The sequence below is a fragment of the Ischnura elegans genome, chromosome 4, assembly GCF_921293095.1.
Source record: "Ischnura elegans chromosome 4, ioIscEleg1.1, whole genome shotgun sequence".
NCBI classification, from domain to species: domain Eukaryota; kingdom Metazoa; phylum Arthropoda; class Insecta; order Odonata; family Coenagrionidae; genus Ischnura; species Ischnura elegans.
Window position 1 is genome coordinate 2571568 of NC_060249.1, and position 288358 is coordinate 2859925.

The following is a 288358-nucleotide window of genomic DNA, read 5'->3' on the forward strand; positions in this document are numbered from 1 at the left end:
GTTGCATGACTAATGTATTAAAAACAGAGATACTAAAATAAGTTATCCCCTTCTTAATTTTGAAACAGTAATTAAATTATCAGCTGGGCGTGAACATGAACTGATGCATGAAATACAACTTAACATCACATACCAGTCCAAAAATTTCAAAGCTCATACAATCATTGGATAAACATACGTTTCCATTTGAGGCCTTTACGTATGAGTGTATTATGTTTAAAAACTATTTTCAACCTTGATGAAGCTCGTTAAGTGTCATTTTAAGTACAAAGGAAATGTCCACACGTTTGGGCCACGTCTACCATATTTGTTTCAGTTAGACTAGTGCAGCTTCGTGGTAAGCCCTCAACTGTTACTGCCACACTATTCTAATTTTGTCCGTGAGATTCGCCCCAAATCGAAAAACAAGCGTAACTTCACTTCCGTCAGTTTGGTTAAATTTCAATGCACCTAGTGTATCCCGAAACAGTTTTGAATTTTCCCGCAGGAACAGACGGAGTCCTTGCGGACGGGAATAGATACATTCGTGCACGGTTCACCTTCGTGGGTCACTCGAACTGCGGCGGAAGTCCCCGAAATACTTCTAATGATTGCTTCCGCCTCGTCTCCGAATGTGTCTCTTGTGCTTCCGAAAATAGCACATTTTTTGCTCAAGTGCCTGTGCCCTATGAAGATGGACTCGAAAGTGTCCTGCGTTGAAAATGAACTTATGAATTGAACACAGCATTATTTTTCCATGCTGTGATTTTAATTACTATCCAATATTTCGAAAGGAAGTCATTTAAAAGAGCAAAAAAAATGGCCTACTAAGAATTCAACGCTTTCCTTATGGGGTCTAAAATTAAATATTTCTGGGGTGAGAGCTACCACAGAAGTTTTCATCGCAAAAATCCTTTCTCCCCCTGCATATGCAAGATACAAGGAATATATAATTGAAAAATTTCATCGCTGTCTCTTAAATAATTCGAACTGTGCGTTGGTAAGTGAATGAGCTTCTGCATTCTGGTGATTGCTCACCCCCTGCCAAACACCTTAGGGGTGGCTCGGTGTGGAATCTGTCAGTCAGGACACCTTGCATTATTAATACATATCAGAGAAATCCTTAGGGTGGCCAAGTGTTTTTTTTTTTTTTTTGGGCGTTTGCAATCACTTATGAGATCGCTTCTCCCAATTGTAGTGTCGAACGTGATTTTTGGCGAGTACGGCGCGACTTTCGTGACGTCACGCGAAGGGGTGCTTAGGGCCGTGACGCACGCTTGCTATGGCTTCGTGCGGCCGGAAGTGCCTTCCACCTCCCTCGTCTGCGCACCACACAAAGCCACCCTCCTCCACTTGTTTACGCTGTCGTGGGGTCGCTGAATCTTGCTCTTGCCCCCCTCTCCCCCTCATACATTTTTAACAAAATCTTCCGTTTTACGACTAGTTAATTGTTGCTGGGGTCATCAGCGCCTCTATGCCAAAATAGCCGCTGTTTTTCCTCACTTACCGGAGATTTCTTCAGCTCACCACGAATGAACTGTTACTGAGGCGGCCGAACAAGGACACGATATCGCGATGTCGATATATCGATTTTAAAGACCTGGTAACTGTTGCATTTGATGGCTGAGGGCGAATTTCATCTAGGTACATCTACATAATATCCTGCGAACCACCTCTAGGGTGTTTGGCAGGGGGTGATCAATCACTAGCATGCTGTTGGATTTCTTTAGATTGCATTGAACTTCGTGGAACATTGGCTGATGTTTAAAAACCTTGCATTTTGCTTTGGTTTTCATGTGGCATTTTTCCACTGCTAGATTCGCTACACTCTTATGTTTAGGGGTGATCGGGTTGGTGTGGTGGTTAAAGTGTTGGCCTTCCACTCTGTGAGTCCGCGTTCGAATCCTGGCGGTGATGGATATTCTTCTCACATTGTCCGATCTCTGCTCCAGTGGTCTGTGGAGGTCACTTCAACTACAGCACCCTAAACTAGAGGGGACATTTGGTCGTGGTCCCCTTGGCGCCTTTCGCTTTGAGCACGCTGACGACGGCGCCGGGTTTTCCTCCACTACCCTTCCTTCCCTTATGGAGTAAATAATGTCAGCTGTCGGTCTTCTCATCCAAATACCATATCATACCTAAATATTTACCGCTTGATAATGTCTCAGAATGTGGGTGTGGAAAATATATTTTCCCTCTTACCTTGTTACCTCGTCTTACATGTTATTTCCCCCTTCTGATTTTGAAATTTCTCTTTTCCACAGGTGAGTTGTCCGAGATGGAGATTTTGCCGGCATTACTTTCTGTGAGACAGACTAGTCCTGCCTCCCTGGAAGACTATATGAATCACATTTTGTAAGTAAACGTGTCCTAATGTGGACTCATGTGGCCACTGCCCATATAGATGCTTTGGTTTGTTTGTGAGATCCACAGCTTAAAGATGGTGCGATGCCTCTCTTTACGGTTTGCAATAAAATCTGCGTTGTCTACATACTACCCCACAAGCCGCCTATTCAGGCGTGTGGCGGGGGTTGTTAGAATATCTCCCGTTTGCTGGAAAAAAAAGTGGGAAGTGAAAATTATTTCCTTAATCTTTTTCTCTTGTGTGTGGGAATGGTTGATGGAATGGTGATACGATTGTCTTCGTTTCGCGTTCCGCTGCTCTTCTTTTCCTACAGCTCCCGTCTTCTCGTCCGCCCTCTCTTTCTTTTCTCCCCCTGAATGATGCCTCCATCGGCACATCAATTCCCACCACCCGCATGCAGGACGTGGGTCCTCCTACCAGAGGGCGCCCTCTTCATTGGCATTCACTTGTTTTTTTTTTCTTTGCGAGCGGAGGACGCCGATTGCTCCCGTTTTTCGATCGTCTTCCATTTCAACCCCTTCCAACCCCACCCCCGCCTTCGCACACCTGTTTTCCGCCATTCTCGTCATACCTGCTGCTTATGCCTCTTCTACAACGGAACGCAAACGCCGCTTCGGAGCAAATAAATTAGTAATAGATTCCCAGCTTCAGTTCACGGAAAAAAGTAGCATGGGCTGGGCGCTATCTATAATTATTCTGCAGAACTAAATGCGGCAACAAACAGAGCAAAATGCGGCTTAAAGGTGATGAAATTGATGTGAGTTGCCATAGATTTCTTTTCCGGAGCTAACTTCACCATTTGGCTTTTCGTCATTCATCCCGATATGTCTTCTTCTATGATTTACGTTTGGAACTAACAAAACACGGTTGCAAGGCGTTAAAAAAATAATACGACGGTGCGCTGTTTTACAAGCTGATATTCCCATCAATTCAAAATGGATAGGAAACCCCTTCACGCTAATATTCAACGCGCTAATTTCGCTAAGTTACGCTATTATTTTCCATTGGCATATGGTAACTGTAATCTCACGTTATGTGCCTCGAACGGAGGATTTATTGCTAATTTGTTGCATAAAGCGTCGCTGTCTTGATGCCTTGTCCGAAGTTATTTATGTAAGTAATATTTATGTTATTTATCATTCTGAGATGTCTTTCCTCTCGATTCATGGATTCAATGGACAATACGGGGAAGAATAGCGATGGAACACATCAGTAACACGCTACACTATCCATTAATTTCACCCTAACTCTTAACAGATTTAATATTACGCTATTATTCATTTGATTTACCCAAAGTTAACGCTATTCTTGTCCTGTAAATGCCGTTATTGACCTCAGGGCAATGTCACCTCCGTTTCATTGTTGATTTTAATCTTCCGTTGCTGTGACGCCAATATTTTCCTAGACCGTGGGCCTTTCCTACCTTCCTCCAACCACATGAGTTGAGGTTAGCTCTCAGTGTCGCCTACTACTGTTCGAGACGGCAACACCCACTGGTCGCAAAGCAAAGCCACTCTTGCCCTCCCTGCCAGTCAACCCACCCCTCCTCCTGCTCCTCCTCTGGGGACGTGGGGGCGTAGCTGGTGCCAAGGTCACTGGTCCGCGACCGACCGCCTCCGCCGCCGTCACGGCCCACAGGTAGAGAAGGGATTGTGTCGGAGAGAGAGAGAGTGGTACCACAGGGCTGCCCCCTCGGACCTCTCCGCTTCTTCAAATCCATCTCTGCAAGTGGCTGTCATGTGAAGTGCAGTTATCAATGCGCTCTCACTCCTCGATTTCGTTCAAGGAGAGCATTGCTGGGCGCGGTGTCCCGCAAAGTTGCTCGCTTGATCCTGCTCTCTTCATTATCACCTCCACGCGAGTACTCATGCTCATCTACATCATTTCCTGCGAGCCATCTTTAGGGTTTTTGCTAATGCATGTGGTAACTAATCGTCAGCATGCTTCAAAGGTACAATACGTACGCACCATATGGTCATATGTTTAAAATAATAAAAGTATGACGTAAATATTTGTGCTGTAGTTTTGGGCTTCCAGCAATAATGCATTTTATCATTCAACAGAGGACTGCAACTCGAATACTCATACACAGAAAACTATAATCTGCTAAATGTTGGTAATTAAAATAATTTTTTCATCCAATGTTTGAAGTAAAGGGTTTCCTGCGAAGAAATTTATGGGCTCAAAAATGCTTTGATGTGGAAAAACTGCTGTGCAGTTGTAATATGTTATGAGAACTAGGCAGTTCATCTTTAAGGTTATTTTCATTTGCATGAGATTAAATTCCAAAATACCAATTGCAATTTATTTATTTATTTATCACATTCCCCGTAAACAGCACATGACGGCCTTTTACAACGAGGGTTTCCAATATCAACAAAGTACAACACAAACATCCATGCCCTGGATAGGGATCACCTACCCAGGCGGGATTCGAACCCACGACCTACGGTTTGGCATTTAACGAAGAAGCTTTCAAAACTATTTTAATTTTTTTTTCGAGGGCAACGGAGAAACTCGTGCTTGCATGTAAATGCGACCACACGTCAGAATCATCAAAGTCAACATGTCGAAGCCTTTCTAAATAGGTTGGTACCTGTTGGCATCAGTGCTCTTACTTATTAGCGGGGGCGATGAGCCTTCATGGCTTTCCTGAAGACTGTGACTTGCAATGACTTTACTGTGCTACGCTTATTGCGAGAGATGGGGTATATTGCTGCAGCAAGTGTCGGATTCCGCTTCGTTTTCCTTAGTATAACGCTTCGGGATTGTAACGAATGACAGGCGAGATGTAATTACTGGATGCGCCAATCCTGAAATTTCTTTTCGATCAATCGACGGATTATTGTAGCGTACGTTCATTGAGGGCGTGCTATGAAAAACGGTATCTAACAGGCTGTGTAATGCACGCTTTTCTATGCTAGCCTATCGCCTCATCGAGGATCTGAATCGCGTCCCTGCCCGTGTCATATGACGCCATTGCTGCGTGCGTGCTTGCGAACTATATATTCCTTAAAAATACGTAGGTGTCTTTGGGTACTCGGAACATACACTTTTTTGATGCTTAAAATCGTTGTATTTTTTTGTATGGGTCGATGGAATCTTGTAATGTTTTGCTTTTGGATAATCTTAGAATTCTGTGCATTTTAGCCATTTCTATGTATCTATATATCTCTTTACTGTAAGCAAATAAATCATTATTTTTCGTACGTGTATTTTCCCTTTTTTGATTATAATATTTGAATTGACGCTGCATTTCTTCATTTGTGTCCATGTGATATTTTTCGCTTTGACAGGAGGGACTTTTCTTGTCTCAACCCCGTCCCAAGTAAGATGTTTCATCTCAAAGTATGACCTAAATTACGCTGTCCTTGCAGCGGACCACTGTCGTGTGGATTGATGCAAGGGGCGTGTCTTTCCCTTGGTTTACCGTCGTCGTCACTGTCACGTTGTCTTCGCCGTCCCTTGGTGCTCCACTCCAAAGAGCTCGCTCTCTTCCCCTCCTCTGCCACCTCGATCCACCGTGGGGAGGAGGAGAGAGGGAGGGAGGGAGGGAGTGGGGAGAGAGAGAGATTTCCGGAGGAGGGGCGGGGGCAGAGGGAGGGGGAGGTGGGAGGGAGGGAGGGTGGGGGTTCGAGGCATGCGCCTTCGCCCTTGCATTGCTGCTCAGCCAGTCGCTTAGGGTCGCTCGCTCCGATCACGACGCCCCGTTGCCTGGATACCGCACTCTCTGCGCTGGAATGGCGTCTGCTGGACGAGAAGGACGCGTCGGCGACGGGTGAAAAGTGTTTATACGTGTACCTCAAGGTTCTCACTTCGCCCCACATCTCTTTCAATCCACGTATTATCCCTGCAATTCACCTCTGAAAGTAATGGGATGTGTGGCAGTGCCTTCGCCGATTACCGCAGGAGGCTTTGTTCAAGGGAAGGCATCGCATAGCGAGGTGTGGCTCTTTTGCTCCGACTCCCATTCCTTATCGCATACCGGTGAACCGCGAGTTTTATTTGAAGAAAAAAACGGAGCGTCGCGCGCATTTATCGCCGTCTTCCCTGCTGATTATTCTACGTGTTCGTGACCGCACGTGCAAGCTCTAGATTACCTCGAGCTGCCCCGTCGCGTCGCCGCTTTCCAATCATTCTCGTACACTTGAGAAAGAAGCAAGTCTTCGTATTGTGTGGCCAGGGTGTGTGCCCGTGTGGAAGATCTTTTGGAATCCCAAGAGAGAAAGAAGTGCCTCTTCGCTTCGGAAGTAAGTTCCCCCACCACGCCTTCTTCCACTGGCCTCTGTGCTTCCTTCCGCATCGTTCTTCGCCGCCCCTGCCTTCTTAGATCACCACATTGTAATATATATTCAAATATCACATTTGCGAGTGTTACCTGTGTTCCATATTGTGAACGGACGTGTGTCTTGAGAAATTGGTGATCTTTGGTGCGCCCCTGTGTCCTCTTCTGTGCTGTGTTTTGTGAAGTGAAGGATATGTTGCACCTGTATTATGCTCATGGATTAGAAGATCTAAGGAGGATTTGATTTCAGTTATATTAGTGATTAGGTCACGTCTTTTAGCGTGCTTCATGTTTGCCAATTCCTAGGCACACTCACCATCAGTGTACCTTCATAATAATAATAATAATTAATTGCCTATTAATCCTAGGCGTTCTTCCTCTCAGATATCCGTTAAGTACAGCCTTTTTCCTCTACGCGTGGATGTAGCACCAAGACCTTCGCGGAATGTAAAAATCTCCTTTCTCCTGGATTATATTTTCGTGTTTTTCCTGTCGGAATAGAGGATACATTGTGGATTATTCCATCTCACCAGTGCAATCAAGGGTCTTCGGTGACCATTTGGTTTTGCACTCTCCCTGGATTATAGTGCTTCTCCGTATTTTTTTCTCTCCCTTGGTTCTGTTCTCGTATCTACCTTTCTGGAAGTCTTCTTGCGAGATAGTGGGAGATACTGTCGCCTAGGTAGCTCGCATGAGCGCGGTTGTTGGGCCGATATCTTGGTCGTCAGCTGCTGGCCCCGGGGGAAAGCGCCGCCGCTGACACACGACCTGTGAGTTTCAAAATCCCCCACCCCCGCTTTTACAACCCCTAGCCCCCTCCCCCCTCTTTGGGGAGTCGTAATCTTCCCCTTACCTCCTTCGTTTTTCAGATTGTCGGTAGTGTCGCCAAACGGCACGAGAAAGTGATTTACTCATTTGTCGAGAAATGTTTTCCACATTTTCCACCCTCGGAATTACTCCCAGCATATACGAACGGGATATTATCCGTAGGTTTGTTCGTTGGTCGGATTTGTCCTAAATCGCAAATGACTGACACAGGTATTTAGTCATCTTTAAGCCAAAATCTAAGGTGAAATGTCGCTGTGTCAACTGACGTAGATATGCTCTCCAACTCCTGCTTTTTACGGACGAGCCTTTTGATCCGCATCTTAGTAAATTAAAACTAAATTGAGCGGATTACTACCTTTAATACGAGGAACGGATTCGATAACAGTTATAGGGAACATTAATATTACGCGAACTCGCTGTTGTGGAAAAGACCGATCGCAGATATTGACGCCGAAGAAGACATTTTGGGGATTTTTCAGAAGTTATTTTTGAAAAATCCCCAATGTGGTCGTAACGTGGGATGGTCGTAAAGTCGGTGGGGTCGTCAGCCTGCCTGTATTCATCTCTTGCGAGTTCTGGATGACTGCGTCCCCCATCGTCGTCTTGCGCTTTTTTCTTTTCATCGCTGCATCTCTGGTACCGTACTTTTTGTGTCGAGTAAAGCGAAGGTTAATGCGTTAAAAACGGTACTAGATACCTCTAAAATATTTCAAACCAGCCAATACATCATAGTTGAGGGTATATTCAACGAATTTTATGACGTTCTCGTTAGGGTAACTGTGATTCATTAATTTAATTTCTCATAAGTTCTCATCTTTTATTATGCTTGGAACTGTGAAATTGGAATGGTGTAAAATTGATGCTCAGAATCGCTCTGCAAATTTTATATTTTAAGTCTGACAGGAGACACCTGTTTAAATCCATTTAGTACAGCATCCAAGTCATAACTGTGTCAGGGCAGGTGTAGTGAAGAGACGGAAAATTGCATTTAAAACTAGATGGGACTTTTCTACACGGCGCTATGCGCGTCTTAGCATTGGAAAGGCCCACTTTCTCGGGCCACCCCTTTGAATGGTTGAGGGGATCAAATTGGGATGTACCTAAAGAGTACTCGCGTGGATTGTATGGTCGTGATTTTCCTGTCTGAATAGAGTGGATGATTCCATCCTTTTATGTCGTATTGATTATTTTACTGTGCCATCGTGGGCAAGAGAGAACCCCATTTACGTTGGTTCAATCCTCTTGATGAGTCTAGGAATCGTTTCTGGCGTGGCTTAGTTGAAGTTGCTGATATTCATAATGAAAAATAGCTGTTTTACTTTACACTTTCTTTGATTTCAACCGCCTCAGGCTTAACTGATCAGACGTAGAAACTGGCACTGATAGTCACAATGCACTAAATCCAAGTCTCTGATGTTATATTTAATTTCAGCTTTATTTAATCATTGTTTAAAATTAATATATACATTTATTATAATAATGTTGGGGACCGGAATACTATGAAAAATAATTTATTGTGTTTTGATTAGTCAATCGCCATAAACCCAATGATTATTCATCTCTTAAATACTCAATGGATTTACAATCGATGGATGGTTTGAGAGATATTTCAGCCCTCTCTATGAACTCATGTTGGAAAAATTGTCAGGGGGGAAGTCAGCTCGTCCCCTGGGGCAATGTGTTGGGAGGTGTTGGTTGTATGGAGCTGTTATTTGAATAGTAAAACAATGGTATATTAGTTAGAAAGACCTTTTTCTGGCTGTTGTTACATATTACGCATTATAATATTAAAATATTGCGCATTATAACAAAAATACGTTCATATTCATGCAGAGGAAATCCTTAGCTAATATTTAAAGAACTTTCCGGCAGTTGTGATTCATTTCTTTTGTTCTCCATTCCGCCTTTTCAAGCACTATGAAAAAATCAATTCAAGTTTAGAGTAATGGAAAATGAAAAGAATGCTTGGAGTCGTAATATCGAAAGCCCGCTATATTGGAACTGAAAATAAGATGATGTTCTCCTTGTATCTCTGAAAGATATGTATTCTTCATTGCTCAAGCAATTCTCAATTACTCAAGGTAGACAAGACAATTTGCCTTGCGCGCACCCTCAGAGTGATTTGTTTAAAGTCTGCGAATCGTTTTCTGCACGGGAAAACTAGAGTTGGCCTTAACACGACATTGTGTGTTGGAACGAGGGGTTAGTAACTATCTCCACCAAAGGAAGTTACAAATTAGTTTCATTGTTTTTCCATTCATGATGTTGTTCCACCATTTCTCGCCTTCTTTGAGTGATCTGCTTCTCCTTGGACTGTCGCGCAGGTGATAATGTAGCACCTAGGGTTCTCTCTCTCCCTTTCTTTATTCCGTTCCCTTCCGCGACGCCTGTCCCTTTAAAGCGCTCGTCTCCTCCTTCTCCCTCGAGGGCGCCTCGTCTTGGCGCCTGTGGACACACAGGTGGACGGGCAAGAGCACACAAGGGGGACTGACTGCACACGGTATGTGAGGGCGCTGCTATCGGCCAACACCACCGGAACTCATTAGCCCTCGGATTTTAGGCTGTTTCATAGAAAAATAGTAAATAGCAGTAATTTCTCCGTACTGAGCACAATGCATGAGATTGCAAGTACTTGTATGTAAATGTCGGCGTTCATAGCCCGGATATTACCACGTTGTGGACACACTCTCTTCACGTAAAGAAAGCGCCGACGGTGGACGCCAATATGGAAACTATACCGGTGAGTCCATCTCACCTCAACCAGTCAGATAACAAAAGAGCATTTAATTGACTTGCGCATATGTTCTGTAGGCGCTTGTAGTGTTGTTTGCGTGAAAATGAAACTTAAGTACGAGATAGTTAACAGGAGTTTTGAATAAAGGCTTTAGTATTCATACGAACGTCTCATGTTAAGTAGACATTTGGAAGGAGAATGTGAAATAATTTTCGAACTTCATGTGCATTGGGAAGTGTTTTCCGTACTCCACCTGCATCTTGGATCGTACAACCTGCGGACATCAGTCAAATAATGTACTAAATGAACTATCTTTGCCGTAGTTCCCTAACTTAGTTCAGTGGATATGCTTAGAATGTTCACCTTGCACATGTTCAAATTTAGTGCAGCGAGGAACGACCCCTGCACGTTCTATGAACGTTCTAAGCACATTCAATTTGAATTAATGTAACTATGCACATACTTTGAATCACTTCAAACTTAATTCTGCACAAACTTTCCCCACTGGGATATAGCAGTACATAACAAAAGGAAACATTGATTATTATTCCTCCATATGATTTTATCATTCTCAATGTAGTAAGTACCACTTATCGAAAGCTTCCATAATTTACTTCTCTGCTTTTCCTCCGTCCATTTAAATGAGCACGAAATTGTCGTGGGTAAAATCGAAGTCCATTATTCCTCCGCTCTCTTATTTAATTGTTTATGTCGGTCCTTGTATAAAAATGTGAGATTATGTTCTCCGTGCCGTTTTTAGAGATATGTATTCCTCTATTGCTCGAGCTTAATGGCCTCAGCCTATCTCGTGACCTCCGAATCTCTATCGGCTCCGACCCTTATTCGTATTACACTTGTGTAACGCTGTCTGTTCGCTCCAAGCAGTTTTTGGCGGATCGCGCTCCTTTCCTTTGTACTTTATTGTGTTCATGGACTGAGCCTTTCTCCGCCAGATCCTCTCCGTATGCTCTCAGCTCGTATTCAAGGTGTAGCCGAACGAGTGCTTAGTACCACCTCTCTTTCACATTTGCTCACGAAAATCTTCGAACGACAATTTGTAGAATGTTATTAAGGATTTAAAAAACCATTCTTGCCCGGAACGATCAAATACCGGAAAGGTTTCATCGCGATGCGGAATTTGCTCCGACTTCTCTTCAAATTTCGTGAACACCCCCCACCCTTCCCCCCTCCCTTATCCTACCCCCCCCCCCCCCCCCCCCGACACCCATTACCTTTCAAATGCTATGCGAATGCTATCCACACTGCGATGCGGATGGCATTTATGATATAGAGGTGAACTGGGCAAATGAAACAAATCTTGATCTCGATCTTGGTGAGTGACTCATCTCAACATTATTACTAGTAGTCCGCCCGCATCAATCCCTGTATACATAAGATGCCAGCTATTGACATTAGTACGCTCGGAATAGAAAATATATTGAAATCGCTTAGTCCAAATAAATCACCTGGTCCAGACGAAATCCCTTCTCGCGTATATAAAGAACTAGCCTCAGAAATTGCCCATTACTTGCAGTTAATAATCAGTAAATCCATCAAGCAACACGAAGTACCTAATGACTGGAAAATCGCTAATGTAACGCCAATATTTAAAAGTGGAGACAAGGAACAGCCATCTAATTACAGGCCGATATCTTTAACGTCCATCTCTTGCAAAGTCCTTGAACACATCGTAGTCAGCTCGGTAATGAAACACCTGGACGCGCAAAACTTATTCATGGGAACTCAACATGGATTCAGGAAAAGCAGATCGTGCGAAACTCAGTTAGCGCTTTTCGCCCACGATATTTTAGTGTCCGGGGAAGACAACATTCCAGTAGACGCGATTATTCTTGATTTCAAAAAGGCATTTGATAAAGTACCCCACGAAAAGTTAATAATAAAACTGAAATCTTATGGTCTAGACGAAGATGTCATTTCCTGGATTAGAGAATTTTTGAGCGACCGCGTCCAAAGAGTAGTATTAGACGGTGCAGTCTCCAATGAGGTTAGAGTCACTTCTGGCGTTCCTCAGGGTAGTGTCATTGGCCCACTCCTATTCCTTCTTTATATAAACGACATTGGCGAAGTAGTACGCGGTAAAGTACGATCATTTGCAGACGACGCTGTAGTTTACAGAGAAATCCGTTCCAGCAAAGATATAGATGAACTAACGAATGACCTTGCTGCTATCCAAGCTTGGTGCGATGCTTGGCAGTTAGAATTAAATTTCGAAAAATGCGTCGTAATGAATTTCTGGAATAAGAATAACTCCCTACAGCGTAACTATGTCATTCGGGGCACGCAGTTAAAGGCAGTTGAATCCGTGAAATATCTAGCGGTTAGACTCAATAATGATCTATCGTGGAATAAACATATTCGAGAAATAACCGGTCAAGCTAATCGTAAAATGGGTTTTGTTGAAAGAATATTAGGGAAGTGCGACGACAAAGTGAGAGAAATTAGCTACTTTTCCCTCGTTAGACCACATTTGGAATACGCTGCCAGTGTTTGGGACCCTCATGAAAAAGGCTTAATAACAGAGGTAGAACGCGTGCAAAGAAGAGCTGCCAGGTATGTGAAAGGTCGTTACGATAGTCTTGTTAGTGTAACTGACCTCTTAGATAAACTCGGATGGGAATATCTGTCGGACCGTAGATTGAAAAATAGACTAAACCTTTTAGATAAATTCAAGAGCAGTGTCTTTTCCGACGAAGTTAACCATATCTTGCGGACGCCAACGTACTACGGAAGATCAGATCATATAAATAAAATAAGAGAGAGAGATTGCAGAACAGACAGATTCCGAATGTCATTTTTTCCACGATCGATAAGAGATTATAACGGCAGCAATAGAACTCGTAAATAGATTGCATGGCTTGTAGTGTAGCCTTCTGACCTATGTAAAACTTAATGCATGTTTCTGAATTTCTATTCTATATTCTATTTCTAACAGCATATAGTAGTATAGTTTGTTATTATACGGGACGTTTTTTTGGACGGTGTGGTGTGCATGTGGGAGTCCAAATGCATGCTGCATGCTGGTGATTGATCACCCCCTGCCAAACACCCTAGAGGTGGCTCGTAGGGTATTATGTAGATGTAGATGTAGGTCAACCTTCATACGTTTCACGCCGTGATGCATACCCCCCCAGGTGTGTGTTCGGCGGATAACCGTCTATTAGTGTTGGTGCGGGTGGCTTCGTTCCTTCCGAACATCATCATCCGTTGGCGATGATTCACTTCCATTGCTTCCAGGCAGTTCAGCGCCTCACTATGACTTCTCTCGCTGATTTGTATCGTTTTTCTCTCCCGCTTGCCTCACCTGCTGTCTACTGCGTCATAGAAGTTTCTGTTTACGGTGTTTCATTTGGACTTCCTGCTTTTACTGGGCGTCCCAACAGATTTTTCTGAATCCTAGTGATTTCTGAAGAGGTTGTTTGCTGTTCCCTCTAATACTGCTGTCAGGTTAAGCCATGTGGCGTTGGGTTATGGCTTTTTCCCCCAAATTAGGTACATTTTGAAGTGTATAAAATATTTCTCATTAACAGAACGTACTAGGACTTGGGTGAGTACGAACATTACTTGAGTTTGAATATATTACTAGTAGAACACTAAGTAAGTCATATCCAACATATCAGCCCGTCAACATTTTTGGTCTACCTCGCATTCAGCAGAATTTCCCCTTTTCCTATTCTAAATATGCTCTCGAAAAATCTCACCTTCCCATTGCAAACAAATGAAGGATAATATAAGTAGCTGTGCGAAACATTTCTTTTCTTATTCTATTCCAATTCCTAGGCTCAGCTAGTAGATACACCCTCTATAGGTAACGAACATTGTTGACGGTAGATCTTTAACCTTCAGAAAGGCGTACAGTGAAGTTCCGCATTCAAAGCTGATTCATGAATGAAGCCTTCCATCATTCTGAAATATGCTGTATAAAAAAGTTCGTAATTGGTTGAATAAAGGATATTTTAGACCTTCGCTTGCAGATGGTTGTTTTGGATGGAGTTAGCTCGGACACCATACCAGGTTACTCGGGTGTAACCTATGGAAATGTTACAGGTAGTCTTTTTTTCCTTCTTTACATTAATGGCATAACTGCCGCGGTCCCGAGCAAAATCACAGATGATGAAGTAGTGTAAAGAGAAATATTTGTATAAAAACACATTGCTTATTGCGGTAGATTGGCACAAGTAAGGACCTTGCTACCACAAATGAATACTGCAGTACTTCAGCGTCAGAATTAAGTATTGAAAAATACAAAGTGATGAAGTTATGGGAGAAGCATATCTCATTGAGAAGAATTTACACCGCGAACATCCTAATCATTCTTATGTGGTACCACTTATCGAAATCTTCATGCATTTACTTCTCTGCTGTGCCGAGTTCTACCGGTCATTTATGTAAGCACGATATTGTCCAAGGTAAAGTCGAATTCCTTTACTTATCCGCTCTTCAGGGACGTAACATAAGTAATCTAGCTATATTCCGGTAACTATTGATTTGTCCACCCGGTGAAGCACCCGTGCAGACTTTTATTTTTTCTTGCCATCTGTATATTCCGCCGATTTTTCCCCCTTTCTCAAAGTCATGGTATTTCTCGGGCGATCCCTCCTTCCTTGTGCATTCAGTCATGTCTCACTGTGGCGTCGCATTGCTTCGTGCTTTCCATTAGCGCAGAGTGGCGCCTCGGCTGTTTGGTGTTCACACACACGCACACCTTCTTTCGCCCGGGTCGATGACCCCTCTCAGCTGCCCAGATCGTCTCCTTAGACACACTATACCTTCATCTTCACGAGGGTGTCCCGTCCACAGCCTCCGATATGAACTTTCTTTGCACTCTGCCATAAGAATATGGTTTGAAGTTGGCGTATTTCCGCTCTTCTCGTAGTGTTAAAAGTAGGAGAGGTAGAGTCGCGGCTGGCACTTATCTCGGAGTCCCGCCTTATGACGTCATACCCCAATAGTTACGACTTCACCAATTTCTTTATTAGTAGTTTCTCAATTCTTAAAAGGTGCGTAAATGTTTGACGCTCGAACTGCGTTTCCCAGGGAACCTCACGGCGTTATTGACAATTGTATGCATCGACTAGCTATATTTCACTATTAATGGACTTTGCTAGTTTGATTTCGTTGGTATCTAAAGGCTCTCGTGACTATCGTTATCGTGGTGATGATATAGTATCGCTTGGAAAGTGAAAATAAATGTCCTTGTGACGAAAAATTAATGACGTCATAATTTGTGATTGACCATAACATAATAATGGTGGTGAGAGAATGACAAGCCTCAAAACACTCTTCTCGTGGTATATGTATGCCGATTTTTATATCTGCTCAATGCGTTGAAAGTAAATGAAGTACGAGAAATGAAAGGAAATTCTATGTTTTATATGCAATATATATATATGCATGTATATCACCTGCAACTTATGTGTGTAGTAACAATTTTTTCAAGAAGCGTAGAAAACAATTGCTCGTAAATACTTGAGGCTGGTTGTTTATTTCCGAGGGAAAAAATATTACGGCCGTATGTTTGCATTCGCGCATAGATGGGAAAGTACATCGACCGTTTCTCATTGGACTTTTTTCCTGCAATTGGCTGAGCACGCTCGCGTTCCTTGCACGCGGATATCCACAAGGCATTTCTAGAACAGGGTGGTTTCCTATTATTTATTTATTGCCTAAATCGAAAGATTATTACTCCTGGAGTACGTATTTGTCGCATTTAGATTTTTAAATGACGATATCTATTTTTCGCGATTAAATGAAAAGTGAAAATTTTCTAGCGCGCGAAAACGCGACGGGTAAGTATGAATGTCGGGAAATCTCTCCGTGTGACGTATTTCTGGTTCCTGCTGCCGCCTTGTGAGGTGACCTTGAGGCGCGCCTTGTGCTGATACGACGCAGGCTGCTAGCGGGTAGCTGAGTACCCTGCTTGCTGGTAGCGCTTGGCTTAAATAAGGATTATTAATACCTTATTAAACGAAGAAAACTTTCCGACCTTAGGCAGTTTTAATAAGTGATTATTAAGACATGTTTCCCTGAGCTCTGCGCCTCATGCATGCATTGGTAATCTCACACGATGTATAACTCCTATCTTCTCGTATAGAAACTAGATCCCTGTGACGTCACGTGGAGTGGCATCGCATGGGCGCCAATCTGGCCCTTTTCAAATGAGGATAAAAATGGACCATTGCCATTCGTCTAAACCGGTATTTGAAAAACGAAATAATTTGTATATTATGAATACAGTAATGGTGGGTAATGAATCGCAATCAATGCCTTTCGTTTTCTTTGATGAAGGAAACTACCCTAATGAGTTTAGTGGTGCCAGATGCGTGTTTTTTCTTTGACTCGGAAATATACAATAACTGGGTCATTACGTGTGAATTCAAACCCTCTTCCGTTCCTTTCAAATTTAAAATCCGTGTTCCTTTTAATCAGTGTTTAAGTACCCCATTGTGTTGTTTTAAAGTATGTTTACGGTATGTTTAGACGTTGTAATGTTCAAATGTTGTATTTTTTTTTATTTTACTGACTTAGATTTCATTTCTTTTCACTATGTGTATCACTAATTATTACCAAACATCTTAATGTGGTTCTATGAAGTTAGAATCGAGGGAATTAGTTTAGAGAATAATTAAAAGAAGTCAATGGTCAGCAAAGTTGTGAGAGTTTGTGAAATTCGATAAATATGCGTGTTTCATTTTTTTGAAACAGCACGATCCCGCGTTGCATTTTCCTAACAAGTTTTTCATTTGCTTACATGAAAAGATTCAACTGCTGTCCCTGATTCGTTGCGTAGATAACGTGAATTAATAAGTGTCTGCAATCGTTAACCAACTGCTAATACCCTCTGGGGTCAAGCCTCTTGGAGTTAAAAAAAATTTAACGGGAAATATAAGCCATGCGGTTGAAGACGCCGGCTACGAGCGTTTGTTTTGGAACTGAGGAAGTTTTGAGTTGGTGGGTCATGCGTGTATCTGTAATTTCCCAGTAAAGAGTTGATCGTTTTGAGTATTTATCTGGATAGGAAATATATGAAAGAGCATGACTTTAATATGTAGATGAGTAAATTAGACTTGATGGTTCGACCAAAGTTTTTTCAAATTATTGGCAATTTGCCTTTCTTGCCCACGAAAAGGTGCTTCCTTCCCAAGAAGGTCGCCAGGGGGGGACGCTGGGCGTTAGGACCAATCAGCTGACCCACCAGCAGTGCGGATGGCGAGCAGTTATTGGCTCTTTTGCGAGCTAAAATATTTATTTCTCGAAAATAGTGCCTTTGGCGCAAAAACGGAATGAAATTTGTTTTGCTGCGAACTGTAAATTTTCATGTAAGTCTTAGAAATGATCTTACTCGGCCACTTTTAAGATAATCGATCGGTATAATATTTAGTGCTTTTGAGCGACCGATCGAAAGAAAAATGTCAGAGCGAAAAGATCGAACTGATATTTTTAGCAAATACTTACTCACTCTTCCCCAATGTAATAGGTTGAAGTCAGGTTTGCGAGAAATATTAAAAAGTGAACCACATCCCGATGATCAATGAACATGTACCTATCTCTACTAATATATAATATACACACTCTATGTAAGTCAATAATAATATAGCTCTATACATATATTTTTGAAAAGGAAATAACTACATATGTATTCACATTTGGTTTTGCCATTATGGCCTCTTCATATGAATTTTCGTCCCTAATTTCATCTAATTTCCACTTCTAACTCTCTCAAAACGCCTCCATTTTTTAAAATGCATATTTAGTAAAATCCTTTTATGGCTATATTCTCTGAAAGTGTCGGTAAGGTAAGAAAACTGATGACTGCCTGCTGTTAAAATGTTTAGATATGTTTTTATCCACGGACGAATACGCTCTAATTTCGCAAAGTTCTGTCCTGCATATTTAAGGATGTCTAAATATACAGGATGCAGTTTTTTCCATAACTTACTATGGTCACTAAACAAGCAAACTGTGAAATAGGAAGGGATTGCAATGGAAAATATTATTTTTTGTGGATAGTTGACGTGAATGAAGTGGATCTTCCAGCGTTGTCCTGGAATTTAAGAAAAGAAAGCATCCTTTTGTGTTTTTTTCCTAATGTTGTATGCCGAAGGGGACATATTTCGAATAGCCCGCGTTTTCTTCTGTTAATGCGATCGGACCACGCGATTCGTCCATTTATGCCGGCATGAGTCATCGCCACGGTCCATCATAGATCGTCGCTGCGTTTTATATGTTTTTGTGGGCATATTGTGCGGAATATTTTAGGTCATGGAGATTCTGACGTCCTCCTGTATCTGCACGTCATCGCGTGGTCAAATGGTGAAGTAAACAAAGTGTTGCTATGCGACAAGAAAACTGCGTATCTTGGTGTGCCATTCGGGTTTGGGTTAACTGAGATTTCTTCTGGTGCTCATGCTTTGCCTCAGGCAAGATAATATGATAGAAACCGGAAGACGTCCCCCTATCCCCCAGATTTATATTCAGCGTGCGTGGTGTACCTCCAGTAGCATTCTTATGACAGAGTTTAATGCATTTTATCTTTTAATGTCGTCGGTCACGATGTCGGTCGCCTCATTTTTAGCGCTAATTCAAATTAATCTAAAATATTTATGTATAGTAGGGATAGAATTGGCCCTATTTAAGGCAGCATTTTCGGCAATTATCACCAGAAAACGATAAAAAGTCATATGGAAAATGAAGGAATAAACGTTTTGGGTAATATTTGAAAAAGTACTCCCAGGGTTTCATAACGTGGTTTACATTGTCACCTGACGGAGTAACTTGGAGGAAATTATCTCAGAAGCGGATTTTTCGATTGTCTTAGGCAATCGTCCAAGGAGCAGACAGAAGTAATTTTTTATGAATTTCCGGCCATTTCGACGTATCCGCAACCTTTATTGGAGGAATTTTAGGAAGTCTTGGCGCAGTAGGTTGCTCAGAAGGAGATTGTGATTGGGTCGGTTCTGAAGGAACATCGTCAGAAGTTGGCGCGGAGGAAAGAATTTCGTATCGGTTAGATATTGTAGTTGGAATGATTTCAGAATTGTTTTTCTTGGACGTTATTGGCGTAACAGTACGCGATTTATGCGACTGCTTTGTCTTAATGTAGAGTGGAGGGACGTTTTTAGGATCAGGTGCGTCCAGGCTGTTACAATGAGCTGAAGGCTGGATGGCAGGGGAAGATTTGCCCGTCGGTACAGAGCTGACAGATGCGCAGTCGTCAGCATTGGAAGAAGCTTCGTCTCTGGAGGAGTATTTTGTGATGCGAGGAATGGCTCTAGTAAGTACTCCGGCTGCTTTCTCAGAACGTGCAGCAAGCTTCGCAGAGATTGCACGTAATTCGGCGACCAGACGCGCGGTCTCTGAATCCGGCGCCTCAGACTCCGAGAGGGAGCCCTTGGCTACGGATTTGGCCGCCATGGCGGCCTTCTTGACGTTGGAGGGCAGGGGAGGGGCCTATTTCCCTAACGTGGGGACCCGGCCGTTTCCCCCGGACTGTGCAATGAGCGATACTGACGGCTCAGAAGGGTGTCCGGGTTAGCGGCCGAGAGCGACCGGGATGGTCACCGTGCACAGGGGACGACACCCGAGGGTGAGAACCGCAGTGACCGAGCTTGAAATTAGGTACAAACTCGGCCAACCGCGGCCCCCCTGTTGACCACTGATGGTAACGGGAAGGGACTTAGAAGTTCTCTGCGTGGAATTTGGCGAAGTCCGAAAATGGCCCTCTTAGCGACCGCAAAGTGCAGATCGCTGTTAGTGAAGAATTCCGAAGTCCAAAAAAAGGTCCTCTTTAGGTTCTAAGGTCCGTTGCTGTTGACGTCGCCTTCTCAGATGACGCGGCAGGACAACGCCCTGAGCGTCCTCCACTGCCGGCCGAAGTCGGGGAGACGCTGGGAGCGTCCTCGGCGGCCTAGCCGAGTTGGCGACGGTTGCCGCGGCTCCCTCGTTGCTGTCCCGCGAAGTCGCTCAGTCCCCCGTTGGCGGCGTGCCGCGTCTAAGTCACCGAGCTGTGATCATGCAAAGGAGAATAACCAAGCAATGGAGCACCCCAACAAATAAGCAATGGATAATCATTCGAGATATGATGTCATGTGTCTTTCTATATGCGGGTCAACACAAAATTTATTCCAAACACTCGAGGGTGGCAAGATCAATGGAAAATAGTTATATATAATAGTCTAGATATTTTCCTTCCCAATTTAACTGGCATGATGATTGCCTATCTTCCAGCAGATTCACTTAAGCCAATTTGTTGCTCAGCTGAATCATTCCTATCAGGTTCTTGAGTTAAAAAAGATGTGTAACACCTTGCAAGTTGTGCATTGCTATTAGCTTCTTCCCTCATTTCCACTCGTTTTAACGCTCGTACAACCGTAAAGAAGTTTTTTTGTGCTCTTCCTTTTCAGTTTGGGCGAACCTTTTACCCTGGGAACCGTAATTTGCTGTGTCCTTTTCTTATATGCTACTTGTTTCTCCACGTAATGCCCTCCCCCTTCTCTCTCTCTCGCTGTCCTTAACACATTTCGGTTATGAAGGCGGACATCAACCGTTCGTAAACCTTTCTTTCCCCTCATTAAGGAAAAAACTAATAAACACAAGGTGCTCCCTTTATCTCTGACGCGTCCCCAGGTGTTGGGGAAAGAAAAGACAAAGGAATGGAGTCGACCGCAGGAAAGTGCGGTGCGTCGCGAGGAGACTTCAAAGGGGAGCGTGAGAGATGAAAAGGGGTTTCGCCGATTGCATGCAAAATTATCGCCACTAGACCTATTTACATCCAATATATATCCCTACTCGTTAGCCCATCCACTCACATGACCACTATTATAATTTCTCTCATTGGACCAATAAACCCATTTCGACGTTTATGTTCCTAAAATGAACTAATAATAGTAAGAAGAAGTAAATTTTTAAAATTAATTATCATCATCTTCAGGCGCAAATTATGATCTGTTTCATAATTCGCGCCTGAAGATGATGATAAGTCATCGAAACTCGGGTCGCGCTATTTAAAAAAGAAGTGGTGTAAGCAATTGTGTGATATCCAAGAAAACTTTACTTTAATTACTTTTTTTTTAACAAGAATTTACTTTAATTACTAACTTTGTGGTATTCCATTTTAAGTTCCATCTTCAGGCGCGAATTATGAAATAGATCATAATTTGCGCCTGAAGATGATGATAATTAATTTTAAAAATTTACTTCTTTCTTTGTCTTTCATGGATCATAATTTGCGCCTGAAGATTATGATAATTCATCGAAACCCGGGTCGCGCTATTTAATAAAGAAGTGGTGTAAGTAATAATTAATATCCAAGAATACTTCCTATGTACCTATTTATCCTTGCAATATTTCTTGATAAGAAAGGTAAGGATGGCTAAGGTTAGGCTAGGTAAGCTCCCGGTTAACCACACCTAGGCAATTAATGTCGTATAATTTGGAAAGCAGGTCAGGCTGAGGCAGGGTTATAAATATGTAGGCATAAATTAACTCAAAGGAGCTCGTATTTTCACAATACGAAGGCCTTAAGTCAAAAGTTGTAGAAAAACACGATACCCTGTGAATTCGTCGGAAAATTTGCAGTCGACTTTTAATTATCGTACAAATATTTGAGTGCGCAGTATCTAGATAGAAAATATTTGTTTCGGCAATTAAAACGAACGAACTTTGTATTAATACACCAATTTTTTTTCGTGGTACGATTACTTTCGACGCAGCGGCGTCATCCTCAGGTACCTGTTGTTCGTTTTAATTATTAGATGAACTTTCACATAGTTGAACCTGATACTATGGAGATTATTTGTTTCGGCGCTATTCTTTAGTGTTTGGTTAACTCTAACCGTACTTTAATGAAGAAGGCATTTCGGAGTAAAGAACAGGTCGGATATCTCACAAATATAAGCTCGGGACTTTTTTCACTTCAATTAAAGGACAACTCATCTCAATCCCGGCGCTGTTTCTGCGGAAGTTTGCTGTTTGTACCTACCTGATTTGATTTTACCTCTGAATCGGTGGATTAGCGTGTCGGCAGGCCCTTTCACTCGTTCCATCGTGTCGGGCCGTAGTTTATTCCACTTTGCATGGAAATGGGACGCCAGTCGAACAAAAAACGTTCTTATCAATAACTTGATAGATTGCGCCTTTCGTAATTTTGCCCTGAATCTGATTTTTATATGTTTAATACCTTTTACGAGTAATTATTGCCTTCTTCCGGTTTCTTCATTAGTTTCTTAATGATAAGTCCCCAAAATATGCGTGTTTTTATCCACTGACAATGAGTATTGGCATTTGATTTTACGCATACCGTAAATATTTCGGAGTAATTTCACATTCTACATTTTCATTTAATAACTAATTTTTAAGCGTTGGAAATTATTATATTATATATTATTAGCAGTGTATATTTCTCGCGAATAATATAAACTAAATAATCATAGCTTTCCAGGTAAAATTAAAATTCCAGAAAGGAGAAAACATGTGAAAAAAAACGTTTTCTATTTGACTTTTTAAAACGTCCCCGGGAAGAAAACGGTTCTTTTTCCATCACTAGCTTTACCTCACCCTGTCTACTGCCAACCGCACTTCTTCTCAATTCCATTGTTTTGCTAGTTCTGTTTTACATTCGAGGTCGCATTTTTCCCATGCAACGTTTTTTGTCCGTGACGTATTTCTGTTGTACAAATTTTGCTGCCATTTAAATGTTTCAGGCTGCATTGTAAGTTCTATTTGTGAAATAAAAAATTGCAATATTTCCATTGAAGTTATTTTCGCACTTTATTCGTTTCGCAGCTGCAATAACATTTTCAAACGCGTCGCCCGAGATTAGATTCGGTGGAAATATTTCAAAATCTAATTTAATTAATAATAATAACTGCCACCAGATCGTACCAAATATCATAGAAGACACTGGACATTGAGTATCTTTGTCAACGCACTGAGGTTAATTTATAGGGTTGAGTTGAAGCTTTGAGATAATTACAAATAGTGAAAAGTGGAGGCTCCATGAACCCTGAAATTGATAGGCGTTAGCTTATGTTTGAAACGAGTGAAAGTTGGTATATGGAAAAACAATTGGCAATCAGTTTCCGTAGAGTGGACTTAGCGTAAGATATAAATGGGTGTTGCCCATAAAATGCCAGTGGTGGCGTTCATGGGAAAAAATAAGTGCGAAACTGTGTGAGATTACGCCTGGGGTAAGATTTTGGATTAACGAGAAATTTTCCTGAAATTATTGAAACCCGTAGAATCGCACTCATTTGTTTCATTCGCTTTTAAAGTGTGTTTTGTCAACTCAAACCGTGAATCTTGTAAGAGAGAATATAATATATAGAATAAATTGAATAAAATATAGTGATAGAGAGAAATAGAATATAGAGAATAAATTGAATAAAATATGCCATTGAGGGGTAAACTCCGGAAAAGAAAATGAAGTAGTCATGGAACAAGTTTACGCAGCAGTTAACTCTAAGGTTTGCAGAAGAATGATAAATGGCGTCCATTGCGTGCTAAATTATTTAGAAAAGCCCCAGAGCTAGTTATTCGTATATTATTTTTTACCTTTTTAACTATAATTTATTCTATAAACCAGCCTAAATGTGTGATGCGGTAGTTACGTGTCCTATTGATAATGATCGCATTACCTTTCTGTGGATTTCCCCGATTCAAAGTATGCACGTTGGTACGCATGCTTTTGGAATTAGCTAAGGGGCGTGAGAGTTCCTCAAGGGCCCTTCTCTCGCCCTCTCTGCTGCCATAAATCCCTCTTTTGTGCCACGGTGGTTGGCTAAGTGCAATCAAATCGTCTCCCTTGCTAACCCTTCCCGACGCTGCGCAACCCAACGTATCCATTTCTTTCTTTCTTTTATAAATCTTAAAGGTGCGAACTCTCTCTCTCCGCCGTCTTCTCTTAAATTTTCTCTCGGAGGTGACTTCGCGACAGAATGAGACAAAAAAAATGCTTTTCGCGGTAGCTATTGCAAAATAATGATGTCCTCGTTCAGCAGTTTTCTCTTCATTTTCGAATGTGATAGAGTTGTCAATTATAGGGAGAAGTACTTTCCGGTTTTTAAATCCATCGCCTACTTCTCGAGTTATTCTCTGCCGAAAATCTACGGCTTTGACCCTTGAGGAAGATCAGTTGCTGACGTAATCCGCTCCTGCCAAGCGGGTCAACGCTCCTCGGCTTCTGTTTGATCTCACGACTCGACCTCCCGTGGTTTGCTGCTGTTTACACTATTGATTGCGATTCCTTCCATCAATGATAGTTTTCTCATTTTTAACTTCAGAATTTTAAAATAACTCTCTAAGTGAGTTATTCTGAATTTCTTAATGAAAGTGACAATGGAAGGACCTTCAGATGAATCGTTCAATAAGTCATTCATTTATCTAGGCAACAATGGTGTTACTACGGAAATATTTTTCATTATTTATTCTTATATTTATTTGCCAATTCCTAGAAAACAGGGCATACAGCCTGCATACCTATGTCTATCAATCCTTCAATCAAACAATGAACAGCTTCAAGTTTACTAATAACATGACTTCTAACGTGGAGGTTAACCCTTGAAGTGATTTGAAAGTCCTCTACATTACCTCTAAATAACTGCGAAGTGGAGTCTTTGCAGACCACTTTTTTGGCACATTACTAACGGCGGATTCTGTTGAAGCGTAGGTGTCGAGTCGTGTGGAGTTTGTTTATTTACAATTTTCCAATTGAAAGTTTACAGAATGGACAAATACGTACGCCAAAAAAACATTTCTAATGACCCCATAAGTGAGTTTTACTTTATTTTTCGACTTTACCATAGTCATCATACTTCACACTTGGTTCTTGCTGGCTCTGGAAAACGTATCAACTCTTATTGAATTACCGACGATGTACTTACGTTCATTATACCTTAAAAATGAAGTCATGATATCTGACCATTTAGCTCCCCCGGAAAACTCTAGGGGGCGTTAAGCCTAACGATAGCGGATAATTGTGTGTGACAACTAGACATGGTGACGGAGTGCAGTGCTGTAGTTGGGAAAACATTTAGGCGGTACGCACCAAAAATTGCCGACAGCTGAACATGTGTTATACATCCGGCCGAGACTAAAATGTCAAACTTCAACTCTTATATTAGTTGCAAGTTGTGCCACGAGATAACTTTGAACAAGTAAATAATCATTTCTGAGTTTTCTTTCTGAAATCCACTGGACAATTTACACTAGGGCTCTTTTTTGCAGATTTAAATAGGTATTTTAACCGGTACGCTTATAACGAGTTTGGATTTATGGGGGTACGCCGTTCCATCCCAACTACAGCACTGGCGGAGTGTTGTAAATTCTTTAGAGTACAGGCTAGGGTAATGGAGGAGTGAGTTGTCACTAGCGCGCCGTATGGCGAACATTTATTGCTGCTAAGATTTTGGGTAAATCTGTTACGTCTTCCGAATTTAAGCTCACTTACAGAATAACCCGCGGGGCGTGACAAGACTGTCTTGTGAATGAGCTATACCATTATAAGAATATGCAGCACGGAGAGGCTATTTGTCGTGGCCGTGAGTCTATGGATTGAAATTTGAAGAGAGCATGTAAATATTGGAATTGTCGTGACGATGATATGTGAGTATGCACGTTTCACTATGAGTGATATCAGTGTCTCTTTAATTCTCCCTCCCTCCCGCTCCCCAACCCCCTCTTTCAGGTGCACGATGCCTTACCCCACCCCTTTCACCCGCTGACGTCACGGCGGGGGGGGGGGGGGACCTTCTCTTGTTTCAACCCCACCTTATGCCGCATTTGCAATCCGAATGGCGCCTCCTGAAGAGCTAAAGGTCAACACTTTTTATGGGAAAGAATCAGCTTAAAGTTCAATTGCAAATCCGTAGGAAAATTATTTGAGTGCGATTCTTGTTTCATGACTCACGCTAACGAACATTACAGAATAGAAGATTCTCAAAGTGGCATCTATATTTGTTGTCATCCACTGCGCATTTCAATGTGTTTACAAAAGTCGCCACTCGCGTCGCTGACGGGCAGAGTGATCATTAATTGCACGCAGCAATAAGCTTTGATTAGGGCTATTAACGGACCTTTATATTCACGACGATATAATGTATTAATGTCATTGATTTCCAGTGCTATTCATCTCGAGTGTAAATAATATTTATTGAATATTGAGAACGGATCGCTCCGATCTTATCGCCGCTCTGCGGACATTTTTGGAAACGCCCATAATGGTGACAGAAGTCAATTAACGTAACGGACGCACCGGGGTCTCATGTATGTACTAAGTATGTGGTCGTCACCTTTGTTCGCGGTTTGAGTTAGCAAAGCACGGAAGAAAATTACAGAAACAGATGCCTGCGCGTGTGCGCGAAATGTCCTTCGTGGGGTTTCTCCGTCTCTTGATCCTCCCACGTGTCTCCGGCTCACTTTCCTTTTGAAATCGTTCCCTTCCCTGCTTCGCTGCTGACTCCGAAGTCCAAATCGCCTTTCATAACCATAAGCCTTCGTCACCTTCCGTCTCTTTTTTCTCTGGGCGAGTCTCGGATGACTATAAGTAGAGGTAGTATTCTCTTTCTGCCGTTTTTCACCACTTCGCGGGTCTTAGTGCCTTTCGTTTCTTGCGACTCAGTGGATAGGTTTAATCTCATGTGCACTGTTTTCCTCCTCATATTTCCATCGAGAATGCACTACTGCAGTGAGGATATCGCTCAAAGGTGCGTCGCAATTTCAATGAGATTTCTTCATCCTCGATTCTCTTAATTTCTCATTAATTTTGCTGAAATGTGAGGCTGCCAAAGAATTCTGAAGTTTCGTTTTGATTAGGCATTTCATTATAATCACGGATAATCATTATGATAGACAATGTATTTTTAAAATGGATGTGTGTTTGGTAAATAAAATATCACCTGCTGTTTAGCACTAATACTTGCATTATATCACTATCGGTTTCGATAAGCTTTAATTACTTTTCAATATACGCAGTGTAATTAAGCTTTAATTACTTTTCAATGTACGCTAAATAATAAAGTATGTTTGGAAATTTTCGAGTAACTTTCAATTCACCCATTAATATGTTGGAATTCCGCCAGACGAAGCCAGAAAGAGCGCTCTATGTATACTTTTAGGAGAAGTGTCCGATTAAATCTCTTCACGTTTGTTTTTAAAAGGGAAATGTCTCACTGTCATTCGTAATAATAATTATTTTTCGTAGCCTCATTTATCGGAAGAGCCAGTGAGTTTGTACTTTACCCGCACTAGAACAATATGGCGCACCGCCTGGTTTCAGCTGCCAAAAGGATAGCTAACTCCACTAACCTCTATGATTATAATCCACACATTCTCTCCTTCCATTTCAATGGACGCCGGATTGCTGCGAAGAAATCTCCCTCTTCCTCCACCTGAGAGGTGTCGCAATTTCTATGACGCCGATGCGGGAGAGAAAATCTCTCTCGCGGTCACTAATGCTCCATGGAGATCCATTCTCGGAAGGAGAGAGAGTCTTCTTATCTGTGAAACATTAGCCTCCTCGGGAACTTCTACATTCATTTTTTTCCATTTTTAAAGCGATCTACAATTTTTGAATATTGCTATAGGGAATTATTTAGCTGCCCACTGCACGAGTGCGTGGCCACCCACCGCTTATTATACGAACGGAATTAACCGAATTCACCACGTGCGCGCCCGACGGTGGAGCGATTTAAATGTCAGCGGCTAACCAGTGGTTAGGGTGGTTAACCAGTATTCACGATGGTATGATCTATTAAAATTCATAACTCTTCCATGCTGCATCTGTTCGATTGCAATTACTCTCACTGCAAATATTTAGAATGATTAATGTATATGCCCTTATCCTCGCGCTCCGGGAATTTTCGATAACCAATTAAAATGGTGGTAATACCTATGCAATGAGCCCCCATGCTGGGAATTACCTCTGTCTTTGTTCATTATGTTCATTTTTACCCCGGTATAACTAATTCTAACTCACTGCATTGATTTAGAAATTGTCCTATACCATCTGTTAAAACGCCTGAGATCATCGTAGCTTGCGCAACTTTGACCACGGATTTTAACATTCATGTTGAAACATGATTAATATTACATTAGAGTATTTTAATAGCAAAATAAGTACAGACAGTGTTTCGGCAACTCTACTTCTATACGTGCAAAATGGCTTGCCAGTTAATGTCTTGAAACCACTAAGTATATACTAGCAAAGCGATACTTTGCTTAGCGGATGTTAAAGGCTCTGTGTATGGCTTAAATAAATCTGTTTTCACCTTTTCGTACTACTTTTGTGGGGAACGGTATTTGGCACACGTTTCGATGCATTACGTAAGTTTGAGGTTAACTATTGTTTAAAATTTTTGTTTAGAATTTGGGATAATAATTGATCAGATGGTGACACTAAGCGTCTAAAAGCTTTAGCAAAGTAATTTGGTATTAATGGGAGTTAAGCAATTCACGAAAACTTTGCTCCCCGGCTTGAAGGCGTTTATTAAAAATAATATTGTTTGGGACGTCATCTATCATTCATCTAATCAACTACGTCCCTTCTACGCTGATTTTTACGCCAATTTTTTTCCGTTACTTCTAAATCGACCCAATCCTTCGCTAATAGGTCTCTGAACACCTATGTAGGTAAAGACGTTTCTGAAAAGTAGGTGTAATTATTAAGCTAAAAGTTATAACAATATGGCTGTAAAGTCATCTATTTTTTTATTATGAGCATTTAAAATACGTCTTACAAGCCATCAAGGAAAAACGTAATTCGCACCGCCGCCATCTTGAATGACGTCAGCTCATGCAATAGTGTTGTTCTTAACCACCTTGACCGTGCACATTATTGAAGTTTACAGTGGAGATATTGTGGTTATTACGCCATATTTTTCGTGTCGTAGTTATTCCTCGATATGTCGCAGCGTATAGCTTCAAGTACTGCATTGTGCCTAAGTGCAGAAATACGACGAGAAATGCTCCAAATAAATATTTTCATACGGTCACCCAAGACTTAGAACGAAGATTGGTTCGGATGAGAAAGTTCCGACGAATGTGAATGAATGAAAAAATGAATTCTAATATTAACGCATTGTTTATCAGATTTCACACATTCCTATACCTACTCATTTTCACCAGTGGAAAGTTTTTTCACTTGCTGGCTTTATCCACTTCGAGGGGATCTCTGTCCGACACTTTTTGAAAAATTTTTATTCCTCAAGGAGACTAATGCAACCATATAGAGCAACATTTGAGAAGTTTTACTTTAAAAAATAAAATATATATTTTTAAAACATACCTTTCTCGTGTACTATTTGTAACTATCCCTACGAGCAAAAACAGGTTAAATATTTTTTAAGATACCTATCTTAGTTTCCATAAGGTGAGGTGGGGTAGGTGCGACTGCGGGGTAAGTGCGACCCCCCTTCAGGTAAATCGTATTTCCGTTCTCGAAGCAGGTGGCGGTCGTGCAACATATTCCACACATTGTTATGAAACCAGAGCCAACGACTTTGTAATACTTATCCCTTAATTTCTCGTTCCACATGCTTAGGAAATATACCCGTCCGTTCATCTCGTAGTCTTAGTTGGTTGTGAGGAGAGGCTATACCGCAGTTCCCTCTGAATCAACGCATCGGAGGTTTTAGGTGTTAGGTAAGAACTATATCTTATTTTCTCTTCTTCATGGATTAGTTTTCCTTGCTTTACTTTAAATTTAGGAACTCGGGTCATTATATTTAGTTTAGATGGGGGGTCGCACTTTCCCCGTCGTAACCATTCATTCCTACCTCCCGGGGCAAGTGCGACCCCGTTGCCTGGGGTAAGTGCGACCCCCTGCCGCACTTACCCCAGGATACGAGGTTGAAGTATGGATTGAATTTTTAGCTTCTGTCTAACAGTTCTTGCGTTAAACTTTTAGTTTCTGTCTGGTAGTTCTTGCGTTAAACTTTCTTAAATAAATGTTGCAAAACACCGAAGTTTATAAAACAAGATCTTTTAATTAGAGCCTTCTCATTAACTCTTATTTTGAAGGTTTATCTGATAAAGATAGCTTACTTCAGTTTGTTGATTGATTATGATAGGGCATTGGATATCATGTCTTCTGACGAGGAGGATGTAGACGACATGGTATTAATGCCCGAAACAAGATAGCATGAGTCGAAAAAGCTTAACAAATTCGGTGACAAAATCAGGCCCGTCGCTAGCTGATCTGGCGCCCGGGGCGAACTGGGATCGTGCGCCTCCCTTACCCCCCCCCCCCCCCCCCCATAACATTGATATATCTGCAATCGGGAGAGTTGAAAATATAATTGAAAACATTTTTTCGTAATAAGGATATTTTATCGATTATGAAAGTAAAACATACAAGGATATTTAAAAAAGTTTTTTCGTCGGCGAACACGGTGCGCCGCCAACTTGCTGCGCCCAGGGCACAATGCCCTGGTTGCCCCGCCCTCGCGACGGGCCTGACTAACATTCAAAGTGGAGATTGGATTCTGGCTAGATTCAGCAGCAAAAAGTCAGTTGCTCACTATGTAGGGAAAATTCTGGAGATTAATGAATAAGGTGATGCCGTGGTTTTCTTTTTGAGGACATTTTTTGGAACTGAAATAAGTTTCACCTGTCCATGGAATGAGGATTCCAGCGAAATACCTAGGGAAGGTGTTGTAAAAATATTACCGAAGCCCCCTGTCGGCCGTCGACCGGCCGGCTTACAAATGTTTTTTTTTTCAAAAAGTATTTCAAATACTGTTTTAGATTTCAAACTCCCAAGTCACAGGTATTGTGCACTTCAATTTCGTAATACTTGAACTGCTCTCAGAACTAGCTATGCAATCATTGCAAGAAAGGCTGTTAACTTCCACCTCGAGGTGATCACCGTCCTCCTCAAAAACTCGTGCCTCAACATAATAGGTTGTGCTCAGGGCACACACGAGCTCGAACGATACATTCGTTTTGATTGTTCGTAATTTGCACGCAACCAATGGCAGTCTAAACATATCTTTAGACACTGTGGTTTAAACTGCCAATGGCGTCGTCAGCGTAATCTTCTCGTCCGACCCTAATAAATGTAATTTCATTGTTAAATTTCATAAACACATTTAGTATGTATTTTACAAGAGCCGGTGATATTATATTTCCATAGCTATGCATCTTCACTCCCCGGTTTTCAGCATGCATGTAGCAATTTCTGTTGCTTATGTAAGTAAACATTGCTGCCGTTGTAATTTTCGGCAAGTTTCCGGTGCCAGCCTTGGTGAAACCAGGTTCCGCGGCGTTTGCTTTTTACGATAAAACCTCCGTAAGATATATAAGAAATAAAACCTCACTTAAAGTCGTTAAATAAACCGAGAAATTTGGTGACAATGCGCAACGCCACTGGATTTCCCACACGATTGCATGAGCTGACGTCACTTTCCGGCTGGCCAATGGAATTACGTTTTGAAGTGGGTGTGTTTTTGGAACTGTTTCGGTCATTTCTTTTGTAAATTCTTAAGAAAATATGTGAAATAAGTGCGTTAAAGTGGCCTTTATGATTATTTTACTATATTTTACGATTTTTTGTCAGTATTTGAAGGGATATTAAAATTTTGTCCAGAGACCTATTGTCGTGCTGCTAGTTACCACTGGTTCCCGCTGTTCTGTCTTTGAACGCTTCCATTGACTTTTAGACACGGGAAGCTTTCGCGAAGTAATCCCTCAGTAATTACGTAGTGCTAATATTTTCTCTTAACTGGCCTGAAATAACTTTGATTTTCCTCATCTTTACTTGCGATCGAACTTATTGCCTCCGTCACTGTCAGAGTCATTACGTAACGCTCCTTTAGCTTCAGCATGTTCTTTTTCCTCCGGTCGTTCGTCTATAGAACCTTTTGATACGTTCCTCGCCTTGCGATCGTCTTCTTTTTCAGTTGATTCGAAATAACACCACTCCTTTTCCGATGCCGTTCCACACGAGGCTGATTGCGCCGTAATTTTATGGCTTATCACAATGAATCGTTATCTCTATAGGCAAGGAACTCTCAAATTTACTGAACTCATGGCATAAAAGTGGCTAAATTTAAACTCACTTCTCTCCTCAGAGGGAGAATGGCTCCTACTCGAGCCGTGACGCAATAATACTTTTTTTATTAGCAATTGTCGGTTTTGTAATGTCTTGCGAAAATATTTCGGAACATGAAAACTGGTGTAAACGAATTATTCTCTTTTTACTGTCTTTATTTACTTTTACTCTTTATTCTTACTTTCACATTGAATTTCTACATGTACTCACTGTCCCACTAGCCGTCTCAACGGGCATATGGCGGGGGATGTTAGTTTACATGCATTCAACAAAAAAGAGTCAGATTCTCCTCGGAGGTATTTGACTACTGAAATACACGAAGGGATTTTTTTATGTTCTCTATTTTTAAGGAAAAACACGAATTCTTATACCGAGCCGGCAAAATATCTCTCTTTATCTTTCGGACTTAGATACCTATCACGGTTCTGAGATGATATTCTTCTTGTCGTTCGCTCTTCATCGCTTAAGCAATGTAGGCCTAGCACGTATCTCCAACCAACGTATCCTCCTATCGTCTCGCGGCTCTCAGCGTAACTCGCGATTAAGCTGTGTAACCATCTCTATTCGCCCCTAGCACTTCTAGACGAATCGCTTTGCTGCTTTCCTTTGTTTTTTTCATTTTATTCACTCATAAAACCTTTCTTTGCTGGCCTCCATCAACTCGCCGTGTATTCAAGGTGTGGCCTAACGTGATGATGTGATGCTGGTAAATGTTGAGTGAAGTCTCAGCGCACTGAAAATCTCAAGATGATGACGAAAGCTTTTTCGCGGAAACCACGTCACCGAGAAAGAGAGAATGCAACGAGTTTATATGGAGTGTTGTGTCCGTCTTAAAGTCTGTACGCACAAGTGGTACACGAGCACTTGGCCTGTGTAGCTGATAATATTCCCTTCTGCCGTTATTTTCATGGCGCCACCGTAGTAATTTTCGATATTAGCGTGCGTGAGTTTTTGGCGTGATTGGATGTGCTCTGTAATAGCATTCGAAACACCATTATTGGAGGTGCTCTCCTGGCTTTGGATTTTTCATCGCTAGGCCTTCGATTTCACCCCTCACTCCAACTATTCTCAATGCGCGAACTTTCCAGATATGGGCGCCCATATATCCACCTAATTTCCGTTCCAAAGAGCCGCGTTTTCCGAGGCCATGACTCAATCACGTAATATTCCGGAAATATTCCAGCATATATTGCTTTCGTGTGGCCCGTTGTGGCTGAAAGTGACGCCATAACCGGCATTGTCCATTACGCAACACTACGATGACATTGTTGTCCGATTTATGCTGCCTAGCGACAGATTTGAGCGGCAAGTTTATTTTTTATTCTTACTCCTAACTCAACATTTGTTATCTCTTCAGACACGGAGCGGTGGTTGATTTTCCTTTATATACGTATTCTCCTCTCTGGTATTATATAACGGTTAAAAAAATTGGCATCGAAAAACATTGTCGAATCCTTTTGGAAATTTCGTGAGTTGCTTTTCGGAATTAGACGCCCTAAAAGAGTGTGACTGATTTTTCCATCTTATTATTCGACGTTCATCTTTGTTTCCCCCGTGGTGTAGCAAGCATATTCTGGTCATAAGGTGATGCTATTTATTTTCTTTGTGCTCAATGTGGCGGCATTTTTAATTGACACTATTTGAATTGAAACTTTTTAATACCAAACATATTTACTGAAATGAAGAGGTCATGTTAACTGTATAATCATGCTTCATATTTCTTATATAAACACATGCCTCCTGAGTTCTTTCGTGACGTCGGTTTTCTCAAATTTTTAACCTCAAACTTTTTAATTGCGTATTTTATTCCAAAAAATTATTTTCCATGTACTACGGAATTAATGAGAATTCTTCTCGGATTAAAATATTTTGCTGTTAATTACATTATTTTATTCTCAAATGATGCAACTACTACTAACAAAGGGAATAAACGTCCTCTAAAATAGTCAGCAATTTCTATTTAAAAGCATTCCGCATCTCATTCTGGCTTAGATTGAGGGGATCCGGGTCTTGGCTTGGTTCGAAATGTCCTCCTGTTATCTTGTTGGTGTTATCGGTTATCTATGTATTAGTGAAGTGCCTCAGAGCTAACAAAGCCTGTTTCCTCACGATGTTTTCATAGAAGAGCAGCTTCTTCTTTCCATGTGATATCGGACTTGGAAACTTCTATCCAATGCTAAATTCTGTCACTCGAGTTTGAAAACTAATACTTTCGTCGAGGACCGCTCATTCAATTGTTAAACAAAGCACACCACATAAAATATTTTATTTCTGCGTTTACCGATTGTGTGGAAATGCTTTTAATTTTCATAAATATTTCATTCAGAATTGAAATTTCGGCGGATTTTTCTGGTTCTGCGTCGCATTTACGTTTTGGGGGAAGAAAATCGGTCGAGATTTGAATATACCTATCCTCTCCATATGTTTTTGCCAAAATAGTCATTTAATAGCTATTCGGCATTTCAGTTATCGATGCAAATGAAAATAGCCGTTAGTTTCCGATCCCATTTGCACTTGCTACGTGCTCCATTCTGAATCTACCAATCATATTATATTTCACGCTTTCCCTGCGAATCGCAGTGATGAACTCCTTTCGGGTTCTACACCGGGTGACTGAAATACCGGCGATGTTTCGGCTGGCTTCTCGTAGCCCATCCTAAAAGCAAATGTCTATGCTGCCAAAAAGTCGGATGTATCGAATTCACTCACCTACATGCTGTAGAGCCAGAGAAGAGCTCATCGCACTAATGATATCATTACGGACACTTTGTACGACTCTTTATCGATAATAATCGATTATTTCGGATCACGCGCTCTCTCATTTACAGGTATCTTGCCGAAAAAGAGTTGGGGGTGTAGTTGGTGCAGTGTTGCCAAGTCAACAAGTTCGTCAAAGAGGTGCGCGCAGGTCTGTCCATTGAAAGTATGCAGCCATGCTCTTACTTTCCATCATGAATTATTTCCCAAAGCAGTAGCGTAGTCGGAAATGACGAATTTGCGGACCAAGGGTTTTCATTTATCAAATAAATGTTCGTACACGAGATGGATTTGTTCAAACTCTTTCATTTATACGTCACCTGGTATCTACTGTTATTGTCAAAAGTATAAAAGTCGTTTTAATGTAAATTAAACAGATTTATGGAACGTTAGTCATCGCTTATGTAAGTAATAACTGACGATATTACTGTCGGAGTTTATAGTAATTTGCTTCCGTAATGGAATTCAAAATATAGTATTTTGGTGAAATTTTCGATCCAGACCAGACCAATAATCCCAGCATAACAGTGAAAGCTCGTTCGTTCATTTCTGAACTAATATTAATCCTAATTTTGCGTTTTAGCATCGAGGTAAGTTGCACTATAAAAGTGCCAAAGTTGGGGTTTCATTGTTGGCCTTGCGCGTTGGTTACCGCGTGCGCGCTCTTGTTTACATTTCATCTGAGGTTGTGTCCATGGAGACGCTTTCGAGGGACTCTTTTTCTTCTTCCCTGGCGATTGTTACGCACCGCCGCCATGTTGCCTCTGGCTGTGAGTGAGTGAGTGCGCATTTGAGATCGCCTCTGTTTACCTTTCTGCGGAGTACATGCTCTCGTCCTCTTTGGCCGCCATAACTTGTTCCTCTCTTTTTTTCCCCCTTCCCTCATTTACCGTAAGCATTCCTTGAGTATCCTCCCCTCCCCTCTAAACTGCGATCGCAAATGCGGTCAATGTGTCGCCTCTTCAACTTTCACGCAATCAACTCACTCACTAGCCGTTGTCTGCAAAGATGAGGTAGGATTAATCCAGTTACTTGTTTGACTATTATTTTGGCTTTCTCGGGCTCTACACCAGGTAAAAATATATACCATTGCTGCCGATACAACTGAGTTTGATGCATCAAAAAGCCTGGAAACTATTCCAAAGAGTTAATTTTGATGTGGGTAATCTTTTTTTCGTGATTCCTACCGAGTTAAAAACTCCATTTCTTTCTTCGACGTATTGCTACCTGAAATGTTCTTCTAGAACATATTTAACTATATAATCAATCATATTTGAAATTTTCAATAATTTAAGGGGCCGTGGGCCGTTATTTCCTTCTTTTTAAGAAGACGTAGTTTTTACAAAAAAAATTAATTTTATATTATAATTTTATTTTAGACCTTTCAGTTTTGTTTTAGAGGAGTTTTTCATACGATTTAAATGTGAAGTACAACAATCCTAAATCTTAAAGTACAACCAACGGGTGATTGTTTCAAATATCCTGACTTTTATACCGTACTTGTAGCTTTTAGCGATAATGTTTATTATAATTTGAAACAGTAAGAGAAGTTTTCTAACCTATTTAAAACGAAAGGTCAGAGTCGACTTGGTTGGCTAAACAGAATCATCTTTAAATGATAAGTTTTCACAATTGCTCTATTAAATTCCGTTCACTCCATTTTTGAATCAAATGAAAGTACATTTGTTTCCATTAACTTCAAAAATGGATGGATATCCTTTCAATTTTATTCGCCATTAATCTGTTTGGAAAATAAAAGTTTTTTTTGTAATTTCTATTATTTTAAATGGACAGGAATTAATACAACAGTTTCATCGAGAGCCGTCGAGTTTCCTGATGGATATTCCGTAAAACTCATCATACGCTTTATTTGTTATGTTAAAATTAATTAAAATATATTAGCCTGAGTGCGCTAATTAGATAAAATATTCTAATTCAACTGTTCATCTTACTAACCTATCTAGTCCTGATATCCTGATATTAATGTCTTAACACAGCGTATTATTATGCTGTTCCTCACCATCTCTTTACTTTCTTTCACTTTATATTTTTTGCTCTTCAATTATTTTTACCTATTTCTATATTCACTGAAATTAAAAGTGTTTATGTTTAACTTTCTATTATTTTAAATCGAAAAGAGATCACAAAAACTAATTCGACAGTTTCATCGAGAGCCTTCAAGATATTCTACATGGATTCTAATTAAAGTGTTATTCTTGCCAACCTACCTAGTCCTGATGTCCTGAAATTGATGTCTTAACATATGTCTTATAAATACGTAGTTCCTCACTTTCTCTTTTGTTTTAAATATTATCATCTCTAAATTCAAGTCAACTTCTTTCTTCAATTTGAATTTTTTTTGCAGCAAGCGTTTGTTTGGTTCGATTGTTGAATGGAACATAATGGCGGCAGAAGTTATGCGCAAAGTCGAAATTCCAATATATAATTTTCAGGGCAAGTCCTAATAGGAATGGTAAATCGCAGGCTTCAGTTAAAGATAAAAATCTGCAGATACTTTACGCTTTACAAACAGATACTTCATCGCATCTATGCAGCAGATTGCAGCGCCTCCATTGAATTATAGTGGCCATTTTTAGAATTCAATATTCTTTCATTCATTAATTTTTTTTAAATTTATCTTCATTTCCCCGAAAACAGCTCATTTTGAAGGCCTTTTACATCGGGGGAAATAACGTGTAACAGCCACTATCACGCAAAATCATACCCTGGGTAGGCACAACTACTCAGGCGGGACTCAAACCCGTGATCTTCGGTTTGGCAAGCGAGGAATCAATCCTGCCGTCAGCGAGGCTGGCATTTAATTTTTTTGAATATTGCTCAAGATACTGTTTCAATAGGGGTAAACGTGTTAAAATATTGCATTGTCATCCAGTTCTGAGCTCTCCTGAAAATGTCAGCCCTCTAGTTAATCAGAAAGTGGTCGAACTTTGTGTTGCAAGATTTTTCCCGGAAGGACAAACAAGAAAGCGAGTATATTAAAATGTGATATTAATAAAAAACAGATGGCTGCTCCGCTATCCACGTGCTCCGGGCTACGGCAACGATTTGTAATTTGTTTTGTGAGTAGTAAAGTAGTGAAACCATTTTATATTCATCACATAATATCGGTGAAGTAGGTACAGTGATTTGGGTTTTGCGAAGCTTCCAAAAGCGTCAGACCAGAAACGAAAAGGTCGGGCAAGGCATTGAGCCGCTGCTCATCACTCACACTAATGCAATTTCGCACTTCAATAGAAAGCGGGGAGAGCTGAAATCACTCTTTTCTGGGATGGGAATTTTAGGGCGTGACAGGAGGAATCCTGGGATGTGCCCTGGATGGACGAAATTCATGGACCTATCCAAAATATTGAGGAAAGTTAGGTGCTGGAGGATTTTTCCTCTCATACAATTCTGTCCAAGGATTGACAAATTTAGCAATATTTGACCTCCATTCATTGCGTATTTTAAAAGAATTTCATTCAATTTTCAGAATACTAGCTGAACATCGACCATAAAGAGGAGAAAGTGTTATAGGGGTGAAAGAGTAGTTTGATTAATAATTGAGGAAATCACGTTCGAGAAAACTCCATCAGTGACGGGGGAGTTACAAGGATTGGGTTAAAGAGAGATGGAAACGAAATAAGGAATATTGTATTAGAAATGATTGGGGGAGAATAGCAGCAGAATTTTTTGGAGTCGATTAGTTTTTTATGCCAAGCCTTTTGCTCGGGCGTCATTGTGGGTCTAGGCCACAACTATTGTTAGGAATATAATGACTCAAAATAACCTCACATATATTTGTTCAGGAGTTACCATCATTGTAACAGGTTTTATGTAGCAGTAATTATCTCTCGTATTCATTATTTATACGATTAGTACGTCCCAAGGTGCATTGCGGCGGAGTCCTCTAGATTGCCTCGTAATAACCGCGAAGTAGAGTTGTCGCAGCCGGCCATCATTGCTTGGTACATCCTTAACGGCGGACTGTGTTGAAGCAGAGGCGCCGAGGGGTGTGAAGTTTTTTTTATTTTCAATTGGAAATGAAGGAAATTGCCTGTTCTTCAGAGCTACAAAAATTTAAACCAATTCTATTAATTTATTTCACTTTATCTCCGATTTTCCCATAGTTGGCACACTTCAAATGTTTTTAATTTAGTTATTTTAAGCTTTGGAAAGCGTTTCAACACTTCTTTACGATCTTCAGTGCTCAAGTAACATCTAAATAAAAACATGGCATCTGCCCCTTTCCCTATTTTATTCTAGGGGGGGTTATTGCCTAACAACGGCGGACATTGCCTTTCCCAATTGTTGAAGCGTGAGCGACGTGGTGACGGGGTAGTGTTGAGAGTGCAATGTAGAGGGCTCGGCATTGCGGTTGAGTATTTGTACCGCGTCCAAGAATGTGGGCGTGGTGAGTAGTAGCTTACAGGTTGTCCATTCGACGCGTTTCGATATCCCGCGGCTCCACTTTCGTGGGCGGAGCATTCTAGAAGGAACGGGAGAATATCAAGTGACGTGGACGACGAACTCCGGTTTCGTATTCCAGAAATGAAAGCCAGTAAGTAGGTGCATGCATGTCACTACGAATGCTACGCGCTGAATTGTATTGACCTCGTATTTTAATATACATACATACATAGTGGTGTAATGTTCTTATGCTGCGCTTGCGTCGTAGGTTGAGGTGAAAATCATCATCGGCCATAAATCCGGAGATTTGCTTTCCACCTGCTCTTCGTATTTCTCTCTCTGATCTTCCACTTGTCCTTAAACGATTGTCTTCGCCATTCCATCAAATGGGGTCAAGATTAGAGGAAAAAGAAAATCTTCATATAAACCTACCTTTATCGCTAGCTAATACTTAGAAAGACTTCTAGAGTTGGATGACTATCGAGGGAGGCGATAGTGGAGCATCACACTAGAGTCAACCGCTTTTATCTTGATGGTCAAAATTTTTGACCGAGTCTTCCACGTTTATTTTCCTTAGTCCACCTGCCCTGCATGTGTCATGATGTGCCCGGTCTCCACCCCGATGGAATTCAAAGGAATTTTCTCCTGCTCTTCTGAAAATTTCCGCTTTATTGACGAGATCTATCATTTTGATCTTCATCCTTATGCTAAACCACATTTCAAAAGCTACCCGCCTTGATATCTCCGCTGATGACGTCGACAATGCCTCAGCATTATATGGAAGCTTATTCCAAGGGCAAAAAATGGCGTCCTACATCACTTCAACTTTCATATTTACAGCTGGAAGAAGATCCTTCTGTCTGAGGAATGCCCTCTTTGCTTTGGATATTCTACTAACTGCTTTCATTTTGCGTCGGCTATCAATCTATTACGTTTTTGGTTTGGTAACTGTATTAGGCGACCGGTAGTTGGTGTCATTTGCGCCTAAAAGCAGCCTCACTTGGTAAGGGTAGAGATAGACGTCATGGTGAAGACGAGGAAAATCAAATATGTCAGCGCATACCATAGTGCTGGTTAAATATCATGAAATTTGATCAAAAGCGAGTTTGCGATGGGACTACCTTATTGACGATCTTGGGTTCGCGAGTTGGGCTCATTTCACTTTCAAATGGAATGGTTTCGCCTCACGTGCAGCCGTGAAGCGCTCACGGTCTATTCACGGGCCGTGACGTGGCGGCAATGTCACCTGTGTGCCCTGGAATAGAATGAAAGTGAATTCCTTCCTGCGGATGTGAAGCGGAAGGCCCTTATCGCTGCGGGACGCACCCGAATCGCGTCAATGCACGAATCGTGACCACCCGAGCACTTTCAGTGATCCCTCGACGTAGGCACTTGGTCTGATATAAAAAAAACGGGTCTAAAACCTTAGTAACCGTATTTATTTGTGTTATGTAGAAGTGTATCTCCTTATGCCTTTTAAAATAGGAATTACTATCTTCAAAACCGGGTTTTCGGTTGGCTTAGCGATCATGAATGGGACAGGGGAATCCATGTTAACCTCTCCGAGGACGTGTTGACATGGTTGCCTAGCCACCGTAAAAATCTGTTTCTTACAATTAGATATTAATTCCGAGTGTATTTGGATTTAGGAGATACCGTTTTTAAAATTTCATTTCAGCCAACTAGTGGCGCCTCCGTACGCTTGAGCCAGCTCGAAATGGCGGTTCTCCCGGTCAGTTAGTTCATGTAAATTTCTCGGGCTCCCCTCCTCGTTAGAATTGGCTCCTTGTCGGAGTTTCAACAGCTGACTCTGCTGTCGTCCTCAGGGTAAGAGTCAGAACCGAACTCATTCCTGATGCTGTTGGAAGTGGTAGCTGTCGGATAGGGTGGCCCTTATTTTTCGAATTTATTTCGGGACACCCGTTAATTTTATGCCAGTTGTTGAAAAAACATATCCTGTAATATATTATTGCAATTGTATAAGGGGAAGGCGTGCCGCATCGCTCTCAAAGTTGAGAAATTTTGTCATTTTTGGCTGTTTTTTTTTGGATATGAATGGCGATAAGAAGGCACTGATATTTTTCAACTGATTTTCTATGGTAACCAACGTTACATCAGACATTTTAAATGCTGCACCTAAAATATTTTCCGAGACGGGTGGTTTCCGAGATAAGGCCACAAGAGTGAGCGCGCGCCACCCCAGGCAGACATTTTGGGTGGCACGCGGATTGCATACGCTTAATATTTGTTGATCATTCCCACTGATCGTAAAACCATAAAATTCTCTAGACAAACTTTAAACTTCGTCACTATAACCTTGAATGCTCTATTTATTGCTGTTTATTGCCAAAACAAGGTAGTATTTGGGCTTAGGGATGTATATGTTTTTACACCAGTTGGCATAAAATGAGGGGGTGCCCCGAAATAAATACGAAAAATAAGGACCGCCCTACTGGTTGGTTCTAATCCGGTTGGAAGCTCCGCAAAAGAGTGTTTAATCCAAAACAGGATATACGATACATTTTTAGGGTAACATAGAGTTCACAATAATCCTGGAGGACAGTTAGAGCCAAAGATAGATAAGTTATGTGCGGGTTACGTTTATGTGCAGGGTATGATTTTCACTAGGAAAATTAGAAGAGAGATAAGATGTCGGATTTCGTGCAAAATCCACCATTGTGCCGTCAACGAATGAAAAAAGGTAACAATTGTAAATAACAACATTGCAAACTGGCCTGGAAGTAAAAAAATAGTAATTTTATAATGAAAATTAGTTCTCTTTGTTGTAAAAGAGAATAGTAATAAACATGTAAATCTTTAAAACGAGCCAAATAATTTTGTAAAGTGATTCGAGTGATTTTGAAACTCCTTTTCCAAAATCCTTTTTTTCATTCACATTTTTCGGAAGACTTTCCCGGTCATTCGTGGAATAAGACTGTTCATTTTTCATCATTTTGGGCATTTTGGCAGCTGGTGCATTATGGGAAAGTTAGGCTCCATTCCTCCCATTTGGTGCGACACCGCTTTGACTTCCATCGTCCCAATAAATCACCTCGGCCCCACGCAACCGTGGCACACTTTCGATTGTTGGAGGAGAGAAAGTGCGCGCCACTTCCCGAGTCCTGTTCACCGGTTGCCATGGCGATTCGCGCGCTCAGCTGGCCCAACCAATCGGGTGACACATTTCATGGGGAGATGTTCCTGGAGAGGTCGTTTATTATGTCTTTCATTTTTGGCAGGTGAAGCCAGTGGTTCCTCGTACTGTTCTACCGCGGGTTAAGCAGAGACATGCATGCATTGTGCTGATCAATGGTAAATGTGGCTGTGAAATCTCAATATTTACATCTATGGACAAAAGCGCAATTCCTATTCATTAAATATGCGAAGGAAGTTTGGTGGATGCATTACCTAAAAATGTGGAAATTTAAAATTGCTTTTCAGAGATTATAATTGTCCATTATAATGATGGAGTGTGTATTAGGGTTGTGTCTTTCATCAAAGAAAACGAAATGGATTGATTGCGATTTGTTACCCACCATTAGTGTATTTATAATAAACAAATTACTTGGTTTTACAAATCCCAGTTTAGACAAATGGCAATGGTCAATTATAACCGCATTTGAAAAAGGCCAGATTGACGCCCATGCGATACCACTCCGCGTGACGTCACAGGGACCCAGATTTTATACGAGTAGATATGAGTTTTACATCGTCTGAGATTACCAATGCATACATGAGGCACAGAGCTCAGGGAAACATGTATTAATAATCCTTATTGAAGCCAAGCGCTACCAGCTAGCAGGGTACTCCGCTACCTGCTAGCATCCTGCGTCGTATCAGCGCTCAAAGCCTCGCCCCAAGGTCACCTCACTTGCGGAAGCGGGAACCAGAATGACGTCACACGAGATTTTCCCAGCACTTCGCCGTCGCGTTTTTGCTCGCTTGAAAATTTGCACTTTTCATGTAATCGCGAAAGATAGATATCGTCATTTAAAAATCTAAAAGCGTGCATTGCGTACTCCAGGAGTAATAATCTTTCGATTTAGGCAATAAAAAAGAATAGGAAACCACCCTATTATAACTTACGTTCCGTCTGAATGCTTCGGATTTAAGGAAAATTGAAGATGTAACACGCACGCTCTCGGGAAACAGGACTAACAAACGAACAACCATATTTAATGTCCCTCTGCAGCGGTCCTTCAGATGAAAACCGGTGCTTCAGAGTGTAAAATGATAATTTATATCCACAGTGAAATGTTTGTAATTCCGTCTTGAATACACTGTTCGCAAGCCTATAAATACCAAATAATAATTTTAAACTTAATAAAATTCGAAGGAAAGCTGTGCGATTTGTCAAAAACTGTTACGGGCGAACAAGAGCCGTTAAGCGAATTTGGCAGGGAGCCGCTAGAGACCCGGAGTCTACACGCTAGACATATAGATTTATTGAGCTATTGAGAATATAATACCTTTCATAGCGACGCGGAGAACATAATATTAGTACCTCTGTACATTTCCAGGTGCGACAGATACGATACAACCAGAGAGAATTATATATTTTTTCAAACGGGTCCGTAAAGGATTTCGCTTTTCTCTCCCAAGAATCCCCTAGGCGGACCTCGTAAGCGCATTTCATTTTTATCCAATGGCTTGCGTTCTAACAACAACTCCATCCATACGGTTATTGCGCAGTAGAATGTAGATGTAGTTATGTGATTAGAAAATACTTGTAGTGCTACTACTTAGGCGTCAGTGCTGTGGTTGGGCCGGCACGGGCCGGATTTCGGAAAGAAAAATCGGAAATGATTATTTACTCAGTGTTCAGAGTTATCCGTATCGGTGAGGAGGCTTCTGATGTCTTCGCTACGAGGCAGTAGAGTACTTTACTGAGTATATAGACTACAGAGTCTCGCCTGTCTCTCGATCCAACAATAGGATTCTCCAAGAAAGCGAAAGAAGAGGCGATAGCGGTTTTCTCGTCTCGATTTCCTCTCCAGTCTGGACGAATTTCCACTTCTCCTCCTCGCCAAGGTCAGACGGATTCCATTGGAGGAAGACCGCCTTCATTCCCATTTCAATGTTCGCTTACCTCTCGCATCTCTCCGGATATACCGCGAAAGGCTTTGCGGCCAGGTTGGGAACTATTAATCCTAACAGCCCTTTAGGCACAGTTCGTATTTTGGTGGATATATTTCCGGACCAGAATGGAACCCTCAATATTTTTCATAAGCTTGTTGTAAACCAGGGGACTACGACATACCCCATTCCGTGACGTTGAAGCCTGACATAATTTTGACACTTTTGGGCCGTTTAATCGATTTTCAAAATGTCCGTATCACGGGAATAAGTGCCTATTATTCTCAGTATTTGCAAAAGAGTATTCTATATTTCAGGAAAAAACACTGAAAAGTAGTAAATAAGATGGATCACGGCATCACGAATTTTTCCATCCGAAGATCTAATTATAATTCGTTGCCCAGTGAAATTTACTGGCTTAAGGCTACGACGTATCTGCTCATGCTATTGTTGAGGCTTAGATTGGCCAAATTGAGATTTTATTAGCTAACATTTTCTATATTCTGTTGTGAAACTGTGATCATATTTTCAACATATTTTTTTACTTTATTATAAATATATAATATTTCGTTTGGAACAGTCATTAATTTCAATTCAATGTATTCTTTAATTATAAATCATAATTAATTTGAATGTACAATTAATCATTGTTGTCATTATTAGAACTCGGCGAATGACGAAAAAAAAATCAAAAATATTTTGTAAATATAGCTAGAAAAAAATAGCTACCGGTAAAATTTAAAATTTGCTGTTGTTCTCAGTATTTTAATATTTTTGATGCTTCCTATAGCTAAAAAGTTTTATAAAATGTCTTTATTGTAAAAAAATGATTAATGCTAATTGAATAATGTAACGAGGCCCCAGCTGAGATGTCAATCATAGAGGCTTAGCTGTACCAAAATTGATTTTATAATGCTATGGCAAAGTAATAAAGAACCTAGCAGTACAAAATACTCCGCCGTCAGCGACGCGAATGGTAATTTTTGTAAACCCATGTGCGCTGGGTGTGCATGAATCTATTGCCTAGAACAGCAGAATCCTCCATGGATACTCGTGAATAATGTAATGCCCTCATTTAGGTGCATTCGGTGCGAATGAAAGTGACCGATTCCCTCGCTCAGTCTGTCCGTGATGCGTGAATCGCTTTATCGTGATAGCGAAGCAGGAAGGTGTATGCTGTATGCTTGGAGATCCAACGAAGCAATTAGCATTTCCTTTTTGCGAGTGCCGGTGAAGAGATATCGAGGGAATCGGGGAAACCCCTTTTAATTTGGATCGCCATTGGAACGTCGCCTCGGCTCGGCGCGTCCGATGATTGCCGAAGATTGCCGAACAGCTTTCGCTCTCCGCTGACGTCATGAATTGTTATTAATTAGCTCGTGGATGATGGCTCGCTGTTCTCCGTCGCTGACTTCACACTTCGAAGGGCTGGAATCCTTCAATCGTCGGTGCTATTGCACAGGATCTTAAAGAAGAGTGAAAATTGCGTCCACATGTTGCGTTGTAGCAGGAGAATTAATCTATTGATGGATTTGGATGCTGGCTGTTTTGAGCGGACATACGAAACCAATCAATTGCAGATACAATATTTTATGGTCAACGGTTAATCTTTGTAACTGACATTTGTACTGAGAAATATGTTCTTGGCTGCGTAGACCAAAAATTATCAGTACGCGTGAGATAGTACACTTACTGAAAAGCAATAATTAATCTGTTGACAGATGATGAAAATATAGCGATGTTTCGTTTGAGGAAAAGTTATTGTTGCCTTCTGTAACAGCTTAAATTTGACAGGGTATGCATTTGTATGTTTTTAAAATATTTTAATTATTTTTTAACTTATTTTAAGTTTTATTATGATGTAGAACATTTATGTTATGCCAAGTCATCGTGTAGCCATCATTTAAAAATTAATGTATTTTAAATGAACAACTATTATACTTTTATGGACTTTTATTTAGAAAGCGTATAAGCTCCGCAAATGAAATCAAAGCTATTTCCCTTTTCACCTATTTCTGTTATGTATAGCGGCCGTCTACATTGAAGGGAATTGCAAAACCTAACATAACACTAACTCTGTGCTCAAGTGGCAAGGAAGCTAGCCCTCATCAATCTGTTTCTTCATCATATTTTTTTACGTAGTCAACCCTCCTCGATGTTACATACAATATTGCATAAATGGACGAGGTTGTTTGCTTTCGCTTTTTGCATACCTACGCTTCTATGTCACCCATCACGACTCGGGTTAAGTAAGAATGAAATTGTTTTGGTTTTCGTAATGCGCCGTGCGGTGCTCAGCTTTTTTGTCTTTGAGCGATGGTGTTTGCCCTTAAATTGCTCGATGTGTTGAAATTATTTCTTCATTCGAAATTGAAGAGGAATTGGAACGAATCTTATTCCTTGCACTCTTGCTATTCTATTTTCGTTGAATACAGTCGCGACTCTGTGCTTTTATACTTAGGCATTTATTAAATCTCTCCCTTGTTGGCAGAATTCGCTTAGCGCATCTCAGCTTTTTCTAGTGTCTGTAAATTACACGTCTTCTGATGGACGCTCTTGCGAGGAACCATGTGTACTCGAGCAAGCGATTCTATGCGAGCTGACTCTGTGGAATTTCCTCGTGGTTAATTAAATTCGTTTTGTCCATTCAACACCCTTTATTTGGCAAATCCTTTATACCGGTTTTAACTCTCTCGTTTTAACACTCTCGTGTCATTTTATATAAGGAATAAAACTTATATAACAATAAATCGTCTAGATAATGACTCTACGGGAGTGTTGAACCTGGTCGAGGTGTAAAGCGTGTGGAATAGACAAATCATCGACCTGTTTAATTACCGTGCATCGTCATGAAAATACAAAATGAAATCTTATGACGGGCATAATAAATAGGCTTTCAGAGCTAACATTTCTTTATATTGCTTCTTGAAATGATAATTGTTTATGTAAATACGACACATGGGAATTAAATATTGCAGATGAACTGCATATTGTGTTACAGTTAAGAAGATCAGATGTTTTTCATATGTATTCATACTTTTGCGTTGCTGATAAATATTTTGTTAAATATTGACAAATAATATGTCGCATAGTATGTTATCGATGTATCATGGAAATCTTCATATTGTATGTAATATTTTTCACTCAAATATATTTATAATCATTTATATTCCTAAGGGACACAATTGTCCCGGAAAATAAATTACATTTTCAATTTCTAACTTGGATTTTAAAAACTGATTTCGGGTTTGTTTTATCGTAAGATATCATAAGAACTATCGTAAAAATGAAGTAGGGATCCGCCACTGTGTTTTTAATTATTGTAATTATTAGTGATGGGTCGATTCCAAAATTTTATCGATTCCGATTCTACCGATACCGATTCCATCGATTCTGATGCCATAGGCTCCAAGAAAAATATGACTTAATTCCAGGAAACAATAAAACCACTTTAAAGAATATTACTCTGTAAAAGAGTCAGTTGACAAAAGCATCTTTCATATCATCACTATGTAATTAAAATATAATAGCTAAATTTCAAAACAGAAAATACCTGAAAAGTGGTGTTACATGATAGGTATTACTTTAAGATATTGGCACTCATAATATGTCGACCATATGTATGTATCCAAATTACAAGGGAGAGCCCTGAGTACCGAAATTTTCATAATTGTAATAAAGATTACATACTACATATGTGAATCATGTAATATTTGGCCCTTTCAAATTCTCAAGCAGAAAAACCAATTATTCTACATGCTCACCCAGCAGGTTTTGACGTCTCCATGTTTCAGTATTACTGCCTGCAGAAAATTGCCTTTTGCTACTCACTAGTGTGATTCGGCAAGTACTTTCCTACCAAAATTGCAAGATTATGGAGATTTTGGAATTTATATTAAAAATTATATCAACGATTTTTTTGGATCTTGAATCTTCATGGAATTCAAGTGGACGAAGCCAACGAACTATAGAACTTAACTTAAGTTTTGTAGAACCAAAAAAATTCTATACATCTCACGTCATTTAATCAACCTTAAAATCTCTTGATTTTTCTAAGTTCAAGAAAGAAACTAAACACTACAAATGAATATCACATCGGACGGACGCAGTAATAAAAAAAGCTAAAAGAGCCTTGTGGTGTGAAAACTCCCCCTTTCGCGCGACTCACCTCGGCAAAGGTGGAAAGGGAAAAAGGGTATCGGTTGTTGCCTTTCACGGAAACAGTTCATTTTTTTCTCTCTTAAGCATGCTGACTTAATCTCTTCACTTTACTTCAATACCCGATGCATATTTCTTATGCGTGGGATAGTTTCGAAAAATATCCAATCCTTTGTATTTTCACTAGAGTAATGCGCTAAATGTTCTAGTCGATCTATAAATAATCCTTTTTAACATCCTCAGTTTAGTGTTTTAAGTCAATGAAGACAATTATCCATGCTTTAAATGACGATTTTGATGACTAATGTTTTAAAAAACTTGAAAAATCGGCCTCAGTTACTGAGCCTTAGAGTTCCGCGGCGTGTAGCTGAGCCTTGACGCGCGATTGAAAAATCGCTCTTATTTCCTTCGTCGCAGACTTTTTTTTTCCAAGATTTCTAATTAGTACTCTTTAGAAATCTCTACTTTATATTGTGGTTCAAATTTTATAGTTATATTTCCGAGTTATATTTTTCGTAAACGAAATATAGTGTCTACTTTATGTCAAATTTCGCGTGAAAAACGGGTCGGCCATTTTGCGTTGTAAAACCAGACAGATGAGAGCCAAAATCTTCTGAAGCCATTGAAAGTATAGGCAAAGCACCAGATCAAAGGAATATTGCGTTTTTTATTCCATAAAACTCGTACCAACGCAAAACCACTTGGATAAATTCGAAGATTTTTTGAGGAAATCGATATCTCGCGTGGCATCGAAAAATTGGTCATGTTTGGTCCTCTGTATCTCACTAAAGGTTCGTATATACGTAAAATGGCATATAAATCTATATCTGGTAATGATTTATGATTATTTACGCTAAGTTTCAAGTCTCTATCCCCAAAAAGGTCATTTTGAACTTCATTCCAGCTTTTTTCGATTTCGGACCAGTGTGCGCCGGGTAGGAAGACGATAGGCTGGCATAACGGTATTCGGCGCCCACGTCAACAACTATAGTGTATTCGGCAAGCTGAAGCTACCTGGCCAAGGCATTAGAATGACTTATCGGCTTTAAAAACTGCATTATTACATGAGTTTCATGATATCGCTTCCTGTCGGCATGATTGCTGGACCTACTAGCCTCGAAAGCTCTGTAACCTTAACTACTCGACTCGACATTCGTAATGCTACTCGAAACGCTCGAGTCGAGTACCATGTGATGACTCGACTCGAATTTTCGAGTACTCGCGCATCCCAAGATAAGTGTTTTGTTATTACGATTACGTGGCGCGAAAATTCGAATGACTGTTGGAAACGCAGTCGTAAATAAATTTGTGGTTTGAAGTACTACTGGAATCGGAATCGATTTTTCACCTTGGCAAGTACTCGTTTTCGATTCCGGTTTTTGGTCGAGAATCGAGGAATCGAAGAATCGAGGAATCGAACCGACTCATCACTAGTAATTATTTAATGAGCAAATTGATAAGCAAATAAATGTTGTGATTGAAGTCATATCACGTTAGCATTATGAACATGGCGCTGAAGTAGCTTAAAAAGGCATCAATTAAAAAATAGAAGGATTGAATTATGCATATTTTCTGTGCCTTAATTTTGCTTCTGAACTTCAATAAATGTCGTGTCTGATGGCAAAAATAGTTATTTTAATTACAAAGGAGAAAAATGTTTGTTTTGGATCAAGAAATCCGGAACTTAACTCCTTACTTATTATGCAGAGATCTAGCCGTTGTCTCGCCATCGTCGTTTTCTGGCGTGGTTGTCGTCGCCTCGACCCAATTCAATCATTTTGGTTGCATTCCATACGCTAGAGGAAATGGAGTTATTCAAGTGCGTGTACCTGGAACTAAAACCCCAGTGTCTTAATTTACAACTGCACAACACACTTGTTATATTACGTAATCGCATTTTCAAGTTGTGACGAAGTAACTAATCACAAGTTGTGAAAATACGGGTCGTGTCCATTGAAATTCATTTCAAGGTCATGGAGCGTAACTTTTCATCTTCCGTAATGGAAAAGTTTCACATAATTAAGTATCAGCTCTATCATCATAGTATTTAACATTTTGAAAATAATATAGAAATTAATAGAATACCTGCATAACAATTGATTCATCGTCGCTCTTCAAACATCCCCAGATTGTTTCGACTCAGCCTTCCATCTAACTGCTAATATTTTAACACCTAAGTACCTTCATAATTCTTCCGCCTCATATCCATCTTCTCCTCGTCTATGAATCATAGCTATCCGTGGTCTACCTTTTGCTATTCTTCCCTTCAACTATGATTTCAATTAGATCGTTGTGTCTCATAAAGTTGCCGTTTAAATTGTCTAGTTGTCTACCCAAGATTTTCACGAGGCTTCTCTCCTACCCTTCTTAGGACTTGTTCATTACTAAATCGGTCGATCCAATTGATCATCACTATTCTTCCCTAACACCACGTTTCGAAAGCCTCCTCTATTGATTACTCCGTTGCTTTCGTTGTCCATGGAATTTCACTTACTTGGAAAATCATACTCGGAAGTTCAGATTTTTTCTATTCTTAAATCTTCCCTCCTTAAGTAGATCTTTCTTTTGGACGAATCTTCTCTTTGCCTTGGCTTAGTGCTAATAATTTTTTTCTTGCTTTTCTCATCTTCTCAAATCGCCCTAAATAACTCGTCATCTATTTCGTGCCCATTTTTTTGCGGATGAAGTTTCCAACTCCTAAATATCGATCTTTAGATTTTCCCTCTCATACGCTTTCTCGAGAATGGAAATTACAGGAAGTACGTGCATAATAAATGAGTGTTGGCTCCAATAGTGTCCCAACTTGAGGTTTCTAATCGACGAAGGCGGCGATGCGTTCAAGTGGAACTCGTTCCTCAAAGCACTAATAATTCCCTGTCCATAATTAATATTAAATATATATGCACGCGCGTGCCTATCTTCCGAAGTGAGTCGGCATCCTTTCGAAAATTTCGATGACGAAACGTGCGCAATAATGGAATCCTCCATCTGTCTGATTGCACATCACATCAATTCCCCCACCCTTTGTGTCCTGTGACGTAGACGTTTTGTGACAGCTTCGTGGGACATAATTAACGTAGGATGTCGTTATTGAAACTTTGTAAATCAGTTTCTTTTTTCGCTCAGTTATGGTTGTAATGTAATAAAAGTGTAGAATCGTCGCATCATGGTGGTTAGAGCGGTTTGAAGCCAATCGTAGGGTCCATGGTCCAAATCATGAGTGAAGCCCCACGCAAGAAGGAGAAGTGGACAATTCGAAGGCAGCAAGCAATGCTAATGACTCCGTAAATGAGTTTCAGGGTTTCCACTTTAAAGCAGAATTTCCCATAATTGTCACGATTCGATTTTGTTTTGCAGTTTGGTCCTAACAGGTTCCAGAAAACATCTCTACTCTTCTTGAATGACCCACGATCTTCGTACGTTCAATAAACAAAAAAAATTATATCTGACCATTTTCCCCATAAGGGGGCGCTTATCCATACAATGGCTTACATCGCCTCTCTCAATAGGGTGGTTTCCTATTATTTTTTATTGCCTAAATGGACAGGTTATTACTCCTGGAGTACGTATTTCACGCTTTTAGATTTTTAAATGACTATCTATTTTTCGCGATTAAACGAAAAGTGAAAATTTTCAAGCGCGCGAAAACGCGACGGCTAAGTATGAATTCTGGGAAAAACCCGTGTGACGTCATTCTGGTTCCCGCTGCCGCAAGTGAGGTGACCTTGGGGCGAGGCCTTGAGCGCTGATACGACGCAGGATGTTAGCAGGTAGCAGAGTACCCTGCTAGCTGGTAGCGCTTGGCTTAAATAAGGATTATTAAAACCCTATCAAACGAAGGAAACTTTCCGACCATAGGCAGTTTTAATAGGTGATTATTAAGACATGTTTTCCTGAGCTTTGTGCCTCATGCATGCATTGGTAATCTCAGACGATGTAAAACTCCTATCCTCTCGTGTAGAAACTACGTCCCTGTGACGTCACTTGGAGTGGCACCGCATGGGCGCCAATCTGGCCTTTTTCAAATGCGGTTAAAATTGACCATTGCCATTCGTCTAAACTGGCATTTGTAAAACCAAATAATTTGTGTATTATGAATACACTAATGGTGGGCAACGAACCGCAGTCAATGCCTTTCGTTTTCTTTGATGAAGTAAACTACCCTATAGTTCCAATGCAACGACTCGACTTGGCGATGAAATAGTGTTGAGAGTGCAACCTAGAGGACTCTGCTATAGCCTTGACAACCTCTCGCTATGCCCCTGATCTATCACGCTCCCTCTTTCAAATTCCACGTAATTGATACTGTGCTCTTCCACTTTCAACGTTTTATGTCTCTCTGGCGAGGGACTTATTATGTCCCCTGTGTATATTTTTAGGAAAACATTACGAAGAATGTGGAAATTCATAAACGAATTTTTAATATGTCAAATGAATTGCTGTTTTTCCTTAACCTGCGATAGGGGACGTCTAGGGTGTCACCATTCCTTGTGTAATGATCATGAAAATTTGACCTTTTTTCCAAGGAACACAGATTTTCTTTGACATTGCAAAGGTGTTTATATGTGAGCAAGCTGTAGAGAGTCATAATACCAATCTTGCAGGAAATGAGATTATGTTGACTGCCTTTTTTCCATTTTAAATGAACTATTGGTGGACGGTGAGTGGTTCAATACCATAATTGATGTGGCAATGAAACAAAGCATACTACATGTGAGTAAGGTACTCTTTTGGTAATAAGTAAGTATAATCTCATTTTCTCACCCAAGGGATCACTGCAAGCCGGTATTCTTCAAGCTTGGTATTATGACTCTCTACAGCTTGTTCACATATAAATACCTTTGCAATGTCAAAGAAAATCTGGGCTCTTTGGAAAAAAGGTCAAATTTTCATGATCATTACACAAGGAATGGTGACACCCTAGACGTCCCCTATCGCAGGTTAAGCAAAAACAGCTAATCATTTGACATGTTAAACTTTGTTTTTTTTTTAACAGATTGTCCCCAGAGGCTAAAGATGTGAGTTTGTCGAATTTTAAAAAAGTTATACATATCTGGCTATTAAAAAAAGCCTTTTACTCCATGAATGAGTTTTTCGAATGTTAAATTGTGTTGTCCTTTGCAGATGCAAAATCCTATTGATTTTGCCATATGTATTTGTTCATTTACTTGCATCATTTGAGCAATATGTAAAAAAATTAGAATCACTCAATCTTGTATTCCTATGTATATGACGAAGACTATTGCAAATTCAAATTTGTTTAGTGCCCAATAAAACAATTATTATTACAAATAGCATTTTATTCTGTGATAAATATCAAATCTATATTTATTAATTTCCCTTTTGTCTCTTTTCAGGTAATTACTTTTCCTGTTCACACCATAGAGTGGCAATCACGGCGCCAGATGCGAAGACGCTCTGAGCGTAGGCTTCACTTGAGATAGCGGGTGAGTTGAACAAACATTATTGGGCATGTTGGGGCGTATGATTGAAATTGGCGGGTCAATTGTCATTGCAGTGCTCATTAATCACCTTGCCGAAGTCTGCTCATGAAAGTTTGTATAATTGTCTTCCAATACAGTGGATGAAGGTGCAATGATTAGGTGTACAGTGTATAATCTGTCCAGACTGTCAGCTACATATGCCTCCTTGTTTTTCGTCGAACAAAACGTATTCCACGCTTAGGCTGATAAAGGAAGCATACGAAAGTAGACCAAGTAAACTAGAAACAGTTATTTACCAATTATTCCGTCCTACTCCTCCTTGTTCAATTGCAATTAATTATTTAAAAGTAGTAAAATCAGCTCAACAATTGCATTGGCATTGCTACAAGGACAGCCTATCCTAGTGGTTAGCGTACTGAACACTAAGGTCGCTGCTTCCCATTTTTCCCCATCACTAACCATGAGCGTTCCGCAATTTTTTTCAACCGTGGTGTTTTTTGTGTGTGTTAGATGTTTCTCTCACGGCCGACCTATAAGCCCTTACATTTCCTGCAGAAGTTTGAACCATAAAGAACTTTAGTATACAACGATGCTTGCTTTTCTCTCGTCAGTCCTGTTTGCAGACACAAACTACGGCATTCAAATCGTAGAGTCAAATTTCGCAGCCTACATTTGTTTGTAAACTTCTATTTTGCTGCTGCGGCCACCGCGTTCAACGAACCATGGCCGTGTGTTTTTTTTTTTGGCCCACGGCCAAACCCGAAGAAATCTTATATACATACTTCTCCCCCGAGCTATCTTCTTTGGTGTCGAACCACTCGTTTGAATATTTTGCCGTCATCTTGAAATTTCCAAGACATACTTACTTATCTTCACCTTTCCGAAAATAGCATATTTAAGGCCTTTACATCACGTTATTATAATCGTCAATAATGATAATCTATCACAAAAATAGCACATTCACGGACTTTGCATTGGGGGATTTTATCAATCAACAAGGAAGGATCATACGAAATATCCATGGCCTGTTTTGGGACACCCTAATTATGCTTGACTCGAACCCGCGACCTTCGGTTTGGCAGGCAAGGACTCGACCCCACCCACCGCCACCGTTGTCAGCATGTACAATGCCATATACATTTTTATTTCCATTTCGAATATAAAAATGTTACCTCGAAATTTTCTTAGGTGCAAATTATTTATTCTAAAGAAACAGCCAGCTTTTGACTAATTTCTACTGAACATTTCAACATGATGGCATACATAAATTATAACGTGGTAATACGTCATTAAGATAGACAAAATGCGACCAGTAAGGGATTCCTCCTCTAAAGACCTAACTTCGTAGATACATACATATCAGAAACGCTGTAGACATTTGAAGAACAGCCGTGTTAAAAAACTAATATCTACGACGCGAAGGGTGTTGAAATTGAAAAAAAATTCGAAACGTCGGAAAAATATTTGAGCTAGGAAATTGGAACAGCGCTAGAAATTTTTCAGCTTAACTGTTCACAATTTTCCATACTTATTTTTTTCCTGTTACCGCACGTTAACTCTATATTAATGAGATAGAAGTTGAATGAATTTCGTTAAAAGATACTAGATTGTTCCCCGCAGTAATTCACTGAACTGCAGCAAGTGCCGTAAGAGGTAAATTTCAGAGAGAATTCGAGAGAGGTGGTTTTTTGTGCCGTAAGAGGTAAATTTCAGAGAATTAGGGGGAGGTGGTTTTTTGCGAAATTTGTTATACTTAGTAGCCTTTTTTGTAATATTTTGTTTACGCGCAAGCACAGGAAAAATTCAAATGGACAAAATTATGCACAATTTAGTTGAAAATTTCAATGCAAAGTTTCAACTTCCTAGCTCAAAATAAACTTATTTGAGGTTTTGGCCAGCTTTTTTTTCGAATTTAAAGCACTGCGCGAAGCCTCAGTTTGATTAGATGCAATTGCTGAATTCATAGACAAGTGGACGATATAATGGAAATATACTCATGATATGGTGTATGGCATTTTGCTTGTTGGGAAGTGGCGAAGTGGGTAGCCGTCTTCTTCGCGTGTGCATATAGAGCAGGATGTGGCTCGCATCCCATGAGCAAAGTGGAGGAAGTGGACGCGGATAGAGACGAGTGCACGCTTATTTTTTCCTAGAACCTGACCACTGCTACATTGTGGCCGTTTCCTTGTTTAGGTGCATTATGTCACCTCTTGAGATGTGGTCGGCGCCTTCCCCTCCCCCCTGCCATCTGCCGTCGTTTGCAGAAAGCAGAGAAATTCGCAATCACTCTGTCTCTTTCTCGAATAACTGTTGGCTCTCCTGAATTGAGTCCACATGGAGGGGGTGTATGTCAGGGATTTTGTCGTGAATTCCCGATCCAGTTCTGTATTTATTATCTCCATCTTTCTTGAAAAGAATTAGCAATAACTTCTCCTTCAGGAGAATTTACGTTAGATTTTATATCTAAGTACTACCCCGCAAGCCGCCTAAAAGGCGTGTGGCAGAAAGGAAACGCTCTAACGATATTACGACCGGCATTTATTGAAGTCCTTTATGGTACGGGGGAAAAACGAATTCCCATATCTATCCGTTCGGCAAAACATCTCTCTTAATTTATCGCTTTTGTCGGACCTGGAAATATAGTGGGGCTCTAATATTATGTTCTCTGTATCGCTCTTAAAGATATCCATTCTCAATTGTTCAAGCAATCTAAGCCTAGCGCGCAGCCTCCGAGTCTCCAATGGCTCCCAGACTAATTCGCTCAACCTCTGGGTAACGCTGTCTAAATCTGGTACTCATGCGTCAAATAGCGGCTTATAAAGGAACTTTTAGCGTGAAAATTTACTTGAAGTGGTTTGGTCGAATTTACGGGAAAATAAGAGTGCCAATTCGGTAAGAGCAATTCCGTATTATTTTTTGTGCGCTTTGTAGCCATGTTTTGTTATTTCTAGCCGTCAATCGTTGCAGAAGACACTTCGGACTGAAATACGGAATGGATGATATGTGGGGTTGAATATTAAGCTACGGATAATTAATCAATGGGGCTGAGAAAAAGCCCAACTCAATTTCAATACCGAATATGTGCAATGGCAATTGGCTGTTATAATTCAGCAAAAGAAAGATAGATGGCGCACAGTCAAAGATTATTTGTCTATTACATTCCCGAAGCTGTGAAGATAAATTTTCGTTAATCCGAATTTAGATTGTCCCTAATTTCTTATAAAGACCGTCCTGCAGAAATGTCCCATATTGGGACAAATAGCATGTCAGAAGCAAAATAGAAAATCCATCCTAAAATGGAAAAATCTATTGTTTAATAGTAAATGCGGCTCACGGGCCGAAAATATGGACCCCTCTTCCAAGGGTGGTTCTCGAGGAAGTAGTTTGGGTGAATTTTAGCTCCTGCTGTGGGGAGAAGCAAAGCAAAAAATAGAACTTCAGTTCGTTATTTTTTATTTTTATTTTTTTTTATTTTAAAGAAATATAACCACATACAGCATATGCCATTTTATAGTGGCCAGGTAACAATACATAAATTAGAGGACGAAGACGCAATATAACATGTAGAAAACAATAATTACATTTACAAAAACAAAAGGACAACAAGAAACTGCAGTGACAGACTACTTCGGTGACAGATAGGATAGGGAAAGGCTTATGAAGGATTTCAATGGAAGTGCAAAGGGGTCGATGTGTGGAGGGAGTGAGTTCAACACAGAAGTAATGCGGTAGAAAAACGAACGTTTAGTGAGTGAAAGTCAAGGAATGGGCATGTGGATTAGGGGATGAGAACGGGTAGGGCGGGGTGGAACTTTAAAATTGATAAAAGAGAGCAATGCTGGGCAGTCGATGGTGGAATTGAGAATCTTATAAATAAGTTTTAAATCAGCTGTGAGCCTATGGGTAGTGAGATTAGGGATGAAGAGGGAGGAGAGAATAGCATTAGTGGACATGTTGCGTAAATGCGGTATTCTATTTTTTACTATATTGGCAAAGAAATTGCTGACACAGTCCAGGGATGAGAGGTTGGTTTGTGAAGAGATAGACCAAATGGGACAAGAATAGGTAAGAATTGGAAGAATGATAGATGAAAAAAAAGTTCGAAGTGCCTGGGGGTCTTTAATTTCAGTGAAACGGAACAGGAGTCCTAAGAGGGACATTGCTTTAGACTTGATGGATTGTATGTGTGGAGAAAAATTTAATTTATCATCAGTGATAATGCCTAGGTCCTTAGATGTTGATATACGTTTCAGCGAGTGATTAAAAATGCTGTAGTCAAATTGATGAGTTATCTTCTTTAGGGAAATGGACATCACACTACATTTATCTGGGTTTAATGCAAGATTCCAGACATTACACCAATTCGATGTCTGACGTAAGGCATCTTGTAGGTCTTGGCAATCAGATGGTTTTTGAATTTCCTTGAACAATTTACAATCGTCAGCATAAAGGAGAGTTTGAGCTTGGGAAGAAGGTAGCAAAGAGGCAAGATCATCAATATACAAGTTAAACAGATAAGGACCAAGGACACTCCCCTGAGGAACCCCAGATGTCAGAGGAGACCAAGGAGAAGATGAGCCAGAAAGAATAACCCTTTGAGTTCGATTGTTGAGGAAGCTAGTTAGGAGACTTTTGAAATTACCAGAAATATTAAATCGTTCACCTAATTTGTGGAGGAGGAGGCTATGATTGATAGAGTCAAAAGCTTTGGAAAAATCCAGGAAAATGGTGTCTAACTGTGATTTATTATTAATGGAGTTAATGGCATTATGCTGAAAGACGGATAAGTTGGTCATGCATGAGCGACCCGGAAGAAAACCATGTTGATTATCAGAGAGATGAGGGGAGGTGAAGTAGTATAGTCGATTTAAGATTATTCTTTCACAAACAGAAGAGAGAACTGGAAGTAAGGAGATGGGTCTATAGTTTGATGCAACATTTTTTGGCCCGGATTTATGAATGGGGATAACATTAGCAGTTTTCCATTGTGGTGGAAAAATGCCAAGGGAAAAGCATCGGTTTAAAAGCAAAGTTAAAGGAATGGAGAGTGATTCAGCACAATTATCCAAATTCCATCTGGATTCCCTCGATAACCTGTGAAAATATATAATATATGCATACAATTTCCTTTCATTATGTGATTACGCGACTCCTAAGTACAGCGAAACAAATCTTAAGTCCCTCCATCCGCTGTCTGTTCCGGAATTGAAATCCGCTGCGCGTCGTTGGAAATCCGCGACTTACTCTTTCGCTTTATCGAGCGATGACGCGTCAAATTCATTTCGTCATGTGGCCTTTTCATTTTTCCTCATTCCGCATCGCATTCGCTCATTAGGACGGCAGAATTCGTTTCTATCCCACCTTGTGATTTCATTGCTCAATACAGAAAAAGAGATTTCACTTTGCTTGCTCCATACACACTTCGCTGACGAACGTTGTTACCACTTCAGTACTTTCGGCGGAGAAATTATGTTTACTCTAGTTTGGACTCGAATGGCTAATTTTAAGAAGAGAATCTCTCTTACTATTTAAATAATTATAATCCTTCAATAAACACAATCGATTCAGGCGTGATGCCGTTCGACGTATTAAAATAAACCGTATTGTCCACATTTTTTTAAAATTTACACTGTATAATCAACTGGTATCATGGCTCTGTTAGCTGAACGTGTCCTACGCATGAAAAAGTGTGAAAAAGTGAAATAACGGTTTATTTTAATTATATCCTCGTTCAAATCTGCATTGTTTTGAAATAAATCTCTAATTTGAACGGTTTTCAAAAGAACTTATCACGTTTGTAATGAAAAAAAGTATCTACGCTTTTTTATGGTGTACGGACGAAGCCAAAATTAGTTTGGAACACGTCTGTCTACTCCACAAATTCATTAAGTTTCAGTGCCTTAATCTTTTGCACAAAAGGAGCTGTATTAAACATTTTGGTTGTATCTATTTTAAGCAAGTTTTGTTTTTTTCTTTCATGCATCGTACGCAATCAAGCACACAAAAGCCATTAAGCACAGATTAAAGTGTTTGCACTTAAAAGACACATTTTGAGAAATCTAATCTTGGATGAGGACCTTAAGGCCGTTGCTGTTCACGCGGCTGGATTGAAATACACCATATGAAAGGCACATGAAATTTAGAAGTGTACCTATCTCCTGAAGCCTATTAAAAAAGGAATAAATATGTCCTAAACCGATTTTTCGGTGGGCCATCATGAACGTGGAGAATGGGTGTTAACTCTTATAACCCGTCCTCAGACTGATTAAGTGTGTTCTCTTCTCAGATGATGGTTGCCTAGTCAATCGAAAAACCGATTTCGTAAATGTTAATTCATTTGCCTCTTGGATGTCCACTTATAATTATTTCAGCCAATGAGTACCTCGAACCAATTCTGTTCTTCGAGAAGGTAGAATCGGAGGCGCTGGAGCGAAATGTCCTCTCTATTCCCAGCGCAGCAGAAGCGAATCAAAGCAGAGGGGGACCTCCCCACCCCCCCAACACCATTTCCCCTTCTTCCGCATGACTTCGATCGCCTGCGGGACGACCGCCACTTGGCGTGACGACTTCAAGGTGCTCTCGACCAGCACTTTATGCGAGCGGAGGAGAAGTAAAGACGATGAAAAAAGAAAATAAAGGAGGAAGTTCCCTCGAATGGAGGCGCCGCCGCGAGGTGCTTGACTCCCCCGACCACTCTGCTCTCTACCCCCTTTTCTACATGAAAGCCTCATTTAAGGCAGGGGTGGGTGTTTTCCAATTGACATTGTGTACCTTTACTTCTTCTCCATTTCTCTCCAATCCTTCGATCAACGGGGACTTCTTCAAATGGAGGAGACTTCGGCCAGTCCGTGCCTAAATCCTTCGATCGTTATAAAACCGATTTCCAAAACTGTCAGTTATGCGTGCAAAGCAATCCGTGTACTCATAATAGCCTTATTGCATAATTTTCAAATCAGTATCTACGCTAGCGAGAAATTTTATTGAAAAGTAATGGGTTTATAAGTTTAACCATCGCGAATACTAATTTCTGTGAACCTCGCATTACTATTTACCACAGCTACTACAGCTTATATGCTAAGTGGCAATAAGTCAACAATCCGAAGACTGTTTTGACGCGACTCCACACTCCGTTTTCCTCTCAGCCAATACTTTCATAGCGACGTATTCCCTCTCTTTCACATCCTTTATAACCCTTTGTCCTATTTTAACTCATTCGGGGCCGTCCCTTACTATTCTTCCCTTCCACTTGTTCTTCTATGATTTTTTTCATCAGGCCTCATAATTTGGCCAAATATGCTGTCCCGTCTTCTGCTTAAGGTTTTTATGAGGCTTCTCTTTTCTCCCACTTTTCTTAGCACTCCCTCGTTACTAACACGGTCAATCCATTTTATCTTCATCATTCTTCGGTAGCACCACATTTCGAATGCTTCCTCTCTTGACTTCTCTGAAGCTGTCAACGTCCAAGCCTCGCTTCCATAGAGAAACATGCTCCAGATGTAGCACCTGATGAATTGTTTCGTTACTTGTATGCTTGTTCTCTCAGCTGCAATAAGGTTCTTTGGCCCCCTTCTCCTAATTATACCGACGTTATTTCATTGAATATTTCTGTCTATAAATCGTCCGTCGCTGGTTATTCTGCTTCCTTTGCAGTAAAAGTCTTTCACGTCATCCAGATTCCGTTAGCCTAGTTGAGCGCTGGTCCTATTCTTTTCTCTTCTGCTGCGTACTAATATTTTATTTTTCCTTTAATTTATTTTCGGATGATATCCAGCCATGGTCATTTCCATGTATAGCATCATCTTCAAAAGAATATCTGTTTCGGCTGTGAATGCTTTGTGGTCAGCTAATCGCCTCGTAATTTCCCCTTTCGCCTCTTCAGATCTTCTAAACCTATGATTTCATCGACGACTTTCTCGATGCAAGCGTGTTTGGGGAACAATGTCTACATTTACCTCACTCCCTTCCTTATTTTTGCTTTTTCCCATTGCATGGTAAATTGTCGTTGCTTTCGTTATTTTATTACTATTTTAACAAATTCTTCTGCTTCACGGATTCATTCCAAGTGAGACTTGGTTGCCCGTGGTGACCGAGCGGGACTTTCAACGGTGATAGTAGAGGAGCGAGGCATTTAATACGTGCGCATGTGCCCCACTTTCACTTCAACGTCTTGCGTGTTTACTTACTTGCGCCGACTCCATTTGGGGTCAACACTTCGCGAATTTGGATCGCGAAAAAAATGCAGAGCCACGACCGCAAGTCTAGTGCTACTACGTAGAGTGTCAGCTTCATATTTTGACACGATTATCTTGCATTACATATCCTTCGCTGTGCGTTATCTGTGGTCACGTGCATAGAAATGAATTCTAGTTAATACGTCAATTAAAAAGGTGCAACCGAGAAGCGAAAGCAATGCCGTTGTTATGCAAATTACAAAATGGTCTCTTCTTATTCATTATACTTCAGCGGTTAACGATAAGAAATATTTGGCTTTCCCAACTATATTTTCTGTAATTGCGTTTTAGTATCAGAGCTTTCAAAAATATTTCTCCAGCGATGACTGTCCAAGCGTTGGGAAAATATAGGTTTAAAGTAAAGTATACATGTCATTGTGATTAAAAAAACTAAGACGGAATTCGTTGCAACATAATTTTCATTATAAAAGGGAAATCTAGACGTCCAACATTTTTAGTTACGAGTTATTAGCAATTTTTTGCAGTTATGAAGTTAAATAACGAATATGGCTTTTATCATAGCGTGAAAATAATGAAGAATCGTTTACTTGAAGAGCCAGCAACGATTATGAGCTGGCGCTGAAAGATTCCAAAAATTGAAAGATGAAAAGGATGTATTACACATACGACCACTATAATGCTGACAACATTAAACTGCTCATGAACTTCTGGATCCTTTGGATCTTTCACTTTCATCATTATGCTCCGCAACATCTCGCCTCACACCGTTATTTTGTTTTGGTTCTAAACATATCTTTTTTCCGATGTGAATGTTTTATCATTTTTTGCGATTTTGCTCCGTCAGTTGCATCCCATTCAGTCTTACGAATTCGTCTCCTTGCTCTTACGCCTCCTTCGGCTCGCGATCGTCATCTGTCCGTGCCGAAGATCGTGTCGGGGCGCCGTGAAGCGAAGTGCGAACGAAGCGCTCTCAATGGCCCACATTATACCCACACTGGGCTTCGCGCGCGGCTTCTTAAGATCATCACGAAAAATAAATGAAGATCACACGGCGCGTTCTGGAAGGCAGTCGACAAGGGTTCTACACAGAGGACGCCCCTAGCCGTCCCGCCGTTCGAGGTTGGCTTATTTTGACCAAATGGACACAATTAATGGGTTAGCATAAATGTTGAGTAGGAAGGAGCTAATGAGAGGATGGCCATGCTGGAATTCGAGAGAGAGGACAAGGGAAGAATTTGATCTGTAGTTGGTATAATGCGGAAATGTGGACTCTTTGGGAGGGTGGCTTGAAAAGATTGGACGCGTGTGAGGTGTGGGTCTGTAGAAGAATGGAAAAGGTGAAGTGGACGGAGAGGAGGAGGAGGAACCTTGGAAAGTGCTGGAAGTGGCGGGCGAGGAGAGACAGCTTCTAGATGAGATACGGAAAAGATGGCAAAGGTCATTACCCCCACCAACATGCTCTGTATATCATATAATCCTGAATATAATTTAGGTCAACAGTATTTTCCATGAAATTAGGATCGCTCCGCTGTAAGCGACGCAGCGTCGACTTGTGTAAACACATTAAAATATTTTTGATATACCCATGTAATAATTGTGGATGGTGTTAACATAAGGGCGACAGGTGAAGTGTAATATCTGGGGGTTACGATAACTTCGAACCTATCGTGGGGAACACTTAGCAGGAATATTTGCAGTAAAGGCATGAAGAAGTTAGGAGTCGTCAAACGTACTGCGGGAAGATTTCCGGATGAGAAAGTAAGAGGAAGGTGCTATTTCGAACTCGCCTGACCACACCTTGAATATGCAGTGAGCATATGGCATCCGGAATAAGTACATGGTGATGTCAACAGTACAGTACCGAAGAGAGATCCGCATGACTTAACAATTGAGGGCGACACCTTACAGGGTGCAAGCAGCTTCACTTACTTTGAAGCATTAATAACTAGTGACAATAACCTCAGGAGGTACATATTGGAACGAATTGAAGCCATAAATAGGGATTTCTATGCCAATTTAAAATTATTTAGGAATAGATTAATAAGTAGATCTCTGTAAATGAAACATTACATGACATTAGTACGGCCAGTGGCGACACATTGCTCAGAGACCTGGACAATGAAAGCGTCGGATGAAGAAAGACTCAGAACCTTCGAAAAATATATCATTCGTAGAACATATGGTCGAGTATACGACCGGGGGGATTGGAGGAAAAGAAATGATGAGGAAATAGAACAGCTGATCGAAGTAAAGAACATAGTAAAGTTCATCAAGGAACAGAGGATACGAAAAATGGGATATGTTGAGAGAATGTCAGGAGATGAGATGCCGAAACGGATGGTTAAAGGGAGGCTATTTAAAGGAAGAAGACCCAAGAGCAGATGGATGGACCAAGTGCAGTGCGACCTGGGCAAGATGGGTGTGGGAGGTTGGCGGGAGAAAACTGCCGATAGGAGAGAATGGGGAGCAGTGGTGCAGCAGGCGAAGGCCCACCCTGGGCTCTAATGCCACGAAGAAGAAGAATACGGTATCCTGCTCTGAATGACTTAATCTGTGAACTGAATATAATACAATGCAAGGCTGCGCGAGTCGTCGATAACTATCACGGGTGTACAGAAAGCGTTATCCAGATGCTGAGCGAATTATGCAGGGAGCCGCTGGAGACTCGGTGACCACACGTTTGACATGTATTGCTCGAGCCATTTAGAATAGATATCCTTCAGAGCGACACGGAGAGCAGTATATTTGAAACTCACGAATCTTCTAGGTCAGACAGAAAAGATAAATTGAGAGAGATATATTGTCGAAAGGATAGGAATTCGTTTTCCCCCGATAACAATGAAGGATTTTTATAAATGCTAGTCGTATTTTTATTTGAGCATTTCCAATTTTTTGTTAACGGCTGGTGGCCTAGCACCCTCCGCCATGCGCCTGTTGAGTCCTCTCGCTGGGTCGTATGTAGACGTCGACTCGGGGTGAGTGGCAGCGCATCTATCTGTAAATTCTCTGATGCAGCATTCGTGTTTCGGACATGAGTACACACAACACAATTTCCGTTTACGACCGTACGATTAATCGTGAGCTCCATAAGAACGGAGGCATAAATAAATAAGATGACGAGAACTGAAAATAGTGCTCGTTCAGGAAGGCAGTGAACATCTCGCAATTATACTCTCTCTGAGCCCTCTGCATTTTTTTATTCGCGGATTCCTTTATTTTATTTTTAGCGGCGCGGAGGTGTGGAAGGCGGCGATATCGCCGGACTCTCATCTCTGCCTCCAAATGAGTCTCCCTTCGCGCTTTCTCCTCTCATTTGTTATTTTTTTATCTCTCGTCCTTCCGTGAATACCTACCATCTCCTCTTTTATCCCTTCCCTCTGCCCACATCCCATTCCATTTTAGGCCCCGTGTGTGTTTATTTGGAGTATTTTTATGTTCGTTGCCATGGCTACGAAGAAAAGAACGTCGAATGTGGAATGAGTTTTTCCTTTTGATCGCTGAAATTAATTGATTGATTCGGGGAGAGATTTTAATGTCTTTGCGTGGGATGATTTAAGTGGTTTTAGCCATCTGTCACGAATCAAGCGGTCTTCTTTTTCATTTGTATATTTGCCTTGAACTCGAAAATTTAATCCAGTGGCCAATGTATGTAGTTTTTATGATAAAAAGTGATAAATAAATTGCGAAATAATAGTTCATTATGAATTAATTAATCGTCGTTAAATATCTTCACTTTTTTTTAAAGTAACCCCACGGTAATTACTTATAGTGAAAGTTGCTTGCAGTTATGCTGGTATGCGATTTTCTACTTTCTTGCAAGAATACATTATGATAGGAAGGTAATGTTTTCCAATGTTCGGTAATTAAAATAAATTTATCCATGCGGGGCTATATTCAAACAGAAGGTTCATCGTGAAGAAATAAAAAAATGCTCAAAAATGTTAAGAATGGAAAAAATGCAATGAGTTCTAAAAAATGCAATTCAAGTGACCAATGTGTTTAGTTTTTATCATCAAAAGTTGAGAACTAAGTGTTTAAGTTCAGTTTAGTGTAAATAATGAGATTCTTGAAAATGTGTTTGCTTTTTCATTTAAGTAACTCCGTATTAATTTTCAACGAAATTTATATTCTATGTGTGCCAGGAGATGAGTTTTCCAATAAAATACCCAAGCGCACGTACTTTAAAAGCCAAACTTTGGTAACGGTTAGTAATTAAAGTAATTCTATTCATGCAAAGTTTGAATCAAAACGTCGCTAAGAAATAATGGTCAAACAAAACTCCAAAATTGTGGGGGGCGAATATGCCTCGATAATCTATGAAGAAAAAGAGAATTCAAATCATGTGAGTCATAAACATGTAGGTGTCATTCTTTGAGCATGTTCTGGGCATGGAATGTTTTTCGGCGCGTTCTCGCCGCAGACAGTGGAATGGTGACAGTCTTCCTCGTGTTCAGGTGGGTGGAGCGTCATTACATGCGTGGATCAAAATGCTGCCGTGGCGCGGAAATCGAAGAAGGTGCTGCGTAAATTCAACCTTATGTTTTAACGCAGAACTATGACTTTCGCCAATTTGATCTCCTCCATATCCCAATTTGGTGTTTGTTTTCGCGAAGAAATACAAGGGAAAGGCATCCCCTAAATTTCAACGGTTGGTGAAGAATATTTCTTTACAATAACCTTCATCTACATAATACCGTGCGAGCCACCTCTAGGGTGTTGTCAGAAGGTTTGAGCAAGCACCAGCATGTTCCTCTCTCCTATCTGCTAACCTTTTCGTAGCTTCGTATTTCTTCTCTTTTGCATACATTATAACCTGTCCCATGTAACTCATTCGGGGCGATCATTTGCTTTCTTACCTTCAACCTGTCCTTCTAGGATTGTTTTCGTCATGTCTCATAATTTGGCCAAATATGCCGTCCCGTCTTCTGCTTAAGGATTTAAAAGACTTCTCTTTTCTCCCACTGTTCTTAGCACTCCCTCGTTACTCACACGGTCAATCCATTTTATCTTCATCATTCTTCGGTAGCACCACATTTCGAATGCTTCCACTCTTGACTTCTCTGCTGCTGTCAACGTCCAAGCCTCGCTTCCATAGAGAAACATGCTCCATGTGTAGCGCCTGATGAATTGTTTCCTTACTTCTATGCGTGTCTTCTCAGATGTAAGAAGATTCTTCTTTTTGTAGAAAGCCCTCTTCGCCTGCGCTATTCTACTGTTTCTTTCTTGCTTCGTCCATCGATGGTAATTCTGCTTCCCAAGTAAGAAAACTCTCGCACCTCTTCAAGCTTATGCTTTCCTGGAACAAGCGTATGAGCAATTTGTTTTTAAAATATTATTTCATCAGCATAAGCGACACTTTTAAATTAAAATCGGCTTTTAAACTTAATTATTATACGCCTCATTCAGCAAACTTATCACCTTAATTTAGATTCGTTCGTTTTCCTGGTTTTTGCGTGAGACTCCGAAATTTTCGATCAGAGATTTGATGTTTTGGATACTTTTCATGATTTTTTTATATTTTCACGCACGCCTGATAGCTTATAACAGTGTTTAAAAATGATAGTGGGGATAGCCGTTTTACGCATTTACATTTTTTATGCATTAATAAAACATGCAACTTAACGTAGTGCATAAAAATTGAATCTCTTTGTGTCGACACAATTCATCATCCATCCTTCTGATGCCGAATCAATTCCTCCAACCATCCCATAAGACGCAATCATTCTCTAATCAACGCTTGGATATAATCAAACGGTAATTCATGTACAGTTCACCATTTAAATCAATAAAATGTGTGCTTGTCTTTAAGCACAATGAAGGGGACTGCATCTAAGGAGGCCCAATTCCATCCAATAGATGGGTGACTTCTCTCGTTACTTCGGTCGCATTTTAATCGGCTTTCAAAAATGTCCGTTTACGAGTGCAATGCGATCCACTTTTTTTTCAATATTTCGCAGTATAGTGCTTGTTATCTCGAGGAGTAGCACTGAAAAATAATGAATTTTATAGATTATAAAATCATGTATTTAAATTTCGGTTAAAACTTCTTTCATTAGGCCTTATGCCCCGTGATCACTTTGTCCGTCAGCGACGCGAGTGGCGACTTTTGTAAACCCAATTAAATGCGCGATGGGTGATACCATATTTAGAGGCCGACTAACGGATCTTCTTTTGCAGTATTCGTGAGCTCAAGGCAGCACTAAGCGATTTCTTTTGTTTTATAGTTCGTTGACGGCAGAATCGCTGTAAGAGCTCGTTGGTGGTTCGTAGATCCGTTTGCAATTGTGCCCAGAAAATGTAATTGAGTTAGTACTTCTAATGTTTTTTAAAGTGGTGAACTCGGACTGAATTCGTCCTAAGCTTCTAAAGGTAGTCTCAAGCTGCTCCTAGCCGAATTCTTATGAACGTTCCCTGTTCCCGCGTAACAGATTTATCGCGCAGATTCCCTTTGTATTTTCGTATAGGTTACGCCTTTAAACCCCTCTCTGGTCCCCTGGGGGATTTGTGTCGTCAAGGTCGCTCTCAGAGTCACGTGACTGTGGATGCGTGGGATTTTCGTAACGAGCGGAGAGGCCTTGGCGTTTCAATCCGTGCGTGCCTTCACCTATTCTACGACACCTACTCGCCCCCCTTCCTCTCAACTGCACCTACTCGCTACATCATTCAACCGACACACCCATGAAACCCATGGTTGCAACGTCTCTTTCACATCTATACTAACTAATTTACACGAAAACAGCAACGCCGCCTGCCTTGCCCCTATTTAGTACTTTGCCCGAATATACATTTTAAATTAGTTTGATTAAGTAAAACCACAAACAGCAAAGGCACCATTTTGCAGTGGCAGTTAACAGAAAATACGTTTTCGAATTTGAAGGCCCGAGTGGAAGAAGCAGATAATGACCACTTTTTTCGAAACATGACATTTCCGTAAAAAACACGAAGCCCCTCCTCCCCTTAACCCCTAGCATTGTCAATAATCTCCGAAATGGTTCAGCAGACATTTTTGAAAACTTAGATGCTGGCGGAAAAAAAAACATTATTTGTTTCTCATTCTTAAAGAAAATTCGCACACATTTGGTCATTATCTGGTTTCTGCACTCATTTCTTCATTTACAATTGAACTTGTAAAGGAAACAATGAAAAATTATCGTAGTTGGGGAGAAATACGTTGTGGTTGACAGATCCCGAAGGCCGTGGTTGTGGACTGATTATGTAATAGGGTATTGAAATCCAGTTCCTCTAATTGTAAGAGAAAGAAGAACTGTCTGAAAATTTAGCCTATAATGCGGGCTAAAAGAAGAGAAAATTGGGGATTGGGAAAATTCGAAAGTAATAATCGAAAAACCCAGACATACATATAGCTGCTTCCAACTACGACCTTACTGAGATTTTTTATTTTTTGTCTCAGGTGATAATTATCCATTACGTAGATGAAATTCATGACCATGCCTTTTCAACACGTACAGAAAGAAAATTGTATGATGTTAGGTTTTCCTGGCGTATCATGTGCAGAAAAGAAAATTAGTTGGGTGCGTATTTGAAAAATATAAATATTATTCACTGCTTTTCAAAGGAAAAAAATAGCCCTGATGTTGATGAACTAAATAATTGTATCGCACTTTCTGAATCCTTTGGATTACCATTTTTCATTCGCAGTTTTACAAATTGATGGATTATAGAACAGTGCAATGAGTGGTGCGCGGATCAGAAAGAGATTCCCATCAATTACTAAAAATCCAATGCGCGTTATAACATTAGACTTGATGTGACTATTTTGAAAGCTTTTGGCTGTATCATATTTAAAGGAAATATTCATATCTTGATCAGGTTCGTTGCTAAAAAGCTGTGAACGCCATTCATCCGTGCTCGTATTAAAATATTGAATAAAATCAAAGTGGGTTGAATCAGCAAATGATGGAATTAAATAGTAAGTTTTGATAGGATGTTATAAATCATAAAAATCGATTACGAATATGGTTATTGGGATGTCGGCCTTCAAACTTCAGAATTTTGCAACGGATAGTATGCGGTGAAGAGGCCGACATAAGACTGGACAGTTCGTGAAATCACTGTTGCGATCGAGTGGACCTGTCTGTGCTTCAGTGGGTTGGACCATCGCAAAAAGTGATCAGGAAAGAATAGTAAACTGCGAGAGCTGGTGCTGGAGGAGGATGATGATGATGAAGATAAAATGGACGAATAATAGGGCGAGAAATGAGGAGAATAATATATAGAAGAATGGTGGAAGGAAGGACTCTACAAATCATTTTACGTCAGGGAAGAACGCGGTGGATTGCCTTCGTAATAGTTTCCTTCATCAAAGAAAACGAAATGCATTGATTGCGATTTGTTACCCACTGGTAGTTTATTCATAGTATAAAAATTATTTGGTTTTAGAAATCCCAGTTCAGACGAATGGCAATGGTCAATTTTAACCGCATTTGAACAAGGCCAGATTGGCGCCCATGCGATGTCACACAGGGACGACCAGTTTCTATACGAGTTGATAGGAGTTTTACATCGTCTAAGATTACCAATGCATGCATGAGGCACAGAGCTCAGGGAAACATCTCTTAATTATCACCTAATAAAATTACCTAAGGTAGGAAAGTTTCCTTCGTTTGATAGGTATGAATAATCCTTATTTAAGCCAAGCACTACCTGCTAGCAGGGTGCTCCGCTACCTGTTAGCATCCTGCATCGTATCAGCGCTCAAAGCCTCACCCCAAGGTCACCTCACTTGCGGCAGCGGGAACCAGAATGACGTCACACGGGGTTTTCCCAGCATTCATACTTAGCCGTCGCGTTTTCGCGCGCTTAAAATTTTTCACTTTTCATTTAATCGCGAAAAATAGATATCGTCATTAAAAAATCTATAAGCGTGCATTGCGTACTCCTGTAGTAATAATATTTCGATTTATGAAATAAAAAATAATAGGAAACCACTCTATTGGATACAGCAGTTACATGGGAAATATAATGGAATGATAAATTGATGGTCAGGTCCTCAGTAGAAGTACCTGGGGCAAATAAAGAAGTATTCGGGGAAGAAAAGCCTCAGTGAGATATAATTGAGGGAGAAATTAAGGGGTGCAGTATGTGTACCAATCTTAGGGCTGCAATACTAATTGTAAGTATGTGTGCATGTAGTATGCACTCATGCCCTCTCCGTAATCCTCGGTTGTATCGATGTGAAGACTGTACGTCAGTGATCGAAACGTTTAACAAACGTTTTATGCAGTTACGTCACCGTTCTCCCGTGACCTCTTTTCCTTTTTCTTTGACGCAGTGCACTGCTCTCATCCGCTTTTTATACTTCGGATCGTTATACACTTTTTATTCGAGAGACTTCGATCGGTCGCGAATTCTCTGAGGCTTTTTTCGGAGTCAATAATGTCTGTTTATCTCTATCTCTCTGTTTCTCGTGCTGGGGTGGAGTTTCCTTTAGAGTGCCTCGTTCTCATATTTCCACATTTAGCGCCTGTTCGCTCTCTCCTCGTCGCGATGGTGATGATGGATCGCTCAATGGATTGGCGTCGTTCGCATGGATCGTCTCGGGTCCACCCTCTGAACCCACCACATCCGCTCCAAATGCTCGCTCAAGGACAAATCGGTTCCCACCTACACTCCATCGCAGTCCACTCCGAACTGCTCACCGCCTTCAGCACATTCAGTGAAGATCATTTTACCTTTAATAGTTGGTAAGATTTGCTATTGACTTATTCTCCCGGTCAAAGTAGTTTTATGCAAGGAGCATATTTCTCATCGCCACCACCCGTCTGCCACCCTCCCCCCCCCCCCCCCCCCAAAGGGAGGTAGTAGACAATAGTGAACCACGCGAGGGACATGCACGAGGCCGAGGTATTTTTCTCATGAGGAGAAGTAGTTAAGCGCATGGAAGGATTTCGTGGCGTTAACAACTTACCTGCACAAGGTTATGGGCTGTGATTTTTCGTCATGAATACCTCGAGATGTTGGCGACGGATCCGAATTCGGAAAATATGTACGAGTATATGTAATTTGCAATCTTTATCTTAATCGACAGTTAAATAAACTCGATGAACGATGATATTAAAATCTTTTTTTTGCATTTACCCTAACTAATGCGATGGCGTTTACCGCCATTTTGGCGGAAGATAACCCTTCGCCCCATTAGTAATCGAAAACGAAGAACTCTGAAAGAGGGAATTACTTCGGCATGTCCTTTCTGCTCTCCTTTCTTCATGCCGCACATAACCAATGGAAAAGTGGCGTGCTCGCGTGTCGGAAATCGCCCCCTTCTTTTGTCTTCCGCGTGCTCGCGTGTCGTTCCGTCATACCATTCCATCGCAGAGAAAGAAATCTCCGCGGCCGAGTGCGAGTCTAAATTAAGGGTTGAAAGCAGCGTGCCTTTGGAGTCAATGTGGTCGTCCCCCTGCTCCCCAGTGACTTCTACCCCGAGTAATCTTTTTTTCTTCGTCGTTTTTGAACTGTGGTATGTGGTTTGCATCGTTTATAACTTTTAATCATTCTCTTTATTTGACTATAACTGTCAGGGAAATTTCTGAGAGTAAGAAGGATTTCATCATCATACCTTCTAATATATAAAATTCTCGTGTCACGCTTTTTTGTTTCCAAACTCCTCCAAAACGGCTGGATCGATGTTGGAGTGTATGTTCAGTAGGACTGAGAATATTTTGTAAACTATTTTTAATTCTTCTCCCTTGCCCATGAGGCCATGGAATGGGCCCTTAGTCATTTCCATAAGAAATATACATAACCTTCGCTTTTAATGACCGCCGACTTTTTTTCTTTTGCAAATTTAAATTAGTGATAATAGTTGCATTAAGTTGAGACACTTACCATTGGAAAGAAAAATAAATGCACATTCTTATTCTTGCTATCGAATTTCGTTTTTCACGTGATTTACGGTTAATTTAGAAAAAACATCCAAAAAAGCTTAAATTTTAGCGTTATTGGCTTACTGTCCCCATGACAACCGTCAGTATCGTTGATGTAGTTTGAAATCTCTTCTATCGATACAGTTTGCGATACCAGCGAAGATGTAAATTATCTATCAGAGTTTTATTTTAACTCATTGGATGTGCCAGGCATGTCATCGCACCGTCTACAACTGATGATTGGATCTCCAGTTATTTCGCTTCGTAATTTGACTAGGGTAGTAGTGGTCTTTTCATCGTCGTTTTTGAACTGTGGTATGTGGTTTGCATCGTTTACAACTTTTAATTTTTCTCTTTATTTGACTATAACTGTCAGGGAAATTTCTGAGGCTAAGAAGTATTTCATTCATTAGCATTTCATTATATCTTATACGTATATATGTTTATCTTTCTCCATTATTCTAACCTTTAAAGAATTTGCTATAGGAGTCGCTTACTGTTGGTAAGTTTGTCCTTTGCCTGAGTGTGCACGCATTTTTCTTGTGATTATGCATATTGTTTTTATGATCATGTAGTGTGCGTGTGGGGATTTCCTTGCAATAGGGTGATTTGTTACCGCCTGACAAACACCCTAGAGCTGGCATTATGTAGGCAATTACGTCAAAACATAACTACATAAAATTATAAGTGAACGGAAATGAATACAAAAAGGTAAAAAATAGAAAATCATTTCAGATGATAAAGCATGTAAACACTACACTCATGAATGAGAACAAATAGAAAATATCACCAATGCAATACAATCCAATGCACTTGTGATAAATAGAATAAACCCAAGAGTGAATGCAAATCAGACGTAAAATTAGAATGTTATCACAATTCCATGTACAAAAATAATAACACAATACAGGTGCACAACACTGAATAACGAGCATTACCAACAATATATAGAAAAAAATAAATCCACAAAAAAAAACATATCACAATGGAAGGCCATATTCTCATGAGCACGAGTCTCATTATTTGTGACAAAAAAACAGGATATCTTCACAGAGTGCGCTTTGGCGACCGGTTTCTTTAACTATCCACATTTGTTTCCCTGTTATCGAAAAACGCAAGCATTGACCCTTTCGTCCGGAAGGAAACGGCAGCTCTTATACTATTATATCGCCCTAAATACGTCATCGGCCTTGCTCGAAAATAACATGGTTCCTTTCCAGGTCACTCGTATCGATTGTTTATTGACGCATTTATATTTTCTAAAAAAGATTTCCTTCGTCTTATCTCGAGTCTTATCTGTGTCTTAGCTTGCTCATTGGACGACAGAAATACCAAACACAGGGGTACATGTTTACGAAGACGATTCAACCATGATTTCTTCACTGTATTTTCCCGGAAATAGATTGACATAATCTGCTGTATTTAAGGAGGAACCATCATTTCAAACATGCCCGAAAACCTCCCCTCATTTTGACATATGTTGTTGCTCATTATTTCTTCTATCGAATAGTGAAAAAATATTACTATGTCATCGGCCATTTAAAAAAGATTTATGGATTTGAAAATGACGGATTTCCACCTTGAAATACATTGTCTTTATGGGAGAATGATGACCTTCCCTTGTAAAACATTTTTTATCTCAAATTTGGCCCGAAATATATCGTTGAAAAATTAGCACAGCATAGAATAGACATCGATGCCCAATATATGTATTTTTTTAGTAGGGGTTACCGATATGTTAGCGCCAGTATTTAACTTTAAAGAACATACTTCCAGTTTCCTGCAGAGCGAGCAGCCATTATGCTGCGGAGGTAGTGGCAACGTTGCAAAGTATACGGAGGTTAAATATGAAGAGCGATATTGCACCTGTCGACTACTGCATAATTCCAGTGAACAGGATTTTTCGGAGTCATTTTTCTAAGAATTCATTAAACGAATATTCAGTTCATCTCGAAACGTGCTATACACCGAAATATGTAATTTATCAGGGCTGGTTGTTAAAGTAATTCCTATATGCGCCTAAATTTTATTATAACATGCGAATAATCATAACCGGAATACAATACATCCCTTGAAATTGTAGGCGTATCGCTACAAAAGCGAAAATGATAGAATTTATTGAGACTAGCGATAGTTTATCTGTTCTTCTGAATACTACTTCAAATTGTTTTACGTTTATTTCGAAAAATATTCATCGTTTTCAACTCGTAGAAATTATTTATTCAAACAGAAGTTCATTATCTAGCACATTATGTATTAATCGTCAATTTAATTGATAGGAAAAGTCTAGAATAAGGTCTACAAGTTAATGAATGTACCGCGAGAAAAGCATATTGCTTTTGGGTACCGACTATGTAGTATTTGGAAATACAACTTCGCGAACGTACTAATTAATCGAATATGCATCCATATAATTCTTCGAAAGCATAAAATGGAATAGAAAAGAGTAAGTACTTTTTTCACTGTCCAAACAATTTACTTTGATAAGTTTTCTAAAGGTCCCATTAGCATAAGTTGAAAAAACAACAGTAAATTCATCTACCTATTTATGAAGTCATTGCAGGAGGATAAAAATTAGGATGCATTCTTGAACAATCGATGACAGCTGGCATAAATGTGTCCGTAGAAGTTGCAATGCCAGCCTTCCAAATTTACTGAAACTTTGGCACTAGGAACAAGTGTTATTTAATTATCCTGATACTAATGATTCGAATTACATTTGGTTTATAACTGAAACATTAGTTTCTAATTTTCACTTAACAACTCGTTATTAATAGTATGGATGAGGCTATTGAATAGAAAATCTACAAATAAATAAACATTAAAGAGCTTTGTGTCAGTCATACAACAGGGACTTTAATCTTCTAAAATCAAGACATAAACATTGATTATTTAAACAATTATGGACACTTTATGTTTGGAAATATTGCAAAAATTTCTTAAGATATTAAAAATGCACGTCGACGATTCGGTATCCTTCAACAGATGCACTCGTTGGAATCGCTTCGATGGAATTGATGGATTCACTTTCGGCCACATTTCGTTTTCTCAAATAATCCAAGCTCTTACCTTTACCTTCAGACACAATTTTGCCTTTAAATCGGCATAATGAAGCCATCTCTTCAGCCCAAAGCTATATTTATAACTTAAGGCTAAGTAAAGTGGATAATAAAACGAGTAATATTGTCACAATGTAAAGTAACTCTGCGAGGTAACGTAAACAAACAAAGGTGCTCAACCGGTGTGAAACAAGATATGTTGGCAGCGTTGTCGAGTTGGTGGTCAGCAATTATAAATAAACCATTTTTCCAAATTAGGTTGAAATTAACAGAGCAAAAGGTCTCACTAGTTAAGTCCATTTTATTCATCACAAATGATATAGTTATTAAGCTTTACTGTATTTCCAGAGAAAGTATTTAAGTTCTTCCGATACCTAAGAGTCAATATAACAGCCATTCTTCATATCACAGGATTATTCTATTTTTAGTCAAATTCATGCATTGTACAGCTATTTTGATTGATTTAGCATTACTTTTAATTTTTATGAATTACAAATTTAGCAATTATAACTCGTTTTTATCGAGTTTATATAACTAATGAAAGCAGTATTTCGAAGCGCAGGTTCCTTCTTAAGGTGCGATGAACGCGTCCCTGCTGTTAGTTTTTGAAATAAAATCCGTTCGATTGTTCACGTGAACAGATTGGTCTGTAACGTTTTTTCTTTAATTCCCTCTCCTTCTAGCGTGTGGAATAATCGCGGCTGCAATTCTGGCTTGGTTCCCCCTACTAACAACTCCCTCTCTCGTAATACTTGCCGTAGCTCTGCCGACTTCAGCTCCGGAAATTTCTTCATTTTGCCCGCCATTTTCTTTCTTCACTCCTTCGGGATGTTCCTCTTTCTCTCCGGCTCTCGTGGTCTCACCTCTCGAATAGTCAAACCTCTCACGTAGGGCGCCAAAATGTTACGTTTTTTTATTTCCTCTTCAACGCACTTACAAATATTGGTTATTACACTTTAAAAACAAATTTGGGAGCAAAGAGACAACCGTACTCCACAACTATTACAATCCAACTCCCCTTACACTCCATCCCGCGCTGTCAACAACAATCGCCCCACTCCACCCCTCCCGTTCATTATTGTCCAACTCATTCTCCTCCTCCTATCCATCGTCACACCAAAAGCCAACTCAAAACAACTCAAAATTAGGCGTTACAGGTCCCATTACGCACGACCACCGTGGCAGTTTGTCCGATATGCGATAAAAATGAAATGGTGGTTTAGGTCCCAAGAAGAAGAACGCTCAGCGTCACATCTTAAGGCATGATGAAGGCAATCGTCGAAGGACAGGAGGACGCGAAGAAAGGCATCAGAAGTCCCGGAATTATTTACATTTGAAAATTTATTGTTTGAAGAATGTTGCAGAGAATAATTTCGCTGATATTAGAATGGAGTGGAGAGCTTTGTCAAACGGAGACTTGCGTAGTTGGCTTTTGACTATGATGAAGACGGAATGGAATTTATCTATTCATTCAAGTAATTTTTCACTTACAGCCGTGACGCCAATGGGGAATTCCACTGAAAATGGATGATTATGCGATAAAAAAATATCTTTCGTGTTGAAAATTACTGTGAAAGCAGTTCTTCTCTAACTTGCGTATTATTAGTAAAATTCCAATTTGAAAATTGTCTTTGAATCTTGCGCTCCAAACGACCCATCGCCATGTTGGCTGATCGTGACGTCAGAGTCCAGTAAACAATACCTTTACGTGGTGCCATTAGAGAGTAGACTGTTCGTCCCAGTTTTAAAAAACCTATGTATCTCTCTGTACAATTTATTTTTTTATACGTTAATGTCATCATCAGTCATGTGAAATATTTATCCTGAATAATTGATAGGTTTAAAGAATGTATGCACGCTGGAATATACAGCACAGTATTTACAAATAGCGCTTGTTACTTTTTCGTCATCCTTATCTACGGCGATTTCCACAGTATTAGAAAATTACTAAATTAATCTACCTTCAGAATGTTCCCAGAATGCGTCTTTTCGAAGTCGGAGTCAACCAATGCGCAATACACGCACCGTAAAACTATTAAACTGTTCACAACTGTTTTCACACACCCTTCAAGTTAAGAATCAGTATCATCGTAGATATTTGTTATCGTCGTTACTGTTTTGTTATTACCATGGAGCGAGTCTGCTAACTCGCATTCTGACGTCACAGGGCGTTCTTGTGGCGCAAAAGAATTTAGTAATTTTTGCGAACTTTGAAGCTCTCTAGCAACAAGAATATTCACAATTATGAAGTCATATTTCGCATACGTTAATAAATTTAACTTACTTATCTAGACTTGCAAAAAAAATTACCTTTTTAATTTTGTGATCACCCCATTTACAGTGAAATTATTAACAATAACATGAATTAGACACAACACAATAACAATATAAAACTGATAAAGAATTAACCAGTAGGGAAGGTAAAACATTCAATTGGCAGAAAGACGGGACTTGTGCGGTGAATTTCTTGAATTATAAGTGAAAAGGGTCGAAGGAAGGGGGAAGCGAATTTGTAACGGAAATGAATACAAAAAGGTAAAAAATAGAAAATCATTTCAGATGATATAGCATGCAAACAGAATGAAACTCATGAGGACGACTATAAAATATCACCAATGCAATTCAATCCAATTTACTCGTGAGAAATAGAATAAACCCATGTGTACTTGTGAGACAGGGAGGAGAGGCAAAGATGACGAGAGTTGTCTATTGCAGTGCTGGAAGACAGCAAGATTTGTGAGGCATAATCTCCCCGGGAGGAAACCATGCTGCTGGGGGGAGGTGAAAAGGGAGAGGTGAAGTAGAAAATCCTGTTGTGAATGATGCGCTCACAGACGGAAGAAAGTATTTGCAGCAAAGATATAGCTCGATAGTTTGAGACGTCAGTTTTACTAACAGCTTTGAGTATGGGGATAACGTTGGCGCATTTCCATTGAGGAGGGAAGGTTCCTAATGAAAAGCAGCGATTAAACAAAAGGATCAGAGGCTGTCCCAGTGGCGTAGCCAGGAATTTCGCTCGGGGCGGGTCCTATACCAGGGGGGTGGTAAGGGTAGGGGTGGTGGGTGGTGGTACTAAGTAATGGGTTTTTAACTAATTTTAACACTTTTGATAATCGTAAAAACTTCATTTGTTAAATAAATATTTTTTAAAGTCATGATTTTTCAATATATTTTGTCTTTAATGAAGGATAATTATTGTTTTTATATTTCGGGGGGGGGGGGGGGTTCCGGACCCCCTCTCCTGGCTACGCCACTGGTTTGTGAAAGGGAAGAGGCGCAGTTGCGAATGAGTTTAGGGCTGAGACCATCAGGACCGGGTGAGCGGTGAAGGGGTATTTTACAAAGGTATTTATAAACTTCCCTGGAATAATCTGTCCTAATGAATGATAGGGAATGACCAGTCACAGGTTGGAGTTGGAATTTTAGACAAGGGGAAGGGTACAATCGGTTAAATCATTCAAATCGGGTGATCCTGTGCATAGGTGGATTTAGAGGGGAGGATACGTGCCCACCATACGATTAAAAAATAGAGATAATTTTTTATACTGTTATCATTAAGTTTGTTTTGTATTGTTTTGTTTATTACGTAGCCTCAATCGTTTAATTTCATATTAATAACTTTCACATTAAAATAAAAAGAATATTCTGTACAGTAAATGCTGTACTACGTTTTTAATCTCAAGTATGAGAAGATTGTTGGCTTGTCAGACCCTTGTGCCCCCCCTTAAAAATCTTGGATACGCCCCTGATCACGGCCTATGGCATTTCCTTGTGGAGCTCACGATGAATATCAGCTTCATCAAAAGTAATGCCATTCAAAAGTTATCTCATTTCCACTCTTTGCATCTCATGGGCGCAAGTGCTAACAGATGCGATTAATCATTTAATATTACAGCCTACGTAAATTTAATAGTTTGCTTATATCTACGAGGTACCGTGCAAGCCATCAGAATGGCGTGTGGCACGGGGTGATTCCACACTAGTCTTGCAGCGCTCATCCTAGCATTAATCAGAAATGCGCTCGCTTGCCGGACACAGACCAAGCACACAGGACAACCCAACGCTATCAGACTAGAAACTAGGAGATTACTAGGGACACAAATATGCTATGCTATGCATGCTAGAAACGATCGCAGTATCAATATGGTGCCTTATTGTGCGTGGAGAAAACGTCGTCTTAAATCTATCAGTTCTGCAGTCTATTTCGGACCTCATCATATCCTTGCGATCGTTTCTACCATAATTTTAACTAGGCTCTCTCAAAATATCAATATGAGCAAAAAGTATTCTACTTACAATTTCCACAAAAGATTTAATCAAAATCATTTCCTTCGATCGGTTATATTTACCCATTTAAAATTCATAATTAATTCAGTTACACTAATATGTTTTTCGTAGAACTTTTTAAGAAACCTCACCGCTCGTCTCCGTATTCTATCTACATGCGAAACCATTCCTTTTCCATGCGGATCCCGTACACAATCGGCGTACTCCAAATGGGGTCTCACGAGAAAATAATCACGTCGTTATTTACTTTTTTTCATCGCATTTCACTAGAGTTCTTTTGATACATCCTAGTATACGATTTGCCTGACGGCGAATAACTTGTATGTGCTTTCCCCAGGATAAGTCCTGGGCAAGAGTCACTCCTAAATACTTCACCTAAGGCTGCATTTAATAGCTATTCGTGATTGATTGAATGCATTTCGTTGGGGAAATCTTTTTTCCCAAAAATTCGTTACTGAATATTTGTTAACATTTAGCTCTAATTGCCAAGTACCTCACCAATCGTTTAAAGCATTAAGATCTCTCTTAAGCGCAATTCTGTCGCACTCGGTGTTTATATTTGGTGCGGCACTGCGTCGACCGCGAAAAGTCGAAATATAATTAATACAGCGGCATTGATATCATTAATATACAATAGTATTAATAACGGACCAATAACTCTCCCCTTATCATTACTTATATCCGTAAAGAAACAGCTTCGGCCGCTGTGCTCGATTTTATTCTGATATCAGTTCCACTCTGCACCAGTGGCGGTTTGCCCATAAGGACTCTCGGACGCCGCCCCTCCCAAATATTTGAAAAAGTAAAAAAAATAAATATCCATTAATTTATAATTATACATCTGATTAATCAAAGCGTTTTTTCAGTCCCATGCATCGAATGTGTTGGAAAAACACGAAAAGAAATAGCGCGAGAAGTTCGTATTTGTAGCCGTGGGGCGCTGGCCAGAACGTCCCAATCCATCCCCATGCAGTTATATGGAGAGTGGTAGTGGTGGGGGCCGCTGGTGCTATGACGCGTCTAACGTTGTGTCTTATGGAAGTCTTGGGACGTCGTCCGAAAATGCGCAGAGCGACGAGTGAGTTGACATCGCTGCGCAGGCCGGCGGGCGTATAATCTGGCGTCTACTTGGTGCTGCCACAGAAAAGGGACCTACGGAATCAGAATGGTCACTGTACTGGGTGTAGTTATACGATTTTAATTTTTAATTACTGGTAGGTATTGCTACAGTAAATAAATTATCCCATTATGCTTGCGTTTTTTGGTGTTTGAATTCCGGAACACATAAAATCCAACCAGTTAAAGGCCGTATTGACGAAGGAAAACTATTCTCGAGTATTTGACACAGTTCTGTTATGATTACGAATTTCAAGAACCTTGGGGAAACTAATATTATAATATTTAGGCCTTAACAATGTATTCATATCTTCCCGATGATTAGAAATGTGGTACCTATTTTTCAGATAAATTTATCAAAAGACCTGCAGTATTAGGAAAAATCAGTTAACATTCCCAACTGATTTATAATTTAAGAAATAGTTGCGTGCGTGATAGGGTGAAGGGTTAAATATGATTTAAATCGTTAAGCGCGACTTTAAATAGAGTCATTCAATTAATGTCATGAAGTGCCGCGTACGATGCACCTTTTGTGTGTAGGTTCATCATTTTTCTAGCCGTCCTTGTTGTATTAGTTCATGTTCACCTAATTCCTCAGCGGCAGAGCGGTAGCTGTCTGACGGAAAATGCCCACTTGGGTCTGATTTAAGTGGCCTCGAAGAGTTCATATCAGTGCGGAAATCCTTACAGCTCCCATCTGTGGCTCAGTCGAGTCGTCTTCTTTTACGATCTAGAACTTATTTTCTATTATATCATGGCAATGATTTCGAAGAACGGTTATTCCAAATGCGACCCGTTGGCGTCTCGTGTGTTTACCACATATGAATCTTAGACTCAAGGAGATGGTCCGTGACGTCCTTTGTTTGCTTGAATGCCTTTGCTAACCTTAAATTCGTCCCTCAGCTGAATCAGCATTAGTGGACCACGACTTCTATCTCCCTTGAGTCGTCTTTATAGTAACGGCAAGACTCTCGGAAAGAACGGAGTGAAATGAGTTCAGACATCATTTTCGAGGAGTTAATTGTGCGTAATTGCCGATTAAGAAGTTTCTCAGTGCTGTGTGTACATTCAAGAAGACAATTTTGAATTAATCAACAATGCTCGTTTTTTTAAGGGAAATATAGGGAAAAATTGTCCCAATTCTGTGTCCAGGCACCTTGTTCTTTTTGGTCGTATTTTTCGTCGGCCTATTTTGTGTCGTCCCTTGTTTATTTATAGACTAGTGCCCTTGCCATGTGTTCAATCAGAAAGAAATTGTTGTCCAGCGCTGATTTCAACGAACGTGTAATTGATCACTTTGCTGGACAAAATGAAAGAAGGATGGACTTTTGCAATATAACTAAAGGCCTGTGAGTATTCCATATTTTGTTAAAAATGTGTGAGAAATGTTTAATTGTTGATTTTAAATCATACTGTATTCAAGAAGCAACGCGAACACCGCCATCAAAGTTTACATCTGCAATAGCAAAGCGCGCGCATTCTAGTAGTGTTTGTTGCCTAGTGGAAGTCAGTGGTGACACCCTCCTCCCTCCTCAGGTGTTACAAGTGTCATTGCTACCTAAATCATTGCAAATGTTGTATAGATTTGACAAATAACGCATTATGATTGCAAAACGAAGAACAGAAGTGTATTGCGGGCATATCCGCACGAAGAATGTAGACGCTAAAACCTAAAGTTACGTATTTTCGTTTGTATTTGCAAAATATCGCAGCAAATATATTTTTATTCTTCAAGATCATTGGTCAGTATCATCGAGAGTCCGGACTAAGCCGATCCGTATGACCGAGAGTCTACTGCATTTAGTATTTATTAATCAAGCTTTATTAGGAAAACTAGGTATTTTTGTTGAAAAAAACGGATTGTGTGGCATCACAGAATTTAATTCCTAGATTACCGTAAAAACTTAATAAAATACACGAAATATTAAAAAATTATGACCCCCCGGTGGAGTGCGCCCCCCCTACCATTTGACTCACGAGCCGCCACTGCTCTGCACACTCCGTGGCGGCGCATTCTAAGGCGCGAGGCCTTCCAAGAGTCTCGCCAAACCGGTTTCGCGCTCCTCGACCACGCGGTCCCTCGCTCGCCGCAGCAGCCGTGTTGTGGATGTCGTTGGGCAACGAGACCGCTTTCTTCCCCTTGAAACCCGACCACCAGCATCTCCCCACACGATCTCTCGTTCCATTTCACCAGATTCGCTCTCACGCCCTCAACACGCTTCCGCGTGCCTGCACACGCACCTCCACGCACGCACTCACGCGCCTGCATGTGTGGAACAGTGGTGACATCCGTGGGCGGGTTTGCGACTCATGCACAAGTTTCAAAAACAATAAATTGGCCTTCCTCGCAATCATTATCTCGGTGTCCCGCAAGGAAACGATATGAGCCCCCTTTTGTTCATTAGGTCATAAATCGCCTTCGCTCTCAAATAAGTAGTAAGATAAATTTTTTGCTGGCGGCGCTGTTATCTGTGGTGAAATTAGTGAAACTCTGACTTTCAAATGCTCTCATCGGACCTGAACAACGTTTATGAAGGGAGCCAAGAGTGTGAAATAGAGATAAATGAGGTCATAATAATTCTTGTACAGGACTCGCCTAACTCATCATTAACCATTGGGGTCGGCATAGAGCTTTCGATTTGTAGTCTTGTCCCGAGGATCGATCGTGGTTCTCTGGTTTGGAGCCGAGTGGAAGGCATAAACCAGAGGCTGCGTCGTTTCTGCACGGACATCGGAGCCTCCTTCGTGGACCTTAGGCCGGCAATCCGATCGTGTCGGATCCCTCTCAACCGTTCGGGAGTCCATTACACGGCCGAGTCGGCTAGTCGTGTAGCGAGTAGCATATTTGAGCACTGTAGGTCTTTTTTAGAGTAGAGAGCAGGGCAGAGTGTAGATATAGTAGTGGGTTGAAAAATAAAGGGGTAAGTTCAAAACTTTTCACAGACAAAAATTCTTCCAGAAATGAGAATAGAGAAGTAGAGAGAAAAATCAGCGTTTCAGATATTACATTTAAGCACGAGAAGCGTCAGTCGAGCAATACGTTCAAAGGCAGTCAAGGCTCAAGTCATTTTGATAGTGAGACAATAAGACATGCATTTCCTTTTATCAGCGGTATAGAGCCTGTGAATAGTCTATTCGACAAAAGCAAATCAGAATTATTCCCGAATCGCAATAATACTAGTTCCGAAGTTTTAATCGTGGCTGTGGTTAATTGCCGTAGTTTAAGAAATCAGATTCCCGAATTCCACCATTTAATTCATAGTACGAAGCGTAACGTCATTTTTGGAACAGAAAGTTGGCTAACAGATGATGATACAGACAATGAGATCTTCCCAAAATCGTTCACTGTTTATCGGAAAGATAGAATTAATCGAGTTGGGGGCGGAGTTTTTATAGCTGTAAAGAATTCAATCGTTAGCCAAGCGATAACCGTAACTGATACCAGCGTTGAATCTGTGTGGTGTTTAATTAAATGTCCAAAATTCAAAACTATTTTATTATGTTCGTATTACAGACCACCTAACTCAGATATAACGTCAATGTTGGATTTTCAAAATCAAATAAACAGCGTAGCATCCAAGTATCCTGAAAGAAACTTCATTGTGGGTGGAGATTTCAGCGTACCTTCTATAGATTGGGAGACTTATAGCTTCATTCCTGGTGGGAGGGATAAAGTGATCTGCGAGGCTTTATTAGACACTTTTACATCTAATGCATTGTTTCAAATAGCATCCGCACCAAACAGAGGAGAAAATATTCTTGATTTATTAGCGACAAATATACCACATCAGGTAATAAACGTTGGCACTGTCGAAGGAATAAGTGACCATAGGGTAGTAACTGCAAAGTTTTCTCTAAATACCGCTGTAAACTTAAAAAAAGAGCGTAAAGTTTTCATTTTTAAAAGAGCTGATTTTGATGGGTTTAAGAGTCATCTGAAAAATGCTTTCCCCGAGTTTCAAGAATCAGTATTAAAGTTAACTATAAAGAATACTTGGAAAGCTTTTCTTTCGCTCGTAACCTCGGGAATAAATAGCTACATCCCTAGTAAAATAGTAAAAGAAGGCAGCGAACCGAGATGGTACGACGCGGAAGTGAGAAAATCATTGAGGCGACAGAGAGCGTGTCATGCTAAAATGAAAAAAGTCAGCACGGATATATCCGCTAATGAACGCGAGCTAATAATTGAAAAATATAGGATGACTAAAGCCGCCACGAAGGAAGCGTTCAGGAATGCGTTCATATGTTGGTCATATGTTAGGGAAGTTCAAGGTAAACGATCTACCGTATGTTCGCTGAGAAACGACAATGGAGATGTGTTGACAAGCAGTTACGATAAAGCCAATTTATTAAATTCCTACTTTAAGAGCGTTTTCACGGAGCCTTCCGAAAACTCACCCGAGACCGATGACAATCCCTGTATACATAAGATGCCACCTATTGACATTAGTACGCTCGGAATAGAAAATATATTGAAATCGCTTAGTCCAAATAAATCACCTGGTCCAGACGAAATCCCTTCTCGCGTATATAAAGAACTAGCCTCAGAAATTGCCCCTTACTTGCAGTTAATATTCAGTAAATCCATCAAGCAACACGAAGTACCTAATGACTGGAAAATCGCTAATGTAACGCCAATATTTAAAAGTGGAGACAAGGAACAGCCATCTAATTGCAGGCCGATATCTTTAACGTCCATCTCTTGCAAAGTCCTTGAACACATCGTAGTCAGCTCGGTAATGAAACATCTAGACGCGCAAAACTTATTAATGGGAAATCAACATGGATTCAGGAAAAACAGATCGTGCGAAACTCAGTTAGCGCTTTTCGCCCACGATATTTTACTCTCCGGGGAAGACAACATTCCAGTAGACGCGATTTTTCTTGATTTCAAAAAGGCATTTGATAAAGTACCCCACGGAAAGTTAATAATAAAACTGAAATCTTATGGTCTGGACGAAGATGTCATTTCCTGGATAAGAGAATTTTTGAGCGACCGCGTCCACAGAGTAGTATTAGACGGTGCAGTCTCCAATGAGGTTAGAGTCACTTCTGGCGTTCCTCAGGGTAGTGTCATTGGCCCACTCCTATTCCTTCTTTATATAAACGACATTGGCGAAGTAGTACACAGTAAGTTACGATTATTTGCAGACGACGCTGTAGTTTACAGAGAAATCCGTTCCAGCAAAGATATAGATGAACTAACGAATGACCTTGCTGCTATCCAAGCTTGGTGCGATGCTTGGCAGTTAGAATTAAATTTGGAAAAATGCGTCGCAATGAATTTCTGGAAGAAGAATAACTCCCTACAGCGTAACTATATCATTCGGGGCACCCAGTTAAAGGCAGTTGAATCCGTGAAATATCTAGGGGTTAGACTCAATAATGATCTATCGTGGAATAAACATATTCGAGAAATAACCGGTCAAGCTAATCGTAAAATGGGTTTTGTTAAAAGAATATTAGGAGAGTGCGACGACACAGTGAGAGAAATTAGCTACTTTTCCGTCGTTAGACCACATTTGGAATACGCTGCCAGTGTTTGGGACCCTCATGAAAAAGGCTTAATAACAGAGCTAGAACGCGTGCAAAGAAGAGCTGCCAGGTATGTGAAAGGTCGTTACGATAGTCTTGTTAGTGTGACTGACCTCTTAGATAAACTCGGATGGGAATCTCTGTCGGACCGTAGATTGAAAAATAGACTAAACCTTTTAGATAAATTCAAGAGCAGTGTCTTTTCTGACGAAGTTAACCATATCTTGCGGACTCCAACGTACTACGGAAGATCAGATCATATAAATAAAATAAGAGAGATAGATTGCAGAACAGACAGATTCCGAATGTCATTTTTTCCACGATCGATAAGAGATTATAACGGCTGCAATAGAACGCGTAAATAGATTGCATGACTTGTAGTGTAGCCTACTAACCTATGTAAAACTTACTGCATGTTTCTGAATTTCTATTCTATATTCTATTTCTAACAGCATATAGTAGTATAGTTTGTTGTTATACGGGACGTTTTTTGGACGGTGTGGTGTGCATGTGGGAGTCCAAATGCATGCTGCATGCTGGTGATTGATCACCCCCTGCCAAACACCCTAGAGGTGGCTCGCAGGGTATTATGTAGATGTAGATGTAGATGTAACGCGTGGAAATATTAGCATTGTCTTATTCAAAAGTATTTTAGGTTCATTTTTTTCATATTCAAATAATTTTTCTTTATATTAAGATGGCTGAATAGGGACTGCTTAATTTAGTCGCAATTATTCTTTTCCAAATATCTACCGAATTTTGTCATGAATATGTTGTAATATCCGGGGTGAGTTTACGATCCCCTGTCTTCGTTTAGTGTCGAAAGCTGCCCATGTAATGAAGGGAGGGGGAGGCTGAGTGTGGATTGGACGGAACCGGAAGTGACGAGGGTATCGGAGGGGATGGTTTACCTGAATATCCTTCCGGCCATCGATCCGCTCCATCAGAGACATGGCGTCACTTCCTCCAAGTACACTCCTCTCCAGAAATCCCTTGCGTCCCGCCATACCCTCCCGGTTCCGTCCTTCTCATTCAAAGTGCCGGGTTCGATTTCCGTCCAGGGAAGCGTGGGAATGAAGCCTTTGATGGTCGCCTTATATTTAAGCTAATTTACGAGTTGTATATACGTGGATTGCTGCATTTGGTAAAGAGACGGAAAATAAAGAGGCGGACCGCTCTCGATCACAGTTTCAGACAATAAAAATTCATAATTGTTCATCGATTCGGCCCCTGCAGTTCCCAAGAACAAATAACTAATTAGTGTCTTTTCGTGTAAATTCATTTCCGTTCTTATATTTCTTCCGACAAAATATCTCTCTTATTTGTTCGTTTCCGTCGGACCTGGTCGTTGAAATATTTCATTCACCAACTCCTTGACTTGGTTAGTCATAAGTGATGCTTGCCCCCTACGCGATAGAGATGAATTTTTGTCGCTTGTTACGACCTTGTGAACATATAAATCTACATCAGTGTAATACCCTGCGAGCCACCTCCAGGCTGTTTGGTAGGGGGTGATGAGCCACCATTATAAGTACATCTCGCAACGATTGGTGATTACATTAAGCATACCTCTGCGATATAAGAAAAAGGCTAGAACAAAGGGTTTACAGCGGAGAAATGTAAGCAAAACAGTACTAAAAATTGAGAGGAAAAAATGCAGCACAAATGCAAAAACAGCAAAATGGAAATGGAAAATGAGTCGTCATGGCGACAGCCGAGAATATTTTCACGACTGTGGAACTGTTGCTTCCTTGATAATGCGAATAAAGAATAGGGTAGTTTCCTTCATCAAAGAAAACAAAAGGCAATAATTGCAATTCGTTACCCACCATTAGTGTATTCATAATATACAAATTATTTGGTTTTTGAAATACCGGTTTAGACGAATGGCAAGGGTCAAATTTTATCCTCATTTGAAAAAGGCCAGATTGGCGCCCATGCGATTCCACTCCACGTGACGTCACAGGGACCTAGTTTCTACACGAGAGGATAGGAGTTATGCATCGTCAGAGGCTACCAATGCATGCATGAGGCACAGAGCTCAGGGAAACATGTCTTAATAATCACCTATTAAAACTGGCTAAGGTCGGAAAGTTTTCTTCGCTTGATAAGGTATTAATAAACCTTTTTTAAGCCATGCGCTACCAGACAGGAAGGTACTCAGCTACCCGTTAGCATCCTGCGTCCTATCAGCGCTCAGAGCCTCGATCAAGGTCACCTACCAGGCGGGAGGGGGAACCAGAAATGCGTCGTACGGACTTTTTCCCGACATTCATACTTACGCGTCGCGTTTTCGCGCGCTTGAAATTTTTCACTTTTCATTTGATCGCGAAAAATAGATATCGTCATTTAAAAATCTAAAAGCGTGAAATACGTACTCCAGGAGTAATAATCTTTCGATTTAGGCAATAAAAAAATAATAGGAAACCACCCTATTGCATCTTCAATCTCTCTCTCTTCCCTTTGCCTTTTTTTCAGAGTGCATACAAACTGTATGATTTCACTGTGGATGCACTCTTTTCGGGATTCCCACCGGGTTAAATTATCCACGTTTAGATATTCACTCTGGTCGGTGTAACCTCTTCTGATAAGGGAGATAACTTAGAGAAGATGTCCTATCCCTTGATTGGTTGCTTTCTCTTGCCACATAGGTCGCTTTCAAATATGTCAGCAGAGCGTCGATGAGTGAAAGTTGCTCTGCATTTTCCCCAATATTGTGCTCGTAAGCATGTGCAATTTTAAGAATTTGCATTGGAAAGTTTGGAATTAGATAGATTTCGTCTTCAGTGATATTGGCTATATTGGCTAAAACCCCAAGTAATATCTTATTTTTCAGTGATATTCGCTTTCGCTTTTACCGTCGGCGACGCCAGTTCAGATTGCCGTAAACCCATTCAAATGAGCGTTGGGCGAAAAAGTATTTAGATACCGACCGAAGAATCCTCTTTTGCTCCATTATTCGTGATTTATTTATCCATTCGCGTGCGTTGGATCCGATGCGACATCTCCACGGCCATCCTCAAAACTAACACTCTTTCTCCGAGTCGTCGCATACGAACAATTGGGAAAGACCACAGATATATACAAATTGTATATATCTGTGGGAAAGACGGTGTCAGCCATTGTTAACCTGAACGCCCCCTAGATTACTATTGGGAAGTGGGCAGATATCTTGTTTTTTTTTAGGTTTGTCTAACGTATGAAGATCGTCGGGAATTCAAGTAAAGTTGAGATGTTTTCCGGAACCTGTAAGAACCACACCTCAAACAAAATTGAATCGTGAAAATTATGGTGAACTTCGGAAATATATTGAAACCGTTATATGGAATAATTTGAAATGTTTACTGATGGCGAGTTGTCCATTTCTCGTGATATTCGTCGTAAAAATTAAAAATGAACAATCTGCTCACGTCCCCACGCCTACTCTTCAATACATTCCGCAAATAATGATGCAATCGAAGGTGTAGGCTGCAACGACCCCACTTCTTATTAGACATTATAGAGGACTCTGTTGTTCTGTCACCGTCACTGCCATCTCTCGGTTCCAAGTGGTGTTATCGCATTCAGCCAAATTTAGATCACCTCGCTCCTTCGTCATTTCCTCTTCCTCTCTCACACAAACACAGAGCACACCTTCGCCGTCTGGACGTCACGACCTTGCTCACGTTTTTTTTTTACTCCCGCCGCTGAATATTTGATCATGTTATCTCCCTCCCTCCCTCCCTTTCACTTTCTTTCTCTTCTCTCTCTCTCTCCCGCCCTACAATATACATGCATCGCGCGCTGCTTCGTCTTCGTTAGTTGGGATGCGTGACACTGGATGGCGCGAGCGTGTATCTCTCCTCTTACTAAGCGCGCGTGAAGTATCTTCTTTTAATATTGCTCCGGGTGGATTGCAGTAAAGGCTCTGATTCTCGTCGTGGTTGCCACGAGAACGTGTCAAAATGGTTTATCCACGATGCTCGCCAGGATCTCTTGCTTTTAACTTATATTTTCCAATTTAAAAATTCATGTCTCCCGGTCGAACATATGTTATGCTCCTACTAAAATTATTTTGCATTAATTCCATATTTCATGCGGTAGCTAGTCTTGACTTCTCGTTTGGCTGAATAACCTTAATTGAAATACATTTATTTACAAATCGTCTGGTCTAAAAAGAAGTAAAAAAAAACAGCGTTAGTAGCGGGTGTAACTAAAATAGTTTCACATTAATTTTTGTTGACTTTATGGGAAAGTTATTTCCTTTGGTAATGTAGCGTATGTTTATGCATGGGAAGACGTCATGGTAATGCGGAGGTTGGTGTTTCTATGATTTGGCAACAGCGCATCGAGCGGCTGATGGGAATTATCCTGGGAACCGATTATCCGAAACGCTACTGCATGTGGAACGCTCTATAGAGGTAACTTGCATCTGAAAATAAATTCTCTTGATGTCAGGGTACAATGTATTATTTAAGGGACTCATTCCTCCCTATCTCAACTTCATCTCATTGAGTTGCCTTCCCGAAATTACAGTTTAGAATATCCTTTTATATTACTTGACTTCGGGAAAAAGTGTTGGGGTTCATTAAAGAACACCTTTTACTGGTGGGACTACGTTAAAGCTATCTCTTGCATTGTGTATAAGACTATGTTTTTTTGTATGTGTTCCAGGAAAATGTTTAGCGGGGTCTCCATTTCTTACGATGAAATTTTAAAGGCGATAGTATAATAAAAATGTAACGCATAATTCGACGCATAAAAGCATCTACATCTACATAATACCCCGCAAGCCGCCTAAAAGGCGTGTGGCAGGGGGTGTTAGGACACCAGCCGTTTACAGCTAAAAAAAAAAATTAAGTGCTCAAACGAAGTTGGGACTAGCGTTTATTAAAGTCCTTTATGGTTCGGGGGAAAAACGAATTCGCATATCTATCCGTTCGGCAAAACATCTCTCTTAATCTATCACTTCTATCGGACCTGGAAATATAGTGTGGCTCTAATATTATGTTCACTGTGTCGCTCTTAAAGATATCCATTCTCAATTGTTCAAGCAATCTAAGCCTAGCGCGCAGCCTCCGAGTCTCCAACGGCTCCCAGCCTAACTCGCCTAACATCTGGGTAACACTGTCTGTACGCCCGTAGCAGTTTTTGACGAAACGCGCAGCCTTCCTTTGAATTTTATTCAGTTTGCGGATTAAGTCTTTCTGCACCGGATCCCATATGCTCGCTGCATATTCAAGGTGCGGTCGGACGAGAGCGAAAAAGGACCTTTCCTTTACTTTCTCATCCGAAAATCTTCCCACAATACGCTTGACGAATCCTAATTTCTTCAGGGCTGTGCCGCAAATATACTTTATATGTGTTCCCCACGTGAGGTTCGAGGTTATCGTAACTCCCAGGTACTTCACTTCGTCTGTTGCCTTTACATTAATGCCATCCACTGCATAAACGTGGTTGGAGTTGGACGAATTCCGCAAGAAATGTACCGCCATGCATTTGCTCAGATTAAGTTCGAGTCCCCACTCTTGGCTCCACAAATGAACGTTGTTTAAGTCAGATGATAGAATTTCATAGTCAGAGTGATCGCTAATTTCGCGATAGATGACAGCGTCGTCAGCAAATAAACGTATTTTACTGCTATTGCGGGAGCAGAGATCATTAATGTATATAATGAACAACAGGGGGCCGATTACGCTTCCTTGTGGAACACCTGATGTAACGTTTACAACATCGGAGCTAATTCCGTCAAGAACATCTTTTTGTTTACGATCTCTGAGAAAGTCGCGTATCCAGTTTAAAACTGTTTCGTTTAATCCGCATGACTGTAATTTGTATAAAAGTTTGTTGTGAGGTACAGTGTCGAAAGCTTTCTTAAAATCTAGAAACAGTGCGTCAACTTGTCTTTTCGATTCACCAGATTTTATAACGTCGTGAAGAAAGAGCGCGAGCTGTGTTTCGCATGATCTACCTTTTCGGAATCCGTGCTGACAGTCATGGAGGAAGTTACGTCTGTCCAAGAAAGTCATGATATTGCTAACGACGATATGCTCAAGTATCTTGCCTATAATCGATGTTAATGAAATCGGACGGTAGTTGCCTGGGTCATGTCTGTTTCCCTTTTTGAATATGGGTGTAACGCTTGCAATTTTCCAGTCTGGCGGTAACTTCCCTTCGGAGAGTGACTTCTTGAATATGATCTCTAAATAAGGTGCGATCTGTGGAGCTAACTCCCTGAGGACACGCGCGGGTATTCCCTCCGGACCCGGAGATTTACTATTCTTAATCGATTGTAGTTGTTTAGTTATCCCATCAAGTTGTGTAGATATTTCTTCCATCGATTCCTCAGTATATGGGATGTCTAAATTGAACTGAGTATCGTCAGTAGTGTATACACTTTCGAAGTGGAAATTTAAAGTGTTAGCTCTGTCAATATTTTCGGTGACAAGTTTACCATCTTTATCAAATAACGAATCTACGGTTGAATGTTTTCCCTGGAGCTCTCTCGCGTACGACCAAAAGGATTTCGGGTTTTCTTCGAGTAATTCACCGAGTACTTTTTTCTTAAACTTTCGCATTGCCGTTCGCATTGATTTCTTGGTCATTGAGCGTTGTGCAGCGTAACTTTCTTTAGCTTCAAATTCCTTCGATTTATTACGTGACGTGATGGATTTTCTGTACAAGTTGTATAGTGTTCTCTGTTTCATTTCATTTCATTCAACAAAGCACTGTCCAGCTAGAGGTATGGAAGACATTTCCCATTAACGTCAAAAGATGGCATTGTATTTTTCTTGTAGATTTAAAAATCCAAATCTCCTGGTTGTACATTTGTTATGCTCCTCCTGAACTTAAATTATTTTGTCTCAATTACATTTTTCATGCCGTAGCTGGTCTTGAGTTCTTGTTTGTCTGCTGAAATACATTTAGTTACAATTTATTCAATTCACAGATTACACAATAGGGTAAATATTTGCTCAGAATATCTTTTGAAAAAGAGATAACGATATTTTCTTCGAGAATTAAAGTTCCAATAACGTGCTGCCAATCCTATGGCTTTACCAAATTTCTAATCATTTCAATGAAATATTTATGCATGTGTCCACGACTAAAATTTTTTAACACTCTTGTATACCGTGTAGAGATACCACTTTATTTGTCATAAAACGGCATAAAATTAAATTTTAACGAAACCAGATTTGAAATGTTAGTGTTGATGTTAATGATTTAATCAATTGCTAATTTATAATATAAAAAATAAGGAAAAGAGTTATCAAGGTTAAAGAGTTGTTGATTAGTAACAGGATAAGATCAATCAGTTAAAGAGACAACGACGACGTCTATAGAAAGGTTTCTCGGGTTTTCCACCGGTTGATGTCGTCCATGTCTCCCGACGTTTCGATCTGCGACTTGCTGATCATCCTCAGGGGATCTTCCGAATTCGGAAGATCCCCTGAGGATGATCAGCAAGTCGCAGATCGAAACGTCGGGAGACATGGACGACATCAACCGGTGGAAAACCCGAGAAACCTTTCTGCAACTGATACGCCGGGAAAATCTAAGATCATACATGACGACGTCTATAATTTGAGATTAATAATATCATTATTATTACTGTGTCTCATAGTTATTTATGAAGCAAAAGAAGAATTAATTCCAATAGTTGAGTGAAATAAAACTTATTAATATACACAAAATCATAGTAGTAAAATTTCTTTCTCGGCATTGAACAATTTTAATTTTACAAATTCAGTTGCAGCATCGATTGAACCAAATCCACGAATGTATGGCGCATCCTGGAAATTTTTTGTTTCTTCATCGGTTTCAAATCAGTATATTTTATTTCTGTTACTACCGAATGTATATCGAACTGAGTCAAAATCAGTTGAAGGCGAAGAAAGTGATTCCCTCCGGCCACCAACCTTTTTTGTGAGCATCCAACACCCATTTCAAAGGTGATTAATTAGGATAAACCTCTAGTCCTCCATTTAATTTCCTCTTCACAGTTCTCATAGAATCCGAAATTGCTACAATCTGAGTCTGCTTAATATAAATCGATCGTTTAGAACAACTTATATTCGGTGGATTGGGCTGGTATCAATCGATTCTCCAGCAACCCACCAGCCACGAGAAGCTCGACTGGATTTTCATTATAAACGATTTCGTTCATTAATTATTTCACCAGAAAATCATTAGTCAAATAATTCCGTTCGTTATAATGAAGCTTTTTTTGAACGATTCTTTCATGAACTGCGTAGGTCTAATATTTATCTCTCAGGTTTACTGAAATCTATTTCTTCGGTCATATGCCTACTTTTCACTCCGAGCGAGAAAGTCACCGGTCTTGTGAAGTGTTTTTTTTTTGTCGTCTAAGTCTCGAGAATTTCATTCCGAAGTCTCGGCATATTTCTCTCGCAGATTCTTGCACAATTAAGTTAAGGCGACGCCCTCGCGTTACGATAAACAACAAAATGCCACCAACATAAGGCCAATGGGCTCCATTCATCAGAACTAGGCTGTCTGTTTAAGTCTTTCGTCATTGCCTTTGCATCACCATGACATCCACCAACCTAATTAAAATGGCGGTGGACTTAATTTGAAGTTTTAGGAAACAGGTGGCCGCGGGAGAAACTTGTCTCGTGAATCGCACGTTGTTGGGAAAGAGTTTCCCCGCTTCGTCGTTTTTGGCGCCACTCTCGCCTAAGACTCCCACCGAAAACCAAGAGAAATTGTGACACTGATGCACGTTTTCAACGTTTAAATATAATTTTTTAGTTTTATCTGCGTAATGTGTGCATTAAAAATAATTTTATTAATGTACTATGAATTAAATTCACTGGGAAATTTAAAAATATGAACGTTTCCATTTAGATATTGTGTTCACTATTATTCTTTAAAAAGTTGATAGAAAGGAAATACATGAGACTCAGAAACGACTGAAAAAAATGTATGCATGAAGTGTAGAATGGTATCTGTTGTAAAAGTTGGCTAGTAATTTTCCAATAGCGGTAGCGTGTCGTGGTGCAAAACGATGTATAGTTGATGATGTTATTTTGTAATTCAAGTGGAAACATTTCGTTCGATCGATTTTATCTGCGTGCGCATTACAGACGCAATCGAAATAAGTGGAGCACCGTTCCATTTTTTTTCATTGATGTGTTGGAACCGGTTTGATGGCGTTGCCCGTGGCGACGGCGGCTCTCGCGAAAAACGTCCAAAAAACTCTCTCTCTTTCTCCCCATCCACGAACGAATGAACCTTCTTTAAAAAAAGCGTGTTACGAAATCTGAGATTATGCAGCTCCACTCCACGGCCGTGAACTTAACAGTTTCTTTCCGTTTCTCGTGTGAAGTAGCTGCTCTGATGGATAAATGCCACACAGAAAGCACCGCTGCCAAACGATTATGATATGAATTTTTGTGAAATGTCTAATCAGCTGTTATTTCGAGATGAGATTTATCTTTAGAATTGATTCTTACTATCGATATGCTTACCACTGCGCCTCGTTTCTGCGCAAAATAATCCACGTAATTCACGCGTTTTTTTCGTCCATCCTACGTTTTATGTTTACTTAGATAAATAATGAATAGAATTTTGGAAACGAATCAAGTTAAACTTTCGTGAACACTAGGATGTGCCCTTGTCGTTTTAAACTCTTGTAACAGCAGTACCCTGATGGGATATGTCGATAGATTAGATTCGTACTATCGACGAGGTTACCAATATACATCATTTATGTGTAAAAAAAAAGTCATCTGACGCGTTCTTCTTTTGAAGCAGACGTTTTCTTAAAGCCGCGTTTTCACGATGCATTGATTTGTGCTTGTGCTTATGTGGCTTGGCAAATGCGTGATGGATGCACGAATTAGTTTAGTGAAGCATTTATGGACATACATTCGGGCATTTGCGCAATGCTGGGTGTTCACGCGGTTCATTGGTGTCGGTGAATACGTCAGCGCATCTATCAGGTGTCGCCGTTGGGTAATCATGCCAATCAATATTATTCGCATGAGCGTGTGATGGAACTTGTGCAAGATGGTTCATCGCCTTGGAGGTATCGAGGCAGTTCATTACTAAAAGTTGTGCTGGCGAGCGAAGCATCGGAGTCGTGGTAGTTTTTCTGAAGGGAGTTAAAGAAATTCATTAAAAGGCTTGTCTCTTCAATAGCTCCTTTCTGAGGCCGTGCGCAATATCAATCCTATACTCGGTATGAAGTGGTATGAAGGCAGTGAACTTTGCCCAATGAAACCTTGACTGAAAAAGTGATTTTTAAGGTAAATGTGCTCGTGCCAGGGTATAGGAGGGTTGCCAGGCTTGCGTTAACCTCCTATCAAACGTCTTCATGTGCCCCAGCGATGTTTTTCTTCGTTGAATAGGTCAAAATGTTAAAATGAACATCTAGACGTAAAAATGCGCTAACCTCGCTGATATGCTACAAATTTGAAATGGAAAAATATTTCAAAACACCAAAGCCTTTACCCTTTATAATAATGGTATGGTTTAAGGTAAAATGAGTCTGCTAAGTAATTTATACGATTTTTCATATGTTTTTGGCACTTAATATTTCAAGCAATCCACGAAAAAATACTTCTTACTTGAAAAAAACTTCTTACGTCATTTCTTACTTGCAAAAATGCTAAATCAGAACTACTAAATCTATCATTATTATATTAAAATGAGATTCGAAAGGTAATTTTAATAAAATTTATCACTTCGTGATGGGTAAATTTCGACGATAAGTGGTTTGGTAGAAAAACTTACATTTTTTTGCTAAAAATCACAATTACTTCCTAATGTAACCCCCTCTGAGGCATGAGCTTATGTTATCATGTTGAGTTTAAGCTTCGCAATTCATATTATTGTACCAATTATCAGCTGTTAATTATCTCCTGGCAGATGTTACGTAAAAATATTTTCCCAGACACCTTGTGATAACCCTAAGCTCACGTGTAATCTTATTCTAATATTGAAATATCTCTTCTCCACAGGTGAGTTGAGTACGAGATTATTCCTCGGTTACTTCACGTGTGATGTCCTAGTCCACCACTAGTTGAATCTACAAATGCATCACATTTTGTAAGTACTTAAACGCTTCTTATTGTGTCCCCCAATCATTCCTGCATGATACTTTGTGTAATGTTAGGTAAGATGTGGTGGAAGTTCTTGATACATATTAGTAAAATTGGACATTATAATTGGGCATTATTTCTACTGAGTTAACTCTTATATTTATCTATCTATTTATTTATTTATCTGAATTACCCCGACAACAGCACAATGTTGCCTTTACATCGGGATAAACAATCAGCAACAGGCGATCACATCATTATATCTTTCCAATAGGGTGGTTTCCTATTATTTTTTTATTGCCTAAATCGAAAGATTATTACTCCTGGAGTACGTATTTCACGCTTTTAGATTTTTAAATGACGATATCTATTTTTCGCGATTAAATGAAAAGTGAAAATTTTCAAGCGCGCTAAAACGCGACGCTTAAGTATGAATGTCGGGAAGTCTCTCCGCGTGACGTATTTCTGGTTCCCCCTCCCGCCCTGCGAGGTGACCTTGAGGCGAGGCTTAGCGCTGATACGACGCAGGCTGCTAGCGGCTAGCCTAGTACCCTGCTGGCTGGTAGCGCTTGGCTTAAATAAGGATTATTAATAACTTATCAAACGAGGAAAACTTTCCGACCTTAGCCAGTTTTAATAAGTGATTGTTAAGACATGTTTCCCTGAGCTCTGCGCCTCATGCATGCAATGGTAACCTCAGACGACGTATAACTCCTATCTTCTCGTATAGAAACTAGGTCCCTGTGACGTCACGTGGAGTGGCATCGCATGGGCGCCAATCTGGCCCTTTTCAAATGAGGATAAAAATGGACCATTGCCATTCGTCTAACCCGGTATTTCTAAAACAAAATAATTTGTATATTATGAATACACTAATGGTGGGTAACGAATCGCAATCAATGCCTTTCGTTTTGTTTGATGAAGGAAACCACCCTATTATATAGATATAGGTCTACTATTTATTTTTTGTTTAAGCTTTAAGGGTAATTTTGTTCCACTTAACTTGAGGTGCATACTTAATATTACTTTACTATATTTTTATTTATTTATTTATTCATTCCCAACTTCCCCGTAAACAGCTCTTTAAGGCCTTTACAATGGAGGATAAACAATGCACATCACAAACATCCATGCCCTGGATAGGGACCACCTACCCAGCTGGGATTCGAACCCACGGTTTGGCAGGCAAGGACTTTACCCCACCGCCACCGAGGCCGGTGAGGGGTCTTCATATCCAGGGTGTGTGCATTTTAAGCATTGAAATTTAAATTCATTTGAAGAAATTAATTGGAGGTGTCATTACAGAACTCGTGAAATATCTTAAGTTTGCTCATTTAGCATCAACTCCCCTCTGCTGTTGAGTTGCCCACTCTTCGTACGTTCCCTGGAAGTGGACAACTGAAACATCTCTCAGAGCACAAGTCTATTTGGCAGAATCCAGGGTTCGTGGTTACAGAGTACCAGGCAATTAATGATATGGTAACGATTGCCCTCCCTATATAAAGTGGAAACCTGCCTCAAGGGATAGCACCACGAAACCCTGGATGCCGTCAAATAGGTCCTCTGAAGGATGTTTCGGTCGTTCAATTCCAGGGAGAGCACGAAGCGAAGAAAGCTCGCGTTCAAAAGTGTGTGTTCATAGTAAGGAGCTTACTTTGGAGACTGCCAGAATCTCTAATGAATTTCCTCAAAGGAATTTAATCTTACTACTATTCATTTTCGCTTTATTACCGCGTCCACACAGGGTATATGCCTGCCCGTAAATCTGGCCAATGTGCAAAAAATTGTGTTGCCGTTGTCAAAGTTGCCTGTGATGAAGGGGCTGGCAATGATTGATCCCAAATCCAAACCTATCTCCCGCCTTGCATCCAAACTGATTATCCAATCAACTAACCGCCACCTGTTGGAACTAGGCCGTCAAAACTATTTCAGACATTTTCAAATTCGTAAATGTTTTTGAGGTGTTTTTATTATAGCTTGCATATGAAGGTGTAAACCTTATTCTCAATTTGCCTGTAGTTTGTTGTCGGTGTCAAAGTTCGTATAATTTTCCTGTAAATATTGTAAACGGTTTTTAGAAATAAATTTTTAAAACATTTTTGATTTTGATGCATTTATTTGCAAATTTACGCAGGGATTACAGTAAGAGGTACTATCTTGATACCTAAATGAACACAAATATGTCCGAATTCGTCCTTATTAAATATTTTTATGAAAAGATGAATTTCGTTTCAACTTCGATTTCGCGCCGTACACTCCTCGTTCTCACTCGTAGTTCCATCGTTCGTCGCCTCGGGTCTGTGGCGCTACCGCCTTGGTTGTCTCTTCCATGCCTTGGTGAGTTCGTTTCTGCGATAACGATTGTGCTCTCTACCTTCAGTCGAGTTGATGATCAGCTGCGCTGGAACCGCTGCCACCTGGCGGAGGAAAATGGAACGATATGCTTCTATCCTTCGATTCCCTCATTGCTCTAATATTGATACGATCAATCACGGACATAAGCAGCTGTTATTCTTATCGTCGACCCCCCCCCCCCGAGATGTCCAGGAAGAACATCCGAATTTTAATCGTGAACTGTTTGATGACTGCTCTTTTATATGTCCGGCGCGGGAAATGCCAATGATATTATTTCTTATGGCAGAGTTCAATGAAGTTGTGAGTATTGTGCCATACGCCTCATTCAATGTGCAAATATAATTTTATTAAAGGTATTTATGCGCTATTAAAATCATTAGTGTTATTTAATTTGGCCGATTTTTTCAATTATTACTAGAAAAACTAGGCCTATTTTGTGCATGTTCTTAACGGGAATTGTATGGAAAATGTATTGTTTGACGTAATTTGGAATTCCTAAAATTTTGTTCCTACCGAAAATTTCTATTTAATAATTTTCATATTCACCAAGCAGTCGGTGCTGATGTGTTATGAAGCGTTTAAAATCATTTTTATCCTAAGTTTGCGCGTCGTTCAAAGCAACACATCTATCGGAATGTTTTTATTTACAATATTTCTCTGGTTATTTTTTCCCTAGTATACAATCTTGCATTGATGATTTAAATGAAAGAGAAGTGGCCCTCAAAATGAACAGTACTTACCAATATATGTTATTACCATTTTCTCTTTGTTTCTCGATTTCTTCTTTAAGAAAAATGTTGGGAGCGACGAAACTTCTTATTTTTTCTTGTAATAATTAAAACAAATTAATACCAATGGTTTTCGTACCGCATAAATATTTTTCATAAAATCTATTTGGCATATAGAATGAGGCGTACGACGCAATACTCTATACCTCATTGAACTCTAACATAAAAATGTCATTCACATTTCTCGCGACGCGTAAAGAAAAGAGGGCGATGTAAGTAGCGTTCCTTCCGGCCTGTTCGTCTTGGAGGCTTCGTCTATCTTGGGTTAGTTCGCCCATTAATTTAGTGACGAGGGGATCGGTATTTTTTATGTTCTTTTGTGGGGATATCTGCCTTATATTCTCCCCTGAGAGGACCACTCGTAAAAATTGGTTTCTCCCCAAGGCTAACCTATTATTATTATTAGTAACGAAACCCTATGCGGTTTTATTTAAGTAATTACGAATTATAATATTATGTCTGACGAAGTTTCACTCCATTCCGCGACCATTACTTCACTCCCTAATCGTTTGACTTCTTTGTAAAATGTATTTCGGGAAATACAAAAAGAATTATTGGCTCTATGATTTTCGCCGATATTGTGTCGTAATGATACAATAATAATATAAATTAGCATTAATAAGAATTGTGTAAAAATTGTTACTCGACAGATACGCCAAAAACCCTGAGAGTTTTTTTGCCAATGATTCTTATTGTATTTTCACAAAACTTTTTTACCGTGTCACTCAGATTACACTGCAGAATCTTTTAAGCGATGCTAGTTTCATTCCTGGTGCTGTTCGATCAATACCCGGAAAATCATTGACAATTGAGTTCCCTTGAATCTTAGAGCGTTTTCCAAAAGAAATTTTCTTGTGCTCGGTAGAATGTTGGGAAGTCTTGATTTTGGTCACAGGAATAAAAATGAATGAGAGGTAGGTTAACAAGTGATAAGGTTGGTGTCCCTGCCAATGGTTTCCGATTCTTAAATGTTTCATAATTTTCCCTAATTTCGGGGGAGCGGCGCTGCGGCAGACGTCTCGGATGCAAGCTCCACGACACGCAGCCATGCAATGGCGAATTAATTCTCTTTCGTTCTGAAAATTAATGGATATTGGGCTAATAAACCAACAGAGGTAATAGAATTATTTGCGTAATATTTGCTGTTTTTTCCCTTTAATATAAATAACGGCTTTTGAAACGCGATGCCTGAGAAGAGTTCTGAAAATACGTTGCCTTGAAAGAGTTACGGATGAAGAAGTGTTTCGGAGAGGTGGAAAGATAAAAATTTCATTGGAGGAAATGAAAAAAGGGAAGAGCCATTTTCTTCGGCCGCAATTGGTCGTCATGATGGACCTGCAAGAAGAATCGTTGAAGATTTCTGAAGAGGAAGAAGACTGAAATATTGGAGGAAGGCCTCGAGTGAACGTCATACAACAGTTGATGGATGGCATGAACCTACGCCGAATGGAACCGAAAAAGAAATCAGTTCGAAGTTGTCGAGAGAGGAGAGCCAAACAGCTGAATTTACAAGCAGGCCGCTGTGACCTAATGAAGAGCAAACTCCCTGAGACGGGTATTGCTGTGCAGCTGTGATGAAAAACATTTTTCGCGAGAGTAAATGTTCTGCAAGTATTTCTACCTCCTGAATTTGGAAATTTAACCCAAAAGATCGTGCACAAGTAACTTACTCCGTGAATATCGATAACCCAAGTGCAGCTAAATAGCACCTACATGAAAAAGGAATCATGGTTTTAGTGAATGTAAGTATTGAGCTACAAACAGTGGAAATTTATAGCAATCAGATACATGCGGGGAATGGGGAACCTTTAATTCTCCAACATCTTTTACCCCCTTTGTTTTTTCTTTGTTAACATGGCAGGCATGCCTTATTTTCTCCTAAAATGGGGAATTTCCATTTGCTTACAGTGAAGCATCCATCAGTTTGTCAGCCTATCATTCGAACTTCCCAAATTCTCTGGTATCTTTCCTTGTTATTGTGATGAAACCGTTCCATCTTTTAAAATGTTGCACTTTACTGGAAATACTGTCGTGTATTGCGCGCGTGTGCGAATTGTTCCAAAACAGAGAGCGTTTCAATTTTTTTATCATCACATTCGTATTCTGGAGGTCGGATTATGTTACACTGTGTAATGAATTCATCTGCCATCCACCAATGAACTTGAAGGTTGGTAGGCGGCTCAGGTGGTGGTGATAAGACGGAAGGAATGAATGCGTGAGTGCGAAAGAGAGAAGAAAGAGTGGTGTACAAATATTCTTAAGGCCTGGTTACACGGTGCATTAACCCGTACGGGTTAATGTATGAATGCGTGTCTGTTTGCATGTCTGAATTCATGGACGTTTGCGTGAACGAGGAGCATGAATGAGCGGTTACACGGTAAATGCGTTCGCACAAGTTTTCACACATTTTCTCGTAACGCGAGGCGTTTAGTTTTTGTTTATTCCCTTTACAGTGCGCAAAATTTAAATGTGAAAACAATATCATTAGGTAGGAAGCACACGATACCTACCAGAAAATAATTCCCTTTTCGTTGTTTCCTGTAGGACCAGGAAATTTCACATACTGGTAATATATTTGCGCTGCCGTGTAAACAGTGGTTTTCATTGTAGTTGCCGAAGTTGTTTCATTTCGTGCCAGTAATATTTATTTATATTTAATATTTATCGTTATCGCTCGCTGAATGCTATATCTCAATAGTACTCTATTTATTTCAAACCGTTATCAAAGTTAATACTTAGGCTGAAAATTTGTAAACGCATCTTGTTTTTAAGCCGTGTTTACTTGACATTTTTCTGTCATCTGTTTCACTGAGTGTACATGATGTATGAGAGTAGATATTTTTAATACCTTGTTCTACTTTTGTCCGGGACGGTTATAAAGTTAAGAAGATATTTGCTGTTGATGGAAAAGATGTTGGTTTAGAGGTCTTGTCGATTTATGAACTTGCGTAATGTGAGTCGTATTTTTGTGGTGAGCCAGCGCATTCCCACCTCGGACGTATAAAAGGTAGAATTGTCGTTAATTCGTAAGATATAAATTATGTTTAAATGTGTTCTATAAGTCGTATGATAGCCGTTGTATTTCACAAATGTCGCGTTGAAAACTCTGTGACAACCTCATCGATTGTTTTGTTCCGGCATAATACAACCAATAAGATACCATAGGCATAAACTTGGTATGTCCGGCATACATACAGGGATAATCTACGCGAATATTAGTGTAGATGCAAATGGTGAGTTTGTGGTAGGATTCAAGCACTTACGATACAGTACAAATGAACAAATACGCGTAAAGAGTTACTGAATAGCCAAGACGGCCGTGGAATAGCCCTGCAGATGACAACTAAATGTGTCGTTTCCCACCAGGTGGCTCTGTTATCAACTTGTGCGAATGCATGAACGAAATTAGAACAGGTTCTATTTTCCGTTCACGCGTTCATGCATTTGTACATTTTGGGGTGGTTACACGGTGAATTTTTCCGTTCATTCTCGCGTTCATACATTTAGACATTAACCCGTACGGGTTAATGCACCGTGTAACCAGGCCTTTAGAGGAGGGAAGGGAGGAAAGGAAAGGGAGGAAGGGAAGCCACTTTACGACTGATTTTTCTCCAGAAGAGCCATCATCCATCCTCCACACTCAAGGTCATTCCCTCCATAAGTAGAAGCTCCTGTACCAATATCTTCTCAACCGCCATACCGATTCAGCGTAGACATTATTCGTAAATAATTATTATTTTGTGCTCCTCAGCATCACCCTTGAACATTGTCCTACATTATAAATCCTATGTTTTCCCTGTTATCCTCATCTCCGTCTCCACTACGTTCGTGATAGTTAACATTAAAAGCATATTTGTCATAAACATTGAAAATATTTTGTAAATGTCGATGTAATTTAGTGTCTTATGAAAATGCTGGAGATCTATTGAATGGAACGGAGAAGTAACGGATTACTGATTACAATCATGAGGAGTACGAGAGAAGACTTTTGAAGTCCGTTCACGCGGCAGAATTGAAATATTCCCGCCGAGCACGGCTTTGGCGCACGTTTGGGGCTCTCCAACGGTTGTGCCTCCATCGAAGTCATTTCACTCTCGAATTTTACATCCTTGACGAACTATGAGAGCCTAACATCCAGTACGATGAGCCTCGGCACCATTGCCATCGGGAAACCAGGATCCTGGATAGCGTAGTGGTTTGAGAAATGCTCCGGAAAGCCAAAGAAGGTTCCTTGGTTCGAATTCCGGTGAGGGGAATATTTTCCATGGCAATTCATGTGTATATCGCTGCCGTTTACGCGGAAGAATTAAAATATTGCACATTATTTATTGTAATTTTAATTTAAGGGAATGCTTTAAACCATGACAGATGGAAGAGTGATAGGTGAGCCGGGAAGTGGGAGGAAAGGAATTATTATTAATGTATTCTACCGATTGAGGTAGGTTTCCATAGAGTACTAAAGAAGTCATCTGTGAGCCTCCCTTTCCTTCCAGCACTGCCTTCTTTAATTATTCTTCTTTAAGGCCTATCTATCTATAAGGTAATCTTTCCAAAAATCCTATGCTTTTCCTTCCCCTCCCTCGTTTCCCTAACATTCTAACCTCTAACACCATTTTCAACATCCCCTCACCGCTAAGCACTAACTGCATTCATACCTTCTGTCTCCTCCGTATCTCATCTAAAAGCTGCCTCTCCTCGCCCACCATATCCAGCACTTCGTTGTTCCTCCTCCCCTCCGACCACTTCATCTTCTTCACTGCACTACTCTCCATATCAGACTATTTACTTACCTTTTCTTTAAACTCCTACGTAACGATCCGATCATAAGCTCCAGATATATGAATGTATGGATGATATGCCTTATGTCGAACTGATGATGGAATAGGGTAGTTTCCTTCATCAAAGAAATCGAAAGGCATTGATTGCGATTCGTTACCCACCATTAGTGTGTTCATAATACACAAATTATTTGGTTTTTGAAATACCGGTTTAGACGAATGGCAAGGGTCAAATTTTATCCTCATTTGAAAAAGGCCAGATTGGCGCCCATGCGATTCCACTCCACGTGACGTCACAGGGACCTAGTTTCTACACGAGTGGATAGGAGTTATACATCGTCTGAGGTTACCAATGCATGCATGAGGCACAGAGCTCAAGAAACATGTCTTAATAAACACCTATTAAAACTGGCTAAGGTCGGAAAGTTTTCTTCGTTTGATAAGGTATTAATAAACCTTTTTTAAGCCAAGCGCTACGAGCCAGCAAGGTACTCAGCTACCCGCTAGCATCCTGCGTCTTATCAGCGCTCAGAGCCTCGATCAAGGTCACCTCATAAGGCGGGAGGGGGAACCAGAAATGCGTCGCACGGACTTTTTCCCATCATTCCTACTTACGCGTCGCGTTTTCGCGCGCTTGAAATTTTTCACTTTTCATTTACTCGCGAAAAATAGATATCGTCATTTAAAAATCTAAAAGCGTGAAATACGTACTCCAGGAGTAATAATCTTTCGATTTAGGCAATAAAAAATAATAGGAAACCACCCTATTAGCAATGTGGGAATGGTTATCAAAGTCGGTGTGTACTACTCAATGGAAACCTACATTCACTGATAGCTGATCTCATGATATTTATTAACGACATTCGCGAAATACGGCTTGGATATGTAAATTTTCGGCTGCATACTTGTATCTCACATGTATATGATATACCTCAGAAATTTTGTATGATATTTGGTGAAAGTTATTGATGTGTTTGTTAAGTGAGACATTTCAATATTTCCACTGAATTTCTTTTTGCTCGACGCCTTTCGTTCATCTTGCAACATTTTCATGTGCTACCATCCTTTTCCTTAGATATACGTCATACTGATGAAGAACTTGAAGGAGGAATGTTGAGTTGGATGAACGTGATGCTCTTGAAAAGGTTGTTGAAACAATGAAATGCGAAAATAAATTCACTGGAAATACTGTAATGTCTTAATTAACTAATATTTTAAGAATTCTTTGCTCGCCATCTGAAGATAATAGACTCTTCTGCGTTCTCTGATGCATAAGCTGTGTCGCTATTGCGAGGTATTTTTCAAATAGTGTTGCATGATAATAATTTATTTATTTATTTAATCCAGTCCAAAAACAGCACGAGGCCAATTACAGAGGACTCACAATAACAGGAGAAACAATTTAATAATATTAAGCAACGTAACCAATAATGAACAAAAGATATTCAGCAGTATTCACAAATAAATAACAAAGAATAATAAATTTCATGGGGTGGTGGGAGGAATAGGGGGAAAATTACGATAGTGATGGTGCAAGATGGATGAGGGATGAAAAAAAGGATCAAATTTTGGAACACATTTGGCATAGGAGTTAATGGAAGAAGGAATTCTGAATAGAAAAGAACGTTTAGAGACAGAAAGGCGGGGGATGAAACAATGAAATAGGTCACTCGACCTCGTCGTGCGCGAAGGAACACGATGCGGAAAAAAAGAAAGAAGGTCAGATGATCTGTATTTGCCATTAATGATATTTAAGAAGAGTCTCCGGCGATCAAATGAGCAAAAACATGTGTCTATGATAAAGAAACTATCTCAAATATGGTCTTGTCGTGGCTTTCGGAGTGCAACATGGAGAAGAGGGGCCTCTACATCCCATGGTCAACATGGATGCAAGCACAGACCGGAACACAACCTCCCCCACACCATCTGTTGGTACATCTCGGAGGCTAAGTGTTAGGAACTACATATGCTAGATAAAAAGTTGAGCTCTACGGCCTCAAGGTCAAAAGAAACACTCCAATGGCCGTAACAAGGGACCTCGTCACAGGTATAAACAAAACACTTTGTGGTATGCTGGAACGGGAAAATTCGTCACTCAACCTTGTTGAAGTGAAGTTTTAACCTCAGTTGCGTTGATAAGGGAATCTTGGATTCCGAAACCGGTACGCTTTTCCCGTCCAGGTGGCAGTTCCATCGCTCAGTTTTGAGCATATTCTCCCGGAGTATAACCCACGGAGTAAGTGTTGTTTGTGTGATTATGTGTGTGTGTGTTTCTTAACTTGAGCAACCTTAGCGAGGCCCCCCAAAACCCTCGCGAAGGTTCCTTCATAGTTAAGCGAGTGATTGGTTTCAACGTGAGCAGCCTTAGCGAGGTCCCACAAAACCCTCGCGAAGGTTTCTACACTGTTGATCGTGTGTTAGTGAAGGGTTTCCGGTTGAGAGGCTGGGGTTGGTCACTGCTACATATGCTGCCACTTCAGCACATTCTAGTCGATTTTCAAAAGTGTCCGCAGTGCGGCGCTGAGGGCAGAGCTATCCATTAATTAATTCTCAATATTTTCGATAGGGTAATTGCACTTGAGAGTAATAGCATTTAAAAGTTAGGAATTTGATAGATTGTATCATCGCAAATATAAATTTGGCTCACAACCTAAAATGATAGCCGTTGATTTCAGATCTCTCCTTCCGTCAGCGACGGGAGTGGCGACTTTTGTAAACGTATTTAAACGCGCTCTGGGTCGCATCATCCTGCGTAATCCTGCGAGGGGCAGGATGGGGCAGCTGTCCCACCCCCCAGAAGCAAAAATCGCAAAAGTCTTTGAGAAAAATCAGGACTGGATTAAAACGAAAGTTTTCGACAAATTTACTTGAAAGATCCCACGAAAAATGATTTATTACTAGGTATGTAACAAAAATAATTCTTTTCAAGGAAATAATATTTAAAACTAATAAAGCGCTGTTGTAGTTTTCTTAAAATATTGGTTTTATTCACATTTTCCATGCTTAAATATTACTTAAATGAACTTGAACAACAATGCCTTGCCCCCCCCCCCCCCTAGATTTGATCCTGGGCACACCCTCGTGTCGCAAAGCATCCAGTGGCCGATTGCGTATTGTAATGTTTAGGAGAGGGACCTCTGCGTTGTAATATTTCTGATTTATTTTGGCTGAAGATGTTTCACCGGATATATGTTATGGAGTACCAAGGTGGTCGATGATAAGTCAGTGAATTATTCCGTTAGAGGTCAACTCGACTGACGTGGCGAGGCATCGCTGTCTATTGATTTTTCCGCAGGCATTATTCCTGTCTATGGAATGGAGATCACGCGATTCACGAAGAAGAGGTTTTATTCTCCCGAAGGTAGTTCGTGATTGATCGGAAGAGGGTGTCGTGGAAAGAGGTGAGCAGCGTCGGGTACGACACTCAACTCAAGTTCCGAGAAAACTGCTGTTTCTGTGTTGGGTACTTTCCTCCCGACTGCGATTCGTAAATTTGTCTCAGCTGAACAATTTCACGGTGTGCATTTGAGAATAAATATATGGGAAGGAAATTCGCAACTAGCAAATGCGTCGATTTGCCGATGACATGGCTGTCATATGAGAGTCAGAGAAGAATTTTAAGAAGACTCTGGTAAATATAAGTAATATAATGAGTTTAATAACCAATTGAAAAGACTATCTTTTTGACACCGACCTTTTGTATGTATTGCATACGTTGAAAATGGTTGTTATTTATGATATTATTTTTATACATGTTTATTAATTATATTTACATAACTTATTTTGTTTATAAACCCAATGTAAAGGCCTTAGTGCTGTTTTTGGTGTGATATAAATAAATAAATATGAGTTGGAGTAACGGATGAATATCAGCTCACAAAGGCACACAGAAATAAGGTATCAGTATACTTTAGGAGAGACGAAGTCAAGGCTAACATCAATATGGGGAATCAAAAATTGAAAGAGTTGAATGAATTCTGTTATTTTGGGAGCAACTAGCGATGGGAGAAGCAAGAAAGAAATTATCAGCAGAATATCAGCAGGCGAAAAGAACGTTCCATCAAAAGAAAGGCCTACTTCAAGCGGGAAAACTCAAGCAAAAGGGATAAGGGAACAATTTACCAGAGTTACATGAGGAGTATGCTCCTCTACGGAAGCGAGGGTTGGATGTTGACAGCAGGAGAGAAAACAAATAGTGGAGGCTTTCGAAATGTGGTGCTACAGAGGAATGATGAGGATCAAATTCATCGTAATAAGTAAGCAATTAGTAAGAACTAAGAAGAGTAGGAGAAAAGCGGAGCACCTTGGAAACCTTGATAAGAAGACGGAACAATCTAATTTGCCATATCTTGAGGCATTATGGCCTGATGAAGGCAATCGTCGAGGGACAAGAATGGAAAAGAAGGACCTCTAAGACAGCAAATGCACAAAGTAAAGAAGGATGTGAATGAGATAGGATGGCGGGAAAAGATTGGCGGACGGTATAATTGAGTGAAGAGATGTATGGTAATAATCCTAGGACGATCTTATTCCGTTTTTATGTTTGTCGCCTACTTTTCGATTGAACGAAATATCGGCGGGTATAACCACCATCGAAGATTGTCTTCATTAAGCCATTATGTCTTAAAATACGGCCGATTTGGTTGTTCAGGCCAATTATGCTATTCTTATTCACCGAAAGCGCAGGAAATAATGATGGGATTTGGATTTATTTTGTGGGCCTTGCTTATCCCTCCCTATTTTGTTTCTCGGTTGGTGATTGGCTTACCCAGTTAAGAGAGCCGACCCAAGGCTATCGATTAAAAATTGTCGTCGTCCTTCACTCACTGCCCGTGCTCTTTCATTCCGCATGCACTTCTGATCTTCATCTGGGAGCAGACAGTCTGTGGAATGCCGGGAAATATGCTTCAATTATTTCTTTTGTTTTATTCGCCCGGGGGAAAATTGTCAAGTCGTCCATGTGTTCGCTATCATTTTAATTTACCCAGATGGTTAAAGTACCAGAAAATTCAAACAGGCCGCAGTTACAGTTACTTTTTATTGAATAATTGCGAGTACCAGGTACAATCTTAAAAAGGAACTAGTTGTTGTTACCATTACTGCTCGGTAATATTTTTAAAATGTCACACTAATTCTACGCACTACAATTGGATTAGTTTGTTTTAACTATTAAATTTTTTTTACTTTGTTTCGCAAATAATGCGCTGTACTTATAATTTGGAGCATTAAAGGTAGAGAAGAAGAAGAGTGCCAGCCGTCTTACAGAGGACTAAGAGAGAGTTGAGAAAAATGTTGCATTAGCTTGCATAGTGGGAGGGCGCAGTTGAACATGGTAGATATAAATCGTCTTACGAGATACTCGAACGGCTCAAATGATTACAAATCTAGTTCCTCGTTCTCTTTACCGATTGGGCTGCGACTTCAGCGCTCCTTATTGTTAACTTCTCTTTCTGTAGCCGATTGCGAGGGGTTGAAATATTAAGATATCTAGTGATGTCAGTGAAGATTTATCGGGTTTCTGCATGTCTCCTCCCAACGGTTCGATGAGTGAATCGCCCTCAGGCATCCAATCGTATTTGGATTAATTATCCTTGCATTGAAGAGAAATATTTTAAATGAATCAAGTGCACATAAAAATGGTTGTTGAATGATATTTTGAAATATTTATGGTTAGTGAAGGAAGTGTATTACTTTTTCGAAGCATCGAACCGGATTATTTGGATTCCAAGTTCAGAACGCCATTAGGCTGTCAGTGGCAGGACATTGATGTAATCGGTTGACTCATTTTACGATTTTATTTAATTTATTGCAATCACGATAGGAGTTGGGTCGAGTGACTACTGAATAACTTTTTTCCTCCCGTGCCAAACAAAAAATAACGAATTTGAAATCTGGGAGCCTTCTTGCCTCCCTTCTAGCGTCAGTGTCTCACTCTCCTCATTCTTATCCTCACTTAACTTTGCCTTTTTTGGAAAAGAATTCATGGTTGTTGTTGGTTCGCAGTCGCGGTACTTGATGTGGGAAGGGAGAGGAATTATTCTGGCGACACAAAGGAGTGACAAGCGAAGAAAATGATCGTCGTGGACTGTGAAGAGAGACAGACAGAAAGGGGGGGGCGTGCATTGAGCGGAAAGCGCCCTCTGCGTGAAATCGACTCGGACGTGGACTCAATTCAGCGTCTCATTTGGTCAGCCTTGTCAGAGGAGTCAGAATTCATCAGCGATCTCTGATTGGTGTCACACTCTGCCTGCGTTGTGCGTCATTGCACGAGGCCCCGCGCTTAAGTGCTCAGTTCGGCGTGAACTTGGTCACTATCGCAGTGTTCGTGAACGATATCGCTTCAACTTCAACTTCCATTTCACGCTGTTTGCGTCCTCTCTCGCGGCTTATAAGGACGAATCCCTTGGCACGACGCGTCGCATTTTGTATTTTTAATTGTTTAAACTTAGAGTTTGTGATATAACCATTACAAAAATAGTATTATCCAATGCCATTCCCTCTCTCTATTCTTCACTCTGACGCAACAATGAAACAGTGTCGGGTTTCGGGCGAACCAAATTCAACGCCACCACTGGCCAATATTGCAGCTAAAACACTCGATCTTTATTCTTCACGTAACCGATTGAGGTTACATCTACATTGATACCCGACTACAATCCTAATGTAAGGTCCTTAGGGCAGGAAATGAATGTTCGCCGGGCACATGGAGTGGTCGCTATAAACTGTACCAACGTACCTGCAATTTATATGCCTACATAGTATTGCACTCCCGAGATTGGTTTACATACTGCAGTCATCATTTAACTCTATCTGTCCTGAGCTAGTTCTTCTGCTTCACCTCTCAGGCTCTTCTTCCCCGCATCCCTCCTGACCTTTCGTAATGAGAAACCTCAGAGGAAGCACCAGGGCTACCAAAGAAATGGCCCATACAACTCTAGTTCGTACGTTGCCTTGGAGTACGCATCTCTTGTTTGGAACCGCATTATAAAGGAGAAGTGACTAACTTGGAGAAGGTGCAGAGAAAAGTTGCTAGGTATGTGTTGGGAAAGCACAAGAAAACCGAGAGCGTTTCAGAAATTATCAGAGATCTGAGGTGAGAGAGTTTACAGGAGAGGAGGAAAAGGAGCAGGCTATGTTTGAAATAATGAGTGGGGAAAAAGTATGGAAGGAGTTTGGAAAGGACATTGCAAAACCCAGCTTTGTTGGAAAAAATGATCACCAGTTCAAGATAAAGTGCCGATCACAAAGGACAAATGCGAAGCAGTTCTCCTTCGTGAATAGGACCATAAGGGACTGGAACGACCTACCTACCAGCGAAACTATTTGAGCCCTTCCCGAAAAATTTGCATATTTTTTAAAAAGCTGGTGAAGAAGTAGTGACCAATGGTTTCGTTATGATTTTTTCAATTTCTTTTTGCATCGTATGTTCATGTTACCACCAGGCCAATGCCCTACTTGTAACAATATAATGATAATAATAATAATAGCAATAATAATTATTATTTAAATAATACATTTGATAGTTACATTCTCAAATGATAGTTTAACATGAGTGTAAAAAATAGCCATTTGTTAACATACAATCAAATAAATAATCAAAATATATAAAAACATTACATAATTTAAAATTTTACAATGTATAAAATAAATTGTGAAAAATATAGTCACTAAATATAAAATATTACAAAGTTTTACATATTGTAAAATAAATTCTGAAAAATATATTAGTGTCATTTTATAAAATTGTACAGTTTAGTATATCTTCAAATGAAACATTGATATTCACTAATTTTTACAGTTAAATAAAGCGTAAGTTTTACATTTTGAAGGTCCTGCTCAGCATTATGCTTACCAGCAGGTTCCATTATTATCTTTACCTTTACAATACATTCATTAAATGTTCGCACTCAGACAATATACATACACCCAACATGCAAATAAGCATTAAAATATTATATAATTATAATAATATGTTCCTTCGTTTTATTTAAGGAGGTATACCGGGAATAGCCACGGTGAAAATTTTTACGGAGTCATCCGCAATGCACAAATTGTGCGAATGATTTTTTCTTTGTGGATTTTTCGCACAATGTTCCTTCGTCTTAATCTAGCGACTTTTCCATCATTGTTTTCTTCCATTATGTTTTCCACATAACTGCGGAGTCGCATTACGAAGTCGGTGCATCGTGTTCTTCTCCTTTGGCGCGTAGTGTCCTTAATTCTTCTGAATATCTGCTCATTTCTCAACCTGTCCATCCAATTTTACCATTACAATTACAAAATCATGAATGTGAGATCTTTCTTAGTTTCCGCTTAAGTATTTTATTTCAGACGTGAAGCATTTCGGTGCGTTTAGGAATTATGAAAAGTGAAGTGGTCCGAGGAAGGGGATATTTGGAATGAAAGCACATGATCTATAAATAGCTATGTTGGAGCCTGAGTAATGCTCAGAAAGAGCACCAGAATGCGTGCGAAAAGCTTCCTGTTGACGTTGCACTCCAAATTTCGCTGGACGGTCTCAGACAAGATCCAAAATGGCGCCCATAAATGTATTTGAATTTGCAAATTCCGAAAGTGTCCTTGCGTTGGTAATTCCGCCGTTGACATTGGATTTGGACCCGACCACTTGAGGAATATCGTCTTGAGGTCACCCGGCGCTCTTAACCTCTGTAGTGGTCTCGTAACCGATTCCAAGGAGACGAGGGAGAGAGAGTCGCCTTGTATAAACAGGGATGATTTAATTGCTTCTTAAAACACTCTCTTCGTCGACTCAATGACGAGACTTCCACACGGGTTTTTGCCAATTCGGCCTTCCAGGGTAGACATATCGACTGATAGCCGGAAATTCAATCCAGGAAATACTATCTGGATTCGTCTAGACTATCCTTAGAGAGCATGTGCTGCAGTAGGAACATGAAGATAAATTACTCAAATAATCTGCAAAATAAGATATCAAATTGGAGTGTATTAAAATTATTTAAAATAATAATGGAGTATGAACAATAGCAAGTTATAACAAAAATTTTCGTTTAATTACCCAATGCAACAAATTGCTTGGTTACAAAAACTTTCTCCGATAATATCCGGCGTCCTCATTTTATTTCGAACTCCAGAATACGAAATTTACGCTCAAAACATCAAAGTATGACCCTCAGTTTTTTTCCCAGATCGCACGCATTTTCAATAAATGACTTTGACATATATTCACTCAAAAATATATCCTGTAGACTTTAAGCCTAGGACAGTGTGATAGGTTCCATTAGAATATCAGGGAAAATGGAGTAAAGGTTGGAGAAAATTTGGGACTTTCGGATGATGTACGAAAACTGCTGTATGCTTCATAATGAGCTCAGAGAGAGAATTAGAGGGAAATCAGGGCCTAATAAAACATGGACTAATCAAACAACGACGAGAAAGATTTTAGCTATTGTTTGGTTCCACATTCTCTGCATTCTTCTCTTTGTTCCATACTTACGAGGGTGGTTTGATAAGTCCCAGACTTTTTAAACAAAATGTATATTTTCGGGAAAAAAGTGTTTTAGTTCTGTACATAGACTCCTTTTAGCCCGATACATTTAGTTCAACGTTTTTCCAACTTTATAATTTCTTCTAAATCATAACATTTACCAAGGCCCTCGAAATAGGCGTTCGTTTCAGGGATAATATCTTGCTTCGACCGAAATATCTTACCACGTAGCCATTTCTTTATATTTGGAAATAGAAAGTTGTTGCTGGGACTTAGTTCTGAAGAATATGCTAGGCGGCTTAGCAGTTCTTAGCCTAATTTATGGATTTTTGCAATGTTGAATAAACGTGCGCACCCGTGTATCGTCTTGACAGCACAGTTCTTTTTTTCCTTCAAATGTGGTTGAGTGTTTCCTTGAAATCAATATCGAATCTGTCCGAAAGCTCCGAATAATATTTGCTGGTGATCTCTTTACCATTTTCACAATAATATATGTGAATGGCACCGCTTGCATAAAAAAAACTGTGGCCATGACCTTGTTGGCCGACAGACCCACCTAAGCCTTCTTTAGCGCAATTCAACATAATAATTCGTTTGATATTTAGTGGCCATATGCCAGTCATGGATCATCGTTATAGATGGAGCCATAACTGTAATTGATACGTTTTTATGAGTTATCATTTTCGAATCCAGGAGGCATGAATATATTAGGAGCATCTACTTTGGTAAAAACAAATGTTTTTCCAGTGTTGCACAGTGTACTTTTCAGACTAAGGGCAGTAGTGCTCACAAAATTCTTTCTATCTTTAGTCGTCAATTTTTGTTTAGTTTTTACTAGCCAATAAAAGCTATTTTTGCTTAGTTTATGTTCAAATTCACACTAAGGGGTAGATTTCTGTCTCCTAGTTTCATATCTTTTTCGGCCATGTTTATATTATCAGGGTGAACGACTAGAAATGCAAGAAATGAAAGCAATCTCACTGTACCATGCCATAAAACTGCTGTGTTCCTCAGTTGTTTTGTGTGAAATCTATTCATGCATGGAATTCGATTCCACAAAACCTGAAAATATCATGAAATTTAAAAGCTTTTAACTTTTAACTTTTTGTAATGTTGGTTTTGAAAGTGTTAGTTTTATGGAATTTTTAAAACATTGAAAGTTTTAATTTTAAGAATTCAAATAGCCTACACGTTTGGAAGATTGGATAAAATTGATTTCTCTTGAGCTTTTTTTCATTAATTTTTTAAACCCTCCACTCTACTCCTTGTAATATTCCTGTTTTTCTCCTTCATGGAATTATAATGAATGGCCCAATAGCATAAATGGCATATCGGCTGAATCGCCAAAGGCGAGGTCAGAAATGCAATTCAGGTGAAGCCAACGAGGCATTTCATCCATGATATCCGAAAATGCCGATCCGATCCGATCCGATGGTACCAACTATTCTCGATCCAAATCGCAAGGTCATCGATCGAATTCCATGAAGACATTTTCTCGTTTTTTTGCCGACGGACGTATTCTCTATCTTCTATAATACTTGTGTTCGAAGTGACCGAAGACATTTTTTCCGAAGAATCAAATTTTAAAAATACATGTGATATCTCGTATGAGGAAATGTCACGCTTAAATGGTGACCTCTGTGGAATGGTATATAAGTGTCCCAAGTGTCCATGGCCAAATTCGCGGAAGATTGGGAAGATGGTGGTACGTCATTATTCGCAGAGCAGTCGTTCTTTTGGGGGAGACCTCGTCCAAGGATGTCCGTGGGAAGACGTTTCTTCGGTCGAGACAAGGTCGCACTCTATTCCCCAAGATCTTTCCGCTGCCTCAACATCCAACTTCCTTGCGCTGCGCGTGCCTCACCTTTTCAATGATGCACTAGCTTCGTTTTCATTTACTTACCTCACTCTGTTGCTGGGCAACCTACTTTATCCTAAATTAATGTGTTTAACGCATTCGATTTCTCTCTGTCTCACTGTTTATTCCGATATGAGTCGATGAAGGCGTGAACTTTTATAGGGGGTGATGATGTGATAAGAGCCGAAATACTACGTGGTAATGAAAGGAAAAAAGTCCGTGATTTAGTCATATTTAGGAAAGGAATTTCATTATAATTTAATTAGAATACTGCTATTCCCTGTTTTAACAATGATAGCGGTCGCTTTGACCACCATTCCCATTAACGTTGGCAGGTGAAGCCAGGGAATCCGACATTTGTTCTGCATCGGGTGGGGAATAATTACACAATATTACATGATAAATATGAATGTAGCTCATCGATATGGCTTCGAAAACTAAATAATTTCCTTTAATTGCAGTGCAAAAATCCCTTTTCAACGTATACGCAAGTAAATGCAGTTGGATGGGTAATCCGATAGTATAAACATTTTAATTACTTGTCAAAGGTAATAATTATCCATAATGTTGATGAAATGTGAAGTGCATTTTGGATGCTTCCGCATCCTCAGAATCAAGGCAACATTGACGATTTATTTAACAATTACGCTCATGGGTAACACAGCAGACGCGGTAGATCACTATGGCGACCGCATCAGTAAACAGGCTTCGGTAGGTTACACTTTTGGTGATGCACTAGTCTCCCTTGGTCCTCAATCGTTGAAATTCCCCACCTGCCTAAGTACATATGTTCGGTGGAATCATTCCACTTTCTCTCTCCGCTCCCTTTTTTCGATAGTATTCAAATTGTGTGTTTTCCTCTCCGCGCGGTCGACAGACGAGGCTGACCAGTGGTCCACAGGTGTCCATTTCCAGAAGGAAGTGGGTGAAAACTCCCGAATAGTACTTTTGTTTTGGTCGTCACCTCGTCGAGCGTATTTTACTGATGGCTATAAAGGTGGGCGCACGACTTTTCTTCCTCTCCAGACACGAAAATGCTTCCTGACCCACTAAGTGTGTCACGACCGGACACTTTTGAACCTTGAGCGGTTGACCTCTTTCGCTCTTTTTGGTCACCGTCACATCTTCTTCCTTTATTTTTCGGGTTTTCAGTGTCAAACGTATTCACGCTCTAAACTTCCTTCTTCCTCGTGAAATATTCCCAAAGTGCTTAATTATCTCAGGAAATTCTGTCAGAGTAGTTTTGAATAGTTCTAGTCATGAATGGCATAAAAAATCATGCTATCATTAATTTGCCCGACAATAATAGAGAAAATGTTGTTCTCTGCGGTTGACCTAAGATAATGCGAAAATAGAGTGAATACTGTAGAAGAGATCAAGTGAAATTAATAGAACGAAAATGAACTCAATGGATTGCTATTATGTACAATATCAATTGTGTGAGCATTGTTTGTTATGACCAATTAATATGAGATAAATGCTTAGATTTAAGTTTCTTGTTCACTTTGGTAGAGCTTTATACTAAAAACACAATCATGTGCGCAAAAAAATAATTATAAATTGCAAAGTGCCCGATTGGGGTGAGTACGCAAATATTAAAACGAAGGGCTCTCCAGTCTGGTACCAACTCAGAGACCTCTGGATTGCAATCTTAAGAATAACACTCCGTCACTAAGTACATCATAATAATAATAATTTATTTACTCCTACATTTTGTTTTTACATCTGAATACAAAAATAACAAGAGAAGGAGCTTTAGGTGGTCTCCAAGGTAATACAGGACCAGAATTGAGCCACCATCAAATAAGAAAAAAATGTATGCCAATAAAAAAATAATAATGCAGTAAATGATACATGAGTGATTTAAATAAATAACATCAAGATAAATTTTCAATTATTTTTTTGCGAGAAAAGACAGTCTGTAGCAAGTCTTAACATTACATTTGAAGATTTATTTTTTTTATTCTAGCGGGCAGTTAATGAAATAACTTTGGCTCCATGTAAAGAAAACAGCGTTTATATAATGTTAACTTAGGTCTGTTTGCTACTAGAAATGACGCACTCCTTAAATTATATTTATATTTATCACATCCACTCGGCATATTTCTACTTCAGCAAAAAAACAATTTAAGCACTTTGAATAAATACAAATGCTTTAGTGGCAACAAATTTAGGGCCACAACAACAGAAATGAATGCTCATAATAATTTTTTGTAAATTTAGGTTATACCCTAGTTTTTTTTGCAAAACGAGTGCACTCTTAAATGTGCTCATGTATGCACTGCCCCTGTAGATTATACCATAAGAAAGTTTGGAATGAACAAGGGCATGATAAATGGTATTTTTTCCTGGAGGGAACATTTTCTTCGTAGGTAGTAAAATTTGGACAAGGCACTTCTAAGGCATTTGTTGACAGCAAGTAAATGTTTATCCCAGCGTAGATTACTATCCAGAATTACTCCCAAGTGTTTCATTTCATTCACTCTATCAATAAAGATTCGTCGCATACGCTTTCAGAATTAGGAAATGCCATTTCTCTGGTGGCTAAACGCCCCTTAGAGTTTTTTAGAGAACTAAATAGCCAGTTTTAATGCTCCTTTTTTAAGTTCTATTGAAAGTGTGAGTATGGTCGGTATTTCAGGAAGAGTTGAGATGTTTTCCGAAGTCTCTAACAGCCCAGCTATAAACATTTGAAGGATGATAACTATGGGAACGTCGTAAATGTGCGCGTGACTGAATGAGGTGAATTTAGTTCGATCATATCTTCCTTCTGCATGCATCCAAATTTTATCGTACCACGTGAGCTAAATACATTTTCTGTTATTTTTTAAACCATTTTTTGATGGTGCTTGGTGTGATTGATGTTTATAGTGGTTTTAGGGTGTTTTCAATGCTAACCTCGCCTTTCCCTTGCTGCTCTCTGAGCAGTTTTGCATGTATTTACATTTTTTCTCTGTGGTCGGAATGAGGACAAAATGCAATCGGGTGGAGCGCAGCGGAACGAGAGAATTCATCCGTGATAAAATCTCATTAAGGTCCAAAAATCAATTTGATCTTGGGACCACGAACGGATACTCGGTTCAAATAAAACACATTCTCGAAATTTTCAGTCAAATGATCTTAAGAAAGATTACCTCAGAGTCGTTGGTTGAGTCGCAGTTTCCTCCATCCGAGACTAACTTCACGGCCATTGATTCTCTGTCAATGCGGCCATTATGTCAAAGCTGAAACGGCGTCTAGTTATCCGAAGAATTGGGAATCCATTGGAACTGGTGTCACTTGGTGACATTTTCCGCATTCGAATTTGATAAGTTGTTCTTGATGAGGCGTAGATTTGGCCTAAAATCTGTTTGGCAATAAAATAAATACCTAATTATGGTAGACATGGCGTGGGCGCTGAGTAATTAAATGCAGAGAGGGCAGAGGGTGCTATAATCATCTTATGCGCATTTGGCCATGTTCGAAATGAGTTAATTGTTGTCGCTAAGCTGTAAATAAGCATTGAAGATGCACGTGCCGGCGTTGTTTTGTGTCGGATTGCGAGGATTTTCAGTAGTCGGTGATGTTGGTTGCACTGCAGGGAAGTTGACGAGGAGGAGAAAGATGCGGTTTAGCTTGGCGCTCTGAAATTCACTCCGAGATGAAAGAAAATTACAGCTTTTTCAATTTCCCAAAAAATCCAGTCTGTTATATGTTTTTCGTAAACATTACCTAGTCTTACACCTAACACGTTGATCGGGATAGTTCTTATTTCTTCTATGACCATTTTTGCTGGTGCTAGGCCATTTTATGATCGGATTTACTTATGTTCTGTTATATCAGTTATATCTAGCGGGCCACTTATTAATGCTGCTTCCAGGGTCTATTTTCACGAGGTATTGAGCGTCAGTGAAGCATCGGTCTAGCGTTGCGTAAACTTGCCCCTGGAACGGGGCAAGTCTTGGACTTAAATATATTTTTTTACGGTTAAAAACGCAAATAGGTCAACAACTGTATGTATAAAATTTTGACTTTATTAACTGCTTTATACAACCACGATGTCTAAAATTTCCTAACCTAAGACATAAAAATTAGGAAATTTATTGAAATAAATCCGCGTATGCGTAACCCGGTCGACCGTATGTAGATTGAAAAAAAGAAAATATGTTTCTAACAAGACATAAAAATGTTTATTTTTGTAGTTTCATTGAATTGTTTTCTTAATTTGTTAAAATAAGTAAAAATTATTAAATCATTACAGCCGCTCTTGATTTATAAATGGTGTAACTAAACTGTTCATTGATGCGGTACGACGATCGCCGCGTCAGCTAGTAAGGCATGTAGAATCAACTAAGTACCTATATATTTGATTTAATCCATTTCAAAAATTATATTACAAATATTTTCTGTATTGATAATTGGCTTTAAACCTCTTCTGCTTATGACAATTGGAGTTTTCATCCCGTTTCAGCCTTAATAATGGAAAAATATAATTCCCGAAACGTAGGCAACATAGATTTTTTATTAATTTTTGAATATAACGTAAATTCCTGAAACATGAATATTATTGTACGTAAATAGAGCGGACAAGGACATGAGTGTGGAAACCACTGTCTGTGTCAATAAACATTCAGTGCGAAAGTTACAAGTGAATTTTCTTTCACTAAAGTGTCGTGGTCTCACAAAGTTAGACGGTGAACAGTGTTAAGATTTGTGATTGAGGCATCCCCTAATGAATTCTTTCCGCAAGAATCCATCGAATCGATTCAATCAATTCAGAGTAGATGACTGTATATTCGACGCTGCATTTGCCATTCGATGTGACGGCGAGAACTAATGGAAATTTCGCGAAAAAGCGCGTGGAAGGCCGAATGTGTTCCACGATTTCTTTTGGCTATATTTTTTTTCGATATTTTTATGTGTGTCAAGGTCGCGTGGTTACGTGCAATGCACACGTATCGCTCTGATTGTCCGGAAAAATCAGAGTGTCACGGAAGAGAGCGACATTGTATTGTGGAGTGGGGAATAACCAATAACGATTTGTGCCCTTGCGGGACTCGAAATGCCAGTCGCCGTGGCCCTGTTATCTTTGTGCGTGTGGCGCTGATGAGGCGGAATCGGAATCCTTCGACCATTTGGTCGCCGCAGGAAAGCAGAGTCCTCTGCATTGCACTCTCAACACTACTCAAGTCAACAAAACCAGTCGTGGCAAAGGAACACCTCCCCAATCAGGAAAGGCGGCTTCCGCCATTGTTAGCCTTAAACAAACGCACCCTAAGAGTCTTATGGAGATATGAATGGCCAGCTATCATGTTTTTTTAAATTTCTATTGAGCGTATGAAGATCGTCGGGCATTCATGTAGATTTGAGATGTTTTTCGGAGCCTGCAAGAACCAAACTATTAAAAATTTGAAACGTGACGACTATGGAGAAGTCAGAAAAAGCGAAAACCCGTAAACTCACGTTTTGAGTCATTAAAACTGTTTATTGCTGATTAATTGTCCATTTCCATTGATTTTCAGTCAGAATTTTGAAAGTAAACCAACTCCACTCGTCTCGACGTCAATTCTACAAAACAGTCCAATGTTTTTTCTTGGGTTCGGGTTCGTCAGAAGTATTCACCAGGAAAAATTTAAATCGTTTATTAGTCCGACATTAGTGTACCAAACCATGGTGTCCTCCGACTTGGTAGTTTTTATGAGACAATCTAGAGGATTCTGGGAGTATTATGGTGTAGGTTAGGTTTAGGTTTAGCTGCCATCGGCGGTGACTTCATTTGATATACCGATGCGTTGTCGTGCTTACGTCTATGTTTTCGAAAACTGAATTATCCAAAGTAAATATAAATAGCGGGAAGAATTTTTCCCTGGTATTATAAATCAGTTAAAAATGCTTTTTTCACACTTTGTGCTCATCTTTACTAATAACTTTCCTACCACTTTTGTGATATTTCACGTATTCTGGCTGGCTCAAGTTTCATTAATAGTTCTTTGGGCGAGTGTATCAAATGCCTGAGTTATACCAAGATATAAATCAATAGTCCGCATGCTTGAATTGACTGATTTTTATACTTGGGCTATTTTATTCTCGAGAGCATCTTTAGTTCCTAATCCATGTCTAAATCTAAACTGATTGTCGGTAAAAAAAAAAGTGTTTTTATCTAGGAATTTTAGTAGGCGGCTTTCAACAAGCTGCTCTAGACTTTTTCAGACACTGTCAAAAGAATATTGGTCGGTAATTCGTGATTAATGACATGGTGGTTGAGGAGATGTACTCTCTAAATAAGATATGGAGGAGACGGAAGGTATGGATGGAGCGAGTACTGAGCGGGGAGGGGATGTTGAAAACAGTGTTGTAGAGGGTAGAATGTTATGTAAACGAGGTAGGGGAAGGAAGAGAATAGGATTTTTAGATAGAATTAAAGGGGGTAGGCCTTATTGTGAATTAAAGAGGTAAGTGCTTGAGAGAAAGGGAGGCTACCAGAATGCTTCTTAAGTATTCCATAGAAATCTGTCGTAATTGGTAGAATACTATGATAAATATAAAATGAAACAACAATTCTATTTACATGTTTTCATTGTTGACCTTAGATTCCAATTGTTGCGCAGCCACCTCGTGCTCACTTGGTTTTGTTTACTCTTTTGTTTCTCCCTATGGCGCTGCGTTCATTGCGTCTGATCTCTATAGACTCCTTGTCACTCGCATTGTTGTTTGTGGAGAGGAGCGCGCTGATTGGTGGAATGGATTGGCGCGCGCGGGAAACGCATAACATGCTTTGCGATTGTGCGTTCATTCACGGCGGCGGCGGCGTCCAGCTTGACCCGCGATTGACCTCTTCGTTACTCGTTGCTGCTGACATGTGTGGAGAGTGGGGTCAGTGGAATTGGCCTGTCGAGGTCGCATCCGCAGTGGTGGAAATAACTCGCTACACTTTAGCACGGCGAGGGTGCCCCGGCCTCCTATGAATCACGTCGCTCGCTGCACCTCGGCCGTGGGGAAGACCATTTAACATGATTGAATAAGCTGATTGGTGCATGACCGGGGCGAAATGTTCGTTTTAATTTCTATAAAGAGGTGAACCTTGAATTGCCATCTTTATGCGTATATGGAAACGAATGTATGCCTGCTTGTCAGATTTTAGCTGGAAAATCACTTTTACGTCAACCAAAGCATATTTTCTGTGCGATGATCTACAAAGGATCTAGTTTGGTATTCTAAATATTACTATCTCCGTGCATGAAATCATTTCGATAATTTGCTGTTATTATGTTTGCGTGTCGCCCACTTTTCAATTTACTGAATAACCTTTGTTTTCTCTTTTCAGGTAATTACTTTTCCTAATCTCATCATAGAATGTACGTTTCGGAGTCACATGCTTAAAGCCTTTGTACGTGGGCGTGGGATCTGTGTTAACGGGTAAGTTCAGGGCCTTCTCTTCATTATTTTTCATCATCTGAGGTATAACTTTCTATTTCTTCATACTACCCTGCAAGTCGCCTCAATAGGCGTAAGGACAATAAAATATAAGGACAATAAGTCAATGAAAAAAAGTTCTCGTTCGAAGAATCATCATCGAAGGCCTTCGTCTTTTCGCAAATAAGTTAATGACGTCACGAGCCCATTCCAAGCGAGTCGCCTCGCCTTAGCTGCTCCTTGTGTATCGGCCTCGTGTGGTTCTGTCTTATTGTGTGCTTAGTCTTGTAAACGATTCCTTACCTCTAATGGATGAATGAAGAGGTATTTTTTTGTAGTAGCATGTACTTTTCGTATCCATCTACCGAATTCTTTTGATTAACTGTAATTTCGTGTCTTATACTAGTGAAACGCCACTAACACTATAGAATAGAGCCTGTATGACGCGATCGTTTTTTTCCGTTCCTCTGAATGATAGCTGCGGCGATCAGGGACCAAAAAAGTGATTGTTCATTGACCCATAATTTTCTGAATCACTTAGTCATTCCCACCCTCTCCTTTCCCGACCCCTCTTCCGTCGTATGATCTTAGGCTTTCCCGGCGTTTCAGTTGCAGAAAAGTTTCTCGGGTTTTCCAACGGTTGATGTCGCCCGTGTCAGGGGATCTTCCGAATGCCGTTCTTCGAAATTTGTCCCGTATATATCCGTGGTCAGGTGTAATCTGATTGGTTTACGCCTGTTTTGCTTTTCCCACCATTTTTTTTGTGATGATTTCACCTTGGGGAATGCTGGGATAGCCTCTAAGTCGCGGCATTTACGTAATGTTCGTATTTCCCGCAAACGGTGCGTAACAATAGCTGGTAGCGGGCGCGCGTTTTGATTGTTGATAGACAGTGCCTGCCGGCCAATGGAAACAGGGATGGATGGGATTTCCATCCCTTCAATTTTTGCGGAGAACGATCCCGTGAAATGGTCATCCGCAGTCGTTGAAGGGATCGCCAGATAGGAAAAAATGATCGTGTGGTTCAAGCTTAATTAACTGGGTGTTTCAGTACGTTTGGATAGGTTAGGTTAGAGATCGCCCCAGACTAAGTAGCTGTCTCTTGCGTGAATTTCAACTATTTATCGTAGGGTGGTGTTTTATTGGGGTATCAGATCACCTTCGAAATATTCGGCGCCCGTTGTGTTTTCCACCTCCTCCTCAAATCCTCCCCCCCCCCCCCCCTCACACCTTCTCTTTTTTCCTTCGAGTCCGTCTGGCAATCTGCCCGAATCCGGTATTCCCGTCGCGAAATTCGACCTACATTGAAAGGGGGACCTATCTCTCTCTCTTTCCCTTCCTCTTCTCCTTTGCTGCTGGTCACCTGACAGATTCAGGAGGGCGCGAAGTTCTTGGTCTGGCTACTACTATTTCTTATCCAATTCAAATAGATACAAGAGTTAGAAGCACTGCTGTGTTAGTAACGGCTCCTCAGATTATATTCAACGTCATTTCCATTGATAAGGAGCTTATTTCATTATGCTTTGAACTGTGACCCATGGTTTCATAAGTTGATAGAAGTTCGGTACTAATTATTTCTCACGCGGTATTTTATTTCTACAGGATACTTGGGAGGACTGGGACATGTTTTGGATTACAATTGTTTTGTGAAAATATTAGCGCCCTAAATCAATATTGTTTGCAATCCTTAGTTACCTTTACCTTCCTAAATTCCATAGAAAATTCCTCGAGAAATTAGAATCGGTGAGTACTGTGGAATTTATCATTTTCGTATGGACGTATGAAATTTGTTCCAGCAGCTCGATTCTGTAAATGTGATATGGCCGTCACAAGCGGATTTCGTCAATGTATTCACGGCTTTGACGCTGGAGCGATTCTGAAACTTTTTAGTGACGTCACTCTCACAGCCGCGTCCGTGAAAGTATTCACGCCCAAGAGGGCCCGTGGTAGCTTCGTCGCGGCAATGCGCTCTAATTTTTCATTATGAATTTACGCTGTGATTCATAATTAATAGCACATTATTCATTAATTACGATGGTGGCTATTTCATATTGTCACTTCGCATAAGTAATATGTATTAAAAACAAATAAAAGAAATGCATAAAGTTAAATTTACATTCGCGTCCTATTTAAATTGATTGGCGTTCATTGCGATTTAAGTTGGTGGGAAGTTAAACCTTGCGCTGAGGGTTTGACAATTATCTTATATTTGTGCATCTTCTAGAATGTACAATTAAAATACTGACAACTTAATTTTCATAATAATTTGGAGTAGAACCAACGGTAAAAGTATTGTGCGGTATTGGATGTTAACAGATTTATTTAATATTTGTTTCGCAAGTTCAAGCCTTCGATTTGTTTTTATTAACGAGAATGGAGGCTCTTTACATACCTCCGCTACTTTTGCATGAGCATCAATGTCGACGGAGGCAATAGATGCACATATATACTTCGACGGCAGATACGCGATATCAACATTCCCTTCGAGACGCGAGATTGGCGATGGATCACTGAGTTCACACCACGATTAATTCGTAGACGTTTAGATGGCTTGCCGGGGCATACTTTAGTACGTTAAGATAAACATTGATCATCTATTCCATCTCTTCCATGCATTATTGCTGCCGTTCAGTAACACGACCAACATGATTCGTTTTTCTGTTGACATAATAGAAATACTAAGACATGTAAACATCTCGTCCTCTAGCAGAAACTGTTAATAATCTACTCGTATTCGCGCCAGAAACATTTTCATCAGTATAAATCGTGAATAGTGGCATGTGCTTGCACAATCAGACATATATGTATACGCACCACAGCGCATTTAAAATTATGTACTGAAATGATGAGAACAGCTCAAACACATACGAGAGTGAACCATTATTAAATAATAAAATAACACTTGTTCTCATTCCGCGTAAGCATTAGCTCCATATCATGAGGAAATTAGAGCTAATTGTGCAATTACGAGCCCGCTACGTGATAACTGACTTTGATACGCAGCACTTGACAACATATAAAAGAGGTAATATACAGTTTATAGCTATTAACTAATTAAGCAACCGTAACTTATCATTAATAGGCACTTTTAAAAGAAAAGACCTCACTCAAAATTGAGTAAAGAAGTATTATTTACTTTGGGAGTGAATATTCCACGGCATTGTATATGTTTCTCTATGGTAACTGAAGTTGCAGTTGGCCGCTGAAGTAAGTTTGTGTCGGAGATTCTGATTCGTTCCTTGCATCCGCACAGCTACCAACATAAGAAACTGAAGTGATCGTTCGCAATCCGTCAAACATCTCACGACACAGGCTTGCAGAATCGCTTGAACGTCTTTCACGGTGAGAGGCGTGAGAACTCCACTGTGGTTCGAAGCACGCGAAGCACAGATATCACATTTACAGAATCGAGCTGCAGTCCTCCCTCATTCCGGGAGGAATGACATTAATGCAAATGTGCGAAAATGGTAAGAATAAAATAATTGATTCATTTAGAATACGTAAAGAACAGATATTGTAGCTATTTCTGATCATACTTATACGATTTATGGTATCAGTTGTAAATGTAAACAAGAATTTCACTCATTCACAAATTCCTTTAAACAAAATTGGAGAATTCAGTTTCCGAGCAATATCTTTTTTCTCAATGAAACGTACGTCTTCTTGTTGAGAAGAAATATTTTAAATTGGCTCCTCGTTTTCGCATGAGTTTTACATTATATCCATCATCATAATCATTTATACAACCTTTCCAAGTGCAGTACAAAAGAGGAATATATCAGATTACTTTAAAAAATTACGCTGTCACAGTCCTTGGAAGCAAATGCATTCACTGCATGTCTTAATAATGCAGATTTTGATGGATTCTTTACTCTTGCTACCTCTATATCACATTTTCCTTCATTACAAACCATCTTCAAAGCTTCCAGAATGGTACAATTTGGCAATGGTACTATATCGGGATTTTTTCACTGGTACAATTCTTGATCACTTATGAGGCATAATTATCTATTATAAAAGTTTAAATGCCTTGAAATTGATGGTTTTAGGCGCTACTTTATGGAATTTATTCATATTGAATGAAAAACGAAGTTTAATTTTCATTAAATGCCTTATTAAATAAAAATTTAAAAAAATAATAGTGCTTGGAAGGAGTGGGACACTGTCATTATTCGAGAAAGCTCTCATTTGAAGGCGATTTTATGCAACATTTTTACTTTTTGTGTATTCTGAAGGAAAGTTAAGTAACATCTTAGCCAACAGCCCTTAGAATCTCCAAGAAATTATTCTCTTAGTATCAAAAATTAATGTCGACTATAAAATAGCACTCGTATCTAGTTGGTTGTTGAAGTTCAGCTGTATCCATTCCATAGTTTCATTTTTGTTGCCGGTTGTAGTGAACAAATTTCATTTTTTTATAAAAATGGATAAAATTTAGTTTTTTGCGGTGATCAAACACTTGTTTTTGAAAGGGTTAACGCCGAAAGATATCAAAGATAACTCGAATGTAGCTTATGGATATCTTTTCCTGTGTTTGAAACTATTTACAATCGAGTAAATGAAATAAAACTCTGCCGTACATCCAAAAAAATGAACATTGCTCCGAACGCTCTGTGGAAGTGTCTCTTCCCAAAATGATTGGCAAAATCGACGATATGGTTATAAGTGTTAGACGAATAAAAGTGAGCGATATATAGGTGTGACCACAGTCTTATCAAAATGCACAACTGCTTTAATTTTGTACGAAAATTTGGATGTGAAAAAAATATCGGCTAAGTCGCAGCCGCGTTTTCTCATATTGGAGGATAAACGTAATCGTGTGGCTAACTGGAAGGCTGTTTTAGCGCATTTCCTGCGCCATCCTGAGGATTTTCCGCATAAATTCATAACTTTTGATGAAATATGGATTCATCACTACTTCACAGAGACAAAATAACAGCTAAAACAATGGAATTTTGAAAATGAACGGGCCCCAAAGCAAGCGAAGATGTAGGAATGGGCCGGTCTAGTCACGGCAACGATATTTTGGAATTTATGCAGAATTATCTGCATCGATTTGTTGGAAAAGGGAAAAACGATAACAGAAGAGTATTATGCATCGTTATTGGACGGGTTGATGTTAGAAATCAACAAAAGCGTCCTCTTCTGAAGTAGAAAAATTTCTTCCTTCAACCATACAATGCACGGTTGAACACCTGTTCCGAGTCAATTGCCAAAATTACAGAATTAAAGTTTCAATTATTGCAACCGTTATTCACCAGTTTTGTCTTCCGGTGAATATTTATAATTTCAAAAGTTGAAGGAATGGCTTTGCGGACAAAGATTTACGACTATGGAAGAGGTCATCGCCGAAACCAATTCCCATTTTGAGGACATCCCGAAATTCTACTTTTTGGACGGCATAAAATGCTTGTAAAAATGCATTAAAAATTATACAGCTGAAAGAAGACTATAATGAAAATTATAAAATAAAAAAATACCCTGTATAATTTGTTTTTATTCCTTTTTGCCTAGACTTCTTGAAACTCCCTCGAATCTTAAAATACTGAATGAAGCGCTATGGTATCCTAAGCAGTATTTCTTTGAGAGACCAATTTATTTTCTTCCCAAATTCGGATGGTTTCATCCGTCGCTTTGTCATTGCATTTGTTTCTGGAACTACCCTCCACACTTGTATGTTCTTTCTACTTTCAATAATATTACATGGAGCAATTCTATTGGCATCCAAAATTTGCTAATGCGACAAAAACTAAATGTGCCAATAACAGAAAGGCTTATGGAAATGATGCGTTTATCAGCAATATGAGGAAGATTGTACTGTTGATACTCTGATGTTGGGATTTATGTCAAAACGGATATAAAAATATGTATTTTCATTTAATTCTCAACTACCTGTTAATTTACGCCTCGTATTGTTAAGATGACACGTGTAATGGAAGTCTGTTACCGAGATACGATTGGCGTAACTTTGGCAGCATGATCCAAATGAAAAAGACTTGCTCATGCATGTGGTCGCTTATCGGTCATTTTGCTGTGGTTATCTTTCAAATGATCTGCTTTCATTGTTATCGCCTTATGTAGAGCCTCCTCCTTTGAGGAATGGTTTTGATAATTCTTCTTTAGGGGAAGACCCTGTGTTTGACTAACGTGCACTGACCGTTGTCTTCGGGTGTTCTTAGCGGACAATCTTTGAGTTACCCAACCTATTGAAACAGCTTGTCGTATTTTTTTATCTTGAGGCATGTCTGTCATTGACATTGACATGGTAATCATACATAGGAGATCCCAGTCCGTCCCGCGCATTTTAATTGGTTTTCGGAAATGTTCGACCATGGCGACGACTGCAGACGGAACCATCTTTTTTTATTTTTGCTCGCCATTTAGTATGTGAGATAATCCGGAAAAGTTTTGAATATGAGAGATTATTTCATCGTTGATATAAATTTCGGCTAACAGCCATTAATGTAGCTATTTCTCTGTTCAATTCGGATCGTTATGCCCGCTAGCGACGCGAGTGGCCTCTTTTGTAAACCCATTGTAATTGCGCGGTGGGTGGCAACACATTTAGTGGCCGATGGTACTATTGTCTTTTGTAATTATCAAAATTGGCTGGAGCTGCTAATTGGCTGGAATGAAATTCAAAACTGTATATCCTAGAGCCAATTTAAGCAGGAATCAATATCTCCGAAGTCCATGTTAATAGTTAATGGCTAAGTTAAGTTATAGTTAAGTTAAGAGTACTCTCTATCCACTCTTGCCACGTCTTCGGACAGTTTAAGATGCGATCTCCTCCCTGGCGATCGTTGCATTGGCAACCGAAAAACTCTTTCCAGAGGCTGTATGTGCTGTTTTAATTGGATTTAGGAGATACACTTCTGAAGTCAATTGCAATATTCGCGTTACTGCTTAGTAGGAGGCATTCACTTATGTTACACCAGACGGTTCTCCAGTGGGCGGCTGATAAATGTTCTGAGACTCAGCGCACATTTGAAGTGGTTTAATTTAAGTCACCGCTCGTGATGCTGACGATATAGCTACCTCAACTTCACGGAAAAGTAAGCTATAAAATCGAACCATTATTTATATAATCTATATTAAGGATGAGTATATTATAGATCAGTGGCGTAGCTATGGGGGAGGATGATGGGTATTGATCCCCCCGCCCCCACCAAAGCCTGAGAAAAACAAAAAAAAGTGTTTTAAAGATATTGTCTAGTTTCAACTTAAAATAACTGCATCTGCTTTAAGTTAAATTTTAAGAGACAAATGATGTAAAATGTATTTCGGGCATGTCATTTTTTTTCTCAGCCCCCTGGTATCCACCTCAGGCCATCCCACTCCCCCACAAAGCATAATCCTAGTTACGCCTCTGTTATAGATCACATTCGTAACTTTACGATGACTTCTTCCTCGCCTTAATAAATTCTGTACTCTAAGTATGAAGAAGATTTGGTTCAATTGGCAATCGCCCCATTTGGATATTTCTTATTAACCCATTAATAAGCGAGTGAAGTGGCAACATACCTACATCAATCATCTCCTCCGGGACGTGTGCTCTCCTGGGGCGTATGTGCTCATGTGAGGATGATCCATTGAGAAATTGGTGCCAATGTGGTTGCTCTCATATCGGTCATTTGGGCGTGGTTATCTGTCAATTGATCTGCCATGCTTGTTATCGTCCGAGTGTCTCCAGTGTAGCGGGAGATGTTCGTCAGGGGAAGCCTACACTCCTTCGCGGCCGTTTGAAGGTGCTCACGGCTCAATGCAATCTTCGGCTGTTCTCAAATTCGATTTTACGCTTACAGCATCTGTCACCCTAAATATCAGTTTTAGTTCTTTTTTTGAATAAATGTATTCACGTATTCATGTAAATGTGTCTTGCAGCATTTATTAGTATTGAAATAAAAGAGAGTGAGTGAAAAGTTGCTTCTCGCGCTGATAGTAGCTGACACGGTACGTCGTATGTGTAGATTGGTGAAGGTTGCTAAGAGCTTGTATTGTATGGCTTCATGTGAAAGAAGAGTCTTTTTATCGCACAATTTCGTATCAGCATATACTAACTGGTTTTATTATATAGTAGACCTGAAGCCTTAGATCACTTACGTATCACACAGTAGTGGTGCAAAACGACCTAGCCGTCGACGCACCCTAAATCCAAATACTACTACTACTATCACTTACGTAAGCAGATATGGCCTCCTGCTCCACTCCACGCCATGTGTCTCATTATTATGTGTTTTTTCCCTTCTCTTATTTTAATATCTATACCAATTTGTCCTTCCTTTTTTCTCTTCTTCCATTTTACGTACATTTATTTTTTCGTTTTTCAAATGATTTGAAAGCTGTCGTTATAGTGATTGCGGAGATGGGTTCCCTGAGTGACATCCCCCCTGGAAACGAATGTTTGGCCGTCGCCACGACAACGTGAAAATCCCCACCGCACTTTTGTCCTTCCCGAGGGCCATTTCCACTTCAAATCATTATTTATCGATTTGAGGACCCGCAAAGGTTCGGTTGTCAACTAGCCAACGTGCCAGCTGAAAAATCGTGCTTTGCGCGTCGAAATTGACTGCCATAGCAGTGACGATACTTCGCTTCTGTTATCAACACAAAAGAGTTCATTTGAAATCATACGCTCCGCGATGGCTTAAGGAGAAAAAAATAAAGATATAATACTCATTCATGACTAAATAAGTAAACTTTGCAATTTCCTCAGATTTATTTGAGATTCTCACATGGCGTTTCCACGCACTACAGCATAATCATGTGCGCTGCCCTTCAGTGTAATGCGTATGTGCGGCTTGGGGGGTAGTTTAATGCAGTGAATGGGTAGGAAGATGACTGTTACGGTTAGGTGTGCATTTTTGTGTAATTGTGAGCATAGCAACTCATGTGAAGAGTCATGCGATTATGTGGAAGGGAAGAGTCGCCGTAGTTTCGGTCAATTTAAATACTCTTAACAACTCAAACAAAATTTTGATAAAGATTACAAAGGTACTTATCGATGGCTGAATTCTAACAGCACATATATCAAATTCGGCTGGTTTGAGAAAAAAGTGTAATAACATTAAAAAATAAAATACAAGCAAAAACCAACTTTTTGTTTGCAATTGAATGCTTCTTTTTCAGTTTTATGAACCTTTGGCTTTTAATTTCAGTGTACAAGTAAAAACAATCACCTTTTTCCTTCCTGAAAAGTTGCTATTTTTGAGATACGTGTTGTTAGAACTTAGCCATCGATATGTATTAACAGGTTCACTGAATACATGCATAAAATTAAAAATGTTTACATGAAAGGCTGTTTTTCAAAACTTGCTTCATTTACACCGTTGTACACCTGAAACATCCAATTTTGTTGAAAGAAAATAACGGTAGTGAAAGGGGGCATTGTGTCTCTTCTTTGTGAGAACATCAAATTGAATTTAGGCTTATCTTATATCCTTCGAAATTAATAAATTGAAAAAAGTAGAATGGAACTTTTTTGTTTTCCTGCGTCTTCTAAGCCACTTAACGTTTGAAGATTGCGATAAATCCAATGCTATCGATTTCTTACGCATTAAAAATTGAAAAGCGCCAACTTCGACCAAATCAAGACCGCTATCCATTCGTATTCTCTTCGCTTTCTACTAATGCGAATGGAGCGTAAATCGCACGTTTTGGATATCATCTGGTCGGCACGGCTGCTCATACTACTTATGGATGGGGCGGAGTGTTCTTTGGGAAAGGCGTGTCCATTTATTCCCCTGGAAGGTAGTCCATCCGCCGCGAAGTTATGCCTGTGACGTCAGGTGTGTGGAATGACGAGTGTGCATTTCGTGGAACAGATAAATAATCATTCATTCGCGCTCTCCCGTCAGTAGCATATAGTCGATTCCCTGCTATGAGATACGTGGGCGCCCTTCTCAAACGCCAAAATGAACGAAGTGGGTCAAGGTAAGAGGAAGGGTGCGATATGGCTGCCTTGTGGAACCTCTCTTCCGATTTTCGAGAGAGCATTCGTGCGCCATCCATTGTCACTTCGTTTTCTTCCTCATTTTGCTTCTTATGATCGATCGGTATCCCGAACATATTATGTGTTAACGCATTATATTTATTTCTCATCGTTGATATTTGGCTCTAATTTTTTATTCATTTTCATCGTACCTCAGTTGTAATGAAAAATTTGGAAAGGGGATCTAATTTCTTTAAATTCCTTATTTCATTATACAACGTTTATAAATGAAAGTGTTTTATTTTAATTACTCCTAAACTTTTGATTTCTGTTACATTAGGTCGTTCTGGTTGAATCCTAAAGAAAAATTAAATCATCAAAGGTCGAAAAAAGACCGCCTAGGGCATTCTAGATTTGAAAGGAATGAAATGAAAGCAAAGGGATAAAAGTTCGCACTCGCAAATGGATAGTATTGAATGTACGTGAATATACAAGAGTAGTAAATTTCACCCTTATCTTCCCCCCCCCCCCCCTCCCCCTCGTTTCTCTGTCAAGCGACAACCTTGAACTCTAGTAAGCGATAAGAAATGCTTCTGCCCTCTTCACAACACTAACCCACATTAATTATCATTCTGCCTTTATTCATCTCACTAAGCAACCAGACATTCACTTTATAAATTCACTATAGCGATTTGACCTTTTTTCCGTCGCGTCGTCAGCTTTGCCTTTTTTCCGATCCGAAATCTAAATTGATATCAAGGCATTGCCAAGGTCAAGGGCGCGAGGGATTCGTTCGTTCGTTAGAACTGTATATGTAGAAGGAGAAAAGAAGGGTCTTTGCATGCGGACAGTTCCTGTCATCCGACGCGATGGAGCTCGGCGCGGAAAGGAATTTACTCTCTGTTACATTCTCCTTGCACAACTCGGCAGTTGTCTACGTCTACATTTATATGCTGTTCCGTAAGCCTCCCCGATCGGTGCGTGGCAAGGGCTGTTGGGACACCAGCCCTTAGCAAAAAAAGAAATGCGCCTACAAAGTTTCACATAGCATTCATAAAAGTCCATGATTGTTTTGGGGATAAAGGAACTCCCATTCGGCGAAATATCCCTCATAATCTATCATTTCGGTCTGACCTGTAAATGTAGTTGCGTTCTAAATCTAATACGACTTTCTCCGTGTCGCCCTGATAAATATCCATTCTAAATCGCTCTAGCAGCCTAAGACAAGCTCTCAGCCTCAAGCGGCTCCCGATCAAATTCGTTTAAAAACTGTAAAACGCTGTCTGTTCGCCCGTAGCATTTTTTGACGAATCTCGCAGCTTTCTTTTGTATTTTTTTAAATTCATGGATAAAGTCTTTCCTCACCGGATATCATATAGTCGCTGCATATTCATGGTGTGGGCGGACGAGTGCGAAATATCATTGTTTCTTTAACTTTATCGTCCAAAAATCTCCCCACAACATGCTTCGTGCTTGCTCTACCACAAATATTTCGTCTGCGTGCTCTCCTTGAATAGATCCCCCTTGCAGCGCCCCACTTAGTTACGTGTCTTTTTCTTCCCAGTCGAATGATCGCCGCTTTACAATCTAAATATTTTGTTTTTTTACCCATTTATTCTCGTAAAACATTAGTAATCGGGAAGGGGATAGTTATTCGTAAGAAATATTCATTCTCTCGGCAAAATTCGAATGAAAATATTCTTGGATTTCAAAGTTTAAATGACTATTATTAAAATAAGACATTGCAATATTTCCACTGAAATAAGAATTTTCACCATATCGTGCCCAACTTCATACAAGATATTTAAATGACTATTTACTTACTATTATTATCACTGGCTGTCAAGTAAATAGGTTAAACAGGTAGATTTCGGAGAAAAATCAGTGAATTTTCGGCTAATGCGCGGGGTTAAGGAAAATACATTTTCAAAAAATTATGCACTTTATTTTTCAAAGTCAACGTAGGAATATTATATTTTTAAACATGATATTTCGGTGCAAAAATTATGATTTTGATATTGCATTATGATATTCTTTACTCAATTTTTAATACCTGTCCCATTTTTGCAAACTGTGTTAATCTTTTGAAATAGTAAACATTCTTTTAAGTATCCTCTGAAAATTTGGTTCAAAATCTATTGATTTGACCTCTTTGAATTTACAATTTAGAATAATGCACATATTAATTTTTCCTAGTGAATGAAAACCTATATGTGCCAATTTTAAGCTGGCGGCAGCCTTGAACTTTGTGGGCCTTGGCAGAGTTCATGTCCGGCAAGCGAATCCGTGACGCACGATGATCAAATCGCGTCTCCGCTATCGATTTATTTGTATGCGATTGCGATTTCATTCCATCCCTGAGACGGTCGCGAATTTCTATTTTGGTGGTTGGAATTTATCACTATCGAAGAACATCGCCTTTGTGTAAAATTCAGAGTTAGGGATGGAGAATGTTGGAATAAAGATCGATTTCACGGTCACTGAGCACCAATCGATATGCCATTCCTTTTTGTGTTTCAAGGTCGATCAGTATGGGAGATTAATAATACGATTTCAAATTCTCGATCTCCTGGATGCCTTTGCCTAGCGAAACTTAGTGCGTGAAAAAAGAAAAAAAAACGTGTTTGAAAGAAACAGCGAAATTGTCATGGACAGGAGTGTAGAAGGGTACAAGGATGTAATGAATATAACATGACTTTATTTTATTCATTTACATAATTCATAGCATACAATAAGCACCAACTGTAATAGAGTGAAATTAGGACCCTATAAGGGAACTGTTTTGGTGGGGTTGCATCCGATGAATATGAAAGCACAGACAAATAAAATATCAAATCATCGAGGCAAGTTTTTGCGCAGAAAAGTGTTCCTTAATGCAAAAATATCAAAATCAGTGCACTATAACTACAAAATTGAAATCATAACTACGAAAAATTTTGAAGGTGTTCAAGTAAATTATCAAGTAAATCCTTAGCCACGTGTTTTAAAAACATTTTCAATATACCCTTCCAAAACCAGCTAAACTCTGCATTTCCCGAGAAACATGGATTCACGTCCACAGTGATAGGATAGAATAGGGCTAGAAACTGGGAATCGTGTGAAGTATAATATTTAGGATAATAATGATGAGGGCCTTAGAATAATTGCTAGTTCACGGCGGGATTTCGGAGACGGATTTGTACCGAAGGATCTCGCGAGATGGAGGGGATTCTGTTCATATTAATGGCAATGTGCAACTCTCGAGAGAAGAAATGACTTTTAATTCGAAACTCTTTTCGTTTCCAATTTGTGTCGCATGTTAGATTAACATTAATTGCAATGGTCGCAACTCAAAATGTCCAATGTTATAAAACGGTGGCCCAGCTCGAGAAGGACTCGTGATGGTTTAGCGAATTAGTTATAAATTTATTAGAAGGTGATGCCACTAATAATAATTATAATAATAATTTTATTACTCCACACACAAATTACAAGACGATAGCAAAATTGAGTAATTTTAAGTAGCCACGAATGATAATCACGAATGATAACCTGTTTGAGGCTATCATCCAAAATAATAATACATTATGCTTAACATATCGTGTAGCTCATTTTGTGTTACCTTGATAATCTATACTAACAAAGCTTAAGTGCGTACATGAAAAAAACAACTAAAGTAGTATTTATAATTCATTAACATCAATATTTGATAACAATATTTGTTCTACACTTTCTTTAGTGAGAAGCTGCATTTTGCAAAAACTTTTCAAAGACTTTGAAATAATGCAAGACTGGGGTAACAAATTAAAAACCTTTGGTCCTTCATAAAAAAACATCTTTTAAACAAAGTCAAATTTGGCTGTGGTAAGGGCACACTTATTTTACGGAGGGTAAAGGGAGTAGGCAGGGACTGAAATATTTTAGAGTTACCACCAGCCCCCTCCAACTCCCGGCCGCTAGGTGGCCCCAAAAGCTCCGTGCGAGGGAATCTCCGATAGATGGTGCTAGTGGGTGTTTGCGCGTCCAGCATTACGAAATTGCATTGAACCAAATACAATACTTGATCGCTGGAACAACGAATTTAAAATGCCTTTAACTGAATTGAACACTAAGAAGCAATTTAATAGCCTTTTAATTTCATTGACAGCCAGTTAGAAAGTCCATGTACAAAAAACATTGCCTTTACAAGAAATTGAAAATGAGATGTTGTCGTCTGCTAGCAGTCGTATTTTATTAGCTCTACTTCGTAAAAAAGAAGTTATTTGCGTCCTGATCATCATATATTTATCGCTAACGGCATACTGCCTGACATATAATTATCAAGGTATCGGTCCCCCTAAAAAAAATTGGCGATACAGACAGTCGAGTCGGCGTTTCCTCCTCCAAGCAACTCCAGCGCAATAATGCTGAATGGGGAAATAAGTTTTGGCTGCAGAATAAACTGGTAGCTACGAGGATACGGTTATCTCCGATTCAGAAATTACAAGATCCGCAATGAGAAAAACTGGCCCAAAATTAATTACTGAAAGCTTCACATAACGACTCATATTAAGATTAGATTAAGACTTAATGGTTATTCTGAAATGGAAAATGTACGTTTGGGAACCCTAATTAAGACTTTAGGCACAACAAAAACACCTTGCTAAATTCTTAACCCAAGAAAGTCACAGAAATACACATCACAAGATCAACCGAAACAGCAACCAATGTAAAGGAAAAGGGGACGTCTGGGAACGGTAGTTGAAGGAAGTGATTGTTGTTAAATTTAAAATGCATTTATTCATGAAAGCACAAGCACTATCATTAACACTGTACAGGCGAGCTTAAAGGATAAGGGCAAAGGTTGGAAGTGTGAAAAATGTAAATAAATCTCGAAGTTCATGAAGATTTGAGGGTTTTCCACGGTTGTGGCAGTATCACTTCCACCAAAAGATCTGGAGATGAATGACCGCCTAGAAATAGAAATTTTTCAAAATTAGGCAAAATTTAAAAAAATATATTTAAAAAATGAGTAGCAATCCTAGGTCGTATCAGTTATAAATGTGGAATGACAGTACTTTTACCACGAAAAATCTCCACAGTTAGCTAATAATGGTGTTACAAGAGGTTATGTCACACCAAAAATGTGAGGCTTTGAGGCACGAGAAAAATATCATAATGAAAGGGTGGGGCCAAATTTTCGATTGCAAATATCAAGAGCTAAATTCATCCTTTCAATTCTTAATATAACCACCATTTACTCTATTCTCATGACTTCCTTTTTTATTCTTCCTTTTTTATTACCCCTGCCCCTTCTCAGCAAAAAATATCCTGACCACATTACTGTTGTTGCACTTTGTTTACAACTACAACAATTTCTAAACTGCAATGGCAGCAAATCCACAGAAGTAAAAAAAATATGAAATTATTTATATCTCAACATCCGTAGGCGGATCACCGTTAGTCCGTGTATATTATTGTCCGCTAAACAACATCAATACTTGCATAAAATGAGCATGGATGCAAGTATAACTATCGCTAGGGCGCCATAAATCTTATCCCACCAAATAACAGAAGCTACCATTATAATTTCACTGTCATTAAGTCCTAAAACTAGAGTAGGATGCACATTAACACTTTCACCATGATCATAAAAACATAAATTCACTGCACAACTGTATCTAATAGGAATGAAATAATACAAGTTTTCAATTCGTGGTGGAGCGATATTTTTCCTCCTCTTTCTGTACTGACACAAAATTCTTCACTAAATATCTAAAGCCATCAATTAATTGCAGAGCGAGCTACGAAACCACCGAGGTTATACAATTGTAATTAAGTACAATAACACAATTAGTAAAAACTGATTGAACTATGCCTCCACGGCAACATGGCATGATATTATTTCGGTATTATGTGAAAAACATGAACCAATGATTTCCCGCGAAGATAAAAATAAAAATTTCCGTAAATAAATATCGGATGCTTTGCCATATCCTCTTTAAAAACAAGAGAAAGGACATGCATAGAAGAGTAAACAAAGCCGCCATTGCAGATACCGCAGTATTTCCGCTATCTATTTGCACCGCTAATTTATTCTTAGCGAATAACACATATTTTCAACTAAAAAACGAGGTCACTTAGATCTAAAACCACGAAAAAATTACCAAATTAATGATAACAGAGCCATAAAACTAACATCGGTAACCCACCGCATTTTGAGTACTTACCACTGCTTTGAAAAAACTTTTATTTTCAGCTCAGCATTCCTTCCTGGTTTTCCTGTATCTTGTAGAATTATTAGACACATATCAAAAGCGCGATGCACGAACCATCTTCAAATTTAATAGCTTTTCAGCAATATAACACATCTTCCAAGTGATGAGCTTCGCTGGTTCACCATTGAAATGAATGTAACAGCAACGCGATACTGGGCGCGCGACAGGCTCGCAGCGCCACTCTGTAATGAACTAAAAAAATTGAATAACGTGGGAGGATTTTGGGACCAGCCAACCAGCAGCGTAACAGCCGAGTTGGAGGGGGCTGGTTACCACTTCTAGCATAAAAACATCGTAGGACCTTATAAATATATAGATGCCTCAACGGAAGCAATATTTTCAGATGATATGAGAATAGATTGGGGGGGATTTAACGGATGTTTCTGCAAAGAATTGGGAGGGAGAGTGGATTGACTCGCAGGGCCGATTGAAAGTCATCTCGAACGCATGGATTAAAGTAACTTCCACCCTGGTTGCCTCCTGAGCAGGGGTCTATGGGTTCGAGGCATGGGTAAGGGATGGAATCACGTGTTCGGAGATGCAATGCCCCGTGGCCAAGGAAACCGGTCAGACCGGTTGGAAACATCTGACACTCGACGAGGCGAACGGAATGAGTGGAGAAGACAACCTGGGCGGAAATATTTCCGCAGAGGGGGTCACTCACACACTTTCCTCAAGAGCGCAGCAGCCGGAATAACACACTCCTCTCACTTTCTGCGAGTTTCCCCATAGCCATCTCATTTATGGATCATGTAGCCTCAGAGTTAATTTCAACGAAAGCGCTCTATGCAATTGGGCAGCAGAGTCCTCTAGGTAGTCCCACTAAAACTACAAAATAATGGGAGACTGTTTTGAACCATAGGCGTCGAGACGTGTGCAATTTGTGAATTATCAGTCGTCCAATCCAAAATTAAGAGAAATGGACAATTCATCAGGAAGAAACATTTCTAGAAACTTAATTTTTTTCTTTCTTTTGCCCCCAATTTTTAACGGTTATTAATGTCATGGAAAGAAAGGTCTTAAAGAATTAGGTACAAACGTTTTTGGCCTATGTTTCGTAATATTGTTCTGCCTTCTTCAGGGCTTTGAATGGATATGATTATGCATGAATTTGACGCATAAAGGTATGAAACATTATTAGAACGTTTTTTACAATAATAAAATAAAAAGAAAACTAAGTCAATTTTAAATTAATTAAAAAGAAGAGGTAAGCATTTTTACACATATTTTTTGTAATGAATATGGTTTGTTTATTGATTAATACTAAGCTAATACATGTCATAGTTTCCTATCAATTTTTATTAAATAAATAAATATAAATTTTGCTTCGATTTTTAATGTCTGATATTTTATTTATACTTTTTTGTTGTTGGTAATATGTATCATTTTTTAATATATTGTCTCTTTAAATTTCTGGTAACTCTATAATTGAGTTTCTCTTTATTTCCGACGTTATCATACTTGTCACGCTTCAAACGTTTGTAATTTGTTTATTACAGGCTTCGGAATATTTATATGAACCCCTCGATCTCACTGCGTTCAATAATGCTTTAAAAAACCACAGATCAGTCCATTTTTCCTCTTAAGACTACAGGGCGGCGTTTGTCATCTATCGATGGCGGACATTACCTTTCCCAATTGTTGAAGCGTATGAATGACGGAATAGTTTGGAGAGTGCAATGTAGAGGACTCTAGATGAACTTAGCCCACCACCGCGGTGTGTAAAGACGCTCCCAGGCTTGAAGAAAATCCAGTGTAAGTCGATGGTGAGACAGACGAAGAGCGATGACCGCCGCTACCACTGACTGCTTCCCAACTGGTTCGCGCGGCGTCTGTAATTTGGCCCCACTCCAACACGAATAATGAAAGTGCCACCACGTAATCTCACTCACAATTTCAATTACGTCACTCCACCGCGATCTGGCAACAACGTAAATGGAACAGCCGGTAACCTTTTCTAAATTAATTTCTTTCCGTTGGTAGTGCTTTAGTATGCCATCAATGAGAAGGACAATACCAATTTTTCACATGCAAATTTCGTATTTGATCAACAACCATAGTTATATTTGCGTGAGTGATTCCATTGTTGTAGCCATTTATTGCGTGTGGTCCCTTCAACAATTAGTCACGTTGCTTGTAGGGAAATTCCACACAATTGCTTGCAATGCGGAAAATAATGCATAGAAAAAAACCCTAAAACTTACAACGATAATTTGTAATGACATTAGGACATTTAACACAGCTAATTCATGTATGAATTCCACGTATTTCAAAACTCAGGCATTCTTTTATCTTCAATTGCATGCGAGCCGACTTTGTGGAATTTGCTCATGATTAATTTAATGATTTTGTCTATTTCTCCCATTTTGTCTGCTATTTCCTCTGGAAAATGGCACGGAATGATGGTCGAAGTGTACCAAGTAAATTCTGTTGAATAGATAAAGTGATCAACTTATTAAATTAACAGGTATTCATGCCAAATGTATTGAACATATCCAGTCATTAATTTTTAATTTCCTCACGTCACCATGCGTGAACCTGCCTCTTTACTTAGTCCATTCCTCATCAATAATCCATGTTGGTAGGCGTCAGGGGCGAACTGAGCATCAATTTTGGGCTGGGTGTACCTGGGAATGAGGAATATGGAATACTCCGCGAAAGAAATTCGTTAAAAAAACAATTTTGACACATTTTGGAGCATAAAATTTCCTTAATACTCTTAAAAACCGATGAAATTGAATAATTTGAGACATTAACTATTGCAATAATAAAAATTAAAATTTTTGATGAAATTTGGGAGTGGGTCATGAATGACCCTTGTGACCCCCCTGGATCTCCCGCTGGCAGGCATGCAATTATTAGTGTGTGTGGCACGTAGTATTTTGAAGATATTTTTGTACTTAAATTGCAATATCTTTATGCTGCCAATGCAGGAGAATTTCTTTTTGACATGCCATATATTTTTTCATGGAATTTTATGCTCTTCTGTGTAAAAATTTTCTGTTTTAATGATCCATTTTGTTTCTTGGTCAGCGGTTAACACACTATATTTTATATGAAAATATTTTAATTAAAAATTAACGGAATATCTACTGCTATATTCATCAACGACTTTAAAAATTCTATTTTCATTCCTGATAATTGAGTTTAGCTCAGTATTAGAAGCCATTCCTCATAACTGTTCTAGATCTCAAATTACTATTTCCTATTGATTAATGCATTCATTCTATAACTTTACGGTGTTCAAAGTAAATTAACGCCAAATTAATGCCATAACAATGTTAGAATTTTTCACGTGAGCAGTGAATTTTTCTTGGCAATTTCTATAATATTTCTGTGGTGGAGTCTGTATGTTTTTTTAAACTCATAGTCATCTCTGAAAGTAACAATATTGCATAATTTCAAAACCTTAGTTTTTAAGTACCCGCAATAATTCTTTGGGCCTGAGTACACGCCACATTGACCCTTGCGAATTAAATGAATGAAAGCAGAAATGCACCGTGTAACCACACAAATCTTGCGAATGCATGAGCATAAAATATACGTAACCTGTTCTAATTGTGTACACGCAATCGTACATTTTCCGCTCCGATCTAACAAAACCTTTCATGCATGTAGGACTAGCGCGGGTTGATGTGTCATGAGATCAGACCGTATGAAGGTTTTCTAGAGGACTGTCCCTCTAGCCAACTCTTCTCTCCAACGGTCACTTCGAGTTCGGCTCGAGCCGGATCGCGGCGGATCTCGCCTTCGGGGTCGGCTCGAGCCGGACTATCCGGCCCTGAAACCTTCGCCCTGGTTGTCCACAAGTATTCCGCTATCGCGCCCTAACTCGGGATTGGTGAATACTACGAGGAAAATAAGCCTTTCGATTCCGTCCAGAAAAATCTGGAAATACGAGGTAGGTAACCCAAATGCGGGTCATTTGGAAAAAAAATTGCAATGAATTGAAAGTGGAAAAATATGAAGCGCGAGATTCCGTTGCGAATAATAGGTGAGTGGCGGCACTAACAAGAAGTGTCGGAGCCAAAAATTGTTGAATTAATGGGAAAATTAGCGTCTAGTTTGGTCTTCTATGAATTAGAGTGAAAAATTGTCAAGATCGCAGTTTCGTAGACATATTGGTCCATCTTAGGCTAATTAAGAACGTGGATCGTTGAAGAAGAAATATGGGTATGAAAAATGACAGGGATATTATTATGGAATGTGGACCTTTGCTCCGGAAAAAGTATCAAGGTGTCTGAGGGACCATTCAAATCAACTTTAAAACAGTTTTTACGGTGTTTTGGTATTCCTTCTTAGAATAATGATGGATGGCAAGCAGTACGCGTTCCATTTTTATAAACTACTTGGAGGCATTCCAATTATAATCATGCCTTCATGTATCAATTTAATTTAATAATTCGTTCAAACCTCTGAACAATATTTAAAAAATATATCGATACGTATCGATCGACCGTTTACGTACATACGGTTTCCATATCATTCTTAGGCCTATACTTACTCCGATACGCTTATAAATACTGACGTATTTCTGTTCAGGTTTTGTGCAAGTTCGAGAGGATATACAGACTCGATAATTGATTAATGAGAGTTACTGTTCACTGCAGACAGTATTAGTAATATAAATCTACTTTTTTGGTTCTGTTGCATGGGCCTAATGCTCTAATGAGACATACAGTTGTTATTAGTTCCGCCATAATAATAGATGTTGCTCATGATAAAAATTATCTTCCATGTATAAAATCATCATAGTCAACAATCCTAGGATTGGTTTGACGCAGATCCCCATTTCTCTCTTTCTTATCCACTTGCTAGTATGGCGTACATAGCGATGCATTCATTCTCTTTCACATCCTTTACAACTCGTCTCCGAACTCATTCAGGGCCATCCCTTGCTCTTCTTCCCTTTCACCATTGTCTTCATCTGACCATCGTGACTCATTCTGTGCTCAATCATAACGAAATGCCCTGAGCACATTTTTTCCTCGTAAAATTGAAAGGTTTGTCAGATTTCAGTTTTTAATGTTCATGTTTACAAAATGTATGCCGAACCCTTATCAAATATGTAATATTTTTGCCTCTTTTTTCGATCACAATTTCCATGCCTCTCCGCACTTTTCCATGAACTCAACTTTGATCACCGTCAAGTAAGCTTCCAAGGAAGATTAAGACTGGATTGATTATCTCGTTGAAGTCCCTCCGCACAATTTGGACCTTTCACAATCTTTTGATATTTTTCCCTCTAAATGATCATTCACGCACCACGCGCGATTTTCTCTTGCTGGAAGTTCCTAAATTTCAGCTCTCAATAAAACAACCTTTCCCACATCCCCCGTTTTCACTGCATTCCGTCGATAAACATTACACCTCTTTATTTTCCTGCCGAGATTTTTGTTTTTACCAATGTACAATTTATGTCACCTAATGTAAGGATCATTTTTGCCGTATTTTTGACGTTTAAAATAAAATTATACAAATCTAATGTAGAAATTCCGGCTGAATTTGGTAGAACGAACAAATATTCAAGGTATAACCAAAGCTGTAACAAAGAACTGTTATGCCAAGTTTGTTTTTGTTTTTAATACCGTGAACTAGTTTCAACAGCTATGGCGTCATTACAGGGGTGCCTACTTATAAAAAAAATATTGGGTGGGGGCATACTGGTGTCTTGCCCCGGGGAGTTTTATAAATATGTAGTGAGTTTTAAAGTTATTTTAAGCATTTTAGGAGTCAAATGATCAACATTAGAACCCTGAAAAGTCGACTCTCGATAACTCAACACCCCGGGGAAAATCGACAAGCCTGACACTTCTTTTCCTTATCCACGTAACGAATTTTTGAGGGGGCTCGGGTCCCATGGAGCCGGCGCCATTGCGTCATTATCGAGACAGACAGACTAGTCTCGAAAATGACATAATAGCCGTTGAACTAGTCGAATGTATTAAAAACAAAGTTTGTGGAATAGTTCTTTGTGTTTCCGTTGCTCTACCATAAACATATGAATAAATAAAACTGTTGTAGACTTGGGTATTGGAAGGAAGCATTTTGGAGTTCCCGAATGAGCTTTTTTCGATTAGCCTCATCGCCAAAATCCTTCTGGCTCCAAGGCTCCGCCAATCACGTACCGTTCCTCTCTCAAAGGCCAACGAATGTATTATCCAATGTCATTCCCTCTCCCTCCCTCTCTCTCTCCCTCTCTCTCTCTCTCTCTCTCTCACTCTGACGCAACAATGAAACTGCAGCTTTTGTTGGGAATGGTGGGTCGTGTTTCGGGTGAGCCAAATTCAACGCCACCATTGGCCAGCATTGCATCCAGCACGCCCGCTCCGTATTCTTCAAGTAAACGGTCTAGATTACATCCACATACAGTGGCGCCGACTCCATGGGGCCTGAGGGGGCCCGAGCCCCCTCAAAGATTCGTTTGGGGGGGCGGAGCCCTCTCAATAATTAAGTTATATTATGCTTTGAAAGAAAATAATTAAGTTGTATTATGCTTTGATAAATCACAAAAATATATTGGTAATTTTTTTCCCATGTTTGACGATAGTTACCTTTTAAAATAAATTCAACAATGTGTTAAAACAAATAATTATAAGGTGAATCATGATAGCTTTTCGGTGCTGCAACACACTTTGAATTTAACTTCCCGGGGAAAGACCTCCGATATGGGCCCCCCCAATATTTTTTATAAGTCGGCGCCCCTGTCCACATACTTAGTGCCGACTACATAACTACCGCAGGGCAAGAACTAAATGTTCGCTAACGTACCCTTTACATGCATAGTATTGAAATCCTAAGACAGCTGTACTGCAAACTTCCATTTCTCTCTATATGTCCTAAGCTGGTTATTTTAACTCAATAGGCTTTTCTTGCGCGTATTCTTCTTGATCTGAGTTAACTTTTCCTCTCGGGGACTTTTCTGTCTATTTTCCCTTACAATGCGTTTCCCACGTGACTCATGTTTCCATCACGAGACCAATCCACCGTGTTCATCTTTGGCGTACACTGATCACCCTGCAATTTAATGCTAAGTTTTTTCATACAATTTTTTGCGTGGCCCGACCGCGCGAACTAAAATTTTCTGTCGTTACGCAATTGTTTCCCGTTCCTCCCTCTCGCTATAATGGATCCCAGGACGCTTTTTCATCTATTGAATCATTCTATCCCTGCCTTCTGTTTCTCTCGCGACCTTGAATGGTGCCGAAGTTGGTCAAACGGCGCTCGCAGTCCTTGGCTTTCGTTGTTTGACGAGGGCGCTGCTGTGTGGTGCGCGTGCGCAGCTGGAGCAAATATGTGTACATAGTAACGCGATAGCGCCACGCGGTCGCGGACGAGGACTCGATAACTCCTCCTTTTAAAACACGTCGATTAATCGCTACTGCGTGCCACTATCCTCATATCCTTCAAATAACGTATCCTCGAAAGAATATTTAGGCAGTATTATTCGATTGAGATAACATTCCTGTTCCAATGCCAAATAATGAAGCTTTCATGAGATATTATGAATGTTTTGCCCCAGTGATTTATAACCTCTTGCAACTCACGAATCTGCATCGTTATTCCGTCATTTCTTCGAGATATTAAAATGTGGTCATTTATCAATATCTGTTAATGAAGAATACCTACATGCATTCTGTTGTGTCTTAAAGTGTACCTATTACATAGTCTTACTTTATTTCTGATGTATTGTCTCTAGGCGTTCTGGTTCCGTACTGCGTAGGTTAATAGATTTTACTCTACAAAACTTTTGATTGATGGCTCCTTTTCTATTAAACAACGTATTAATTCACTGAGCACACCATTTAGGAGAAGTTTTATAACTCGCACAATAGCATAATATTGATGTAACTGCCAGCTGTCACCAGAAAGTTATATTTTGTAAGTCGGCAACCCCACCGCAGGTATTTTTTTTATTCCTCACTGGTGCCTGAATTTCGTTTTTTATTTACTGTTTTATGACAGCGTAAGTTTTTGAAGATGGAGTGAAACAATTCTACGCGGTAATAATAGAGAGGTTTTAAAAAATTTTGTTTTTGTTTCATCTAATGAAGAGTATATATTTTCTTTTAAATTTGAATGAAAAACGAATGCATATATTTTACTGTCCAGAATTTTTACTGATGAGTACACTTTGTGCTAGAGTAGTATTGAAAGTTTAATCTAGAGGACTCTGCTTTGGGTGGGAATCCTCTATCGAGCATCGCAATCTCGTGTTTCATTTGTCGGACGTGTACGAGAGAGTGAGCGATCCAATCGATACTAGGCCATCTCGATCGTTCCGTCGACCGCTTTCGATAACGATTGCACGCAAATCGATCGTATCCTATTTCTTCTGAGAATACGCTCCGGAAGAGGCACTTGCGTGATGCTTTGCTGCACGCACAACCACGTTCGGATTTCGTTTCGTTTTTGTTTCATCAACACGAGTGTTGATGAGTGGGAGGAATCACTTCCGCGCATTTTGCCATTCTCCATCTTATTGTGAGAGTGAGTCTCTCTCATTCGACTCGTTTCGCTCCAAATAAAAGATCTGATTTAATTGTCCCTGCTTTCTTCACTTGTTTCCGCTGGGAGTGAGAGAAAGTACTTTATATCAATTGGAGATTAGATGACTTCCGGGCTGAAATCGACGTCTCTGAATGAGAAATATTTGAGGTTTTGAGGTCAAAAGAGGAAAGATTTCCTTATTGCTAATATTCCTTTTGAAGCATCGGGGGCCAAACAGAGCGTTGCATAGATACATAGACGAATTAGGCTGGGAGTCGCTAGAGAGTCGAGGAGTCTGCGAGCTAGACTTATTGCTAGACTGCTTGAGCTATTTAGATCAGGCATATTTCAGAAATACACAGACAATTTCATCTTACAATTCACGTGTATTGGCATGAGAAAACATTCTCCTGGGCCGGGGATCGAACCACAGACCTTTGGCTTTCCGGCCGACTGCGCAGACCTCTCGGCTATCTGGGTTCCTGAATTCGTCAGGAATGAGTAAAACTTAGCTAGTCCCACAATAATTTATTCTCTTGCGACCGGCTTCAACACAGCGTACCATCTTCTGGCTAAGTTTACAAAATTCACAGACTCCTATTTAACGTCTGTGTTTAACGTTTTTTATTTTGACTTTTTTTTTAATTTCACGTTTTTTAAATTTAACGCCCTGACATGAAGGAATTCCATGAAGTAACGCCTCAAACCATTGCATTCCTGAATTCGAATGGCAATTGCACCGATGCTCATGGTACTAGATGTTTCCATGCAAAAAAGTTTCAAAGCCATTATTACCCAGTTTGATCGTGAGTTTAAGTGCCCCGAGGTCAATGCGTAAAGGTGCCCCTTCGCCATGTTTGGATTTATTTTTAACGTGCAACAAAAAGTAATAACATTTCTGCTCATACGAAGACCGTTATCAAAAAAGAATAAAATTGTGCTACTTTTTATACTACTTATATATGTTTATCCTTAATGAAGTATTATTTGTTCACAATAAGTTTCAATTATTTCGAGACAAAATTTACAGAAAACAGGTTATCCTTTCCTCATGCTATGCCGATGCTCGACTTACACTCGAAAACTTGTGAGAATTTCCTCTTGAGGCGCAGCATCGACAATATGTCTTGACTGGTGGCGCGCCAGTTATAACTCGTTTCGGAAAAAGCGCACCAAGTAAACGTGCCCCGGTCTACCCTACTGCTTCACGATTTCATCTGAAGAGGTCAAGAAAATATCTTTAGTCACCATATTTATTCTGCATCGTACAGTACCACCAAGTGAAGCGTGATTCCATTTTATCTGTCCCCATTTGTTTTTAGGTGATGTATGGCTCGCGTTCGACTCATGTTCTTTCGTAATTCTCTTTAATAATTCCTTACTGTCTTCCTGCGTAATTTACGATCTCTGAAAGTGGGTAAGTCTTACTCTCTTGATAACATTCGTGTGTGGAAGGCATCGATCGCTTTCGTTCCCTTATCTCTTCTGTTCCATGAATTCTTAATCCCCTGCATTTTAACGGCTGAAGCTTCCGCCTAAGATTAATCCAGCATTGATAGGCACGTTTACTGCCATAGTAAGTCGCATTTTAGGCCAAAAGAGATGAATTTGATAATTCGTAAGGAAATATTCGAAATAAGCCACGCGTTGCTGAAAATGTTCGAGGAATTTCAATTGGTCGAGTACATGTCATAATTCTTAATGAAATGATACATGAAAATTACGCGTATATTAAAGCTGATAGTAAAAGTACGAGAATTTAAGTGGACAAAACTGATCTACTATATTGGAGAATTCCTTAAGGAAATATTTGAAGAAATTAAGAGTAAGTTGAATCAACACGTACGAGAAATTAGATGTACACAATAAGGAGAACACATTTGATAATTTAGTAAATACTTTTGAAAAATTAACAAATATACTGAAGCAAAATCTAAGAGAATTTAGAGTTGCAATATTGGTCAGCTCGCTGCCAACGTAAACCACATTTTAGACCAAAAGATATTATTCTCCAGGAAATACTGGATTAGATAAATGCAAACGTTAAATCAATGAGTATAAGAAATCAGATGCACTATCTTACTTTATTAAATATGATGATTCTCAGTTACATATGTGATAAAATCAAGGGTTATATTTTAGCCGTATATTAGAGGTTTAGTTTGGTCACCATCTATCTGAAAAAAATTATTAACTTGCTTTGTATCGTATACTTCTTCAATCAATCACTCTTCACGCTTGAAATGTCTTTTACGATTCCAATTAATATTCTATATTATTTTTTTAACGATGTATAAGTATATATAACGAATTTTTTTTATACTTACATTATTTTTCTATTCATGCATTCAACCATTTCTTTGTAGATTCCGTTGATATGCGCATATTCACTCGCCTGAAGCTGCACCCTAATAGATTATTGCTGATATCCTACGGGGATTCTTGATGAAGCAAAAATATAAGTTTTATGTGGTAGTGGAGAACTCATTCTTTTCGTAATTCTTTCGTTATATGACAGTATAAAACTGGGGATTGGTAGACCTTGGTATTATATTTCCGGATTATTGCATAAAAATCCGAGTTGGAGAAGGTGGGTGAGGAAAGTCGGGTTAGCGTGTACTGGTGGTGTGGTGTGTTGGGGTTTGAGGCCGGGAGTACCTCCTCTCATCGGAGCAGCCGTTGTTCGAAGGTGAGCACGTGGAAATCACGTGCTCCGGCAAGGTCCTTTCCCTGCCCATCCTCCCTCCATGCAAACACACGTTTCGCGTCTTCCGCGGCGGGATTGAGTGCCTGCCGGCGCGACCTCCACGCCGATGGCGCGTTGTTGTTGACGTTGTTGTCATGCCGACCGACGTCTCGCCCACGCATCCCCTGGAAAACGATTTGATGCCCGAATGACGATTGCGCGGCGCATTTGTATGCGATCCGCGCGATCCATTGTTACGACCGCGATAGTCTTTTGCTCGGAGGAGAGCCGTTTCCGTTGGATGAGGGCTGGGAAAGACTAATGCGGAGGGAATTGGTCAGGTGCGAGTATATATTCTTTATAATACTTTGAGATCTGTGAACAGACGAAACGTTAACATTCATACCCAAACTATTCCAAATTATAAAAAAAATGGAGTATGAGAAACAGGTAAGAATTCAGTTACTGTTAAATTTCATCTATTCTTTCCAATAAAACAAAGAGCCCACGGTATTTATCTGCTTTAAATTTGTCAACTTCATATATTTATGGACCAAATGTCGTGAAGTGAACGTTAAAATATCTTGCCTGTGGATGATGGCAGTAGCGGAGAAAAAAGGCTGGAAGATGTCGAAATCTGGAGTTATAAAAGAATGATGAAGATGAAATCGATAGATCATGTATGTGATGCGGAAGCTCTTAGAAGAGTTCAAGGAAAGTGAGATCTTTTGAAAAACTTGTATTAAAAGATTAGCTGCTTTCTAAGTGGAGAGCTTCGTCGAATCAATCTTTGTATTGCTGACTTACGATACGATTGAAATGAGAAATAAATTGATATTTATTCCATCCGATAAGTCACACATTTTAAAGCGCAGTCATGATGAAGGTGGTGCTTTGTTTATTCCTACAATGCTAAACAACCAGTGCGGAGTTCATTTCATAGCAACCAATACGCCACAAAGGATTGCTGAATGATGATTATGACTTTTCGCGCTGTCTTATTCATCCGTGATATCTGATGACGGAGTAACAGCATTTATTTTCAGTTATGGTGGGATTGGTGAAGTCCTGACCTTCCCTTCTTTTCTTTATTAATAAGTATATTAATTGATAAGGTCCTCTTTTCAAGGCGATCGCATTTAATGAAAAAAAAGGTCACGGTGGATATGACCATAACTTTTAATCCCAGGACGGGTTATTTTTCTTTCGCCAATGTTCGCTCCAAGGCCATTGTTGCATTTTTGATTTTTTTTTATCGTTCGCCTTCTCCGTATCTTTTTGACATTGTCGCGGATTTTTCCCGATATAATTTATTGGTTCAGCTCGATATTTCAATCCTTCGATTTTAATGACCGCGATTGCGCCATCCGTTTTACAGCTCGCAGATTTTGAAAAGAGAATGAATTAATGTTCATGAAAGAAGGCTTCGTTGGAGTCGGGATTATTTTTTTATTTATTTTTCATATCAGACGTCAGCTGTCATTGTGTATTTGCGATCCCTCATTTTTCCTCCATTAATGCAATGGCGACGTAACAATGAAGATTGATTATGAAAGATTTTTTTCTTATACCATTGTTGATGCATATCTCGTTTGATTGAATTTTATGTTTTGCGTATTCGTAGAACTTCATTTGACCCTATCGTGGACCGTATTCCATCCATTAACTATGCATATTTTTATTTAGCTCTCTTCGAGTAAAAAAAAGATCGTTTCGGTTTATGTTTGTGCCAAGTTTTTGTTTGTATTTTTTATTTGACAGCGCTTTGATCTAACTCTCTTATGTATATTCAGTGTTAATATTATATATTTTTCTACTCAAAATATCCTAAAATTGTCCAGATTGTAACATGTATTTTAAACGTTGGTTACGTTGAGGTATCGCATTTCTTCGAACAATAATTTTTTTATAGTTTATCCCAACTATATCCGCACCCATTATTCCAATATTTTATACAAACTAAGGCAAGCCACTATAGTATGTCCATGCGGTATACATTACAGTGATACCGTTTAACCGCTCTCTGAGATTTCGCTAGTTGCTAAAATTCGATGCCTCAATATAGTAATATCAAATGCGCACAGAGCCGGAGGACCTCTTTGGTAAAATTACTGATCGGTTAGTGTTTGCATATGTCTATCGCTTGAACCATGGCCGTGAGTTTTATATTTGATGTTATCCATAATTTTTGACGATTTTCCTCTGATATGTATTTTTTCGGATTTCGCGAGTACGGCTATTTTTGTCAAGCTCATTGTGAATAAATTAATTCGAGAGCTCAGCGAAAGATTTTGCGCAGAAATTTCTTGATTTTCAAGTCATACTAATAATATCGTTTTATGGGCATGTTATAAGTATTTGCCTATTGGTTGTGCTTATGCCATCATTTCATGGACTTGCCTCTTAAATTCCCGTTAAGACCTACTCCCTTACATTCTATCTATAAATCTTATTCTCATTGATTCCTCTCATTCGCCTAGCTAACATTATATCCTACAACATTGTTTTCAACATCCCCTCCCCGCTCAGTACTAGCTCCATCCATATCTTCAGTCTCCTCCGTATCTCATCTAGGGTCTGCTTCTCCTCACCCACCATGTGCAGCACTTCGTTAACCCTTAATTTTGTTGTCTTCGTGTATTTACGTTACTAGGGTTCGCCCGTGATTGTCCCTAGCGTCCTGTTCTGGACGACAATGACTCTGTGTCGTGATTGTTGTCGTGCCTTTCGGCTGGGTGCAATGACCATTGTTGAGCTTGTGGCAATTGAAGGGGGCGCGTGTGTGTTGGTGAATGCGCCTTTTGCGTACACATCTGGATATAGCTTTCTGCTATCCCTTTTCGTCATTCTCACCCCGATTCTTCTCCAAGGGTTCTCTCACTCCCACCCCCCCCCCACTTCTCGCTATTTATACTTCTCTCCCCCTCCCCATTTCGTGACGTCTCCTCAAGTGCGAGTCGCTATTCTCATCCATTTTCAATCACCCCTGGAAACGACGCATCATGGTTTTTGCGTCAAGAGCTCAACACAACCGTCAATATGCGAAGCAATCACTCATCATCTGTGTGGGGGTCATCTATCCAGGTGTGACTCGAGCGACAACCCTACGGACTTGACACCGCTGATATTAGCAAAAGTTATGAGATGATAGCGGCAATTATGGTATGAAATTCTATGAAAAAGAAAAGCGATGATTCTGCTTTTCATTAAAGTATTCTACCGATTAAGATACGTTTCCATAGAGTACTTATGTAGTATTCCAGCAGCCTCCCCTTCCATCAACCACTTCCCTCTTCAATTCACAATAAGGCTTACTCCCTTTCATTCTATCCAAAAAATCCTATTCTTCTCCTTCCTCTCCCTTGTTTACCTAACAGTCTACCTTAATCTTACACTGTTTTCAGCATCACCTCCCCGTTAAGCACTCCTCCTACCCGCAGCTGCCCCCCTTAGAAGAAAAAATCGCAAAAGTCTTTAAGGAAAATCAATACTGAATTGAAACTTAAGTGTTCAACAAATTTTCTTTAAACCCACGAAATATGATATGCATCAGTATAAGATACGTAACTAAAATAAAACTATTTTTTCGAGGAAATAATCTCATTAACTAATAAGACGCTGTTATAATTTTCTTAAAATGTTGGTTCCATGCTAAAATGTCACAACTTGGTTTGCCTCCCCCACCCCTAGTTATGTTCCTGGGTACGCCCTTGACCGTCTGTATTCGTATTATCTCAACTAAAAGCTGCCTCTCTCCACCCACCATGTCCAGCACTTCATCTTTTTCATATGTTTCCGTAACGGTGTAATGACCCAAGATTTTTTACTCAAATTTCAAAATACTGACTTGGTTGATAAACCAAGCACACTTTGTTCACAAACACGTTATTACACTAAGTTCTAGGATCTGTGATGTAAATGCAGCCGTGGAGGAGAATCTGTGAAACATCCCTGAATGGACTTATAATAATCTCAGTGTTCGTAAGACACGTTTTGGCCCAGTAAGCCTAATGCTCAAAACAGTGATTTCACGTAATGGAGTGAGTTGAACCGAACAATTGAAAACGACTGCCGCGTAATTTTCGCAGAAAATCATTTTTCTTTGAGTTCTTTTTAAATAAATAAAATAATAAGTAAAGAAAGTAAATAAGAAAAAAATTGACATGTATGTCACATAATTTCCGAGTGATGTAGATTTCTCTAAAAACTAATGCTAATTCGCCACTTAAAATCATGCGCAGTCCTAATCTGCATCTACATATTATTCTGCAAGCCACCCACAGAGAAGTTTGGCAGAGGGTGATTCATCACCAACATGTAATGACGGTGGTGACTTTTTTATTTGCATAATTTTAAACAGCCAGCGCGGAGTTTAGTTCATAGCAATCATTCAGCTATACTCAATGGAGGCATACTGACTGACTGACTGACGATGATGACGTTTCGCGCTGTTTAATTTAGCCGTGATATCTTATGACGCACTTATTTTGAGTTGAGACGAGATTGTTAGAATCTTGACCTTCCCTTGCTTTTCTTTATTAATAAGTATCTCAAGTGGTACGGTCCTCATTTCAAGGCGATCGAATCTTAATAAAAAAAGGTCACGGTGCGTATGACCATAACCTTTAATCCCCCGACGCGTTTTAATGTTTCGCGAATATTCGCTCCAAGGCCATTTCTAAAGTTTTATTTTCCTCGTTCAATTTGGCCGTTCAATATTCCATTTATAAATTCATTATTTGAAACTAGTTTTTCGTCCCTCATTAATTCCTACGGATAATAGAAAGATGTCTTCCATCTTGCGTGTTCCAAATTTCAACATCCTGAAGGCATCAATTTTAGATGTAGCGATATGCAGCGAAAGATTAGCGTGGTGGTAACTATCGCACCGTTCATTCTGCCGCTGCGCTGTATCGCAAGGTTTTACTTTAGATCCACAATGTAGAAGCTTCATAGAACGACGTGGTATCAGTCACTTGGCGGAAGTTCGTGGTAATATCTACTTTTTCTCTATGTTTATATAAACAAAAATGGGCTGAAAACAGGCTCCGCCATTTTGTTATACATCTATGGTTATTGATGAAATAAAATCTTTAAAAACCATTCAAATTGAAGAAAAAGAAGTTTCAATTAAGATGGTATAAAATTTTGTCGATAAAACTATTCATGAAACCACTGCACGAGGATAAAGTCGGCAATTTTCAGAAAAAAATCGAGCGTGGTCGTTTTTCGCTAAATTTCTTCAACTTTGACCTCACATATATTGTTAACGTGAAAATACGGGAAAGAAATAATCTGGAAAGTTATGCACAAAGTATTTGAGAGTATGTATGCGAAGTTTCAACTTCCTAGCTCAAAAAATCATCGTTTTTGAGGTTTTGGCCAGCTTTTTTCGATTCTAGCCCACTGTGCGCTCTTTTTACGAGCTTCGGAGGTGGGCGTTTATGCTCCGGCTATTGACAGCTGAGCACATTCGTATTATTGGTCTCCTAGATGAGCGGATTTGAACGTAGCCACCGAAATTCAGAACTTCGTGTTTTCCCTGTAAATTCAGTGTTTGAAACTATGTGCGATCTGTAGATGCAACGTTGTGTTTAGGTTATGCAGCGTGAGATAAGCGTGTTGGTGTAAGTATTGCACCGTTGGTTCTTCTGCTGCGTGCGTGGGATGCCTCTTCGACCATTCTTCAGTGAGAGCCATCTGTTGCAGGTGTTGCGTTGCCGTGGCAGTTGGCTCATTCGGATACCCTCCCACCCTTACCAACCGTCGCATCACATATTACATGGACGCCCGCCCCTGAGCTGCCTTCTGCTGGTTAGCTGGAGTTGATCGCTCTCCTACGGATGCCGAGCTCGAAGGGAATTTGCATAGGGCATAGATTCCCATAGAAAAGCGCCAAGGCTTAACGTCCCATCCGACGGACGAAGTGCTGTACTTATAGTTATCTCTACAAAGCACTCAAGTTTGGTTCTTTGTAAAATCTCCGTCACTGCCGGGATATGAACTGGGGCCCACCGTGTGGAGGCAAACACCGCACCAACTCGAACATCAGTCGGTCCCCAATACATGATTCATTTATCGCGCCGTCTCTTCGCTCACACTTTTACCAACTTTCATAAATTTCCGCGGGGCGTCGATGACAGATAAGCGATCCGTTCCCTCTCAATGTTTGCAATGGAGTTTTTTCACTCGCAAGAAATGTAATCGTAAAGTTATGAAGTTACGAGATCATACGATCGCAAGAGTTATTTTCGCTTCAGAGCCGTGATTATAGTGTATTTCGCTGTGAAATTTGAATCGCCGTGAGGAAAAGCAATGAAAAGTCGTTCATTTAATAGATTATTTCATCGCGAATTTTAATTTCAAAGTTGTCAAACTTAATCATAGTTTTATATGAATTTCGGATGTCTCCGCCGTCAGCGTCGCGTGTGGTGGTATTTGTAAGTTGCGAAACCAACTCACCATTCTTTCATCATGCCCATATGGATATTATGGCACACACGCTTTGTGTAATTTTTACAAAATTTTACTTTAATTTTTTTACAACATTTCATTTAATCTCGCGGTGGGTGGCAACACGCTAATTATTCTCGTGTACTGTAATATTAACGGGTCCGGGGGAATCCCATGGACCACGGCACGAAAGAACAGCTTTTGGAGATGTGAGCGGCTAGACTTTCACTTTTCGAGAAGAAGGGCGCTCCAGGTCAATATTCACTTCCATTCTTACATAGGGCATCCACTTGTCTGCATCCACGCCTCGCTGTCACGGCCTTTAGGCGTCCATTTCTAGAAACTATTTGACACAGTACCCGACAGAAAAAAATTAAAAGCCTTGCTGGTCAAATTAAAATTGGTATATTGGCTTCGCGACTTTCTGACAAGTTGTGAGTTGTCGTTAGCAACAAGTCTTACTCGACTGAATCATCACTGATATCCGCAGTACCGCAAGGAAGCGTACTTGCCCCCCCTTTTTTCATTATGCTCATTAACTAGCTAAAGGCACTAGTTGAATTTCAACAGTCAGTGAAGACGAATTAACAATTGGCTTTACAATTGTAATTTTAAGCAGTTGTTTACTACTTGCGGTTGCTATTTTTCTGTGGTCTATGCTTTGAACGCATATTCACGCCTTGTTGCTTCGGTTGGTGGCTGTGATTAAATTGCGAGAAAATGGATTAATTTGGATCTAAAAAATGAGAAGATTGGAAGAAGATGAAGCGACATGCAAATTTGAACATCAGAATAATATACAGAATTCCTTTTTTTCCCGCAATTTCCTCTCGAATGGAAGTTACTGTATAAAGCGAAATAAATGAGGCCTTGGCACGGGATTCAATCCTTTTCTTTTGGGATTAAAAAAGTTAACATCAATGGGGTAAAAAAATAGCCCAAACAATGGCAACATTATTACTTGGTGCGCCTTTGCATGGCCCAAAGATTGTATCCAGAAAACGTCGTGGCTGTATCTTGAGTAATTTGGGATGTGCGTTAATTAGTGATTCAGTCAGTCAGGTCACCTTCCTTCATAAAATAGATAACCGTCTCCTCTTCACCGGTCCCGTCTTCATGCGGCGCCATCACACCTGAAAATAGTTCAAGTTGCGGAAAATATAATTATTCGCCAAATCATCAACGCCCCGTGGTTCATGAGCAATAGAAACATCAGAAAAGATTTCAAACTCTGCCCAATTTTAACTCAACTGAAATCTCAATTACAAAAATTCGAAACTTGTTTCGCTGCCACAAAAAAACCCTCTGCTACAAAATCTCTGGGACTACAAAATACCAGAAAAACCCAAATACCAATATCCTAAATGTGCCCTAAACCCAACCCACACCCCTGACCCCAAAATTACTCTCCTCAATTTATGCCATGACTCGTATACGTTGAAAAAGTAATTATTTTTGGTGCCAGAAACCACCAAAAATGAGAAACACCAAAAAGGAGACAGCCAATTCTGGCTGGGAACTGCGGCTCAAATTCAAGAGAGATACGTGCGAGTGCTCTTCCGAATTAGCTCTACAAAATACGCTTAATTGATCACAACGCTTTAAAATCTAATCGCAAAATTAGTGATGCCCCCATTTTAAAAATTCACTCACCGGACAATGACGGTGAGCTACGGATTGTAATAAGGTAAAATATGGGTCTCTTTAGTCTGCAAACTCTGTCACAATCGACGCTAGAAAGAAGTGTGTGAAGGGAGAATGAGTTAGCTTTGACTTTACCAATGTCCTTTGACACACTTTCCCAGCTCTAATGAGTGATAACAGGTTTGTTTTTGGTACTTTGCCTTTTCCATTTTGTTCTACACCTGTCGACTCGCCTAAGCTATGAAACGCCAGGAAAAGCCATTGGAAAGGCGCTAATGAATGCTCTTGGCCCGAATGGACCCTGTTCATTGGCCACAATTTGAACATCACGAGCTATGGTGACTGGAAGTTCCACCTTATTCTTTTTAATACGGTAATCCATTGGCGATTGAGTTTCGGATCGCGAATCATATACCCTCAGTAGTCTCACCCGCGTTTATTAGCGCAATGAAGTGGAATCGATTATCGTTCGGTGGGCGTTCGACCTTCTGGAATCCGCTCGACCTGTCGACCCTTGGGTATGGATTCATGGACTGCAGTGTGGAAAGCACGTCATTACTGTCTGTACGTATGCATTCAAAGATATTCTACGTTTCCAATATTAAAAGAAACTTGTCCGTCACGTAGATTGCTTTAAAAATATGGTTACTTTATAAGTAATAAAAATAGACTTTAATAAAATTAAAAATAGGTAATGTATGCATTCATATACATACATATCGGACAATCGACATTCGGTGATCGACTGGTTATACAATTATATCGTATTTCAGCGGAGACAATTAAGGAATACTCATCGACCGCGTCCATCTTAGTGGTCGACAGTTTCGACTGCATTTGAGCAGGCTTCTTCGGGAGAGTTAGATCAGCGCCGGCAATGCAGCAACTGAACTCAAGCTGCAATGCCGCCGAAACTATCTGGGAAAAGAAGATCCAGTCAATCCAGAAAACCCTTCCGCTGAATACTTACCGCACCACGAGTAAAGGATTACATATCTCTCATTCGTGAGGAATAATCTCGAAGTGCGGGCTTTTGGTCACGTAGTACGCTATCGCCCGTCCCTTTTCTGTCTTGAAACTCACTTGTTTTGACCCCTGCCGTGACCTTCTCCTCCTTGGACGGTCAGACCTTCATCTCGGCTCGGTTGCGAAATGGCTTTATTTTTTCGTCATCCAGCGTGGTCCTCGAAAGGAGGGAAAACACAATTGCGAGAGGAAAAAAAAACAGTTGACTGCGACGAGGCGACGTGATTAGTAATATCCGCATGCACCATTGACCCAGATTTTGCGTTTTGACGGATAATAATACCCCATGATTGATTGTCATCCTCGGTGACGCGTTTCACTTGCTTTGTTGCCTCTTCGTATCTTTTTCCCGCGTTTTGTAGCTCCTTACTCGTCCTCATGGGGCGACAGTATGTTTTTGCAATTTTAGCTTGTAATATTAATCAGATAAGCGTGTAAACTACAGGCCTTAAGCTATCAAAGATAGTTCTATTCATCGTTGGTTCAATAAAAGCGTAGTTGTCCTACGTCTCTGTCCTCCAGTGTAGAGATCCATAAAGTTTGTGAAATTTTCCGGGAATCAGTCGTCTAAATTGTTAAAGCTTACAATGTAGATGTTATAGCCGTAATTATTATTTTTTTCGTTATTTACATTCTTATTTCTTTTGTTCATACGAGCAATATTTTCACTATCGCGAAATGAACCGTCTAAAGAAAATGTTTTTTCGTACATTGTAAATTGGTAACAATTTTTTGTCTTCTGATTTTTTTAAAAGTTGCAATGTTTTTTCGACATTATTTTTTGCTACCAAAGTCTATGTATTTTTCTTTATATGCTCTCTCCTGTCTTTTAAGGTATAGACATGATTTTGAATTCATGACTTTGTGTGAGTTGAGTCCAGGGATGGGGTAAGAAGGATAGCACGTGCTAATTCACGCAATGAAACTATTTTATACTACAGTAGGTATACTTTACTATTTTCCTCTATGCTACAACATACTATACCATACTCTTCCTTACTATACTATACAGCGCTAATACTTTTCTACACAATACCACACTTAACTATTATATAATAGGCTATAAGATAACCGGACTACTTTTTAAAATCTGTGGTGTATGTTGGTCGAACGAGTCGTGTTTGAATATTATTAATTTTAAAATAATTTCGCGATCCCTACACGCGTGTCGTCAATATGCCAGTCTCCAGAATACCTTTCCCCGTCACTTCCTCAACTTGTAAAATAGATTAGTCGCTCCGATTTCAGCCTAGTCTGGTCTGAGAGTGTTGGGTGGATAAGGGCATATGGACGGTGTGTCGTGGGTTCGTGACCGTTATGCAGCGGCGCGTGTGATTTTTACGAGGAAGAGTGAAGAGGGCGTGACGTATGCTCTGAAGATTGTCACGGTGTCATTAACACGCTCACCTGTTGATTTTTATTTCCATTTTTTTTTATCCCCGTGAGAAAGCTCCGCCTTGTTCTGCTATCGCATTTATCGTTTGAGGGGAAAGCTGCGATTCTTTGATGGCGCCCTCTTTAATAATTTCGCCACATCCATTCTCTCTTTCGACTCCTGAGTTTGCGAAGTGTGTCGATATGAGATTCTCTCCTCTTCTGCGTGTCTCTTATCGTTCGAGGAATCGCTCGAAATAATCGAATGCTCTCGATTACAGGCGAACTTCCCCTTTTCGCGCCGCGATTTCGTTTCATGTTTCTCTGGAGATGGCTAGGAAAGTCTTCACTATTGTTTAGGCCACGTTGTGACGTCTCAATCGCGATAATGGGCTTCCTTAGCTAATTTTTTCTTTATTGTCCTTTTCCAAAGAGTTCGAAAAATAAAGACGCAACATCTTTTTTGTTTTTCGATGTGTCATGTACTGCTCGAGTTATTCTCGACGCAAAATCGACGGCGTTAAAACCTTTCGCGGTAGGTTGATGACGTAACGAGCTCATGCTAAGGGTATTACCGCGTCTACACGTCTAGTGTATGGGCCCTGTCGTGGATTACACTATTGCGAGCATGCCTCCCTTCAGTGAACTCCTCTTCCCTATTTAGTAAGTGAATCAAAACTCAAATGACGTAACCAACTCATGAAAAGTGGCAGTGCAACTTCAGCATTTTTTTCATTCATTTTATGCTTATCAGGTGATGACTGAATGAGGAAGGTCATTTTCGTTGTAACTTGTTATACCCGTTCATCTACACCGCGTGATTGCAATTTTGGGTCCTTGTGAAAGGCCCCTTTTTAGTGGCTCGAAATTTTGGAGGATTCACTCGCCGGCCTCGGTGGCGGTGGGGTAACGTTCTCGCCTGCCAAACAAGAGGTCGCGGGTTCGAGTCCCGCCTGGGTAGGTTTCCCCGGTCCAGGGCATGGTCGTTTGTGTACGTTTACTTGTTATATTTGTTGAACACCCCGGCCTATAAGAGCTGTATCCGGTGGTTTGAGAATAAAATAAAAAATAAAATAAGGCCCTAGGTCATTTTATGTGGTCTCTTTGGTTAGTCCAGTCAGTTAGTAAGTGTCCTTGCAGGGTTTACCACAATTTATTTTCTGATAATAATCTCTCTCCTTCGATAAAACAGTCCGCCACAAATGTCGTAAATGATAGGGATGGCCTCAAGTTGTTTATCGTCTCCAAAGCACTGACAATGAGTAACCAAGCAACGTAGTGGAACGCAAAAAGGGACATTAGGAAGTGTATCTGCGGCGCTCAGGGAGCTGTTCCATATTGTTTTTTGTTATCGGTTGCCCAGCGACGAATATTCGCTCCCCTCTACTCCTTTCGAGTCAGATGTTTTGGGGAGGGGAGGAGCAGGAAGGGTAATGTGATGGGAGGGGGAGAGGGTATCCATTCCGCGAGGAGGTTATTCGCGGAGCGGCCGGCAGAGGGGAGGAGGGGCGCTGTTTATCCTTGAGTGCGAGGAGAGGGGAGGGAGGGAAGGGGGAAGCCCTGGCGGAGTTCTTAGTCAGCGACGCGAGAGTCGATACGGGAAAAGCCATTCGGTCCGCACCGCGATCACAACCACTCAAGCCGGCTCCTAAAGCTAGCCAGCCTCCGGTCGTCTCTCTGACTCTTACACTGTAGCAAGGCAGCCACTTCAGTTTTCTTGCTTATTTGTGGAGGAATACTCGGAAATCTTACCCCATCACCCAATTGCGTGACTCAACTCGCTTGGAGCGAGGTTCATATTCACTCGAAAAGCAACCTGATTGTGGACTGCTCTCACATCTTCTTACGAGGAATCCTGATAATTGTTTTCAACGATTTGGAGATTCCATTCGAATCCCAGCAAAGACTGAAACAACTCCGCGTTTTCGGCGTGTGTGGGAGCGAAATCTGTCTGCTGTTCTTCCAGAGAATTCTAGTTCACCGCGGTGTGCATCAACAGCCACCTTGGCTTGTGGCCGAACTACATTTGTCTTTGACGACTTGGTATATTATTGCGATAGTTCGTTTGTATACGCCGTTCGTGGATTGTTGTGAACATTGTTGCACGCCGTCGTAGAAGTTTATTTTGACGGAAGCTTTTGTAATTTAGTCTGTGTCGTGAATCCTCAGCTCTTATTTAGGAGTAGACTTGTGTTTCAAGAGGAGCCCTTTTAGCTGAAACAGCTCTCCAATGTGATAAAAGTCACCTGGTCTCCATCTCCCCGTGAAATAACTTCCCGTCTGCCGGTACGCGTTGATTGAGTGTGTTTTCTTTCGTCGGGAGAGGGACTTGAGACCGTAGTGCCCGTTTTCGTGTTGCAGTCGACTGTATTATCGAGAGAGGACCCAGGTTGCAGAGGCCTGAGTGCCGGGTTCGATTTGCCTGTCAGAGTCCTGCGTGGGAAATGGTTCCTCTCGTGGTGGGCTGGCGTCCATTGGACTCTGCCATCCAGTGACGTTCGTCTAGTCGGAAGAAGTTCACCGTGTAGTTGCATGAATGTGTTTTCCATATTTAGAACCCCACGTTGACCCAATCGCTCCGTGAATCGCAAATTAGGCGGGAGTTCTCGCATCTAATCAAGTGTGTGTTTGTGAAACTAAGACTTCACCTCAGTTCTTCCATTCACCCTCAAGAAATAAGGGGTTACTTATCTTCCATTGCGTCCGAAGCAACCCTATCTTGTTTGCTCCTGTGGCGAGATAAGGGACGGGCCTGAAGATTTGGCTCCACGATAGGAACACTTTCGTCTGGTGCCAATTTTCCGTGTTTCCCCTTGCTTTAAAGCACTTATTTCGCTTTTGACGGACCTAGGAAGTTGTGCTGGTTTTATTTAATCTCATTTAGAAGGATAGAAATGTAAAAAGAATCTGTTTCTGCCGTGCATTTTGCTTTTAAAGAGACTTGTTCTCACCAAAGATACTCCTGTGCTCCGAAGGAGATATTTAATGAAAAGACTAATCCAGAGCTGGTACCTAAAAAGGGGTGATATTCCATCAAGATTAACCATTTGCCAAAGAATACCGTTGTGATATTGAAATTGGAGTGACAATCTACCAATCTACAATCTACCAAAGACTACAGATTTATTAATTTTTCCCTCGCTGGTGTTGAGGCGTTGTTGTGAGGCGGAGGAACACATTTCAATAGTTGCGTGTGTGTTGTGTCGTTGTTGTTTGCGCGTGTCCGCCATCATGTTGTCCGTGTGGACTCAGCACGTTTCTCTGCCGGTGGTGAGCAGCAAACTCGTCTCGAGTTCGTCGAACGGCGATGGTCTGGACTTCGGGGGGGAGGAAGGGGGGGAATTCGGGGGGTGCTGCACCATCTCATCCTCCCGCACCCAGCTCCCGCCCCCACCTCCGTCAACCGCACCACGCACCAAGACCCCGTCTAAAGTGAGTCCATTTCACCACTGTTAGTTACACTCACCTGAGTTAACGAAATCTTCCATTTCAGGTCGCCTGCTTAATTTAACGTTGTACTGAACTACTTTGCTTCAGCTGCCATGTTATTCTTAAGTTAGGGTTACAAGAGTATGATGTTCCTGTTAAGGCGAACAAGACATTCTTTAAATGACTATTCCCCACTGAACAGTGGTTGTTGTCCTCTAAATAAGCACCTACTCGATATTGTCCGTTAGGCCTCATAGCCAATCACTATGTCATATTAATAGTTCATATTATTAATAACGAAACACAGAAGTAATACTCCACACTAAATAAAATATCAACAGACCCAGCTTTCGGCATCTCTGTGCTAATTTCTGTGTGGTATCCGGGTCTGTTGACATTTAATTTAGTGTGGACTAATGTATGAATCATGAATGTTAGAAGCGCCGGAAAAGATTCAGTTTTATTTCTTATATTATTCGTATTTATTAATGGCGCTTAAGCTTCCCTTTTTGAACTTTTTAATGGCCTTGTCATTCAGCGCTTTTGTCGTTGCCATACACTACAAATTTCCTTCCAAAAGTTGTGAAAATATTGGTTATTTTGGATATTTTTGTGTCGAAACCCGATCGTCAGTTGTTAAGATGGAAGGTTTGTAAACGAGTATAGTTTGACGTTGTGTTGTTGCTAGAATGATCGTATCCTTCCCTCTGATGAATTCATCTTATTTTTTTGTAACGAGCGTCTGTGCTCCTCAATAATTATGAGGTTGGCCGTACGTCTGATTTTTATGGATTACTGAATAGAATGGGGTCATTTACTCTGAACAAAAATCGTACTGACATTTTAAGAATAGAGTAGACAAGAAAGGAAAGATAAGTTGCAGTAAAAGAAATGAATCCTCTTTACTCAGCCACTCTCTTATCAGTTCAAAAGTGGCGAAGGTTGTTCCCGCCACTTTTCATGAGTTGTTTGCGTCACTGGAGTTCCGGTTCATTGGATCGCTCATTGACTGATGGAATCGCTCAAAAAAAGTGCAGACAAGAAGTATCATAACGCGATCGATGTGTGAGGCCAAGGAGTTGCGAAGAAGCGGTGACCCGCTTCTCCAAGGTCCGTGACGTCATCAACTAATCAGTGCAAGTGTTACGGCCGTAAACTTTTCGCCGCGATCAGCTATGGAACGGATATGAAAACGGAAACAATGCTGGTACCTCTATATTTTTCAAACTCTTTCACAATCACTTTAATGAATAACGGTCTTTGAGTTCATTTGAGGAGCAGGTGGGTCTTACCCTTGGTCTCCCATAGTGTTGACGACAGAGAGAGAGCGATTCTCTTTCCCTTACGACCATGGCTCGACCCCTCCTGCCCTTGACCTCCACTCCTCGTTTCCAAGGACGACCTCCATCCTAGCCCATGGGCCAAATCCATCATGGACCAAGTCGATCTTTTCAGTGATCTCGAGGGAATGGTGATCGACATCGCCGTTTCGATGTTTACCTCCTCCGCCACGCTCTTCCTTGAGCAACGAATCAGATGAGTCTCTGTCCTCAAAGAATGAATTACTCGCAATCGATCATTTTCAACGCTCAGGCTGACGAAAGAAACCCATTGCGAAGCACCGCGTTCTAATTTTGACAAAATATAGTATTGAAGTGAATTTACTCATCATTTATTATTTAAAACATAATCTTGCATTTGAAGAGAATACGGTGGTCCGATGAACGCAGTATTTTGTACAGCTAATAGCAAATTCGTCTTGGGAACACCATTGAGTAAACTTCGTGTCATGTAAATAAGGCGATAAGTGTTCCGTACCTAAGGCACCATAATAACACATGCGGTCCCTATTTTCATTTATTACGTCAGCTTAGGCCAATATGGGTAATCATGAGGCCGTGGAAGTGTCTTAAACAATTACGCTAATGTCATCTGCTGCGGCGGTAAGAAGTATGTTTTTGTTTCTCGGCAGTTAGCTCCGGGCACCGAATAAAAATTCAGTGAGTTGTAGGCAACCTATACCTTTGTAGTGAACCTTACAAAGTTTTATTTCTTTATTTCCAATATGGAGAGGTTTCACAAAGTAAAAAGCCTGAAGTTATCAGTAAAACCTATAGCAACTTTCAGTAATGATGTATTAGCTTGAGTGTAACATATAAATCAGGAATTCACTGGTTAAAAATTCCCTCAGGCAGAAACAGCTGTAACACGAATTTGTTTGGGGAAAAAAGATGGCGATCTCCATGGCAACCGGCTGTCGTGACGTCAGATTTCACTGCTTCATTAAGGTGCGGCGGAGAAAACATATGTCGTCTTCGAGAGCCCTCCTTGCTGGGATAGCGCAATTGGGCGAAGTTATTTGCCCAAGGTTATCGTCACCGTGCCCGCGGGCCTTCAGTTTTACATGGAAGACCTGGCCATGGAATATGAATGGCTTTGATTGCTGCTTGGCGCTGCACTTTTCTGACGCTGTCTTTAAAGTTTTTTTTCGTTCGATCTGGGATCCGTAATAAGTTAGCAATGTATATTATGGTATTTGGAGGAGGCGACAGACAGCTGAGGACATTTGCGCCAAAGTATAGGAAAGGAACGGTGGAAGGTAACCCGACGTTTTCTTAAGCAATCTGTTCACGGAAGGCGCAAAGAGAACAACGTTCCATGCGACGGAGGGAACGCTGTACTTCAAGTACCTACCTTCGAGAATGCACACAAGCAGAGGTCGGGCAGTCTGAAAAATGTTTGCCACCGCCGGGATTTAAATGTGGACACTGGGCGTGGGAAGCCATCACACCAACCATCTCACCTGGGAGTGTTTAAATTTGTTTGGTGCTTTGCTCTGCAGGCTCCAATATGGTTCTGTAATAAGATGGGCGTTGATGAAGGCTAAAACAAAGCCGCGTTCCAATAAGCATTTATTAGATATTATCAACGTATTCACGGCATCGGATATCTTAAATATTTTCTACGCTCTAAGTCTAGTCTAAAATATATGTTAGAAGCCACGTGACGAGAACTGGAAGAAATAAGATTTGTATAATTACAGCCTTAAGTTGGTGAAATTATAGATTCCGATGAAATTGAAATGAAATCAACAAGTTGTCGGCGACTCGTTAATAATTTTCAAGATCATTTGACGGTAAAAAGTGTCTGAAAAGTGGTCAGCCGCAAATAATTAGCGATTTGCTGAATGGCGAGGACTCCTTTTCATCGTAACTTATTTTTCCACTTAAAACTGTAATGAATCGCAATTTCTGTCCTGTCGCTCCAACCAACCTCAGTGCAATCTTTAGCGCCCGACTTCTATTCCTATAGTGTTGCGGCATAATTACCTAATGGCCGGAAGTGTGCTGAGAGGTCTTGTTTCCGTTAGAGGCCTGTAGATTGCATTCTCAGCACTACTCTGTCACCAGGACGAGTTGTCACGTACCCTTCCACTATGGGGAAAGACGGTGTCAGCCATCGTAAGGACAAGCGCCCAATGGAGTCTCATGGGAAAATAGACAGATATCATGTTGTGCTTTACGGTTTATTGGACGTACGTTGATCGTCGAGCATCCAAGAGGATTTTAGATGTTTTCCGAAGTCTCTAAGAACCACATTACAAACATCAGAAGCGCGACAAAAGTATGGGGACGTCGGAAATGATTCGTCAACCTTGAAACTCATTTTTAGAGTTTTTAGAAATTTTTTTGCTGAAGAAATGTCCGTTTCCCTTAATTTTCAATCGGAAAAGATTAAAATGAGCCAACTCCACCCGTCTCGACGCCTGGACGAAGGCGACACTTTGGCCTTAAAGACTGAAAAACTCCGTAAAAAAAGGCCTTTCGCTACGAGAGAATTGGAGTTAGATAATATCCGCTGCGTTCCGCAGAAAACACTTTTCACACGCGTCCTGTGTCGCGAAAATGACCGAGGAAGCCATAATACTTCCGGAAATCGACTTCCTGCCAATTTTTTCGCCTGTGGGAGAGGTTGGTGACATCATCCTTCGTGAAAAAAACACGGGGTAAATTTATGACCGGTATCATGGCTTTTTAATTATGTTTTTTTCGTGGAAACCTCACAGGATGTAGAAGAGGCGTGACTGGTTGTTGGCTTTCATAGTTCCGAGAAATCGCGCTTCTGTGTAATGTCTTTGGAATATTCCTTTTCTCCGATAAAGTGAGGACATGGGTCAGTTTTTGTGGGGCATAGATGGATATTCAGTTAGGCGTACGACGAGTTTCTGCTGTTTAAGAAAATAGCATCCGAGGCTTCGCGCGAAAAGAAGCGGCTAAAAACCAAGCGTTTCCCTAGCAACGCATCAGATATCTTTTGTTCCCCTCCGGGTTGAGTGATTTACCCAACGGCACTAGATACATACCTACATAATAGATTAGGCCCCGATTCGTCTCGTAGATGTGTAATTTATTTTTTTCGCATCTAACGCAATTTAAGGGTTTTTCAAATATGGCCGATGAGTACTAAACGATCCAATTATTGTCAGTTTTTGCTTTCGAGGATTTGCACTGGCGAGGAATGACATTGAAAGTTAAGATAGATTCTGTGTGCCCCCAATTTTTGCAATGAAATCGCAAGGAATGGCATTGAACAGTTATGAATTTGATTGATTTCTTCGTCAGGTCTATAAATTACGGTTAATTGCCATCATCACAGCCTATTGTTCCGTGAAATTAATTTTGCTTTGCAGTCAGCGAAGTGAGCTGTGACTCTTCGTAACCTATTTAAACAAGAGAACTCTAGATTTCACTATCATATCTACGAAGTAGAGTCGTCACAGCCTACCATTATTTGGATCATCACTAATTGGGGACCGTGTTCAAGAATAGCCTTCGATACTTGTGGTCTTCGTTTTCATTTTTCTAATTGATAGTCAAGTGCAATTCGTCGGCACTAAACATTCCCAATAAATTCATGAATGCGTTTAATTTCCGACGTTCCAGTTTGGTTCTAAGAGACTCCAGGAAACATCTCAACTACTCTTAGAGTGCAGCATGCTGCTCAAATGTTCAACAAACCTTAAATACACGTGAAATATTCCCATTTCTGTATCAGATAGTGTAGAGAGTGCAATATAGAGGACTCTGATAAATGTACCGTGGGTGACAGCACATATAGCGTCCAACCGGAGAATCCTCTATAATATAATAATCGTGGTCTTGCTTGTGGTTTAGGAAGCGATGCGTGGTATCATCATATCAAAAGAACCTTAAACGGTCTGACCGGCACCGTTGCAGCATTTTTACTTGTTTTTCTTTAAAAAAAAATCAGCGGAAGTGGCGGAGATTTGACTGAAGGAGTGACTCAACAATTCCTAATTCCAAGAAATCGCAATCGATATTTCTGGATTGTTCCTTTTCTATGATTAAGCATGTCTGTGGCTATGAATGTACGGATGTATGCGGTGTATGGAGAGATTCCTTTTTTTCAAAGATTGCACTTGTGCCATTGGGTGAATATGTAAATAAGGAAATAACAAAGCGTTTCCATGGTGACTATCGCGTATTCCGCTCCGGTGAAAGTGATTCATCAAAAATTCTCGCTTACTTTGGTTTAGGCAAGATGTTAAAGGCATTGAAAGTTAGATTCTTTAAGTTAGGAAAAAGAGTAGTTATTCCTCTACATCTAGATACTGCCCCGCAAGTCGCCTTAATTGGTGTTTGGCAGGGGGTGTTAAGGCACCAGCCGTTTACAAATAAGCATGAAAATGCTCCAATGATGTTTCGCTTAGCCATTATTGAAGGCCTTTATTTTTCGGGGGAACAAGGACTTCTCATACCTGTCCGTTTTCCATAATATCTCTCCTAATATAACGTGTCTGTCGGGCTTGGAAATATATTGGGGTTCAGGGGCCGTATTCTGTAACTCCAAACCGATCGGTGCGGCACCGATTCGTCGGGTGCGACGTCACACCGACTCCCGCTAAGAAGTCGTGCGATTCTGTACGAACGCGATCGGTGCGGCACCGACGAGAGGACGGGAGATCGTCGGTAGCCGTACCGACAGCAAAAAGGTGTCGATACGGCCACCGACTAGTGGGTTTCATGAACTCTCCGGTGCGCATTGTACGTTTTATTTTGTTTTTACCTCATCACCGAGTAAATAATGAGGTTTTCTGCAATGCTATCTTTTTCTGCCCCTTCGAATACGCCTTTATAATTCACTGTGTCATCATCTATATTAATTACCTTGACAGAAATATAAGATAATGGTTAATAAACATGAGGTTTGCTAACATATAATGACTTTCTCTCATTTATGTTACCACTTGATTGAAATTTCACTCGCTTGTGATAGGCTTTATTTCTCTCTATCATCATTTTCTCCTTTGACTCCTCCTTCTTTCTCCTTTGACATAAAAAAGATATTTTTGATTAAATATGAGTTTTGCCGCAATGTTATCACTTTATATCACTCTGAATAGGCGACTGTTATTTCACTCAATCATCAATTTGGCGTTACTCTCGGCATAAAAATAAGATCTTTTTATTTAAGTATGAAGTTTGCCACAACGGTATCAGTTTCTTTCATTTGTAACAGGCAACTATATTTCATTTCACCGTCAGCCATTGATTCCATTGACGATAAAAGAAGATATTTGTTAATAGTATGAGGTTTACCGCAATATTATCATTTTCTCTCACTTGGAATGCGCACCTTATACATATGTATTTCACCCAATCACAATTTATTTACTTCCTCGCCATTACACTTCTTTTAATTACACCCAGCTCCATATTTTTATAACAATTTCCTAACTTGTTCCTCTAATATGACATTTACATTTGCTTTTGAATCCTACGTTCACGTTCCATGGTATGTCATTTTCGTCTGCTACGGTGCCAATGGCATAACCTTCCGTTGATAACATTTAGACGGTACTTACTTAATGACAACTATATTACCAAATCATGAATAAATAGCACTATACGGAACCAATATTTTAAAAAAGAAACTACGATCTCAAGGATAGTTTCAATAATTCATTCCAGCAACAACAATCTCCATCACATACAAACTTTATTGTGATGTTGTAATATTGTTTCCTTCGATTCTGCAGGTACAGCATTACTACACACTACACATTATATAAGCATTGTTAACAACTTATCCAATATCGATTATCTTAATCTAGCAATAAGTCGTGATTTCCGCAAATAAAAAGATTGAGAATGACGACAACAAACTGTGCCAACAAGTCTTCACTTGTTTTTACCTTTCTTTCATTGGTGGAGACACGTTTAACTTCGGATATATTCGGATTTTCCCTGTTTGGGAAGGAGAGGGAACCGTACCGACTGGATTGATACCGACGACCATACTGAATCGCTGAATTTGCCGTCGTCGGTATGGAAACCGTCGTCGGTACGGAATGATGTGCTGTCGGTGGGCTGGGAAGGGAAACCGACCGGTGCGGTACCGACGAAATACAGAATACGGCCCCAGATACGATGTTCTCGTTGTTGCCTTAAATATATGTCTGCTTAATTTCTCAAACAATCTAAGCCTAGCGTACAGTTTCTTAGCTTCTACCGGCTCCCAGCCTAATTCTTTCAGAATCAGTGTAACGCTATCTGTGCGCCCGTAGCAGTTCATATCGAATCGCGAGCTATTGTGCGCCGCATTTGACTCGTTGCTACCAAATCGATGCATTTGTATCGATTCCTCGTTTTGTTTTCCTGGGGGAGAGAGGGCGCAGTCCGTACTTAGAACGAAACGTTTTGCTTATGGAATACGCGTTGGTTGCGAAAACGAAAGGAGGGGGAGGGAGGGTGAGCGTAATGCGAGAAGGATCGAATCGTCGAATTCGAAGAAAGGGAGAGTTAGGTATCTTAAGAAGGGGACTACAGGTCGTTGCAGAAAGTGAATTTCCTGTCTTTTTCCTTCCAAGAACTGAGGAGGAAGATTATGCTATTCTCATTGAAGGTGGAGACGGCTGGGAACCGCTTGAATGAATCGTGTGTGCAAAAATAACTCTTATATCAATGGCTAAGTTTCTGACAACACGCATCTCAAAAATAGCAACTTTTCAGCAGAGCAAAAAAAAAACCGATTAATTTTCTTAATTGTATATGATTTTAATTGAAATTAAAAACCAAAAATACATAAAACTGAAAAAGAAGCATACATCTGCAAACAAAGAGTTTTTTTTGCTGGAATTTAATTTTTCATTAACAGCATTAGCAGCATTAACTCAGAACGGCCAAATTTTGAGATACGTGTTGTTAGAACTTAGCCATCGATAAGTTACGCGTAAAGGCCGTTCTATATTTTAAAAATTAGCAATAAATTAACTTAAGTGTTTAAGGGAAAATTAGATTAATGGCCTGGGGAATTCATAAAAAGAATTAGCGCGTGCTCGACGCCATCTACCTTTTCTCTGATGAACTAATTGGTTGTTGCCGCACAAGATGCGTATATTGAAATTGTGTTATTTCTTTGCTGCCTTTTCTGCAGTTTACGTCTCAATGCCATTTTATATCCATGTTAATTTTAATCCTGATGTGTCTTCGTCCACGATACACGCTTTTAGGTAACAAAACACGAATGAAATGTGCACTTAAAGAATGGCTACGGAACCACGCGTTCCAACAATTTATCGATAATTTTCCCATTAATGCAAATTAACTTAACCCAGAGACGCCAATTTTAGCATATATTTCACATGGTTATTCTCTGCTTTTGCTGTGATCGCCACAGTTTACGTATGGGCTTTAGATTCTTACGTTAAGTACTTCCTACCGATAATTTATCGCTATTTTTCTGTAAGGTGACCTTAACTTTGGAAAAGGCTGGAAATCTGTTAATTACTAATCACCTTAGAAAAATAGCAATAGCAAGTTTCAATTCATTTCATGCAGAGAATTAGTAAATTTATTCATGAAAAATGTAGCTTTTAGTATTAATTATTTTTTGTTCCGAAGATATTTTCACCCTCAACAGCCTTATTTTAAGTTTCTGATGAGCTTAGAGATTTGCTTCGGGAATAATGTATGTTGCTATTTAATGGAAAGGAATTATAATTGTAAAATGAAAGACCTGAGTGCCAAAAATAGATAAATTACCAATTTTTGCGACTGTTTTCCACATCCTACCCTTTGGCACCTGAAATTTTTCGAAATAAGCTCAACAGACATTGTTGAAAACTTACGTTCTGCTCTCTGCGCGCAAGAACCATTATTTGTTTCTCTTAACTCCACCTTTGAATATTGACTGGTAGTTGCAATCATCTCTGAAACAGCATACTTACCGACTTAAGTCTTGCAATAGAAGTGATTCAATCGTTTACCCAGACAGGTATGTACTTATTTGGAATGGATTCGTCTCGGGTCATGGATGAAAGGACTTCCATTTCTTGGCGTTAGTATCAAGGGTCTTCTCTCATCGTGGATGCTTTCCCGGCCAAGGGCCCGAGCAGGATTCATTCAAGTCATTAACCTCGAAAACTCAGATTCTTCAGGTATGTCATTGTATATGTGGGCATAGATGCGCTTCCATTGAGACAGTTGTTCCCAACATCTTCAACTGGAACTACTGATGTCACTCCGTATACATATATAATACCAACTGAGGGCCCCATTATTTGCGACGATATCGGAATGCGAGGTGGAGGCGAACATTCGGTCGAATCGCGATAGCGATAGCAATAATCGATAGCTGGTTCGATCGATCGAGATGCGTGAATTTTGAAATTTTCTCCGTTTTTGCGTTTTGAAATGAGGTCGAGTGTAGTCGAAAGGTAGTTGTTTGGCAGTCACGGAACACGCTGCTGGGAAAACCCATTACTCGATAATTGCATGGAATTCTGCTTCTCCAACCTCTGTTCTAGAATATTCCAGCTCCCGTTTTTACTATCAGTATTTCGTCGTGTGTAACTGTGTGGCTGTGATAGTATTTGGCTCTCGTGAATTCATCTGCGTTTGAATCGTCAATCGACATGGCGAAACATTTGATTCCATATTTAACACTCTACTACAATGTCACTTCCGACTCAGATTTTGATTTTCCAATAATCGTTTTAAAGGAATATTTTGCATTTTTTGGGAGCCAACGTACACGCATACAGACTTGAGGAGTACCATAAGGTGAAGTGGAGTGGTTAATTACCTATTTAACTTTAGCGATTGATTTTGTTTTAATCATGCTATTAAAGCCGTATCCAGGATGGTTGTCTGGAGTAGAATTTTATCCCCCAACATGCAGTACGGTTTATGTCGCGTAGTTGTTTTTAGTGTTCCCATAGTGATACTTTGACGTACATAATTAGGATAACGTTTCACCGCGCACTTACCTTTTAAATACCATTCTACCGTATACAGAAGGATATCCAACCTGCGTAACATATCTTACTGCTCGTGCTTTGTGTAGAAGCCAAATAAAAACTTAAATAAATAAGTAATTCTTGGGTAAAATCTAAATTCTAAAATAAGTAATCCAACTTCTTTCATTGCAATTATTTATCTGTGATAGATAGCCACCATTACCACCAAGTAGCCTCTCGTAACCCTAAGGACGCTTGTTCGAGGCCCAACGACGTAATTTTCTTTTCTTTCACTAATCGTGAATATTTCGAAATATTTTCAGCAGCTATTTTTTCGTGTGGATTTCTCTCATTTAGATATTTTTCTTTCGTAATAAGCTGATTACCTAGCAATGGTTGGGGAGAATGACCATCGCTTGGCTGGTTTACAATTTTAATTAATTAATTGCAATGGAATTAGGTTGGTTTGGACCGAACATTTAATAAATACTAAATAACAATTTATATTAGCCTTCCGCGCAAAACAAAAGTACGACAGTTAAATCGCAGCTGTTAACTTTCGTGGTCTCACTTAGTCCGTAGCGAGGGCCTTAGGTCTGGTGCGTCAACTGGCTAAACAGCTACTTTTCCGTATAAATTATATCTGGTGTCATTATCTATTTCTGTATCAGTTACTGAGTAGCAATTACTAGTACTCACGCCTCCTATCCGCTTCCTAGGGCTATTCCTAGTGCAAATTCCCTCTTTCAAACGGGAGGTAATGGTGAGTACTTTGTACTCGAGGCTTTGGTTTTGTAGTCTCTAGGTCCATCCGGAAATGCAAGCCGATTCCTTTGTAACTGTCTGAGATACTGGGGCACATCTATAAGCAATTAATCTGCTCAGTTTCCAATCATGAGCTTCTTCGGATCGTTTCCTGCTTTTGTTTACAATTGCATCGTCGTGGTGCTCTATGTTTACGGACGAGGCGACCTTGGCCGTAGAAATATTTTGGATGAGTTCCCGCCTTCATTGGCGGCCAACTCCATTCTAAACGACGACCTCTGATTTGGTATCCAAGACACTAGTAAACAAACACGCCCTTGGCGTCCTCTTCTGTCTCAGGTTGCGATTATCTCTCATTCGAAATGGCAATGCGGGACCGAAATTTTGGTTCTGGTTTTGGTTCCATTCACAGTAATTACGATAGAGGATTCGCAAGTCACCCACTGTATATTTTATCATTAGCATCATCACGAGCAATCATCCTTAGTCCTAAGATCGATTATTATCGACCAACTTATCCCATCTTCCACCCAAGCTTATAAAATTTCTTCTCCATCTAGCTAATTCCTGAAGTAAGAAGTACTGTTTGTAATTTACACTTTTTTGAGTTTCGGAAATAAGTAACTGCGCGTTTGGAACCACAGCGTCAAAATCAGGAGAAATAGTAGATATTATTTATTAGAGTGTCCTGATTACATTTAATTATTTCTTTGACCTAATGATGTCTCTATGAGTCGAAACTCGCGGTAATTTTTGAAGTTTTGCCATCAAAAATTGATTGCCGATGCTGTTGAGCCATTCAGGAGTGTCTTGGAAGGTTCACCATGGATGGCTGCCGACGCTATGCGTCGAATATACCAGAGATTGTTTCTCGTCAAGAGTGATTATAATCTGATTTTGCACTTGGTGTTTGTGTTTTCGGCCAACATTGAGAGATTGTGTTACATTTTGCAATTTCTCCGTTTGAATCGGTTGCGTTGGTGACAACCTATGAAATTCATAACAACGTACGCTCATGTACTGACTGGCATTTTTTTTCTCCTTGCAGGTGGATAAGAGGGGCGGGGGTGGAGGGGGGTTGAGGGGTGGGGGGGTTGAGGGCCCCCGGGGGCCCCGCAGGATGGACCGCCTCCGACGCAGCCTCCGAGACAGCTTCCGCCGCCGAAAGGAGCCCCACGTCCCAGAGAGCTCCAAACCGCATCAGTGGCAGGCCGACGAAGCAGCCGTCAGAGCAGGAACATGCAACTTCCACGTCAAGGTACATTCACAACATCAAATCAAATGAGTGATGCTGCTGAGAAATCCTGGAGAAATTCCTCTCAACGTTTTCCATAGAATTTCCTAAACTACTCAATTGAATTTCATTACATTTGCCCTAAAATATGGAGACAATTTTTTGAGGAACTTCTACAGAATTATTCACCGTTTCTGTAGACATTCATCAGGATTTCCAAGCAGTTTCTGCGGAAACTAAGCGACAGCACCCTTAGCAGTTTCACTGAATACCTTGGCATTTTCCTGTTTGATGTCTTGCGTCAGGGTATTCATCATTGTGTTAAAATGCTGTTGCATGTGTCGCCCCGGTGGCGGTGCGTCGCAACTACTCGCACGAATATGCCTCATGGTAAATGTAAACACGTTCCACCAAGATGGCTGATCAGCTACCGAAACTCGAGACCAACAATAAAACTATCAAATTGAATGCATCTATCACCATTCAATGCATCATGTAATGGAAGTGGAAAGAGTCAGCAAACGAAATACTTATGGATGGATTTCATTAAAATCCTGGAACTTCTCTTTAGGTAGATCGATTATTTATTTGACATAAGTACTACGCATAATATTGACAGTAGAGTTAACATATGGTGGTATATATGCACCGCTCTGATAGACCACGCGTGTTGACGACAAGAAATAAGCAGGAACCTCTGGCATGTGCGGACAGTAACCGAACGTTATAACTTTAATTTTTCAAAAAGTCAAGAGACGGTATTATTTTTTCAAATCATTTGATCATTACAAGTACACGGAGAAAAATTAGTGTCCTTTGTTTATGAACTAGAGTAGGTGTTGATTACATACGAATTTTCACAATGTACATTTATCAATTTAATAAATCCTCTGTGTAGCTCGATATTAATTCTTCGTGATCATTTAATCGAATGCAATAATAAATTCCAGTCGAAATGAACAATAGTTATACACACCGTTGGAATCAGACTCGTCAGGTGACCGCGGAATTTCATTGTTGTTCGTATACATGGAAGCCGGGATTCGCTATTCTTTACACGCACACTTATTCTGAAATAAAAACTCGATTTGTCATTGAATTACACTCAAAGAAAATATAAACGGAGAGATATTGGTCTGAACTCCTTTACATAGAGTGTGGAGATAAAGATCGATTATTATTCTTTTTTAATGATCTACGATCGTTTCAAAAGAAAAACCTATAAATTTGATGATGTGGTTATTCAGCGTTCTTTTTCGTTAGTTAACTTCTAGTGTTGGGGTTATTAAATCGACGAATTTATTTTGTGGAGTTTCTCATCTTATTGTTGGTTTTTATTTCCGTGAAAACTAATTGCTAGGCCTGTACTCACGGTGAAACCCGTTTAAAAAAACTTAGAAACGTATTAAGGAATTTTAAGACTGACAATGAGACGACGGCAGAGGATCCGGTGAGACAGTTAATTTTCCATGGTGTCATAATTGAAAATAACGTAAACGAATGAACTTAGTAACATCCCACACACTGCTATTGAAACCATTGCATAGGGGCATGCCGAGGGGGATTAGATATGGCGATTTCATTGGACGTGGGAGGAATTAAAAGTTAAAATTTAACATCAATGATTTTAATAAAGGAGTGGAATTTAACTACGTGTTTTCGTTTACATCATGAATATGTCATTCCACTGATTCCACGAAGTGAAGCTTAGTAATTCTAAATTCCTCTGACTTCATCACCTCTCGCCCAATAGCGTTTGCTGAGGGACTGAAATCGGTCTTTCCTTTTAACCTTCTAAATCCAAAATGGTTCATTCACGGAGTTTGGAAGTTTATTTCAAATAACCGTGACTTTGGATCACAGAGTTACAAATTGCTCTTCTAGATCTTCATCTGTCAACATTACTGTTTCCCGATATAGACAATTACGGCGCTGAAGTCGACTTAAAGTTCAAGTGTAGCTACCGCACCACACTTAAGATTAGATTTAAGTGAAGTCACTTAAGTTAAGTCCGTAGTGTAGACAAGGCAAAAGGAGGTTATCTCCTTGGGTTGCGCCTATAAACCCCTTAGCGAGTTTTATTTTGGTAGTTAAGTTAGCCCAAATTTTTTTTAAACGTGACGTCACTTCCGAAAAGTGGGAATATTTAAGTACGCTGAGCATAAGTGGATTGGAATGTGTTCATTTTTTTCGAGTTTCCTTCTCGCCTTGAGCGAATCTTTTGTTTACCTCACGCCTTTTCATCGCACGCGATCATTCCTCGAACTCGCGTGATTTCACGCTCACTTGTTTATATAGGTAGCCTTCCGTCGTCTCGACTCCTGTGATGATGTCATGTCGACGAGGCGCGTTCATTCCAGCAAATCTCATTATTAACTTTCGATGGCGTCACGAATACTATTTGTTTTCAAATTCGTCGTATCTTTTGGATATGACCTCTAAATGTTTATGCACACACATATTTACCTCCGGAAGTCACGGCAATCAGTGATATCAGAGTGCTCCCTCTTACGGCTCCGTGAATGATCTTGACCTCGACATTCATTTTTTTCTTTTCGAGAGTATTCGTGAATTTCGTCACCCGGACACTCATGCAATTATTTTTCGTGCATTTAAAGTGAATGCATGTGATTTAGTGTGTTACTGCCAGCTTAATATGTATACCTCCTCTTTTGGGAGCTTCATAGTGCTGAAATTCTAAGATTTTTTCTCCATTTTTCCATTGCTTCGCTATGGGCAATATTTTTCCTCCCTCTTTTCTATCTGCTATCTCCAATTACATCCCATTTATTTATCCCATGGCCTTCACAGCACTGAAATCTTGAGATGCTCCAGCAGCCCTCCATGCATAAGGCCAGAAATGTGTTGAGAGCGGGGGTCTGCAAGACGTACGTCCACAAACCACCCCAATGCGAGCTGCCTCAATGGCGGAGGGTGTTACGATACCAGCCTTTTCTAAGTAAATGCTCTCGCGAAGTCCCGCCCATAGCAATTATGAAAGTCTTTTATTGCTCGAAGCGAAAAACGAATTCCCTTATCTATCGCTACGCTACGCTGAAATTTCGCGGACTTCGATTGTACCCCAAGTTCCTTGCTGATTTAGCTGTCCTCCGAGAAGTTTTAGACTTTTGATGGTTTTTAGCATTTTATTTTCGCGGTTTGATCATGGCATAGTGTCGAAGGCTAGATTAAGGGGGGTGGGAATGTGGGAACGGATAAGAGGAGTGCTTGGCGTATGGTGATGGAGTATAATCCCAAAGAGTTGTTGGGAGTTCATTCTTCGTAGCAGCGAAGGATTTCTCGAACCGGGGAAGGCATGATTTTAAAACAGAAAGGAGAGGGGTTAGTTTAAGGTCTTTCCTGATGTTTTTGTTCGACATGAACCAAGGTGCTCCGACAATTCTTCTGACGATGACGTTTTCTGCTGTCGATTTCTCAAGCTACTTATCTAATTGTAAGCCCACCGCGCAGCCCCCGCCGAGTGTACAGTCATGTTTGGGTCGGATCATCCGAATTTCGATTGTCATCTGTTTGAAATTAGTGGGCCTGTTTTTTTGCTTGTGATGAAGGGTGTTCCATTTAAATTTTCTGATATTTCATTACTTGGGCTGGAAATCGTCATCCCCTACTTTCATTTGGACTGCGGCCTACGCGAAGCGCGGGAAATACACTTATTCCAGTGGTAGATATTCTTATGGCAGACCTTAATAGAGTCCAGCTTTCATATATTGTCACGCACCTCATTCCATATAGCAGTTCAAATACATTTAAAATGTTCAGGCGCTAGGGTGAAAAATAATAATCATTTAAGATGGAATTTAACGCAATTATTACTAGAAAAATAATCACATACATTTGCACGGTGTATTCCATGGGACACATTTCTTTCATTTAAAATAGCAATGCAATAGAGATATCACTAGTTGTATTCAGGCAGGTTATTAGGCCATCGTTACTAAAAATTTTGCTAGTTGATATGTTTTGAACTCTAACTGAAACTTCGCACTGCTAATTTATCGGATAATAAAATCATGTAAAACTCCTCATATGCCATGCAATAGGGATTTCTTGATAAAAAATTTTCTTAATTTTAAATTTACAATAAAACATGGTAAAATCTGTTAATTAGATTACAAACACCTTATAAATATTTAAAATATAAGTCCTTCTGAGTCAACGGCTTGTCATGAGGTACTTGTATTGACAAAATAGTTAGGGAGACGGAAATGCATTGTAAATTGGACATTATAATTGTTATCTACAAATATTGCCCGGAAATTGCGCATCCGGCCATCTTGTAAAGGACCGCTAGAATTGCGTGCCATTCAAATACAGTTTTGAACCTTACTTTCTCGGCTCTTATATTTCCAATGGCATTGTGAGTTGGAAGATAAATCACGTGCATCCCAAACAAATGACACATATTGCACTCTACATTTTAAGCTAATTTTGCTATTTAATTTTCCTATTTAGTATAGTACATGGGATTCGCCCTTGTTTTTGAGGTCCCGGGCGCGCTTCCGCCTGCTTTCAACTGCTCCTATAGTGCATAGCGACCAGCTTTCAATTGTTTTCACTCCAGTGTTTATCCATCATTTTCGTGTGGAGTTGTAGGCGTCAGAGCTCTCTGACTCGATCAGCTGGTCGCTGCTTGGACAATCGATTGCGGAAGTGCGCTGGGCCCCTTTGACCCTTAATCTTCTTCTTTGCGGTCATTTGACCCTCGAATCATTCCTCCAGTGCACATCAATCGACGAAGTCTTTCTCTCCTTGGGGTCATTTGGTGACCTTCTCGTCTCGTTTCTCGGTCAATCGTTTTCCGGGTGCCCATTCCACTTGTGACTGTGGAATGCATCCACGTGATTCGATTGATCGCCGAAAATCAATTTTGAAATTTATGAAAAATAAAACTTCTCGGTGAAAAGAATTTAGGTTTACTTTCGTTCCGTTTAAAATACAGCATATAACAACGGAACCATGAATGTGCTCGCAGTTGGTTTTGAATTCGGTTCATTGAAAATAGTTTAAATCGAATATTAATTTCTTTCTGACGTGAATTCTCTTGGTTAAGAATATTCGTGGAGTTGCCAAGATGATAATGTAATTATGGTTCCGTTTCCCGTGTATTTGTTACGATATAGTCGGTATTTATCGTACTCACAGCAGTATTGTTAGTCCGAACACGTCGCATGATTAATGGATAGTCATACCGGAGAGGAGTGCTGTCCTCGGTCACACTGTATTACATTCTGCGAAGAGGGCGGCGTGACATATTCCAAGTCTAGGGTCCATGGGCGTAACCAGCAAGAGGGAGGCTAGGGATTCCTCAAATTATAAATAAAATATTAAAATGAGCTCCTACGGAAAGCTTAAAAATATTTTGAGGAGGCAGAGCAATTGTTTGGGCAGCACATCAGAGGAAAACGGATGCAGCAGTAAGGACAAAAAGAAGAGAATAGGGTGGTTTCCTATTATTTTTTTATTGCCTAAATCGAAAGATTATTACTCCTGGAGTACGTATTTCGCGCTTTTAGATTTTTAAATGACGATATCTATTTTTCGCGATTAAATGAAAAGTGAAAATTTTCAAGCGCGCAAAAAAGCGACGCGTTAGTAGGAAAGTCCGTGCGACGCATTTCTGGTTCCCCCTCTCTCCTTATGAAGTGACCTTGATCGAGGCTCTGAGCGCTGATAGGACGCAGGATGCTAGCGGATAGCTGAGTACCTTGCTGAATGGTAGCGCTTGGCTTAAAAAAGGTTTATTAATACCTTATCAAACGAAGAAAACATTCCGACCTTAGCCAGTTATAATAGGTGATTATTAAGACATGTTTCCCTGAGCTCTGTGCCTCATGCATGCATTGGTAACCTCAGACGATGTATAACTCCTATCCTCTCGTATAGAAACTAGGTCCCTGTGACGTCACGCGGAGTGGAATCGCATGGGCGCCAATCTGGCCTTTTTCAAATGAGGATAAAATTTGACCCTTGCCATTCGTCTAAACCGGTATTTCTAAAACCAAATAATTTGTGTATTATGAATACACTAATGGTGGGTAACGAATCGCAATCAATGCCTATCGTTTTCTTTGATGAAGGAAACTACCCTATTGCATTAGCGAAGGAGGCGTTCATGAACAGGAAGGATCAAATGAGAGGATCGCTATGTAAGAGTGTAAAGAAAAGGTTAGTGAAGAGTTTGATCTGAAGTGTAGCCCTCTACGGTGCGGAAACGTGACACTGAGGAAAGAAGACGAGAGAAGATTGGAGGCATTCTAGATCTGGGTATGGAGAAGAATGGAGAGGGTGGGATGGACGGAGAGGAAAAGGAACGACGAAGTGCTGGATATGGTTGGCGAGGAGAGGCAGCTTTTAGATGAGATACGGAGGAGACGAAGGTATGAATGGAGCGAGTACTAAGCGGGGAGGGGATGTTGAACACAGTTTTAGATTAGGGTAGAGGGTTGGGTAAACGAGGGAGGGGAAGGAAAAGAAAAGGGTATTTAGATAGATTGAAAGGGAGTAGGTCTTATTGTGAATTGAAGAGGTAAGTGCTTGAAAGGAGGGGAGATTGCCAGGATACTGTCGTTGATACTCCAATATGTAGAACACTTGCATAGTGATAACGATGACGGGACGAAACCAAGCTTATGGGGGAGGGGGATAGCAGTCAGTCCCCCTGCGCATCAACGCAATGATCAGTTGTTCGCCTGACTCGCGTCGCTTCATCGGTTATTTTAAGTTTTAGTGGGTTGGTTGTTGCCTCCTGGAATGGTGTAAAAAAATCCGAGAAGAATCACCCATCGAAAATATTAATAGGAAAATCAGGACTGGATGGAAACGAAAGTTTTCAACGAGTTTTACTCTAAACCCGAGAAAAATGATATTAATAAAAGGAAAGACTTATTGGTATAATTTATGTAACTTGAATAAAATTTATTTTTTCACACTAATAATTTTAATAACAAATGAAGCATTGCTAAAATTATTTTTAATTTTCTTAAATTTTTGGTTTCATTTAGCCGTGCTGAAACTTGACTGCCTGAACGACCATATCTCCTTCTCTTCCTCCTTAATTTCGAATTTGGATTGCCCCCGCGGGAAGTAAACGATGTCATTGCCATTTTAGCGGTGCGATTCGCGATCGCAAGAGAGCAATGGGTGAAATTCGATGGGAAACAAAACCTAGAGGGAAATTAAACCGTCTTCTCGAGGGAATGGCTGCAAGGGAGGATGGAAGACTCCTTCAAGTTCGGAGAAGCAAACAAAACGATTGACTTCGGACGAATTCAAGATGAGGAGGGTAAGAACGATTAAGATTGACACATTGTTGCGTCATATTCCACCAAAGCACTCCACGGCCGACTCCTCCACCGCAATGAACGGATGACCATCGAGAAAACGATTTTGGAAAACGGAATATCCGCAGCGCCGAAATCAGTGCAGGTCGAACCATTCCTTCTCAATATTTTCAATGTAGTACATACTCGGGAGGAATAGGATTGAAAAGCTATGAATTTGATAAATCATAGAATTCCACACGATCAGGAAAATAAATTCGGATTAGCAGCCGTAATCAGATATAATTTTCCCCTGTAATTCGGATAGCTCTGCCATCAGCGACGAAAATGGTGAATTTTGAACTTCATTAAAATGTGCGGTGAGTGACAAAATGTGTAGATGGCGAAATTCTCTCTTGCTTTCGTTCGTTGGGGCGCTCTTGCTCCTCTTGAAAACTCCTCTTGAAAACTCCTCTTGAAAACTCCTCTTGAAAACTCCTCTTGAAAACTCCTCTTGAAAACTCCTCTTGAAAACTCCTCTTGAAAACTCCTCTTGAAAACTCCTCTTGAAAACTCCTCTTGAAAACTCCTCTTGAAAACTCCTCTTGAAAACTCCTCTTGAAAAGGACAGCGGCTTTTTCTCGTCACTATCCCACTTCTTGCAATTTGTGTTTGCCATTTGTAATTTAGGGATCGTTTTTATCGGTGATATCACCTAACTTACTTAAATTGAATCCTAGGAACGCCAAACATTTCTTGGCTTCCTGTCAACGTGTGGGATAATGGCTGCCACAATGACTTTGGTGTCGTTAACAAGCTTCTGTGCGATGTTCAAATTCCTCATCACCATCGTTTTTTTGACCCCGAAATGTCCCCAAAAAGTTGAGGCAAATAGGTATTTGGAAAACTCTTATAGATGGAAAATTTAGTATTCTGACAATTTTTCCTGGGTTGCAGACGATGCCGTATCACATCTCCTTCACACCAAACATTTGTATGCATCCAGTGCCGCAGCAAGGATGGGGGTTTGCGGGTTAAACCCCCCCCCCCAGAGCTCAGAGAATTTTTGTGTAAAAATACTTCAGTGTGATAAATTTAGTGTCTAATATTAAGGGGGGACGGATGACTCACAACCAAAGCATCAAACTATTCACACAGTCGTAAAACTCTCCATTTTGGACCATTTATCTTAAAAGAATTTCAGGGGGAGGGCCCCCACCCTGGCGGCTATTCCATACCCCTCAGACCCCAAAGCATTACGAGTTGAGCCTAAAACCCTCCTAGCCTTAATTCCTGGTTGCGCTCCGGTATGAATCAGTGTGTGAGTCAGTGGTTGGAAGTGGGTTTTATAGCAGGGGTTTTACATGGGATTAGAGTCTCCATGATGGCCAAAGTTTTGTGAGAATACTATTTCACTAGAACACAGTGGCGGATACAGATGGGGGCGCAGGGGGCGCGCGCTCCCCCTTTGCGGGGCCACCCGTATTGCCAAACATAGCAGAACCATAATTTTAACTTTTTTATATCATAAGATGGCATTGTCTTGAATGTGTGTTAAATCACTTTAGTTAAAATTTCTGAAGCTCTGCATGTGACTTGATTATTTTTTATTGCGATAAAAGTAAAGGTAACTCAAGATGTCTTTTGCGCCCCCCCCCTTGAATTTTCTCTGTATCCGCCACTGCTATAACAGTATTTCGTCATCTCGATGATGATGTTAACCAGATGATGTGCCACGTCAAAATTAAGGTCGTACTTTAGTAAATTTATGTGGAACTACAAAGTTTTTTACTTTTCAGCTTATATCATTGTTTCCATTCTATAATGACAAGTAAATTTTTAACAATGTTCTTATTGGATACCTAACGATGTTAGATGAATATTCCAACGAAATGTTGGGCGAGAAGGAGAATCTGACCCGGTGTAAAACCAAGGTCGTCTCCACCAAATTTTGGGCGAATGAATCAGTGGGGAGAAGTTGCTCAATGTGCGTAAGAGGTTGAGGAATGGTGTGTTCCGGTTCACCTTTATTGTTAAGGCCATTGACCTATCGTGAAAAGTATTTAGCAATAGTGGGAAAGAATTGACAAATTGTTATCAGGAAATCAATGACAATTGCACTGCCTAATTTGTAATCAATTTGAATTACAAAATAATCCTTGAAAAAGTAATCAGTAGGACTACAATTACTTTTAATTTTGCTCCTGTAAATGATGCAATCACTGTGAATATTTTCTCAAACTGTGAGACTTGCATGGAAATCAGCATTTTCATTATAATTTAATGTCATTCCATCACATAATAATTTAAGTGTTTCATTGGGTCACTTTAGGCATTAATTAATATGTTCCAATCCGAATTCACTCCTGTGTATGAGGTAATGGCAGATGAATCAGCCTTTCAATCGACCTGCATGCAATTCTAATTTTCTCTTCTGAACACTAAAATATAATGGTTACTCGCGTGAGCTTTTGAGATTGGATTACAAATGGAAATTACTTTCTCAAAAATGTATCGATTTCAAGTAAATATTACTAGATTTGTAATCGTTAACAGTAATCTGATTACTTTTACTTCATTACGTCACACAAGTGGTATTTAGTTACCATGTTGGAAGGTGTTGACAATAGCATTTCTAACGGGTGTTATTGTTTTGTTTTTCCTCTCTTTGCAGTATCTTGGGTGTGTGGAGGTTTTCGAGTCGAGGGGTATGCAGGTGTGCGAGGAAGCTTTGAAAGTATTAAGGGTGAGTACTCCAAGCGCCTACTCTTTATACTTGTTATTGCATTTATCATTCTTTGTGTGCAAAAGTATTTCTTTTTATAACGTTTTTCTTTTGTCAAGTTTAAGAGCTCAGTCAAAGTCAAATGCTAGCCTTTGCATTTTTATTGTCCCTGATTCCGCTGAACTTTCGTAGCAAAATAGAGCAACACACACCAAGTGTTATTAGATTTAGTATGTGAAATGATCTTTTTGCTAAACATTTACTTATTATTATTTTTATTTCAATTTTGATATTTGTATGGAATAAGATTCTGCATGACCACTTATTACATAATTGTAGACTTTTTCTTGGAATTTGGGTCTCTTTTTTCATTAATTAAAATAACTGATAAAAAGCCAATGTTTCAATTAATGGTAATGTCAGGCCAAATTAAATTTCTGAAATGTTGGCTCAGAGTTTTTTATATAAAAATAAGAGAAGTACACTATTCTCCAAGGTATACGAATATATTATGGTGTCACTAGATATGTGACTTATTGTTAAGCAAACAAATGTTATATTTGTTTCCATGGTTGTAATGTAAATGTAAAAAAATAATATTGTTGTACATTAATTGTGTCAATTACGATATGACGGACGTGGTTTCAATTTGGTCCTTTTTAATCATATTTCATACTAATTATAGACGTATTCACATATGTGGCATGCTGTTTTAATGTGTTGTGTTTCTTGAGTGTTTTTCTTTGTGATTTTCTGTTGGCATATTAGCCCTTCTGGAAATTTTTACTACTAAGTTTACTACTTAAATAAAAAAAAAAAACTTGAGCCAGGTGTGTTTGTTTAAATCATTTGTTTACAAGTCTCAACAAACTTTCAAAAATAAGTATGGGAAATATAGTGGTTGATAAAATTATATCTATTTTTTTCAGAATTCAAGGAGAAGGCCTGTGAAAGCCATTCTGTATGTCTCAGGCGATGGACTCAGGGTTGTGGAAGATGAGACCAAGGTAGGAGAAATTTTTCCATTATTATTTATTACATTAAAATAATTTTGTGGGACTTATGTGCAAGGCTTTTTGTTGAGGCTAAATCGTTGGTGTATAGAGCTGCTATTCCTCTTCATTAATCAAATTCTTCTTCTCCCATCAGATGCTCCATGTATTTCATCCGGGGCCCACCTAACTCTGCACTAATTCCCTTCCAAGATAATTTTCAATATTCTATATATATATATTTCTGACTTCAGTACTCTTCAATCTGCAGGGTCTCATAGTGGATCAAACGATAGAGAAGGTCTCCTTCTGTGCTCCTGATCGCAACCATGAGAAAGGCTTCTCGTACATCTGTCGGGACGGCACCACTCGTCGCTGGATGTGCCATGGGTTTCTGGCATTGAAGGAATCTGTGAGTATTTGTCAGCCTTCACAATTCTAGAGAAATAATTCTGGATCACTCTTCTCATTCGATGATCTTCCCTTCCTGTGGGAACATCTCAAAAGATACCTCTTGTCGCTGTGAGGTTTATTTGTGACTGTGTGAGATTTATTTATTTATCAAAGTCAACGAGCGTATATTCTCGTTTACTAATCATACAACAGCTTGAATTCAACTTAAGCATAAAAATAACCAAAGTTTGAAATAATTATTATAATCACATAACTACTAATGGTAGACAAAGTGAATGAAACCTTAAACCCTCCTCCTTACTAGCAGAGACTATGAATGTTGTCCTCGCAGTTGAATGACGTGTTTTTAATTTGGCGCAGAAGGCGAATAGAAATTGTTAGTAGGTAATAGTTTTTTGTTCAAACTCCTCCTTGTTTCATCCAATTGAATTATATAAATCTTAAAATCAGTCCCCCTAAGTATCATTACCCCCCTTCGCTATTGCTAGGTGATCAGCCTATTTGATCCACAACTCCACAGTAAGAATAAGGGTTTTTAGGTTGGTCATATGAGAAAACTTTTTGTATGAGTCATATACACATAAATGACTTTTAAGTTGGAAAATATTTTGAAATAATGTTGTTGGGCCTCGAATCAGCAACATTTGTAACTGGATTTAAGTATGGCAACCACTAGCGTAGTTATGCTACGGGAGCAATGACAATCAGAAGGCTGTTTTACGATTGTCTTTCTTTCTTTTGCGCTTGCAATTGCTGTGCAATGTGATTGGTTTGCCGCAAGCAATGCATGTGTTTTTCTTTGCGTCTGCTCGCAGGGGGAGAGGCTGAGTCATGCCGTTGGATGTGCCTTTGCTGCGTGCCTCGAGCGCAAGCAGAAGCGAGACAAGGAGTGCGGCGTGACGATGACGTTCGACCACAAGAACTCCACCTTCACTCGCACGGGCAGCTTTCGGCAAGCGTCCATCACCGAGAGGTTGCAGGATCCACAAGATTTCAAACCCACTGGTGTGTACCCTATGATCCATTATATAATGAATGGGTGTGACTCAGTCTATGCACATGTCGGATGAAGTGAATATTTTTTTCATGTGTTTTCAGCCATCATTCCATCGTTAAGCCACCGTCATGTGTTTGTTTTCTTATCTCTTTGTTTTATCCTCTATTTGTATTTATATTTGGATATTCACTCGTGGTGACCTGTAAATTTATGAATTTGATATATTTGTGATCAGAATACTTGATTTTTTGTTGCTTGGATCAGTTTTCCCATTGCATCTCCAGCATTCTTCTTCCATGGCGTAGGGAACCATGCCCAGAGCCATCTGTTGGCCTACAAGTTGAGCTACATCTGTTGGGAAATTGGTTGCATTGCTTATATGCATAAAAATTCATGTGAAAGCAGAATCTTCATGGCTTGATTCCCGGTCAGAGTGAATTTTTTTCCAAAATTAGACCATTGACAGATTATCTTTAAATTTACAGCATGTTGGGTGGATGCCCAGACATTGGTTTAAAGTGTTTGGTAAATCGAGGACATTTGTCAGCCCAAGTGATTTCTTAGTGGATGGCCACTACTTACTCTATGAAATCAATGTAATTTCTCCTATTCATATTTGAATTTGTTCTTCACAGGTGGAGAAATTATCCCACAGTCGAAGCCAACAGTCCACAATCCGTTTGCCATTGAACGTCCGCATGCCACTCCAACAATGCTCCAGAGGCAGGGGTCCTTCCGGGGCTTCCAGCAGTTGAACCATGCATCACCCTTCAAACGACAGCTGTCGCTGCGCATCTCCGACCTCCCCTCGACCCTCGAGAGGCAGCGATCGCTCAGCCTAGAAGGCAATGACCTCCGAGCCCCCATCAAAGCACCTGGTGAGTAAACTGCCATCACGCGTCATCATCTCCCCTGGAAAACAAACTCCCTACATTCATTTTATTTCCCAAACTACCAAATACAAGTAGTGCACAGTAATATGTATCACTTAAAACATACCGGATTAGGGAGTTACCTATTATGATGTAAGCAAATTCAAGTAAAATGCATTTCATAATTCTATGTACAATCATAATCTTGGCATTATATTACACATGTTTATTACTTTCCCCACTTATATACATTTATGATGATTTTCCATTTATATATTTACTATCTGTCATTCTAAATTTCTGTACCATTAAATATTTTTCAATTTGTCAGGTTAGACTTTCTCTTGTATCTTCAGTAGTGAAATTCTAAAAAATAGCATCTCAGGTTATCCAATAATTAGTGTCATCACTGTTTTAGGACAGAGTGACTACCATCTTTCTTCTGGAATAAAATCACCGTCTTAATGGTGAAAGTTATTAGCCTCTAGAGCAATAGTCCATGTGATTCCACTGTCTTTTCCTTCAGAGCTATGAAAGCAGTCAATTATCTGTACATAAGAGCACATTTTTGACCATTTCTAACCCCCAATGTTGACAAAATTAAATATTTGTGAAACTCACTTTCATTCCAATCAACTGTGGCAGTGTATTCGCCATTTCCTTCAATACACCTTCATTTCACAATTTCATTACGCATATTCACTACTCTTGGTTTTTTTCCTGTTTATACTATCAGATTATGTCATAAACAACTTTCTGCATACCACTATAAAATTGGTTTAGTGTTATTTTCTTGCAACGAGAGCAAAACCTTGAAATTATCCACTTGAAAACCATTTTGAAATGAGCAAAGAAAGCCTGGGCAATATTGAAAATTGAATTGAACAATCTTTTATTGCCAATTTTCAAAACTCCATGTCAGCTTACCAACCAATCAAATAATTGTCACATTTCATGGAACAGTAATCCTCTGCTTAATGAATGGTTTGACTAACAGTGGATCCAGAATGGATTAGTAAAGCGAGGGTCTGATGAATAGCAATACATAACCCAGGCCTAAGCATATCTAAAATCTTGAAATTTTTGTTTACCCTTTATTGCCAATGAGCTGGGAATTTTCTGTGAGCAACTTTTGACGCCTCCATTATCAAGTTAACTATTCATTGTTATCTTGAAGAGATTCCACATATCCTATAGTCCAAGTTGTCATCTTTGTTTTTAAACCTGCTTGACCCACTCTGGTGCAATATGCTGTGGTGGCAGTCATCCTTTGTAGTGGTATTTGGCCACGAATTTAATAATAGCAAAACACTAACGATTGAAGGTGTGGATTCACTAATATGTTGGAGCTCTGGGGAACTGCTTGTTTTTTGTGTTTCTCTACTAATCAATGGGTGCGACTCTGGGGATGGATTCAACTGAAAGCATTTACTTGTTTGCGATTTAAATTTTTCCTGATGAATAATATTTAGAAATTCTGATTGGACTCTGCTTCAGGTCACTTACCGCCGACATTTTAGAAACTTACTACATGCCATGAAACTTCAATCATGATACTGTCTTTCATCTGAGTAAAACTTCAAGTAAATTACATAAAACAGATGAGGAAAGAACAGACAGTAATTTGATGACGAATTACGAGCATCAGCCAATCATATGATGCATACACTTAATTGCTGAGCCCGACCAATTCAATTCAGTGTGAAACTTGGCACTACATAGAGAAGGGAAACAAGTAATTTTCCGAAATGTTGGCAGAAGTGAAACCAACAGCCTGATGCAGAAACGGAGTGGAATTTTCATAATCAAATTTACCAATAATAACTTTTGTCTTTGATTTTATCATGGGTTGGCACTCAACACAGAGCCTTTGAAATACATATGTTAGCATCAGATTAACAATGAATTAATTCCATTTGCAAGACATTTTCTTGTATTTTTTGTCCCTTTGGAATAAAAAAAGGAACTTATCGAGCCATGTTCTTTGGTTCTGTATTATTTGACTCATGATTTTAAAATTTTAGGAACGATTCTTTCGCAAAATGATACTGATCATATAGGTTATAGCGCCATCTTTTATTAGTGACATATCATGGAATTTGCTGTGTTACTCCATGGATTACATTCTAAGTGTTGTCATTATTACTTTTCATCTTAATAATATGACACTTTCTTAAACAGGAAGGCATTGTATTTGTTGAGGAAAAGCAGTGGCATAGGCAGGAATTTCATTTGAGGGTTGTTGGTCCAAAAGCAGGGGGAAAATTTTTGAAAAACAGGGTAGTAAGTACACCCATGTCTCGTATAGCGCAAGGGATGCGTTCCTTGGGGTCTTTGCGCTATACGAATTTGCGTTATACGAGAGCGTTTTAACATAGGGAAGATAGGGATGCGTTCCTGGTAGCATAGGTCTTTGGTATTGAATTTCCTCTAAAACATCTATATTCCCATAAAAAGCCTTAGAAAACATTATTTCTATAAATATTTATAGTTTAAAACATCTTTAAAGATAGTATTCACACATTAAAAGACTTTTATTCACGTTAAAAAAAATTCTTACGTGCTTTCGAAATTCCATCCTGTCGTGCGGGTGGGCTAACATCTGCTATCTCAGGGGATCGTAATGCATTGCCGGCAGTTGACGATTTTTAAAACTAGTCTAAAAACAACTGTTGTGTCACCCAGGCCCTTTTGTAGCTCATCGAAATGACAGGAAAATGCTACTTTAAATGCCATTTCATAGCTAGCGGAGTTTATGAATGATAAATCATTTTAATTTGAAGTCCTCCGAGTCATTAGCAGCTACGTGAAACAGTCTTTAAATGCCTTGAAACCTGACCCAGGTTTTCCTTCCCTGAAAATGAATGAACGAGAATGCATTCTTTTCCAAAAGAATATCGTCTCGTCAACACTAGATCTAGTTGAGGGGGAAAGGAGCCACTTTCAATAACAGCTTGGAGTTCATCAGAAAATGTTGTGGTGGCTGCGCTATCAACACTTGCAGATTCACCTGATATCGCCGCACTGAAAATACCTGCTTGCCGTTTAAATTCTGGAACCAACCGCTTTCACTAAATGTCTCGGAGCGATTACCACTCTCGTCTTTTTGTACTGATTCACCATGAACTTTCCGTATGTGTAGACCGCTTGGTTGAAGTTGGTGCGGCTGAGGTCACTGGTATTTTAGCTTCGTCTTTATTCAAAATAAGGCATCGTGAGTTTAAACTTCCACGCAATATCGCTTTGACGCTCTCCATTTTCAAAGCAATTGACCTCTCTCAAGTCCTCTTCTAGGTTTATGGTTTTTCTTGATAAATTCTTGATTTTTCTACACGCATTCCTATTTTTTGCCATATTCTCTTGGTTTTTACTCTGTATGGCTCTATCTAAATCACCTTCTTCTGCTGAACTGTATTCCTGAGACGCAGAAGGCCTATGACTGCGGGGAGGGAACGAAGCCATTGTGTTTGAGACTCTATAGCGGACCCTTTTATGTGTTGATGCTATTCATGCGCAACTCGGCCTCCGCTCCATTTCTCCCCCGTGAATACCGATGACCTTGAAGGCTTTAGCGTAGACCCTCTACCTGGAAGTCAATCGCCCGGTAACCTACGACGGCAAAAATACGTCTCAAACCGTATTGCTGAAAAAAAACTCATTTCCACTAGCCCCACGCTTAATTAACGATCTAAATTATTTATTATCATTCTGTTAAGGAGACGAGATAAATCTTCGGTAGGCCGGCTATCTGGACCCAATGACGAGTAATACTTTTGGCAATTGCACAGCAATGAATTTCGATTAATATATAAACAAAAAAGAAGATTTGAGGCAAGAAATAATATTAATATGCGTAAATTGATAGAAATTACGTGTGTACTTAGCGCAAGTTCACGTTTTATCATGAGAGCGTTTAAAATTTTTGATTAGGCTACACTGCGTTGCAATGTTTCCCCGAGGAACGAATTTGCGCTATATCGAAATTGCACTAATCGAAATTGCGCTATACGAGACATGGGTGTAATGGGTTCTAAACTAATTTTAACACTTTTCATAATCGAAAAAACTTAATTTGTTAAAGAAATGTTTTGGAAATTCATGATTTTTCAATATTTTGTTTTCTTTTATGAAGGAAAAAAATTGTGTTTTAATATTTCCGGGAGGAGGTCCAGATCAATTTGTTTGTTGAATTTGTTTTTTTAATATTATTGATATCATGTTCTTAGGGCTCTGAGAGAAATATATGTAGCCATGTCCGAATTGTGAAGCATGCTTTGGGTTAGTGTGCTTGCTCATTAAGCAGTGATGATTTAGCAGAATTGAAGAATTCTTGAAGCATTTGAGTGCTTCAGTTTTTGGACATCTTCGCTTTAGTGGTAATTACTTCATTGATTCATGAACTAAACATTTGATGGCCAGTATATGATTTTAAGCCATAAGCGAGTTTTTCAGTAAATCATTAGGATTTGTAAAGTGTTTTCAGATCAAAGTGGTACAATTACAGTTGAGATATTTGCGTCAAATTGTTTAAATGCATGAAAATACCCATTAATTACAATTTGCAATTATCAAATTATATTGTGACTCTAATTTTGTCTTAATTATTCAATGTATTTGGGTAATCAAGTATTTGCTTAGGGTGTTTGTAAGTTACTGCTGCCTTTATAATTTCACATATTGCAAAGTTACTTCACTAGCCATGCATCAATTAATTATATATGTTGTGTGTATTTATCTGTACGCATATACCACGTTTGTGGCATACAATTCAGAGTTGGCCAAACTCAAGCATTCATTAAGACCACTCCAATGATTGCTATAGAGCGTTCCAGATTTAGTTGACAGTACGGGCCTTATGGATAACACTGTTGCCAAGCTTCCGCTCCACCGGCAGGCATCCTAACAGCATATGCAACCACACATAATAGAGCGCCAAAATGATTTAGTTCAAAAAGGAGTTAGGGATCGCACGAAAGACGACGTAAATTAAGGAATTTTTCTGCGTAAATTACAATACCTTTCCTGCAATATAAAAGGAAAAGTCTTTTGTTATTTTATGTATGTACTTATTCAATGCACAAGCTGAATCATGAATAATCTGTAATGTAAAAAATAACAATAAATTGAAGGATAATAAAAATTATCGCCACTCCTGAATGAGACAAAATTTCTATTCCTTCCATATTATGCAATATTTTTTGGCTCTGGCTAGTATTACATGAAAGGCGATGTTGTATAAGACATCATCAATCTTTAATTTTTCAAAATTTTCCCGTACTTGGTTTATTGTAAATTAAAGATCTCTTTTCAAGCTGACATCTTCAAAGCTAATTTCCTTAATGTTCTCTTTCCTCCACCTTGTAGTAGGCAAGGATTCCAATTTCCTTGAGTAATAAGAGGCATTATCTACCACTATAATTGATCCTTCGGGTAAGTTTGCAAGAAGTGAGTGCTCAAACCATTTCTCGTAACACTCGCCAGCCACTTCTTCATGATCATCCAGTGAGTTCTTTTTGTACAGAAACACATGCGATGCTCCTTTTATGAACCCGTTTTCCGTTCCTGCATGTATAATTGCAAATCGTCCTCCTCGGGAAGTGGGGGCCAAGCCCAGTATTTAGTCCAGCAAGGAAAGCTTGACGCGGATTTTCTAATTGTTTGTTTCGCAAACTAATGTTCACTATTCGTCCAACATTAATCCAACTTTCGCCTGTGAATACACTCGTCCTGTGTTCGCGACAATATTTTTTTAGCTGCCTTAAATAATTAATTGTGCCACCAACGAATAATATCATCCCTTTCGTTAAGGATGATTCTTTTCCCCCTGCGTTCGTACACGAAGCCTATGTCCAAAAGAAGACGATATAGTGTTGTCCTTTTGTAATCTGGGAGAATACTATCCATATTTACCGAGTTTAAGATGGATTTTAAAGTCGGAGGAATATTTTTCACGAAGGATTCATGTACCTTCCTTCTAATTCCCGATCTCACCAAACCGACGAAAATCACTGCTCTCGAATTTTTGTAAGGCTGTCAAATTTATTTAGTTTTTGAAGGAGTTACCAATGGACCACGGGAGCTTTCCTTTCTCACTCTGTAAATAGTGAACTCCTAGCACCCAGTAGCCTTCGAAGCTTCTCGACAGGCCTCACTAATGCTGAGAGATTTCCTTAAGTACGAGAAGACTTTGAGCACCAACTGTCTTTCGCGGCTTATGAGCTTCTCACCTTTTCTCCTCTTCTTTGTATAGGACATATTGATTGGGCTTGTTACTGCAAAGATAAGTGTAAAACACACTACACAATTCTCAAAATCAGCAGACCACACAACACTTGTTTACTCCAAAAAAATGCAATGACAAACTGAACGCCTTCGTAAATTCTTCCCACGGCCCCTTCGGCTAGGGTCGCTTTTGGTGCAGGTTATATGGTACCCTATGAAAGGAACTCAGAAAAAACCCAAGCCCCCTTTTCTAAAAGGCGTGCACTGGATGGGGTAGTGTTTCGTACAGATTATGAGATATTCTTTTTCTTGGTTTCCGCGATGGGACCTAAACACCCAAGGCGAAAGCGTCTTATTTCCAAGCCGCTTGCTTACTTTCATGTATCAATGTATTCAGATAAAAACACTGCTGTTACGACGTATGAGAATTCTCTGTTTAGGAAATCAAACGAATAGATAAATACATTTCATAGTATGCATTGACAAAAAAAACTCCTTTTCCGCCCGAGAATTTTCCCTCTGCGCGCAAGAAAAAGCAAGTAGCCCGGCCCAGCGGCACCGTAATATTTTTTCTTAAGATCAAAACCTTGTAACTCGCTTCAGAGTTGATGTAAGTTAATGATTTTTTCACCAAAAATAACCTTGTAGTTTTCTTCACATTTGATATGCAGCATATAGGGACCTACGACGTAAGAAACGTAAGTTAGTAAGCGACTACTTTTTACCTTGCAAAAATCAAAATTTTCTTGTCCTAAAGGGTGTTACGTCGGCATAACAACATTTTAACTCAATATTTGTACAATTAATGAAGACCTTCAAGGAGAAAATAGTGTGAAGAATTTTTTGCAGAAGATTCAATTCAATACAGACAACGGTCAGGCAGAAATTGCGAGAAGAAGATAAAGTAAAAAAATACACGTTTCTTACGGAAATTTAAGGAAATGTTTTTTATAGCTTTTGTTATAATTTTTATCGAAAATCTATTGGCACCATTAAATGCAGCATCCTTTCTACATAAGAATGCAATTTTTAATCAGTGCATAATGCAACAACAATTTTCGTGCAGTTATTGACAACACCGCGCTCCCGGCCTTATGGAGATTAACATGGGAAACAATTCTCCATATGAGCCCATACTGTCAACTAAATGTGGAACGCTCTATACCTTCTTAGCCTTCTGGCTAGATGCTTGGGCTAATGATTTTGATGTTTGAACAGGTTTCAAGTGCATTTGGAAACAATTGAATGGTCTTCCATGCAAACTTGAATCATGCTAGCTCCTTGAAGCACGCCATTTGGACATGGAATATGTTTCTTGCCATACCAAACAAAATACACTTCAGTTGAAATTATTGGGAGCCTGGTAAAAGTATGAACTGTTTTCGAAAAATTAATATTTGAAGCTCTCACGGCAATACCACTCCATTGTGCTAACTCAATCATTTCGAAAACATTTTCAGTAATTTTTTTTACCACACGATTGCTGGTTTGCCATTTTTAGATTAGCCTTCATACGTAGAAGTTTCAGTATTTATCATTATGATGTCAGCCATTTATATACGCATTCTCGAATTGCTTTTGGCAATGAAATTTTTTAAAGTAGACCTTTTGTAATGCCTGGTTTTGGCCCATTGGCCCTGCATTTATTATATATATATATATCAATTTGAATGCCTTTTGGGCCTTGCTAACTTGTTTATTTTGAGTGTGTAGTACATAGTTGCAATCACATATTTTCAGTTGGGTCATGATACATTATTCAACTGAATTGTAAATAATGGAATGCTAATGCCAGCCTCCCCAAGTGAAATTACTCATGTGGCAGTGTTAAGAAAGAGCTCTTCAATTGCATTACTCTTGGGCAATCATGCATCTTTGAAATTTTTTTCTCTGCATATTTAATTTGGAAGAGGATGAGAATGGTAGTATAATTTACTTGATGCAGTATGATTTCTTTTGCACCTCTAAATGTGATCTCCTCACCTTTGAATATTGTGCATGGGAGGCAGCCGTGATTTAAGGGCCTGGACGGGCTCTATCCGCTGCTCCCATGGTGCATAACGACCACTGTTCCATTGTTTACAGCTCAGTGTATTGTTCATGCCTCTCTTATTATGAATTAATTGATTAACGATGCCAATGAATTATGTTTGTTTCCAATCCCCAGCTTGCCTGCCCCTTATTGGCAGGACAGGTAAGAGACATGGCAAGTCTCGTCTTATGATTACTAATTATTACTCTCCATGTGGTTGCATGGCTTCCTATTTCATGTCTCCTCTATGTCATTCTGCATGATACGTCATTTGTTAATACTCTCTCTCTCTCTCTCTCCACGTCCATTATTTCTCAGGATCTTATCATCAATTTAATCCAAGCTCTAATATCCTTATACCCAAACAGCATAGTGATATCTTTTTTATATATCACTTACCTACTTGTCAAAAAAATATCATTGGTTTATAAGTTTTATATCTTAAAAACGTTAAAATTTCTTCATTAAAAATTGATATGCATCATTTATAATATTTTACTGGGTACTTTTTGAGTATAGGACATCAAAATGTATTTTAACTTCAGGGGCTCATGAAGAGAGGAATGGCTGATAGATATGTTCTGAGTAGCAATTTTTTCTTCCTTTAGTAACTCTCTTATCTCCAGTTCCACCAAACATTCCACGCTCAGTCCCTTATTCCCTAGGTTGAGGATATTTTGCATAAAATTGCTCATAAAGTGTGTGACAAAATCGGTCAATGTTGAATAAAAATTCCGTGGAAATGGTACCTTATCTTTTTAATTTATTGGAATGGATTTCCATCACACTGCACCTCAAACCATTATTATAATTTTATTGATTGCCTAAGGGGAAAATTTTATTGCAACTCCTTCAGATTTTGAGGCAAAACTAGAAGTAATAAATGAAGAAATATTACCACAATATGTATTGTGCAATGTCACTGTGGCCCAAAGAGAAAATATTTACTGTTGAATTTAGGCTGTGACTCTGAGAGTGTGATGAAATAAGTGATTCTCAGTGGTGCCGTAAGGATGATATCAGCAGATTTAGGGGTGGTTTATTAGAACATATCCAGAATTTAAATTCTTTTTGCATGTTTCCTCAAATTTATCAGACACACTATATGTTTCAACTGACAGAACCTTCGTGGGTATTGCACCTCATGCTGGCTGTGTGAGTGGAAGTTTGTTTGATAGACTTGTGGAAGTGAGCAGCAGTATTTCTATTACGCTGTAAGGATAATTATCACAGATTTGTGTTATTAGTTGACAGCTATTTGTGTCTTATAATGTGTGTTGTTCTCTTGTGTGATGAAAGAGTATGGCTTTGCGCAGGACACAACTAAACCATTTTGTTCCGTGTGATTTATTTTCCTCAAGCACAGCTTAATGATTCTGTTTCCTTTTTTTAAAATGATTTTGGCTAGTATTGGCTTAATCATGGCATCCGTTTTTGTTAAACTGTGCTGATAAAAATCACTTGGAAATGAATTTTGCTGAATATAAATGGCAATAAAGAAATTAATACACTAAATTGTGGAATGTGTGAGACTTGGCATGGGACTTATCTTACTCTGCACTTGGTGTCTCTTTCAATGTTTTTGGTATTTTTTATCATATAATTTTTAAAACTCTTACTTGTTGTGGACAAAAAAATTTTTTTAATGTAATAAAGGCTATAGGAGAAGAAATGTACAGTTATCACTAATTTTGGGTTGTTGGGTTTGAACCCATCTATGCTTATTTTTTTTGAGCCTACTGCCTTGTCTACAATGGGACATGTACCGCAAGCAAGCTGGAATGGCATGTCACTGTGGACATAAGCCGTAAGAAAGATAGTCAAATTCCTCCTAATGCCTTGCGGCAAATCGTGTTTAGCAAATAACAGAGTGCCATAAGCATGACTACTGTCAGTGCAATGTCTTGCCAAACCAGAAGTGCGTGGTAGATAATTCAGTTGACCACTGCTGTAAGTCCGAGAAATGGAAAATTTCAGAAAAGGCATGATGTATGTAATGTAAAGGAACAAATATTGGAGCCAAAGTTACGTTTTGGCTTTACTGAGCTGAATAATACATTTCATACTGATGACTTTAGTAGCTTTATGGCAACTAAAACCTAAGAATAATGAAAAATACCAGTATTGTGTGTTGGTGAAACTGGGAGAACTTCTTGATCTATATTCATTTGATGTGATCAGAAACATTGAATGTTTATGGAACCATTGATAGTGCAAAAGGAGTGCATTAGAAGCCGTGGAAGAGTGAATTTTGAAAAAAAAAGCTCCGCAAACTACTTTATCTTGCAAAAAAATGAGGTGAAAACACATGTGAATCTCCTTTGCAAGACATAATATCAGAACTCAACTGTCTCTGCATGCACCTTCTTTTTGAATAGACTTTACGTTTCCAGTTGGAGATAAGTAATTTCCTATGGCTTATGTCTTACGGTATCTTCCATACAGCTTAGGTACAATTGTTGGCCTGGCATGAAACTAACAAATTGTTTTTCATGTTTGTGTATCCACTTCAAACAACAGTTACGTTTTTGTTTTCCATGCACTTTTCAAAGCTAATGGCATTTCACACTGCTGAACTCTTTTTATCTGCTGTCATTGTCTTTGTGTGTGGTCTCTGCTATCTTTGAGGGAATTGTTAGTGGAGTGTTGCTGTCCTTTTATTTGCAGCGAGTCCACAACCGCCTCCAAGGACGACGAGGAACAGGCTCCACTCGCTGCCAAACGCCGTCAACAGTGAGTGTCCCCCTGACGACAACCCCCCCCCCCACTCTGTGTTCTCCACCCGTCTCTCATGTGTATTATAATAATAGTGTGGCTTTGTTGGCTCTTTGCCAATGGGTGGCGAGGGCTTTGATTTTGCATGCTAATACATAGTTAGACGGTCTCTCTCCCCACCATTGGCTGTAATCGCTCCATTGGTTTGACAATAAGATTCTGCTTCAAATGAATGCCCTTCATTTACGATCGGAACAAAGGAACAACTGGCCTTGGAAAAGGCCGAGTTCATACTTGAGTTTGAAGAATTGTCTCTCGGCAACGACTCGGTCGTTTGTAATGACATAAAGTGGAAGGAAATTAATTTATTTCTATGTTTCCTCAATGTAATGACCAACTCATACTCACTGTAACTATGTTAATTACTAGGTTATTATGAATAAAAAGGTACGATTTTTGGCTCATGGAAAATGGTTGTTCCACTTTGTACACTATTTTTTCAAGAATTTCTCCACGACTTCGTATGAGACTCCATGTACAGAAATAATGGACTTTTATAAGTCTTACTTAGCAACAGTGCCAATGTCTTTAAATAACAAAAATAACACTTTTTACTACAAATTTTGGCAGTAATAGAGATTAATTACAAATTTCTGCTCTTGGATATGCATTTAGAGGAATCCGTTCTTTCAGTACATTACCTCACAGAGCTAAATGAAAAATTTCTTGAAAACATAGCATTAAAATTGGGACAACTGTTTTTCAATCTTCGAAATAGTAACCAAAAAAGACTATTTCTTTTTTTCATACAAAGCTGGATAAAGAAATGTGAGAATGAGGAGGTGATGACGTTTGGGAAGCATTGCCTTTTACCTCCAATTTATGTATTGACAACCAATCGAATGGCTACAGAGATACTTTTCGTCAAACTCAGGAATTTTGAATTTTTGCAAGGACAGGAGTAATCAAATAATGCCCAATTAAACTCATTGTGCCATACTTAATGCAATTAGTGCTTAAATTTAAAATCATTCTTATCAAATCGAACGTGGTTGCGCTCAGAACCTTATCAACTCAATGGAGCGTATTGAGTGTGTGATACATAGCTTAGATGGACAGGTGCATACATATGTATGTACCTGCGCTACCCCTCCTCTCTTGGTACAATCACCACACCTTCACAAAGCATATTTGCATATATTATCATGCTGGGAATAAGTTGGTCTCACGTCAGCATGTCTAGCACCTGCACAGTATTTCATATTTATATATATTTGCTTATCACGCCTATTTACTAATGCACCTGTTATTAGAAACTGAGAAAACACTGATCCGCCACCTGTTAAACACGACACACAACATGCCTGAACATGCGTCCTTGCCTTAGAGTGGCTCAGGAGCTGGGCGTCTGACACACCACCATCTTTTTCAACCTGTCATGCCATCCACGATATTCATAGTGTACCTCTCATTGGAATATATATTAAAAGGTATTCAATACGACTGTAACCCATGTCAATGAAACCCTTAATATTACCCCAAACACCATAGTGTTATATTTTTGATACCATTTTACATCTATTTTTCATTAGTTATTAGTTGAAAACATATCACTGATGATATCTTTAATGGGCCAAAAATGATTATATTTATCACCAAAGTGATATTAATCAGTTATGTTATTTTGTCAAGAAATGATTTTTTAATCAATTCCTGGAAACTTTGTTGGCACCCTGCTGTGAAGAATATTAACTGGCTGGCCAGTTACTGCTAGTTACTACGTATTATTTTTTGCTAGGTGTCACTTTTTCATATATAGCATTGATATAATATATTGATACTCAAAGAGTCATTTTTGGACATTTTTTTCATCTCTGGTTGTGTTATCTCAAGTAAATATCCTAGGTGATCCTTAAATGATGTAACTTATGTATCTTTTGAGAATGTAGACATAAAAGTAATATTTATTGGTGATATAAAATTCATTTCTTCTGGATGTGTAATTGATGTGTGAAGCTACTTGTAATATCATACCTATTCATTGTGAACTGTTATGTATTTCTTTCAAGTGAGTCCTATTCCTGAAGCATCACCTGTCAGTGACAAGGCAGACCCAGTGACGGCCATGTGCCAACAGCTGACGCAAGGTCTCTCTCTGCTCTCATCGGATGATGACCCATTCCTGTCTCAGCCAAACGGCCAGGTTGGTATTGTGGTGACTCATCTTTTTGGAATTGTTAATTACTGAGTACGATCATAGTTTTGTTCATTATTTCTCTTGAGGATGGAAAGGTACTTGTGCGATTCTTATGAAACATAAGCTAACTTCACTAATTTAACTTTAATTTTAATTGCCCTTACATTCTTACTTTTTAAACTGTAACTGGTACTTGAAACATTGTGCAAATTTTAAAGTGTCTGTAACTGAGTCCAGTTACATTGTTTTGGACGTTTACCCATCTCTGATTGTAAATTTAGTGGTCACAAGGAATTAGTGTCCAGTGAATGAGTTGGAGAACCACTGTCATGAAAGTCTTGCTAATTACCCGCATTGCAATTAAGTCCACAAGTGACCAATTCGAAGAGAAAGCTATGCCAGTTTGTGAAAGATGTTGGCACAATGTGATAGATTTCTTTCTGATTGAAAAATGTTTAATATTTTAATTAAACAGTGGTGAACTCATCACTCAGTGTTACATTGATGAAATGGGATTTTGGCTGCTCAGTGCCATTATCTAGGAACAATGTCATGGGGTAGTGGGGTGCATAATACATGGGAGTTTAAAAGTGAAAGCTGCTGAATTTTGGTCTGCCCCCTTACTTCTGCTCATTCCCCCTCCCCCCCCCAATAAAAAAATGCATCATTTTGGTTTATGTCCGTTTCATTTATTATGGAGCCTCAAACATTTAATGTCACATTAATAACTTTCAGATTAAAATAAAGAGAATATTCCATACAATAATTGTTATATATTTGTTTTTAATCTCAAATATGATGAGACCGTTTGCCTGTCAGACCCTTGTGCCCCCCTCACCCCAAAAAAATCCTGGATCTGCCCTTGCACCCTAATGTAAATGCCACCAGATATTGCACCGAAAACATGGCACTGACAGCTGCTAAAACCCAGGTCCGTCGGTATTAAATCAAGACTGGAGTTTACGATAGAGTAATTCATCATGAAGGTCAGCAACTTCATAAAGTTATGCCTTAAATGATTTCTTATGTTTTTTTATTTGTGTGATAATTCTGTGATTGTCTTTTTTCAGTTGCAGGCAGCTCCGACCATCTTGAACAACCAGTCTGCGATGGCCGTAATGGCCACCCCTCCTGCTGCTGGTGTCCTCTTTGCCAACTCCATCAATCACAATACGTCTGGTAAGTACCATCATTCATATTTGTTTGGTATTATAAACATTTGAAGTATTTACTCCTGCCAGACCATTGCTTTGTATTGATACGTACAAAGCAAACTGCAGGGAACTTTAGGTGGCCTCAAACATTGAATCAAAGCTCAAATGGAGACATTGGAATATACAAAGTTGGCCCATCCACCAATCTTTTTTTTATGAATGTGATACAATTTTAAGAATAAAGAGATCCATATTTTTCTGTTTTTTGAACCATAACCTATTTCTTTATCTATTTTTGGGGAAATATTGTGGGCCTTAACCCTTTTGCAGAAGAATTTCATTTGTTCAGGCAGGACTGCATCGTTGAATTTACAGATCATAATAAAAAGTGACAAATGTTTAATGAACAACTATTCTGGGACCTATGTTTAGAAGAACATCTTCATCATCAGGCACATTGGACATAGATGAAATTTATCAGTTTGACTCACAACTTGTTTATGGTATATGATTGATAGGCGAGGCTAGGTAAAGATCTTCTTCGAAACCTTGGTCTCAGAGTAGTTGTGCATTGAGCATACATGGAAAAATAAAGTTATCAGCATTTGTTTTTCATAATTTTGCACAAATTTGCCACAGAAAATAAGACTTTTAACGCAATAAATTCTGAAAATTGCCTTTGAAATTTCATATTTTTTACAGGTTCTTCCCAAGTAACATTTTTGGTTGGCCCTCTGTTGGCAGATGGTGGGACACAGCGGTTGGCCCATGGTATGATTTGGCCACCTCGCCAACCGTATCCCAACCAACGATTCCCCAACGATGGGCCAACAGAGCATTACAGTCGGGCCTTCGTATTCCCAACTATAGGCCAACCCCTCTCCAACGATACACCGTTGGCCCTTTTCAATTCTGCCATCCGTTTCCCAACGAAAGCTATATTTTACTGGCATTCCTCATTTTTATAGAATGAGAGTTAAATTAATTTACCTTCTCACTTGATATGATACCGGTACATAGATAGAATCTTTACCTTTAACTCCCGATAAATCAAAATGAAATTAAATACATTAACAATCAATGCTATAGGACAAAGTAAGGTTACAGTGGTTAAAAGTGGAAAACAAAAAATCAATATCAGTTCAGAAGGTCCCCAACTTTTATTTTCACAAATTAGGACACTTTTTATTAGGACAAAATTAGGAAAATTTCAACAGCACCTTTCCATATTACAATATGGCACACACAAAAACTGTCCATCTTCTTTGTAGGGCAACAAAACACACTTAGATAAAATCTGGGTGGACTGTTCAATTTGCATCCAGGTACTAATTTTTTTACTACAAATATACCAATGGTACCACTTCTAAGAGGTAATTCAAAGAAATCCTCCTTAATTTCAAACATGTCACACTGCAAGATGTACACCCCTGAGTTATTTGATTCAATTGCCTTCACAATTCCTATTCTCTGGTCTTCGGTAATGAAATTGTTAAGTTTAGTCCATTTTACTTAATTGGATTAATAAGTGCAAGATTTAGGGATATTAATAGGAATCACAGAAACACTGATTGAGTATAATATAGTTGATGTATTTTCCATAAAATAATAATTGTGCAGTTGTTATTTAGGTTTACTCCTACAAATTCAATCTCATTCTCTTCAGAGAGGACTAAATCACTCACTTTGTCCATTGAAACACTGTTTTCATTAAAACTTCCACTTGTACTAGATATGCCACAATCTGAAAAAATATACATATCGATCTATCTAAATTAATGATGAAAAGTTTAAAATTCCACGAAACTATCTGTTTAAGGTAACATGATTTTAGGAATGCCAGTTTTGTAAGACTTACCAAATGAGGTCAATGCCTTATTTTTGTTAGAAGCACTCGACTTATTTTATTTAACTGCTATCACAAAGACATAGTGAATGGTCGCGTTCAGGCGACTCAACAGTTGCGGCACCGGTGGAAATTATCTCCTGAACGCTCACCGGTTAGTCACCGGTGAGTCAACATGTTGCAGATCAGACGCCATTTTTTCCACCGGGATTCGTCTCCGGTGCGAAAAACCGGTGCTTGGTAACATGTTGAGAATCAAAATGGCTGCGCCCATGACTTCTTCTGGCGAAAATATAACTTGTGTGTATATTTACAATGGGATGACCATACAGATTGAAGATAGCCCAGAAACTCACAAAAGGCTGAGTTCAGGTTATTTTATATATTTCTTATATATTTATATATTTCTCATATGTCGTATATGTGAGCTTCTTTCAACTTTAGCATCATCATATGTTAGCATCATTTCAACTTTCCGATCAGACTTTTTTGCAGATTATTTTTATTTAAATTTTCGGAAACTTAGAGTTTTCCTCTCCGGAAACACCCTCGCACTTTTCATGTAACGTATGCTCTACTAAGTTGATGTTCATGTTTCTCCATCCTAACTAGGCAGTGATATTTTTTGTTTTTTTTTTCCTCGGAAGTTTGCGATTTTTCATTTCTTGAAAAGGCCAGTTTTTTTGTTTTACTTCTATATTTTAACAATAATTGCCCTTTATGCAAAGGATAGTCTTCGGTAAATTCGAAATATCCTCCAGGAAATTTATCTATGTACAAGCTTACGAATGTTTCCTCTGTTTTTCCACGTACCTTTTAAGATATATTAAGTGAATATAAAGGCATGTAGCTCTTGGAGGACTAACGATCAGAATGAAATTGATAAAATAACCACAGTGGAAGATGGCTGTGATAATCACGCAAGAAGTAGCAGTAATTAGACGGATTTCTTTGAAAATTTTCACATCGTTATTTCAATTTCAAAATACTCATTTTTACAGACGGGAAATATTTTGCTGAATACTTGGAGAAGAACTCTGTTGAGCACCATTTGAGTAATGCTTGTAAGTATTTTTCCGTACTGCTGACGTTAATAATTAAGACTGTAACTCAGTAATCCCATAGGTAGTTCAAGTAGGTAATTAGTGAGTAGTCAAGACATATTTATATGCCTATAAGTTCATCTTAAAGGCGAAGTCTACCATGCTGAGCGCCGGTTTTCAGCAGCTGTGGGAGCCTCTTATTTATGCTATAAATGTGTAGTATTACAATAACATTATCGTAGATCAGTTATTCACTTACTGGGAACAACGTAGTTATGAATAATTCTTCTCCCTGTCTTGCACTCTTATCATGGTGATAAAATCACCGCTAATGTTGATGTAAATCTATGTAGACATATGCAGTGAGAATACTCAAAATTAATTCATTATTAAAAATGTACTTAAGCATTAAACAATTCATATCTGTCATTTAACTAACTACCAATGTAACTTTAGCTCCCCCAGAGCTTGTGGATGAACTTAAGAAACCAATGAATGATGAAACAAAAATATTTGCGTGGAATCCAAATGCCACGAAATTGCTGTTAAGTGCATACAGAGAGCGAAAAGAAAAATTTCGAAATCCCAAGGTGAAGAAGAGGAGTGTATGGAGTGAAATAGTTAACGTTTTCCTTTCGAAGGGTTATAAAGTGACAGCGGATATTTTAGATGCCAAAATGAGAAATCTCAAGAAGACTTTCCAAAGAGTAAAAGAAAATAAGTCAGCCACAGGCCGGGGTCACATATCATGGGATTACTATGATTCCATGGCCGAAATATTCACCGACGACCGAACCATAAACCCTGGATATACAGTGGCATCATTTCAGTCTTCCATTGTCCCTTCCCTTAGCAAAGATATGCCCTCAACATCTGGGGGGATTAGAGCCGTCTCCAGTGCAAATCCCACACAGGAAGCCTCATGCAGTCCACCCCATTCTCCTATTGATCCCCCTCAAAATGTTTCACCTCCGGACTCTGATAATATCACTTTGCCACCTGAATTGCCTTCCATACTCAAGAACGTCAACAAGAAAATGTTATATGGGCAGAGAAGACAACAGTTAGAGTTGGAAAAGGAGCGCATAAATTCCATCAATCGCCTCACAGAAGCCATTAGGGAATCTAATGAAATCCAGAGGGAAAGAAACAAAATTCTAATGATGATGGTCCAAAATAAAGAAAATAATGATGAGTAACCTCTGATTTCAGGAATGATTTTGTACCGCATTATATATTGATATTATAACCCTTTTTGTGTGTATTCCTTTTTATGTAAGAGTTAATTTATTTAGTTTTTGGGTTTTTTAAGAGCTTTTTCCAGTGAGTTTGTTTATTTCTTTCAAAAGTTCAATTATAACTTTGACAGTTTGAATGTGCAATAATATGATAAAAATTGTTCACATATATCCATCCATTCATTTGGTTCTTTACTTAAAAATATGTTTATGCATCACTTTCAATTGGTTGTTATTAAAATGAATAATGAGCTGGAATTCTTATATCTCTGATTCATTTCAACATTTCTATGTGCTAAAATGTTGATTTTATGCATTATTAGTGATATGCTGGCTATCCATAAATCCTGACCTTTGGTAGAGTGCTGGCAATAAGTATGTTGGATATATGATGTCATTGGTGCTACCAACAACCTTCATGCACATAGTATTAAAACATCACAAGCTCATGGGTAATATTCATTAAACCTTTTGTTGTACATGATTTAAAAGGAAAAGTAATTTACATTAATAACTCAACAATATTGTTTCTTTTGACGGCAGCAGGCACCAAAATATCTTCATCGTTGATTTCATTTGGATTATCGTCAGCATAGTCTCTAAATTCAATGTCATCATAAATAATTTCCCTTCGTAAAATGAGGAAATTGTGGAGCATACAGGCTGCTGCCACCATATCACATCCTAATTGCAAGCTCTGAACATCCAGATATTTTAGTCGTCTAAATTTATTTTTCAGAAAACCATATGCTCTCTCTATTACTGACCGAACTGAGCTCAATTTTATATTGTAATTAATTTGTTGTCTCGTTAAGTGTCCAGTATCTCGGAAGGGAGTCATTAAATTTATCAGGAGAGGGTATGCTGAATCTCCTATCAAGTGTAAGTGGGGGGGTAACAAGGGATTGTTTCTGTTCACCAGGGAGGCATAGATAGGACTTCGTCTTAGCACTTGGGCATCATGAATGCGCCCTGGTAGTCCAACGAAAATATCCAAGAATTTGGTGCGATGGTCACATATACCTATTTAATAAAAAGAAAGTTTGTTTTATCTTTTTAGTCAGTATATACGAACTTCATTAAGAGAATGAGATCAAACACTATTACATGATGAAAAATGCAATCAGGTGTTTGTTAAATTAGTTTCATTTTTCAAATGATGATTGCAGTCATCACCATGAAACAAATTAAGGGATTTGTAAGTACCCTGTAAAATTATGGAATGGTTTCCTTTCCGATTATAAAAATCATTAGCATTTCCAGGGGGCTGCCTGCACTGAATGTGACACCCATCAACAGCTGCTACAATGCCGGGAAATCCATTGGATTTGAGTTGAAATACCTTGAATGGACAGATTTTCAATATAAAACTCGATGAATTTAATTCTTTGTTTGATATGATATATGATTCACTAAGACTATAAAACATAGTGGTGAAAGTAGTGTACATGGGACCGTCTCTCACTCGAGCATTGTCCGAAAGTATTCTCATATTAGGCCAGGTGATATATATTGGCACTAGGTGCTTTAAGGTTTGAATTATCTCCTTGAAAGCACCATGGCATGTGCTTCTTGATATTCCAAACCGGTCTCCGACAGCGAGAAAACTCTCCTGCTTGGAAAGAATCCAAATTGTCACCTGAACTTTCTTTGCCAGGTTGAAAAATCTGTCCCTGTTGCCTTCCATCATGTTCCCAATTAAAGTAACTAATGCCTAAAAGAGAATTCGTACTAAAATCAATTTTACTCAAAGGATAACTCTACTCACATATACACTTTTTGATCAGAGTATATTGAATTGTGAAATTGTTACGAAGAGATAGCTATCATGACTTGGTTTAGATCAATACTAATTTTTAATGCATAAGGTAGGTATTAAAATCGTAAAACATGAGACAAATTTCCAAAAACAAAATATAATTTTATTGGTATTGGGACATGCTATACTAGGACACGTTAGAACACAGAACTTCTTGAATGTCAATATTCAATAGTAATTTCCTCAGAGATTGAAATACATTGACTTAAATGAATTGAACGCTCGCTGGGAATTACTGTACCTAATAAATCAAATACATAACTACACACGTACTCTACGTGTGTGATTATCCACTCTGGGTAAAATACTTGTTGTGTTTCATGGGATGCGATGCTCTCAAATACGGAATTAAGACTTTAAACCTGTTCAAAAGTACCTGAAAACTGGCCCTTGACATCCTAAAATGCTCCTTGAACAAATCATCAGTGAAGAGAGGAACGACTCTTTCGAAATAATTTTCGTTCCGCTGAATGATTCTTCGCTGTCTTATGGCCAGTCTATTGTTGCGCCTTAAAACAACTTCATGCTGTATCACATTTAATATGTTTGGCATCAAATCGTCGTCGGCGGCGATAAATATAGCCAAATCTCTCACTTCACCGTTGGCGCCCATTTTCGTATGTTTGTCTGCTGCAAGTCACGTGACCAGAATATGTACCGGTTGTTGATTTTCACGTTCAGCCGATGGCAGCGCGCACCGCTTACCGGTGAGGCACCGGTGACTCACCGCAATCTTCGCCTGAACGCGACCAATGATTAACATATAAAAGCAATCCCTAACAACCAAACAAGTTTTGGTTGCTAGGGAACCATGTGAACCGTATCCTGCAACTTATGCAATCGTACTATAATGTTATGATGTCCCAACAGTGGCCCAATGATAATCCATTTCGTAGGGCCATCGTTGGGGATTTCCGTTGGGCCAACAGCATAAACCGTTTCGTTGGGCCGACGAACAATATCTGCGTTGGGCCAACAGTGGAATTTGGTAGGCATATCCACCCACAATGAGCCAACCGTGACTACGGTTCCCCAACCGAGGCCCAACGGTCAATGTTACTTGGGTTGTTGCTAAGCATAGAGAAAATATTGATAACTGCCAGAACATGAATGTAATTTTGTAAACCACTAATTGCTTTTGTTTATAACTTATCTCAGAGAAGTATTGCTTGCCACCAAGATGTTAGTGAACCCCCCCCACCTCTCAAAACTACAATCCACCCTCATCATCTGTCTCTCAGTTGAAACACTGAGCAGGATCATTAAATTGTGAAAAAGTGTTTGATGTTTTTCAACCGTTTATTTTTTATCGAAGCGTGATCTCTTGCATGGCTTTCAGGTGCCTTGGTAGGGCTTGATCAGAATCGCTACGGCGCCCCCTGGCCCCTCCCCCCGCCACGCAACGACCTCAACAGCAACGGGATCATCTCAACCTCCATCACCTCCTCGTGGTCGTCGTCCATGCCCTCTGGTGGTGGCGTCACCTCATCACAGCTGACCACCACGAGCACGGCCGTTGTCCCATTCACGCCCAGGGCCCCCCCTCAGCACCCTCCCCTCCCCATGCCCCCACCCACCCCTGCCACGACGGCCACGGCAACCACCACGACCACCAACCACGTGGTGGGCACGACGCAGATCCAGCCAATTGCCGTGGATGCCATCCCTGACCTTCCTCGTCCTGACCAATGGCTTGGGAGCATAACGGGAGCTGTGGCAGATGCCGAGGGTCCCCTGGAGAATGGTGGCACCACGATGGGCGTGGAGGTTGGGCGAGACGGGGCGCCGGTAGCCCCCCCGCCCCCACCTCCTCCCCTCCGCCAGCAGCCTCCCCTCCCTGCCAACGGTGGCCGTGGAAACGCAATGCCCAACAACATCGGGAGCACGCCGCGCAGGGCGCCACACCTGGCGCACCTCCGCGCCCACTCCCTTGGCTCCGCTGAGACGTTCCTCAGTTCTGGAGCGCCAAACAACTCCTCTTCAGCGGCGTCGTCGTGGTGGAGCGGCAGCGGGGAGGAGAGCCATGCGCCACAGACGCAAGACCCCTTTGATGCCGAGTGGGCTGCAATTGCAGCACGCAACCATCGCGCCAACGCAGCAGCTGCAGCGGCAGCGGCGGCTGCTGCGCAGGGGAGTGCGACGACAGCAGGCATCGGTACCAACCCTTTTGCGCAGAATGTCGTCAAAGCTTTTGAGGTGCAGATGTAGTGGGGAGAAAAGATCTGATCCCTATCTTGGAATATTAACCACAGTTCTCCAATATCTCATGTTTTTTATTTCCCCATTGCGTGTTTTTGTGGCAAAAAAAGTGGTGGTCTTTTTTTTCTACCTGCTTGTATGATATATATTTTTTTAACTTGCTAATGCTTCTGATTTATGTGAGGCTCAAATTTGTGTTTTATCTTCTTCATTATGTTTAGTTATCGCTAATGATTTATTTGTTTTCTTTCTTGAAGAAAACCCTTTGTCCTTGTATATTAACTTCTGCACTCTGTCTAATTTTTGACGTAAAAGTCAAAGTACTTGAAGACAGTGGCCTATTTCAGTGATAAGTGAGCTACACTTTTGTGTAGTCATTCATTTGTTTTACATATGATTACTACCCTCTTTTTTGTATTGAGTTAATATCAGTGTATTTGTTTTTTTTTTTTCGTGAGATAACAAATATCATATCATTCCTGATCTATTTTACTGAGTGGTGTCTAGGCGCGCGCAGTTAACATACGTGTTTAGGGTATGATCTGCAAAGTGAACGCTGACTGTGCAAAAGTGCATAGTGTACAGAAGATTATTATGAAAAAAAGTATTAGAGACATTGGTAGAAAGAGTTTCTGTTGCAATGGTGATGCTTTAGAGTTGCTTTTGTAATTGCAAGTATGAGAATGTGAAAGTTTGGAAGAGGTTTGTTTTTACTTTACGAGTACATACATTCGATAGTGTACGGGACAGTCTGTGTGTAGTCTTGTCGGTGACCTTCAAATGATGTGTGCTGCTCAGATATTTTCCTGTATATATTAATAATATATATTGTAATAATCTATTGTTGTTTCGTAAGTGCCAATAAGCAAGTTAATTCAATTGAAAATGAGGGATAGTGATTTCATGTGATACTCTTGAAACTTCGTACCTCTGACGGAGGAGATCTAGTGGTCGTCACTGCATTAGAAAGAAAAGGAGCATCAGGATGCAAATTGGCTTATTAATGTAAGTTTATGAATAGTTGGCAGTGGTCATTAGATGTCTCCTCTGTTGGGAGGTAGTTGAAGAAGTGTCATAATGAGATCACCATTCTCGACTTTTTCAAGCAAACTCATAATCATGTCAATGTGATTATTGACACTTTTGAAAACACACCCTATGTATATGATATATGCCCTGAATGGTTTCCATATGATTGCGCGATAATTTTGCTGAGAGATAGCAGGTAACATTTTTTTGAGTAACTTATTAGATTTGCATTCCATGATTAGGGAGGATTTGCTGTTTGCAGCTAGAGACTTCCAAATGAGTGAAGTGAGCAAGCGTTGGTGGCAGGGAACAAAAGTACTACTTTCTCGCTTTCCACTGAGCAACTTGGCCAGGGGGAAAGTTGCAATGTCTTTCTCGTTATCCTTATTTATTAAATGATTTTAGATTTTTCTGATAAATTGAATGTAAATATGTTTCTCGGGCAATAGGGTCATTGTTTTGAAAAACAATTTGTTTTTCATCATTCCAAAAAGGGAAACATGCTATGGGTGGGTGAGTCTCTCTGGCTATTGATGACGTCCTGACGATGATAAACAAGCCATTTTTTCGAAATGTCGACACTATTACAAAACATCACTTGGTGTAAACCCTGAGCAACACCTTTACATTCTTTCTTATTGTTGAGAAATAAAAAAAAATGGAAAAACTGAAGCATCTTGTGGGATATGAGTCGGAGTGAACGAAATGCTGCTTCTCTCTTACTTTAGATTCTTGCTTTTGTTGTTTAGTATTCTTTCTGAAACTTCCTTGCTAGTGCTATTCATCTAGTGGCTCTACTTTCTTTGTAAATACACCTGATGCTTTTTTGTTTTTCACCTCTTAGAGTCTAAAGATATTGTAAATAGGCGATTCGGGAGTGGAGACGTTTGTGTTCCGGTGTTGCCCACTGTTTGCATATGCTTCCAGTGATCATCACGCAAGACGCACACTCTAAAGAACACACTCATAAAAAGGGGATGAACATTGGTCAAATATCCCAACTATACATACATTGTAGCTCTGTAAAAAATATACATACATATAATAAATATCCATACTGTAAGGTGTCCTGAGATTGTGTTAGCAATGTTATTAAACATAGGTAATGAGATTAAATGTCTGCCAAAACAGTTCTAGCAAGTTATCAGTAAAATTAATAACCATTACTCTGAAATGGAAATATTACAGCTTCGTCCTCTTTATAATCTGCTGGGTGTATTGAACTGGATAGACTGACCTCTGAACATGAATACATACATACGTGTTAAATTTCAAAGTTTGTGCACTTAAAAATCAGTAGCCTCACCTGCATAGGGTAAAAAAAATCAGTCAGTCTGTGATTTGACGTACTAGATTGTTGAATCTGATCAGCTGTGTTGATCAAGGTCAGAAGATGAGTACGTACATACATATGTAATAGTTTAAATTTGGCTTTGGTGTGGGAGGACTGCTTGAGAGATAATAGGGGAGGATGCCAAATTCTCATCACCTAGAAAGGGCACTGGCTGCATCTCGTTATGTGATGAAATTCGGCTCCTACCAGGTTGACTGTGTTTATGGCAGATGTTTACAAAGGTCATGGTATTGGCAGAGAATCCTGAAGAATGATGCATTTCACTCACATGAGGTCTGTGACTTCAAGTGAACTTCTAGAGAAGAAAATATCCTGTACATATATAACAAAAGAGCTGTAACTTACATGTCAGACCTTTTTTTCTTAAAATAAAGATGTAACTACATTAGGTTTCCAAATCCCTATGATTCTGCTAAGCCAATAGAGGATGTGCAATGGAAGTGGTTTATTTTTGGACACATTTGTTGTAATTTCGTTTTTTATCGCCAAAAATGTAGCAATTTCTTGTGGAAATTGCTGTGCCAGTGTTGGGCACTGTGTAAACATTGATGAAAAGGGAAAGTCTGACCTCTGTAGTTGATAATTTAAAAATATTTTAAATGGTACATTGTACTTGAAAGGCGGCATTTGTTGGAGTGACCTGGATGGTGTATTTTAAGAAAAACTTGTGTTTTAATATTAGTTTTTGTTGTCTTTTTATACTTTATGCGCAATGTACTTTAACATCCAGGACCTACCACCAAATTAGCCGCCTCAGTTGTATTTGTTACTGGTGAAAAATAAAAGATAAGGGGTATCCAATGAGATAACACTTATAAACACACAAACACTGGTTATTTTCTTGATAGTGACTAATTAACCCTCTTTCTTTTAAATTAATCTTGCAATTTTCAGCTATGATGTAGGCATACGAGTACTATATATACCTACTTCAGAGACAAGATTGAAGTTATTTACTTCACTTACGGTTATAAACCGTTAATAATTGTCTTCTTGGAGATTTACCTCGCCGTTTTAAGTCCTTTAGGATTGTAGGGTAGGTTTGTGACACCGAAATTTATTTTTTTCGGCTAACTTGTACTCTTGTAGCGCGAATTCTGTGGATACCACGGGATCTTAAAAGAATCAAGTCATTAACTAGGTACTGCCCGTTAACTTTAATTCTACTGTCTCTATCTGCAGCTGCCATTAACTGACAATTGAGGCTAAAAATGCACTACATTTACATTGTCTTTTTCAGCATTTGCACTGTAAAGTTTTACTTACAGTTTCGCAGAATTGTGTTTTTATGTGAAGTTAGTGTATGTGGTTAGTATAAAGAGTAAATACTACATCAAGGAGGCACTTAAATATTTTACTCTCTTAATGAAATGTCACCATTATTGGCAACCAGACAATCATTTATTTCACTGTAACTGTATTTAACTAGCAAATATTAGGTTATCTTTTACGCATATCGCAAATCGCGCCTTTGCCCGAAATCTTTGAAATAAGAGAAGGCTGCGAAGCGCAGGCGGTCACGTTGCGAAGTCAACGTCGGCGACGAGTTTGAAAAGAGCTTGAATTAGGTGAGCAAGATGTTCTGTAAGATAAGTGAGAAATGTATCCCATGAAGTGTCTTTGTTGTTGTTTCACCGGGCGAACTTGCTAGCGTGTTGTCGGAGTAAGTTATGGTTGATGGTGGAAACAGTATCGTGGTGCTTCATTGTACGAATGGGAAAACAGATTCACGAAGCTCCAAGTTCTACAGGTGTGTAATCTGTCTGTGCATTGAGCCTCAGGGGTAGAGATGGACTTATTCATTTGTGAGTATACCTCTTTATCCTATTCTCATTTCATTGTGGGAACTAATTTGTACATTCTCATGTGTGTCACTGAACATGTCTTGGCCACGGTCTTAGAATGTCTTGGCAGGGTTTAATTGTATTTTTGTTTTGTGCGATAAGTACACTTTGCGTATTTTTAAATTGAAATTTAAGTTGTAATGATTTCCGGTGAAATATGTCGTATAAATCCTTAAATTCAGGATGCTTTTACAATGGTTGATAATTGCCAGTTAGCAAATATTTGTAGTTGCTTTTACTCGTTGGGCTCAACGGTTTTCAGTTAAACGGAAAGGTCCGTTTTCTTTGACACTGAGGAACTGACATGTAAGTCGGCGGAAATTGCGCATTGTTTTTGCATAAATCATATGTTGGCCGTTGTAAATAGAAAACTTTCTCATTTATAAGGGGATCGGGTTGATGTGATTGTTAAAGTTTCGGCTTCCCACCCTGGGGACAGTTGCGGATACAGAAAAAAACTCGAGGCCGGGGGGGGGGGGGGGGGGCGTAAATATCTTGAGTTGTTAATTTTACTTCTATCGTAATAAAAATATTCAAGTCACATCCAAAGTTTAAGAAAGTTTTAATGAAAGTGATCGCACACGTATACAAAACAATGCCATAAATGATATTAAGACAATGCCACCTTATGATATAAAACATTTACGATTGTGGTTCTGCAATGTTTGGCAATACGGGCGGCCCCACTAGGGGGGGCGCACCCGCCCATATGTATCCGCCACTGTCTGCAAGTCAGTCCCGTTACAAATCCCGGCGATGTTGAGTCCAACGCTTCGGCCGTCGGATGGGACGTTACTCCGTGGCCTTGTTGGCGCCTTTATTTCACGGGGCACGTCCTTGCGCGAGTTTGCAAGGGCGGATCCAAGATTTTTTCCCGGGGGGGTGGGGGGGAGACAGGCAAACGATCATCTTATGCTTGAGATTAAAAATAGATTCAACTATATTCTCTTTATTTTCATTTGAAAGTAAATGATCGAGGCTCCGTAATACTCAAAACAAAACGAAGCTAATGATAATTGTATTAAAAATTGTCTATTTTTTAAGCGTTTGGGGTGGGGCAAGTGCCCCCCTTAAATCCGCCTATGCAAGTTAGCACCGGAAAAAATTGTTGAAATTGCGAGAGTACGAGCTCGAGCTTGGTAAGGGGCTATTTTGCCATCTCGCATGCCTTCTAGGGGGGGACTGCAACTGCCCCCACTAGAAGCGAAAATAAATTTAGTTCAACACAAAAGTTACGAAAAAGTTTTCATGTTGAAGGAAAATGATATCAGTATAAGATATGGAACTAAAATAAAAATAATTATTATTTCAAGTAAATAATTATTAAAAAACTAATAAATTGCTGTCATAATTTCCTTAAAATTTTGGTTTCATTAATCTCTTCTGTGCTATAAAGTTACAACTTGATCGACCACGGCTAGTTTAGCCCCCTTCCTAGTTTTCATTCTGGGTACGCCCATTTTTGTACTTACGTCAGATTGCCTTAATAGGCGTTTTTCATGGGGCACGTCATTGCGCAATCTGACCTATGAGCAGGTTAATGCTGACGTCGGGTTTTCCTAGATTTATTTTTCATTTGGTTTATTCTTTGACGTGAGTGAGAAGCAAAGGAGGAGGCAGGAGGATCGGCCCCCTAAAAAAGAACAGTGGCGTGGCCAGGGGGGGACAGCAGGTACTTAAAAACTTATCAATTCTAGGGGAAAAATATTAACCGATAAAACAAGTTTTTTTAGCGAAACAGCTCCCCGACGACCCAGAAAATGTGCCATTTTAAGTCCCATGGGGGTTCCACGTCCCTGATTCCCAGGGTTGTCCTCCCCTCCCGCCCCCCAACATATCGTCCTGGCCACGCCCCCGGAAAAAAGATTAAGATAAAAATCCGCATTCCGAATGCCTTTATTTCTCCGCTGCTGTCATTATCCATGCCTCACTTGTGTCGAGCTCTGATAGTTTTTTTCCTTGCCTACTTCTATACTTAAATTTCCCGTTGTATATGTAGATATTTCTTTTGGTGGAATGCTCTATTCGTCTCGTCTATTCTACTAATGATGTGTTTCTTACTTCTTCCATCGCTACATTCTGCATCCCTAATAACATCTTCATTCTACCCGTAGCAATGCAAGCCGCCTCAATTGACGCGTGGCAGGGGGTGTTAGGGCAGCAGCCGCCAACAATTAAAACATCAATTCATTCAATCAATTGCTTGAAAAAAATAATGTCTAGCATTTATTAAGGTCCCTTATTGTTTTCGGGGGATAACGAATTTTCATATCTCTCCATTCGGCAAAATATCTTCTCAATTTATCGTTTCTGTCTGAAGTGGAAATATAGTGGGGTTCTAAAATGTTATTCTCCGTGTCGATCTTAAAGATGTATCTAATCTCAATTTTACCGCTTCGAGCCCATCGTGTAGCCTCAGAGCCTGTCGCGACCCCAGTCTAATTCGTTTAACAACTGTGTAACATTCTGTTCACCCGTACCAATCTTTTTTATGAATCGTGCATCTTTCCTTTGTGTAGTTATAATTCAAACAGCTGTAGTGTTGAATCGGTGCGGCATCCAGAAAAAATGCGAATTTTTTTGGTCGCCGCACCGATCCATTCCGATTCCGGTTTTGGGCGAATAATGAGATTATCATGAACGTGAGAATAGTTTGCATGCAATAGGGTAGATTCCTTCATCAAAGAGAACGAAAGGCATTGATTGCGATTCGTTACCCACCATTTGTGTATTCATAATATACAAATTATTTGGTTTTAGACATCCCAGTTTAGACGAATGGCAATAGTCAATTTTATCCTCATTTGAAAAAGGCCAGATTGGCGCCCATACTATGCCACTCCACGTGACGTCACAGAGACCTAGTTACTATACGAGTAGATAGGAGTTTTACATCGTCTGAGGTTACCAATGCATGCATGAGGTACAGAGCTCAGGGAAATGTCTCTTAATAATAACCTATAAAAACTGCCTATTATCGGAAAGTTTTCTTCGTTTATTTCATTTTCCTTCTTTACCTGCCAGTATATCCAAAGAGTTGTGGCAAGTATTAAACTATTCACATCGCAGACGACAGTGGCGCAGCGAGGGGGGGGTTTGGGGAAACCCCCCCCCCCTCCCCAGAGCACAGAGAAATGTTTAAGTTTAATCCATTTTACCTAAGTGGATTGATATTACTAATAGAATAGTGTGAGGATTAATAAGATATTCCTTAGAAAGCCGTAAAACTCACCATTTTGAACCATTTATCTTAAAATTCCGCAATTTATTAATCTCCCAGCTACCGCTTACTCTGGTGGGTATTCCATACCCCCACACACCCCAGTATTAATTGCACTAAACCCCCCCCCCCCCCCCCCCAGCCTTAATTCCTAGCTGCGCCCCTGGCAGACGAGATCATTCATCATATGTTGCACCACCTTCGTCATCTGCCAGAGAGCCCTCCATACAGCCTCTGGTGCCTTGTTTCCCAATCCAATCTCCATCTCAGCATCCGGGACACTAATCTTTTCACCAGTGACCAGAACCTCATTTAAGGTCACCCACAAGCCACTGAGGCAGGGTTCACTTTCCTAAGCCATGTGGGGTAAATCAACCGTGATCGTCTTCTGCCGAATACTATGTAGCCACTTCTGTGTGCCAGAGATAGAGCATGAGGTGGAACGCTCTTGCGACTCTGAAGGTACAACTACTAAAGTGAGGAATGTGATGAGTGGGGGGGAGGGGTCCGGAGGAATCATGGGGCTTATATGTATGTAGGTGGAAGTGATGTATCTTTTGCGAGTTCCATAGTTTTGTCTAATCTATATTATCTGTTTATGTATCTTATGCAGTCTCATCTGTACTTAGTGCTGTAAATGAATGAATGCATACAGATTATCTTGAGATACTTTCACTCTACATTCTTATCAGGTCCAAAATGATTGCGGGCATCCACTGATTAAGAGAAGGGGGGGGAAGGGGTTCTCGCACAATTTCACGCGGGGAAGAGGAGGGGTCCTGCCTAGTATCACGTAATATTTTTTCCGCAAGAAACACTGCAAAAAAGCGAGAAAACTGGGCTGAATTGTGCAGAACATGTTTCTCTATTAGAATATGACTAAATTCTACACAATAAAATTTATCGCAGCTGTGTGAACACTATGAAGTAGCACAATAGCTCTTCAATTGCTTAGCTACTGGCCAGCCAAAAGGTGGCTCCACATTTGTGAAATGGCTTCGTGAGCATGTCAGCATCACTTGTCCGTAGTGTCTGCAATGAAGCGTAGATTAATGCATTTAAAGTGTAAATATGCATTTTGAACAAACTCACCTGAGATCAGAGGGAAGGGTGGAGGAGGTGGGGCCAAATCTCTCAATATCTCACAAAGGGGGGTCCAAAAATCGCCAATATCACCTCACGCAATTATGGACTTCATAAATTTGGTAGTAATACGAAACTATTACGAGCTTGGTCACCTTGAAGAAACCTAAGAAGGAGGCAGCGGATGTTGTTGAGAAGGCAAAGTTTGAGGCTGTTAAGGACCCCTTGAGTGTCACCAATGAGGTGTTTCAACGCTTATATCACCTTAATAAATTATACCTGACAATATATTTGATGGAGGAAATTAAACATTGAGAAAATTTCTCACCAGAGGACAGCTTTTTACAGTGTTGGGAATTGAAATAAAGGTGTGCGGTTGTCGAAATTTATGAAATGGAAATCTTCGATTGAAAGCACTATGACACTGTTGAAAAAAACTATTAATATTGCTTCTAGCATTGAATTTGCATATAATACCTTTATGAATTATAAATAGTATCGATGACATCAGAGATAGCCTCACTTACTTCAATATATCTGACAGATCGACTATAAATTTGTGCTGAATGAAGACATCTACTTTTTCTCTGTTTTTTATTATTTGTAGATCCATTTAAATTGCGTCCATATATTGATACATTTATGTGCTATACCTTATTTCCTTAATGCAATGTTTTTTAAATTGCAAGTTATTGAGGAAATTATTCAGGTACTAAGTAAGATGATAAATCATTTCTGAGTTTGAATTTAAATTCACACTACTAGAATATTGAAGTATTTATATCTATTGTGCATGATATTAACAATTGTATAAATTCCTTGGGAACTTACATCCTTTTTGTATTGCATTTCTACGCTCAAAAGCCCATGGGGAGCAGTGCCCTAAAAAAGCCTCAGCCTGGCCTGTGTTAATCTGGCTATAGAGGAAGGTACAAATCACCTGAAAATGGCTCAAGTTTTAACGAAGTGGATTGCATTCCCTGATATGTAGTTGGAGAGGAAGCAATACATTGAGAAATACAAATTTTAATTTTTACAATTACATAGTTAATTTCACACCCATTGGACAGGTATATTTCAAAATACATATTCATATCCATTAGGTTTCAATTCCCTTAAATAGTGCTATAATCATTAGATCATTGGAAAGCTTAACCATCAAATTTGCACTTGCAAAGCACGAAAATAATTTACCACCTACACAGACAAATAATTCACACAAAATAACAGCAGTCACATGTGGTAAAACCATTGCAAGTGAGATGCTCCCCACGGACAATGGATTTAAAATAATAACCGTCACGTCACATAACAGAGTTTTGACAATGTGGTGTGCACACAGCCTGTTAATCATAGAGTCATCAGATTAATGAGGCTGAATTCTGCATTCCTTCTTTCTGTTGACTATTCTCTTCATGTGAAATGAATCATGCATTACATGAATCATTATTTGTTCTATGTAAATCATGCAAGACCTCTTCCTCAGTAGTTCTTCCTAGATAATAGTTAACTTCACTATTCTCAAAAGATCATTGTGCATGAATTTTTTTCTGGTAAAGTAACTCCTTCTTTAAAATTATAGTTGGAATCCCTCAGCATGAAATAAACAAAAATTAATGCATAACATCATAGGCGGATCCAGGGGGAGACACGGGAGACATTTGCATGCGCGTTGGTCGACAGTAAATTTAGTGGCCAACGTACAGTCTCCTATTGTAGTGTATGAGCCTCAGCGATTTTGCTTCCCCTCGTTCAGTTATATTCCTGCATTAATTCTTAAACGAATTCACGGAAACTCTTACATCTCGCCGGTGTTTTTAAAAGGTTGGAATCATGTTCCCAATGAGGTATTTTTAATATGTACCTAACTCAATCGAGACCTTGGACCCCCCCCCCCCCCAGACCCTCAAAAATACACAAGATTTTTAATACGGTCCCATTATCATTGCGTTCGTTTTGTATTACGAGGTATCCTTGTGCCCCACCCAGAACAAAATCCTGGATACGGCCTTGCTTGTGCCCCTCCCAGAAAAAAATCCTGGATCCGCCCCTGCATAACATGAAATGATACTTGGGGTGGGAAATTGTAATAAATAAATTGGAAATGAGAAAAAGGCTTATACATCATAATCATAATTGTAAATAACTGAAAAGCCTCTGCAAAAATAATATTTGAATAAATAAGGCAATGGTCTCCACATTATCATAATACGTATGTCACAAAAATAGCCAAAGACTCTGTTTCAACATAAAAAAATTATACTTAAGTAAAAATGATGATGGCCTCTACCTCATCATTATCATATAGAAAATAATAATAAAACAATTTCTTATTGAAAAAAATACTTTCATAGCTAATGTATTGGCTTCTGTATCATGATAATGAAATAAAAAACCTCTTTTTCAAAAAAATTGCTTAAATTTATAACATAATGGCTTCTATCTCATAATAATAATAATAATGGAAAGTATTAAAAAAGCCTAATTTTGAAAAGTATAATGCCTAAATAAAGGGAAGATAAGTATCAACAAAATAAATCATTTAAAAAGGATAAACTTTATTAATCTATCTTCTGAACTTCCTTAACCTGCAAAGAAACAAAGGAAAGAATTAAAATTCTCTTTATTCTAGGCACTACCAGTCTTCACAAATTGCAGGAGTCGTTGGATTTGCAGATGGTACTATTAGAGTACCATCAGAGAATGAACAACTCTACGTAAATTGAAAATCATTTCACTCCATTAATACTGAAGTTGTAAGTTTTAAGATGAAGTTCACCTGGGTAAAGTAACTTTTCTCAATGCATTATGATTCTTATTGTGTGCATTTTTATGTGTGTGACTCTGAACTCAAAATATTAAATATACTAGCCAAATGTCCAGGTAGCTCTCACGACTCATTTTCTTGGGCTTATTCTGGTGTTCTGGAAGTCCTGCAAAGGAGGGGAGGTGAAGAATGCTGCCTTTTAATTATGCAAAGTGAAATTTCTTTGAGAGGCTAAGAAATGGAGAATGCTTTAAAATAACCAGGAAGTAAATATCTAAGCAGGTGATTCTGGATGCCCTAATGAGCCATGGCTAATGACTCCCATCCTCCATGCTGAAGAAGGAAGTTCTGAAGCGAGATACAATCACCTCTATGCGTGGGAACGACGTGAGGTGGAAAGATTTATTGTGGCTTTGAAAGGGCATTTTAGGTGGCTAAATAAGGCATGATTGCTTGAATATGCCCCAAAAAATTTGCAAAATTATGAATGCGTGCTGTGTGCTTTGCAACATGTGCCTCAGGGTCAATCTTGAGGGACCAGTTCTCCTGGGATGACTCGAGACACTGTTGAAGCACTGGGGCAAGTTGGAGATGTCGTCAGGGCAGTGAGGGGGAGACGAATTAGTCAGGTGACTACTCTAGGACTAGCCTAGCCTAGACCTACTTTAAACAGATAACAGAGGCCACCCTAGACAGGGGGCTAATTGGTCTTGTGACATCTGCCACTGAATCTACCTTAAAATACCCCAAACATACTCTTTTAAAATCTCTCTCATTATCTGGGACATGTCAGATAATTCCATCGCTATGCTGGCAGCTGCCTCAGCCAACTTCTCCGAGGCCACAGTGTTTCGCTCCTCCAGTGAAGAGCCATCACCTAAGGAGTGAAAGTCAATGTTAAAAGTTCAATATCATAAAGTATAGGCTTTCAAATTTCATAATACATAGCCTTTTGTTCAACCGTGAAAACCAAAAATTGTATATCGTAGAGACAATGAATCTTTAATAAAGTACAGTATTCCACTGCCTTTATTGCATTACAACCAGAAAATTACAACCAAAAAGATAATATCAGGAAAGGAGTGCAGAACCTTTTATAATGCACATTTGAGAAGCCTATCCTGAAAATATTTTATGTTTTACTGAAGTACTTGAAGGGTATGTGGTAATATACCTACATACCAAAGGGAAAAGAAGAAGTTGGATGTATGTTTCTGCAATTATCGAAACTTTTGCATAGTTCATGCGTAGTGTGGAATCACTCCCCATAACAAGCACTCCTGCTATTGGGGCTCGCTACATATGCACAATGCAGGTATAATTGCAGGCAGAAACTATTTAATAATTCCATTTGCTCGTTGAAAATCTGTGCAACTATGTACCACACAAACTTCATATTTCTCTTTAATAATCATCTTTATCAATATGTCCTATGGATGATATTAATTAGGGATGTGAACATTGTGAATTCTCCACATGTCAGTCTGGGTACTGGTAATGGCTCATAAGTATACACTAAACAGAATTGACAAAATTATATTTTTAATTCAGTTTCCTTAATGTATTTCTGCTCTTTGATGTAGCTGAGAAATGAAAATGAAGGTCACTTGCAATATCTCCTCCACTTCCAATGAAAATGAAGGCAAAGCAATGTCCATGGCAATTAACATGGACATGAAGAACTTAATAAATTCTTGTGAAAAAAACTTGAATCCTCTTATCATTGTTGTTCTAAATGCTATTTCTCTGTAATAATTTATGGATTGAATTTAATAATTGACCTTTTTCGAGGCACTTTCTCTTGCGTGGCGGTGGAGGAAAGTCGGATGTGTCCTCATCAAAACTGGAGCTACCATCGCTAAGGCTCACCTCCTCATTTTCCAGTTGCAACTAAAATTAAAGAATACAGGGCTAAATATGCTGTGCAACCCCTGTCTAACAATAAATTCCCAAAGTAATCATATGTGCTTATTTGTGAGAAATTTGAGTGTGTACTTACCTCAATAGGGTCAACTTCTCCCTCTGCTCCTATGACTGCCACCTCTCCCAAGAGACCAAGGAGTCTCTTCTCCAAGTTGGAGAGTGGCGTCAGAGGCAATGGGGGTCCACCACCACTGCCGAGGGAATGGCGACGCAGTTTTGCAGCCTTCTGCTTCACATCACACTTCCAGTCCTGCCAGCACTATTATCACATTCACATTATCATCAAAGTACAGGAGTAACTAATTGAGGAAATAATGGAGAAGCATGTCATTACCTTAGTCCACTTCCCCACATCTTTCGTGGCCCCACTGGGACAGGAGTTGAGCTCCTGGCTCAATTCGCGCCACAGCTTCTCCTTCCTCTGGCCACCAGTGGGGCCCACCAACTTATTGTGAGCAAGATCACGGTGCGCGCACATGAATTTGATCATCACTTCCCTCTGCTGGCGGGACACCCTGGTCGCACATTTCAGCCCTATTTAAAAAAAACTCACGATTACCTCATGCAGTAAGACACTTTACCTGTGGCATAGCCAGATGGAGTTCCACAAACATAGCTTCAGAAAATATTGAAAAATCATGAATTTACAAAATATTTTGAAAGGTTTAATGAAATATTTTTAAATATTCAAATGAAAGGTGCTAAAATAAGTTCACAATTTACAACCCTCTAATAAGTACCCTCTTTTTAAAAAAATCCCCCCCCCTTTGTTTTGTATCCCACCGTGAACAGTGGCGTAGCCAGGAATTTCGTTCGGGGGGGGAGGGGGTCTAAAACCGGGGGGAGAAATTTTCTTTTAAACAGGATACTAAGTAATGGGTTTGAAACTTATTTAACCACTTTTCTTGATCGAAAAAACATCATTTGTTAAAGAAAAATCTTTAGAATGATTTTTCATGATTTTTCAACATTTTGTTTTTTTTATGAAAGAAAATAATTGTGTTTTTATATTTCGGGGGTGGGGTTCGGACCCCTCGGGCCCCCCCGCTGGCTACGCCGCTGACCCCGATCAAAACTCCTGGCAACCCCACTGCACTTGGCATACCTACAGGGTGGAAGATTATTGTGTCACGATGTAATTTTGGTTCCGACTGGCTTCGGCTATCTATAAGGGTTAAAATTTCGTGGTACAATTTTTCTCCACAATATATTTCAATAATGATATTAAAAAACATTTGGCTAGATTTACTGATCAGTTTTTTTAATCTAGAAATTTCCCAAAAGATATCTCCCTATGTGTACCTGCAGACATATGACCTGTTATTTATGGTTATTGACGTAATTATTTCGACATAAATGCAATAACCGTAAAATTTATTACCAAGTAAAATCTTGTTAAAATATTTTAACCTGTGAGATCTCTACCACTGAGCAAGAAAGCGTTTGATTTCAAATGACAATTTTCAACCATAAATTAAAACATATGAATTACATAGGTTGGAGTTACTCGAAGGAGGTGAAATTTTACTGCATTATGTAAAGCAGTGGCGTAACTATGGGGGGGATGAGGGGATAGATCCCCCCCAAATTATCAAAGAAATAAGAAAGTTATTTAAAAATATTGCCTAGTTTTGAAATATAATAACTGTATCTGCTTAAATTTAAATTTTTAGTGCAAAAATGATGTAAAATGTATATTCAGGCATGTCATTTTTCAAAACATTTCCCGCCCCAGGCCATCTCCCCCCCCCCCCTCCTTCCTCCGTCTCACCCCCCCCCCCCCAAAGCGTATTCCTAGTTATATTCGCCACCGATGTAAAGTGGTGTTTAAAAGTCCAAATATGTCGTCTTAAGTTATGTTGGGGCTGGGAAATTTTATATTAAAAGTATGTAACAATTAAATTCTGTTATAAAAATAACCGAGTACGTGCGCAACAGATAAAAATCAAACCACACTATTTCCGTTAATTAAACTAATATAAGTGGAGCCATTGATAATAATCTATCCATGAATCAACCTATCCATTTTATCAAAGTATTTACTTCCAACGTCCTTACACTTCTACGGGAAATGTTCTACTTCTACGTTTCATGTAAACGGCATATTATGAAGATCATAACATTAGAGAAGAAGGACAACATTCAAATGAGATAAACAATGAAAAAATGAACTTTTGAGTAAATCATTGAGTGAATAATTCTGAGGACTACCTGTTGTTGCAAAGATAGGGTGCGTTTCGCGACTAGATATAGCTATTTTTATTCTTATGTTATGACCTTAACAGTCAACCATGTACTCACGAGAATTAGCGAACATAATCGATTGAAAATGACCTTCATTTACACTAAACGGCAGTAGATTACTTACGTACAAAAATACAAACGGACTATTCTAAAATAATTTTACCCGCTAAAACGTCAATTTTGTGACAGTGTGTCTTTTAACTCATATATACATGTACATACCTTTTCCCTCCATTGTGAAGTATTAAACCTGGCGGTAGGTTGTTTAGCGATGCTCACTTGTCTCTTGTGACCCCTGGACTGTGTCTTTTCTCGTATGGGATGACGTCATGCCAAATGCGGGAGGCTCTCCGATCGCAGCACACGGAGCATGGGCGTAGGATTGGTTTACTATCGACTCGAATGGATTCCGATGCCGCCAATCCGATGAGACCCTGAACCCCTCCTCTCCCCGCTTCCTCCTCCCGCCCGAGAGAAGGGGTTGGGGGAAGGAGAAGACGATGAACCCGTTCCGGCCGATGAGACTCGCGGGGGAAGGCCGTGTGTGTGACAATGTGGCAATTTGGTTAAACAGTTGAGTAAGTAAACCATATGTTGTTGGAAAAAATGATAAATTTCGCGACTACCTGTAGTTTAGTTCTTACGATACACGAACTTAACAATCTACTATGCTCTCACGAGAATGAAAGAACAAACTCGTTCAAAATTTTCCTTCATTCCCGTAATTTGCTCAAAACGACAGGGTATTACTTTAAAAAAACTGCAGACGGACAATTCTAACATAATTTTACCCCGAAACAACGTCAATTATGTGACAATGTATCAATTAGCACTTACGTATGCCCGTATATACCTTTCGCCTCCCTTGTGAAGTGTCAAACCATAGGCATGTCTGCCTGAGATTTATTGTTAATTTGGTTACTTTGCATTAATTGTATAAATAATCAGTTTCAATAGCATTGTTTAATCAATCTGAAAATGCAACATTTGATGGGTGTGTACATTATATAAGTTGGAAAATGGGAATTGTTTTCTTTTTTAATACCTCCTTCAACTATTCCATTTTACACAGCTGTTACCCACTGTGCATGTTCGTCTGATTTTGGGGAAGGAAAATAATTTCTGATTTGTCAGCACTTGAAATTCATCGGACCCATCCTCAATTTCTTAAGACAGTATTGTTTTCATGGCAGTTTACTCGGAAGGAGGAACTTGCATGGGTCGTAGATTGCTCTAAAAACTATTTTGAATAAGTCAAATGGATACATTAGCTCGCAAAAATACCTTCAGTTTCTCCATTCAACATCAAAAGAAATTAAAAAATTGCATTTAAAATCGAGAAAAATTTCTCTGAGCCGACCACTGCGCGAAGACACCCGAGCGTTGCCGAGGCCAGGCGTGACGTCATAGGTGCCTAAACAACCGTAGGGAGTTGGGAAATACGCTGAGCGCGTGGTGTAAAATTTGTTTTGAGGGAGTATTTAGCCGCTCATCGTCTCTTTATTATGTTCTGTTATTCTTGGGCAAGTTTTCCTATTGCTATTGTGCCTAGATTATTACTTGGGATATTAAAAATGCGGCATCAGGATGATGAAGTACAAGCGTTTCACTTCGTATGTTTTCGTTATCAGAAAAATGGATGATAACGTTGCCACTCGTTCGAATAGTACACCTGAAATTCATCTACATCTACATAATACCCCGCAAGCCGCCTAAAAGGCGTGTGGCATGGGATGTTAGGACACCAGCCTTTTTTTGGGACACCAAAAATTGATGCCACGACCCTCATGGAATTTGTTAAGACAAATTATTGCTATACGTCGGCGGCAAATCGAGATGTAAAAGAAACTTGTAATACTGGAGGATAACGATCGTAAGCTGTGCTGTTGACATTAGAGTAAGCTGTGCTGTTGAATTTGGCAACGCCGAATTAGCGGAGAAGGTAGTCCTATCCGTCCTACGGTACGAATTCACAGCAAAACAGTCTGCATACAATCCACATGTGAGATCGCGAATCGGTTCCGCTGCCAACCCACACACAAGCTACAACCTATTTCAATAATATAGGTAAATCCATAAACAATATAATAGCATATACCATAAAAATATAGTGGGAAATAAGCAAATACTCTTATCAAAAACTGGAAGTCACTGTTACATTCTTATATTCATCACGTACAACTTACAATAACAGAACTCGTTGTGATGAAAACAACTATTTATTCACTGATTTAAACCCTTAAATTAGCCCACACAAGTGACACAGGTGACTTTTCTCACTACTATTCGTTGAAATAATGGAATAACAAACTTCACACACAGTTTTTATTTCAATAGCGTGATCGTGAAATGTCATATCTACGGTGAACAACGGAGATTAGCACGCCACTGACAATATTTACACTACTGTTAGACATTTATCGATAGCGTAATAGCACTTTTTATAATTCAATCACGATGGAACACTGATAACTCTTGGCCGATATTTTTCAACCTTGTCAAACTTTGTGCATTACAACCACTGGCACTGTGATTATTAGCAGTAGCTTAACGGGAGATGTCACGTTGAAAATAACACTATTTTGGCACAAAATGTTCCTAGATGTCTCCAATCAGCGAGCAAAAGCTGCATTGACTGGAATTCACCCCATAATACAAGCACAGAGTCATAAACGACGAATTCTCCGGTACCTACGAATATACGGATGAAGTCATCTATATATATAAAAGAGAGTCGAAAATCGTGTTAGTTAGAACACTTATAACTCGAGAACGGCTGCACCGATTTCAATGAGATTTGGTTCTTTGGATTCGTCTCAGGCGGGGTTAACATATAGGCCATTAAAAAAGGATAATTTCACAAAAAAATTCATCTCTTTCCTATGGACATGCTTTTAGGAGTTATAGTAACACAACAATTGATAAGTCGGTCAAAACTACAAATTAAATAATTTGTTTTGTTTTTACCACTTTAATAACTGAATTTAGTAACAATATAACATTTTAATTACTAAATATATTCAAAATATTAATTAAATTGAAATTACATTTTTAAAATTTAATTCGAGCTGATTGTATGCCCAGCCGTGGCCCAGCTCGAGTTGACACTTCACTACCGTGTTTGTAAACAAATCTCCAAGCAATTGTTGACAAACGGTAATGTCCGTGTTCCTGTCGAGGAATCGAGTAGTTTTAACTCATTTCCTTGGAATGATTGCAAATTAGTTTCAGTGAGCTCATCAACAAAGAGTTCCATAATATGATTGATCACCAAAAGAATCAAAGATGGTTGATTTAGCGAGCAAGAACGAAGATGTGGATGACTAAAACGAGGTAAATTCAAATAGTTCGTACTCTGCATGGATTCGAATCTTTTAAATGTGTAACAAACGAAGACGAAATCACCAACTATCTATCTGAATATTTTAAGTCCTTGGACGTACCTGGCTTACCAAGGCACGATTTACAGAAAAATGTAGTTTCTGTGCTCTTGATCTTTCGAAGCCTAAACCAACCATAACTATCCAACGGAACGTGTTTGATCATTAAAAAAATTGGTGATGAATGTGATTCACGCAACTTTACTCAGAGGAAAATTCAAAGGTTAGGTCAATAAACCATCCTCTGTATTTCTTCCTTCGCTTCAAGTGCGTAGCTAGGATAGGGGGTTTTGGGCGCAGCTAATACCACGGGTATGTAGGGTATAGAAAACTCGCTAAGGTAAGCGGGAAGTGTGGGGGCACTTCCCTCAGACATTTTTTAAGATAAAAGGTTCAAAATAGTGGGTTTTGCGGCTGTGTGAATAGTTAAATATGTTTTGTTTGTTAGTCATCCGTCCCCCTAATATTAATAACAAAATCTTTCATAAAAAAATTCTCTAAGCTCTTGGGGTGGGGGGGGGGTTTATCCCCCAAAACCTCCCTTCGCTGCGTCACTGCTTTGCTTCGCTATATTTATTTAGCTTCATCCGCTTCTTCTTGCGCCTGATAACAAAACAAAAACTGTTGTTTATCAGAAGGTGTTTGACGCAAGAAATTAAATCCGAATGTGTAGGGCTCACCGTGGTGCGTTTACGCATGCAGTACGTTTACGCAGGGCATTTTTTCCAAACAGAGATACTAAAACTGGCGCGCCTTAAGTCATTTAATGCGAATGCTGCCTCATAGGGGCTTTTCTTGCACGATTTTGAGCATCAGTCAAGCGTCGGTCTGGGGTTGTGTCAACCTCCCCCCTGAATGGGCCAAGTGTATGCAACAGACTTGGACCTAAAAACATTTTTTTACAGCTAATAACGCAAATAGCCAACAACTGAATGCGTATAATTTTTATTTCATGAACTGCTTTATTAAACCACAATGCCCAAAATTTCTTAAGCTAAAACGTAAGAAAATTTGTTGAAAAAAATCCGCGTAAACGTGCTCCGATCCACCCTCTGTAGATTCAATAAAGAAAATGTCTTTCTGACAAGCAATTTTGGTACTTATTTACGTAGTTTTATTGAATTTGTATCCTTATTTTATTGTAATAAATTAAACATGATTAAAAACGATACAGCCGCTCTTGATTTATAAATGGTGTAAGTAAACTGTAAGTTCATTGATTGTTAGGCGGTACGAAGTTCGCCGGGTCAGCTAGTTGTATATAAAAGCTAAGTGGACATAAGTAAACATCAAAATCGTTCTAATTACATACTTAAATGAATGATATGCCGTCGATAACATCAACTTACAATTAACGTATCCCCCTTCCAATGGCCGTGGCTCAGACTCCTACAACGATGTTATTTAGGTATTATAAAATTTTTGATTTAACTGCTCCAGTTTAATATTTTATGCCCTTACTCAGATATTAATATTATAAATAATGCAAAATATGAGGGCTTCCAAGCCTCTATCGTCGGATATTTATCTTTAAATATAAAATAATCAACACGTCTAACAAACGAAGCTCTCACAACTGCTGGCAACTATTAAAAACAATCACAACAATAGCTTCGCGTGATGTTTAGGCACCTTTGACGTCATCGAGACTTCGTCGGCAGTGGCTTGGGGGGTGAGGGAGTTTTTCCAACACCACCTAGACGAGTCGATTGGGCGCTTGAATTCATCAAGCGGGTAATTAGGGGGGGTGGGAACATAGTTGTGTCACATGTTTCCGAGTCATGTGCCCATAATTGGTTTAAAAAGCGAAAGAAGCCCCCAAAATATCGTTTAAATGAGTGAAATAGGCGGGCAATACGCTCATTCACGGTCAACAATACTTAAGACCTTCTTAGTAACCACGGTGATAAATGCTTCGGGAAACCGTTTTGATGTAAATGACCTTCACAATTTAGAAAAATATATAGAGTATATGATAGATGAACTTATGAAATGTAGCCGATTTTTTGGATTTCGGCCCTTATCCTAGGATTGTATCACCTCTTGATTTATTCACCTATTTTTGATTTATAATGTTTGAATACAGCAAACTTAATGAAATTAAAAACATCATTTTTAGAAAATAAACGAACAGAGACTAATGAAATGATTATCCGAATAAATATGTCTCGAATAATGAAGTAATGTTCGGATTTCACTGACGATGTATGTCCCTCAAAGCTGTCATCTTTTTATATCTAAGGAAGGTTTACAACAACAAAACGAATTGATTACAATAAATACATGAATACGGTTTAGAAACTTAAATTGGAGAAAGAACCAAAGAATGTTCAACTGTCCCTTTAGATGTTAAATTCTATAAGTAATAGCAGTTCGATATATTTTACAAAAACGTAGATTCGATATGTGTCGAATGGGAGCTTGGAAAGAAATTTATATTTAATTGGTGCAGCATGAACAAATCTATAATAAACATATTCATAAATATTCTTCGGTTTAACATCAATAGTTATAAAGATACGCCAATTTGCATATTTGCTACCATAATCATATCGAAATATCAATTATACTGAAACGTGAAATTAAAATTTCGCAATCCTATTGATTTATCTTCCCGTTTGGTGATCTACCCTACATTTCATGGTCAAATACACCCGCGGATGTAAAATCCTGTATGTTATAGCATTTCGATATATTTTAAGAAAACGCATAATCGATATATACGTAATGAGACAGTACATGCAAAACATATTTCCATTGGGGTTTGTGAGGAATACCAGGATGTACACATTCACCAAATTTCATTGGTTCAACGGATATACGAATCAAGTTATGCCAATTTGCGTATTTTCTATAATAATCGATTCGATCATTCGATTATACTGCATCTGTAATGTAAAATTCGCAATGCTTTTGATTTTAATTCCGGTCCATGGCCATTTACCATATAATTCCTTGTCAACTTTGGCCATTGATGTAAATTCCGATGTGTTATAACAATTCCATATATTTTAAGAAAAAGCAGATTCGATATATATCGAATGAGAGACTACATACAAAAAATGTTCCCATTGGGCATTGTGAGGAACACCAATGTGTACCCATTCACCAAATTTCATTGGTCCAACGCATATACTATTCAAGTTATGCCAATTTGCATATTTGCTACAATAATCGATTCGATCTTTCGATTAAACTGCCATCTGCACTGTAAAATCCGAAATGCTGTATATTATAATTCTAGTTAATAGTCATCTACTCTATAATTCCTGGTCAACAATGCCTGTGGATGTAAATTCCTAAATGTTAAGGCAAATCGATATAATTTGGAAAATGAAGATTCGATATATATCGCATGTGAGACCATAAACAAAACATATTTCTATTGGGAATTGTGGGAAATATTATGATATACCCATTCCCAAAATTTCTTTGGTCCAACTTGTATAGCAATCAAGTCATGCCAATTTGCGTATTTGCTATTATTATCGAATCGATCTTTCGATTATACTGACATCTATACTGTCAATTCCGCAACGATATTAATTTTATTTCCAGTCTATGGTCATCTACTATATAGTTCCTGGTCAACTATACCCTTGGATGTAAATCCTATATGTTATAGCAATTCGATATATTTGAAGAAAAAGCATATTCGATATATATCGAACGTGAGACTATATACAAAACATATTTCCATTGGGCATATTGAGGAATACCAATATGTACCCATTCACCAAATTTCACTGGTCCAACGGGAAAACTATTGAAGTTATGCCAATTTACGTATTTGCTATAATAATCGAATCGATTTTTCGATCATACTGACATCTGTACTGTAAAATTCGCAATGCTATTGGTTTAACTTTCAGTCCATGGGTATCTACTATATAATACCTGGTCAGCTATGCCCTTGGATGTAAAATTCTATATGTTATAGCAGTTCGATGTATATGAAGAAAAAGCATATTCGATATATATCGCACGTTAGACTACATACAAAACATATTTCTGTTGGGCATCGTGAGGAATACCAATATGTGCACATTCGCCAAATTTCATTGGTCCAACTGGTATACTTTTCAAGTTATACCAATCTGTGTATTTGCTACAATAATTGAATCGATTCTTCGATAATACTGACATCTGTACTGTAAAATCCGCAATGCTATTGGTTTAAAATCCATTCTATGGGTATCTTCTATTTAATCCCTAGTCAACTTTGTCCTTGGATGAAAAATCCTACATGTTATAGCAATTCGATATATTTTAAGAAAAAGTAGATTCGATATATATCGAACGTGAGACTGAATACAAAACATGTTACCATAGAGTATCGTGAGGAATACCAAGATGTAAGTACCTGTTTACCAAGTTTCATTGATCCAACGTATACACTAATCAAGTTATGCCAATTTGCGTATTTGGTATACTAATCGAATCGTACTTTAGACTATACTGACATCTGTACTGTAAAAGCCGCAATCCTATTGATATCCCTTCCATTCTATGGTCACTCCGTTATCCCTGCCTTCTCTATTATCCCCGCTTTCAAAATTAACCTATGTTCTTATATTTGTGACGTCGATAGACGGGATGCGTGTATTTCTTACGGGGACCTAATACAAAAAGATATAAATTCATATCAATGTATCTTCATTAGGAAACATAATTCATCTAAATAATTTATGTGTGCGCATAATTCATTCTTTTTCTTACATATTGTTAAAATTTTTATCTCCGTAACTATGTAAATAAGCTCAAAAAATGGCTCAATCGAATACAATCTTGTATCGATCATAACTTCGAGTCTAATCAATCGATCCGCTTGATTTAACTTTTGTCGGATGAATGACATTATCAGTTGTATTGTGTATGACTTTCATGTTCAAAACTTGATTAACAAAAAAGTTATTAGCGATTAAAGCGTATCCAAGGAGATTTCTATCGATATAACTCGCACATGAATCGATCGAGTGGAATTATCACCATTGCAAAAGTTGACCATTTTAATGATGATATTACCCTGAAAATTTCATTCATCTAGCTGGAACGGTTGCTATGATATTCAAGATTGTATGCCCCACAAAAAAATGGCGACAATGATTTTTCGCGTGCAGGATATTTTTCGGAATTTAATTATGAATTAACCAAGAGGGCTACGGCGAAAGTAAGCTTAAACGTGAGGGTACTAAGTACCCTCTACGGTTTTTCTAGGAGATTCCAAATTTTCATATGTTACATGTCTCAAGGCTGAAATCCGAGTTTGAAAATTCGCCCATCACGACAATGTAAAATCGAAATCGTTTATTCCTCGGAATTGTTTCGACGTACGAAAATTCCAAGATAGCCAAAAAATTAACCAAAGAATTCTCTACCTTTTTGGCAAAGGAATTTGTCGTACGATTATTGCAAGTTAGTCAAAAAAATTCCTAAAGTTTTCCCATAAGAAAAGCATTGAGAGCATTCAAACAGTAATAAAAAATACTAAATATCAATTCGTCGCTATGGCAACCATACCAAAAAATCGACCAAAAAATCTAGTCCATGTCCATTGAATATCAACACCACCTAGAGAGAGTCTAGGTGGTGTTGGTTTTTCCCGCGCTTTAAAATTCGTTATATTTATCATTAAATATCTCGCGAAGGAAAACTCAGATATACATGCGGTTTTCTTTGCTGTATTCAGAAAATAATTTTCTGTCCGCCTGTGAAATAAAAAAAATTCATGCAAGTTCCCCATTGTAAGCGAAATCTCTTTCGAGCTTGTCTCTTAGATGATATTTTACTTTCCTAATGCTCAAATTTTTCCTTTGATGAGGAAGCCCTTTTGATTAAATAGCCATGAGGTTAGTAACAGTAGTTTCGGAAATGATTTACACTGTGTAACACTTAGATATTGAAGTTACATATCCGAAAAAAATGTCCGGCGCTAAGAATCGAAGCTTGACTTCGCTGTGTTTAAAATTTTCTCATCAATACTTTTTGTGGAGCATTCATAAGTAATGGTAGGCATGATTCCCGATGTAATGTTTTAAGTCTTGCTAAACCATATCATTTTCCTTGAATCACGATTTATGTATATTTTTGACGGATTATTAGCCAAATAAAATCTTGTAGTGCACGCAATAGCAATTAAACGTGATTACTATCGTAGCATTCAGTGACCTCCCATTCCTCTCTCGTCCATTTATCCTTTTTTATTTACTTTCATAATTGAATTTGGTTTAAAACATTCTATTGTAAATATCCTCGCGGCTGAGCTTAAAGCCACCGAGTGCGTCCACCGGGTTGCGGATGGTGGGTCGACCTTTAGATATAGAGGTTAGCTGCGAGATAAGCGATATCTCTCGTCGAATAAGCAGTCGTGGACAAAAAGCGGCGGTATTCTGAGGGGGTATTGGGCTACCCTTGGGTAAGGTATACCATTTAAAAGATACCAAAACCTGTGAAGATATCGTGACTTGGCGACTGGGGGCCGCCAACAATTATGCCTCTCATCACCCGGGGGAGAGGGCAGCAGCTCTTCTTCACATGTGCGAAGGTGGAGACCATGCTGGTCGGTACAGCGACACACATTCCACTACAGGCGTGGTAACATTTACTTTAACGGCTGTGGAAGGCAACTACTACTGCGATGTGGAAGGCAAGGGGAAACCACCACATTATCATCCCGAGGAGTCACAGCTACTCCACTCAATTTATATAATGACATGATGGAATTCTCTCGGGTAAAATATTCCGGAGGTAAACTAGTCCCCCATTTGGATCTCCGGGCGGGGACTACTCGAGAGGGTACATCGGTCAAACGAGATAGAATGTTACGGATAGGAACATGGAACGTCAGATCACTTCGTACCTGCGGTAAGCTAGAGAACTTGAAGGTGGAGATGCGAAGAATGAACCTCGATGTATTAGGCATCAGCGAAATGAAGTGGCCCCAGGAAGGAGACTTTTGGAGTGGAAGCTACAGAATGATACACACGGGATCGCTAAATGGTAATGCTGGAGTAGGCATAATGCTTAGAAAGAGCGCCGGGATGCGTGTTAAAAGCTACTTGCAGTTTAATGAAAGGATAGTAATGGTGAAGATAGATACTAAACCCGTAGCTACTGTAGTGGTACAGGTTTACATGCCTACGTCAGATTATGAAGAAGTAGAAGATGTCTACCAAGATATAGCGGAAGTTATCAAGCAGGTAAGAGGGGAAGAAAATCTTATTATTTTAGGTGACTGGAACGCCGTCGTCGGCGAAGGTCAAGACGAAATAATAACTGGGAAATATGGGTTGGGTAACCGAAATGAAAGAGGAGAAAGGCTACTTGAATTCTGCACGGAGCACAGGCTAGTGGTTGCCAACACTTCATTCAAAAATCCCCTTCGCAGAAGATACTCGTGGAAGATGCCTGGAGACCGTAGAAGATTCCAAATCGACTACATTCTAGTGAAACAAACATTCAGGAACCAGGTGAAGGACTGCAAAAGTTATCTAGGGGCAGATATCGATAGTGACCATAATTTAGTTATGATGAAATGCCACCTTAAATTTAAAAAGTTGAAGAAAGCCGTGACAAACATATGGCAGGTTGAAAAATTGAGGGAGGTTCTGCATCAACTGGCTTTTAAAGAGGCTGTAGAAAATAAAATAGGGGAGGATACGACCAACAAACCAATGGAAGAGAGTTGGAAAACTATTAGAAGTGGTCTGCAGGCGGCAGCTGAGGAAGGTCTTGGTAAAAGAAGAGTCGTTATGAAAAAACCATGGATCACGCAGGAAGTATTAGATCTCATTGAAGAAAGAAGAAAATACACGGCTGCGAAAACAGAGGAAGGACAGAATCGTTACAAGAGAATAAGGAACGAAATATGCCGTAAAGCGCGGAAGGCTAGAGAAACGTGGATGAAAAGCATTTGCGAAGACGTGCAAAACGATCTTAAACATGGAAAAGTAGAGGCCGCTTATAGGATAGTGAGGAACCACTTTAAGGAAAGGGTCGTACGATGTAATACCCTAAGGGACAGAAACGGAGAACTATTGATTGAAAACGAAGAAAAAGGGAAGAGATGGAAGGAATATCTGGAAGATTTGTACAAAGGAAGTCGCCTCAGAACGAATGCTATCGAAAACGAGAGGGATGTGGATACCGATGACATGGGAGCCCCAATTTTAAGATCGGAATTTGATGCGGCTGTAAGAGACCTCAGGATAAATAAAGCGTCTGGCATTGATGACATTCCTGCAGAGCTAATTAAAAATTCAGGAGAGAAGACGTTGAACCAGCTATACAAAATCATTAGTGAAATGCATACGACAGGTGAGATACCAAAGGATTTCGAGAGGAACATTATAATCCCTATTCCTAAGAAGAAAAGAGCGGAGAAGTGCGAAGATTTTAGGACCATAAGCCTTACTACACATGCGTCAAAGATACTGACAAGGATCATCTATAGAAGAATAGAACGAAAAGCAGGTGAGTACTTGGATGAGGACCAATTTGGATTCAGAAAAAACAAAGGCACAAGGGAAGCAATATTGGCCCTAAGACTGCTCATAGAGAAGAGAATGGAAAAGAACAAGCCAACATTCGTTGCGTTTGTGGACTTAGAGAAAGCATTTGACAACGTGGATTGGAGCACAATGCTTGGAATCCTAAAGGAAATTGGGGTTCTTTATAATGACAGAAGAATCATCCACAGTTGATACAAAAACCAAGTAGCCGTGATAAAATCAGGGCCCAGCTGTGAAGAAGCAAGAATTAAGAAAGGAGTGCGACAAGGCTGTACATTGTCACCCGTAATTTTCAACGTTTACATTGAGAAAGCCATTAATGAAATCAAAGAAAAGGCATTGGGAGTGAATATCCATGGAGAAAAAATTAGCATGCTAAGATTTGCCGATGACATAGCCGTTATAGCAGAAACAGAGAAGGATTTGAAAAATATTCTGGCTAATATGGGTAGGGTAATGAGTAGATATCAACTGAAAATAAGCACGAAGAAAACCAAAATCTTAGTATGCAGCAGAAGAGAAGAAGTCAAGACCAACATTAAAATAGGGAGGCGAAAACTGGTATAGGTGGATGAATTCTGTTATTTGGGAAGCAAGATAACTAGTGACGGGAGAAAAAAAAGAAATTATCAGCAGAATAGCCCAGGCGAAGAGAGCATTCCACCAAAAGAGAGACCTGCTTACAGCGGGAAACTTAAATATGGAAGTAAAGAAACAATTCATAAGAACCTACATCTGGAGTATGCTCCTATACGGAACTGAGGCATGGACAATGACCGCAGCGGAGAAAGCAAGGATAGAGGCCTTTGAAATGTGGTGCTACAGAAGAATGATGAAAATCAAATGGATTGACCGAGTTAGTAACGAGGAAGTCCTAGGAAGGGTAGGAGAGAAGAGAAGCCTCACGAAAACCTTAATAAGATGACGGAACAACCTTATAGGCCACATCTTGAGACATGATGGCCTGATGAAGACAATCGTCGAAGGGCAAGTGGAAGGCAAGAATGGAAAAGGAAGTGATGATTGTAAATATCAGAAGTTATGTACTTTAAGGGTTCACTTGAATTCATCAGATATTTTTCAGCTTACAGCCGAAAATTAGTTGCTATTGTCGCAAGTGACTTGTCGTGCGTCATATTTTTAATTTGCCGCACCGTGGTTGAATCGTCTATTTCTTCCAAAAGATGCATTTTTTCCGGTTTTATATTCAACAAATAATCTTCGCTCATCGGTGGGAACGGGTTTTTCCTGCTGTCAGTAGGGAAAATATTGAGTTTCCTTTGACGAATATCCCATAAGGAACCATGTATTTCTGCTTCACCCGAGGTAAAGGAATATGGCGGACGGGCTGAAGTGCCACGCCCCCCTGGCTTCACTTTCCTACCGAGGGAGGGGTAGCTAACGCCCTCTCCAGATGCTCTATGTGTCAGACCTTGCGGGAGGTTATTTTCGCTGCTCGCTTGTCTGTTGAAAATTGTGACGTTTTCTCGTTTCCCGTCTAAGATGACTGTTGACGTCATACCAAAAGCGGAACGCTTTCCTATAGTATGGGTGAAACGCACGGAATACGAGCGTAGGATAGGTTTCCGATCGACTCGGACTGAATCCGTTTCCGACGCCGCCAATCCTATGAGACTCTGAAACACCCTGCTGATCTACATCTACGAACTTGAAGTCCTTTGCCTGACACCACTAGGGCGTGTGGCATGGGGTGATTCTACACCAGGCATTCTGCACTCACGTCCTAGTCCTAATTAGAAACGTGCTCGCTTGCCGAACATATTAACTCAATAAATCAGGGCAACGACACGATGTCAGACCAGTAACTAGGAGAGGGCTAAGGACACGATTATAGTGTTGCCGCGAGACTTTCTCGTCTCGTCTCGAAAACCGTTGGGTAGAGTTCGAGATGAGACTCGAGACGAGACCACTGTTTAACGAGACGAGACGATACCACTTCCGCGAGACTCTTGAAAGTCTCGAAATGCAGATGTATGTTTTGCATTGGTATTTTATACAGCTTTATCCCTAAAAATATGTCCTTCTGTTGAGATTAAGTAAATATTACCTTTTTCTTGAGCATGATATATTAAATTAAATTCAATAATAACTTATAGATAAATTATCTAACTATAAAAAAGGATTTTTGCCAAAAAGTCAATTTCTGAATTCAAGAGCGTGTCTTCTGGAGCCAAGATAGGGAGTGTTAAACCCCCCCCCCCCCTCAACGCCGTCATACTTACCCAGTACGCTTCCTGTTCTTCTTTCTCTAAAAAATTTAGATATCTTCGATATTGTATTTGTCGTCAGATATTGTATTTAAATGAAAAGGAATTACTCTATTATGTGAAGGTATGTTTTTTTTTCATTCCAATAAAATATTCATAGTGATTTTATGTCTTCAAGGTCTTTTATCAATGAAATTCTGTTTTAAACCGGCGAGTTAATGAATTTGGCCTTAAAAGTGAACGCCTTCCTTCAACTGTACCATCTTGAAAACTGCTGCCTACACTGCTTATGAGACGTCGAGAAGGGTCAGCTCCTTTAGCATGGGATACGATATCCTTACGGCTCTCTGTCCTCCCTCTAATTTTCCCTTGTGTGTCATCACCTGAAGCCCAAAGTGTGTTTGGTTCGCCTCGTTAGTCCTAAGCGTACTAAGCGAAGAGGCCATGTGCTTTTGAATTCCTTTGTTTCTTCTTTCGTGGACAGTAATTAACGACAATAAGAGTCCTTCTAAACAGTCAGAATATACTAAGGCCCCTTCGAGATATTCTTTTGATAGAGTTTAGAAACCACGTGTTTCAGTCCACTCTATCCATTCAGGGTGTTATTTGGTGTGCTGTGTGGTGTTCTTTCAGGCAGCGTATTGTAATTCTCGTCGGGTGTACTTCCTGTGCGTGGTTATTTTTATAATTAGGGATCCGTGCTATGGCTTCAACAGGTATAAAAATATTACAAATTCCAATTTACGAAATATTGAAGTACCAGCAAGTATTCAGACGAGAGTGTAAGTTCGGCAAGTGATAGAGAAAATTATATAAACGAACACGCTGAAACTGACGTAATACGGCAGAAACTCTGCGCTATCAAGGACGCTGTATTTTAATGGAGAATTTTTATAGTTCTACTGTTCTTGCAAGACCACTGTAAAGCAAATACAAGACTAACTGTGTTGAGACGTTGATGTTGACGCGAAGGATGTCCTACAATGCGTGAAGGAGATGAAACTGCAGAGGGACGAAATAAATGGAAAACATTCTGGGCCTGTTTTTGTTCTTAAATTGTAGGAAAAAAATCGTATATATGATCTCCGCATTCTACAATGGCGAAATAGGAATAGCATTGACAGGCAAAAAAGAAACTAGGAAGTCTGTCTGTGTGTTAGATTATAATAAATTCATGGGTGGGGTGGATTTCAAGGACCTGTTATTGAATTCGTTCTTAATGGAAAGAAAACTCCATAAAAAGTGGCCTAAGAAGTTATTTAGGAGACTATTGAATGCCGCAGGCCTAAATTACTACGTCATTAACAGGAAAAAATGTATAAACAGTTGGCCCTCGTATCATTTCGCGTACAGCTGGTGATGGGAATATTTTTTTAAATATGCAAATTTCCATACGGACAGTTTGTACAAGGCCATCACTCCTCAGACAATTTAGAACCAAGACTCACAGAAAGACATTTCCTATGGAGAATTCCTGCGGCTGGCAAGAAATTAAAGCACCAAAGGAGAAGTGCCGTTCGTGCCAAGCATAGGAAAAGAAGAAACAGCGTGTACTGGTGTGAACAACGTGCGGTGGGCTTATGCTTGCATTGTGTGGTATCAGGTTTTCCCAGCGTATCAGTTGCGGAAAATGTTTTCGGGTTTTCCGTCGGTTAATGTATGTCGAAGACATTTCGAACAACGACTTTGACGACGAGATCGTCAGGGGATCTTCTGAATGGCTATGATGCTTGCATTGCTTCGAAACATGTCACACAAAACAGAATTTCTAAGGTAAAATCATTTGAATATTCCCATGTTTATAGGCGTACCCAGCGAGGGGCAGCAGGGGGGGGGGGGGCTGCCACCCCTAGAAGCAAAAGTAAATTTAGTTCAAAACGAAAGTGTTTTTTTTATATCCAAGAAAGTGATGTTAGCATGAAACATGTAATGCAATAAAAAATCAAATTTTCGAGCGAATAATTTCAAAATCTAATAAAGCGCTGTTATATATACATATATTTTTTTGGTTTCCTTAACCTTTTCTGTGTTAAAACTTGAACGACCACGGCTTGCCCCCCACTAGTTTTGATCCTAGGTACGCCCTTGCCCATATTGACGTTTGAAACAACAGAACATTAGTACCTTTATGAAACGATTCTGTAATAATAGAACGAAGTAAAAATAAAGGGTGAAGTCATGAATTTACATTTAGGCGAAATGGGTAATCCTATTAAAAATATCCAATCGTTTATGAAATTTTTAACCGTATATCACTGAAATATATCACGTAATTATTTTAAATTAAAGTATGGCATGCTGAAGGCCTCGCTGGTTAATGGAAACAAAATTTAAAAACTGAAAGCATATTCATTGTGTTCCGAGGACGAGATAATTAAATAATTAATGTTTATCCAAATACTTTTAAAAATTAACATATAGTAACAAATTCTTTTACGCAAGTTTACAGAAAGATGGCATGCCGTAAAGGCGGAGTCATTTAAATTTTAAAGTCGCTGAGATGGGATTCAGTCAGGGGGCCAGGGGCGGTGTGGCCGTCGACGATCGCCGAGGGCCCCAAGCTCAGGGGGGGGGGCAGAGTCCTCTGGATCGCCGATAATGTCATTGTGCATAACCCTCATAACGCTATGAGGGAGTTGTGTAGAGAACTGCCATCAAGAGGACTCTGGGGGCCCCTAGCGTCGGGGGATCGCTATATACGCTCGCGTATATCATGAACCGGTCGGCATGCATGTGCTGGGGCGCTGATCGAGTCTCTTCTCCCTCTCTCTCCTGTCCCACGCTTAGACCAAATACGACGACGAGTTCGTGTGAATCTCCCTCGTGAGATGGGAGCACTGTGGCAACCTCTAGTGCGACCGTGCATATGTCATTATATTTTGGGGACCACTACGGATCATGTGACAATTCATTTTTTCCCTAGTCTGCTCTTCCCAAAGCCTCCAGTTCCGTAGCAATATCCGATATCCCCGCAGGTGTTTTTGTGTAGTCGGAACCCCATTCATTCATTGAGAAAAATATCAGATTACAATGTCCTGGGATAGTTACACATCCCTTTTGCATGTTTTTTGACCAAGGGGTATCAATTACCGTGGGAATCAGTCCAAAGTAGTTCTCCCAGGACTAGAAGTAGGGAAGGAAGCGTTGTTGGAGGGGAGAAGTTGCGCGCGCACAGCACAAATATTCCCTATTTTCCCTCACATAGATCGCGAAATCGGCGAAATCCTTCGTTCACCTTATGCCTCATTCACATTACGATTGTTCCTGCGATTGTCGGAACTATCGTGCATTCACACGACGATTGTTAAAACCTGTGCTGCCTTCTAGTGCTGACTTCTAAAGTGAACGGGAAATTTACGGTTAGCAAAGATGTTGAGGTATGCAGGGACAAGATATTACTGTGTTCAACGTGTATTTACCGAATAATTATTCTCCCGCCCATATTCTATCTTCCTGGGACAAACACATGAAAAAAATAGAGCTTCACGAGCTTTTCGTCTCTCTTGTCGCTTCCTTATCCGGTCTCCCAGCGCCTAACCATCGTAAAGTGGCAACGTTTGGAACTACGTCAACTATTGTCAGGTCATGCATTTACACGGCTAGTTCGGCCAACTATCGTTTGGACGATGGCTCGGACAATCGTAATGTGAACGAGGCATTACTAGTTTCAGTGAATGCTGGATTGGTTAGTGAGAGATTTTCATCCTCTTTCTGTTAATATGAAACGTGTTTACAAAAGCGGTGCGCAGAAAAGGAATAAGAAGAAAAAACTCTTATGTTAGTAATGTCTCAAAAAAACTTCAGTGCTTAACTGAACAAGAACAGTGGTTCCTGCCTCCATTTACTACACAATGAGAGTTCAAATACAGATTCAGGTACGTTGGACTATTCGTATTTTCATTTTAGTAGTTCAAAAAATACGTCTTGTGACGCGCTTCGAGTGAACTTTCCGCGCGGTTCTTTCTTCTCTCTATAATTGGGTTTATTTTTTAGTTTGTTTTATACGTGTATTTTAATTTTTTGTGCACTTAGCTTCTATTTTCAATATACGTATTGCGCCAAGCGCAAACAAAGGAAAGAAGCGATCTACAATTTCACAGCCTACAGTGATACGCCTGATACCAAAGGGCGGGGAAACGGGGGTCAGGGGTATTCTCCCCTGCTTATTTGTGGGACTCAAAAACTTTTTTGCTTTGTGGTACAAAAAACAAACTCAAGTTTTTGCATAATGCTTTGATAAATAAAGATACTACCGTGCACATGTAGTAGGCCGTTTTGTTAGTAAAAGGTTTATGGTGGTCATCTACACATGCATATTACCCCGCAAGCTGCCTCAATAGGCGTGTTGCGGGAGATGTCAGGACACCCGCCGTATTCATATAAAAAGGAAATGTTCTAACAAAATTACGCCTAGCATTTATTGAAGCCCGAGCGTGGGAAATTAGAAATTCCCTCACCTATCCGTTCGCCTAAGCATTTCCATTATTTTATCGTTTTTGTCGTACCTGGAAATTTAGTGAGGTTCTTATATGATCTCGGTGTCGCTCTTGAAAATATATCCATACTCAATTGCTCAAACTATCTAAGCCTAGCGCGCAGCCTCCGAGTCACTAGCGGCTCCCAACCCAATTCGTTTAACAAATGTGTAACGCATTCTGGACGCCCGTACCAGCTTTTGACGAGTCGCAAATCTTGATAGTTAGAAGGGAAAGAGGCCCTTATGAGGTAGGACTCCACGGAAACCTCTGCTGTCTATCTTAAATATATCTCTGAAATAAAATGATCCAAAAAAGTTAGGAAATTGATCTCCTGAACTATTTTTTCTGAATTTTCAGCAGGCGCGTTGCTTCTGATTATTTGACGTATGCATGTTCTCCGTGTTGATATTTCAAACCCCAGCTCATCTGCCACTCGAAGGAGTTTTCGGATAGACTGCTGAATTCAAGTTCGGCTTCGCGTCAAATATCAGCTATATTTAAAGAATGTCAATTATGTAGAGTTGACATAATTGCTAATTTTATATTTTTTTCCGTAGGTTTGTAGAAGAAGTTGTATTAATACAGTTTTAATTATTTATATTTTCTGTATTTTTTACGAGTTCCTGAACACATAATGACTTAGAAGTTAAGCACAAAAAATAATCGAATCATTGATCGGGCTCATTAATATTTGACAGTTACTGATAAAAATACTTTTTAACATCAGATTTTCTAAAATAAATATCAAAATCAAAATAAGTTAAAATATTAAAAATGTTTCCTATTATATTACCTGTTATTTTCTTCTCTAACCGACAGTGTTAATTGGTCAGCTGAATTATATGGGCGAAACAAATCGTTAAACGTTATCCTTAAAAATATAGTTTGAGATATGTTTGTAAATTGAAGCTTAAATTTTTCAACTAAATTAGAAAATCAATTTTTGCACAAGTTTTTGGCTACACTTTAAAAAATTAGCCAATGAGTATGGATAAAAGCGACGTAATTGACTACATCTACATGCCATGCAAAAATTAATTAGACATAGTTAACGCATAACAACCAAAAGTCTTTATCTGGGCCCAAAATGTGCTTCGTAATATTTTGCATTTTTACTTTTGCTCTTCAAAAAGCGTTATTCGAAAAAGGTTATTTTAGGGGTTCATTAATTTCAGGGAATTTTCAAGGAGCAAATTCACAAAATACTTGGAATATTAAATTATATATTCACTAAATAAATGGAACCATGAAACATAATTAAATTTTATGAGCTGTGAAGTTCTTACTTTTCATTATATTTTTTCTTAGAAAATTTTATCTTGTTTTTAGAGCCAGAATAGCGTCAAAATCCATTACCGGGCATGCAAAATCCTAATATTTTCCGGAGTAGGGGGGTGGAGGCGGGTAAATCCTCCGCTGATGGGGGGCCCCATCATGAGCGCCAGCCGAGGGGCCCCAATCACCCCAGACCCTCCTCCATTCAGTTAAATGCTTGCCGCGCTTTAGAGGATGTTTCCTTGTTTCCTGCGATAATAACCTTAGAAAATTTATCCAGAAAAAATTGGACTATTTTCTGAAGTGGAAATTTTCAGTATTTACTTCTACGACAAAAATATTTTGGATTATACTTTCATATGTATAAAGAATCTCCAAGCGGCATTTGCAATCCTGCTTATACTTTGCACGCTATAAGAAAATGATATTTTCAATTTCGCAGAGCACATCACCTCGGTATGAAGACGAATAATAACTGAAATAAGTATGTACCTCTTCCTGCATGATATATCTTTCGAGGTTAGTGAAGGTGTTTAGCATAATGTCGGTAAATTGTGCTCATGATGTTACAATACAAACGGATAACTACAATTGCTTTTCCTTTGCTTTAATTTCTTTCATTTACCTTTATTTTCCCTAATCAAAATGGCCATTACTGAATCCTTTGACCGGCATTTATTCATCAGCCTCTCATTCTAACACCCTTCATCATATTTCCTCCAGAATCAAATATTAGCGGCAGGTAAACTTATTTCATTAGCTTGCAGTCCATTCTATTAGGGGCCAGAAACACCTCGGAAAAATCCATTTGCAGAATAGTGAAAAATTCCCGAGAGGAAAAAAAATCATTCACCCAAACTGAGTTTCGAACCCGGATACTTCGATTTGCGGCCTATTCTTTAGCTTAAATGGCTAAAGTCAAGTAAAAAACATGTCAATTAAACTGCGGTTATTTTTTAAATCTTCTGTGGATTTCTCTGCTGGATAGTGAAAAAAGCCTAGATAGGTACAATTTTTAGACATTTTTCTTATTATGTTACTAGTTTAATCATTGAGTATCAATAAAAACAATGATTTTAGCACCAGTTTGATGTAATTGTTATCCAGATAAATATGTGTTTGCAGGTTATATTAACGGCTCTCTTATCTCAAGAATATCGATTCAGCGATTAAGCACGCAATGGAAACGATGCTAAATTTATTTTGAGGGAAACGAGACGAGAGTCTCGTCCGAGACCGAGACGAGACTGGGGTTAACGAGACGATACCAGAGGTCAGGAAACGAGACTAGGACGAGACTGGCGAAAGTCTCGCGGCAACACGAGACACGAACATACTGCCATACAAATAAAATTATTAGCTAGTAATTGAAAACGAAAATTTAGCCTAGTAAGTGATTCATGCACGAGTTACAACATGCCAAATAATATAAGCAGATAGATTCTGAAGATAGATTCTTCGGGTCACTCAGCCGGATCGAACGCTCAATTAGAGAGGTCATCACAGCGTTTAATTGAGCAGGGAGACCTTCAAAGTCAGCCGTAGCGGGGCACGAAGCCACCGGACATGCGATCGACTTCGAGAAATCGCGAGTCATCGCGAGGATAACGCATTTTAAAACCCGACTCATCCGCTAGGCCATAGAAATAAAGAAGAACAAGAACAACTACAGTGGACTTGGAACCCGCAACATTTCGTTATCTTCCCCCTCCAGTCCTAACTCCTCTCACCCTCCGCCCACCCCTCCCACCTGAAATGTAGAAAAGGCAGCAAAAACCAATCCCAGAATTATTCCCTTGAAAAAGCGACCAGCAGTCGGTCGCGAAACGTCGTCGGGGCAATCTCCATCACGACACGCGGCATACACATACAGTATGTGAGTTATTTTTAATCGTCATGAGCCGCGAAAGCTTCAATCAAGAAAATCATTATAGTTGTAATATTATATTATATATAAGATAAATTGTTTAACCAAGTAATTTATTCAAAAATATTTTTCTAAAATTGTTCAGATTTTTAGATATCTTACTACAAAAATTACTCGTCAACCATATGTTAATGATTTTTTTTCTCCTAAATCGTGGCGTCAAGAACTCAAAAAAATTTAGAGGAAAACAGCCATTTCGAAACTATACGTTATTAATATGCTTTTTATTTCAAATTTCTCATTAGCTTCAAATATGATTTTTTTTTAAATTTGAGGAGGCAGTCATGGAATTAAAATTCATTGTGTACGTTCTACATCGAATAGTTATTGACACCGACCTTGATTTCGGTACCCGGAAAACCTAAAGTGCTACTTCGAGAAATTTTAAGCATATTGTGGATATGTCCGAAGGGTGACCGAAAGTTCACGCGTTCCAAACGCTATGAAGACGTAACTTTATTCGGAAAAAATAGTTTACGTCATAATTATGCAGAACCTTTATGTCAAAAACCTTATGCAGAAGAAGGGACAACTTGGTTGGCCACATTTTGAGGCATGATGGCCTGATGAAGATAATCGTAGAAGGACTAGTGGAAGAGAAAAAGGGCAAGGGACGGCCCCGAATGAGTTAAAATAGGACAGGTCATAAAGGATGTAAAAGACAATACATACGTCGCTGTAAAAAGGAAAATAGGACAGGTAATAAAGAATGTAAAAGAGAAGAAATACGTAGCTATGGAAAGGTAAGCGGATAGGAGAGAGAAATGGAGTGCTGCGTCAAACCAATCTCAGGATTGTTGACTAATGATGATGATGATGTCATAATTAATTCTTGAGAAAATTAAATAATCAATTCTCTCAATAATTGAAAAATAAAAATGATTAAGTTTAAATTATTTTTTTAAATTAATTGTAATATTTTTCCTCACGAGTTAAAAATGAAAACGTGTTTATTTTGTGCAATGTTTTTATTAGTTCATCGTAATATTATTATTAACCGCGATTGTTTACATTCGCTCCGCACCGTATAGCCGGGAACAGTTTTTAGAAATCTAAAATCGATAAATTTATGCAGAAGCTGAGCGATGAATTAAAATGTTGATTGTAAAAAAAGGTGGCTCATACTGCCTTCGAAGAGAGCGAAAAAATGCATTGACATCTTTTTATCATCAGCACTGAAAATTTCATTTCTATAGCAAATTGGGAAGATGGTTAACTATGAGTTGCAAGATTTTTCGCGGAAGGACGAAAAAACAGACGAGAAAGTGACGACATAAGCCGCTTTTTATTTTTTCAAACTCTATCACGGGGAGGCGAAAGTATTTGAAAGAGAATTGGTTGAGCGAGAGCAGCCTCCACGAAAAATCCGCGTCAACCGAAGGATTTGACTTTAATAATGTTTCCTTTGTATCCGCTGCCTCTCATGACCCCGCGTACTCACGTCTGCTCTGTGACCTTTCGTCATCCATTGCACCATCCACACGCACCCTTGGATTTCAACACTGAATAAAAATATTTTTTCACTCCCTTATCTTCTGAATATTCAGAAATCCACTCTTCACATTGTTTTAATGGGTATAATTGGCGTTGGTAAACTGGTAATTAGCAGCGTTATAGTTGGAAAACTCAATTTAAAGAATCATTATAGTTTAAAAATAACTCACATACGGGTGTATGCCGCGTGTCGTACTGGAGATTGCCCCGACGTTTCGCAATATCAAATCGGGAAATTGCATACTTTTTATAGACAGTATGCTGATATACTACAGTAAACACTTAGTACCGCAATATACTTTTTTCCGCTTAAAATTCAGTTTATACACTAGAAAATGACTCCCAAAAGTCTCCCAACTTTCTCGGGCTAAAAAATACCGCCCCCACTAATCTCACGCCGTGACGTCATAATTCAGTAGGAGTCCAAGATCCAAGCCCACTAACGTCGTAGCTGCAGGTTTGGAAGAGCCACGTTGTGTTTAAAGGAGAACATGTCTGAAATAAGGAAAAATTACAAGTGGTGCATTGTTCTTCTGTGCAGTAACACCCCAGAAAAAATTCTTATCTGCATTCCCACGGAGGAAATGAGAAGAAAAGCCTAGATGCATGCCGTCTGTCGGGATGAGCGTTACGGAAAAATAAGAGTATAATAAACGGAATGATAAACCCCTGAGCTATGTGAGTGAAGATAACTTTAATATAAATAATATTTCCATATTTCATCGACTGAATAACTTGAAACTGAGATTTTTCTATAGTTCGGCCGCCGTAGAAAAAAACTCAACTTCTCAACAAAAATCGAGACACTTGTTTCTCGATGGGTACGATGGACTCGAATTATTTATGGCGCTTGTTCAATTTTAGTTACGGGAGGACATAGAAAATTCCATGATGTTTAAAATCAACAGAGGAAATATGAAAATAAAGAGCAACGTTGATCCTCATGCATTCGACTGCCAACCAAGAAGATAGCGTTTTCTTCTACAGAAGAAAAAGCTGTCTTCTTGGCTGTATACTGTCGGCGTCAAAATGATGTGCCACTGTACTTTGCAAATTTATATCCTGGCTTCACTGCATGCTATAATAATGAATTATACGTCATTTTAAAGAAAATTTTATTCTCAATTCTGATTTATTTTTATTTTACAAAAAATTCAAAAATGTAGCACATCAGTGCAATAAATGACTCCGCGCACCGTAAAATTAGCCGTTTTTTCAACATAATGAACTTTGTAACTCAGCCTGGGAAATGCCAAGGATAGGACGCCACTTCAAATGGAAGGAGTATACGAAATCCCCTGCCGATCGTGCGAGAAGAAATACATCGGGGAAACGGGACGAACAGTCAAAACTCGGATAGAAGAACACAAGCGAGCCATTCGACTGGGTTACTCTTCAAAGTCAGCCGTAGCGGGGCACGAAGCCACCGGACATGCGATCGACTTCGAGAAATCAAGACTCATCGCGAGGATAAAACATTTTAAAACCCGACTCATCCGCGAGTCCATAGAAATGAAGAAGAACAAGAACAACTATAATAGAGATACCGGATTAAGAATCAGCAGTACTTGGAACCCGCAACATTTCGTTATCTTCCCCCTCCAGTCCTAACTCCTCACACCCTCCGCCCTCCCACCTAAAATGTAGAAAAGGCAGCAAAAACCAATCCCAGAATTATTCCCTTGAAAAAGCGACCAGCAGTCGGTCGCGAAACGTCGTCGGGGCAATCTCCAATTCGACACGCGGCATACACCCGTATGTGAGTTATTATTATATAGTCATGAGCCGCGAAAGCTTCAATCAAGAAAATCATTATAGTTGTAATATTATATTATATATAAGATAAATTGTTTAACCAAGTAATTTATTCAAAAATATTTTTCTAAAATTGTTCAGATTTTTAGATATCTTACTACAAAAATTACTCGTCAACCATATGTTAATGATTTTTTTTCTCCTAAATCGTGGCGTCAAGAACTCAAAAAATTCCAAATAAAAGCTTCAATCAAGAAATGTTTTGTTATGTTTAAAACACATGGTTTTTTATTAGTTGTGACTTTGCAATGGGTTGCACGTGTGTTTTCACCCAATTTACGGTTCTCAATGGGTTTCTCGATGCCCCAAGGACCCTGTGATCAAGATATTGTATTTTTATGACAGGAATTGAATTTGATTAACTTTTGATAAAAATTAAAGATTCACCTTCACATCACGTCTTTGTCTTTGCGGTGAATTATTTGGGAAAAAAAGAGAATGGAACGGGGTTTAGGGCATTCACAGTATGGGCGAATCATGTTTGGGCTACTGTATCTCAGTAACGGATCGCATTTATGTAAAATTGCATATACATCCATAAACGCTGATCATTTATGAGTGTTTACGCTAATGTTCAAGTCTCTCTCTAAAAGGAAAAGCCACGTACGACTTAATATCGGCTTTTTCCGATTACGGATCACTGTTTCTCCAATCATACTCGCATTACTGGAGAGTTAGAAAAGGGTGATAGAAAAGGGTAGGTACTATTCAATTTTTATACTTATGTGGTGAGATTGGTGTATGGCAGTGGCGTAACTATAGATCCCCCCAGAGCCTCGAAGAAATAAAAAATATATTTAAAACTTTATTTTATATTGTCTGGGGTTGATAGTTAAATTTTTAGTGCCAAATTGGTGTAAACTGTAACCCCAGGCATGTATTCTTTAAAAATTTTCCCGTACCCTTCCTTGCCCGGGGAGGGGGTGTCGCTCCCCCAAGCCCTCCCACCCACCTCCCCTACGAAGCATACCCCTAGTTAGTCACTGGTGTATGGGATGAGGCAAAAATCAAGCGAATACATTTCATTTTCATAAATGGATAGTTTATTTACAAGATGTTATAAGTGGAATTCATAAATTATATGCATAAAACAGTCGTTTTTGTCGTCACACATTTCACGTTGATTCGTTTCGGCCGCCATGTGCAATTTTGTCGGCGGATTTGTGGGGAAGAATCGATCCCATGTCATTCGCATAGCATAAACACACGCTTCAAATGTCTCTGTGACCTTTTCATCCGTCACTTGTTCACTTGCCATTTCACAGTGTTTTAAAGATTGCTTGTTTTGAGTAAGTGGCCTATCCTTGGTTAACTATGTTGTTCCTCAGATTTAAATTTTCGAATGCTTTCAACTTGGTCTTTTCCTTTAGATTTTCACTGGCTATTTTTGTGTATGCATCCTCCACGGTGGTCACATTCTGTAATGCAAAGATAATGGTTATGAGCAATGATTGCATAGAACGATCTTTCATGTTCTCGAAGGTTTGCGACTGTTCTGTCACGGTGAGTCGAGAACCTCCGATAACCCCCTCCCTCCTCAGTACATCCAACCCATGGTACATACGTCACTAATCTGTAATGTGACGTCGTGTAATGGCGGGAACCTCCGAAAATCTTTAGGCCAGTTAATTCAAACATAATATTACAATATTCAAATATTTATTCATGAAAAATGACGTTTTTATCTCGACAATTTTTCAATAAACTTTGATGTTATCAAATTTGTTGTTATAATTTTCTATTATTCTCCTTCCTTTTAGTGATCGCTTCGCCGCCATCGGGTTTTAGTGGTCATGTTTTGCATTAATCCCCATATTTAATTTTAAATTCTGACTTTATATCGAGGTATAGTTCCAATCATAATAAAAGTGTTAGAATATTGCATCGTCATCTTGTTTTGAGTTATGCTGACATGAAAGCCAATCGGAAAGGGGGTAAAAATTGGTTGGCAAAATCTTACCAGGACAAGATTACAAAAAATATGGCGATTTTATAAAAACAGTAAAATTGCTATAAAATTATCCGCGTGGAGCACTTAGTACTTCCATTATGCCGGAATTACACGGTTATATTTCACGTTCAAGCCCATTGATCATTTCAGCTTTACTTTTCAATGAGGGAAAATGATTACTTAAGCCATCATTTTCTATATCATACGGTCCTGTATCTGTATCATACTTGAGGCGCCTTGATGTTCGTTTTAATGAAGCTCAATGGCGTCGCCTAAACGAGCGTTTGTTGTTGTGCTCTGATTGGCTGCTGATGTATGCCACGTGCTTGTTCAGTGATGGAATACGCTGCGGTATCAAACGATGGAAAAAGGATATTACCCGCATCATTGCATCCCTCCCTGAAAATGATGACGTCCCAGAGTCTCCATTAGCCAATGCCGACCTGCCGTGAAAAATGGTCGCGGCAATCGGCCTATAGCGTCAATTATTTCATTTTATCTGTCATTTTTAATAACTTTATAGACTGGTTTTACCTCAGGCAATTGTGATCTAAAACCATCTGCTGATGATTTGATTATCGGGTCTTCAATATTTCAACCAACTGCAAAAGTATATGGGCATGGATAATTATGTATTTTAATGAGACATAATTACGGTTTGCAGTTTCATGATCCCATCCCAGGAGATTCGGCCTGGCGTTGCGAGGATACAATACAGCTCCCGTACCTACTCGGCTACAATCGTTCGAATGCTACTAATTAGTAGTGTCATTTCCCATTTCACATTTTCGGCGGAGAAATGAGCTAAGAGCATGCCCCCTCTGGCGGAGTAATCGGAAACCTACTGACGAGTACGACGAGTGCAATCATACTCGTCCGAGAAGTCGTGCATTCCTCGCCCTCTCGAAATTTTATGCCCGGAAATCGATTTTGACGCTATTCTGTCTCTTCAAATCCAGATAAAAATAAGTAAAAATTAGTAATTTCGGAAAAAAATACTGTGCAAAGCGAGAATTTCACAACTTATAAAATTTAATGATGTCTAATGTTTCTATTATCAATTTAGTGATTTTTTTTCCTTGAAATTGCGCTGAAATCTAAAAAAATTACAAAACAACCTTTTCGAAGAACCATTGCAAATAAGCATCAGGTACTCTTTTTTTCTTCTGACATCTTTACTTTCTTTATTTTTACACGATATTTTTTTTACTCTGGCTATGTTGTAAATAAAGCAAATCAATGAAAACATAGAATTTTATTTTAGCAAAAAAATCATGGTTCAACTAATCCGTCTTTTTTATTGCACCTTTCATAAACACCCTTCGCGATGGATGCGAGCGTTGTGTGGGCCTCCTAAGGTCGGGGCCCTCGGCGATCGCCGACCAGCCCACACCGCCACTGTCTCCTCAGAAAGCGACTCTCTCGGTGAATACACATTCGATCCATCGCCAGCCGAATGATGCAATATGGCTGCGAGTTTGGGAAATTGCGCTTTGAAGCACTCTCTCCATTTATCTGCAACATAGTATTGCGTCTCCGCTACTCCTCGGCCTCGCGTCGTTCGTTGTTGTTTATATTCTTTCGAGCGATTCCGTCTCTCAATGAAAAGTTCTCCCGGAACAGGATGAGACGTCACCAACTCATGAAAAGGGGGCAGTGGCAACTTTTGCGTTTTCTTATTTTAAAGCTGCGAAATATCTTCCAAGGAAGCCTTTCGGGCTTCCAGCCGGGTGGTATCTCTCCATTCTGCCGGCGTTTCGGAACTCGAGTCGTGTTCCATTCTCAGGGCTGTTGGATGACTACATAGTAAAGATGATCAGCCCTGAAGATGGAACGCGACTCGAGTTCCGAAACGTCGGCATAATGGAGAGATACCACCCGGCTGGAATCCCGAATAGCCTTCTTTGACTACATTCGCCGGGAAAGCATCAGATCTTACTGCGAAAAATGTCATGGCAGGCGAAATATCCCCGAGATATCAGGGTAATAGAGTCATCACCCTAAGGAAGATTGCATATTACTTACGCCCTCGAAACGTTGGAAGAAATGAACCCTTGGAGCCGATGGTAAACCCGAGAACTCTTGGCAATAACGGACGGCAAATTTCGTGTTTATTTATTATCAATTTGTGAGAGGATGGCTGAATGGGGAGGGCATTCGTGTTTCACCGTAACTTGTCAATTCCTTCCGAATCTGCCGAATTCATTTTTAATTTTGGTTCTGATTGAAAGATAAACAGTGTGAATGATTGGGGTGTGACGCCTTATGGTGCGGAAACGTTGACATGTTGGAAGGTGGAACGCGCGGACGAGAGAAGACTGGAGGCATTCGAGATGTGGGTGTGAAGGAGAATGGAGAAGGCGCAGTGGACGGAGAGGAGGAGGAACGACGAAGTGCTGGACATGGTGGGTGGGTGAGGAGAGGCAGATTCTAGATGAGATGCGGAGGAGACAGAAGGTGTGGATGGAGGGGGAGTACTGAGCGGGGAGGGGATGTTGAAAATAGTGTTAGATTAAGGTGGAATGATGGGTAAACGAGGGAGAGGAAGGAAAGAGAATAAGATTTATAGATAGAATGAAAGGGAGTAGGCATTATTGTGTATTGAATTGAGAAGTACATTAAGGTGGGGGAGACTGCCAGAATACTTTTAAGTAGTACTCCATGGAAACCTACCTAGATCGGTGGCATACTTAAATGGTCAGTGTGAACGAGTGATATGGGAAGGTTTTTTTGATTTTTATACTCACATTGTTCATAAATTTGTCGAGGTCTTGGAACAAATCCGGCGATATCTTCTTCCTGTAGATGCTGTCGTTTTTCCCTCCGTTTTCTTGGGCGAGTGGATTTTTCGCGAGCACTTTGTGCGTCCCGTCTCCTTTGCGAAAAGTCCTCCTCACGACCATGTCGTCGGAGGCGGTTCGCAAGTCTTTGGCCCACCCGATGCTCGCCATCAGATCGATGAGCTGCGTGGTGAGGCTCGCGTCCCTGTAGCCGAATTCTGCAGCTCTGTAGTCGTACGGGAACGCGTGGTGGTAGTTGTGCCAACCCTCTCCCATTGTCAGTTTGGCAATGGCGTAGTTCTCCACGGGAACGATGTCCCTGCGGACGAGAAAAGAAATCGGAGTGCTGTGTTTATCATTTATTGCGAAGGGTCGCGTGGGTGTGGTGGGTTTGTTTCAACAGCTGGAGGGTGAGAGAGCACTAATAAAAGTTCCACCAGATGGGCTGGGGCATCCTCTAAGCATGCAGGCCTTCAGTGGTCACAAATAAATCAGTGTTCGATTGAAATTCGGGGGAAAAGTCGTCAAACGGCCTAAAATAGTATTGTCAAAGTTTCAACACAATTGTGAGACGTTAAAGCTTGCCTCATTTAGGGTAAATTTGGAAAAAAATTATTTATAGCAAAAAATCGAAGTTTTTCCTTCATTAAATGAAAATCACTTGTTATATTAACTTAAATATTTTTCTTCTAATAACAATCTTTATCATATTGAAGTTATTTTCAATGTGCAAAAACTCTTCTCGTGATACCGCGCGGGTAAGATTATGTAAGAGCGCCGACGTTTCGGGTACCGACTCGTTACCCATTCTCACGGCTACTGAATGAAAGTTTTGAAGTGACCGTTGAAGCTCAGCATTAGGAGGGGCCGGATTGGTCGAGATCCGATTGTTGTCGCGGAGGACCAGCGTAGACTTAGCTCTGGCAATCATAAATCAATTAAGAGTTCTATTCCAAGAGCTGCTGATCGAAAATCCGGTGTCCCTGTTTACATTACTATTCTCAAGTCTTATTAAAATTTTATATTTTATTTGTCTTAATTCTTATTGCAATTTATTTTCTATTTTCAACGCATATTTTTGATGAAACTGATAGATTTGGGTTTATGTAGTATTTTTAATGTGCCAAGTTTATTTTGTGCTGCATACCCTCCAGGATGACTCAAAATGTTTGGACACAACAGCATATCGAAGTTCTTTTACATCCCTCATTGTGGGCACCATGTATTTTAACGGACGAGTGTCCTAATACTCACTTGTCATAAGGCCTGTTTCCGTAAATGTGAGCAAAGCTGTTGACAGTCCATGTCCCATGAAGGAGAAACACGTAGCGAAAGAAGTAGGCTACGAAGAGAGAATTCCAGATGTCCTCTTTCCAAAAGAAGTAGGGCGCTAGGGTTGGGATCATGATTGCAAACAGCAAATACAGCGTCTTGTAGTACCTAAGGAGAAGAGTCGGAGAAATTTCTTTTACTTTCTTTCTTTTCTAAGTCTATGATGCGTGTCCATTAGATTCATGATATGCTCAATCGAAAACTGACATTATAGGTTGAACGCCATTGGTGATGACGATCGCAAAATGCATAATATCGTATGGGTAGGTTATTACTAAGGCTACCCTAGCAGCATGATGACATATCTTTAACTCACAAAAAATAACACAGGTGATATCAATACGTCTACAAATTTTACATTTTTTATCACCAGAGTGATATGTATTTTATTTTGATCTATAACTTTATGATACTACTTAAATGCCAAAAAATTCAAATCTTTATTTCTTCAATGTCTGAAAACCGCCTCAGTACGCTGCTATGATAAATATCAACTGTCCAAAGTTTGGCCAGTCCCGATTACTTTAGCGGCATCGGCATATTTTCTTCATCATAGCGGGGATAATAAATGTTGATTCAAGAGGCTGTTATTTGATATCGTTCTTCAACATTTGTAATGTTATCAACTTTTAAATTCCAAAATAATATGTAAATGATACCACTTTTTTATAATCAAAAGGATGGGGAAATACTCGAAGTAATATTGATGCTACTAAAATGATTTCTTTTTTTACATAAAAATGTCGTATCTGATACTTGGGACGACTCATTTCCCCTAAGTAATAGTGTTTTCAAAATGCTTGGTAATTATAAAAGGGGTCGGTACTTATTGTTAGGCTATAGAGGTCAATACAGGATTTTCACCAACTTCTTCAGGAACATGACATTTCTATCTGCTTAGGTGACTTAGTCTACTTGGGTCTGGTGGGTGGTACTTACGGGTAACATACAAGAGATTAAAAAAATGAACGGTTATGATCACGAGGGTTAGGGACGCATTCAAGGTGACGTATCTGTTAAATTCGCCAGTTTACGCGCTGGGCGACACATTTGTTTTCAGGTGGGATGTCCGAAGGCGATTTCGAAATGCTAATTTCATTGCTGTTGAATTATTGAATTTTTAAGTTAAAGCTAAGTTATTAACTCTCGAATTTGAAGTTTGCATTTATCTTATGTTAATTGCGACGAAAATAGATTTCGAAGGTTAACGTATGGTTATTTTTTTAAATTAATGAAAAACTAGCTTTCAACACGACATTTACTTTTAATTTTAATTTTTAATCAGTCATTTTTTTAACACTAGCATGCTTACACCAATCCTTGTACCCTATTATGCCCGAGTGGGTCAGTTTGACGCCAAATATCACCATGTTTGCATATTTTACTCAAAATATTTTATTCCTTCTCAGTTTATTTATTAATATCGTTTAGAAAATATTTGGGAGGGTAGTATAAAATTTAATTGGATGAAAAATATTAAAATTGCAGTTGTTAAACAATTTCTATGGTGTTATGGGAAACTAACTTCCACAAATTTGTGAATATCTATCACTTTTCTTTTGACGGGTTTGGGAGGCACAATGAATTTCAGTGGAATCAGGTTAAAAACTAATTACAGTAACATTTTGACAAAAAATCAGTATAAAACGCACCATTACATTGAATACAAAGGAAAAGTAAAAAGCCTTCACATGGATTTCATAGTCTGGGTCAAAATGATCCATCCGGGCACGGTAGGTATAAGTGATGAGAAAAAAATAATAGTATCAGGCCTAACTTTAGCACAGTGTTAAACCAAACTAAATAATTAAAAGTCATGAAATATGAGTCTAAATTTTTCTTCCTTTCAAAGTAATGAACATAAATATTCTCTTTTGGTTGAAATTGACGCAGCCGGGCATTCCAGTGTTAAATTACTTCCGGAGCGCTTTACTCACTTCTTCTGGAACATGACGATTCCGTCCGCCTCGAGGTCGCTCATGTCGATGCCCTTGCCTTTCTCGATCACTTTGGGATGCTTCCTGGACATGAGCCAGCCCATATGCGAGAAGAAAAAGCCGCGGATGGCGTTGTGCGGGTCAGCGTCCGTGTCGCTGTACTTGTGGTGCTGCCGGTGGTCCCGCACCCAAATGTACATGCAATTCTGAAAGAAAAACGTGAAATAAACGAAACGTTTATTTCTTATTGCGTGTGATTATTTGTCCCAAAAATTAACGATAAGACAAATCCAACTACCTACGTGTATAAAAAGTATGACCTTCCCGAAGTCTCCAACATTTTTGTAAATACGTTTAGTAGTTAACAATTTTTCTATCGGGTTGATGTAAGTGTGGCGGTCATTTTATTCAGCCTACGAATTGTCAACTGTTTCACCAATTTGTAAATAATATTATGGAAGTATAGCGGTGAGTTACTGTGAAGTTTTAATTGGAATATTTGTATATTTCGCCATTTTCTACGTTTTTTCAACACGTACAACTGCATAACCATAAGGCCTCGAAGAATTTATGAAATTCTTTCTAAAAAATCGTTGAAACCGCGATTTTAAAAGGTGTTGTCGAAATGGAGAATATTGATTACGACGTATTCTTAAATTTTCGCGAATGGCATCAGTTTAATCTCTCAGTATTACCCACTGTCAGGAGACCCTGAAAATAAGGCCTAGACCCAAAAATGAACGTCTTTCCGAACTTTCTATTAGTGATAGTAACGGGTGTTTGCAAATCTAGTCCTTCTGAATGTTAACGCACTCGAGACTGCCCCGGTTTATTCTATGTGTGCGTCAAGAAAAAGCCTCTTCTTCATAAGGCTACGTCGTCAATCGTATTACGACTATTTGGGTTCTGTAAACTAAAAACAGAAGTAATAAGTAATTTTTGAAAATTAATTTTCAAAAAACTTGTAATTTTTTACGCTAACTAAATTATTACGATTAAATGAAAACGTACCGAAAGTGAAATGTTATAAGTTAGGAAAAAGTGCCGTACTGATTTACCTACGTCTTGCTTTGCAAAAGAATCCGATCCAAGTCATTTTCTAAAGTGTAGAGTTTTTCGTGGATGCTCGATGCCGTGCATAAGTTTGGAGATGGGAAAGTTTTGCTCGAAAAATGAAGGCAACCTGCCGCCGTCCTCCTGCCTCTTCTGTCCCTTGCGTGTAACCATTGCAAGTAGCGTGGGGCAAAGACTAAAGAAGAATACGAAGTTTATTGTTTGGCAGAACAAAAATATTTTTGAACAAATCTTTCAAACTGGGTAGAATTTCACAGCGACTATATTTTGGGATTCCCGAAACACACTTTAAAATTTTTAGTGTTCGCAAAAATGCTTATTTTTTGATTCCGAGGTGAAATTCGTAATCAGCGATCTATTCTCAGCGAAACAGCGATCTATCCAGCGATCAGCGATAGTTTTTGAGACATAGATTTCCGAAGTAAATTTTTTGTTGGCTATGATTTTTTTGTCGCAAACTAGTTTTCCTCTTTTAATTATAAAGATCATGTGTGAATAATCCATTTTTCAAGAGACGCTGGTGGATTTATAGCGAAGCCACATAGAAGCGTGAACAATCTGCCTGAATCATTTGATTAAAAATATTGATTTTTATGTTTTTTAATTCAATGCATTTCATGAATAACTTAGCTCATTAAATCAAAGCATACGCTCGTCTCTGGGAGCGCTGCAAGCCATCTACTGCACTAAGAAAGGGTCCCTCGGATCGCGAATACTCACTTGTCCTGCGACCGTTTGAAGGATGTTGAGGATGAGACGAAGCTGCCACGAGGCCTTGTAAGCCTTGTGCGAATACAACCTGTGAGCCCCCATCAACACCCCCTGAGCACTCGCCACCAGGATGAAAAAACCTGCGAACAAAAGGAGGCGAAGAGAATGTAATTAATGAACGATTAATTCATTTGACTCGAGAACATGCCAATATTATTAAGCATATCGAAATTATACGCGTAATGGATATGAGTATCGACAAAACAAAATGTGTGTATGGGAGCAGCAGGATCTTATCCTGGAGGGAGGGCAACAAATAGGATACTTTGAAGAGTACAAATTGTGTCTGGGGATAAAAAGTGCTGAAAACAAAAACGATGCAGGTTTCTTTGTATATTTTCCTTTGCTGCATCAAGTAAAGATGCAGCAAAAACAAAAGACAATTGCGCTTTTGAATAACTTCTTATGGGAACAGAAAATATCCAATGAAAATGAAAACACATTTTTGAAAACGTAGTAACTTTCGGCTGTGAAGTATGACCACAAACGGAAAAATCAGATAACCTACCATTGAGCAAAGATATTGTGGTCTTGACTTACCTCAATACGATAATGTACTTTATTAAAAATGATACTAATCAACTCCTAATTCTGCTAACCAAACCCTAATTTATCTACCAAAGGATGAAGTTCGCCATGAAAAAATATTTGACTTATCCCGGCTAGGTCAAATATTTTTTCATGGTGAACTTCACCCTTTGGTGTATTTAACTTTGCACCCGTGCGCGTGACTGCGTACAAAGTCACTTGTTCCTGCAGTACTTCCTAATTTATCCAACAGCATTTGTAATAATGATTTTTAGATAGATTGAAAGGGAGTAGGCCTTATTATAAAGTAAAGAGACTGCCAGTATACTTCTTAAGTGCTCCATGGAAACCTGCATTAATCGGTTGATTACTTAAGTAACAATAGTGATGGTCTGTGGTAGACACTCACTCCATAGGTTTGTCCATATTTTGGCGCTGGTGAGGGCCAGGTAGAGTCCGTAGAATGCGGCGACGTGCAAGTAGATGAAGCCGATCACGTTCTTCCACACGATTTCCCGCTTGAAGTCCGGATCCGTGCCCAACTTCTCCAACTGCACCACCTTCTCCTCAACCACGATCTGCTCCTGAACCGTCCGTATCTTCGAGTCCACCGTCATGGTGCGTGCGTGCCTCTGTCGTCCACTCTCTCTCCTGTGACACTGAGTGGCGGTCCGTCCGTCGCCCACACCTGCGTCCCCACTTTATATCGCGCGCCCGCCGTTGAGCGTTTGTGACTCAGAAGTGCCTCCTCCACCCGCGTGCTTTATACTCTCTCTCTCTCTCTCGTAGGGTTAAGGGAGATGCTAATCGCGCCCACTCTTTCACAACGGGCGACTTATGAATGAATTATGTCCACCGCTTACTAATGCCTCACCTTTCCTCACAGTTTCTAATTATATCAAATAATGGTAATAAAGTATAGTTCTCCATTTGTGATTGCCTGCTTAATTTAACGTTATATTAAATAAATTGCGATGGTCGGTGGCGTAACATGGTGTCTTTGATAACATCTTTGATATATTAGAGTTATTTATGAAACATCAATTATCATATCAACATTGCAATGGCACGAAAGAATCGTATATGCATCGATCTTCATTTCCTAACTCTTTTTTCTTGGCGCACTAGCGCTAACCATCGTAATTTCGGCAGTGTTAGGTACCTACTAAGGCCTACGATGGTAACTCTGCGCGTTTACACGACGTTTTGAGGTTACGTGAGGTTTCGTTAAATAACTCTAATATATCAAAGATATATGGCAACGATTGAAGACATTATTGAGCAGGTAATGGAAGGACGTAAGGGGAAAGTATTTTCTGATGTTATATTTAGCAAATGATATCGGATATTCTATACTATACCAGTTTTTATGTATTTCCTTATTTCCAGGTTAACCCATAATAATGTATTCTTACATTAATCTTCACAGATGATGGAAAATAACAAACACACAAAAAATGTTAACCAATTAAATCGTTGTATACAGGATTTCACGATAAAAATTCGCAAGAAATAACTATAAGATTAAGATGAGGACATGGAGAAATCAATACTTGTGCCGAATTAAGCCGAAATATAAGAGCAATATGTATTGTCTTTAATGCGTGAATATTCGTGAATGTTTTGTCATATTCTCTCGAAGAATCTAGATTCTTAAAGGCTTCACGGACTGTTATGACTAGTTTTCGTATACCTCATCATTCTGGATATCTGGGAGTTGAAGACATAATTTGCTCTATGGTAATCAAAAACAAACAGGTAGGATTTGTATAGTTATGACGGGATCCCTTAAAATTTACTAATAAAGGAGATAGGAACGATATAAATAGGAATTGATAATTTTGTAGAGGAATAAGGCATTGTTGGAGGATCCTATGTCGTGCAAGAGTTTTCAAATTTGGAGAGGAATACATTTTTACAAAAATACAATACCAACCGGCTGTCTTTGAAGTATCGGCAAAGTGATGCATAACGAATTCTGGAAATGTTATGGATTCAACGAGTCAATTTTTGTATCGACACAAAAATCGTTCATTGTTTCGAGAACTCTCTCCCCATTTCTTATGGCCATAAGATGAGTATTGTATGGAATGAAGTAGTTGAGGAAGTCATTGAGAAATTTCAGAGCAGCAGGGTCTTGCCTTATATTCAGCCCCCGCGATAAATAATGCAGAATATTTTATTTCTGAGTGAATGATTTTTCCCCAATTTAAATATTGTGTTATAAAATATCAAGTCGTGTAATAATGTGAGGAGGTATTTTCATATGAATGGCGGAAGTTTGAAATTTCTACGATCCAACAAACCAATTCAAATCACTTACACAAATTCTGCGCACTTAAGAGAACTTAGCTTTCCTTCACCACAGTCAAAGTAGAACTGAGGGTATGATACACATTTTAAAAACCTAGAAGTTCCCGTGGAAATACCCCGTTAAGACGGTCAAAGGCTCCGCTCCGCGGTATCATAAAACGACCGTTTTCGCAGTAGAATCCTGGGGGTCAGGGATCGGAGAGTAAAGAAGGTATAAGAATCTCAGATGGTGTCTTTCTGGTAGGTCTTTTTGTATGAGTCCCAGGAAAACAACTCACTTTTTCGAGGTTTGAACGCTTTTATTAGAAGCATGGCCTTCGATCGTATCTAAAGAAAACGAAATGAACTTCAATGAAACGTGCACTTACCTCGGCTGAAAAACCTCCAACGCCTTCACCATAGACCATTTGAGAATCAGTGTCTTGAAGCAAAACATAAAAAGGTGAATGCTGAGCGTTAAAACCGATAAAGCTTCAATAACCTCCCGCTTCGCGGCTAATCCAACTCCCGACGCGCGGAGACGAACCCTGCCGCGCGATCGAAAAATCGATGTAATTTCCAGCGACGCAAACTTATTTCAAAGATAACTGCATAAGCACCTCAAGAAATCTTCAAAGAATGCCCTCATATAAGTTATTCCGCGTGACTTTGCCGAAAACCCATTTGAAACTCTACCTAAATGTAAAACTTTGTCGAAAAACAGTGTCCGCCATTTTGTAACTGCACGGTAACCATTTATCGATGATATTCTTTAAGATTACGGAAAATTAAAGAAAACACCCTATGCCAGTAGAATATGTGGTTTTTTATTCCGCAAGAATCCACCCATAACTTCACCATCTACTTACTTTGGAAGATTTTCAGAGAAAATTGAAGGCGGGGGTTTTTATGGAAATTTGTTCACGTTTGAGCCTCAGTAACTCAGTAACGAGTGGGATCTATGTCAAATAAATTACATATCCATAAATTTAAATTATTCTTCAGTATAATTGCAAAGTTTCAATTTTATAAGTCAAAAAAAGCCATTTTGTAATTTTGTCCGGCTTCTTCCGATTTCCGCGCTCTGTGCGTCGCTTGATTCTCCAGCCAATTCGCCACAAAAAATCTTCAGCCTTTAGCCCTTTCACAGGTAAGTTGATGACGTCTGGAACTCACGCGGTTTGCGTTACTGGATCACAGCTACACTTACTGTGCATGGTCTTCGTGTGGTCCGCCACTGTTCATACTCTCATTAGCAACGCTATTCCTTAACGTAAAGATAGGATTTTTCCTAGAAATAGTAAATAGACCAAAACTCTAATTACAAAGAACACTAATTCATGAGAAATGGGCGTCAACCTCAAAGTAAAGATCAGAAGGGGATGGGTGACGTCACTACTTTGATCGCAATATACAGATCGACACAGATATACACGGCAGCGTGAGTCACGTGAATTGCAGTGGCGCCGACTCCATGGGGATTGAGGGGGCCCGACCACCCTCAAAAATTCCTTATGGGTGTGAGGAATAAATGAGTCAGCGTAGTCGATTTTCCCCGGAGTGTCCAGATATCGAGATTCGAGTTATCTGGGTTCTAATGTTGATCACATGACTCTTCTAAAATTCTTTAAAAAAAGTTAAAACTCACTACTTATGAAATTTCCCGGGGCAAGATCCCCGGTTTGGCCCCCCCCCCCGATATTTTCCCTGTTTCAAAACTAACGAGAAAAACGGACGAACGTGAGAGAGTAATTGTTTCTCGTTTTAACTCATATTTCGCTCCATTTAAAGAATTCTTTCACTAAATTGGGATTTCAGATCTACGTGACAGACCCCACCGCATCGCTAAAAATAATGGCCGGTTTCATGACGTCTTGCTAGCGTTAACTGGAACACCATAATCTCGTTACACTATCTTAAGAATAACTTGAATGCAGAAGTAAAGCGAAGTTAGTTAATGATACACAAACGGTTAGAAAAAAAAGACTTTGCTGTTCCACAAAATAAAATACATATTTGCGACCGATTTCGATACGGCGCGACGTATCATTTGGCAATTTCACATATTTGTACATAAATTTTATACCCTTGAAGAAGACTCCACCGCCCCTCTAACTTCTTCAAGGGCATGAATTCTATGTACAAATATGCACTGTGCGACGGATCAAAAAACGGAAAAATATCCTCCTCATTATTTCAGTGAACAATAAGTGAAAATTGGTAGACTTTTTTATTGATATTTTTAGTGTTATTTTTGCTGTTACCAATTTATACTGTTATTGGGCGATACCATAGAGATCTGGGCGGTTGTCGAGATTATTACATTTCCGGAAAGTTGATAGCAAAAGACACGTTGCCTCAAAGCCAGTTTTCATTTAAACCTAATTCGTTTTTAATTACGAGCACTCAAAATCGGTCCAAGTTGATGAGAGCAAAATCTTAATTCGCTCTGGCGCCATCTTGAATGACGTATATGCATGTAAATTCGCAGTTCTGTTTGTATGGAGCGCTGGAAATCGTATTTGTAGACATATTCAAGGGTTAAGTTTGCAGCTTCTGCTACAAATACATTATGTTGAAGAGTTCAAGGCAATTGCGGAAGAGAATTGCTCTGCCGCTAGAGGGACTTGAACCATTATTTTAATGGATTTTAAGGTAATCCGAAAGTCCCCCCATAACTCTATGGATTCTTCATCAGGCTTATTTGATTTTTTGCCTGTTTATCAGGAGCGCTTATGAGTGCTTCCCACAATAGGTTCCTTTCGTATGTAAGTGATCATGCGTATATATGCGTATATGTGCAATGAATATAGAATTGAAAAAAATAAAGAAAATTCATATGTGTAGCTTTTGCCTGCTCTTTTCCATGTTTTTTTTTAGAAAGTTGACATTTTTTACCGCATTGTGTTATCATGGTCGCTTTTGCGTCCCTTGCCGCAGCAGACACGAGTAGATCACGCGCTTTCGACCCGGCAATGCTCTCAATTTTCCGCCGAATAGCATTTAAAATTCATGCTGCATGCTGGTGATTGATCACCCCCTGCCAAACACCCTAGAGGTGGCGCGCAGGGTATTATGTAGATGTAGAATTTCAACCGATGTGTGTTACTTTTCTGAGCTCATTGAAGTATTTGTCTGTAGGGAGAATTGAGTGGAGAGCTGCTTCAAATAAATCTTAGGATTGTAGGTAAAATGTTTTCGGGATTCCCACCGCGTTAATTCTTTCATTACGGCCAACGTTTCAAGCTCCGTCTCGGCGCTCATCATCAGGGCTGAATGTTGATTTATTTAATTTTCGGTTATCAAGTCTCAATGTTGCAATAAATTTAGTCAATTAAAAAAATAAATCTTAGGACTGTTATGGAGCTGTGATAATGATGGAAGCTATGTTGACAAGGGTCTACTCTATATACGAGACCTATGGACTTGCACATTATAGCACTACTTTGAGTCGAGTTACGCGTCATGAAAGATGGTAAAGTACGAACGGTTGAGTTGAGGAAGTAATGCGCCCTTTTGAAAGCTCGTTTGAAATCGCATTCACAGTTTTAGCGAGTTTTTTTTCTGGAGAAAATTCCGTTGCCCTTTGTCCCTACAACTTGTAGCTACTGAATAGAAATTGTTGTATTCCCTCAATCGCAGATATTAACATTCCCTCCCCACTCCGAACTTGCTTCATCCAAACCTTCTGTCTCCTCCATATCTAATCTAGAAGCGTTCTCTCCTCACCACCATATCCAGCACTTCCTCTTTCTCTTCCTCTTCGACGCAAATGCACAGATTATATTTTCATGAAAAATATTCTATCGGAATAAGTGGGTTCACGTGGAGCATTTTGCAAATTACCTTTGCCTATCTGCCTTAGCTCACCAATGTACTATAAGGCCTATTATCTGACCTGTAATCTATAAGTTCTGTTCACTTCTCATTTAGCCAACATTCTCCCCTCCAACGCTGTTTTCAACATCGCCTCCCCCCTGGGTACTCGCTCCATCCATACCTTCTGTCTCCTCCGTATCTCACCTAAAAGCTTCCTCTCCTCTCACCCACCATGCCCAGCACTTCGTCGTTCCTCCTCCTCTCCTCCGTTTCTCTATTCTCATCTGTACCCTCAACTCAAATACTTCCATCTATTTCTAAGCTCATTCCCTCAACAAGAACGTTTTCGCTCCATTAACACTAGCATGCTTACACCAATCCTTGTACCCTATTGTGCCCGAGTGGGCCCATTTGACACCCAATATCACCAGGTTTGCATATTATACCTCAAAATACTCAATTCCTTCCCAGTTCATTTATTAATATTGTTTATAAAGCATTTGGGAGGGCAGTTGAAAATTTAATTGGACGAAAAATATTAAAATTGCAGTTGTTAAACAATTTCTATGGTGTTACGGGAAACTAGCTTCCACAAATTTATGAATACCTATCACTTTTCCTCTGGTGGGTTTGGGAGGTACAATTAATTTCACTGGTATCAGGTTAAAAAAGTACGGTAACATTTTGGCAAAAAATCAGTATAAAAACATTGAATACAAAGAAAAAGTAGAAAGACTTCAAATGAATTTGATAGTCTGGGTCAAAATGAGCCATCAGGGCATGGCAGGTATAAGTGATGAGAAAAAATAGAAAAAAAAATAATATCAGGCCTAAGTTTTGCACAGCGGTAAATCAAAAAAAATAATAATAGTAAATAATAATAATAAGGCATGAAATATCAGTGTAACATTTTTCTTCCTTTCAAAATAATCAACATAAATATTCTGCTTTGGGTGAAATTGACGCAGCCAGGCACTCTAGTGTTCTAAGTGCACTATGTTTCTAAAACAAAGTAAAACTTAGACCGAATACATATTAACCTCTCTAGTCCCATAGCTTCGGCTAATTAATTTTCTTTTCCAAAACCCACCGAAAATCATCTTAATCTCCGAGAGAATTCTTTTATCAGTTGCACACATGCATTCAACGACTATCTACCACAATGATATCAATTCTGTATTACAGAGACGTAACTGATACTATGCTTAGGGGGGATGGGATGGCCTGGGGTAGAACACCCCATTTCTTCCCTAAGCAAGGGGGTTCGGGAATATTTTTGAAAAATGACATGCGTGAAATGCATTTAACATCTTTTTAGCTTTACAGATTTTACTTTACCCGGATCCGGTTATTACATATCAAACCTGGACAACATTGTTAACTAATTTTTTTCTACTTTTCTTTTTTCCTTTTCTATCTCCTCACTCCCCCCCACCCATAGTTACGCCACTGCTGTATAAGCTGCCCCATTCCTTGGCTAGATGCCAGCATGAATTCCTATGCACTCAAACTAATAATCATTATGATAACTCTAATTGTAGATTCATCATCTGGAATCGCTGTCCGTGATAACCTTCTCACGAGGAATATCGGATTCAATAAAGTGCTTTTCGCAAACAACTTGCGGATGTTTGACGATAAAATTATCACGAGGAATGCACATCTGCCACTCAGCTCGTAGGCTTTCTTCCTTTGGGACCAAGAAGACATGCACCTTTTCTAAGTTAGGTTTATAACCAGAGGTACAACCTGGCACGATAAATTTTCTGCCCACCATTTTCTTTTTCAACCGAAATAGAGAGTTTTTCAAACTCGTACACACTCGATAAACGATATACCGTACGAAAATCTGGCCTCCTTTGCAGGAAAAGACTGTAAATAAACGTGATTTATCGCAATGAATCACCAAAACGCTTACTTCCCATACAATCACAAGGCTGACGTCGGGCGAGTGCACAAGTAGCGCCAGTGGCAAAAATGACGAACTAATCGGACACTAAGGGTCGCATGAGCCAGCAGGGGAGACGTAGGAAGAAGCCGGGGGATGGTTTCTAATCAGCCTCTGCGCTAGCATTTGCTCTCTGAACCAACCAACCGCTCGTCATGTCTTCCATTTTTATCGAAACCTCCTTTGTTTGCGATATTCCCTATATCCTCTTCTGATTTGCTTAATCCGAAACTGTTATATTATTCTATCAGCCGTAGCTAACTTTATGCTAAGCCCAAAATTCTCACTCGACTCGGGGACTACGGCCTAGGCTCAGATTGCGTGATCTGTTGAGAACAGATGTCTCTCAATGGAAGAATGTCATTTTAGAACATCAATATGCCACCATTTGCAACAGAACCGATATCGTAAGAGATAAATTTGCCTAGCGGATAGATATACGAATTTGCTTTTCCCGCGAACAATGAAGGACTAAAAGGTGGGTCTCCATCTATTTAAATCACTCAGATGCGCCCTTTTATTCATTATAAACGGCTAGTGTATTAACAGCCCCCGCCATATGCCTATTGAGGCGTTTTTTGGTGCAGTGTGTGGATCTGAATTTATCTGGGGAAGAGTCTGTAAAAGTGTCACCAAAATAAAGATACGTTCCCAAAAGGATATCGTTCTGATCTTTCCTATTATTCCAGACGGATCGCGCACGCCCAAGAAATGGAAAATTACGACATATCGATTCTTTTTTCCCTTATTTTCCGGACAAAAGACTCGAATATGTCGTCATCTGCGTTTATTCGGCAACTTCCGTTCCACCTTGGGCGTTTGATTCTTAGCAACGTCAGAAGTCCGCATTGTTTACGTTTCCACCTATGCAATCAAGGGCATGTCTTTTAACGAAGGCCTCGCAAGTAGGCTCTTCTGTGATATTTAAACAAAGGAATCAATAATTTTAAATTGAGTTAGAAAAATTAAATATTTTTAAAGGAGTTCCCTGCTGTGCTTTGGCAGACGATTAAAGAAGGGACAACTTGAGAGAGACATTGGAATTCATGGTCATATTAATCTCTCAAAATGTGTAGTAAAAATGACCTTGGAAAATATAAAAGAACGTAAGAAGAAACACGATTTGTCAGAATGCACAGTCCCATCTTCAATATTAAAAATCCAAACATTTTCCGGACCCCCTTTGTCGTGGGCTGTTTACCGTTAACCCCGGGAGGGACAGCAAGGATATTCGTGGGCCATTTATCTGTGAACGGTGAAGTTGCGAGAAAAGGCGGTATTGGATCTGGAAGCCACCAAATGGGCCTTCACCTTCAAACACAACACACTCAAAGATATACAAGCATGGAAGAGAGAATGGGGATGTTATCGGAAGGTGGGAAGAGTAAGCAGAGGGTGAGGAATGGGTGCCAGGTGGCGCCTAGCGCTCTTGCTTGGTTCGGTCACGAGAAAACGCGCGCGAAGGACGCGTCAAACGCAACCGGAAGTAGCAGAACGGGGTTCGCGAGCATGAGAAGCACCTACGAATTAACTTTGGTTGCAACCGGTGAACCGTATGGAAATGCATAGCGGGAAAACAAACAGACATCCTCCTTTATATATAGAGATGGAAATGAACTGTTCCCGTGGAAATGAGCCGTTACTCTTTCGCTGCATGCGGTCATTGTATAAACTGCTACGCAGTGCCAGTATTTGGGTTAATGCGTGAAGTCATTCGATTTTAGTCGAATTTCGGAGAGTGCAGAAGAATAACCTTCCAGAGCACCTTGTCATTGTATTTTTGGAGAGCAAATGTCTTTGTGGCGAACGGTATTTTCCCCCGGACGGTCGAGGAATATTTGCTCAGCACGGAAGTGACGATTCCTATTCAGCTGTTGAGCGTGGGACTTGCGATCGTTATTTTTGGAACACTACTGTCTCGCGCGTTCGGGCGTCGAGGAGACAGACGGCAATTGCGCGCTTTCTCTGCTCTGGTCCATTTCCTCTCCGACCGACGGCGTTCTCAGACGGATTGGCGGCTCACTGAGGGGATGTCTCGGGAATTGCAATTGGCTGTTATTCTAGCTAGCATTCACATTCATCTCCTTAATTTATAGTTCTCACTCATTCAGTGAGTCAACCCGAAAGGTGGATTGCATAGGTGATGGTAGAGCTCGACCCAAACGAAGCCACAGGCGCGTGAATTGTACACATTCGAGGTAGAGGATCTAGAAACTTCCCAGGACCGTCTCGCACTTCGAGAATTTTGTTTGGGGGGGGGGGGTCAGAGGGCTTCACCCTGATTTGAACCCAGGACCCCACGATCCGCAGCCAAGCCCTCTTATCTGTTGATACACCATGTTCCCCCACTCCTATCGCTGCTTTCCTAGCAATCGGTGTCCCCCATTTATCTCCTTCCCTCTTCATTTGCCCTAAATATGCACAATGCCTTACCGCCGCAATGGATACGAAACCCTAGGGCGGGCTCGCGAGGATGCTCTCATCGACCGAAGTCTGAAACAATAAGCTTTTCACCTCTGCGCCACAGAAGGGGAGGACAGGAAGGAGAAAGGAAGGAGGCACCGCCGCGATAGGAGCCCGACGACGCTACCTGGGAGGGGACGAGGAATCCCGCACCGTCACAGAGGCGGGCGGGTCCTTCCACTAGCGAAACTATGATTTAATGTTTCTATGAAAAAGAAAGATTTTCCTGTGAAGAAGGAAAATCATACGATTTTTCGTAGACAGCAACAGTGGCATCATCTTCTTCCTCCATGAGAAAACGAGTGTCCTCGTCAACAGCGGATTGCGAGGGTTGGGAGTACATAATGGCCAAGTAGTATTGGTGAGCACGTCGTCAGTGGGAACTGGGTGTGGTCCCAGAGAAGGGCCCCAGTGTAAGCCCCTTCGGCTTCAGCAAGGAGGAGGCCTGCGTGTCGACAACACGATCATTTCTCATCCTTGCAGTCGCTTTCGCCTCGTTGATGTTGTCGTTTTGGGCGTAAAAATGGCGATGCTAAATGGGAAGTCAGGTGTTATTCTGACCATTTTAACGCACCCTTTTTCAACACATAGTCTGCTGCAGCTCATATAGAGCTTTCGTTCCTTTTTTCTAGTATAATTCTAGGGTTATATAAAGGCTCTTCACGAAAATTTCCGGGAAGTGAAAGAAATTAAAGTGTTCAAAACGGCTGATCGCAGCTTGCAAATCACTCCACCGCTGCGACTAGTTCGAATTCGTGCCACGACTGCCGCTAGAGTCGCGCGGCTCCAATTGCTGCCGAGGATTCACGCCTTAAATTCTTGGTTTAGTGGATAGCATTAGTGGACGAGAAGGCATTGATATTTGACTGCAGTTGTGCAACAGACAGTTGTGTTCAACAAGAAAACCCTTAAGGTTAAAGGTTAAACTGTTTGGATTAAAATTTCTTGTCAGCGATAGATACAAGAATCAATGCTATATTTAATGTACCATAACAAGCAAGTCAACTTTGGGAATTGGAAGCCAGAATGTGTTTCATCTGATGTACTTACCCGGAAAACCTAAAGTGCTACTTCGAGAAATTTTAAGCATATTGTGGATATGTCCGAAGGGTGACCGAAAGTTCACGCGTTCCAAACGCTATGAAGACGTAACTTTATTCGGAAAAAATAGTTTACGTCATAATTATGCAGAACCTTTATGTCAAAAACCTTATGCAGAAGAAGGGACAACTTGGTTGGCCACATTTTGAGGCATGATGGCCTGATGAAGATAATCGTAGAAGGACTAGTGGAAGAGAAAAAGGGCAAGGGACGGCCCCGAATGAGTTAAAATAGGACAGGTCATAAAGGATGTAAAAGACAATACATACGTCGCTGTAAAAAGGAAAATAGGACAGGTAATAAAGAATGTAAAAGAGAAGAAATACGTAGCTATGGAAAGGTAAGCGGATAGGAGAGAGAAATGGAGTGCTGCGTCAAACCAATCTCAGGATTGTTGACTAATGATGATGATAATGTCATAATTAATTCTTGAGAAAATTAAATAATCAATTCTCTCAATAATTGAAAAATAAAAATGATTAAGTTTAAATTATTTTTTTAAATTAATTGTAATATTTTTCCTCACGAGTTAAAAATGAAAACGTGTTTATTTTGTGCAATGTTTTTATTAGTTCATCGTAATATTATTATTAACCGCGATTGTTTACATTCGCTCCGCACCGTATAGCCGGGAACAGTTTTTAGAAATCTAAAATCGATAAATTTATGCAGAAGCTGAGCGATGAATTAAAATGTTGATTGTAAAAAAAGGTGGCTCATACTGCCTTCGAAGAGAGCGAAAAAATGCATTGACATCTTTTTATCATCAGCACTGAAAATTTCATTTCTATAGCAAATTGGGAAGATGGTTAACTATGAGTTGCAAGATTTTTCGCGGAAGGACGAAAAAACAGACGAGAAAGTGACGACATAAGCCGCTTTTTATTTTTTCAAACTCTATCACGGGGAGGCGAAAGTATTTGAAAGAGAATTGGTTGAGCGAGAGCAGCCTCCACGAAAAATCCGCGTCAACCGAAGGATTTGACTTTAATAATGTTTCCTTTGTATCCGCTGCCTCTCATGACCCCGCGTACTCACGTCTGCTCTGTGACCTTTCGTCATCCATTGCACCATCCACACGCACCCTTGGATTTCAACACTGAATAAAAATATTTTTTCACTCCCTTATCTTCTGAATATTCAGAAATCCACTCTTCACATTGTTTTAATGGGTATAATTGGCGTTGGTAAACTGGTAATTAGCAGCGTTATAGTTGGAAAACTCAATTTAAAGAATCATTATAGTTTAAAAATAACTCACATACGGGTGTATGCCGCGTGTCGTACTGGAGATTGCCCCGACGTTTCGCAATATCAAATCGGGAAATTGCATACTTTTTATAGACAGTATGCTGATATACTACAGTAAACACTTAGTACCGCAATATACTTTTTTCCGCTTAAAATTCAGTTTATACACTAGAAAATGACTCCCAAAAGTCTCCCAACTTTCTCGGGCTAAAAAATACCGCCCCCACTAATCTCACGCCGTGACGTCATAATTCAGTAGGAGTCCAAGATCCAAGCCCACTAACGTCGTAGCTGCAGGTTTGGAAGAGCCACGTTGTGTTTAAAGGAGAACATGTCTGAAATAAGGAAAAATTACAAGTGGTGCATTGTTCTTCTGTGCAGTAACACCCCAGAAAATTTTTTTATCTGCATTCCCACGGAGGAAATGAGAAGAAAAGCCTAGATGCATGCCGTCTGTCGGGATGAGCGTTACGGAAAAATAAGAAAGAGTATAATAAACGGAATGATAAACCCCTGAGCTATGTGAGTGAAGATAACTTTAATATAAATAATATTTCCATATTTCATCGACTGAATAACTTGAAACTGAGATTTTTCTATAGTTCGGCCGCCGTAGAAAAAAACTCAACTTCTCAACAAAAATCGAGACACTTGTTTCTCGATGGGTACGATGGACTCGAATTATTTATGGCGCTTGTTCAATTTTAGTTACGGGAGGACATAGAAAATTCCATGATGTTTAAAATCAACAGAGGAAATATGAAAATAAAGAGCAACGTTGATCCTCATGCATTCGACTGCCAACCAAGAAGATAGCGTTTTCTTCTACAGAAGAAAAAGCTGTCTTCTTGGCTGTATACTGTCGGCGTCAAAATGATGTGCCACTGTACTTTGCAAATTTATATCCTGGCTTCACTGCATGCTATAATAATGAATTATACGTCATTTTAAAGAAAATTTTATTCTAAATTCTGATTTATTTTTATTTTACAAAAAATTCAAAAATGTAGCACATCAGTGCAATAAATGACTCCGCGCACCGTAAAATTAGCCGTTTTTTCAACATCATGAACTTTGTAACTCAACCTGGGAAATGCCAAGGATAGGACGCCACTTCAAATGGAAGGAGTATACGAAATCCCCTGCCGATCGTGCGAGAAGAAATACATCGGGGAAACGGGACGAACAGTCAAAACTCGGATAGAAGAACACAAGCGAGCCATTCGACTGGGTTACTCTTCAAAGTCAGCCGTAGCGGGGCACGAAGCCACCGGACATGCGATCGACTTCGAGAAATCAAGACTCATCGCGAGGATAAAACATTTTAAAGCCCGACTCATCCGCGAGGCCATAGAAATAAAGAAGAACAAGAACAACTATAATAGAGATACCGGATTAAGAATCAGCAGTACTTGGAACCCGCAACATTTCGTTATCTTCCCCCTCCAGTCCTAACTCCTCACACCCTCCGCCCACCCCGCCCACCTAAAAGATAAAAAAGGCAGCAAAAACCAAACCCCGAATTATTCCCTTGAAAAAGCGACCAGCAGTCGGTCGCGAAACGTCGGGGCAATCTCCATTACGACGCGCGGCATACACCCGTATGTGAGTTATTTTTAATCGTCATTAGCCGCGAAAGCTTCAATCAAGAAAATCATTATAGTTGTAATATTATATTATATATAAGAAAAATTGTTTAACCAAGTAATTTATTCAAAAATATTTTTCTAAAATTGTTCAGATTTTCAGATATCTTACTACAAAAATTACTCGTCAACCATATGTTAATGATTTTTTTTTCTCCTAAATTGTGGCGTGAAAAATTCAAAAAAATTTAGAGGAAAACAGCCATTTCGAAACTATACGTTATTCATATGCTTTTTATTTCAAATTTCTCATTAGCTTCAATTATGATTTTTTTTTAATTTGAGGAGGCAGTCATGGAATTAAAATTCATTGTGTACGTTCTACATTGAATAGTTATTGACGCCGACATTGATTTCGGTACCGTTACCTATATCATTATCGAGTTATATATTTTTACTGGTCAATTCGTTAACGGTGTTCGGGTTGCTGTGGCGGCTAATGTGTTGGCTTCCCACACCGTAGGCCCGGGTTCAAATCACGGCGGTGGTAGAGATTATTCAGAGGCTGCCCGCTCCTTGCTTGGGTTCTCTATGAAGGACACTTACAAATACAGAACGTGATCCGTCGGATGTGACGTTAAGCCGTGGTTTCATTGGCGCCTTTCCTTAAGGGAAGTGAATACTCGTTCAAATTTATCGACGCAACCGTTAGCAAAATTAATATTGGCGAAACTCTGGTCACCGTATGAGTAACAACACAGGTGGATAGAACCCGTAAAATGGAAAGATCATCTAAGCAAGGACGCCACGGAAGACTACGAGACCTGTATTAGTATTCTTCTGGAGTAAATCCTTCATAATCTGCTACATGTACCGCGACCGATTCATACGTCCTGCGCTTCTTCCCTTTCACTTGTCTTTCAACGATGATTTCATCATTCCATCTCGCCTCATGTCTGACCCATCGTGTGAACTTGACTCGTACGCTACCCAAGGGATTTAAAAGACTTCTCTTCTCTACTGCTCTTCTTAGAAATCCCACATTTCTCTAACGATCGATCCCTTTGATTTTCATCATTCTTTTAATCAGTGGTGCCGACTCCATGGGGCTTGAGGGGGCCCGAGCCCCCTCAAAAATTCGTTATGGGTGTGAGGAAAAAATGTGTCAGGCTTGTCGGTTTTACCCTGAGTGTCCAGATATCGAGATTGTAGTTATAAGGGTTCTAATGTTGATAATACGACTCTTCTTAAATGCTTAAAAAACTTGAATTTCAGTACTTATAAAATTTCCCGGGGAAAGATCCCCGGTTTGGGCCCCCCAATATTTTTTGTAAGTCGGCGTCCCTGCTTTTAATACACCAAAGCTTTCGAACGCTTCCAACATTGACTTCTCCGCTGCCGTCATCGTCCATGCCATAACGAATGTAAGTCCTAATTGCTTCCTGACCTCAAAACTGATATTTTCAGCTGTAATGAGGGAATCCTCTTTCTGGTGGGTCCCCCCTTCATTTATGCCTATCTACTGATATCCATTTCCTTCTCGCTTCGTCCATCGTTGATCACTCGGCTATCCAAGTAGCAGAACTCCTTCACCTCCCATGTTTATAGTATCCTGCTTTGAGGTGGGTCTTCGTGTCTTCTCTCCTGACGCAGGCCAATGCTTTTGTTTTCTTCACATTGTTTTTCAGCTGAAATCTAGTCGTAATGTTTTCCACGGATAATAGAGTATCAACCTCATTAGGAATGTTATTTATAAATTGCATTTCATCATCAGCAACTGGTTTCCTGCCTTTCACTGGCACATGTTTCCCAAACACCCAAGTTGCCTCCACCCCCTCCTTGGTTCCCTTATACCATCTTCTTTTCAGTCCTCACTCCGTCTGTCATCTTCAGCATTCTTCTTCTATTATCTCCTTCCACTGTTCCCTTTACTGTGTTTAAAATCCCCTTCCCTCTTCAAATATGCCCGATGCAATTCCACTTTCTCTTTAGTACAGTTCTCAATTAAATTCTCTCATCCCCAACTCTTCATCCATCACAGCTCCTCTTTCCTCTCTTCATCCACCCACGTCGCTCTCTCTCTCTCCCTCCCTCCACACCCGCATCTCTAAAGCGTTCATCCTCTCCCTGTCTCTCTCTTCTTCCCAAGGTCCACGCATTGCATTTCATCTCACCTCTAAATCCGTAATGCTGTAAAAGCCGCTTTACACGGTGAATGATCATTCGAATGATCTTTCGAATAATCATTCGAATTAAATTCATTCGCCGGAACCGCTATACACGGTGAATGATTTCGGCGAATTTTATGCGCAGATATAATGCGCACTGGTGAGACTATCGATGATGTATTTCGATTTTAACGATATTTCCGACCGTTTCTGACCACATAATTTGTTTTCGAAGTCACAGACGACGGAATGCTTCGTTTACATGTGCGCTTCAATATACTTTTGTATTGCTTTGACTTTCGGTGGGGTATGACGTACTAAGTAATGAGAGGAATTAGAACGGTACTACTGATAGCGGAAAACCACTTTAATAAATCGTGCGTATTGTGATAACTTAACGAAGTACATAATAAGTTGTTTTCGCTGAAGAGCAACGATGATTATGCTTCAAGATAGTGCGCTGTAGAACACTTCAAATGGCTACTCGAGGTCTTTTCCCTTCCGATTGAGTAAATTATTATAAAGCATCCTTTCTCTTTCAAACAAACGCTTCCCTTCCCATAGCTATTCTTTTCTTCGTTTTTGTTCCTCCCTCCTCCAGTCATCAGTCAGCATTCTTCCTAAATATCTATACTCTCTTACTTACTCCATCATTTCCCCATCGATCATAATATACAACTTTACGTCATCATTAAGTCTCATAACTTTCGTTTTCACTACATTTTCTTTCATTTCATAGCCTTTAATTCCTTCCTCTAAACTTTTTATCATTCCCTGAAGTGCCCGATTGTCATCGGCAAACCTGATACATTTTATCTCATGTCCGCTATACCTTTTTCACTTTCCATGGTTTTACTGACCATCTCCTCCATGTACATATATGTTAAATAAGTTGGGTGAAAGGCAGCAGTCCTGCCTTACTCCCCTGCCCAGGTCCATCCTCTTTGTCTATTTTCCATTAATTTTAGGATTGCTAAGCGAAATAAGTAAACAGCACCATTAAGTGGGGATAAATAAAATGACAGATTCCATAGGTAGCTACTCAAAATTTCAAATGGAGCGTTTTCATCTAATCGCTGGTCTTTCGAGATTCGATTTGTATTTTGCGATTGCTGGACCATTCCTTCCCTCTCCATTGTCGCGTGGACCACGAGGGATTATGGGAAGGAGAAAGTGGGAAGCAAACAGTCGAATGCAGTGGAGCGATGGCAGCAACAGTGCTGTTTACTTATCTCCCTGAACAATCCTAACATCGCCTCAAATTCCCTCCTTATAGTATCAATCAAATATTTACGGAATGGATCCGGACACCCTGCGACGAATTTTGTGAAACTTTCAGTTTTGTTCGGAAATATACGCGTATCGACAGCGAATCAGCAATATTTGTTGGGGATATCGTTCGAGACAATGGTGCGTCAATGCGAAAAATGGATGGTTTGTTTGGTTTTGTGGATCTTTACTCTAATTATCTAAATACGATCGGATGTGGGTCTCCATTTCTGGTCATTTCATTCTCTCTAAACGAAAGAGTGAACTAAAACTTAAGTGACGTCACCAACTAATAAAAAGTTGGCTGTGGAAAATTCAAATTCATGCAGGCCCTGCCATTAATTTGAATAAGCAGAGTGTATCACCAAGGAAAGACATTCATTTTCCTTATTCCACAATAGCTAAATTTTATACGCGAATTCAAAACGCAGATATTTTGGTCATTATCCACCCTCAAAATGTTGGAAACTAGTCGGAAATATGACAAATGGCTCTCCATTCCTTGAACTTCAGTCATTTTTGAATTATCCGGTTTTTCACATTTTTATTCAAAAGTGTTCATTAGGAATAATATCTGTGGTTTCCGTATTTTTATTCATCTTGTGCAAATATTCGAATATTTTGTGACTCGGGAAAATATTAATTGATTCATCTACAATTTTACAGATAAGCTTTTATTCGTGTTAGAATTTTTTTTTTTTTAAGTTTAAGATTACAAAATCCAAAATTGTATTTTAAAGAGATATCCTTATTGCATCCCCGTTAAACATTGGCTTGAATTATAATGTTAAAATTGGTAATTTCTTAAAATCATTCATGCACTTCGACAATATACATTTTATTCTATAATAATTCACGACAGCTAACCAGAAATTTTCATAGGGAAATGAATTATGGCGTCTCTTAAAAATACTATTTTGGATTTTGTAATCAAATTACAAAAATCACCAAAAAATGGAATCAATAAAAAGGTGTGTAAAAAGGGGAAATATATACGTGCCGTGCACATGTCAAAATGATACTTAAAGTGAGTTTTCAAAGAGTAATTTGTCGCAAAAAAGTCAAAATAGTGGAGGGATAAATTCCTCCTCGATTAACCGCAAAATGAGCGTTGGAGGCGTCACATCCATATGCTGGAAGAAAGAGAGGAAAAAAACACTGAAAAATGCTTCGAAATTTTAAGGACATTATTTTCTATTTCAAATTATTTTGCTATACTCCATCCTCAAAATCTAATTTACGCAACGGGTATAAATGTTCAAGCGCATTACATCATTTATCTTTAATTATTTGTGAGTTAACAGCAGGATTTTTCAAATTTTTGGTCTGATTAAAAATCTTAAACTTACATTTTTAAGACACTCTTAAGTATAGTTTTTCTACAAACTCTCCGGTGAACGGTAAAATGAATCGGATTTAAAATATATCTAATAAAGCGAAGAAATTCATGAATTAACGGATGCAAAATATGACCTGTATTAAGTTCGTTCAGGTGACTAATTACTGTCGGGGGCATTCGTAAATCCGAAATCTGTCGCGGTATTGCTAACGTGGAAACGAACCAAATGTAATGCTTTTAGTGAATATCTCCGGAAACAAAACATCCTGGCTGGCACAGGTAAATTTATTCCTCTATATTTATTGGAAAGGTCCTAAATATATTTATAGGAAAGGTACGTCCTAAATATAAATATATGTGATATTTACTTTATTCAACCTGATTGACTTTTCCTGCATTGGGGGAAAGAGTAGCTCTACTAAATCATTCAATGGTATTGAGAAATCCATACTCTTCATCCGGCGCCTCTTCACCGTTTCAGTGTGACTTCCATGTCGATATATTGGCTGATGAGTAGAGAAAGGCAGTTTTAAAATTGATGTTGGCATCCCTGTAGATGCGCAATAAACGGAGGAAAGTCAGTAAACGATCGATTGGTATCGGAAATTACGTTTTCATTGAGCAAAGTGCGATGCATGCCTACGCCGTGTTAATCCCGTCAACGAATGTGAAATAGGATAATGAATGACGCAGTTGCGGATGTTCTCCATCTGTCTACTGTATTCCGACCCTAATTTTTCATAATTTGTAAAAGATGTTTTTATAGTCTCAAAATGACCTAAATCAAGTTCATATGCAAAAAAATGGTTTCCTCAAAATTACAAGAGCCCCGTTGTCGCCCCCTTGTCCTTCATTCACACCTGGACCTAGTCATAGAATATTTTGGAGCAGTTTCAAATTAACATTGGGAACGGTTCCATGCAGATATCACCAAAGGAGAGGAGATTTTCAGAGAAGTTGAATGCGGGCATCTTGGTATGTATATTAGGTCTACTGCTGGTTTTTGCATGAGAAACTTCTACCTCAGCGTATAATGGGAAATCAAATACCAAATTACTTTTGTTATTCATCGTTCTTCACATTCGTTATTTTTCTCTTTGTTTATGCGCGTGTGGTATTGAGGGCGCCAGCGTGTTAGCGTACCTTCTGAACTGTTGGTACAAATTTTCATTTTTTTTCTATGCCATGTTCTTAAATATTTTTATTACTGCTAATATGAGCTGTTGATATATTTTTCCATCATTCAGGGGTATTTCGGGTTGGAGAAGATGAAATGGGAGCTGAAAAATGAAGAAAATAAGTGAAAAAATTGCGAAAAAAGGAAAGGTTGATAATTTTTAATGCGTTGTTTAAATCATTAACGGACACTAATCCCCCCAAATCTACATCCTTACCATTAACTATCATGTTTTAGAACTTTTCACCTCTCAAAAACCTAATAAGATATATAAATGCTAATATAATCCTTTTCATTCCTCCAAATTATTGCAAAAGTGATGAAAATTAGAGGGGGGTTTCCCCCAGAAAATGGTGGTTTATGGAGGAAAACGGTTGTTATATTCGGATTCAGGAGGTCATTTTACATTAGAATCAGCAGAAATATTTTATAAAATTCAAATTATTTATTAAATTATTGAAAGCAATATTTTTCGCTGTCCAGTAAGCAATGACGATAAGACCAAATTTATGTCCTTCGGTCGAAACCCTGATAACTCGAGAAACATTACAATTGAGGATCACATTTTTGAAAGAGTGAATGAATTTAAATACCTTGGTGCCATAATCAGCTCAAACAGCAATGTGAGGTACAAAACAGAATAAATTCAGCCATTAGAAGTATCGTATGCGTATGCCCTGAACAAACTGCTAACATCAAAAATGTTATCCATCAGAACCGAACTCAGAATTTATAAGTCCATAACAAGACCTATCCTTCTTTATGGAGCAGAATAATAGGTTATCGACAAAAGAACGAAAAAGAAGTTGATTGTCTTCGAAAGTAAGGAAAGTTTTTGGTCCAACAAGAGAGAACGGAACCCGGAGAATAAAACATCAGGGACCTTTTCGACTCGCCAGACGTCGTAGCTGAAGCCAAGAGCCGTAAATCGCGACGTTCAGGACGCATAATACGAAGAGAGCAAGAGGCCCTAGTAAAACTAGTGTGGGCAGAAAACCCTGATGGAAGACGTCCTCCAGGAAGACCGAGAAAAAGATGTAAGGATGTAAGGTCCCAATTGATATGGGGGAAATGGGAGTCAGCGAGGCGGATGTAGAAGTGAGAAAGAGTTGGAGTCGGCGAGGCTAAATATCATTTGGGGTAGAAATGGCCACGAGGGTGAGTGAGTGTTTACGCGTGGGTTGTTGACGGGGGAGGGAAGAGAGTGGAAGGGAAGCATCAAATAGGAGCGGGGGTGGGTTAGTGGTGCTTGTGGGTAGCACTGGAGCGGTGAGAGACGGCGCCCTCTGAGGGGTGGAACGGAGGGTGCGCAAAGATACGTGAAAAGAACGAAAAATTGTTCCAGAAGACCCGCACTTCCACGTTTTCCATCGGGAAAGAAATTTTTTTCATCCCCGAAATATCAAAGTTTAGGTTCGAAGTAATTCAGGCTCAACGGATTGCCGTTATTTTAAGGAAACCGAATTATAGCAAATTCATTTAAATTTCAATGAGATCTTTTGAGACCAGATAAACATAGTTTTTTTTTAATTCTGAAAAAATTAGGGTCGGTTATATGTTCATGTCCGCGCTCAGCCGCAAATCCCGTCCCTGGGAGTGTGGCGGGGGGTATGAGGACAGTAGCCGTTATCAAAGAAAAAAATCTCGCGCGTCGTAAGTGATTTGACTGGCTGAGTTGGACAATGAAGAGATTCAAGAAATAATGGATCGAGCTGAGCCAGACGAAAGGAAACCCTTGGCGATACACTCCTTGTAGGATCAGGCTCATAAATCAGAGAGTAAATCTAGAGAGTATGAGGTATTAACCGTGGACCAATCTCCTCATAGAATGGCCTGCCATTTCTCTAGGAACCTTAAATTCGGTGTTCCCCTCCGGTCCCCTTTCACACCTATCCTTATCCCAGAGCCGATCGTGGGTGGCTCTCCGTGATCGCAAATCAAAAAAAGCTGGCCAAAATAAAAAACGTCATTTCACCCAAATTAGGGACTAAAACAGCTGTGTCCTATTGAATTTGATTGCCTTAGTGTGATTTTGAATTTTTTCACACTAGCTATTCATTAAGCATACAATCTAGCGATAATTATTTTAAATATTTTTCGAAAATCTGGCAGTATAAGTCACAATGATTAGAAGAAAAAATATCAGTTTAGAGAGCACTCTAAAAAAGTGTAATTTTAAAGCAACAAATAAATATATTTCGGCTAAAAGCCATGATAGAACTCGGGTAATCACTTGACGGGACTCGAACTCGCGACCATACGCATGGCTGTCTAGCTCGATCTCCACCTCCTGGGGTCCAGGCGTCCAAGACGCGAACAGAGCCCGACCCCCCGACCGAGTGTATCCCCGCGGGATTCCTTTCCGTTGCCTGAATTCGATTTTTGCATTTGTCGAAGTCCTTAATTGCTCGGGGGAAAAACGATTGCCTATTGGTACCTATCCGTTGGGTAAAACATCACTTTCATTTTATCGTTTCGGTCGGACCTAGAAACGTCATAAGATTCCAATAAGATGTTCTAAAATTTTCGTCGTCCAATACCTATATATGTACTGAACTGCTCAAACTATCTGAGCGTATCCATACATAGAATACTACTGTTCTAATTTTGAGCCTATGAGGTGACTTGAGATTTGAATTCTCGTTCTACCTATTGTCAACACAATGCGTAATGCTAATGGCGTTTTAATTAATTGCCATTTGCGAAATTGTCGCGTGCAAATGAGCCATTTGCTTCCGTGGAGACAGCGCAACAAGTGACGAAACAGAGGCGAGTCTCCTCGATTGCTCCCTCTACCGTTTTAACCCCTATTATCGTCCTTCCCACCATGCACCGCAGTCGCAATCGCCCATTATCGAGAGGTGCGGGTCGCGGCCC

General features: G+C 39.6%; 3 protein-coding genes and 2 long non-coding RNA genes across 8 annotated transcripts; 3 read left to right on the forward strand and 2 right to left on the reverse strand.

Moving 5' to 3' along the window:
* The first annotated feature begins 6019 nt into the window (after positions 1 to 6019).
* Positions 6020 to 124849, forward strand: LOC124158275. The gene is made up of 4 exons (XR_006864742.1): positions 6020 to 7399; positions 54010 to 54099; positions 98133 to 98220; positions 124762 to 124849. It is a non-coding gene; the product is annotated as an uncharacterized LOC124158275 (long non-coding RNA).
* A 53390-nt stretch (positions 124850 to 178239) lies between these two features.
* LOC124156992 (protein numb homolog) lies at positions 178240 to 217334 on the forward strand. 3 transcript variants are annotated; one of them, XM_046531440.1, is made up of 11 exons: positions 178240 to 178403; positions 188334 to 188405; positions 189314 to 189391; positions 189648 to 189788; positions 190606 to 190795; positions 191423 to 191665; positions 200049 to 200075; positions 202581 to 202646; positions 204698 to 204831; positions 205896 to 206004; positions 213265 to 217334. In XM_046531440.1, exons 1-11 carry the CDS (start codon positions 178266 to 178268, stop codon positions 214131 to 214133), a joined length of 2067 nt encoding a protein of 688 aa, XP_046387396.1. In that variant the 5' UTR covers positions 178240 to 178265; the 3' UTR covers positions 214134 to 217334. The 3 variants fall into 3 exon arrangements, with proteins under 3 accessions (XP_046387396.1, XP_046387397.1, XP_046387398.1); XM_046531441.1 differs by lacking the exon at positions 200049 to 200075; XM_046531442.1 differs by lacking the exons at positions 200049 to 200075; positions 202581 to 202646.
* A 615-nt stretch (positions 217335 to 217949) lies between these two features.
* On the forward strand, positions 217950 to 225540 carry LOC124156995. The gene is made up of 2 exons (XR_006864503.1): positions 217950 to 218312; positions 225287 to 225540. It is a non-coding gene; the product is annotated as an uncharacterized LOC124156995 (long non-coding RNA).
* On the reverse strand, positions 224635 to 230137 carry LOC124156994 (myb/SANT-like DNA-binding domain-containing protein 3). Of its 2 annotated transcripts, XM_046531445.1 has the most exons (6): positions 229811 to 230137; positions 227679 to 227878; positions 227421 to 227603; positions 227203 to 227311; positions 226178 to 226298; positions 224635 to 225242 (listed from the first exon to the last, which is right to left on the reverse strand). In XM_046531445.1, the coding sequence occupies exons 1-6, from the start codon at positions 229821 to 229823 to the stop codon at positions 225221 to 225223; spliced, it is 648 nt and encodes a 215-aa protein (XP_046387401.1). In that variant the 5' UTR covers positions 229824 to 230137; the 3' UTR covers positions 224635 to 225220. The 2 variants fall into 2 exon arrangements, with proteins under 2 accessions (XP_046387401.1, XP_046387400.1); XM_046531444.1 differs by lacking the exon at positions 224635 to 225242 and having other exon boundaries at positions 226120 to 226298; positions 229811 to 230127.
* A 25578-nt stretch (positions 230138 to 255715) lies between these two features.
* On the reverse strand, positions 255716 to 265801 carry LOC124156993 (acyl-CoA Delta-9 desaturase-like). The gene is made up of 6 exons (XM_046531443.1): positions 265478 to 265801; positions 264490 to 264620; positions 262696 to 262901; positions 260681 to 260866; positions 259394 to 259745; positions 255716 to 256113 (listed from the first exon to the last, which is right to left on the reverse strand). Exons 1-6 carry the CDS (start codon positions 265683 to 265685, stop codon positions 255994 to 255996), a joined length of 1203 nt encoding a protein of 400 aa, XP_046387399.1. The 5' UTR covers positions 265686 to 265801; the 3' UTR covers positions 255716 to 255993.
* Between the last annotated feature and the right edge of the window lie 22557 nt (positions 265802 to 288358).

Bases quoted from the DNA above. Each gene is read 5' to 3' on its own strand.
- LOC124156992 (XM_046531440.1), top strand. From the start codon at position 178,266: ATGGACCGCCTCCGACGCAGCCTCCGAGACAGCTTCCGCCGCCGAAAG. The intron at 178,404-188,333 runs GTACATTCACAA...CTCTCTTTGCAG, and splicing joins CATGCAACTTCCACGTCAAG to TATCTTGGGTGTGTGGAGGT. The intron at 189,392-189,647 runs GTAGGAGAAATT...TTCAATCTGCAG, and splicing joins TTGTGGAAGATGAGACCAAG to GGTCTCATAGTGGATCAAAC.
- LOC124156994 (XM_046531444.1), bottom strand. The intron at 227,312-227,420 runs GTAAGTACACAC...CTTTAATTTTAG, and splicing joins GAGAAGTTGACCCTATTGAG to TTGCAACTGGAAAATGAGGA. The intron at 226,299-227,202 runs GTCAATTATTAA...TTCACTCCTTAG, and splicing joins GAGAAAGTGCCTCGAAAAAG to GTGATGGCTCTTCACTGGAG.
- LOC124156993 (XM_046531443.1), bottom strand. From the start codon at position 265,685: ATGACGGTGGACTCGAAGATACGGACGGTTCAGGAGCAGATCGTGGTT. The intron at 262,902-264,489 runs GTGAGTATTCGC...TTTTTCTTTCAG, and splicing joins TTCAAACGGTCGCAGGACAA to AATTGCATGTACATTTGGGT. The intron at 260,867-262,695 runs GTGAGTAAAGCG...TCTTCTCCTTAG, and splicing joins ATCGTCATGTTCCAGAAGAA to GTACTACAAGACGCTGTATT.